Source organism: Perca flavescens, chromosome 23 (genome assembly GCF_004354835.1).
Source record: "Perca flavescens isolate YP-PL-M2 chromosome 23, PFLA_1.0, whole genome shotgun sequence".
Lineage (NCBI taxonomy): Eukaryota > Metazoa > Chordata > Actinopteri > Perciformes > Percidae > Perca > Perca flavescens.
The window spans coordinates 26,404,207-26,681,435 of record NC_041353.1 but is presented as its reverse complement, the minus strand read 5'-3'; the positions used below and the strand labels follow the sequence as shown (position 1 = coordinate 26,681,435).

Below are 277,229 nucleotides of genomic sequence, written 5' to 3'. Positions count from 1 at the left end.
TCTCAGCAGAAAACCGATGGAATGCCTTCTCCAGGTAGGGAATGAGTCCTTACCCCAAGTGAAGGAGTTCAAGTACCTTGGGGTTGTGTTCGCGAGTGAGGGGACAATGGAGCGGGAGATTGGTCGGAGAATCGCGCAGCGGGTGCGGTATTGCATTCAATCTATCGCACCGTTAGATTTAAAAGAGAGCTTAGCCAGAAGGCAAAGCTCTCGATCTACCGGTCAGTTTTCGTTCCTACCCTCACCTATGGCCATGGAGGCTGGGTCATGACCGAAAGAACGAGATCCAGGGTACAAGCGGCTGAAATGGGTTTCCTCAGGAGGGTGGCTGGCGTCTCCCTTAGAGATAGGGTGAGAAGCTCAGTCATCCGTGAGGAGCTCGGAGAGAGCCTGCTGCTCTTTGCGTCGAAAGGAGCCAGTTGAGGTGGTTCGGGCATCTGGTAAGGATGCCCCCTGGGCGCCTCCCTAGGGAGGTGTTCCAGGCACGTCCAGCTGGGAGGAGGCCTCGGGGAAGACCCAGGACTAGGTGGAGGGATTATATCTCCAACCTGGCCTGGGAACGCCTCGGGATCCCCCAGTCGGAGCTGGTTAAAGTTGCTCGGGAAAGGGAAGTTTGGGGTCCCCTGCTGGAGCTGCTCCCCCCGCGACCCGACACCGGATAAGCGGACGAAGATGGATGGATGGATGGATGGCCCAAACCACACCTAGCTACTTCAGACCAACCCATTTTAGATTTGCGTCGGGCGCAAGACTCATTTATCCCGCCGGTATAATAGTAACAGCGGCCGAGATCCGCCCACAAAGCTACTTGCGTTTTATACTTGCATTTCAGATGTTAAAATAGGGCCCATAGCGTGCAAATATTTTATATTAATGGACATTAATTCAAGCCATTGCCAAATGAGTTGCTACAAAGCTAATTAAGCCTATGAGCTTAACAAAACTCTCTCTATATTTCTTAGAATGGCTATGTTTAGAAAACGGTGTCATCCGGTGACGCAGAAGCTGGAGTGAAGATAATGACCTCTTCTGAAGAGTCCATCATGGTTTTTGAATCCTCCGTTTCCTCCTTGGCTACTAGCAACTACGTGGAGGAGGAGGGAGGGGGGGTGGAGGGGGGCACAACGACAGTGTTGTTGTCATTACTTAGAATTCCTCATGGGGGAGACAGAAACTATATTAAGATGGCGCCGGGTGTCATGGCACGCCATCTCTCTGTCCCTGTGTCTTTTCTCTCTCAGTTGTTTATTGTATTTATAGTGGCGTCTTTGCTGGTTGTAAATACCCAATTGCTGTTGGTGTACGAGCGCCAGGCACTTTATGACATATGTAACTTTGTTCGGAGGATTCCTCATGAGTATGGTCAACAACAGAAATCGAGGCTTCCTCCGTTTCTGGCTTCAGTACCGGAGGAACTGTTTCGCCGTAAGCCAGTTTTCCTACCCCGAAAAAGGACCCGCAGGAGACACGGGCGTGCACGCGGTACACGCTCGGGCATACGTGTGAAGATTAAAACGGTAGAGAGGATGATGAACAGGGATCATGCTGTGTATGTCAGATGTAAATTGGATTTTGCGTGCCGACAGCGGTGGATTCTTCCTGTTTACCCGGTGTCTCCTGAGCTCGATCAGCTGTTGCAGCCCTGCTGGTCACAAAGGATGCGTGGAAGGGGAGGTGCTTGTCTGGATAACTTTCGTTACCTGGATTGTAAAACTTCATCGGGTGTTGAGGTAGGGAAAGTCCAAATGGCTCTCCTTAACGCTCGGTCACTGTCCAATAAGACGTTTATCCTCCGAGACTTTTATGACTCCCGTGAATTGGATGTAATGTTTTTTACAGAGACTTGGTTGTATGGCGGTGAATTAGCGCCCCTGGTGGAACTCTGTCCTCCTGACTCCAGTTTCTTCAGTTCTCCTCGACTGACAGGCAGAGGGGGGGGGGACCGTTTTAAATGCAAACAGTTGCTAAACTTCCCTGTCTTCACTAGTTTTGAACTGCAGCTTTTCACCTTGAATAATCCCTCTCTTGTTTTGGTTGCTGTTATCTATCGTCCACCCAAATATCATGATACATTTATTTCTGAATTTGCAGACTTTTTATCCAGCTTTTTTCTGCAATATGAAAGGATTTTGATTGTTGGTGATTTTAACATTCACATTTGTTGTATTGACAAGCCTCTGGTTAAAGACTTTTTAAACATTATTGAGTCTTTTAATCTCACACAATTTGTGACTGGATCAACACATCAGCACGGACATACACTTGATCTAGTGTTAGGTTATGGGTTGTCTGTATCTGTAAATGAAATTTCTGTGTTACCTGTTTTAGATCACTCAATAATTTCATTTGAAATTTTAATTCCAAATTCACTCATCCTTGGGAAAGAAACAAGGACAATAAGGTCATCTCGTTATATCAGCACAGGAGCTTTACATGATCTAGCTATGGGTTTGCCGGATGTGGTCGATCCAGTATTTAATCAGGCTCTTTCAGTTGACCTCCTTACAGCTAATTTTAACAGTGTTCTTCTGGGCCTTCTTGACTCTGTGGCTCCAGTAAAGACTCGGAGGTGTCTTATAAAGAACCATACCCCTTGGTTAAATGATGATTTACAAATGCTTAGAAAGAGCTGCAGAAAAATTGAACATCAGTGGCGTCACTCAAGGCTTGAAGTATTTTATCATGCATGGAAAGACAGTCTGCCCAACTACCAATCTAGGATGTCCGCTGCAAAAGCAGCCTACTATTCTAATTTGATTTTAAATAATAGGCATAATCCTAGACTGTTATTTGACACTGTTTTTTGACTCTCACAGCGTGTTCATGCAGTTAGTGGTACTGACCTATCTGCACATGATTTTTTACTGTATTTTAATGAAAGGGTCGAGGACATTAGAGCCAAAATACCCCAGTCTTACAGTGACAATGCAGAGTGTGTTTTTGATTTGTCTATCTGCACAGGACAAGGCTTTTCTCAATTTGAACCAATTTCCTTGGCTTCTTTGAGTAAGGTTGTAATGGTGGCACGGTGTACAACCTGCTCACTTGATCCTCTGCCTTCTTGGGTTGTCAAAGAGCTATGGCCTACATTAGGACCTTATGTTTTAATGATCTTAAACTCTTCCCTCCTCACTGAAGTCTTTCCAGCTTGCTTCAAAACTGCTGTGGTTAAACCCCTACTAAAGAAGCCTAGTTTGGATGTAGACTCCATGACCAACTATAGACCTGTCTCAAATTTGGCTTTCCTGTCAAAAGTGTTTGAGAAAGTGGTCTCAAATCAGCTCTTAAATTATTTGTCACTAAATAAGCTATTTGAGCCATTTCAATCTGCTTTCCGGGTAAATCATTCCACAGAAACAGCACTTACAAAAGTGGTGAATGACTTGCTACTGTCTATAGATTCGGGGTCAACAAGCGTTTTATTGCTGTTAGATCTTAGATTAGATCTTAGCGCTGCTTTCAACACGGTTGACCACTGTATATTACTGGATAGACTTGAGAAATTCTTTGGTATCTCAGGACAAGTTCTAGAGTGGTTAAGATCCTACCTGTCAGAAAGATTTCAATGTGTTTTATATGACAACATATTTTCGGAGTCCTGTGCCGTTAAGCACGGGGTTCCCCAGGGCTCTGTACTGGGTCCATTGCTTTTTTCACTTTACCTATCCCCATTGGGTCAGATTTTCCGTTCTTTTGGGATTGCTTTTCATTGTTATGCTGATGATATGCAGCTGTATATGCCACTAGGTGTAGGAAGCGAGTCTAACACAGCTAAACTTGAGGCCTGTCTTGCAGCTGTTAAGATCTGGTTATCAACAAATTTCTTGTTGCTTAATTCTGCCAAGACCGAAATGATGGTTATTGGACCAGCAAAACAAGGTCATCTTTTTGATCACTTTACTTTGTCTCTCGATGATTGTGTAATCAATCGTAGACACCAAGTTAAGAATCTTGGTGTGATCTTTGATCAGACACTTTCTTTAGTGGTGGGCAGATTGAGGCTTTGTGAAACAATGAAACAGTTTAAGCAAATGTGCCATATTGTGTCGAGGCTTCGAAACAATCCGACACCCGTCTCAATGATGACACTTAGTGGTCACTTGCAGGTGTTGATCTAAAACAACCTTGACAATGAGCCATTTTTTATTGTATTTTTCTAATATGTGAAGCTTGTAACCTGTAGGCTGTTATTTTGGTCATGACAAAAGAATATTCATAAAAGAAATCAAGCCACAATGTCTCAATTCTTTATAGATTTTTATTCAAAAATATGAATGTCCCAACAGTTTATTATATTTCAATCATAATTATCTATCTATATCTATATATCTCTATCTATATCTATATATCTATCTATCTGTGTATCTATATATGTATCTATTTTCCATCTCAGAAACATCTCAAAGATAAGATCAATACTGTCGTTTAAGGACGCTGAGGTCCTCATTCATGCCTTTGTGTCATCCAGGCTAGATTATTGTAATGTGCTTCTGTCGGGTCTGCCAAAGAAAAGTCTGCAGAGTCTGCAGTTGGTTCAGAATGCTGCAGCTCGTTTTCTGACTGGAGCCTCCAGATATGAACATATTACACCAGTGTTAGTTTCTCTCCATTGGCTCCCTGTTCATGCCAGAGCAGACTTTAAGGTGTTGCTGCTAACTTATAAAATATTAAATGGCAGCGCACCATTGTATCTCAATGACCTAGTGAAACCCTATGTGCCTGCTCGAGCCCTGCGTTCTCAGGGGACGGGTCTTCTGAGTGTCCCAAGGGTTAAAAAGAAGACAATTGGTGAGGTTTTTAAAGCAAAGCTAAAGACCCATCTGTTTACTGTTGTGTATGAGGCCTAATTTCTCTCTATGTTTTTCTGAGAGTCCAAGTGTGTGTTATATTTTAGTCATTGGAACTGTTTTTAAACTGCATTTTCTATGTTCTGTACAGCACTTTGACTTGAAAGCGCTTTATAAATAAATGTATTATTATTATTATTATAGTTTTGATCAGGGCAGCATTGAGTCAAAAATGGTGGCTGTGCTTTAAGTAGGTGTTGCGCAAAAAGAACACAACTTTTCTCCTCTTTGCTTCTGCTCTCCTGCTGGCAGAGGGAGGCAGAGGAGTGGACTGTTGCTCTGCTCTCCCCCTGGTGCATAGTCTGCCAGCTGCAACAAGGGACCATGAAGTGCGCTAACTAGCTAATTCTTGTCTCATTTGTAGTCTGGTAAATGGTAAATTCATCAAGACAGAGTCAAGGCTTTTTCATAATACGTCATTTCGTCAATATGTGACGTCATATTTACACAAGACAGTGTGATGGAAGTTTCCTATGAAGCAGCAGCGTTTAGAAATATCAATGATCAAATGAAAACAAATAACGACTGTTTGAGAATTAAACCAAAGTTTGGTCTTTGAGTATTTATTTACATTTGCAAATGGAGAAAACACAGTTTCAAAGGTACACGCAGCACAACTGAAAATGTCTTTCCCAACTAGAAACCTAAAAATCAAAACATCTTTTAGTGAAGAAACTCCATTAAGCCACCCCTCTTCAAATATCTTTAGCATGCTGCCACTTTTCTAAAAAAATACCATAGACAGTCAGATGATTTTACAACCTTCCATTCTGCTCCTGTGTCTCCTACATTAGACTAAACACCTGCTTATCTCAGGAGACAGAAAGAGATACGGTTCACACAGTGTTATAGCCTTCTTCACTTTATCTGCGAGATATAAACAAATGAGGAGCTGCAATTTCTTTAGCGAAAATAACTTATGCTATTGCTCATAGTCTACAAGGCCAGCTCTCTCACTGGTGCCTTTAAGTCTACAGGAAGGAACAGGATTATGTGGAGGTTTAAAACAATCTTTAAACAAATGGTCAATATCATTAAACAAATGGTTAAAATAAAATTTGCCACCACAGTTCACCCTTTTGATTACAAAATAATCACAAAAATAAATTTTACTTTTAAAGATTCAACCTTATGGATATTCATGTCTATTTCTTACCTGTTAAATGGAAAGGTACCAAAAACAAACTCTTTTAAATAGTAGCAAGCATCCACGTCAAAGAATAAAACAAAATGAATCAATCTCCCACAGTATCAGAGACGGTGTCCAAACATTATTATCATATTCAGAAAGAAGGAATACGTCAGAAGGCTCAATCATTTTTACCATAAGAATGAAGAACTCTTTTTCTTGATTAGGGTAATAACATAGCAAACAAAACAAATCTGAAGACCAAACATAAACTGCTAAAACCCCTGGACATAAATGTCACTGGTTAATGTCACATCAGACTACTGCCTTATAATTTGTGTAAAGAATGTGTTATGTATTTAAACATTAAAATAACCTGGTGTGAAGTGTGAAAATTTACTAATTTCATATCTACCCATACGGCGAAGTCAAATTTTCCATAAAGCTGATAATTAAATTATGCAATGCCATCAAATGCTTCCCTCCTTTGGTTATTTTAATATAAATCAATTGAAACATTCTCAGTGCAATTATCAAAGCTCTCACAGAGTGAAAGTTGAGAAGAATCAGAATAAGACTGACCCCTCCTTGTCTCTAACATCATTAAGTGCTGTCAGAGCACAAATAAAATTCAGTTATTCTATGTGTGTGGTTTCACTGGAAACAGAAATCATAACCTACATCACGTGTACATTTCCTAACTAAACCCAAGTCATTCCTTAGTAGAAAATTAATCAATTAGATAATCTTTCAAGAGTCTTAGTCAAACGTGGTGTCTATGTGTCATCAAAATGTGGAAGGTGAAATTACTTCAATGTAATAAAAGATCCACAAGGAACTTTTCCTAAGTTCTAAAGCACACAACAAAATGGCCTAGGTCTTTATACTTAACTTTGTTCAATATTAACAATATTGCTGTTTAGGAATAATTTACTTTCTTTATCAATAATCTATCAATTGAGTTTGTGTGGTCATGAGGAACCACATAAAGTACAAAACCCCTAATTAGCCCCAATTTAGTAGCATTCGTATACCAACCATCCTAATGCCTGTTATTGGATCATAAGAGTGGACGTAAGTTAATCATTACAGTAATATTAGCTCTGTACTAGTACTTATTGTATTCCAACCATCATTTTCTCATTGATATGGAAAGCAGTGAACGCATCACCCGTCTTTTCCTCCAGTCACCCTAGTGTGTTGGTGTATGTAAATGTTGGGAGGAATGGTTACACCTGATTTATCATACTTTTCTCTCATCAAAAATAAAATGCAAAAACCATAAATGCAATAGAAAATCATAATAATCACGCTACAAATGTGGAAAACCCTCCATGTTCTTCTTGAAGGGTACCTGTTCCAGTCCTTTCTGTCCATCTGCTCCATGTCTGTTCAGAGCACTCTGCTCTGAAAGTGTGTGTGTTTATCTCAGAGGAATGTCAACCGTTCCTCAAAAGAATGTGCAGTGAGTGTGTGTGTGTTCAGAGAGAGGTGGTGTGTTCTCTACAATTGTGAAGTATATTCTGCTGTCACTGTCAGAGAATGTACTGTGGTTGTCAGAGAAGAGATCAGTATCACTGCTGTCTTCTGAAATGATTTTAAACAGCAGGCTACAATACCAATATGTAGCTTCTGGTTTTTCTTCCTTGGAAAAACTTCTCGTTTTTCTCCTCTCTCAATGTGTTGCAAATAGTGAGAAAACCTCCAGTTTTCCCCGATTGATTTCAGAGATAGCCCAGAAACGCCGTCTGTCAGGCTGATCTCTGAATCGATTTCCCTCGTAGGTGACTCAGCAGAAGATCTGCTCGTCACTTGTTGCAGGTTGTAGAAAAACCTGTCCTCCTCTTCTCCTCCGGAACCTTTTGTAGTGCTGCGTGTATCCAGGTGACTCTCCCTGGAACCTTCACTGCCCTGTGTCACTGGAACGATCTCGATGGTCTCTTTCACCGTCTATCTGCCAATCCTTCCTCCTGAAGTTGTTATCACCACAGAATCCCCAGGCTTGACACCTGGATTCTCATGGCCAAAAGAGCAGAAGAAAATTCTCACGCAATAACCTACCCTAACCTATCATTTCCCTTATACTGCCGTGGAAGAAATAGGTGTTTTTGTTTATGGGCCTCTCCCTACGTATGTCTAAATAAAGAAAAAAATCTTTAGAGCAAAATTCTTTGGAGCAAATCGGAACCAATAAAACAAAAACAATTACTATTGCATCCCCTTACACTACTGTGTCAATCAGGGGGTAGATGATCCTTTTGTTTACAGTTGAACTATCAATTTTGTCAATTTTGTTCTCAGCTAAGCAGATTTTTTCTTTAAATGTACAGTTGTTAACTATTCTATCACTTTGGTTATTCAAGGTCCTTTAAACTGGAGCTACAGTGATGTCACAACAAGTGTTTCAAACGTCTTTAGAAAAAAAAATTTCTTTATTAAACCCCTTATTTATCATTGCTATACTATATCCCTTCTATTTGAGACATGACAAAGCTCATGACTCAAAAGCAATATAAATAATCTGTTTAATATTCTACTCCTTAACATTGTTCTAGGTTTTACAGCAAATCCTGTTTATCAGTAACCAAAGTTCAATGAATAATTTCTTTAGGGGACTTTTCAGCTCAGTAAATTTTTCAACGTCAACATCAACTAATTTAGTTAAAACAATTTGTGATATAGCAACTCAAAAACTCATTAGAGTACAACATGAAACGTACTGCTTTTAGGATTAAATCTCATTTAAACCTTCATTTATTCAATATCATCATTAAACTAAGACGAATTACCCAAAATACATTGTTTATGTCATTTTTTATCTCCAGTTTACAAACCAAAGTAACACTAATTACTATCTGCTAGTTCCAAGAATCATTACAAATTAAAGTTTTTAGCCTTCTAAAGCACACCTAATCACGTGTAATGTACTTTGAACATCTATTTATCCAAATCGCTACCTGTTACGGGAAACATATCACATATTTTTCATTAAACCAAAATTTCACTTGTACTACTTTACTACTCATGTTTGGTTTTAGCTTGTGCCTTATCTGTGTGGTGGGTGTGTGTGTCTCCTCCTCTGGCTGTCCTCTGTCAAAGAAAGAAGGATCTCTCCAGGGTACATATAAACACACTGTTATTCTTTCTGTAATTTATGGCATCATTAATTAACAACTCAATGTATTCCTGAAAGGTGTGTCAAGGTGTACAGCTTACCATCACCCAGAACCATAAAACGATATTTACTGTCTTTTCTACTGGAACTCTGAGAAAAGAAAAATGTTAGACGAAACAACAGAGAATCAAAACCGTTAACATTCCCTGCAGAATGTTCTGTTTAGCTGTGGGAGACATTAGGTGCTCGAGCATAGACCCTCTGCATTTACTGCTTGAAGGTCCTGAATGAAACAAAACTTTAACATTTGTAATAAAAATGATTCTTCTTATTTATGTTACTTGAGAGAATAAGTGTACATGTTGGAGAATCTAAACACGGAACTATAAACCCCATCCGTCAATAAAGAATTAAAAACACTGTCGAATTTCTGTCGATTACTTCCTGTTTTAGCGTGTACTGATGTTTCTGGGGCCTGTAGTCCGAACGCAGCTTGATGACTACAGGTTGACAATTTGTCTATCAATCCACGTCACATTTGTGTGTTTTGCCCAGAGATAACGCTGTACCTGAGACAAAAGGTGGTGAAACATCAGTAGATAAAAATGTTGTTTTTACCGTGTGAATATGCATCTATTGTAGTCACAGGTTCACTGAATATGTAAAACACTGTGAATACAAGGCCTACGCTGTCGTATAGGTGTTCTATAGTCTCCTGTCGATGGAGACAAATAAAAACATTATCAGTAATGTCAGTCCAGTCAGTCAATTTTTACAAATAGTCACAAGGTGTCCTACGTCTGTCTCCTCTTCTGTTGGAGACAAAGAAACATGAATGTGAGCTTTTGAGTTAGAATTTCTGAAAAACTTCTGTAGTTTATCAGTCAAGGTGACAGCCACTGGACATGCGTATATGGCCATGGACAAAAGAAAACTCATACTCGTCCTTTGATTTGTTAAAAAAACTTTTCAACGTAGTCTTCATCAGGGTCAAAAGGTGACAAAAGGAATGCATGTAATATTTGGGATTCCTTAAACTTAACTACAGGTGTCCCAATTTGTTACCGTAATCAGGAGATTAACAGACTGACATGGTATGTGTTACATTAAAATTTGTAAACAAATGTGTACTTTTAGGCTGCAACAAAAATATGTCAGCCAAAGAGTGATTTTTATCAAACCGCACAACTTTACAGCCAGTGGCTTCAATCTCAAATAGACATTTTCAAATGTCTGCCTGCCAAATTTACAGGACACTCAGATGGAAGGGAGAAAGAAACAATGAACATTTTCCTTTCTTATATAGTTCAGGATCCTAAGGATCTGAATACACCCAAATCATAAGAATGGTGAACTTTTCTGGGATCACCATTCTACTAATCACTTCTCTAAAGAAAAACTAGTTTACCAGAGAGCTTCTGATTGAAGAACAAAGATCTTTACTAAACCCAAATTGTTGCTCCTGAATCAACTAAAGATTAAATTGTCTTCCCTTATATAATTAACACCATGCTAGGCAATTTGTATACACACCAGACAAACTACTTGAAAACTTGGACATATTTTCCAAAAGTTATTTCTGTTTGTCGTGCTGTTTTTGCGTCTAATTTGATCTGTCTATCGTGTGGGGAGTGTTTGTAGCGTGCAAAAAGCATGTCTTCATTGCAAGCATGTGTATGTACGTGTATGTCTGTATGAACTGTTTTTAGGGATCTGGCAGTCCCAGCATCGGGGAAGACTGCAGAGACAGTTTCATATTCACGAACGCTTCAATAACTTTGGCAGCAAAAGTCTTACAGTGACATCAGGAACGTGTACAGACATTCTAGGTGACCGGCTCAAGTAAAAATCTAATTGTTAACACTAAACTGAACAAGCTGCTATTCTGTTCATTTTACATGAAAACAGCACTGCACCAAAAACCTTTTCATGAGGGATAAAAAGCAGATGCAGCCTTGAGTGATGTATTGGTTGTCAGGTTTCATGCAGTCAGAGGCAGGGCTGATTACAGACGCCGCCTCAGTGAGGTCATTTTAGCCACACTGTGATTAACGTGGTTACGTCAGTTGAACATTAGGAGAAATTCTCAATCTGTCAGGTGTGGAGGTTAAACCAATGTTAAAAGTGCACATCAAATCACTACCTAAACCAAATAAGTGGAACCTTTATACACCAAAAATTGTTGTTTTTTTTCCCATGTACAGGAGAGAGGAACAGAGAATTGTTCTCTCACTGTTTGACCTGCAACTCCAATTGACCAAATAGAATGACCAAATAATCTTCACTGTCAAATCTTTAGCTCTAATAATCAAGTTATGTGAGTGGAACCCCTTTAACTTTACAGTGTGTCAGCACTACCTTCTTCATCAGCTGTTGGACTCAGTCAAACAGAGGGACAAGTGTTGTTCTTTGTCGGAGGTGTTATTTGCTTTTCTTCGGGCATTTACATACCCAATGTCCAAAGTCCTTGCAGTACAAACACTGGTCTCGGTTGTAGGGCTCACCATTTTGCCCACGGTACCCGCCTCGGCCTCTCTCTGGCTCGACTACGTCCTTTGTGGGAGCAGCCTTTTTTTCTTCGGGTCCGCGCTCCATATGTTGCCCACCAGCCTGTTGTAACATGCAGACAAACGCTTCAAACATGGTTTTCTCACGTACTCGTTGGTCTTTCCACCCGATGCAGGTGTGACTGATGCTGTTGGTCCTGTCCGATTGTTGAGTCCGTGTCCTCTTCGTCCCTCCGTTTCTCCAGCTTGTCTTCCTGATTTTTAGAGAAAGCTCAGAAATAGGCTTTGGTTAGAACTGATGAGGTTATTGGTGCATGGTGCATGTGTGTTTTTGCAGTCTTTCCCTGTCTCACTATTTTATCTATATCTTAAAACATTCTTTGTTTTTCCTTTACTCAGTAGCTTTAAATCCCGTGTCTTAATTATTGATTTTCCCATTAATGTTCTTTCTACTTCTTCTAAAATCTTGCTTTAACATTCTCAGTGTCTTTGTACACAAAGATCCGTTTCTCGGAAAGCCAAAGCTTTATGACCAGTTATGACAGACACGCAAAGAATCCGGTCCATATTTATGAGTCATTTCACCCACTATGGGTCCAGTTGCATCACTGGAACGGGAAATTTCGTTTCCCATAATTGATTCTTGGACTTTATAGTATACTATGTCTTGGTCGATGTGATCGTCACCACACCGCGAGGTTATTTGTTCGGGAAACTTACGTGAAAACCCGTGTACAGCCCTGCGGACAAAATCAACTTAATAGTCAAATAACTCGACCTATTTAGTATGTTTTGCCTTGTTGCAGTCTGTCTCTAAATAATCAAGAGGCTCTCTTAGAGTAATGTTACAACCCAGACCATCCCGCAGGCTGTCCTTAAAGGGTCCAGAACTTGTTTAGAGTATCATTACAACCCAGACCGTCCTGCAGGTTGTCCTTAAAGGGTCCAGAACTCGTTTAGAGTTTAGACTATTTGTTTTTTGTTCGGGAAACTTGTATGAAAAACCCGGTGCGACCCTGCAGTCAAAAATCTCTTTAATAGTTAACTATTTTTTGTTTTGTTTTACTCTGCAGTCCGCCTCTTTAATCAAGAAACGTGCCATCAATTTCGTAGATTAATTCTTTAGGCCTTGCCTACTGTTCTGCCAGTTCTCTTACTGGTCTTGTCCGTCAATCAATTGTTTTATCACCATATGAGAATTCAATCATAAATATGTCCGACGTTGTCCGTGTCTGCCAAAAGATGTCATTCATAACCTCAGTTATCTTTGTCCTATCTAATGACCCAGTTACTCACTTCCCAAAAGTCAGAATTAGTTTCATTTATTCTCTTTAGTTAAGAGAATGATTTCGCCAATTATTCATTACTTAATTCGTTTAGCAACGGTTGCTTGTTTATAATGTTTTGAACAAACCTTGAATTCACAATCCAATTGTAATTAATCAATTTTATCTTACCGTGCTGCTTGAAATCTCTTCCTGTGCGTTTTTAACGGAGTGGAAAACAGTCAAGAGCGCTCCGTGGTCCTAACCCTCTTCTCTCTGAAAAACCTTTTTAAGGTTAGAGGTATGAGGCAGGTGATTTTTGATCCCTGGATAGCCAGTCATCAGCGACCCAACGGAGCTCTTTTTCTCTGTTAACTCAACCGCCCTGCTAGACAGCGCCAAATTGTGATGGAAGTTTCCTATGAAGCAGCAGCGTTTAGAAATATCAATGATCAAATGAAAACAAATAACGACTGTTTGAGAATTAAACCAAAGTTTGGTCTTTGAGTATTTATTTACATTTGCAAATGGAGAAAACACAGTTTCAAAGGTACACGCAGCACAACTGAAAATGTCTTTCCCAACTAGAAACCTAAAAATCAAAACATCTTATAGTGAAGAAACTCCGTTAAGCCACCCCTCTTCAAATATCTTTAGCATGCTGCCACTTTTCTAAAAAAATACCATAGACAGTCAGATGATTTTACAACCTTCCATTCTGCTCCTGTGTCTCCTACATTAGACCAAACACCTGCTTATCTCAGGAGACAGAAAGAGATACGGTTCACACAGTGTTATAGCCTTCTTCACTTTATCTGAGAGAAATAAACAAATGAGGAGCTGCAATTTCTTTAGCGAAAATAACTTATGCTATTGCTCACAGTCTACAAGGCCAGCTCTCTCACTGGTGCCTTTAAGTCTACAGGAAGGAACAGGATTATGTGGAGGTTTAAAACAATCTTTAAACAAATGGTCAATATCATTAAACAAATGGCTAAAATAAAATTTGCCACCACAACAGATCCTTTCTAGCCATACTTTCTAGCCTAATCTCGCTGTAATACAGCCCTCAGGTGTGATGATCTCTAGAGGGGGGCTTCGCTCTCAGCCGCATTACTGTGGACAAGAATAGAGCAGCTGCCAACAGGTAATCCACTTAGTGCTCCTCTCCCAGTCATTTAGGAGTCATTTTCTGTCACACACACATATCTCCTCTATTTGTATGACTAACACACACACGCAAGTCTTTCAATTCACAAGTTAAAACACAACCCAACGTCACCCTGCGGTGGCCAATCATGTCAGACTTGTCAGTTTGTTTTGAGGCGGTGGGAGAGTTCCGTACGGTAAACATCACTGCCTCTATCGCTGCCACAAGAAAGTTTTGAAACACTTTGAGGGTAAAAACTAAAACTTGCACTGCCCAGGAGTTTGTGTCAGAAGGTAAGCTTCTCCTCGGAACACGTAGCTCCTATGGCGCCATTTTGATGCTAACAAGCCATCACCTCCCGTTAGCATCCCATTGACTCCCATTCATTTTGGCGCTACTTTGACAGCGAATAACTTTACATCTGAAGCGTTTAAAGACTCTATTTGTCCGTTGTTTATTTCTAAAGAAACACGACAATGTATAAAAGGTTCCATTACCTTGTAGCTCACGTTATGGCTCCGTAGCAGATGCTTTTATAAAAATAGGCTAACAATTGGGTCATAACCACGAGACTTACTGTCACACACACTGTAAATCCGAACGTTCAAAGTACTTAAATAGATTAAGTAGTGTACACTCAAAGTTTTAGAAAAATTTCTACTAACTTAATTTTTTCAAGTTGGTGTAACATGTTCTTCCTTAACTTAAAAACATAACTTAGGTACAACTTAATAGAATTGAGTAATAACATACTAAGAATGATAAAGTCCTGCACTGTTAATTTGAACAAGTTGACTTCACTTAAAAAATGTATGCAAACTCATTGCCTTGAAAAAAGTAAGTTCAATGAACTTAGTAATGGTAAATTAGTGCAGCTTAATTGTTCTGAGTGAATAATACTTAATAAACTTACATTTTTTAAGTGAACACAGTTGTTTATTCTGAGTAAGTAACACTCAATAAGCTTATACTTGTTAAGTGAAGACAACTTGTTTATTTTAAGTAAATTATGCTTAATTAGCTCATGGTTTTGAAGTTAATGCAGCTTGTTTTTTTTAAGTAAATACTTAAGTAGCTCACATTTTTTAAGTGAGCACTACTTAAAGGTATTGTGGAGGATTTTCCCAAATTTTAGAAAAGAACCGCCCTCTGTACTTTTTGAAAAATGCACATGCGCAACACTCTGCCTGCTCCCAAGAGGGAACGCCTTTTAATCGTGTGCACGAGAGTGCACTGTTTACAAGTGGCTGTCGGCATGGCTCATACAAGCCTACTTTCCAAAAGAAGATTTGCACTTTTTCACAAATTGAGATGTTTACCGTGTGTGCGCGTTGCGTGACTTGTGCCAGGGGTAGCATCGCTAATTATAGCTTACATCAACTTTTACTAGCAGTGATTTTAAATGGATTTCTCCAAATAGCCAAACTTTACCTGTGGAGTAGAAACTTCACGACTGAGGCATCAGTGGGAAGCCCAACCTGTGCTTTTAGCGCACGCCAGCGAGGTGAAATATTCTCCCAAAAGCTTCAATGCTTCAATGAATGGCTGAAACCGGAGCTCAAGCTCACCACACATATACACCTGAAAGCTAGGGACGAGCACGTACGACGGCCTTACGTAAACATATAACCAGAATGATTGACAACCAGTAGGACCAATAGTCTTGATGATCCACCCGGAAAAAGAAAATCCTCCACTATACCTTTAATGCTACTGACTTGTTTTCTGGTTCAGTTTACAGACTGAAAATGACTATACAAGTAGCATATACATCTATTTAAAAAAAATCTATCTAAAAGAATGAAATGAGAAGGTTGTTTTAGATGAATCACATAATTTCTTTATTTTTAATTATCTGGCATTTGCATAGAAAACCACCCTGCCATATAACATATTTATAGTATTTATATTGTTTAAAATAGGGATGATTTAAAAAGTAAACTCACAAAAAAAAATTATATAGCACATGTTAAAATACAATCAAATCTCAAAGTGCTTCACCAAATAAGTAAAATCATAATAAATAAATTGCAATCAGCAAATGGTCTGAAATGCATTAGACGTTAGTGGAGGACAAAATGTATATATTGTATTTATTTTTTGCTTTTTTATGGTCATCAGTTTAATGTAGCCTATATATTTTTTTTATTTTATTTAAGCAGCTGCAGGGATAATTTTGTATGGCAAGTTAATCTCTGATTCAACGTGAACAGAAAGTGGCGCTAATTTGCATACTACACTGATTCCTTACCGCTCTTTGGAAAATCACAGAAGAAGAAAAGTTTGAACAACGCAGCAAGGCGGGATGCAACAGACAGTAGGCTTGCAGAAAGTTACTACCTACGGAGCAGCACTGGACTTACTGTAAGACTTACTGTAAAAGTGAAGGAATGTTAACATTCCTTCACTTTTACTTCTTTTATACATGTTTTTATGTGTTTGTCTCAGAGAGCGTAGACCTTCTCCAAGCCCCCGCCCTTCACTGGCTTATCACAGTAGTCTTGTTGGGATGGGCAACTTGTCAGATATAGGTTAGCTGCTATAGAGCTAGCCACTTAGCGTGACCACTAACGTTACACAATCCAGCAGCACAACTTGCGACCTAGCTACCACTCCCAGACTCACTGAAGAATTGTACAACGGATGAACGAGTCAACTGCCCGTGCCCGCCCACTTGTGTTGCGTCGGTTTTAAAACAAACGACCCTGCTGGAGGCAAGCTGCTTTTTATTACAAAGATGAATAAAGTAAAAACCCTTAACAGTAAAGCTTTGGTTTGTAGAAATGGCATTATTGATGATTAACCATGCAGTAAGGTTAAATTGTGGCTGCTTTTCTTTACAGTAATGTTAATTTTGCTTAATGGCTTTAGTAACTTGACACTTTGGGGCTCAAATGAAAAGATCATTAACAGGGAACATTTATAAATGGAAGTATTTATGATTTGACACTCTTTGAATGCTTTTAATTGTTCAGTTTCATATCAGTTTATGCCTTTGCATCTTGCTGTTCCAGTTTCAAGAAGTTAAGGAAGATAACTGGAGATGTGGTAATGATACCAGGTAATTCAATGAATGTGAATTCTTCTATCACCCCCCTCTCTAAATACCAATAACTTAAATTGTTTTTTTTTTCTCAGACAATGTTTTAGTGTGGTAACCCTAAATCATATGCACTCCCACATACACATATCATTGTTTTTTCTACTTGAAGATGATGGAGACCATATTTCCCCTACGCCGACAGACCATAGTGATGTCCTGCCCACCGGTGAACGACCTCATGGACCTCTGGCCTGCTCTCAAAATAGAGTCTGAGGTAATATGGATCAGCTCTCTCTTTTAAAGTGAAAACTGTGATTCTTACTCATTTGGCCAATATTTTTGCTTTATAAATGTGTGCAAGATTCTTCAAATTTAACTGTTTTTTTTTAATAAATGTTGCTGTATTCTCCTCCGGCTGTTATTTCTATGTAGCTGCATGCAGACTTCCAGCGGATTACAAATCAGAACCTGCAAAACACGTGCTATGCTGAGCTTGACCACCATCTTCCTCTAATGATGACCTTATTCAGACAGAAGGCACCAATAACTGGGAAGACAGCAGATGCTCTGGCTGAAATTTAAAAAATCCACGATGAACAGGTAAATAGATTTTTACACATTTCATAGCTTGAACCAGTGGAACATTGAACAGGTTCAATGATTCAAATGAGATTTGTGAATTTTGCAATTAGTCCACTTTGTGTTTGCCATTTGTCTGATTGCGTTAAAGATGTTAACAGGTTATTCGTGGACATATGTTCTGATTGGTCTGTTTAAAATCAGCTTTGTTCTGTAAACTCTTAAGTATATACAATTCTGTTTTTATCTGAATAGGGAATCCATGACATCCACACCAAGCGCACTACTGTTCTCCATGCCCTTCCTGTGTATCTGCGCGAGGACGTCTCTGGATTTTTAAGAACCTGCACGGTGAGTCTCCTTAAGTCACTAACAGATTCTACTGTGTATTATCTAAACCGTTCATCTAAATACTTACTACAAAGGAACTGTATTGGCATTTTATTCAATGTTAAGTAAAACATTTTCTTGTAAATGTCCTTGGTTTCAGTCAACACTTAGATTCTCTGGTAATTTGGCTAATTCATACTGTATTTGCAGAAAATGGATCTTATGTTTTTCAACTCTTACAATGAGACCCAGGTCTCTTTTGTAAAAGATGTATTGGATTTCAATGGTACTTGGTTAAGGAAAGACAAATTATGTCATCTGTTCTGTTCCATGTGTTAGTTTGTGATTAGTATCTCTTTTTTCATTCATTCAGGATGAGTCCGATGAGCCAGAGCTTGATGGGTTTGCAGTGGGCTTCATTACTTTCATCAGTGACTATGACGCAAGTCCAGTTCACTACCACCCTGTGAGAATCACTGTCGTCATTAAAAGTGATGCCGTGGTCAGCCTCCCCAGACTTGGCGATGCCTACCTGGTAATCTGTGGAGTGATCTATGCACTACACCTCAGCTATCCCAAAGAACTGACCAACACTTTTGAATTCACTTAAAAGATTTAACTTTGTCTAGAAAGTGGTAAACTATCCCTGAGGTTGCAGACCCTCAAGAATGAATTAATTATGTAGAAACTCATCTGAAAAAAGGCTGCAGGGTAAAGCATTATAAAAGGCTAGTTCAAAGTTAGCTCCTTTTGTCTAAATAATGCCTCAGAAAGTTACTGCACTACTGCTGGTGTTCAGCCAATAGGCCCAAACTACACAATATTCCTTTGTTCTCATTAATATAATGCAAAAGTAACGCTAATGTTTTGTATGTTTTAATGTTTTTCTTAACCATTTGTGGGCTGCGCAAGATGACCCACATTTCACTGTGCATTTGATACTGGTTATGTAAAACATTTACATTTTAGAGTTTTAAGTGAAAATGTTCTTAAACTCTATAGAATTTTTGAAATTTCATCCAAATTGCTGCCCTGTTGCCTTACTCAGGAATTAGCAAGGAAACCAAAAGCAGTGTTTTTTCTTTTTATAGCTGTAACGAACAATAATTTCATTTTGGTATTATTGTTTTTGATTACTCCGACTATTTCTATCTGATTAGTTGTCTGGTCAATATCAGAAATTTATGATAAATATTTATTTCCTAGGGCCTTAAAGAAACATGCCTACTTATTGGGACTTATTCACCGTATCCCCCAGAGTTAAATAAGTCCATACATACCCTTCTCATCTCCGTGCGTGTCGTAATTCTGTCTGACGCACCCACCGCTAGCTTAGCTTAGCACAGATCCTGGAGGTAACTGGCTCCATCTATGCTCCTAATAAGTGACAAATAACGCCAACATTTTCCCATTTACATGTTGTGATTTGTATAGTCAAAGCGTGTACGAATAACAAGGTCACATAAAACACAGCCGTCTTCTAACCATATGCATACTGGGAACTATATTCTCAGAAGGCAAAGCACTGCTATTTGGGCGGAGTGATTTGCTTGCAGAACTCTAGGTGAACTCTCTACTCCTCACCACAGGGCTTCTCAGGTGCAAATCACTCTGCAGAAGTAGCAGTGCTTCGCCCTTTCTGAGAATATAGTTCTCAGTATGTATACGGTTAGAAAATGTCTGTGTCTTATGTGACCTTGTTATTTGTACACGCTGTGCCTATACAAATCATGTGCTAAGCTAGGCTAGCGGTGGGTGCGTCAGACAGAGTTACGACACGCACGGAGATGAGAAGGGTATGTATGGACTTATCTATCTCCGGGGGATACGGTGAATAAGACAAAGTCCCAATAAGTCAGTGTGTTCCTTTTAAGTGACCAGGAACACATTTGGAAGGATAGAATCAGAAAATTTTGAGTTTTTCTTCCTAAAAGTCTCTCTTAAATTTATTTATTTAATATACAATTTATTTAAGTATATTTTAAAAATATTTTTTTATTTTAATTTATAAATGTTTATTTATTTTTCTATTTCATTTTAACATTTAACTGTTCAAAAGCAGACGTTCATGACTTTTAGATATATTAAGTTAGTTAAAAAAAAGTTTTGAGTCACATGGTGTAGTTGTGTACTTATTTTCTCAATTTCTGTGAAGTTATTCCTGTGGTTTGAAAACTCAAAACTGTAAGTCATAATAACTGAAAATAATTTGAGTTCTGGTAACTTATTTGGGTTTACAGCGTACTATAAATATGTTAAATGGCAGGGTGGTTTTCTATGTGAATGCCAGATAATTAAAAATAAAGAAATTATGTGATTCATCTAAAACAACCTTCTCATTTCATTCTTTTAGATATATTTTTTTAAATAGATGTATATGCTACTTGTATAGTCATTTTCAGTCTGTAAACTGAACCAGAAAACAAGTCAGTAGTATTAAGTAGTGCTCACTTAAAAAATGTGAGCTAATTAATTATTTACTCAGAAAAAGCAAGCTGCATTAACTTAAAAACTATGAGCTAATTAAGTGTAATTTACTTAAAATAAATAAGTTGTCTTCACTTAACAAGTATAAGCTTATTGAGTGTTACTTACTCAGAAAAAGCAAGCTTGATTAACTTAAAAACCATGAGCTAATTAAGTGTCATTTACTTAAAATAAACAAGTTGTCTTCACTTAATAAGTATAAGCTTATTGAGTGTTACTTACTCAGAATAAACAAGCTGTGTTCACTTAGAAAATGTAAGTTTATTAAGTATTGTTTACTCAGAACAATAAAGTTGCACTAATTTACCATTACTAAGTTCATTGAACTTACTTTTTTCAAGGCAATGAGTTTCCATACATTTTTTAAGAAAGTCAACTTGTTAAAATTTACAGTGCAGTAGAAGAATTACCGTATAGTACAGGAGAAGCTCACAGGCAGTTTGGACTTTAACTGTTTAAGTTTAATTACTAATGTTAACTAGCATTTTAGTGATCAATAATTAGCCTGTGCCTATGTTATCTCCTTACACTCTCTCTCCGTCTCTGTAAGATTGGGAATGATTGAGATTTCTCTCGGCACAGCTACCAGAAGACTTCACACTTTCAGACAGGTTGCTCACGTCACATCTACGTCTTCAAGCTCAGTTGGAGGCTGCTCAGTAACACTCAGCACAGGAAAAGTGCTTCCAATATCCTAGACTGGTCTCCGTCCAGAGACACAGGATCTATTGGTCCATTTTATATATGTCAATGGTTTGTTTAATAGTTTGTGTTTCCTGCAACAAGCTCCATCACAAAGCCAAATAGGTTACAATAATAAGAGGCAAGACTTCTGGTTTTTCAGAACTGATACTTTGATATTAATCAGGACAGCTTTTAGTCAAAAATGGCGGCCGCGATGTAGCTGTTGCGCAAAAAGAACATGTTTGTCGTCTGTTACTTTTTGACAAAGCACAGTCCCTCCCTCTCTTTTCTTTCTCTATTCATCTGTGAAATGCAGCTAACTTAAAGTGCAGTCAGAAATGTCGAGACCTATAAACAATCTGACAGAAAACAACAATTGTGAACTATAAAGTCTACCTGTGCTGCATTGGGGGGGGGGGTTAAAGAACTAGAGATTGATGGGTGACAGCAAAGCTCCGAAACTTGTTTCACTCCTGTGAAGCGCACAGTTTTAATACATTGTGTTGAAGCCATACAGAGCTTGCAGGAGACTGTCCTCCCCTGACTAACGTTCTCATAGGTCGTCTGTTCAAGCAGCAATTATGACTCATGCATTTACGATCTCTAGCAGCCGTAGTAATTATAATGGAAGAAAAGCAGAAAGTAATTTGACAAAGTATAAGAGTTTCACGTAAGGGGGTAGGTTGGGGTGGTGAAAGGGTCAAACAAACAAAGGACTTTCACCCAGTAGACGGGTTTGTGTCATGTTAGAAGAAAAAAAGTTAAAAGCAATTTTTTAAAATTAATTTACAAAACAGACGGAACAAGCTATGTTACGTTCAGCAACACGTGTCGTGTGTAGCCGATAGTAAAGTTACGTCAGATTTAAACCCAAACCTTGATGTTTTTAAAACTTAATTTAGTAGTTTTGGTGCCTCAACCTAACGAAACTGTGACAGTTTCACAACGTTAACGACGTGTTTAAAAAGGCCACTGTTGCATTCTCTAAATCATATCTAAATATTAAGACAGAAAACGCTCCCGTGGGTTATATTACAGGGTAGGAATAAAAATTGTTGTATGGTTTGGAGATTTGAGATTTTGAGATTTATTTAAAATAGGGAAATTGCATAATAATGAACATTTTTATAACTATCCAAGATTATAGCCGTTGGCTATTTTACATCTTTAGTCTGTTTGGCAGGTTGATGTTAAAATAACAAGTTCCAACACAATAGATCAATAAGAAAAAGAACAGTAAAAGAGTACAATAAACTAACAGACAAACAATAAGTGTTGCCCATGACAAACCAGGATTTGGGGGACCAAATGAATTTGGTGTGAAGTGCTAAAGTGCTTAAGTGCTAAGGTATTAAGAGTGCTAGTGTTATTGCACATTGCCCTATTGCAGAAGTTCATAACATGCTAATATAAATTGCACAATGCCACATATTGCACATGCTTTTACACACACACACACACACACACACACACACACACACACACAAATACAGGTTCATGCTCCGTCTTCAATTTCAATTTATTGTTATTTATAGTGAATTATCACCATGGACCATGGTCTCAGAACACTTCACAACAAAATTGAAAATTTACAATTTTGCCAATAAAAGGCGAAATATAAAATCAACAACACAAAAGGATGTAATTGGAATACCACAAGTTAAAATTATTAAAACATGAAATAACACAACAAATGATAATGCAAAATAAACAATAAAACAATGGTTCAAAAAATATGGATTTTAAACATGTCCATAATACTTTGAATAAAGAAATGTTTTAAGTCTTGATTTAAAAATATCCACTGAGCCTGCCTCCCTAACCTTGGATGGAAGACCATTCCAGAGGGAGGGTGCGCGAAAGGCAAAGGCCCGGTGGCCAGCTGATCTTTTTTTTATATTTAAAAACAATAAGAAGACCAGCAGCCATAGAACGAAGGGGGCGTGTTGGGATATACGGTAAGTAGCTCACTTAATTAGGCAGGCGCAAGTCCCTTTAAGGCTTTATAAGTCAAAAGAAGAACCTTAAAATCAGCCCTGGCTTGCACAGGTAGCCAATGTAGAGCAGCCAAAACTGGTGAAATGTGGCTAAATTTTTTTGTCTTAGTCAAAACTCGGGCTGCTGCATTTTGTACAAGCTGGAGACTTTTGGTCGTACAGGCAGAGAGGGCTGAGAACAGTGCGTTACAGTAATCAAGTCTTGATGAGACAAATGCATGAATTAGTATTTCCGCATCGTGCATTGGTATTATTCGAGAAATGTTGCCTAGATGGTAAAAGGCAGTCCTAGTGTTGGCCTTTATATGTGGGCGGAAGGTTAAAGTTTTGTCAAAGGGGACACCTAAGTTCTTAACAGTGTCACTCTCTGTGATCACACAGTCATTAAAATTTAAAATTTGTTTCTCCACTGGGATGCTATATTTGGTTGGCCTCACTATGAGCAGCTCTGTTTTGTCTGCATTAAGCAGCAAGAAATTTTTGCCCATCCAATTTTGAATTTCTGCCATGCATGCCTGTAATTTCAGAATCTGTGAATGGTTATTTTGTAATAGAGGGACATATATCTGCGTGTCATCTGCATAACAATGAAACTGAACATCAAAGCTGCTGATGATCGAACCAAGAGGGAGCATGTAGATGGAAAACAGCATAGGGCCCAGTACTGACCCTTGTGGTATACCACAGCCTACCTTGCACAGTTCAGAAGTAGATTCTTTAAAAATGACACGCTGAAATCTATTGGATAAGTAAGAATTAAACCAAGAAAGTACTGTCCCTTTAATCCCAACATGTTTCTCAAGCCGGGCGAGAAGTATAGTGTGGTCTATTGTATCGAAAGCTGCGCTCAGATCGAGGAGTACTAGAAACGATGCATGGCCACCATCACATGAAAGCAGAAGATAATTTGTGACTCTCGTCAAGGCAGTTTCCGTGGAATGACCAGACCGGAAACGAGATTGAAATTTCTCAAATAGGCTGTTGTTAGATAAGTGAGCAGTAAGTTGTTCCACAACAGCCCTCTCCAGAATTTTGGACATGAATGGTAGATTGGATACAGGTCTATAGCTTTGTAAAACATGAGGGTCTAAATTGGGCTTTTTAAGTAATGGTTTAATGACTGCTAATTTGAATACTGGTGGTACCATACCTTGTGTAAGTGACATATTAATAATAGAAAGAACATGGTTACAGAGAATGGGAAATAGTTCCTTAACGTGACTGGATGGTATTGGGTCCAGTTGGCATGTGGTGGGCTTTGAAGCTGAGACTAAATTCATTAATACATCAAAAGTGATGGTATTGAACTGTGAGAAAATGCTAAAGTGGGGAGACTCTACATCCCCTTCCTCTTGAATAGAAGCAGCTAATGGGCAGCCAATTTTTTCTCTGATCTGGTTAACCTTTGAAATAAAAAATGTCATAAAATCATTTGCAGTGAAAGCTGGACTAGGGGAGGTGTCAACAACCTGTGTAAGCATACTAACAGTATTAAAAAGAAACCGAGGATTATTCTTATTGGAATTTATCAGATCTGAAAAATAGGCTGTTCTTGCGGTCGAAAGAGCCCGTTTATAATTTTTAAAACTCATTACCCATGTCAGGCGGTCCTCGTATCGTTTTGTTACTCGCCACTTATGTTCCAATGATCTACATGTTCTTTTGAGCGCACGAGTGGTGTCACTAAACCAAGGGGCTGATTTAGCGCGGGTACGCCTCCGTGTTAGCAGAGGCGCAATCGTGTCAAGCGTCCTAGTAAGAACGCTATTCAAGTTTTCTGTTAAAATGTCTAAACTAGGGACATTCTGGCAAGACTGAAGTAGTTCTTGTAGTTGATCAGCCATAACAGCCTTTGCCTTACTGTCAATGCGGCGGTAAGTGTAGGTATCAGGATTGAAGCTCTTATTTAGGGTGTGAAGAGAGACATTGAAAAAAATACAAAAATGATCCGACACGGGAACCATTTCTACTGACAAGGCTGTTAACAGACAGAGACAGACACTAAGGCAGGCACACACGCACACACACACACACACACACACACACACACACACACACACACACACACACACACACACACACACACACACACACACACACACACACACACACACACACACACACACACACACACACACACACGTGTGTGTAGGTATAATTGTTCATTATTTAGCATACATAGCTGTATTTATGTGTGGACTATTGCACATTATTAGCATACATAGATGTATGTATGCATACAGGGTCACAGGCCTGGTTTGTCCTCAGTCAGATCCCCAGGACTTGCTGTGAATCAAATGAGGAATACCACGTGACTGATGACGTCCTAGGCTTCAAATATCACTAGTGCTTTGGAAAGTGCTACACTTAGTTTGACTGTTTTGAAAGTTTTGCTGCTAAACTATGATACTATGCTAAATACAATAACTTATTTAACTTAAATATGGCGATGTACAGTCAAGACATAATGATGTCAAATCATTTCTACCTGATACCACGTAGCCCAAAGGTAATAAAATGAACAAGTTGGAATTTGATGAATATAATTTTCCAATCACGTTGCGATTCATATGAAATGTTACATGAATATCAACTATGAAGTTAAATTAATTAAATTCCTTAATTCATTCATTTACTGTTGCACAATGCCATCTACATTTAATGCAGCACCTCTGATTAAAAGTAGCCTATTACAGATGTAATAACACGCAGCAGGCTTGTTGCTCATATGAGACAAAAACTATTCCAATCAAAGAGGCTGCTTCAGCCTGTCTGGAAAGGCTCTGTTTGTCACTCTGTTTGCTGTGTTTGAAGCCCCAAAGCTTTGAATCTTTTTTGGCACAAATAGAAAAAAAAACCAAAGCATCACAAAAACACAACAGGATGTCACACAAATGGGCCATTTAAGTGACACCAGAGACGGTTTAGAAGTTGACACTCCCACCAGCACACAACACTGTGGAGAATTGCCGGATCGCTTTCTTTGGTCTGAATGCTTCCTAATTTATTATAGAGGTCAGGTAAAATGCCTGTGGATTCCAGTGCATGTAGGGGTTAGGGGTAATGAGATGAGATGAGGGCTTTAAAGAAAGGAAATATAAAAATGCTAATTAGTATTAGTAAAGCAGAGGTTAAATGTTTGATCTGGGGGAAAAAACAAATCAATTATGGCAAGAAAGGTTGGACAAAGAGTAGACAAGTACAACAAAAAAAAAGAAAGAAAATGACCAGGGTAGGTAGTGGACAGAGGAGAGAGGAAACAGTGTTGACAAGATTAAGGTTAGGGCACTGTGCACTAAACATAACGCTAAATATGGTAATACCAGATAGGCTTGTGTGAGGGATGTCAGGAAGAGGAGACAGTGGAGCGTGTAGTTGTATGGGGGGTATGGGACACAGCGAGAGATGATGAGGAATTGTCCAAGGACCTTTATCTTCCAAGGACCTTTATCTGAGGGAGTTAAGGGTGCAGGAATTACTGAGCATGGGTAAGAGAGCAAAGGTCAGGGTACTGTTAGTTTTTCTAAGGGACACAGGAGTTATGGTTAATAGGATATGATGGAAAACAGGAATAGGGTGCTAGGGCTGCTGACATAGCATGAACGATAAAACTCAGGGTAGTTCAGGGTGTGTGTGTGCGTTTAGTTTTGTGAAGGGATTTAGATTGTGTGTAGAGCCACACTCTGGGGCACAAGGTGGCGGTAATGCACCCATAAACTGGATGCCAACCGCCGTAAAAGACAAAGAATAAGAAGAAGAAGAGACCAGTTTTGTAATTGGACCAGAGGTGTTGATTGACAGCTCTGCTGCGTTTCCTTACAGGACAGAGAAGCGAAGGGACCCGCCCAGGCTTGTAGGTGACGTCACGAAAGGACAAATCGGTTTACCGCGAGGTCATTCAGCCCTCTCCGAGTAGCCCGTTGCAGCTAAGTGGAGGCGCCATCTTAAGACACTGAGAGAGTGAGTGCTGTTATTCATTTAAAATAGTACATTTAAAATAGTACATATGAAATATTAAATCGCCACTTCTTTAAAGAGGGCGTATTTTACGGATATGTGATTTGTGTTAGCCGCTTTGTTTATGCTATGTTAAACGTTACCATTTCTGTTGAGAGAAGACCTTGCACCTTGAAGCGGTCCCCTTAGCTTAGCACGAATTTTTGCGTAGCATTTTAGCATCAGCTATGCTAAAATAGGACAAGACAAATGCTGAGTTACGTGAATGTGTAGGCATGCAGCTTTGGGATTTTTGAGATAGGTGTTTATAACGACGAACCAGTAACTTGCATGGACATTACGTCCGTATTTATGTAACGTTAGGTTAGTGCTAGTTATGCGTTTTCTATAAGCTAGTCAAGCATTCCTGTCCGTGGTCATTCAGATGTTAAACTAAGCTAACCAGCACGTGACATGGCATTCCTCAGTTTAGGTGTCGGCGTCACATCTGCCTTTTAGCTTGAGCTAAAACACCGCTAACTTGTTGCTCATTGCAGCGTAGCTCCGCCAGCAGGCAGGACACCACCATGTACCCGACCGCTTTGACACAGCTGGCCCGGGGCAACCCGTTCAGCGCCCCCCTGTTCAGCCTCCAAAAAGTGGAAGAACCCCAACAAAACCTGAATGGACCGAGGACACGCAGACTGGCAGCAGCCGCCACCGCACAAGGTAACCTCGGCGCAGAGTCCAGACTCCGCAGGCTGGCTAAAGTGCTAGCGTTAGCTGCATTAGCTTAGCCGAGCAGATTCGTCCGGTTGCAGCTAACTTTACTGCGTTGTTTCAGCATAGATCCATGTATTAAGTACAATTCACTGTGCGGGTTGTAAGTTATAGTTTAAACGTTTTGTTTTTTAATATTTATGAATGATAAGGGATGTGTTTGCTCAGGCAGTTAGCTGCTAGGCCTTTGCTGCACACAAGCTGCCTGTGGAGGACAAGGAAGGACAAAGTGGTATCTCTCCTTTGCACTGCAGGAAACTGTATATGAAGGATCGCACTTGCAAATGGTGGATGTTAGATGAATGAAACTGTTTTTAGTGGAGCGTCAGTAATTGTAATGGCAAACTAGTCAAATATATGTGACCCCTAACTGAGCTGCTCAGGGGCTGACATGAACAAATTGTCGTTATTTTAAATATTTGACAGGTTTTTACCTGTAGATTTATCCTAAGCTTAGCTTGATTACAACTGTAGCGATACATTTCAATTGTTTGTAACTTACGAGTTGATTCAATTTATTTTTAAAAGGGGCATATGAAAGGGCTTACATACTTTATTTTCAGACTAAATGCTTGCTGGTAGGCAAGTTTAAACCTGTTGCAGAGATTTTTAAAATAAGTTGTCCCTCTAGTAAAGGGCTTTTGGTTAGTCAGACATCTAGCTGGATTGAAGGCACCCACATGTACTTAACACCAATTTGATTCTTTAAACCCTTCACCAGTTAGACATCCAAATACTTAAAGAAAGTGCCAACCTTTCTGAGCAAGATTTCCTGTTCTTAAAGTTTCACCTGTGTTTCTTTAGAGGGAGACAGTTGTGAGTTCGGCTCTCAGAAGTATTTGGTCCTGTGCGGCTTTGGTGGGATTCTGAGCTGTGGCACCACGCACACAGCGGTCGTTCCCCTCGATCTGGTCAAATGCAGATTGCAGGTCTGTCTCCATGGCTCGATGCCCTGTTTTTTTTAACGTCCCGTCTCATCTACCCATGGCTGTAATTTTTGTTTGGTTTTTTTTGAAAATTCACCAATTTGCATGGGAGAAATATCGTCCCCATTTTTGTCAGTGTATTGATTCTAATGTGTTGGAGTGATCATAACATGGTTGCATGATTCTGCACCTGTGTTCCTATGTGAGTTGAATGATTTCTACCCACCTCGCCGCCCCCGCTCAGTCCACTGTAGAGGACTCTTAAAGGTCAGGAGTGCCAGACCTGAGGAAGAATGTCCTATATGTTCACCATGCTATTTGACACCATCAAGGGTGACTGTCTGAATGTATAGATGACCTATGAGATTTTTTTATTTATTTAGAGATATGAAACAGATTGATGCTGACATTTAAAGTCCTTGATTGTTCATTAACGCACTGACTGATTAACCTTGTACTGTCAGGTAACTTGTGTTTAAAAAGTCAAAAGTACGTTTTAGACACAGGTATTATGGTGATGATAAACAAAATGTGGAAAAAAATAGTTAAATATGCCATTGCTGGTAATCTGTTATCTCAACCTTACGTTATAATAACAAAAAGTAGGACCTTGGTGATTTGCATTTTTTAGCCAATTAACTACAAATCACTTAAACTTGTGCTGTTGCCAGAGCATGTTCAACAGGCTTCTGGTCATTTCCACCTTCTAGGCAGCCACAGGTGTGTTAACCATGTTACAAAAAATCTGTGGCTAGTTTGCAAGTCATGTACATTAACTTGCATTGTTTATGAGGTCAGTTGAAATCAGTGGGCATTTAAGGTAAGAAACAAATCTAGAAACTTGTTAAAAATCATGAGCACTAATTTAATATTTTGTAATGACTGTGACAACTTGCAATCCACCACTATGGTCCATGGAACCTCATGCTGTAATCACTTGAGTACAATGATTTTATCAACCTTTGGTGTGTGAGCCTAAAATGGTGGCATGTTGGTGGCGGAGCCATCTAATGGGAGAGTCCTGGCACTGAATTCAAACTGTCTACAGCTGGGACATGGGGAAACTAGTCTCAAGAAAGATTTTTCCTTCTGTAGTGGCAACTCTTCCATTATGTGGCTCTGGTTTGGTGTTGATTTTTGTCCTGTGCTGCATGTAATCCTGCATGTTGCATGTATGTGTCCCCTCCCTTCTACTACAGAGGATGTCAGCTGCGAGTTTGGCTCCTCAAAGTACTATGCCCTGTGTGGCTTTGGGGGTATCCTGAGCTGCGGCATCACACATACAGCAGTGGTGCCCCTCGACCTTGTCAAGTGCCGCCTGCAGGTTTGTATGGAAGCTAAACCTCAAGTAGCAATGAGTTGCCAGCAGCTCCTCCAACCTCTCAGCCCCGGGCTTCATGTACAATCTTCAGAGTTATAGTAGTTGTGCATGACATTGAAGTGATCTATTAATAATTAACAGGCAACTTTCAAAGGACTGTGCAAGAGAAACCCTATTCACTATTTAGCTGTTGCTGATTTTGTATCTAGCCTCATTGTACAGTGGGGGAAATAAGTATTTGACCCCTTGCTGATTTTGCAGGTTTGCCCACTTACAAAGAATGCAAAAATCTACAATTTTAATCATATGTACATTCTAACAGTGAAAGACAGAATCCCAAAGAAAATTCCAGAAAATCACATCATATGAATTTATTAAAATTGATAACCATCTGATGAGGAAAAACAAGTATTTGACCCCCTGGACAAACAGCAAGTATTCTGGCTCCTACAAGCCAGTTAGTCTTTCTTTAAGACACAGCCCCAATCCGAACCAATTATCTACATCAAATACACCTGCCTCACCTCGTTACCTGTATAAAAGACACCTGTCAACACCCAAACAACCAGCATCCAACATCACCACCATGGGCAAGACCAAAGAGCTTTCTCACGGACATCAGGGACAAGATTGTTGATCTGCACAAGGCTGGGATGGGCTACAAGAGAATCGGAAAGCAACTTGGAGAGAAAAGATCAACTGTCGGTGCAGTTATCAGGAAATGGAAGAAGCACCACACCACCGCCAACCTCCCTCGGTCTGGGCCTCCACACAAGATCTTGCCTCGTGGGGTGTCCCTGATCATGCGAACAGTGAGGAATCATCCCAAAACCACAAGGGGGGAACTGATGAATCAACTGAAGGCAGCTGGGACCACAGTTACAAAAGAAACGGTTGGTAACACACTACGCCGTCATGGATTGAAATCCTGCAGCGCACGCAAGGTCCCCCTGCTCAAGAAGAAACATGTACAGGCCCGCATGAAGTTCGCCATTCACCACCTGGACGACTCAGAAGAGGCCTGGAAGAAGGTGATGTGGTCAGATGAGACCAAAATAGAACTTTTTGGCCTCAACTCAACTCGTCGTGTTTGGAGGGCAAAGAAACACGAGTACAACCCAAAGAACACCATCCCCACCGTCAAGCATGGTGGTGGCAACATCATGCTTTGGGGGTGCTTTTCAGCCAAGGGGACGGGACAACTCCATCGTATTGAGGGGGAGGATGGACGGGGCCATGTATCGTGGAATTCTGGACCGACATCTCCTTCCCTCAGTGAGAGAGCTGAAGATGGGTCGAGGATGGGTGTTTCAGCACGACAATGACCCTAAGCACACCGCCAAAGCAACAAAAGAGTGGCTGAAGAAGAAGCACATCAAGGTTCTGGAGTGGCCTAGCCAGTCTCCAGACCTGAATCCGATTGAAAATCTTTGGAGGGAGCTTAAAATTCGAGTTGCCAGGCGACAACCTTGGAACCTGAATGATTTGGAGGCTGTCTGCAGGGAGGAGTGGGCCAACATCCCTGCCGAAATGTGCACAAACCTTGTCACCAACTATAAAAACCGTTTGACATCTGTGCTGGCCAATAATGGCTTTTCTACAAAATATTAACATGCTGTTTGTCTAGGGGGTCAAATACTTGTTTTTCCTCATCCGATGGTTATCAATTTTAATAAATTCATATAATGTGATTTTCTGGAATTTTCTTTGGGATTCTGTCTTTCACTGTTAGAATGTACATATGATTAAAATTGTAGATTTTTGCATTCTTTGTAAGTGGGCAAACCTGCAAAATCAGCAAGGGGTCAAATACTTATTTCCCCCACTGTATATATGCAAAACTCAAATGGTATGTGTACATTTCAATTTAGGTCAGTCGCCTAGTTCATAATTCATATTTCCCAATTAAATGGCTTAAATTTGAAACTTGAGTTGTCTGACACTTGTGTACCAGTGCTTTTATACTTATGCTACACATAATCACCTGCAGAAAATGTTTAAGTAAAATGATATCTTATACCACACTTTTGTAGGCATGGCTCAGTTTATAGGTCATTCTAATATTTCACCTATTATGATGGAAATTTGATTTACAGTAACCATGACTTAAAAAAAACTCAGTTTAAAAATGTCTAAATTGCAGTCTAGAAAATGCAACTCCCCAAAGCACTTAGCACTTAAACACAATCAAAAACACAAAATTTGCGACTCAGTCATTGGGCCATACCAATGACTAGCCATCCGATAAGCCTATACATATCTGCATAAAACACCAGATCCCAGAGTTGCCAATGATTTGATAACATGCCTCATAGGTGTTAATTCTCCTCTTCAGGTGGACCCAGATAAGTTCAAGAGCATCGGCAACGGCTTTAGAGTGACATTAAGGGAAGATGGTGTCAGAGGCCTGGCAAAGGGCTGGGCTCCCACCTTTATTGGCTACTCCATGCAGGGACTGTGCAAGTTCGGCTTCTATGAAGTGTTCAAGATCTTCTACAGTGACTTGCTGGGAGAGGTGAGTCTAGTTACAACTTTCAATACATTTTATTTACATAAATATATTGGTTGTATAGATATGAATGGTGATGACAGCAAAAAAAGTCACCTAGAAAACATGGTAATTGAGACAGTTTCGCAGTTAACAAATGGTCAAAACACCAAATTGTCAGTCAACAAAGATTGTGTTGCCTGCTTTAAGTGTGTTCATGTTAAATAAAAATTACATTAGATTTGGAGTGTATTAAAACTTTCTTGTGGCAGCAATTGAGGCAGTGATATTTCCTGTTGACTGTACCGGACTCTCACACCGCCTCAAAACACACGGACAAATCTGATCTCCTGTTACAAGGTGTGGTTGCGTCTGTCTCATCTTTTCACCACAGGCCTGCTGTGGTTACAGGTGACGCTATTGAGAAGTGAAAATGGCAACCTTAACTGCACAACACTCCTTCCAATAAAGTTGGATTTAGTGCTGTGGTGCCTTTTTCACAGGTTGCTAATGTAGGCTCCTTTTGAATTTGCTAAGTGTCATGGTGACAAATTCAGGTTCAATGGGTTTGACAATCAAACCAGTTAAACCTAGTAGACTGGACTGGTGAAAGCGGTAATTGACACTGACCTCAATGCTTAACATAATTTGAATTAAAGCCTTTTATAGGGCTGGGTGATGATTATGGTTGGATACCTTTTGCATCTGAACCAATATCGGTACCTGAAATTCGGTTCCCGTTACCCAACGGTACTTTTTGAGGGAATTTCCCTCTGTAATTAAAAAAAATATTTTCAGTTGTAAAAATAATTCCACACCTATTTACTTAAAACATTATTTATATAGACTATTTTATACAGACAGAAATAAAATAAAACTCCTCCCTCTCTCCTCAAACCGTCCTTACAACCTATTAAATTGAATAATTATTCAACTTGTATTTGTATATTCTTTTTTTTAGCCTGTTTGATTTTCATCATGACAGTTTTTTTAATTGCTCTTTAATGTTTCATGTAAAGCACTTTGAATTGCCTTCTTGCTGAAAGGGGCTGTAGAAATAAAGTTGCCTTGCAACATCCTGTCAGTCAGGCCCCAGGGCATAGGGCACTGTTGTGTCTGTTCGTTTCACAGGAAGTCAACAGCACCACGACTGCTTTTGGCTCGCCATTAATATCCTATCACAGTGAATGGTGTCTGCATGAAGTTTTGAAAAACTGTAACCACACTTGAAACTACTTTTATCTGCATTACTGCTCCGTCCGCACCTCTGCATGTGTGTCGGAGCTCCGCTCTGTCACCATGCAGAGAGGACGGATAAGCTTGCGCGGTCAAGTACCGAAATTTGGCACAGTTTGATTTTACGTGAACAAATACTCTGCAATACCTACATGATTCTACCGGTAAAAGTACAGGGTTCTGTACCCAACCCTAATGATATGACTATAAAACAATATAAAAATGTGTTTTTCATTTCTACCCTAGTGTAGAAAAACCAGTGGCCAGGATACTTTATGGAAATATTTACGTCATTTGGAAGATGCTATGTTCCATCACTATAGATTATAGATCTTTATAGTTATAGAATTAACTATTTGTCTTGGGCACATTGCTACTGTCTGTTGCTTCACATTCATCTTAAAACATAAGACATTTGACACGGACAACACAGCAGCTTAAATTAAAAAGTTGTACCTAATAAATGAAGTGGTCAGTAAACTATATATACTGTGTATAAATGTTTAAAAAAACACACAGGTAAGGTGCTAGAAAAGCTTGACAATTCACTTTGAAAAGTGCTTGAATTTGATTTTGGAAATGTTGTAGGAACCTTGTTAATACTGTTTCTAACTTTTTTTTTTTTTTTTTTTATTTATTTTTTCTCTGCTGAGTGACCTAGGGAAACCTGAGCTGTGTATGTCTGTCAACTAATCTTTTTGACCATTTGTGGTTTCACCCAACAGGAGAACACCTACCTCTGGAGGACATCACTGTACCTTGCTGCCTCAGCCAGCGCAGAGTTTTTTGCAGATATTGCTCTGGCTCCCATGGAGGCTGTTAAAGTTCGTATCCAGACCCAGCCGGGCTATGCCAACACCCTCAGACAATGTGTCCCTAAGATGTATGCAGAGGAGGGACTCTGGGCGTAAGCATTCCATTTTGTTACCAGTCACTGTCTGTAAGATAATTTGAATGGCTGCCAGGATTTCAGATATAGGAATAGATGCATTAGTGATTGAGTAGATGATAAATGGAAAATTTATGAAATGGTATTTCTGATGACAACACGCTCCTTAGATCCACCTCTGGAGGGCGCTGTGCTCTGAGCAGAGCTCCTCAGCAGCTTGTTGGCTGTACAGTTGGAGGTGCTTGAGTCATTGGCGTGTGAGAACAGTCTACCTGTCCCCCAGCCCAACTGCAACACTGGCAACCCTGTCCTCTAAAGACAGGGAACTCCCAGTGCTGCAAGCCTGGGGGACGGACACATTTCAAATTAGTTAGTGCACAGAGCTGGAAATCTTTGAAATATTTGTGGTCATTTACAGTCTATGAAGTAATGAACTAATTACATTTTATTTGGTGGCAAAATCCTAGAATTTTTTGTTTTTGTTTTAAAAACTGAAAATTGATCTTGTTCTAGAGCTTTGATGGCAACTTCACTGAGAGATTGGCCCCTTAGATCAAATTGTTGTGGCCCCTGCTTTTCATTTACATAACAAGAAGTTATGACTCAACATTCTAACGGAATGACTTGCTTTCATTAGTGATTTTATGTACTGTTTTCTACTAAGGCTAGTATACTTTCTAGTCAACTAATTTATCCCCCTTCAGTGAGATTTGCACAATTTTACCAGTTCTCACACTGATCGTCAACTTTTTGCTGACTAGTTGAGAAGTTCACGTGTCTAGAGGGCTCGGCTTCACGGTGTTAAAATGGCAAGAAAACCCCTGAATGTAGATACATTGATGTGTAGACAGATATGCTACTTGTGAGCTCACATCTCATTCTTGCTTCCACTCCAGTTTCTATAAGGGTGTGGTGCCCCTGTGGATGAGGCAGATCCCCTACACTATGATGAAGTTTTCCTGCTTCGAGCGCACTGTGGAGTTGCTCTACAAGTATGTTGTTCCCAAGCCCCGCAGTGAGTGCAGCAAACCTGAGCAGCTGGTGGTCACCTTTGTGGCCGGTTATATCGGTGAGTAACTAACATCTTTACGGGACACTACAAATCATGATGCTTAATAAAGCTAGAAAACAAAATAATCCGTTAATAAAGCAGGAACAATGGAGACGTTATGAAATCATGGCGGTTTGGAAAATTTACGGCAATGAGAATATTTCTTACGGATGTAGGTGAATTGGCAGTGATATTGGTTTAATGCAATTCCAGTAATGCATCATTGAACTGGTTTTTAAATGTTAGTTTAGACCAGTGGTTCTCAACCTTTTTTGTGCCAGCGCCCCCCTATCCATTATCCAGGTCCCCAACGCCCCCCCATCAAATATTATGTAGGCTAATTGCCCCGAATATTAATGATTACGCCCTAATATAGGCCTATTATTGTTACTATTATCAAAAATAATCAAATCATTGAATGACAAACAACACATGTATTAGTTTCCCAGGTATCAAAAAAGCAGTGTGAATAGAAATTATATATTTACAGGTTTTTAAAATGCAACCATTTGACGCTTTAAATAAAATGTATTACAAACACTAACAGTAGCCAATCAGAAACAGCTAGCAATTTAACCTTCAAATCTATTTTTCATTCAAATCTAAAATCAAATTGTTCCAACGGAAAACAAGCTGACACTTATCAAGGGGTAAAAGCAGGATTACACACACACACACACACACAGAAAAGTATTTTGGTGATGACAAACGACTTGAAGAACGACACCTACTGCCAAATGGAAATAAGTTTACAACCTTTGAAAGTTAGTGAGAGCCCTTTGTTGTTGCTTAGAAGAGTCTAGGTTTGCCATCGCCTGTCTTGCGAGTAAATAGCAGAAAAAAACATTTGGAGAAAACGCAACCCCACATCGCGCTGTGTTTTGAGGAGGTGTGAGAGTCCCGTACAGTAAACTGTGACATCACTGTGTCTATCGCTTCCATAAAGTTTATCCATAAAGCCCTGAACTGCTCGGGAGTTTGGGGAACAGCTAAATGTTTGCCAAATAACAAAGCACAGTCAATGTCTCTCGCATGTCTCTTTTCTTTCTCTGTGAAATGAAGCTGCCTTCAGGTGCAGTAGGAAACGTTGTGCTCTATAAACCATCTGATGAAAAACTGTTACTGTGAAATATAAAGTCTACTTGTGCAACATTGTGGGGGTTAAAGAATACAACAGGACGTCGCGGCGATTGCTTTTTTTTATTTTTATTTTTTATCTGAACGCAGCTTCACGTAGTAACTACAGAGCTCGTTTAAGATGATGCTCTTACTTCCCGTTTCCATGAAGGCAGCACGGAGCTGCGCCAAACAAAGCTGACAGAAGCACAGAGAAGTTAGGATACCCGTCCAGTCGCAGTGCTGTAAACTGGCAGCTTTCAATGTTTCAACCACTGATTATTTTTTTTTTTTAGTAGTTTAAGTGTAAACATGTATTATTGTGAATCTTTGGTTTAAACTAGCTTTCAAACAAACGCCAACCCCAGGGTACCTCAATGCCCCCCTTTCCAAAATATTGCTCCCAACGCCCCCCATCACCTTGTGAACTTCCCCGTTGAGAAACAGTGAAGTTCTACCAGCTGATCTGCTGTTTACAATTCTCTGATGTGGTTTTTGTTTTCTCTGTGTGCAGCTGGTGTGTTCTGTGCCATCGTGTCCCACCCTGCTGACTCTGTGGTCTCTGTGCTGAACAAGGAGCAGGGCAGCACTGCTGTCCAGGTCCTCAAGAAGCTGGGACCCAAAGGTCTGTAACACCATAGTGTAGCATAGTGTAACATCAACACGCTCCTTAGATCCACCTCTGGAGGGCGCTGTGCTCTGAGCAGAGCTCCTCAGCAGCTTGTTGGCTGTACAGTTGGAGGTGCTTGAGTCATTGGCGTGTGAGAACAGTCTACCTGTCCCCCAGCCCAACTGCAACACTGGCAACCCTGTCCTCTAAAGACAGGGAACTCCCAGTGCTGCAAGCCTGGGGGACGGACATGATCCAAGACCAGCTAACTGATTAATGTATTGCTTTGCTTAGGAAATACTCTAGCATTTTGTTGCTGTAACAGGATCAGACATAATGACCCAATACAACATTTAAAACTGAACAAAAATTTTTTTTTTTTGTAAAATGTCCCCCTCCCTTCAAATGGTTTTTTTCTTGTTACAGTTGAATGTTGAGGCTTCACTGTACAGAAAGTATCTACAGCATTTGACACTTAAAGGATGTTTTCACATTCAGCTGCTGAAATAAGAAGTCTTTGTGCTCATTCAAGTCCCATTTTCAGGGATGGACCTACAAGCATTTGTGACATCCCAAATAGTTTAAATGCCAATTCTGGTGTGATGGGAAAACTTTAGGCCTCCAAGCGCACATACACTGAGAATGTACTTTATAAGCAAGTAGGAAACACCTGTTGTCCACCTACATTTGTAGAGTCTGGATTTTTAATGGAGAAGAAGTACGTTTTATGGAACTTTTTGTGTGAAAAGAATGTACAAATTATTCAAAGTAGAGAAATTTATATACATGTCCGGAGGGAATTATTTTATTCAAATTGTTGACACTGGACATTTGAGTCTACAGTTGGAGGTCTTGTATTGGTTTATATTAGGGCAGGGCAGCATGATATACAGATTTGTCAATTGTCAGATTTTTTTTTGTACAGTTAATACGGAGTTAGCGCTCTCTTTATGCCATATGGGTAGTTTGGCAAAAAAATGAACAGGACTAATTTGTGTCTTCAAGTCTTCAACATTTTACCATGCATCGCATAATGTATTTCAGCTCTTGGTCCACGGGTCCTACCCTGATGTGTTGAATTCCATGCAGAGCCTTTTCAGTTACTCTTTATTGACCTCCTACCATTATCCATGAATGGCAAAGTGCTCCCAGTGTTGTGTAGCCCGTTGTCTGAAGCACTAGTTTACTGTGACGTCAGCAATGTGTCTGAATCTAATGTTGTGTGTGTGTCTCCTGTTCAGGTGTGTGGAAGGGTCTGGTTGCCCGTATCATCATGATTGGTACTCTGACCGCCCTGCAGTGGTTCATCTACGACTCTGTCAAGGTCTACTTCCGCCTGCCCCGCCCCCCTCCCCCAGAGATGCCAGAGTCCCTGAAGAAGAAGCTCGGCCTCACAGAGTAACTCTCCCCCCTCCACTGAGCCCCAGTCTCCAGCTGACACATCTGAACCCCCTCCAAATTTGGAGTGCACAGCAGTTTTCTATATTTATGTCCTCCACTCCTGCTGCTCTAAACAGAGCACAGGGCTGCTACTAATGTATATTTAAAATCCGAAAAAAACAAGCCAGGAGAGAAGATGGAGCTGTCGCTCTTGGCTTACCATGAGTCACAGAAAATATTCCTCTGTAGAAACACCCGTCTGGTTTTATCAAGTCCTGTCATTAGACAATTGTTGAAATTCTAATAAAAGAATTGAATTCCCTGGAAAACATTGGCTGTCTGCTTTTTATTTTTAACAGTCTTGCATTCATTTGCATTTAATCAGTTTAAAAGATTTCAAGCCAGAAATTATTCAGGTAATGAAACTTTGTTCTTTACATGCCATATATTTTTGCGTTTATCTGTGTAGTTTGTTAATGTTTTATAGATCAATTGATGATAAAATGTTTTGAATTTAGCACTGAAATATGTAATACAGTATTTACCTCATTTGGAGGTCAAGATTTTATCTACTTTGTAATTTGATAACTGTACACAGAGACCATGCTGCGGTTTGTTATTCAAGTCCTTTTACCAGCTTCGCAGGGAACAAGTGAATGTAAACCAATGTTTGCTTACAAGAAAACTCCAAACGACAGTGTGGCTCACCAAAGCACATTGGGCTTTTCCCAATTCCTATATTTGTACCTCCTTGATTCTCCGCCTTGCGACGTGGAAATCGTTCTCTGCGCGCCATGTTGACGGACACACCAATTCCTAAAATGCACATCGAGGAGTGAGGATCGAGGATACACTGATGTACCCTCGTGGAAGATTTCACCAGTGGCCCCCAGTTCAACATTTTTACATAGGGTGGCAAAGGTTGGCAGGGGAAGATGGTACATGGGAACCCCCACATGTAAACCCACTGCTGTGGCCTGCTACACCCTGAACTGCTACAGCTGTTATTTCTAGTCATAGTTTGATTATCTTTATTGTTACTATAATGGCCACCGTTCATCATACCAACTGCTATAATTTTTATGAATCATAATTCTCTTTCTGTATATCAGTGTCTGTCCCAACCGGCCGAGGCAGATGGCTGCCCCCCAAGACCCTGGGTCTGTCCGAGGTTTCTGCCCAAAAGGAAGTTTTTCTTTGCCAATGTTGCGCCAATAACTTCCTCTTGGGGGTATTGTTGGGTCTTTGTAAATTAGAGTGTGGTCTAGACTAGTGATGTATAAATGAAGCTTCGCGAACCAGTGTCTTTACTTTCTGAGCTCACTAGATGGTGCTGTCTGTTGAACAAAGGGTTTGGAAACCCATTGAATTGCCATTCATTTAACCTTTTTTTTTAACAGAGCGCCATCTAGTGAGCTCAGAAAGTAAAGACATTGGTTCGCGAAGCTTCATTTGACCATCACTAGTCTAGACCTACTCTACCTGTAAAGTGTCTTGAGAAGAGTGAACTCTTGTTACGATTTGATACTATAAATAAAATTGAATTTAGCTGAAATTGATCATATTTACTGATATAGACCAATAGAACAGAAAGTCAAACCGAATGTTTATTTAATCCGTAATTATGATCAAACAAAAGGTCAAACAAATGCTATGATAGAGAAACTGTAAGACATCATTAGATAATCTATGTAAATCTTTACATAGCTAACCCTATAACATATACAACAGAATAGAAATAGCCAAAAACTGAAAACATGTTTTACTGAGTGACATGACCTGTTATGCTACTACTGCAATTTATATGGAAGGAGAATATAAACAAACCATATGGTCCAGGGGTAGCTGCATGCCTCTTCATCCCTGTCATCTTCATCTGCCTCCTCCTGATCACTCCCTGCCTCTGTCTCTCTCTCTGAATCTGCAGCCTTCTCTTCATCCCTCACAGTCAGTTCTTCCTTTCCCTCTTCTCTTTCACTTATTTCTGCATCTCCTTCTGTGGTCTTCTCCTGCTCTGGCCCGCCTGGTCTCTCCAGTTTACTGCCTTCTCCTTCATTTCCTTCCTGTTCTTCCTCCTGTGCACTACTCTGAATGTTCTCGGCTGGCAATATCCCCGCTTTTAGGCTTCAGCTAATATCTCCAGCTCCTCTGGCCGACTCGGTACCCATGTGTTATTAACCCCTAGGTTCATTTTGTGCCGGATTTGTCCTTTAAGTAAACATATTTTGTAGTTGAGGGTGAAAGCTATAGAACACAGTGCAGACTGTGGTCGTTGAAGTGGGAATGTGAGAAATGGAATTCCTCAGGTATAGCATCACTGCCTCAAAATTATAATTCAGTACAGTACTTGGCTAAACTGGTCTCCATGTTAGAGTGGCTCCTGTGTTCTCAGGTTGTTCTTGTTTTCCACCACTAGAGTGGAGGCTTGCTCCACTCTTTACTGTTTGGTGGCCAAGAGACTTCACCATTCAGATGTTGAGCAGAGATGTCTGAAGGATTTCGTTCCTTTCCTTTAATGGCAATAATGTAAAAAAAGATAGATATATTCTTACAAGTGAAAATCCTGCATTCAGTATCTTACTAACAGTGGTGGAAGAAGTATTCAGATTCTTTACTGCAGTACTCAATGCAGTAAAATCCTCAATTTAATGGTCTAATCATTTCAGCTGTACTTGTTGGCTGTTATATTGTTGGGTAACGTTAGAGTAATTTATAATAAAACATCAGATGTTATAAACTACATGTGTTCTGTGTACAGTAATCTGAATGTGTAAAGTAACTAGTAACTAAAGCTGTAACAGATGAATGTAGTGGAGTAACTAAAGTAACTAGTAACTAAAGCTGTAACAGATGAATGTAGCGGAGTAACTAAAGTAACTAGTAACTAAAGCTGTAACAGATGAATGTAGCGGAGTAACTAAAGTAACTAGTAACTAAAGCTGTAACAGATGAATGTAACTAAAGTAACTAGTAACTAAAGCTGTAACAGATGAATGTAGTGGAGTAACTAAAGTAACTAGTAACTAAAGCTGTAACAGATGAATGTAGTGGAGTAAAAAGTCCAATATTTCTCTGAAATGTAGCGGAGTAGAAGTAGAAAGTGGCATGATGAGAAAAGACTCAAGTAAAGTTCAAGTACCTCAATTGTGTATTTAGTACAGTACTAGAGTAAATGTACTTAGTTACATTCCACCACTGCTTACTAATAATGTATCAGAACAGTAAGAACATTTGAACATGTTTTTAGTTTGTTATAGACTTTTTGAGAAATGAGCATCTGTATCTTGAAAGAAGAGAGAATAAAGTACAACAAGAGTAAGAACAGCTCCTAATTGAAGGTGTGTCTCAGGTTTTTGTAGCTTTGGCTGAATTCCAGTCACTGGTTCTGATTTGCGTGCATCCTCTGTACCTGCCTCTTGGTGATGTATTAAAACACCACATCTGTCATATCATAGCTGGTAGTAGCAGAGCTTTTGGGAAACCTTAGGGGAGCAAAGGTGCATCATAAAAATAACACACCAGATTTCACACTGGGTTCGAAGTGGCTAGTGTGTGTGTGTGTGTGTGTGTGTGTGTGTGTGTGTGTGTGTGTGTGTGTGTGTGTGTGTGTGTGTGTGTGTGTGTGTGTGTGTGTGTGTGTGTGTGTGTGTGTGTGTGTGTGTGTGTGTGTGTGTGTGTGTGTGTGTGTGTGTGTGTGTGTGTGTGTGTGTACAGCTGCTGTCATTAGGATCCATTTGTTTGCTCATAAAATAGGCAGTTTGTACACTGGTAACAGTGTGTGTGCTTGCGCCTAACAGGTGTTGCTGACAGGGTACGGTTGCAAGGGGTCATGGGAAATGGATTCCATTTACGTTTTGCCTGAGATCATAGCGTTATTGCTGTCTCATTGAATAAAACATCTACACTATGAGGGATAAAAAGATTTCCCAGTGCTGTGCACATACCCTATTTTTTGGTCTCAGCACAGCAGTAATTTCCACATTTAGTGATAATGTGTAAATATGTGTCGTCCATTGATTTGTTCCATATTCGCAGTCCACAGGCCTGTCTGTTCCCCTGTTAGCATTGTCCTTGCTAACAGTATCTGTGGTCTATTTTAGGGCTCCATCTCCAGCATGTCTGGCTGCTGATGGAAACAGCTGTGGGCTCCATCAGGGACAGTTAGGCTTCAGCCTTTATTATCAGGGACAATACAAATGTTTCCATCACGCCGTGCCAAGGCAGAGGGAGATATTACACAGCCACGACCCCCATGAACCTCCAGCTTTAATGCATTTTCAACAGGAGTTTTGCTTGCAGCGAAGGCTGAATCATTATTTATTTCTGAAACAACAATGTCTATTTTGCAGGGCATTATGATAATGATTATTTGATTTACCAAGGAAACTACTACTACTTAACTGCAATTCAGATTGTTTTCAGCTACAATCCACGTTTCTCCAAGAGTTTGGACTCTAACAATATGCTTGTTTTTGTGTGTCATTGTATAGCTGCTAAGGAGTCAATGTTTTCACTCTACCACTAGATTCGAAAAAATAATGTAAAGATTATGCCTACTTATAGTAGGCAGTAACGTTGTGAGTTACAACTGGAAAAAAAAAGGTTGATGAGAGCGAAGTTGTGTGTCCTAAAACCAAAACAATGAGTTGAAAGATGGTAAAAGCTCCCCTGGAGCTAAGGGAAACTGCACAGTTGGTAATAATTCTCTGGGTGTTGGCCACTTTCACAATACATATAGAAACGTGATCCATTGCTATAGTATTGGTTAGTGCAGCTTTAAACTTACATTTAGATAACAACATGTTAGGCTGCCATACCGAGAAATCCTGATGCCAGAGTTCTTCAGACTAAAGAAGAGTAAAGATCCTTTTAAACAATTTTACCTTAAGGCATGTTCAGATAACACTTTGTACACATTAGCAGAGTAATCTGTTAGGGGCTGTAGGCCGAAGATTTGCTGTTGGGCCCCACCTCCATCCCTCTGTGCTTTGTGCATATACCCTGTTGCCTCGAAGTCCGCATTAAGTACACAGGCCACAGCAGAATACACATGGCATCTATATTATTACATACACCAACTAGTACCCCTATGCTTAACCTGGCCCTAAGGTTTTCAGCATCTCAGTTTGTAATTATTTGATTAAACAGAGTTTTATTTAGAGCCATGAGAATAGCTAACAATGCAAAAACCTGCCATCCTTGGTATTGTACTTTACAGACCTGAAAACAAGTTGCATTTTGAAATATGAAAACTTTAAAAACATACAAGATTTGAACTTCAAGTTTTTTTGGCCCAATGACAGGGGTGTCCCAGTGGATATTATGCAGCGTTTCACAAAGTGTCCCATGGTATGTGAGTGATTTTCTTCTCAAGGCATTGTTAGGGTACATACCAAGAAAAACTTTCAGCGATTGTGAACATATATTTGGGTATCTAGGGTGCCTACCATGCAGACTTATTAGAATATACCCCCAGCCCCCCAATTCTTATTTTATTGTTGTTGATTTGTTTTGACTTTCGTTCTTGTGACTAATCATTCACTCTGTAAAATGTCAAAGAGTTAATAACAAGGAGATTGTCCCTGGATCTCCCTATAAGGGCTTGGTTTCAAAACGGTCAACTTTTTCAACCTACTTACGTTTGCAGGCCTGACGTTACAGTTTTTCTCAATTGTTTACACACAATTACTGGTACTTGAGACACAATGAGCACAACATGTAACTCATGCACCAACCCCCTGAACCAATTCTGCTGAACTACAAGCACAATTCCTGCTTTACACTCAAATTGCAGTTCTAAAACACACTTTTTTCAAAACACTACACACAATTTCTCTGCTTTTGGCACAATTTTCATGCATGCAATCTGTTGTTTTCACAAGAAACACACTGACATTCAAATATGAACATTGACTCATCACATGGGCTAACACCCATCACACAGTTTTACAATTAGCAATCAGAGCTTTAGCATAAAAGGGCAACAGGTGAGCTCTTCTGTTTTGGAGCAATGGATGCCAACATGGAAACAAGGCAGAGCCAGAGGAGTGAGAGTAAGAGGAGGAGGACGGGGAGGACGAGGAAGGGGAAGGCCAAGGACCGTAATCTCTGAAGAGATCCGAGCCACTTTGGTCGATCATGTGGTCAACCATGGTCTAACAATGAGGGAAGCTGGGCAAAGAGTACAGCCACATTTGAGCAGGTACACTGTAGCATCCATCATCCGGACTTTCCGAAATGAGAATAGGTAAGAAATACTCTCACTAGAAAATTGCAGTACTACATATCAATACAGTACTCAGTGAGTACAGTAGTACAGTATTGCCTGTGGACTGTTCTGTAGGACTGTAAAAATAAAGTATGTTTCAAGTATTTGGGAAATGTATTCCTACTTTGTATTTACAGTATTTTACTATTTGTTTGGCAGAACTGAAAGATTACCAACACAAGGTGGTCGGGAACGTCTTCTGTCTCCTGAACAGGAAACTGAAATAATCAACATGGTCCTAGAAAATAACGCCATAACATTACGGCAAATACAAAGAAAAATACTAGAAAACAATGAGATGTTTCAAAATATTGATAGGGTAAGCTTATCAAGACTGGACCGTGTCTTGCGCAGAAATAATCTGAGGATGAAGCAGGTCTACAGGGGGCCATTTGAACGCAATTCAGAAAGAGTCAAAGAATTGCGACATAACTATGTGCAAGTGAGTCCTATACAATCCCACAATTGATGCATACTCTCAACACTGTATAAATTATACATATTTCAGTATTGTAATCATAATGATTGTGCTCCACAATAGTGACCACTCATGTCTATTTCTGATATTGTTATGTGTGTTTCAGAGAGTCCTCGAGCTAGAGGTGGCTGCAGTGGAGCACCAGTTCATCTTCACTGATGAGGTTGGATTCAATCTCACAAAAAGACGAAAGAGGGGAAGGAACATCATCGGCCAGGGTGCCATTGTTGAAGTCCCTGGCCAGCGCGGAGGGAACATCCCAATGTGTGCAGCGATTACCCACCACGGCGTCATCCATCACCATGCTACCCTTGGCCCCTACAACACTGCCCATCTGATCACGTTCCTGGACACCCTACACCACCCACTCATTCCACCAGACCAGGTAGATGGCCCAGAGCAGCTCAGGTAGATGGCCCAGAGCAGATCAGGTATGTTGTCATTTGGGACAACCTAAGTTTCCACAGGGCTGCTCTGGTTGATAACTGGTTCACTGCCCACCCACGCTTTTTAGTCCTTTATCTCCCCCCATATTCTCCATTCCTCAATCCTATTGAGGAATTTTTTTCTGCCTGGAGATGGAAAGCGTATGACAGAAATCCACAAATGCGTAGGCGATATTTCCCCCGCTGCTTGGCCAGGGAAAACATTGCTTGTGACGTGGATGAGGTGCTGTGGCCAGACCGAAACAGAAGAGAGGATGCAACATAGGTTTTTTTAATTTTTTAAATTTTTTATTACGGTATTATTTTATGTAACTGTATACAGTAAATTCTTCTGTTTTGTATGTAGACCACTGTATGTGAAACTTTGTGTTGGTTTGGAATGGGATGTACACGGTGTACATTGTTTTTGTGGGAAAAATAAAATATATTTGTTACCATGTATTTGTGTTTTCTGAGTATAAGAACAATATTCTCAATTTTTTTTACAACACACTTATGTACTGTCTGTAGTAAGTGTAACACTGAACCAAAAAAAAGCCTAAGTCATGATGAATGGAGAAGTGTTTTCAGTGTTTTACATTGAGCACATCTGTGTTCATCTGGTTCTTATAAATGTCTATTCATATGATGCTTTGTGTGTGTCATTTGAAAACAAAATACCCTTTTGAGAAGAAATAACATTATTTTGAATGTAAAGTTTAATTTTGCAGGAGCATTGAGGAGTTTTGCCCATTGTGTGTGTTCTTTGGAATTGTGTGTAGAGCTCTGAGAACATGAGGCATGCTTTCAGAAAATGTGTGTAAACAATCGAGAAAAACTGTAATAGTATAACTGAAAAAATCCACCTGACGTGCAGTGAACCAGTAATTCAGTCTTGTCAAACTAGCAAAGAGATTTGGACGTTTACATGATACTTGGACTATAGTTTATACTTTTAGTGAGCTCACCATGTTTACTTGACAAGTGTCTTCTTGGAATTTTGACACTTTTTTTTTTTATTAACCAAATAAAACCATGAAAGTGTTTGCAGAGATTTTGATGCCTCAGAGAGAGTGGGAGCTCAGCCTGTTACTGTTGGCATGAAGGAGAGGTAGAGTCAACACTGACTCCACCGCTCCACAGAGAGATTAACCTGGGGCAGAGGAGACGGCATTGGCGCATGTGCAGACATATGCATTCATGCATCCAGCCATTGTCCTTCCTGCCCTGTGCTGAGTTTTGGAGGTCACTCTAAAATACCAGCCGGTGTTTCTGGTCACGTGAACGAGGGGCCTGGCTTGGCTTGCTGTGAGGAATTTGCAGTGGGAGGTATCCACTCCACAGATGGCCTGGGAAGTCTCTGCAAAGCAGGGAGGAAGCTCACAAGAGATGTGAGATGGACTACAGGCTCAGCGGAGTCATGAGAAGGACAATACATTCATGGTACATCTGTCACTGCATACAGCTGGGCTTCTGCTGTCTCACAGCCACGATCTGTGTAACCAGTGCTCTGGATCACAGTTAGAGTTTCACAGGACTTCACTGTGGCCTCATTATGTAACCAGAGCTAATCGTGACCTGACCATTGACCTACAGTCAGAGCAAGGGGAAACTCTCAAAAAACATCAGCAGTAAAAATGGATGAAATGTAAAGCGTCTGTTACACAACTACACTACTGAGTTAGTCAAGGGTGTGAGGTTGTGTCAACTGTACTGTTGCAAAAGCTGTCAAAAGTAGGAGCAACAAAGCATTTCATTACATGTTAATAAAACTAAAACATTTCGCAAGACATTTTGACAGTGCGTCTGCTATTTGCTGCAATATTACCACAACCACGGAGGCTGTATCATTATCAAAGTTCATAGGCTGTGTGTGTGAGTGTGTTTGTGTGTGTGTCAATGAGAGACAATTGGTGAGTAAAGGCTATTGTCACCACAGGTATATATTGTAGTTATTATCATTGGTAGCACCTGTTCACCAAGGAGAGGAGAAAACGGCCTACATTACAGATAGCTCCATGAGAGGAGTCGTAGTAAAGGCTGTGGTAAGCAGTCTAAGTAGCGAGACGCTGGATGTCATTTGTGGCACTTATTATCAACAGCTCAAAAAAACTAAAAGCCTCTGAAACCCGTTCTTATTCAAAACCTGAGTCCAATCGGCAAAGTTTTATCCCCAGAGAGAAAAGTCTCCTCCGTACACGTGGACATGGTTTTTATGTTGGTGGTGTCAAATATATGAGAGCCACAGCTGGTTAGAAAAATGGGGTAACATTTTATAATAAACCATCATTAATAAATGGTACATTGATAGTTAATTAAACTTGAGTTATTTTACTGTTTACAAACAATTATAATGTTTCCCTTATTATGAGTAATGTTATAATTTGTTATTTTATCAAAAGTTTAGTGTAATATAAAATAATTAGTTTATACATTTACATAGATAGTTCATACTTTGTCAATGGTTAATAATTGTTTTGTAAACCATCTATAAACATTATTTGGATGGCTTATGAAGTTGCAACTAATGATAATATAACTAATAATAACATTAATTTGGCCCCATTCGGTTTTTTTTATTATTATTTGTTCACTGATAATAGCACTCTAAATAATGTTTAGAGATGTTTACAAAGTATTTATCAACCATTAACCAGGTATTATAATGATCGGTTGCAACTTTATAATAGTCATCCAAATAATGTTTATTGACAGTTTACAAATGATTACTTAATGTTTACAAATCATTTGGTAATCTTTAACAAATACTTAACTAAACTAAACTATATAACATGTTATGATGTGTGCAAACAAACTGTTAAAATAACAGAAATTATTGCATTACTAATAATTTCTTAACAAGATAAATAATCATTTCATTGTTTGTTAACAGTAAAATAACTACTAACTTATGTACCATTCTTTAGGGATGGATGTTATAAAGTGTTACCAAAAAAGGCACTGTCTGCCTTCTTCCAGAAATGTCTTGTCTCAGTTTCTCTAGAAGTAAACTGGGCAGTTGGTTGGCTCTCCTGTTGCTAAGCCCTGTTAATTCCATAGTAGCATGTCTGTGACCAGCACAAGTTTTTCTACATTCATAAATGATGAATAAAGAGTGAAAATTGATTTTACAGCTCCCCTCCACTCTAGGTTGTGATGTCACCCAGTCTAACTCTGAAAATCCCATCCTATACATAGACAGTAAATGAAATGGAGCAGCAGACCCCGTGTCTCTGGTCTGAGACCAGTGAAGGATATCAGAAGTCTCTTTCCCGGTCCTGTGCTGAGTGTTACTGAGCAGCCTCCAACTGAGCTTGACGACGTAGATGTGACGTGAGCAACGTGTCTGAAAGTGTGAAGTCTTCTGGTAGCTGTGCCGAGAGAAATCTCAATCATTCCCAATCTTACAGAGACGGAGAGTGTAGGTATATGTAAGGAGATAACATACATTAGTAATTAAACTTAAACAGCTAATGTAAGTCCAAACTTCCTGCAAGCTTCTCCTGTACTGTACAGTAATTCCTCTACTATGCGACAGCAAATTGCGTAGTTATGACCCAATCGTTAGCCTATTTTTACAAAAACGCCTGCTTCAGAACCATAACGTGAGGTACAAGGTAATGGAGCCTTTTATACATTGTCGTGTTTCTTTATAATTAAAAAATTGACAAATAGAGTCTCTAAACGCTTCAGATGTAAAGTTATTCACTGTCAAAGTGACGTCAAAATGAATGGGAGTCAATGGGATGCTAAGAGGAGGTGATGGCTTGGTAGCATCAAAATGGCGCCAAAGGAGGTGCGCTGTGTGGAAGGTGGCTTACCCCCTTGGTCCTGTACAAAGTTAGCTCTGTGTAACCAAATGCATATACAGGTTGCCATGGGGATGGCAGTGACTCCTGTCTCAGAGAGTTCATTTCATACAGCAGCCTGTTCTCATGAACAATATGTTCAAAAAGCTATGAAAAGTTAAGCACTTTAATTCGTATGCATTCCATGTCATTTTTTGCTTTATGCACCACATTGACTGCTGCTGTATAAGAGCGCGGCTGGCTGTGTAGGACGAGGTTGGGATGGGTGGGTGTAAAAACACAGGACTTTCAAGCCACAGAGTGGAGTTTGCTTCCCGGGGGAAACAAAAGACTTTCACCCAGGAAATGCGTTTTGTATCCAAGCTATGATCTTTTTCCTAAACTTAACTAGTCGTTTTGGCGGCAAATTTAAAGTGATGGTTCGGAGTAATTTCACCCTAGGGTCCTTTGCACCATGACGTCGAGCCAAACACCCCCCCTGAAGCTTTTTTCAGCTGGGTCTAACATTGGGAGAGTTAGCGTAGAGTAGCGTTATCAGCTGAATAGCTTATTAGCGCAGGGGCTAATGGATCCAAAGTGTCTCTTAACATTACCCCACTAATAATGCCCGAAATGATACCAAACTTCTACACTAGTACAAATAGGTTATATACTCATAAAACGATGGATTGGAAAGTTTGTAAGTACACCAGAAGTTTATGAACACTTGCCTGCTCTTTTCTGCTCTCTGTTGCTGCTGCTGCTACCTGCAGTTAGACGAGTGCTTAGGGGCCGTCTACAAATTACTACACCGAAAAGAGATACAACAAAAATATTTATTAATTTAATGATTAAATAAGGTAATGTCTCCAAACTTTCCTCAGTTATTACTTGTCTCCTGCTAGTTATGCTACAGCGCTTAGTTAAAATAAAAAGTTAAATTAAAAAATATTTTTGTTGCATCTCTTTTCGGTGTTGTAATTTGTAGACAGCCCTAAGCACTCGTCTTACTGCCGGCAGCAGCAACAACAGCAGAGAGCAGAAGCCAGCAGGCAAGTGTTCATAAACTTCTGGTGTACTTACAAACTTTCCAATCCATCGTTTTATGAGTACATAACCTATATGTACTACTGTAGACGTTTGGTATCATTTCGGGCATTATTAGTGGGGTCATTTACCAGATACAAACGTGGGTCCATTAGCCCCTGCGCTAAGCTATTCAGCTGATAACGCTGCTACGCTAACTCTCCCAATGCTAGACCCAGCTGAAAAAAGCTTCTGGGGGGGGGTGTTTGGCTCGAGGTCATGGTGCAAAGGACCCTAGGGTGAAATTACTCCGAACCATCACTTTAACTTTTGTCGCCGCATAATGCTCACTTTTTGTCGCCTAAACTTAACCCTAATGAATGCTCGCTGTATCTGTACCCCGAACCACCAACTGCCACTGACAGGACGGAGCAACATGTGGAGCACCATGTGGAGCACCATGTGAAATAAAACACCACAGACTTCCAGTACAACTCCGAGTCATGTCACCTACAGAAGTTCTCTGATGACTCTGCAGTTGTTGGGTGTATAAGGGATGGACAGGAGGGAGAGTACAGAGCGCTGGTGGACAACTTTGTGGAGTGGGCTGGTCAGAATCACCTGCTGCTGAATGTGGATAAGACCAGGGAGCTGGTGATTGACTTCAGGAGAACGGGAACGGCTCTGCAGCCCCTTTGCATTCTGGGTGGAGATGTGGACATGGTTGAGGAGTACAGATACCTGGGTGTCAACATTGACAACAGGCTGAACTGGAAATTCAACGTCACTGCTGTTTAGACGAAGGGGATGAGCAGCATCGGAGCCAGCGATACAAACAGACTGGACAAACTGATTAGGAAGGCTGGCTCCGTTATTGGCTGCAAACAGGACACATTTGAAGCTGTGGTGGAGAGGAGGATCGCTGAACAAACTATTATCTATCATGGATAACCCTGACCCCCCCTCTCCCCCCCCCACACTGGTACAATAGAGGAGCACCTTCTCTAAGAGGCTCCGACAGCTTCAGTGTCGCATGGACCGCTACAGGAAATCCTTCCTACCACAGGCAATACAACTTTAAGCCCTTCATCACTGACTATTATACATCACAATACTGCACTAAGTGCAACTTGCACAAACAGGTTTATTAATGTTAAGTAGTTGTACATTTTTTATTTCCAACTTGTATACCGTTGTACATTCTTTGCTTTGTATTTTTTTATCTTTATTTTTTAAATATTTGTTCTTGTATTCATGTATTATTATTTCTTGAATATTCTGTATGTGTGTCTGATATTTTGCTGCTGTAAATGTCCCAATTTGGGATCAATAAAGTCTATCTAATCTAATCTAATCTAATCTAATCAATAACCACACATTATTGATTTAGGAAAGGCCTGAAAACCGCATAAAATATAAACTGTGATAATACAAAAACTGTAAAAATATCAAGCTGAATACAAGTTTAATAGCTCAAAGTCTGTAAACTGTTTAAATTATCTTCACTTGAGTTTCTGCGCGCAAAAGACGCCAGACGCCCCAATCTTCTGAACATAGTCCTACTGAGAAATCCAGAGAGAGTTGTGTGGAGCTGATAGTCTTAATTAGCTTTGTAGCAACTCATTTGGCAATGGCTTGAATGTAACAGACATTTATTAATATCAAGAAGTTATGCACTAAAGCTTTAAGATTCTCTCCATTGGGTTTCAATTCAAAACATGTTGAAAACAGCTTAAAGTTACTAAATGTGAATTTTTAATGTTTCTAGAACTGTGTAATGTTCCATGTGATAATCATAAATGACCTGTAACAGCAAACGAGACTAACAGGAAAAAGAAAACTATTTTTATATAGTTTTTATTAAGGCCTCAGCCCCGGTCCGATTTTTCCCGTGAAGTGACAAAAAGATTTACAGCAGGTAGATGGCGCTACAGAGCACACATTCTGATGGGTCACTGATTTCGGTGTAACACCGGAAAAGCCTGTTAGCGTATCCAGCCCGGTAAAATGTAGCAGGAGATTTCTTTATATAGGCCTAATTGTACTGTATTTGAATTTTATTTTAGAAGTTATCTGCTGCTGTAGTTATGGCTGATACTGGGGCAGGATCATCACAGGAAAGAGGGAAATTAAATGAAAAACATCTAAAAGCTAAAAAGGAAAGTGAAAGACAACGGGCGAAACTGAGTCAATCTCGGACGGGCTTTCAACAGATGGAGACAACTACTGGATCGTAACTGATTCAAAAACGTCCCCTAATTGGCCCTCAATGCGCAATGTGGTTATATGTCTGTAGCCTAGATTAAATTACGCCCCCCCCCCTTCCATTTAGCACGGAGGTTTCATTCTTTTTCAGTCCGTGTTTGTGTTGGCCTACTATTTTCTTTTTACTTGTCCCCTATACTTGTGTAACGCGTTCTTGAGTTTCATGAAATGCACTATAATAATCTAAGTTATTATTACGTTGGTTGCTACAATAAACTCTTAATGCTTTGGATCGTGACACAGTGACAGTGATAATGTTGTTACCCAGTTTAGCTCACGAGACATCCAAAGTAGGCCAAGTTACCGTATGCTACATTTGAAATGCAACAATGAATCTGTTACTTCATCGCGACTATGACCTCTCGGTAACGCTAACTCAGTAATCTACAGTGGGCAGTACATCACCGTAAAGAAAAGATCTTTATGACAGCAGGTATGGTAAAAACACTAGCACTTTTGTCCAAAGCGGCCGCTAGAATTAACATAGACTGAAAGTTACATATAGCCACTTTAATATTTTAAAATGTAGAAATGGTGGAAAAAAGTTGAACATTCCGACATTTGAGTGGGTTGTAGCTGAAAGTATGCATACGATTCTACATAGAATTCTGAATCAGCATTAACACAATAACATTTCAAAGTTTAAAATAAACAATTCAATTTTATTTATGGTATCAAATACAGAGTTTTTTCTTTTTAGGAAACTTTACAGATAGAGTAGGTCTAGACCACACTCTATAATTACAGAGACCCAACCATTCCCCCCAAGAGCAAGCATTTGTTGCGAGAGCGGCGAGGAAAACTTCCTTTTAACAGGCAGAAACTTCAGACCGAACCTGACTCTAAGTGGGCGGCCATCTGCCTTGGTCAGTTGGGGGGGAGGAGAAAGACAGAGAAAGAGTGAATTCTGCTGAATCAGCAGGGAGTGACAGACATACAGAGGGGGAGAGAGAGAGAGACAAAGACACAGAGAAACAGACAGATAGGGAGAGAGAGTGACTGTCTGTCTGGGGAAAGTGCTGTGTCAGGGAACATAAGCTAAAAATGTAGACATGTCATATGTGTGAATAAAGTTCTATAAAATACAATTACTAACATATCACAGTTTTGTAAAGGGTGATGAGGTGAAATAACATTGCAGCTGATGAGACAGTTGAAAGGCTCTCTTGTTGCTTTGAGGACCAATTCAAAAACTGTCAATCCTATGTGTGTAGTATCTACGTATTGATGTTTAAATTATTTATGAAAAGTGAACATTGTGGGAATGGGAACAAGTTTTGAGACATTTTTACTTTATATGTGATGTTACCCAATCAATTCAGTTAAAAGAGGCTTTATTAGCATGACCATATTTAATCATATTGCTAAAGCACATACTATAGAACAACAGGAGAAAGTACAGTGCAAAAGCAACATCCATGTCAATATTTAGCAAGAACATAACTGATGGATATCAGCAACCACATGGGTAAGGAAATTCAATTCAATTTTATTTATAGTGTCAAATCATAAAGAAGTTACCTCAATTCATTCAGAATCCGGACTCATCCAGGCTGTTCTCAGGAACCATCCGTACATAGAGCTACCACAAGTAATGCATGTATGTATTACACACTTTATTTCTGTATGCACAACATTGACAGCCGATGTATTAGACCACTCTGGTCTGCGTAGGGGAGGAGGTCAGGGCAGATGGGTGGCACATAAAACACAGGGCATTCAAGCGGTGAAGCAGAGTTTGTTTCGCGGGAGAAGGAGCAGACTTTCACCCAGGAGACGGGTGTTTGTGTCTACTACTTAAGGTTGTTTTGATCCCAACTACGATCTTTTTTCTAATCTTCACTAGTCATTTTGGTGCCTAAACTATCGCTGCTGAAGGACAGTCACCTTTTGTTAAACTTAACTGCAACGGCTTCTGAAACGACTGTCACCTCACGGTGACCACTACCCAGTACCCAGTATCACCTTAGTAGTCACCTTTTCTCGGCTAAATTTAACTGTTAAAGCTTTAGTTTGTAACTTTTTCATATTAATGAACGTCCGTTACATTCAAGCCGTTGCCAAATGAGTTGCTACAAAGCTAATTAAGACTATGAGCTCCACATAACTCTCTCTGGATTTCTCAGTAGGACTATGTTCAGAAGATTGTGGCGTCCGGTGAAACTCAAGTGAAGAGAATTACCTCTTCTGAAGAGTCCATCATGTTTGTTTAATCCTTCTTGTCCTCCTTGGCTACTAGCCACTCAGTGTATCATATCTTAAAGTCACCCAGTGCCTCTCCACCCGATGGATCGTTATTCTACCCTGTATCTTCACCATAAAACTAACACCAGCAGGACAGAGGAAACACAAGTTCAGTGTAGAGGAGGGGGGGCGGTGCAAGGTCACGGAAGGCTTGTATCATGCGGACGCGCCGACAGTTTTGTTGTAATTACTTAGAATTCCTCATGGGGGTGGCAGAAACTACACACTATAGCTTTAAGACAGCTAAACTTAATCTTAATGTGACCGCCATGTGGTCGCAGTAATTTTGTAGGATATTATACAAATTGTTGTGCATACGGTTTTGTGCAGTGTCAGTTAGGAGAGTCATGTCAAGGTACACACTTTGCAAGAGATTGAAAGGAAAGGCTGGACAGCAGAATTACTATTATTGTCAGCACCATTTGAGGTCACAGGTGTTGACTATGCAGATCTGCTCTATGTGTAGATACAGTTATGATCTAACTTGACACCATAAGCTCCAGTTGTGGAAGGTGGAATTGTTCCGTCTGACCCACTTGGCTCCTAGGCCTGCCAAACGTTATCCCTTACTGACAAAACACAAATGGTGCTTTTGTCCACACGCTGATTTATGATTGGTAGGTGCTGCTGTCCGGGAGCTGCATGCGTTCTGATTGGCCAAAGGCTTTAACATTGCCTCTCTGAGTAAGCAGGCTGCCCTTGCAGTGTCAGTAAAGTGTAAACACTGGCGCACATTGTAAATTTCACTTCTTTATTTACAGTAATTACTGCACTGTCTGCAGCTTGTTGTATTCAACAATTTAACACATACAGCAGCTTACCTCTCGTTATGTAATCCTGATTTTGTTTTTGATACCCAGCATTGTGTACATTCTTTACATTATCAGTCAAGCTAAAAAAAGAGTTACAAAGCTGTTACAGCTCATTTCCACTTTTATGTTAAATTACTATTCTAAATAATACAGAATGTATACTGCATTGTGCAAAAACAAATAATATACACTAATACAATGTATTATCCAGCAAATAACCTACTTTAAAGGAAGTGTTCAGCATTTCGAAAAATATGCTTGTTTACTTTTTTCTGAGAGTGAAAATGTACTCACAGACCATATCTGCCAACCCGCACTGTAACCCAAGGGTGCTGCACAGTGCTAGGCCAAGAAATATTTCCCCCTAAAACCACTGTACGGGCTTTTTACATTTCAAATTATTCAATTCAAATCCTTCCTCCTATAATTGAATAGTAGTTTGCATGTTTGTGTGTCCTCTCGAGTATCGCTCATTCGATCTTCTTCATAATTGGCAGGTTTATTGCGGAAGACCCAAGAACATTCAACCTCAAATTTGGACACATTCAATATTAATAAACTGTCTGTTATGACCCACTAGAAGTGTGTGGTGATGTCTGTATGTGCTTCTACACATACAGACAGTCTGCATTCTTGGGTGTCAGCAAGAACCATTGGGCCCCACGTGGGTGTGTAACCCCCCAGCCAATAACAGCGTGCAGGTTGTGCAGCCCCTTCTCATTCCCAATACTGCCACTTTGCCCCTCAGCGTCTCACATACCAACGCACAAGTTTAATTGACACACATACACAGACAGGATGAAGCTCTGCATTCACTCATAATCCGACAGCGTGGCACCTTTCCCGCAGAGGTGATTGTGTGTATATTTGGGCTTTAGAATATAACCACCCTGAAACAATCCAAAAATAATGTTTAATTCCTTTATTTCTCTCTCTTTCTCTCTCTCTGGTTGTTTAGCCAGAGAGAGAGAAGCCAACTTTGAACGTTGTGTTCACAAACAGTTAGTGAGACTCACTACATATTATGCCTTTAATACCTCCACTAAATGTATTTCCCGGTCTTCGAGCAGCCGTGACTTGGGTATGTTTTTTAGATGCAGATGTAATGATTTTGGGGGGCCCAGGCAAATGCCATCTTGCTGTATTTTTCTCTCTTTCTGTAGCTGGGAAGGTTGGCTGTGGTAGAACAAGTACCCTACTAACCTTTTCTGAAACAAAACTGTTAACTATCAATAGTAAAACTATTAATCCCGCAACAGTAAAAGTCGTGCAATTAAATCTTTACTTTATGTGAAAGAGAGGCATTATCATTATCATATAATGCTGGATACTTTAATGAATAATAATGCATCATACTTTAATTGTCATAGTTTGGGAGTAAACTCAGAATCTGCAATGTAACCAGTAACATGTCTCTGCCAGGTAGTAGTACAATATTTTCCTCTGAAGTAGAAGTACACAGTAAATAAGTAGTAACAGGGTCGGCGTTAAAATAAATATCCATTGGGGACACAAGGCTTTTAACAGGAGGGAACTAAATTACTGGTGGCAACGTTCTCATTCTACACTTTTAGGAGCAACTGCATTGCAAAACCCACCAGACTCCATTTAAATACTTTTTTTTTTTTTTTTAATTGTTGTATATTGATTGTTGTTTAACGTTGCTTACTGTATTTTTAAATGTAGCCTATAATTTGTAATTTGTAAAACCTTAAATAAATCTCTTTAAAAAAAAAAAAAAAGTAAAGATAGAGTGAGGCTGCTTTGTAGGGGGGCTTTGTGTTATGTAACTGCCTGTTAGCCCCGCCTTCCTCCACTGGCCAATCCCTCCATCACTCTCCTCCCTCTTTACATGCAACGGTCTCTCACACACACACACACACACACACACACACACACACACACACACACACACACACACACACACACACACACACACACACACACACACACACAGTGACCCTGGACGCAGCTGAGTGGGCTCCTTTAAGAGATTGGCATTCTCTCCCCATTGGAGGAAGAGTGAGACACAACTGCAGCAGCCTATTGGGTGCCAGCCTGTATCACCACCATCACCATCATCACCATCATCACCATCATCACCATCATCATGTGTGACGTGCAGCATCAGCAGAGGCATGCAGGGAACAGCATGTTTATATGGATGTATGGGCCACCATTGGCTGTCATTTCTATTGTTGGAGCATACTGCAATGTGTTCACATTGCAAAATGGAATGAACAATCAGCTTCTAATGTGTGAAAGTAAAACTTGTTGATAACAGAGACGGTTTAGAATGACAGGGTACAGTAAACCATTCAACTTTTTTTTTAGGAAGACAAGGCTGAAGAGGATGATGTTATTCACATGTGACTATATCAAGTATGTATCACAAATTATAAAAGACTCATCTTCAAATAGATAGGTGGATAGATAGATAGATAAATACCTAATTCATCCCCTTGGGGTAATTCAGGTGTTCAGCATAGCTCACACAAAATTACTTAAAAGTCAAATAAAAAAATGTAAAAGGCCAATAAAAAGTATTGCATAGTCCTTGAAGGATTATAGAGTATTATAGAGTCCAGTGGGTATGGGGGGAGAGAGAGAGAGAGAAGCCTGTGAAGAAGAGTGTGAAGCCTCTGTAATCATATAATAATATGTAGGTCACATTATATTAACAGGTGTAACCACATGTTTATAGACTGGACAAAAGGCGTCACTGAGTTGAGATAAGTATTACCCACTAAAATGAGACTCTCCCTGAAGCATTATGATGTTAAATGTACAGGTGAAAGTCCATCTGTGTCCGGGTCCACCCCGATAAGGAGTAACAACCTGTCTAGCTTAGAGTGACTATTTCTTAGTCCAATAAAGGCCCCAGTCTGTTATATTATTATATATTATAATACTGACAATTTGGATTTATAATGCATAGCCTATAGTTTTTATTTATTTTACTTTTGTCTTTTTGTTTGGGAAACTCTGCTGCTGCAGTTATGAGAATGAAATTAAAAACCACCAACCATCAAAAACCATCAATCACATTTTGGCATCCAATCCTACCACATTTATGAAGAGATGATTATATTTTTGGATGCAATTTTTAAAATGACCTCTCTTCCATAAAAAGCGATGCATTTAGGCTCATGGATCTCTTCTGTGTTACAGTAAAATGGAAATGAAATGTGCCACCCACTTCAGAAAGTGAAATGCTACCTGAGTAGAGTCTAACTAACATGCTATCATTCATTGGTGGTTTTCATGCCTCTGCCTGATTGATGAGCGGAAACTCCAAAAAAAGAAGGTATCTCTTAGGCCTAGAGACAGGGAGGGATAACGAATTACAGTTCTGAACTCTAACCATATTTCCCAATCAATCAGACGGTTAAATGTCACGCAGTCTTCCATAAGGAAAGAGTCATGAGTTTTACAGTTAGTGAAAAGGGGTGGGGGATTGAATATTCTTGCTTTTCCAGACCCTCCTTCAAAGCGCGCTGGAGGAGAGTCTGGTTACTCCACATAGCATTCGGAGATGGGAGGTGCTGCTGCAAAATAGCCTCAGGAAGGAACTTGTTTTGGTGGAACGTGTACGTTCAAAAGTAGGTTTAGTCGTGCGACAGAAAACTCCGATTGGACAGATAGTCTAGCTAGCTGTCTGGATTTACCCTGCAGAGATCTGAGGAGCAGTTAACCATAGTCCTCACAAATCCACCAGAGTTTAAAATGCCAACATAAAGGAAGGCCAAGGCAATGGATATCCGGCCTAAATGAGTGAAATCCGGATTTTCCAAACAATACCAGGAGTGGAACGTCAAGGGTATTGACTAGGGATTGAGAGACCTCTGTGTGTGATGTAGTCAGTGGTTATTTCAGGGGGGCCGAGGTGGAGAGATTGACCATTCAGTACTCAGTTTCAATAAAGAAGTAAATCTCATTTTATTTTTTATTTATTTATTGTTTTTATCAGGGACATTACCTATAACATTATCACAACCAAATGTGAGAGATGCAAGGTTTTTTCAGGACGTCTTTTGTAGTCCTTGTCCCTGGTCAGGCTTTTACAAAAACAATCACAGCGTCAAACACAGCACAACAAACAGTCTCTTACATTCTCAAGGAATAAAATCAAATAAAAACAGAATTTATATAACAATGGTGTCGCCAAAACACCATTAGTGCTCACATCTTTGTTGTTTAAGCCATAGTTTGGCTTTTGTGTTAAAGACTTTTAGTTATATTTGGGATTTAAGTTCCGTGGATAAAGAGTTCCATAAATGTACACCCTTTACTGACCAGGAGGATTGACCAAAAGTTGTTCTGCACAATTGGACTCTACAATTCTGGTTAACTCCTCCTCTTGTCATGGTCGACCATTATTTCTCTGTGTAATGAGTTCAGACACCACGCCTGGGGCCAGCCCATTTAAACACTTAAAAATAAGTTTAAAAATGTTTATAAAGTTTAGAAGTTTATAAAATTGTCAAAATTAAGTAGATTGTATTTCTGTATAATGTTGCAGTGATGCCATTTTATTGCTTTTTGATCTAATATTTTTAGAGTTTGTTTATAAAGTAATAGTCTGACTGTTCATTCGGAAGCCTGACCCCAGGCAATAAATACAATAAGATAGGTGTGAAAAAAGATTGGATAGTTTCGTTATATGTCTATTGAACTTTAACTGGGGATCCTAGGTGACACCTAAGTATTTAAAGCGCCCATATTATGCTCATTTTCAGGTTCATAACTGTATTTTAAGGTTGTACCAGAATAGGTTTACATAGTTTAATTTTCAAAAAACACCATATTTTTGTTGAACTGCACAGCTCTCTCTCACTGCTGCAGATCCTCTTTTCACCTGGTTTCTGTTTTAGCTACAGAGTGAGACCTCTTTCCTTCTTCTTCTTCTGTACTATCTTTGATTGCACTCGCACATGCGCAGTAGCTCAGATGTAGAGCATGTCAGCTAGCTAACTCTAGAGACAGTAAAAGAAAGCCTGTTTCTCCAACTTTGGTCAGTTACAAGCATTGACATATATAAAATGGACCAACAGAGCCTGTTGCTCTGGACGGAGACCAGTGAAGGCTATTAGAAGCACTTTTCCGGTGATCACTTGCTTTACTGAGCAGCCTCCAACTGAAAGAGACAACGTAAATGTGACGTGAGCAACATAGCTGTGCCAAGAGAAATCTCAATCATTCCCAATCTTAGGTGAGCGTAGGTATATGTAAGGAGATAACATGGGCACAGGCTAATTATTAATCACTAACATGCTAGTTAACATTAGTAATTAAACCTAAACAGCTAACGTAAGTCCAAACTGTCTGCAAGCTTCTCCTGAACTATACGGTAATTGCTCTGTGTGACAGTAAGTCACTTGGTTATGACACAATCGTTTATTTTTACAAAATCGTCTGCTGCGGAGCCATAACGTGAGGTACAAGGTAATGGAGCCTTTTATACATTGTCGTGTTTCTTTAGAACTAAACAACGGACAAATAGAGTCTTTAAACACTTCAGATGTAAAGTTATACGCTGTCAAAGTGGCGCCAAAATGTATGCTAGTCAGTGGAATGCTAACGGGAGGTGATCTCTTTGTAGCATCAAAATTGGGCCATAGGAGGTTCAAGTTCTGAAGCGAAGCTTCCCCCCTTGTTACAAGGCAGGATTAGCTGGGAGACTTCTAAACGAGGGCGCACATGTAAGTAGTTCTTTTGTAGATTATGGTGAACTTGTGTGTGTTGTAGCAGTGCTTTGCTATTGAGAACGAGGTAGCATGCTAACGCTACGAGCTAATGGTTGTGGTTAGCCAGCTCGTTTCGGATTGTGACGTCACAGTCCGAGCCGATTTTGACCAGCTCACCAGGAGACTGAAGGCAAGACACATTCAGAAACCATATCTCACTCAGAACACCATGGATGGATTTTTTTCAAAGTTTGTATGTGTGTGGAAGCACCAGAGACACAAAAGAACACCCCAAATCACAGAAAAAGTGTTTTTTTCATAATATGGGCACTTTAAGCTTGTTTACGACCTCTATTTCTTTTGTATCAATTGTGATTTGAAATTTCTCATTAATTTTCTTTCTTACTGAAAAGCACATTGACAGTTTGTTTTTTGCGGTTCAGCGTTAGATGATTCCTTTGTAGCCATTCTGAAACCGCAAGCATCTGTCTCCCTAAGATCTCCGAGGCCAGACAGGGAGTCTTTGCAGATACATAAAAGACTGTGTCGTCTGCGTACATCTGAAATTCATTCTCTTTACATATATTTGGTAGATTGTTTATGCACAAGCAAAATAGAATAGGACTCAAAACTGATCCTTACACAGACCAGTTCTGCTATTCAGGAGTGATGTTTTTATATTCCTTAATTGGACACACTGCTGTTGATGTTCCAAATATGAGGTAAGCCAGCTAACAGCCTTGTATTTCAGTTATCTCATGACTTATAGTGTCAAAGCCTTTTTTCAAGTCCACAACTACTGCTCTTACCACGTTTAATCTGATTGAGTGAGCATTTTATCTTCTCAGTGAAGTGACACAGTGCCTTTTTACGGAATCCAAATTGCATAGAATGTAAAAATTGATTACTTTCAAGATAGCTCATTAGTTGGTCAGCAAGTACTTTTGACATTACTGGAAGAATTGATATTGGTCTGTAATTACTAACCTCGGCTATAAACCGGTGTGATAATAGCCGTTTCAAAGCTTTGCGTGAATTTCCCTTCGTCAATAAATACATTTATCAAGTGAAGCAATGGTCCTATGAAAATGGCATTGTGTTTTTTCAGTACTAAAACATAAAACCCAAACACATCCATAGCTTTCTAATCATTTAGTTGAGTTATTATGTTATTAATTTTGGTTTGATCGGCATGTACAATATGAAAGGAAGAGAGTTGACTGCTAGCTGTACATCATTCCCACTTTGTGATTGTTGAAAGTTTGATGTAAGTCCATTTACAGATTGTATTTAGTTTGTTAGCAATTTCCTTAATGTCGGTGGTTACTACTCCTCCAATATTAAGTTGCAATTGCAATTTATGTTTAAATGTAATCATTTTAAGTTTTTTTCTCGTTGTTTTTATCCAGCCAGTTTATAGTGAGATCTCCGAGCACAATATTTTAAGATCTATGGTTAAGTAATTTAAGCAAATTATCAAAATACTGGTTAAAAGTTGTATTATATATATGTGGATTGTATAAAGTGATTGTTAAAATTAATGTTGGGTGATAATACCACCTTTAAAATCAAACAGTCCAAGGCAAAGGGATCCAAATTAGCTTCAGTAGGCTACATTTGAAAGTGTCTCTTATATAAACTAACACTTCCCCTCCTTTTCTTGACACTCTGACTTTCCCAGCTGTAACCAGAAACATCAATCATGCTTTTTGGGGTGTGACTAGTCAACCAGGTTTCAATCAGAAACCCTGGTGGTCATCTGAATTATTCAGATGACCACCAGGGATGCCTTTTGGGGTTTTCCTTGGAGCCCAAAGTAGGATAGTTCAGCTTTGTGAGTCTGAAGCAGTGAAGTTGGACTAAGATCGTTCTGTAAAAAGAAAGTTGTGCTCTGGCTCATTTCTTGAAGGAGAGAAGGGCTTTCTGCTGTAATTGAGCCCAGCTGTGAGTCAGTGCTCAGACAATCAAGTGTCCTTGTTGGATTCAACGAGGGCATCAGCAGTCCACTCACTGTGTTCAGCTGTTCTAACGTACAGAGAGAGACAGGTTTTTGTGTGACAATGGGGGGTGGACCTGGTGCACTTTGAGAGCAAAATTAAAAGGTTAGCTAGTGTACTGTATCTATGAAGAGTCTGTGTTCTCCTAAACAATGTTGTGTTCTTGTATGCACTTTTTTAAAACAATGTTTTAATTGTATTTTCACTGCAATTACAACTGAAGATTTTTGACCCCTACACGTGAACCCATCCAGGTCACATTGGCAACCGACCTAGCCTCCTCCCCCCCCCCCTCCTCCCCCTCCCCCACTAAAACCCGTTAGGCTCCACACGGACCACACCAGCCTTCTCCTCCCATTTATCTACCCGCAGCTGGACTCCGCACGCTCTCCTCCACCGGACCAGATAACGGATCATATTAGTCTGCGGAAACGTGTGTAAAACCGTAAGTATTGTGCTTATTTGTTGACGTATTGTTTTATCTTTTCTTTGGCGGGTTCGGGGCTGTCTAACAGTGCCTGCGTGCTGAACGCCTCAGCAGCAATGGATGCTCAAGAGTTGAAATGTCCGCTGCAAGAAACCGTTTTCAACCGAAAGCGAGGTTAAGCTAAGCCGGTGTCATTAGGGGTCGGCGGCAGAAGAGAACAAAGACCTGGCAGCCTAGCGTCATGAATTATTGTTTTATGAAGTCGACATTTGGATGATTTCAACATCTGATACTAGCAGGTGTTTGAAGTGCAGCTACTATAGCTCATTAGGTCTTTGGTGAAATTAAAGATGGTTGGGCTTTTCTTTTACATTAACATTCCATCACTTGAACGTCTACGTATCTGTATTTACGATCCCGTGTGGCTGTCGTCCCGCTGTGCACCAGATTGAGGAGAGTGCGCCACGCAGACAATAAACCCCATCCCAATGAACTGGCAGTGAACCCGAACTTTCCCTCTCAATTAAGAGTTAGAAGCGCTGTATGCATGTTAACCGCATAGTTAACCCCTTCATGTTGTCCCAACTAAGACGCTACAGTCTCCCATCACTGTCACCAAAATCGAGAGCTACGGCATGGCCGAGGCCGGGCTGTTACATAACCCCAATTCACTAAAACCAAGTCAAAGAGAGGAACTAAACCAGCATGTCACCACACTTAAAATCAAACTCATGCACGAAGCAATGAGGCTGGTGAACCGATTATGTAATTGATTTTGAGGAGGCTGAAGCGAGGCATTGTGTGGTTCAGTAGCTTTATTGTCTCCTGAATACATCCCAGATAGCGGGACAGTCCCATTTCTGGCCATAAAGCCCCTCCCCTTCACGCCTCTTTCAAGTGTCCATTATGTCCTTGATGTGAGCTGTTATCTGAGATTGTTGGCAGCATGTGACGGCAGGCTAAATATTACAGGACTGACTTAACTGATCTCACAGGGCTTTGTTGTTTCTGCACACTGAGCTAAGGTCAGTGGTTCCCAAGCAGAGGGCCTTGGGACCTTCAGGGATCTCTGTTTTTTGTATAATGATTATCTATAATATGTAATAACTAGTATGATTTTCCTCTCAGTTGCACACTACGTCCTCTTCTTTGCGAAGAGCACCTTCTTTTTGTACCACCATTTTAAGTGTTCCAGTAATCTGACCTTGATATGATATCAGCCTGTTATTACCCTTTTACTCAAAGCTAAACGGTGCTGTGTTTGAGTTATGCACAGTAAGATTAACTTTCTGTAATTGATCTCAGTTCAGTTATTTTTGTGTTTTTGCTCAAATAGTTTGTAGTCTCTGGGCTTTCTATAATTTATCATTTAATGTCCCTTTGACCTTTTGTTATACAAGTTCATTTTCTTGTTATTAAAACTTGTTGACAGAAACAGAGTGCACGTGAGCACTACTGTCTACGAGGAAGTTCAACACTGAAGGACAAAAAGAACTTGTGACACAAGTCGGAAATGTTTGTGTGTAGTAACAGACTGGCATAAACCAATGTAATACATTGTATTTATTATGAAATGCTGTAACCCAGATATTATTTACTGCCCTGAGTGTCATGCATAGCTGGCATGGGAAACAGTAAACTGTGAAGATAGCCATCTCAGTAGGAAGGATTGACAGAAAAGTGGGAGAAAGATGGTAAGAAGGGGGGGGTGGAATGCGAGAGAAGGAAAGAGTCATGAGTTGAACAGTTAGTGAGAAGGTGTGGGTGTGGAAGGTATTTAGTCAGTGGATATTTCCGGGGGGCTGAGGTGAATGGGTCGGCCATTCAGTTCCAAATTTATCGTAAATGGAGTAAATCTTGTGAGCGTCAGTGAGTCAATAAGCATGCAGCATGCTTCTACCAAGATCTAATAAGTGTGTGTGTATGGGGGGGATTGGGGGATTCTTCCTACATCCCTCTTGACAAACTTTGCAATTTGAATTTGGACATTCCTAATGCCATCTTGTAGTAACAAGTTACTGTTACAAAAGTCTGATTTGAGCTAAAAAGTAAGGTAAATACAGTTGCCGGTCTGCAGTGTTGTGAAACCTACCAGTTGACACCAATGAGACGAGACGGTGTATCATCTCCAAAACAACGCCTCTTTGTACTTCAGGGCTTGACATTAACTTTTTGAGGCACTTGTCCTTTGGACAAGTACATCTACGTTTCACTTGTCCATGCACAAAAGTCACCTATCCGGGTAAAGATTCATCATTTTATAAAAAATATTTTGTTTTACTAATGCAGAATTCGAACAAACCGTTGAAAGCATCAACGCTATCAGCATTAATAAAATTCAGTTGAAACAGTAGAAACGAATGTGTCCCAACAATAGATTTCCCCTTCAACAACAAAAAGGATCTCCAGACTCCATAATACAAAGTAATATGCTGCACGCCGGTGTGCAGAAGTTAATATCAGTGTATCCTCTATGTTGATTTGACCGTGGCGGCCCCCCATGGCAACATTTCTGCCCCCCACGGTATCAGAAATAGGGCTGCATTGTTTTGTTTTGTTTGTACTTTAGGTGCATTATTTACATGCTGAAGTAGTTACACTGCATTAAGATAATGTAATTAATAGTGGGTTTATTGTTATTTACTACAGAATGCTTAACCTATATGTCGAGATCAAAGTTGGCCTATATCGTAACTCAAAAAATACATTTCAATCACAACTGAAAATATGCTTCATTGTGTGTGTGAATAAATATATTTTTGACAACAGCAGCTGCACACTGTCATACGTTCCTCTCTGGTTCCTCTCCAGTGAAACACAGACAAACTTTTACACCGTTTAGCTGTCAGCATTTTAACCGTGTTTACTCCAGCTGCTAGCTAACAGTATGCTAATGTCACCTGCTGCCGAGTGTAGTGTTAACTAGCTAACAGTATGCTAATGTTACCTGCTGCCGAGTGTAGTGTTAACTAGCTAACAGTATGCTAATGTCACCTGCTGCCGAGTGTAGTGTTAACTAGCTAACAGTATGCTAATGTCACCTGCTGCCGAGTGTAGTGTTAACTAGCTAACAGTATGCTAATGTCAACTGCTGCCGAGTGTAGTGTTAACTAGCTAACAGTATGCTAATGTCACCTGCTGCCGAGTGTAGTGTTAACTAGCTAACAGTATGCTAATGTTACCTGCTGCCGAGTGTAGTGTTAACTAGCTAACAGTATGCTAATGTCACCTGCTGCCGAGTGTAGTGTTAACTAGCTAACAGTATGCTAATGTCACCTGCTGCCGAGTGTAGTGTTAACTAGCTAACAGTATGCTAATGTTACCTGCTGCCGAGTGTAGTGTTAACTAGCTAACAGTATACTAATGTTACCTGCTGCCGAGTATAGTGTTAACTAGCTAACAGTATGCTAATGTCACCTGCTGCCGAGTGTAGTGTTAACTAGCTAACAGTATGCTAATGTCACCTGCTGCCGAGTGTAGTGTTAACTAGCTAACAGTATGCTAATGTTACCTGCTGCCGAGTGTAGTGTTAACTAGCTAACAGTATGCTAATGTTACCTGCTGCCGAGTGTAGTGTTAACTAGCGTCCCTTGCGGTGATGTTTCGGTTGCCTCTAAGGTCCGTTTTCGGAGCATCAGAGAGAAGCGCAGGCATTTAAGTGGCACCGAAATCTGCGTTGCAATTCAGCGAGTACAGTGTGGGGGATTGGTAGCTGGAGAGATGCCAGTTGACCTCCTGGCCTGCCCTTGAGCAACCCCCCCCCTCGCTCAGGGTGCTGGTCCAGCACTGGCAGCCCACTCACTCTGACATCCTCCATTTGTGCATGAATAGATCCTGAGCATGTGTGTGTTCAGGCCTGTGTGTAGTGATTTAAAAAAACAAAGTGTAAATTGTAATTTCCCCACTGGGGATCAATAAACGGTATAAGATTTAAAAATGAATGTTAAGTCATTCAAACATGAAAGACATGGTGGTTGCATCTACCAATCTCAGAATTTGCTTGCTTTCTTTTCATTTTATACCATTGTCAATCAAATACATTAAGCAAAATGATAATCAGCAGTTCACATTTTAATTAAATGGTGCTTAAAAAATGCACATTCAGAAAGTATTATTGTTAATGTGCCTTTATTATTGCCTCAGGCTCTCCCTCCCTCCTCTCTGTCTTTTTTTTGTTTACACTGAAACAACGATCATATCTCAAGTGATTTTACTTCCATGGAAAGGGGAGTATCTAGCTGGCTATCTAACACCCAGTGTGGAAAGATTGAGTGCTAAAGGAGCCAACTCATATAGTACTGGACTCGGTCGAGACCAACTTGACTATTTGGTGAGTCCAATGGCCGAGTCCGAGACCAAATACCAACTAGTCCAAGACGAGTCTAACAGAAAAGCGTCTTGAGTCCAGACTCAAGTACTACAGCCCTGCCGCAGCGTGTGGCGAATGTCGGAGCTGACACGAGTGAACAAATCGGTGAATGCTCGGGAATTTAAGTGATGTCCCGCAGTTGTGTTGAAATAAAATCCCACGTCCTTTTGGTTCGAGACCCAGACAACACTCAGTAAAAATACGGTTGACTTTGTGAAGAGACCGAATACAACACTGCCAAGGTCTATCAACACAGCTCTGCTGACTGGAAGTACACGCAAGTGGGGTAAGAACCATAAACTAAGTGAGGGTAATGGTGTGTGTCCATTGTCAGCTTCATTTCAACGCTTCCCATTAATTGGATATGCGGGGCGTCGAGTCGGCCGCTCCTCATTTGCATAAAGTTCAATCCAGTCAACTTTATGCAAATGTGGAGCCGGCTCTGCTCTACGCCTCTCAAAAGCGGACTTTTTTTTTTTTTTTTTTCCGCTAAAAATGTTTTCAGAAACGAGTTTCGGTGAACTATTTGTTAAATAAGCAGGGCTCAACGCTAACTTTTTAAAGTGATTGCCGGCTTGGCAACCAGTCATTGATAATACAGTTGACATGTTTTAAACTGCCTACATTTGGAGCAATTCATTTCTTATGGAACTATACCACACATTTTAATAATGAAACAATGAGAATTCTCTCATTGTAAAATATATTGCAATGTCATTTCCCATCCCTAGCAACGGATCACAAAACTCACGGCTCGGATCACTGTTTTGAGTCATGGATTGGATCCATTTTCAGATTGGCACAAAAAGGGGGGAAATTTTTATTAATTGTAATTACTTTTAAAAATAATTACTTATTTCACCAGTAAACTGCTGTTAAAAGAAACCGATGAGAAAAGTATATTTTACAATAACTTTCAATGCACCACGAGGTTTACCAGTAAATGCAACGTTTAGTCTCGTCTGTGTAGTTTTTCAGACAACAGCAGTGACCATAGAGCTAGTTTGTCTTTCAGCTCATATCTTTAGCGGCAGACTGTTGTACGTCCTGCTGTTGGAATCCTCTACAGTGAAATACAGACCGTTTGACTGTCAGCATTTAAACCGTGTTTAATTCAGTTACTACTGTAGCTAATGGAAGGCTAACGTTACCTGCTGTGTAACGTGTTATTTTGCAACGATGCTTCTGTTACCTTAACATCTGTTTTGGAGCATCAGAAAGCAAGCACAGACATTTAAGTGGCCTCGTAATGAGGCACCGAAATCTGCGTTAAAATTTCTTCCGGTAGATACCGGGCACCGGTGCCATATTTGCACCGGATTTTAACATGTGCCGTTAACTGAACAGAAAGTGGTCACACAACAGCTGAAATGTTGTTGGGTACGTAGTGGTTAAAATTTACAGAGACAACCAAATAAAATATTGACTTTTTAAACAAGATTTTCCAGTTTTATACATTTTTGATTTGTTTTTATATATCAAAAAAACAAAACCCAAGTATTGAACAGGTGGTTGCCAAAGGGGGCAACCAAAGGCCAATAAACGGTTGCCAATTGACTCAACGCAACAGTTGCTGTCGAGCCCCTGTCCATTCAGCTGCAGCCATCGCGGTTGTAGGAGGGTGTAGCCATTTGTCTTTGCTTGTCAGTGGTCAGTGAAGAGAAATGGGCGGCAAGCCCACCAGCAATGCAATGCAATGCGGGGAAGCGGGGGGATCCCATCCGTGAAAACACGTATATGGACACGTACCTTAAGAAAGGAGGGCTAAGATTATGCTAAGGCTAACTCCTTATTTGCTATTACTATGCAGCATTTTCCTCGCCAGTGTAGGGTCTTTAGTAAACAAAAAGGATGATCTTCGGCTGTGGATCACCGTCATCACTCATAAATGTATTTTGGACTGAACATCATTTTCACGGAAACATGGTAACAACCCCGCTGTGCTGTGTGGCCAACTCTGGCAGACTTGGTCTCTCCTCCTTTTTCAACATGAAATAAAAAATGAAGTCAGCTAATTTGCAGCATAAAAACAGAAAACATGGAAGAAATGTACTGTACACTATCAACGATTAGTAATAATTGTTTCCAGTATAGGAAACTAAAGAAAATGAATGTGCAATATAAAGGAAAAATGTAAAAATGACAGTCTTCCTCCTCCATTAAGGTACACTGCTGTTGTACAGTCTGCAGGCTGCGTGTTGTATTGGAGGCTGTATGTTCTACTTAATGACTTTAGACAGATTGAAGCAGACTGTGTCCTGTTGGAGCTCCTGTGCTGTGGGACAAGCTAACCAAGACATGTCTCTTCTGTGTCTCCCTGCAGCTGTGATCATGTCCTCAGTGCTACAGAAGCTGATCAGCCCTCTGGCCAGCAGCCCTGCTGAGCCCCCCAGGAACAAGGTGACCGTGGTCGGGGTGGGCCAGGTGGGCATGGCCTGCGCCATCAGCATCCTGCTGCGGGTAAGACCCAACACATTCAGAATGTTTTTTTGGGGGGAAAATGGGGGGAAGAGCCATAAAAAAATCTAATACTTTGCCACATGTGTAAATAAAATATATAGTAGATGTCAGTGTTATGTCTTTCACTATATCCAATATCCAACAGTTACATGGCCATTTTAGTATATCTTTACAGATACTAATAATGCTGATATATTGTTCCTTACATTTATTAGACCCAAACTCAGGACCTTCTTGTTGTGAGGTAACAGTGCTAACCACTCATTGACAAATGTAAGACTTTTATTCGGTATGACATTCTGGCGGTATAATAACTTTCATAAAAAATACCACAGTTTCACTACAATTACAGTTCTAAAATGTAATATTTTTAAATGTCTGGGTAAAAAACAACTTATTTTCCTCCAATGAACACACTATTTTAAATAGCATAGCCTGTAGAATAGTTTTATTTTAGTTTTTTAAATTCAAATAAATAATACAATCATATTTTTATGTGGATCCCCCTTTGCTGCCCAAGCTACTGCTTTCCTAAAAATAAAGAGACATGTTAATTTAATTGGAATCTGTGTGACTGTTAACTCAAAATGTGTCATTTTGGTAATCTAGCACTGGATTTAACATGAATTTAAGCAAAAATATTACATGATCCAATTTCTTTTATGTAAAAAGTATCACTACAATGTGTGTGTGTGTGGGTGGGTGGAAGACTTAAACAACAGATGTGATACCAGCTCAATTTATTTTAACAGTACCTTTTTTTTTTTTTTTTTTTTTTTGCTAAAACAGACTTGACATTCACTGTAAATTATTGCACCCAAAAGTAACTTTAATTGGAGTTGTATAACTTGGATCATAAACAACTCTGAATTAGCCCAAACAGAGGCCTGTGTGTGAACCCTCTAAAATGAGTTTGAGTCTGTTGGCAATGAGATCATTGAAAAGATGATTTGGAAAACCCGTTTTTGGAATATCCTTCAAATGGAAAGACCGGGCAAAAACCCTTGCAGATGACTCCACCATCAAACTTGCCCAAGACCGAACCATTGCTCCTGCTTTGCTGTACTAATGGTTGGTTCCTTGAAAACGGGACCGTTTTCACTGGAAGATGTAACGAGCTATGAGCTCTGTTCATTTCCTGCAGCCCTGTTCGAAGGAAAGGAAATCTTCCGTAAAGCCAACAAGCCCCAACTAGCGCAGGTAGTCACTGAGTTCTCAAGCAAGAAATAGAACAAAACTGTCCTTTCCAGATCTTGCAACAAACAAGGACTTGACAATCTTATAAACGAGGAGCTGGAGAAGAAGGGCTGATGTGTTATCAATGCATCAGGTGATGCAGACGTGGACATTGTCAAAGCTGCAGTCAAGGCCTCAGAACATCAGCCCACAACCTTGATAGGGGAGGATACAGACTTACTCATTCTTCTCCTCTACTATGCTGTGACGAACAATAGAGGCCTCTATTTTCGTTCAGACAAGTCCAAAGCTACTAAAGTGTACAAAATCAGTGAGATGAAACAAGTCCTGGGAAGTGATTTGTGTTCCCAGTTGCTGTTTATTCACGCCTTCACAGCTGTAATACAACTTCACGCATTTTTTGTGTTTGCAAACAGACAGCATTCCAGAAACTTGTGAATGGTGAATCAACCATCCAGTCCTGTGCAAATGTGTTTCTGCTCCCACATCAAGCAAGGAATGTCAGAGGACCATGGGACCAAGGCAATGGCAGTGTTGTTGGTGGAAAAGTACCGATTCACTTGCCTCTTTGCGCTACAACCTTTTTTTTCTTTTCTTTTTTTCTTTTCTTTTTTTTTTAGCAAGGAAATCGTTACCGCCAAATCATCTGTTACCCCAGAACGTATGCCTCCAACTGAGTCCTCAACCAAATACCACAGCCAAAGAGTTTACTTCCAGATCATGGTGTGGATTGGAAAGGAAGGTGACATGAACAGTGGATTGGGGATGGAAACTGGTGGACAACTGGTTCCTGCCAGTTAGGACCAGTAAGACTGCTGCCCCAGGAAGCCTCCTGCAGATGATCCCCTAGAGCTAAAAAATAAAACCAAAGGCAAAAGAAACTCTTTATAAAAAAAAATACATGGCTGCGATATTTTGACTGATTTTACAGTACCGCACAGTTTTAATGAATTTATTTTTTATTGGAATTAAAAGTGGTTATAAACCACCATCACCCGGCAAAACGATATGAGAAATATGCAATTAACTTAAGGGAAATTGTAGTATTAAATTGTATGCAATTGTATTCACACTTATTTTTTTGCATAATTGTACTTGTAATCACTTACCTATCATGCAAATATTCTAATTAGAATAGTACATGGCCAAAACATGTATCAGCCAATATTCCTGGTCTAGTAGGAATACAAAGAGTAATGGTTATTTTAAGGACTTGATGGCTGCCATTTTGAAAATGGGGCTTTTGTTGGAGTCAAACCTTTAGTACATCTGATACTACTGTAAACCACTGAGAAATCTTTTGTTAGAAATGTTTTGGGGTCAAGCCATATTTGCAGCAGACTAGTATGACATTACAATTCTAAAATAAAAAGTTGATGTTATAAAATGCATTGTTGCATCAAACTTCAAATTGAAGAATTAAACCCCTACTGACAAAGTATACCTTTGCCAAATTGAATGTAAAATAGCTTCTCCTCCATAATCATCTTCTTGCCCTTGAAAATTGTATATTTCTGGATTTTATTTTTTTTGCGACTATTTTTAAAATGGATTTTTTTGCCCAGAATCAATACTTTTTAATCTTATTTAAAAAAAATTTAACCAAGATACCCCTAAATATTTTCTGTTTATACGGTACCGCTGACAGCGACTACATATCAGTTTCCAGCAAAACGGAGTGAAAGCAGAAAAAGCAGATACAATGCATGTAATTTACTTCTTTACAAATGAAATAAATGTCAAAGACTGACATGTGCTTAGTGTGCCCTAGTGCCCTCCGTCTCCTCATCTCTCTCTTCTTCCTCATGCGGACAGGACCTGTGTGATGAGCTGGCCCTGGTGGATGTGATGGAGGACCGTCTCAAAGGAGAGATGATGGACCTGCAGCATGGCAGCCTCTTCCTCAAGACCTCCAAGATAGTTGCTGACAAAGGTCAGTACCTGCTGCTAGGATTGGGTACTGAAACCTGGTGCTAATATGGCACCGGTGCCAAAACGCCCAGTTTCTAGCAGAGCGAATAGCAACGCGGATTTGGGTGCCTCATTTCGGTGCCACTGATGTCTGCGCTGCTTTCTGATGCTCCGAAACGGACGTTAGAGGCAACCGAAGCATCGCTGCACGTGGCGCTAGTTCACATTACACTTGGCAGCAGGTAATGTTAGCTAGCAGCTGGATTAACCATGGTTAAAATGCTGACGGAATGCTGGTAGCCTCGTGGTGCATTCAAAGTTATTGTAAAATGCCCTTTTCCAGTGTGGTGGTTGTTTTTGTCGTTTAACAGCAATTTACTGGTGAAAGAAGTTATTGTTGTTATTGCATTTTTGATAAATGATTTAATTTTGAACATATGGCCTTAGCAATAAACAAGCCGTTCTTTAATGTTGCAGACTTTTTTTTAAATTTTTTTTATTGGTTCAGGCACCGTTTAGGCACCGGCCGCGTTTTAAAAGTATCACTTTAGCACCAGTATCGGAAAAATTCAAACGATACCCAACCCTTCCTGCTGCTCACATACAGCTGCACTGCAAAGAAAAACGTCCCCAGACATCCCTCATCAGTTTGTTTCACTCTCTCTCCTCTTCCTCCAGACTACGCCGTCACAGCCAACTCTCGCCTGGTCGTGGTGACGGCCGGTGTTCGCCAGCAGGAGGGTGAGAGCCGCCTTAACCTGGTGCAGAGGAACGTCAATGTCTTTAAGGCCATCGTCCCCCAGATCGTCAAGTACAGCCCCAACTGCACAATCATCGTGGTCTCCAACCCTGGTAAATACAATAACACACACATTAAGGATCGATTAAAGATCGGATCGGGAAGTATCGGATCGGAGCCGATATTTTTTTTTTTAACTGATTGGGGCAGTCACCCCGATCACCTTACTCCAGTCATTAACGCCAGACAATTCTTCACCATTCAAAGTAGAAGTTGATTTTAATGTGAGTTTTACAGAAATGCTAGCTGCACTTGGTTAAATTTATTAAGTTGAAGGAGTCTTTTAGTTATTTACTTATTTTTGGAAACAAAAAATGGTGTGCAGCTTTAAAATCTTGGCAAATAAAAGTGTTTATGCCCTGCTACGCCATGAACTAATACTATTTCTAGACATAGTTCCATTATCTTTATTGTGACTGTTATTGCCACTGTTCATCACACCCCCAACCGGCACCGCCAGACACTGCCTACCAAGAGCCTGGTTCTGTCCCAGGTTTCTCCCTAAAAAGGAGTTTCTCCTTGACACTGCTGCACTAAATGCTTGCTCTTGGGGGAATTACTGGAATTGTTGGGTCTTTGTAAATTATAGTGTGTGGTCTAGACATACTCTCTGTAAAGTGTCTTGAGATAACTATTATTTAATACTATAAATAAAATTGAATTGAAAAAAGTATTGAATCAGGACTCGGCAATACTTAAAAAAAATCAGATCAGGGCTCGGGGGGGCAAAAAAGCTGATTGGGACATCCCTACACACATTATCGTCTTTAGATTGGGTCAACACAGTCTTACTCCCAGGGGTCTTTGGCATTAGTTACTGACACAGGCTCCTGTCAGACGCGGGGGCCTTTAACCAATTCCAATGTAATCCCATCTGCAACGATATTTGACGCTCTGGGTACCCCTTTGGCGTCCTTTTTCAACGCGCTTGGGGAAACATGACAATTAGACTGTGTCCAATCTGAGTTTTCTCTCGCATAACTATTTTTCAGCAGCTCCGTCCGGCGCTTAGCGGCACCCAAGACGATTGTGATTGGTTTAAAGAAATGCCAATAAACCAGAGCACGTTTTTCTCCTATCCCAGAATGCTGTGTGGACTAGCCAGACCCCCCTCTGTTCCGCAGCGTGTGGATGGTCTGGGAAAGCAAGACTAGGTTACAAAATATACATTTCAGTGACACGTGGGTCAAGAACAGGACAAGAACCCCGGTCTCCTGGGTGAAAGTCTTGTGTTGTTTGACCCATCCACCCACCAACCTACCTCCTTACGCTGATTTTTGTCTCTAATATTACTCCCTACCGTTGTCGCTCATCATACTATGTAGAAGACTCTACAAGGCTGCTTTTGTGTCTATCTGATAATGAGAGCCACTGACCAAGCGTCAGTATTTGACGTGTTAGGGAGAACGTTTGTTTGTTTGCATGTGTCGTGTATATTGCATATCAATGACTTCTGGTTGTGACACACCCTCCACAGTTGACGTGTTGACCTATGTGACCTGGAAGCTGAGTGGTCTGCCCAAGCACCGCGTCATCGGCAGCGGCACCAACCTGGACTCAGCCCGCTTCCGCTACATGATGGCCGAACGCCTCGGCATCCACGCCAGCTCCTTTAACGGCTGGGTGCTGGGCGAGCATGGAGACACCAGTGGTAGGTATACACGGGGACCACACTGTCATCTATTATCACTTAATCATAGGAATATCTGTCAATTTGGATGTAACATAACACTCAACTCACAATTCGATACGTTACACAATTTTAAATTTACAATTCACTTTTCTTTGGATTTTTTTTAACAGAATGAGCTGCAAACAAATTACTGAAAAATATTCCTTTTATTTATATAAATTGTGGAAACAGATCAAACAGTCCTTATCAAAAGTGCAACTGAAATTGTATTTTATCTTAAATAACAAATTAAATTTGATTTTTGAAACAAATCCCACATCAAAATTGCTAAAAGAGAGAAATCTCTTCAAATAAACTCAAAACACATAGTGACGTCCGACCTCAAGCAAGTATAATCAAAATAAAATAAAATCGTGATTTTTATTTTTTTTAATCTCAACTGGTGTTGGTCTTTACACATTTAATGGTTTTACTGTAACCGATGTACAATGCATCGTTACATCCCTATGTGTCAGATATGTTGTCTGCAGAGCATCACCAGGGTAGTTTCTCTGAAGTTACACTAAAAAAGTGAGTGTCATTTGAAAAACAAACTGTGTGGCCGTTCTAGAAATCTGATCTTACAGGAAGATTGCAAATAAAAGTTCACATATGTTAGTGCTGTCAGACAATTAAAATATTTAATTGCGATATATCGCATTAATGTCAGTTAACTTGCAATTAATCGCACATTTTTATGCTAAATGTCCCTTGATTTATTTTTTATTTCATTATTTTCTTCTCATTTCAATGTTCTTATCAATATGGAAAAGTGGATTGGCTTTTTTTTTTATTTTATTTTTTTTTTTGAAAACCTTGGCATATACGGTAGTGTTCAATTTCACACTAACATCCATGTGCTTCTGTCTGAAGTCATCCATTGTTGCCTGGCCTTGAGGAGGGGGCGGAGAATTCGCATCAGCTGTGTGCTTGGCCATCAGCTGTGTGCTTGGCCATCAGCTGTGTGCTTGGCCATCAGCTGTGTGCTTGGCCATCAGCTGTGTGCTTGGCCATCAAGTGGTATTTCAGACTGGACGTGCTGCGATGACTTTGGTCTTGTCAATGGAACCATTTGGCAACTTTTTAAAGGAAACTTTCTATTTATTGGCATCCATTTCGGCGTCTCGCGCTCGGCATCCACTCAGAATGTAACGTTAGCCTGCTACTCTTTGGCCGGCTCGCGAGCCCAAACAAGTGTGTGCGGCGTGCCTGTTGTTGTGTTTCCGGTCTAGCTAGATCCGGTGTGGTATTGTAGTTTTTCGAACATTATTAGTTGTTGCAACAGCATGTGAAGAAAACTACAAAGTTTGCTAGGCCAAAAAGAACGTTAATCTCGCGATTAAAAAAATGTACGCAATTAAAATGGAACACCATAGCAAGCATGTCATTCATTGTATTCTTATAAACGTGTGTGTGTGTGTGTGTGTGTGTGTGTGTGTGTGTGTGTGTGTGTGTGTGTGTGTGTGTGTGTGTGTGTGTGTGTGTGTGTGTGTGTGTGTGTGTGTGTGTGTGTGTGTGTGTGTGTGTGTGTGTGTGTGTGTGTGTGTGTGTCAGTGCCAGTGTGGAGCGGTGCTAACGTGGCAGGAGTCAACCTGCAGAAGCTGAATCCTGATATTGGCACTGATGGCGATAAAGAACAGTGGAAGGCCACACACAAGGCTGTAGTGGACAGGTATGGTCTGTGTTTGAATGTGAGAGAGAGTATGACTGGCTAATAAAACGGAGTTAGGATTGAGTTTCAAAAGATATCTAATCTAAATATCTCTAAGATCTGTCAGTTACATTGTTTTCACTTCATCACACAAAGATTTTGGTGTCATATCTTTTGAGTAACTAAGCCAAACATCCAGTAGACTGGACTAATCATATCACAAAGATATCTATAAGTAAGTAAGTAAGTAAAATGTATTTGTATAGCACATTTCACAGATAAAAATTACAAAGTGCTTCACAACAAATGGGTGGATACACAACATTTATACATTGCAGTACATAATCGGAAAATAAACAGAAATACACTTAAGACACAATAAAACCGACCTAACCACCCTATGGTCTATTGAAACGCCTCTTTAAAAAGAAGAGTTTTCAACTGCGTTTTAAAATTTGTCACTGAATCCAAGCAGCGTACGGAAGGAGGCAAAGAGTTCCACAGCCTTGGTGCCACAGCTTGCCTCTAGTTTTAAAATGTGTACGGGGGGCAACTAAAAATCTCTGACCTGTTGATCTCAGACTACGTGAGGACGTACGCAGCTGTATCAGGTCAGAGATATATGGGGGCGCCTGACCTTGTAGGGCTCTAAAAGTTAGAACCAAAATCTTGAAGTGTATTCTAAATTTCACTGGTAACCAATGAAGTGAAGCTAAAACCGGAGTGATGTGTGCCCGCTTGCTAGTGTGGGTTAAAAGCCTAGCAGCAGAATTCTATAAGAAGCCAAAGTCCTGATATCTTTCTGTTTAACCCATGTTTATTTTCAAGTGATTATGTCATAAGCATATTTACCATTAGTAAATCTTATGTGTAACAAAACTGTAGTAACACAGGTTGTTGAATAATAATCAATATATTATGCCATCTTAATCGGTGATTGTAAAAAGTAATTTAAGCTGAAACCCCCTGCTGATTGGTCTTTAATGTACATACATGACATAATGAGTGAGTGCACACTGCACAGCCCTTAAGAGAATGCTGCTTTGTATCACAGTGCCTACGAGGTGATCAAGCTGAAAGGCTACACTAACTGGGCCATCGGTCTGAGCGTGGCAGACCTGACTGAGAGCATCGTCAAGAACATGAGCCGTGTCCATCCTGTCTCCACCATGGTCAAGGTCTGACACACACACACACACACACACACACACACACACACCTCCACTACACTTAGTAGCAGTCCTACAGCTGGTACACTCTGGCACCATTCAAACCCCCCCCTCCCCCATATAGGTGTGCTGAAGTGCCTATCTACTATACCTGTGTCAAATGTTGTCTTAAGGAGCTTGCACACTGCTCCAACAAATGCCAACAAACACCAATAGTTGGGTCAGTGTGGGCAGGCCGTCTGTGGTTGTTGGCGTTGGAGTTGTTAAAGTTTGACTGGTCTGGTGGAGTTGTAGAATGTCGGACCAATGTAGCCCATTTTCCAACAATTGACAACATTCTAACAGCTCGAAATGCTGTCTGAATGGGTGGTTTTTCTGGCAATTAGATAAAAAGCTTGAGGAGCAAAACGGGCAAAATTCGCAAAAGCTGGAGTATCTTCTGAGCTAAGTTCTTGACACAAGTTAGGATAGACACCCTGTTTTGCATGTCGCAATATCCAAGGTTTACACCACAGTCTCCTCGTGGCTCGTCTTGATTGCGTTCTCTCCTGTACACGGCTAGCATCTTTACGGGCCAGGTAGACCAGAACTACTTTGGCCACGCTCAACAAGGTCTCCACTTCATCCATGTTTTAGTAAACCAAAACTCAAATAAGAAAAGGTAGGACTAGGTGACAAAAGTCAGTCTTGTTTGTTACTGTCTGGGCAGTGTGGACTGGCAGTTGGTTTTATGAACATTCTAACCAACTGACAACTGCCAACACCTGCCAACTTTAGAATGTTGGAGTTTTTTGGTGTTGGAGCAGTGTGCATGCTCCTTTTTAGTCTTTATTCTGAGCTAACCACATCCTGACCTCAGCTCCGTACTTAACTCAGACATGAGATTGATATCCATCTTCTCATCTCACTCTCAGGAATAAAACTGTCAGTGGTGGAATGTAACTACGTACATTTACTCCAGTACTGTACTTAGTTACTTTACAAATTAACGTATTGGTCTGAATTTTTTTTTTTCAGGAAATATGTCTGAAAAAGTGGGGTCGTCTTATATTTGGGGTCTATAGACTTTTTATTTTTTATTTTTTTATGTTAATACACCCACAGCAGATGTCGCCAACAACACAAAAGGAGTAAAATGCATGTTGCCCTCCTAACTAAAGTGAGTCCCCATCCCTTGCAGCTAGCTAGTGCCAGGGCCTGAAAAGCAAGTAAGTGCTGTGATTACTCTTCTGGAGAGGGAAAGTAGGAAGAAATACACTGGTTGACTGACATGACACCATTGTATTCATATAATATCAATCCAGGCTAAAGTGAATGATATTAATAATGCATGCATGTTGCTTCCTCTAAATTTCAGGTTGTGGTCGACTAGCGGGGCCTGCGTTGGTTGTTTGATAAATTGATTAAAAGTGATCATGATTGGTGGTTTGCTGTGCATGCAGAGCCTGCATGTCACACTCTTGAACAAACTGTGTATCCAAGAGCACTTAAATCAGTGTAAATGACGTTCTATCAGAAACAGACTGCTGGTGTAGAATAGTGTTACGTTTCCAGCGTCGCGGCTCCGAACCGTAACATTAGCTGGGACCAGGGGCGGATCTACAGGGGGGAAAGGGGGGGCAGCTGACCCCCCACTGTAGGGCCTTGCCCCCCCAGCTGCCCCCCTAACTTTGGTGTTCAAAAAACTTTGCTTGTAAAAACAAACTGCCACTATGTGCACAGGCTTCTTAAAACATTGAAACAAACAATTAATTTATATTAATTCATAATAAATAATAATTGTAGATGTAATCTTAGCCCCCTGCCCCTCAAATACTCAGCTACGTCCCTGCATCAAACTTGCAGAGCGGTGTTCGCACATTCTGGCTCACACACACACACACACACACACACACACACACACACACACACACACACACAGCGAGTCTGCTGCGGGGCGGTGGCCCTGCATCCCGGCAAAGACTGGAGCGACCGAGCCGAGCCTCTGAAAGTGAAGTCAGCTCCCCCAGGTGAAGTTAAAACACACATTTCATCTAAAGTTAAATTAGTAATAAATGTAATGTCTGCTAAAGGCGAGTCAGCATCAACAACAGCGCGTCCATTACGTTAGCCAAAAGTCAAATCGCTCCCTCGTGGTTTGTAAGCGCATTCTGCTGTTTGATTGGTTTGATTTCAGTAAAGACAAGAAGAGCATAATACAAAATATTACAAACTGGCATGTTTGAATTCATAACGTTTAGAGGGTCGGCGTTTCGGTGGCGTTACGTTACAACACACTACACAGTGCTTGCTGAGACCGATCATATGTATATGATTAGTTAAGGAGTATTATAAAATCCACTTCCTCTCACATATCACGGCAATAACGCTGCACAAATTAAACCAGGCGACATCCTTTACTGTCAAACTGGGAAAACAACAAATACAACGGGGTTAAGAAGGCTAGTCTAAACATAACTGATGTGTGCATGTAATAAATCTCGTCTGATGTTATGTATTTTAGGCTACTTATATTAGCTACAGGGCCATACAGTGTAATGTAATACAAGAATAACAAGAGCTTTTCACATCTTGACTTTTGCAGGCCAGAGTAGCTGGAGATATTAGCTGAAGACTAAAAGTGGGGATATTGCCAGCCAAGAAAATCCTGAGATGTGCACAGGAGGAAGAGGAGGAGGGAGATGAAGAAGGAGAAGACAGGAAACTGGAGAGACCAGGCAGGTCAGAGCAGGAGAAGACCACAGAAGGAGATGCAGAAATGAGTGAAAGAGAAGAGGGAAAGGAAGAATTGACAGTGAGGGATGAAGAGGAGGCTTCAGGTTCAGAGAGAGGGACAGAGGCAGAGAGTGATCAGGAGGAGGCAGATGAAGATGACAGAGAGGAAGAGGAGGCTGCAGTTACCCCTGGACCATTTTTTTTTCCATTCTGTTGTATATGTTATAGGGTTAGATATGTAACTATATTTACATATACAACAACAGTTCACTCTTCTCAAGACACTTTACAGATAGAGTAGGTCTAGACCACACTCTTTAAGTTACAAAGACCCAACAATTCTCCAAAGAGCAAGCATTTGGTGCAACAGTGGCGAGGAAAAACTTCCTTTTGGGCAGAAACATCAGACAGATCCAGGGCCTTGGTGGCCACTGCTGGTTAGATACAGGTGGATACAGATATACAGATATAAAGAATTATGATTCATAATAATGGTAATTATAGTAACAAAAAAGATAACGGAACTATGACTAGAAATAATAGTTGTAGCAGTTTAGGGCGTTGCGGGGCGTAGTAGGGCATAGCAGTTTACGTATGGGGGTTTCCATGTACCGTCTTCCCCTGCCACCCTACCAAGATCTCTCGCTACCCCTTTGCCCCCCCCATGTAAAATTTTCTAGATCCGCCACTGGCTGGGACAGACTCCTTGTTTCTTTAGACACATTTAGCCGATGGCTGACAGTTGACAGAAAACCCCGTCGATATGATCAGTCGCGTCCCAGAGGTCCAAAAAACTGCCACAGAGCAGACCAAAAAGACGAGAGGAGACGAGACGTAATACATCTCTATAACAGCAGGCGGCGATAATCTGTAATGTTGCCCAGGAAATGAAAACCGGCAGCTGATTGGACTAACGTTACGTCACATGACCGCCTGTGTTAAAGGGGAAGGATCGGCCGGTAACAATCATGTAAAAGGAGAACGGTGGAAGTTTACAGCAAAAAAGTGTTAGCGTCAACATCGCAACGTCTTGCGATGTGCGCACATCACTATGTAGACGATGAAACAAAATATCGTGCAGGCCTAAAGTCAGTTATAAACTATAGAAATGATCCATAATCCATTTTATTTTAATGTTACAAACTGCTTTCAAAATGGCACAGTTTTAGACGAAGCCTCAATGACCGCCCGAAAGCACGATAACGTATGGAGCGAGATAGTGACTGAAGAGAGGGAGCGCCCAGCGGCGTTGGAACAGCGCCGTGAATCACAGAAATAAAACGTGTTTTTTGCCAATTCATCACTAGAAATGCAACTGTAGCAAGCATCTCAATATCCCCAACGTTGTCCACATTCATATTTAGCGGAAACAAATGATATATCCAACTAAAAGAGCCTAAATGTCAGAAGTTAGAACGGAAGTACGAGGCGTTGTCATGGAGATGATACAGTCTAAAAATGCAAACAGCCAGAGAAAATATTGGGATGGGATGCCAATTACCAGAGCAGTCCTTCAGCAGAAGGCCTCGGAAATATTTACCGTTAATTTAAATGTGACACTTTCATCTAGAGATATTGAAAATATTATTTAAAAGATGTTAAAAACAGCTTACCTTGTTTTATTCAATGTGTTTTTATTAGAAATATTTTTCCAATCAAATTATTTTCTTTATAAAAAGATTTGGTCTTCAAAACCATTTTTGTTGTTTTTTTTTTGTTTTTTTTCCAAAAAATTTTTTTGAAAGAGGGGCAGGGGGTCATCTTATATTCGGACCAATACGGCTTAAGATGTTTGCGCACAAAACAATGTAGTTTATAAAATATATTTATTATAAATGAAACTGCCCATCCATATATAGAGCTGAAATGATTAGTCAAATAAACACTTAGGTTCTGTTGATTGACAGAACAGTTTTGATCGTTTCTAGTTTCTAAAATGTGAAGATTTTCCCACATTGGGTACTTTTACTTTAAATACTTTTAACTATATTTTCCTGATGATACTTACATACTTTTACTTAAGTAACATTTTGACATTTACTTGTAGCAAAGTATATTTACAATGTGGTATTAGTACTTTTACTTAAGTAAAGGATCTGAATACTTCTTCCACCACTGGAAGTTGTAAACATTAAGTAATGCGTATTTCCGTAGACAAACTATTTGCCCCCATAAACCTGCTTGGATACCTTGATACTGTGTTTTGTTGATGTGTGTGTGTGTGTGTGTGTGTGTGTGTGTGTGTGTCTCTTGGCCAGGACATGTATGGTATTGGTGAGGAGGTCTTCCTGTCTCTGCCCTGCGTGCTGAACAGCAGCGGTGTGAGCAGCGTGGTCAACATGACCCTGACGGACGGCGAGGTGGGCCAGCTGAAGAAGAGCGCCGACACGCTGTGGGGCATCCAGAAGGACCTGAAGGACATCTGAACACACCCGTGCACATAATCCAACCCCATGATGCAGAGAGGCTTGTCGACAGGCACACACACTCCTTTTATAACGTCCCTCTCTCTTAGACTGCAACACTCTTATTTTGAAGGAGAATACCAGTGATTTTTAGTTTGTGCCAGGGAGAATTTCAGGTTAACACCTACGTCATCCAGCCTGGTTTGTCATTAGGTCACCATCTACTTCCTGCAAATCACCTTTAAGTCTAAACTGGTATGCTCCTTTAAAAAAGAAATACCCAAATTGGTTACCCAACAGTTAGTAGGCTGAAGTTGCTGTGTTAGTGTTAAGAGATGTAAGCCGACCTGTGTACTTTCAAACTGTTTGGACCAGGATCAAACACAACCCTCAAAAATGGTCACCGTCTTCCTCCAGCACTTAGTGTACTGCGTCGTTCCTTTAGTTCCCTACAGGGACTCACTAAGAGAGAGACCCTTAACGTATAGAGAGACCCTAAAAGGATGCGGTTTTCCTCCCTTCATCTAAAAGTGGTACACCCGCACACTTGGGTCAACACTCTGCGACATTGTGAGTGTGAAGGTGGATTTTTCCTCAGTGTTAGCAAAGGCAGATGGAGTAGCAGGAGAGGAATGGAAACATCAGGTGTTACTGTCTGACCTTGTGTTGTGTGTAACTTAATAAATTTGAACCTGATAAAGGGTAGTGTTTGTATGTGTTTGATTTTTCTAAAGTGACTCAAATAGTGTCCCCTTTTGTTAATGATGCTATCTGTGAGGAGCTGAATCATTTGCTCGTTCATTTTCTGTGGAAAATAGGCACCGCTTTACATAGAAGTGCTCAGTTTAGAGAGAACAGAGGAGGGTTGGAAATTTTAGATTTATTCATTTGAATTTCACCTATAAGATCAAATGGATAAAAAAAATGCTTGGAATTTAGGAATCATTGTGGAATTGAATAATAAAGATTAAGTGGTTCCATATTCCTAGACTGCAGTTACCATTTTCAGAGTTCCAACAGGCTGTATTATCCTGGAAATGGTTTTATGTTTGAAACCATATTACTGTCCGATATGTGAGCATATAGGGATTCCTTTACTGAGATGTTTGAAGATAATGGCCATCTCTTTAATTATGAACATTCTTGCAAGCTTAAATAGAGGTCGACAGATATGGGTTTTCTCTGGCCGATGCCGATCTTTAGAAATCAAGGTCAGCCGATGGCCGATAAATGCTGCCGATTTTTTTTGGCCGATATGCGCTTGTTTTTAAACCTCTGTTTGAAAGATAAAATGTAACACTAATATACACAGAATTTCTCAACAAAAACATTTATTGAACACTTCACCAATCTACACTTGTATACTTCAATTAAAAATGTATAATTTAAAAACATACTGTATATTGTATAAATAATATATGAAAAATATATTAAATAAACGAAACGGGTAAGAAGAAAATAAACTTTGTCAAACTTGTAAATGAAAAAATAAAGTTTAGTGCACTTAGCATTTATTAAACTTCTGAGAATACAAATCTGCACATCTTCACAGAAAGTGACATGTTATTAATCTCAACACTATTTCCTCCTAACTCCTGTTGAATCACATCAGACTAGGGTTATCTAAAGTCAATTCTTGTTCGTTAGATAATTGTTCATTTGTTGAAGTGTTGTATCTGTGTTTTGGGGATCCTAATGTTACATGTCCTGTTGCACTCATTAGGATCAAAACTCTGAATTGTAATTTAAAACTCGTCCAGCCAATTTAATAAAATTAAAGGTTTTATTCATGCTCGAGTCCATAGATGCAGTTAATGGATACAGGCACGGAGAACTGAAGGTTCTGTTAGCAACGATTAGCTCCGTTAGCGGTTTGCTCCGTTAGTGGTTAGCTCCAGTTAGCTCCGTTATAGGAGTGGATGAGACTGTCACGCACAGGGGTAACAACCAGGCTTTGATAAATGAGATTCGGGGAGCTTCCACAGCGGTGTGGCCGCGGTGTTTTGTACGGTTTTATTAGTACAGTTAATCCCAAGGCAAGAACACCAGCAATATGCTAGCTACTACTAACGGTAGCGTCGGAGCCTGAAGTGACTGTGCAAGACATACAGCGCAAGAATTCACAAGGGGAGGGGCTGGAGGCAGCTGGTCTGAGTGCGCTGTAAAAAATGTCGCCTATTCATGTTTTTAACACTAGGCTGCCCGCAGATGCGCCTGCCTATTAATCGGCTTGATATACTGGGATATTGGCCATGCCGATTATGTAAAAAAAAAAGACAAGTTAGAGTTCATGAAATGTTAAGGTTATCCCATGTTACTATGACAGGCCTGTTTAAAGATCAGTGGAGAAAAGATGACATCCAAAACATTTAAGGAAAGAATATTTTGGGGATCAACAAATTTGCTAATATTGATGACATGCAAGGTTATGTCTTTTTAAATTGTTTCCTTTTAAACGATCGAAGAGAATCTACATATTTGCCTGAAGCAGTTATGCATTTATTTTGTGATTTTCTGTAAACAAATAGGTTTTGGAAGGATAAACGGAGCATTCTGTTGTTTTTTTATTAATAGTTTATTTAAATGTACCTCTTTGTGTTTCATTGGAAAATATGCTCTTAATTTAACACACAGAGCAGCATTTTCTACATCTTTAATATATTTTCTGTTTAATAGAATTATACTTATACATACATTTCTTAAGAGCACCCAAAAACAAAAAGTTGAGCCTATATATTATGAAGAGTTGTTTTGTGAGCCCTACCGGTTACCTGACTTTTTCACATATTTCACTACTAATTGTAGTAACTACAGTTGTAGGTTTTTTTTTGTGGGGGGGGGGGAGTCCACCCTATTTTCCCATGCATTGTTGGTGTCTAAGTGACTAATGGGAACAAAAATCTTTGAAATTGGTACAGTATCGAGCGAGAACCCTGTAACTGTCAGCCGCAAACCGGGCTGTAATGTAATCCTAAAGAGCAAATCGACAGTTTCCGTCCACCAAAAGTTCTGTTTTTGCTGCTGGCAGACTCAGGTTATTATTCTAAGTGTCTGACAACGTTATGGAAAGGATCCTTACAGAGGTGGACCTTTTAGTTAAAGAGTAAGATCCTTTTTGTTAAACCAGAAATGGCTCCGAAATCAACATTGCCAAACTAACCAGACTCTATTTAATTAAACAATACTTAAAGCATTACAACTACCGATCCTGATTCCTTGCCACTGTCTCACTAAATGCTTGCTCTTGGGGGAATTACTAGAATTGTTGGGGCTTTGTAAATTATAGTGTGGTCTAGACCTACTCTATCTGTAAAGTGTCCTGAGATAACTCTTGTTATGATTTGATACTATAAATAAAATTTAATTGAAATTGATCCTTATAGGTTAGTAGTTGACCCTCTCAAAATTCATTTACACACCTACATACTGTACATTGCATTAATGTAGCCCTGTTCCCAAAAGGAAATCTACGGGCCCTGATGGTATCTCAGCTCTTCTTTTAAAAACCTTTGCTGAAGAGCTCCCTCCAGCTTGGTGCCCTGTATTCCAGCAGTCGGTCGATTTACACACAGTACTAGTGATGCACCGATGTGAAAATTGTGGCCGATACCTATAACCGATATTAATATTGCTGTTATGGCCGATACCGATATTTACCGATGTCGATATCTCTGTATAGAACACATTTTTTATGATAAACAAATAAGGAACTATTTTTTAAAAAGGCATTTTTTTTTTTTTTACTTTTGTGATTTATTTTCAGAAATCACTGATAATAGGCACCTTTACCTGTGTGCAAAATATGACTGTCATCAGATTTTCAGAAGAAAAAATAAATATTTATATAAAAATACATTTTTAAAAGGATACAAGTGTGTCCTGAATTCACACTATGAATAAGCCAACCCTGAGTATTCACAATAAACATCTAACTCACTTGAGACCAAGTCACTGTATTCTGTGAACATTGTTCAACAGTTCAAAACTTTAAAGTACAGTAGTAGGCCTGAAATGGCCAAAGCCAAAAGTATTGAAAGAGGTAAAATGTGAAAATGGAGCCAGAACAAACTGGACTGAACAGACACTGGCTTTTGCAGTCTGAACTGGAAGTACAGTAACTGCCAAGTACTTTAGGGTTAGGCCTAACCCTCAAAATAATAGAAATTGGTGCCTTCTAGGCCGAGATAAGCCAGAAAATGTGTTTTTTTGCTCATATGGATGAAAGACATCAAATCCCAGAATGCACTTGTTTCGCTGCTTAGACTCTACTCCCAAGCCACGCCGACCTACAGACCGACAGTGAGGCAGCATTCAACTCAACCCAAATGTATTTTATTGTCATTTCAACCATATACACGAAACAACATTTCACCGTGGCTGTAATGGTTACACATTCAAAATATATAAAAACGACATACGAAACAGGTGTTTACAGTCAACCAAGCGCTAATGCTAGTATGCATTAGCTGAACTTTACGTGCGTGTGCAATAGCTAAATGTAGCAGATTATAAACACAGTTGTAAATTTGCGTGAAATGTAGAATGGTCGGCATTTACTAGTCACAAACTTCCCCAGCAGTTAGCATTTAGTTGGATACAAGCAGCTAATTAAAGCCCGTGTTAATACAGCCCATCTCCACTCTTACCCGGCAACATGTTTCCACAACAAGAAAAACACTGTAGTCTCTGAACTCGCGATGAGAGTTTCGTTTAAGTTGGATGTACTCCAGTTTGTTGTCTAATGAGCAGACACTTGCAACCAGGATTGATGGAACAGGTGGCTGGCTAGCGTTAGTTTTCCACCTAGCTTGGTTAGCTATACTCCAGCCCCCGTTTGCGTTTCACCGCTGAAAATGTCCCCCCATGATCGCGGCTGCTGCCCACTTCGGCCGCCGCCGCTGCCCACTTCGGCCGCCTCCGCTGCCCTCTTCGGCCGCCGCCGCTGCCCGCTCCGGCCGCCGCCGCTGCCCGCTCCGGCCGCCGCCGCTGCCCACTTCGGCAGCCGCTGCCCACTTCGGCAGCCGCTGCCCACTTCGGCAGCCGCTGCCCACTTCGGCAGCCGCTGCCCACTTCGGCAGCCGCTTCCCACTGCTGCCCACTTCGGCAGCCGCTGCCCACTTCGGCCGCTGCCCTCTGGTCAAACTAACCTGTACGGCGGGCCGCAGCAACCGAACAGCAACCTCTTATTCCCGAACATTCATCTCTCCCCCGCCCACCGAGAGCCGGTGGTCTACTAAAGTTTCCAGTGTCCCACTTCGCCGCAGATTCCGTCTGCAAAAACCAACATCCCTGCCCACACTTTTTCTTCTTCTTCTTCTGATTTCAGCAGTATAGACGCTGTTAAGCGTATTACTGCCCTCCACAGGTCAGATTTAAATCTAAATTCTCATCTAAGCCTACACACGTCAAATACACAGGAATGATTCACATCGGCCCTATTCATCGGCCCTGTTTTGACATCGGAACGATACCGATTTGTAAAAAAATGACCACATCGGCCGATATTATATCGGCGGCCGATATATCGTGCACCACTACACAGTACCTTCCATCTACAAAAAATCCTATTCCAAAGAACTCCTGTTCTACAGAAAATGATTATAGCTTTAAAGGAACACGCCGACTTATTGGGAATTTATCTTATTCACCGTAACCCCCAGAGTAAGACAAGTCTATACATACCCTTCTCATCTCCGTGCGTGCTGCCTGACGGTTCCAGCATTAGTTTAGCCTAGCATAAATCCTGCAGGTAACTGGTTCCAACTAGCCTACAGCTACGAATTGTGACAAAAGTAACAAAATAACGCCAACATGTTCCTATTTACATGTTGTGATTTGTAGAGTCACAGTGTGTACAAAAAACAAGGTCACATGAGACACAGCCATCTTCTAACAGTAAACATACTGGGAACTATATTCTCAGACAGGCTTGCTGCGAGCATATCACTCCACCCAAGTACTATATTCTTCCACCTAAGAATATAGTTCCTGGTTTGTTTACGGTTAGAAGACGGCTGTGTCTCATTTTTGTACACGCTGTGACTCTATAAATCACAACATGTAAATAGGAACATGTTGGTGTTATTTTGTCACTTATTGGGAGCAGTAGGATTACTGGAACCATTCACCTGCAGGATCTGTGCTGGCCTGATGCTGCTGGAGCCGTCAGACAGTGTTACAGCACACACGGAGATGAGAAGGGTATGTATGGACTTGTCTAACTCTGGGGGTTATGGAGAATAAGCTAAATTCCCAATAAGTCGGCGTGTTCCTTTAACGTCAGTTGTCATGAAATGCTTTGAAAAAAACATTTCATTATTGAAAGTAGAGATACATTCTGATTTGGATCCACTATAATTTGCTTATAGGCAGGGTACACTCACCTTGCTCTTAAGCACCTTGAGGTCCCTGAGGCCTATCCTCGTCTTTTTTTAATTAGGGCCCGAGCGCCGACAGCGGCGAAGGCCCTATTGAAACTGAAGGAATTATTCTATTATTATTTTCCCGTCAAATGAATTGGCTTTTTGAGGGGCTTAATATATTCAAAAACTCACAAAATTTGGCGGTCGCATCAAGTCTGGTGAACATTTACGTATTTTAAGGGTTTCGGGAATAGGCGCACAAAAATGGCTCGCTAGCGCCCCCTAGAAAGTTAAGAAAATTGAGCCCCTGCAGTGCGTTTAACGTAGACTCACGAAACTTGGTACACATATGTAACATGTCAAGATGTACAAACAACTTCATTAGAACAATACCCTAAACCCAACAGGAAGTCCACCATTTTGAATTAAATGTTCGAAATTAGTGCGATTTTGGCCATTTCCATATGTCGTACTTTAACGAACTCCTCCTAGAGATTTCATCCGATCAACTTCAAACTCGGTCCGTACCATCTTAAGATGTTAAAGATGAAAAGTTGTTAAAAGAAAAACTTTTCGTCATAGGGCGTGGCCGTGGCAGGGCGGCCATTTTGTGCGTTTCGCCGCTGAAACAGGAAGTGGGTGTAACTCGAGTGTACGTTGTCCGATTACCTCGAAACTTTTCAGGATTCATAAGAGTCCAACCCTGAGGACAAATAAAGGCCGATATTTACTTAAAGTCATAGCGCCCCCTAGTGGCAACAGGAAGTAGGCCTAAAAGTCAACGTCCTATACTTTAACGAACTCCTCCTAGAGATTTCATCCGATGGACTTCAAACTTGGTCTGTACCATCCCAACACCTTAACGATGAAAAGTTATTAAAAGAAAAACTTTTCATCAGACGGTGTGGGCGTGGCGTGGCGGCCATTTTGAGTGTTTAGCGATGAACAAAGAAGTTGTTGTAACTTGAGTGTACGTTGTCGTATCTGCCCGAAATTTCTCACAATTGACAAGGGTCCAGGCCTGATACATAAGGGAAGCCTCACACCGGACACTTCTACTAGACAGAGTATGGAGGAGGGATTTCCCAAGGCTAGAGCCAGATTTCGACTGGAGCAGGGTATGGTATAATGTCAAATTGGCTTCTAGAAATCCAGACCACCAGCAGATCCACTATAATTTTGTCCATAGGACTTATTTGACCCCTCGTAAGCTGTGCCTGATGAAAATGATTGGTGACGCTTCATGCACATTGTGTTCACTGAAGACCATGGGCACGTTTCTTCACATGTTCTGGGAGTGCCCCCCTGTTGCACGGTTCTGGCAAAATGTTGCCTCAGAACTGTCGACATTTGTCTCGGGGACAGTATTAGCGACAATACCAGTTCTGTTACTGAATGACACCTCTTCACTACAGATTTCTAAATGTCAGAAAAGGATAGTCCTGGCCGGGCTCACGGCTGCAAAGAAAATGGTGGCGGTGCGCTGGAAGCCCCCACAGACTTTGACCATTAAGCAATGGCTTCTGACCTTTCTAGACATAGTTTATATGGAACTCTCAACCGCTCGTATCAATGGTGCTAGACAGGTGAATATAGATATGTGGCTTTTAATGGCAGAGACGTTAAAAGGCCGACTGCGATTACAGCTGCCAGCCCGGCGGGGAGTTCCCTTTTCATTGGTGACGATTTGCAGCGTCTGAGTTGCGCGCAAATGCACGGTCGCAAGGAGCGATGTCTGCCGGTGACCCCGATGCGCGCAGAGGTGCGAGGGCCCGTCCATCGCTGCTCGCAGCTTTAATTTATTTTAGTTCTGTTTTTAATATGTTGCAGCCTCGTCTGCTGATCAAGAAAATGAATCAGATGAATGTAAATCCTGTTATCATTAAGTGGTTTTATTGCTTTTAAACAAATAGAACCTAGAATGTCAGGGTTAACAACATGCTCTGGGACTCCAAATCTATAAGTACAGGTGCACCTCAGGGATGTATCAGCGGTCCATTTTACTTTGTACACAAATAATTGCATCCACAGCCACTTAGGAAATTTTGTTTTTAAATTCTCTGATGACACTGCCATCCTCAGTCTGTTGTATCAGCATACAGACCCCTCTATCTATTTTTTTCCGAGGTAGGGGTAGACCAGGTACAGTTGTAACACTTTGCTTTTCCATTACCACACCAAAACTAGGGACTGAAAAGAAGTGATTTTTCATATGACATTTCCTTTACTTGTCTACAAAAATATTAATAATCAATGATATCCATCAGAGTCAAATGTCAGTGGGGGTCCGGGGCCTTGTTAACGAGGCTAACTGCAGAGGGTTTTTATGGCGCAAGGTTTTGATGGACCCCCCCATGCAGATGTTACACTGCCAACTCTTTGATACATTGTGTCTCAACTGTACACCGCTGACTACCTTGAACATTGCTCTAGATTTTACGATGAAGTCATGCAATACGTTATAGAGCACAGATTAAGGTTTACAAAAATGTAAGTTAACTTTAAAAGGATGACAAGCTATTCAATGTGGTAGGGACGTGTTCAAGTGAAAAACTTACCTTAAAAAAACAACTTTTGCCAAGATCTTCGGACTGGAGAGAAAGCCCGTGTACTTCAAATTTCCCATGATCAAAGAGGATGCTAATACGCATGTCCGAAGCAAAAATCACAGCTCAAGCTTGTTGTGCACACAAGTTATTTAAGGTGTTTCAACTGTACCCCTGTACCAACTGTACCTGGTCTACCCCACACTTTTCAGTGGTGTGATGCAAATCACCTCATCATTAAAGTAAAGAAAACGGAGGAGAAGGTGCTGGACCCTCGGTCAGTGGGGGATCATACTCCTTCCTTTTGACAGAGATGGTATTGCCTGTTTCCTGCCCAGGGACTACACATGAAAATGAGCTTATAGCTAACTCTGGTACTGCTAAGGAGCTGTGCATTGTCTCTGTCAAATTAACAAATACATTAAAATAAATAATACTCCTTTATTAATTAACGGCAAAAAAAATCCACCAAGTTAATTCCTACAGGTATCTTGGTATTCACCTTGATAACCAGTTAAGTTGGAAAGTTTGCGTTGATTATTTGTGCTCTCGTTTACAGCAAAGACTTTTTACGCAGACTTGGGCTGTTTGGTGTCAATCAGAAAGTAATCGGTGTGGTTTCTGCTCAGCTAAAATCTAAACTTGCTCGTCTGGTACAGTACAGTCTACCATGAAGGTGATGTGGAGGGCTGAGAACCTCTCCGTTCAGCCAGTCTCAGACAAGCACAGTTTGGTCCGATCCGTCACACATCCTCCACCCTGAGGAGCTCTTACCATCCGGTCGACTGAGAGCGCCCAGCAAGGTGACTTTTGATTTGGATTTTGGTTTAATTTAGTTTCTGTCGACTTTGAATGAAGTGTGTTTCTCGATGAAAATATCACTGTTTATCTAATGTAGTCTGGTGGGTTTGGCAATACGATTTTTCCGTTTAATGTTAAACAAAAAGGACCTAACAAAGGTTGGCGTCTGTAGGCATCCTTTCCATTTCAACGTTTCAAGACCAATTTTTAAGATTGTTTTTACCATCGGTCACTTAGACACAAAAACATGGGAAAATAGGGTCCAGGTTGAAAAAAAGTTACCCTTTAAATAGTTTTGTATTTTGGTTCTAATGATTGTTTTAATTTACTTTATACAAACATATATGATGCTTATTTGCACAATAATGCACCACGAATCTGGCTGCTGAAGGACGTCTGTAGGTCACTTGTGTCATTTCTGAAGGCAGTGCAGTGTCATCTCATGGTTGGATAAAGCCACTGCAGAAAATGACAATTGGGTCACCATAGGGCGCTTTTATTGTGTAATTTAAATTTCCACTGACTGCACTATTTCAATTGCATTTCCCAAATACTGAGATGACTAAGAGCAAACAAATGTTACAAAATGTTATTTCATTATGTTTCCTTATCTTAATATATTTTTGTGATAGTTTCTTTTATTAACCTCTCGCAATTCTTAAAAGAAAGAAAGAAATTCACAGTAAAGGTAGGTACAAAAGTTTTATTCACAGAAACGTTTTTATCTGAAGAAAAAGGACTTTTTAAACACAAATGGACCAATGGGACACAAATCCTCAGAAGAAGACACATCTGTTTCAAGTAGGCACCTCCAGTTCTCACGAGAAGAGAGAAAGGGGTGAAACTTCATTTGTCCTGGCTGTTTTAACGGCTCTTCTGTAAACGTAGCCATTGTAGCGTTTCCCAAAGCGGAGGCCGAACGGGTTGAAGTTGAATTTACTACCGCGGTCGTTGCACAGGAGCTGCCGCTGGTCTTCATTCTCTCTCAGGGAGAAACACGGGTTGGCGTCCTCCGCCAACAAGTCTCCTGCAGCTCTTCTCCTGAGTGCAGAGAGGACTGATCCTGAGGACGACAGCAGCAAACATCAGCTCACAGCTGGACACATCAGCTGAATACATGCACCTGCAGCCTGCTGCTGGGATCAGGAAAATCAGACAAATTTCATTTATTTGTTTATTTGACAGGGACAGTGCTTATTAATCAACAGCAAAGTAACTGTAAATGAGCCAGAGTTAGCTTAACAGGCTAATTTGCATCTCTTGTCCCAAGGCCAGTTTTAAAATAGCAAAAAAAAAAAAAGACTTATTACAGTCAGCACATAAAAGCAATATACAGAGTAATATTCACTCAGGTACAATGCATAACACTACATTAGATAAAGACAGCAAGTAAAAAACAGAAAAGCTCATCTGCACTATCACTATTTCTAACTAAGTCATTTATACTAAATAACAAATTTCACTTCTACTATTCATATATAAGAAATGCACCCACACACACACACACACACACACACACACACATATAGTAGAAGGTAATATAATATTGTATTTATTCAGTTAACTGTTTAACTACATTTTGTGTTAATCTTGGTACCCAACATGAATTCCTAAATGCGGTTTCAGAACCAGAGATTTCTTTAAAAAATAATGTTGACTAAACCCCCCCTCAAACAAAAAGCAAAAGTCCTGCTGTGTTCAAGAAAGTCTAACGAAAGATAATAATATTAGACAAAGTATTATTATTGCGAAGAATGTCTTTTTTTATTAGTTCTCATTCATCTCATGAGGTTGCCCACCTGTTGCATGCGTCCTCTGTGCAGAGTGGAATCCCGGCGGAGCTGCTCCCACACTCCCTCCAACAATCAGCCCGCACACCACAATCAGAGCCACAAGTCTCATGTTGGACAGAAGACACAAATCCTCTCTCTCTCTCTCTCTCTCTCTTCATCCAAACAGTGCAGATTAAGGTTCTTCTGTTTACCTCCCTCACCAGGCACTAACACATTCACTCCTATCAGACCTGTTTTATATTTCCACCAGGTGACCTTGTGCTCTTGCAGCACACAGCCAATCACAGCCGCCTGCGTCTCTGCGCTGTAAATTGCGGAAATGTATCATCATTTCTGGGAAATGATGCCAGTTTGCTACTGGGATCATTCATCCAGTACAAGATAATATGTTATGTTGAAAAATGGCAAAGTCGTGAACATTTTAAAATCAAATAAGAAACAGGGCTGGAATATCAGGAAGCTTAATTGCACAATCCAGGTTCCAGTTTGGCTGCAGTAATGCAAAGATGGTGGACTGAGTAAACTGTGCTTTAACTCTATTCCATTTTAATTCTAGACTTTCATGCGCGTAATACAACATTGTGTTGCAGGGAGGGAGGCCCAACGCACAAAGTAAGCATCACATTGCTGGCTTTACATTGTATGGGTTCAGGTTCAGGTTCAGGTTCAGGTAAGGTTACTTTATTTGTACCCGTAGGTAGTTTTGTTGTTTAAGGAATTCAAGTCAATTCAATTTTATTTATAGTATCTAATCATAACAAGAGTTATCTCAAGACACATTAAAGATAGAGTAGGTCTAGACCACTCTATAATTTACAAAGACCCAACAATTTCCCATGAGCTAGCATTTAGTGCAACAGTGGTGAGGCCAAACTTCCTTTTAGGCAGAAACCTGGGACAGACCCAGGCTCTTGGTGGGTGGGCGTCTCCTGGTGCCGGTTGGGGGTATGATGAACAGTGGCAATTATAATAATTGAATTCAATTCAACACTCTATAATTTACAAAGACCCAACAATTCCAGCAATTCCCCCAAGAGCATTTAGTGGCGAGGAAAAACTCCCTTTTAGGGAATAACCTCGGGTGGTGAGGAAAACTTCCTTTTAGGGAGAAACCTGGGACAGACCCAGGCTCTTGGTAGGCGATGAACAGTGGCAATTATAGTGACAATAAAGATAATGGAACTATGACTAGAAATGGTAGTTGTAGTAGTTAATGGTATAGCAGGGCACTGCAGGGCGTAGCAGGGTAACAATAAAGATAATGGAACTATGACTAGAAAAAATAGTTTTAGCAGGTCAGGGCGTAGCAGGGCATGGCAGGGTGTAGAAGGGTGTAGCAGGGCTCTGAGCAGGACCACCGCTGCAGCTGCAACCATGATTTAGGTGCCACCCTTATCCCAGTGAAACTGTGATGCGAGATAGCACAAGGAGGAGGAGAGAGGAGCTCAGTGTGTCAAAGGAAGTCCCCCGGCAGTCTAAAACTGGTGCAGGGCAAACCTGAGCCAGTTCTATAAGGGTTGAATTAATTTCCTGTAAGGATGAGTGACCAAACCATGACACAAAAGAAAAGGACAGGATTGACTTAATAAAAGCTCGACAAACATGGTCATTATGGTTTGATTAATATGAAAAAACGAGTTTCCTTTATCAATATAAGTGTTGTTGACCCGTTTGGCACACAGCTTCACAGCTTCACAGTTTATATCAACGATGGTGTATGATGACGATGATGATGATGATGATGAAAAAGAAAATGATGATGACTATGACGATGAACCAGGATAATTAGAGATGCTGATGATGACAACAGTGCTGCTGATGTAATGGTGATGATAATGATCTATGTCTACTGTAAACATTTTTAACATGAATTGCAATATCGCAATTTTGTATACATGTGTAAATTATTCCACCCTTGTAAAGTGAATTATTTTCTGGGCAAATGTCAAAATCATCAGAAATCTAAGGTATGTAATTAAAGAATATTCTAACTTACTTTGTGCTATACGTTGCCAGCAAAACATGAATTCTTTCATCAATAAACTATTGTTTTTTATATTCAAGTTGTATTCAATATTCTCAGTTTTCCACAAAATGTCTGTGGTCTTATAATTTTTGCCATGCTCTCATGGGAAAAAAGAATTTTAGACATCGTTGCACTACACGTATGACAAGCCAGAGGGCTCCACAGGACTGCAACAACAAAAGTAGTCTCCCTGGCCCAGTAGTCTGGTCTGATGCAAACCATGCAACTCCAACACTTGCTTGCTCTCTCCCCATATTTCTTGTCTATCTCTACTGTGGAGTGTGAAATATTTATTTTAAAAAAATAAAAAGAATTGTATAAGTTATTTCATTTTATTCTATTCTATTTTTAGGGTGCTTTTTTACAGTTTTTTTTTGATTGCTAAAATGCATTGGTCAAAACTGAAGTCACGTTGTCAAAACTCTTCACACAGTAAATAACTGTGAATCAATTTCCATTGCTTTCACACGAAATGCATTCTATGACAACATTCACCAAAATCCCTCAATGCTTTTACAAAGCAGTTGTAAAAAAAAAAATTCAAAACAGATTGATGCAAATTTTGTGCATTTCTGCAGGACTATATTTAAATATATGGAAAATCTTAGCAGAATATTTACAATAAAATGAAGAACTAATCATTCCAAACAGCTGATTTCAGAAGAGAACTTGAGGCCAAAAACCCACACAGTACTGCACAGTATGAGTCATTATACTACACATTTAGTTGATGTTTTTTTTTTTATTATTATTGCAGCCCTGGAATTTCACGAGATATTTTTTTGTAAGTAAATTACTATATGCAAAGATATATAAAAAATAAAGGACATTAAAGAACGTTTCTGATTCATTCTTGTTTCTTAAACTTTAGTACTGTCAAATGAAAAGGTGTGATTCTTACTCTATAATGAAATACTGATATGTGTTAAAAATCATGCAAACTTCAAAGATGATGTTCATAATTTATGTAATGCTCCCTGTTCTTTTGCATTTCTTAGGTTGGTAATGCAGACTGCATGAAGAGTTTTGAAAAAGTGGTTTCAGTTCACTGTAATATCTGGCCAGGGATAACAGATGAAAATAGAATAGAATAGAATGCCTTTATTGGAAAACGTACAAATTCAGAAATTCAGAGTCTTGTTAGCCTATAACTGCGGAGGTTGACATGGTCTGCAATCAGCTGCAAGTGTGGGGATAGATCATGAGAGCAGTGCAAGGTGAGTTATTTGTCTCAGCTGATTCTTGTTGGACTAATTCCACTCTCACTTTATTTGCAGTAGCGTGCTGGACCTTCAGAGGACTGCTGCACACCACAGAGTCAGCACACTGGACTGTGAGAGATTCTTTGTTTGTTCTTTGTTAGAAAATTGTGAGCAGTGGGACCATGCACCATGGAATGTAACGCTGTAAATTTACGTTTAAAGTGTGTGAGCAGTCCAAACAAAGACTGTTGCTTTGCTATGTGCTGAGGGCAGCGAGACGTGCTACTATAACCCCATAGGCTCATTTACAGTTTCCACTGATGAACAAGCACTGTCCCTGTCAAATAAACTAAACACAGAAAAATGAAAAGCTAAGTAATGTAGCCAACAGTCCAGTACTGATGCTAACTGTAAATTCATGATTGGATACACTGCCATAGTGACATAGTGATAATAGCATTCCATCCTGAGACCTAGTTTCATTCATTTACATTTCACAATCCCATTCAGTTCAGCCCAGCAACAACTTTACCAAACCTTTCACCCAGACGTACGTACGTATGTGTGTGTGTGTGTGTGTGTGTGTCTCTCTCTCTCTTGCTGTCTGGTTCAGCCATAGTAGTTGTGGTGGAAGCTCTTTGCTCCCACCAGTCTCTATTATCTTGTCCTGGAGGACTGTCCCAGCTGAGCTCAGGCCTGTTTAAAGGATTTATTTACAGACTGCCACAGTTCTAAATTCCAGGTGGTGTCTGTCTGACCTGCAGACCTTTTAAGATGCCGCTGTCCCGTTCCCTGTCCATGACGTCCCTGAGCGGGGTGCTGCCGGCCTGGGACGAAGCCGAGCTGCCTGTGGAGGACCTGCTGCTCTTCGAGGTGGCCTGGGAGGTCACCAACAAAGGTCAGATCAGAAGTGTTATGATGCTTTCATTTCTGAAAGAAATCAGATGTTGTATGTATCCATGCAGTAAGCATGAGTTCAATCCTTTCTTTCAAAGTATTAGGGCTGCAACTATTATTTTCACTGTTGATTAATCTATTATGTTCTCGATTATTTATTTATTTATATTATTTATATTAGTTGTTTGGTCAATAAAATGTCAGAAAATGGCATAAAAAGGTTGATTAGTGTTTCCCAAAAAGTCCAAGATGACATCCTCAAATGTCTCGTTTTGTCCACAACTCAAAGATATTCAGTTTACTGTCACAGAGGAGAGAAGAAACTAGAGAACAATATTCACATTTACAGTTTTTCACAATCGCTATGACACTTTTTTCAATACTTTTAACAACTTTCCTAAACTCTTAACACAGTTAACACACATCCGTCTGTGTAGGCTATACAATTAACACATTTCTTCTTGCTTTGACACAAAATGCATACAGTTAACACAAATTTAAAATGCTTGAACTTCTTTTACACACAAGCTCCACCAAAACCAAAACAATGGATCTTCACTGCCAAATTTACAAATGCTTTCACACTGTATGTCAGAACAGATAACATCATGTTCTAAACCTAACTTATAGGCTAAAGTCAAAGTGAACAGTTGATCATATTGTAAATTGAAACACAAATATATCCCCTGCATTTTATATATGCATTTATTGAGAAACAGCTGATTGAAGTCATGCAAATAGATCGATCACAGCTAGTTCCCTTCTAGTAAACACACAGGTGTTGAGGTTCTTTCAATCGCATAATCATATGGTAGTCCAGTAAAAAAGGACCTATTTGAACAATATACTGTAGATGAACACAGAAAATAAGAAAAATGCCTTCACGAGGGAGAGGAAGAGGAGGACCAGGACAATTCTGTCTCTGTCTCCTTTTTTTCACAAACCGTACTTTCTATAAAGCTACTCTGAGATGGGTCAATCATTTTTTGTATTGAATCTCTGCAGCAAAAGAAAGAAAATGGTGGCCGGGTTGGCTCAGTGGGTAGAGCAGGCGCACGTATACTTGGAGGTTTATGCCTTGACGCAGATATCCAGGGTTCAAATCCGACTTGTGACTATTTCCTGCATGTCTTCCCCCTTTCTCTCTCTGCCCTTTCTCAACTAGCTGTCCTGTCGAATAAAGGAAGAAAACCCCAAAAAATAATCTTTAAAAAAATTTGCTAAACCCAACAAAACAAAAATGTAGAGGCTTCAACAGAAACTGCAGTCCAAAACACAATCTATGATCAATACAGTCACTTTTGTCTGTTGTATAAGGGCAGACCTGATACATAAAATAATGTAGTTTCTGTTATTCCATGGGATGTTAGTGTTTTTTATGACATTGTGCTATGATTGACTAAATGTTCCTGTTGGGAGAGAACATGTGTTAGTGTTTTGGAAGAATTATTTGATTTTGAGACATGAATACATTGTTTTGGTAAACACAGTGTATTGTGTTAGTGAATTTTTGTATTTTGAAAATCGGTGTTGGAGTTTAGTTTACAATGTGTGATTTTGAGCATGAAATTAACTGTTTTGCCAATCGTGTGTTGTAGGTGTGTTGGTGCGTTAAGAGTTTAGGAAAGTTGTTAAAAGTATTGAAAAAAGTGTCATAGCGATTGTGAAAAACTGTAACACGCTGGAATCAGAAATTTCTTCCAAAAATTTTACTCAAGCAGATTTATTAATCAAAATAGTTAGCGGTTAATTTAAAAATTGACAACTAATCGATTAATCTTTGTAGCTCTACAAAGTATTGCAAAACTATACAATATTTTAAGATACTTGAAGCACCTGCGGCATACTCATTTCAACTATTTGAATCCATTTTGGATCAAAACCCATCATAATCACATAATAATAAGTGAAAACTTTCATTGACTTTGCCAGGAAAGATTCCTCTAAATGCATAACAACAACTGTTGAATAATAATTCCATACAGAGCATTTCATTAAAAGTAATAAATCAAATATGTCCACTGATGCTTATAACTTAGCACTTCAAAAGTCTGGCAGTATTTGTATTGTGTCAAACTGTGCCTCTTAACCCCTGAGAGAGCAAATATTGAAATCCAGTGAGCATGGAGACAGAGCCTGTTCCCTCTGAAGAGTTAAACATTAAACTGCAGCTACGTTGTGAAAGAGGAACAGCTTTTACTTTGGCCATTTTAGCCTCGGGCTGACATGTATAAAATCAAAGGCACAAACGTGAACAAATTTGACACTGAACAAACTGGACATATCAATTCTTGGACAAGAGGTGTAAAAAAACATATGCTTGTTGGTGTTGGTTTCTAATGGTTGACTTGACTTGACTTTAGCCTTGACTGAGACGGAGACAGAGCCATACTACAAAGGATGCTGAGGTCATGATCTCTGTACTCTGGGGAATGTAGAGCTTTTGTAACTGTGAGTAACATTGAGTAACATAGGCACCAACATGTCTAATACAGTATCCTGTGGTGTATAATGCCTAACAGAGTATAATAATTTTGCAGAGGTGGAAAGAGTACACAAACATTCTACTTATTCTACAGTAAAAGTACTATTACTTTGATGAACTTTTACTTAAGTACAAGAAAGATTACCGTTGCAAAAATCTACTCAAGTAAAAGTAAAAAGTAGCTCATTTGAAGTTTACTCAGAGTAAAATTTTTTTATATTGATACTTATTTAATATATTTATACTTACTATACTTATTTAATTAAATCAGTCTTGTGATTTAATAAAGGCTCAAAGCCAAAAACCTAAAAAAGTGTCAAAAAACATTTTGATTTTAATTTGTTGACTACTACTTGAATACTTTGCCAAAGCAATGGTAGAGAGCTTATTTATTTACTTTTTTTTTTACTCAGTTACAAATGTGATTTCAAATTTATCAAAGTACAATACTTCAAACAAAAAACATATGTAAGTGAAAGCTAAATTACAGATTTTAAAACTACTTTAAAAAGTAAAAGTACACAAAGAAACTACTCAGTTACAGTAATGTGCGTAATTGTAATTCATTACTTTCCACCTCTGGCATTTTGGTCGAAAGACAACTGTCACAGATACCATATCTGATTACTAAAACAAAATTAAAGCTATGGTGCATATTTTTTGTCTCCCCCATGAGGAATTCTAAGTAATGACAACAAAACTGTTGCATGTCCACATGATAAGAGCCTTCTGTGATACCAAGAAGGACACGGAGGATTAAAAAAAACATGATGGACTCTTCAGAAGAGGTCATTATCTTCACTCTACTTCTTTGAGTCCCTGGACGCCCCAATCTTCTGAACATAGTCCTACTGAGAGATCCAGAGAGAGTTGTGTGGAGCTGATAGTCTTAATTAGCTTTGTAGCAACTCATTTGGCAATGGCTTGAATGTAACAGACATTCATTATTATAAAAAAGTTACACACTAAAGCTTTAACAATTAATTTTTCCAACCAAAAACAGTAAAATCAACCAAAGCACATCTTATCCAGAAAGTCCTATAGACTCATAACCTCTAAAGTGTTTCTAAAATGCCCTTCTTTCCTGTAAACTTTGATTTTGAATATACTGTAAGTCTAAGTGAGTTCCTCTGCTTCTATGCAGTACATGGTCATGTTGTCAAACAACAAGGTTATTGGCCATTCTGCTGTTTTCTCTGCCCTCAGCTGTTATGTAATGCCTGTTCTCTGATGCAGTTTAGACGTCATTATGAGCTCACTGATTGTTGATGGACGTCCATAATCAATACTTGTCTTTTTGTTTCCACGTGAGAGACTGGGAAAAACACTTCCACATGTTCTGGCCTGTTGCAAAATAGAAAATTCTGTTTGTGTTCGACAAACTACACTCAATAGCCCAGTATCAACCTCAGGATTACGGGAGACCCATTTGAGCATTTAGGTTTAATAAAGACTATTTTAAAGCTATAGTGCGTAGCTTTTGTCTCCCCCATGAGGAATTCTAGGGAATGACAACAAAACTGTCGGCGTGTCCACATGATACGAGCCTTACCTGATCGCGCACCACCCCCCTCCACACAGTTACTAGCAGCAAAGGAGGATAAAAAAAAACATGATGGATTCTTCAGAAGAGGTCATTATCTTCACTCGAGTTTCTGCGCGCAAAAGACGCCAGACGCCCCAATCTTCTGAACATAGTCCTACTGAGAAATCCAGAGAGAGTTGTGTGGAGCTGATAGTCTTAATTAGCTTTGTAGCAACTCATTTGGCAATGGCTTGAATGTAACAGACGTTCGTTAATATCAGAAAGTTAAACACTAAAGCAGAAATCTTCAACAGGGGGTCCGTGACCCCTAGGGGGTCCTCAGAGTTACTGTAATTGGACCAAATTGGGCGGCGGGAAGTTAAAAAACACAACTTCAGAGCTATCTTTTCCATTCACTGATTGATTGCAGTTGGAGGAATCTACACAGTGATCCAGACCAAAGCCAAGATCACAGTGGATGAATGGGGGGAGAACTACTACATGATGGGGCCCTACTTCGAACACAACTTTAAGACTCAGGTGGAGGCCTGCGAGCCGCCAAACCCCGCCATCAGGAAGGCCATGGACGCTCTCATCCACAACGGCTGCCAGGTGGGAGACAGACAAAAATGTCTTATGTCTAACTTGTTTCAGGAAATGGGGAGTGCTGTCTCAGTTTTAATATCATTTAAACCAATAAAAAAAAGTTTTTAACCTTGTTAACATGTCCATATGGTGTTTTATATATGCTACAAGACATATCATGAGCGAAATATGCAGTCAACGCCATGGCTTAGCATTTCAGCCTTGAAACTGCAAGGTACCAATGACCAAAAATGAATTTAGACAGCCAGGGAAAGGTCAAACATCCCAGACTAAAGAACCTCACCCATCAACCTGCGGGTGGCATCATTAGCATAATGCTACAGCGAAACCAGCACACTACGCTAAACAAAAGGGTATCAAAAGAGAAGCCAGGGGTGCGATCAGCCCTGACAATAAAAGCAATATATAAATGAGGGACAGAGTAGATGTGCTCCTTTTCAGAGTTTTTTCAAACTTTTTATGTGGGAAAACCAGGCTAAACAAATACATTAATCATAGCTGAGTCTGGAGCGGGTTGTCCATTAAAGCCCTTTCAGACACAACGTGATTTGAGCTGCACTTGCTGCTGGGTTCAGTGCACATCTGACTAGGTGTTTGGGGACAGAGGATATTAAATTTGATTCAATTCAATTTATAATAATAATTGACAAAGTTTTTGAAACTTCTAGCATCCTTCATGCCTTAATGAACCTCAAATTGCTCTCCATGAGTTTGTATGTGAAGGGGAGGAATTGTCAGTCACCTTGGACAAAAGCTTCTGTCAAGTATATAATGTAACTCTGAGTTCATTTTTCCAAAACTTCTCACACAGCACAACTGCTGTACACAAGCTCAAATCTTTTTATAAGTAGTACTACTAGCATGCTAGCTATTACAGCTAACACCACCAACACTACTGTACTGCTTTTAACCACTTCAACTACTACTGTACTAGCACCACAAAAAAACGATATGATAAGCATTACTGCTACACCATTACTTCTAATAATAAATCAGATTAACAATGTTTTCTCTCAGTAATTGCAGAGGGAGCATTCTATCATACAGAAGAGGATTGGGGCCACATGTGAAAAATGTATTTGAGTTCTGAGTTTAAAGTCAGAGTTCTGAGAAAAGTCAAAAAAAAAAATGTAAAGTTTAAAAGAAAGCCCTAATTCTGAGAATAAAGTATTTTTTCTCAGAATTCAATACATTTATTGCACATGTGGCCCTAATCCTCTTCCGTACTATCAAGTTGGTGTTCAACGTTGATTTTTTTTTTACTATTGATATTTTCTATTTGCATATACAGTACAGGCCAAAAATTTGGACACACCTTCTCATTCAATGTTTTCTTTATTTTCATGACTATTTACATTGTAGATTCTCACTGAAGGCATCAAAACTATGAATGAACACATATGGAATTATGTACTTAACAAAAAAGTGTGAAATACCTGAAAACATGTCTTATATTTTAGATTCCTCAAAGTAGCCACCCTTTGCTTTTTTGATAACTCTGCAAACCCTTGGTGTTCTCTCAATGAGCTTCATGAGGTAGTCACCTGAAATGGTTTTCACTTCACAGGTGTGCCTTGTCAGGGTTAATTAGTGGAATTTTTTCCCTTATTAATGGGGTTGGGACCATCAGTTGTGTTGTGCAGAAGTCAGGTTGATACACAGGCGACAGCCCTATTGGACAACTGTTAGAATTCATATTATGGCAAAAACCAATCAGCTAAGTAAAGAGAAACGAGTGGCCATCATTACTTACTAACAAATGAAGGTCAATCTGTCTGGAAAATTGCGAAAACTTTGAAAGTGCAGTCGCAAAAACCATCAAGCGCTACAACGAAAACTGGCTCACATGAGGACCGCCCCAGGAAAGGAAGACCAAGAGTCACCTCTACTGCTGAGGATAAGTTCATCCGAGTCACCAGCCTCAGATATCGCAAGTTAACAGCAGCTCAGATTAGAGACCAGATGAATGCCACACAGAGTTCTAGCAGCAGACACATCTCTAGAACAACTGTTAAGAGGAGACTGCGCAAATCAGGCGTTCATGGTGAAATAGCTGCTAGGAAACCACTGCTAAGGAGAGGCAACAAGCAGAAGAGATTTGTTTGGGCCAAGAAACACAAGGAATGGACATTAGACCAGTGGAAACTGTGCTGTGGTCTGATGAGTCCAAATTTGAGATCTTTGGTTCCAACCACCGTGTCTTTGTGCGACGCAGAAAAGGTGAACGGATGGATTCTACATGCCTGGTTCCCACCGTGAAGCATGGAGGAGGAGGTGTGATGGTGTGGGGGTGCTTAGCTGGTGACACTGTTGGGGATTTATTCCAAATTGAAGGCATACTGAACCAGCATGGCTACCACAGCATCCTGCAGCAACATGCCATCCCATCTGGTTTGCGTTTAGTTGGACCATCATTTATTTTTCAACAGGACAATGACCCCAAACACACCTCCAGGCTGTGTAAGGGCTATTTGACCAAGAAGGAGAGTGATGGAGTGCTGCTCCAGATGACCTGGCCTCCACAGTCACCGGACATGAACCCAATCAAGATGGTTTGGGGTGAGCTGGACCGCAGAGTGAAGGCAAAAGGGCCAACAAGTGCTAAGCATCTCTGGGAACTCCTTCAAGACTTTTGGAAAACCATTTCAGGTGACTACCTCTTGAAGCTCATCAAGAGAATGCCAAAGCAGTAATCAGAGCAAAGGGTGGCTACTTTGAAGAAACTAGAATATAAGACATGTTGTCAGTTATTTCACACTTTTTTGTTAAGTACATAATTCCACGTGTTCATTCATAGTTTTGATGCCTTCAGTAAGAATCTACAGATAGTCATGAAAATAAAGGAAACGCATTGAATGAGAAGGTGTGTCCAAACCTTTGGCCTGTACTGTATGTAATACCAGGTTGCTCAACTACAGCTTTGAGAATGACTTTCATTTTACCTTTCCAACAGTGTCACTGTGTACTGTGCATGTTACTGTTTTCCAAACTCTCACTAAGGATGCTGATGCTCTATCCACCATTAACTGGCCACTAGATGGCAGTCATAAACCAAAGACGCTGATGAACCAGGGGAATGGACAAATGATATAGTCCTGTATGGCCAACATGCTATACACCATTTCTGTGTGCTATAGTATAGGCAGCTGATTGGTCTGATAAAATGAATCATCACTACATTTATGAGTCCATGATTTCATTTCATGTTTCAAGCCTGCAAACCTCAAGACAACATAAGCAGCCGACAGTGCCTGACCACATAAAGATAACCTGAAAGTCACATAGTCCTACTGAGAAATCCAGAGAGAGTTGTGTTGAGCTGATAGTCTTCATTAGCTTTGTAGCAACTCATTTGGCAATGGCTTGAATGGAATGGACGTTCATTAATATAAAAAAGTTACACACTAAAGCTTCAACCAAAGAACTAGTACATGTAGGGATTCTATTTCTACTTAAAGGTGCTCTAAGTGATGTTGGGTAACGTTACTTCTTGTTGACGTTCAAAGTATTTTAAAAAAAAATGAAGACTAGCTTGCTCCTCCCTCCTCCTCATCCCGTTCCCTCCCTTCTGTGCTTCAGCGCACTAACCCCCCCCAAAATCCTTCTTGTCCGTTATTGGCTGAACACTGGAACACGGTTTGTGTATGTTTGCATGTTCTAGGTTGGATCACTTTGTTTTTGTTGGCCTGTGTGGACCCTAGGCTGTCTACAGAGACCGCGTTTTTTTACAGTGTGTTCAGAGGACAGGCAGCTCGCGGATAGCGAGGAGATGTTTGCCATATGTGACAAAAAATGTTGTAGCCTAAAAAACGCGTGACATCACTTAGCGTACCTTTAAGTAAAGACACTGAAAACTTTGTCTACCACTTTTACTTGCCAGATAAGTGCGAGCGAGCTGTGTGTGAGCAAGAAATTGGCACTCTCATCACAGTATGATTTCAGTGTACCCAAGCACACTGGAATTAGATTTTGAAAATGTATTTCTAAAATGGTACCTCTCTCACTGGGCTTCCTTTGCTGTTGTTGACGCTGCAGGTTCATTTTGGCCGCTGGCTGATTGAGGGCAGTCCCTTTGTGATCCTGTTTGACATTGGCTCTGCAGCCTGGAACCTGGACCGCTGGAAGGGGGACCTGTGGGAGACCTGCAGGATAGGCCTGCCCTACCACGACCGAGAGGCCAATGACTCGCTCATCCTGGGATCCCTGATCACCTGGTTCTTCAAAGAGGTGGGCTGGTGTTCAGCCTGCTGTTCAGCACACTGCTTATCAGTCAATTCTGTCCTGCTGCCATTTGTGGCTACAAACATGTGAAATTGCCTGGTGCAGCTTTAAGGTAGTTACAATATGAACTTACAGGTAAACACTTGTATTTCCAACTCAGATGTATCTTTTGTTCTCCAGTTGACAGACCAGCTGGGAGACAAGCCCAATGTCATTGGTCATTTCCACGAGTGGCAGGCAGGTCCAGGGGTTATTCTCTCTCGCTCCCGCAAGATTCCCATGGCAACGGTCTTCACTACACACGCCACCCTGCTGGGACGATATCTCTGTGCTGGGAATGCCGACTTTTACAACAACCTGGACAAGGTGAGAGGTTAGGAGGGTTGGCCATGACACATGCTGTCACTGCTGAAATATACACTGTAACAAATATGGACACAAAGCAGATAATTGCTAGCCTGACAAGCCAGACCCATATCCAGATGTTGGGTCTGCCAGGGCTCAATCCGAGGGGCGGGATAAATGGTAGTCTTTCAAATTCCCTGTGCACCAGCCAACCAGAGCAACGCTAGCTGATAGACTAAACTTTTGCCGTATCCGGTCGGCAAAACTCCGAACACATCTTTTTTAAGAATGACTTCAGTGCTTAACTCCAAGTCTTCCAGAGTCGTGGCTAAAGCCGATTCTAAAGACCGGTGTTTGCCAGCAGCAGCAGCCATCTTCTTTGTTTTCAAGTAGCAGGGAATTCACGCAGAACCGTCGTAACTCTGCCGTATGTTAAGCTCGCCCACCGACTCTATACATGATGTGATTGGCCTGACCAGGATTTGGTTTTTCCAGCTCGCAAGTCAACGGAGAGTTGCTAGACTGACTCTGGCTGCAAATTACATTTTCTGCCGCTAGGGGGCGTCTAGATTTCTAGGCTAGGCAATTGCCACATTATTAATGTAGGTGATGATGCAGATCCTGCATTCATTTTCTCATAGGCCCCGTTCTGACCTGGTTGTATCACGTGTCATTGCCAACACATTGAGATCTAATCACTCAGATCAACATTCGGAGGTGGTTTTGGCCCCATGTGACCACATTCTTATAGCAGTGAGAACAGGAATGTGTTCTTGGACACATTAAGGACCGCCTACTCAACTGTGAGCGTAACTACTACTCATTCAAAGTATTTTTTCTTGCCAAAGAAACCACTCAGAGTACATTGTGTGTTTTGGAAGTTATTATCATCCTGTCTGTGATGTGTCTCTGGCTTTGTTCCAGTGCTGCCTGCTCTTATACCCCCGACTGTCTGGAGCTCTTGGCAGCTTTCTGCAGCGCTGTTGATTGAAAAAAGCAGCCGCAAGTATACAATAACCTTATTTTTAGTTTTATAAAAACCCAAATTCACTACAGACATTCCTACTCTTACTCCAATAAAGCAGCGATAGCACTTAAAACCACAATGATTCAGTTAGAAGCTACAAATATTAATATTGTCCTTACATGGTGGTGCAATAACTTACATTCATTTCTGTGGTTCTAAGGAAATACCATGAAACTGCCGTGTGTTCTGCTGTGGCCACTGTACTTGATGGGTACTTTTAGGTGACAGGATATACACACAATTAATATATTTAGTAGCACTTAGGCCATGGGTTTCTCAGGGGAAGTCTGGGATCTGTGTCTCCATCGTGCAACAAAAGTTGGCTGTAAAACAATTATTTTCAAAATCACAGGCTGAAAGAAAAACTCAATGGACACTAAAAGGAGTGAAATTAGCAACAATGATCCAAATATCTTGTATAACAAAATTATTGTTTTGACTAAGTTGGGATAATGAATAAATAACAGACCACTGACCACAATGACTTTGTGTAGCCAGCATCCAGTAGTTTTAATGGTTGCAAAAGGATTTCCTCATTGGTTACAATTGTTGGTCATGGTGGGGGCTGCTTGTTGAAAACAGGTGTCTTCAACATTCCAGGAACTATGATAAAGACACATCAAGCAGCCACCATCATGAACAACAGTTCTGCTGCTTGAGCACAATTATTCTGCAACAACTGTAGCATTTAGAGCTATGGTATTCTACAGGTTTTGAAATGGTCCAGAAAGATAGAAACTACTCTCTATAAAAAAACATGAAATCCCAATATGATCCACTTTCGACCTATAACCAAAGCCAAAAAGGGGTTTCTCATACTGCTTATGTGATTTAACACGAGTGATTATCACATATGGACACTGAGATTTCCCATACACGTCGTCCGCTTGTCCATATGAATAACAAATATAACAAACAGCAATATGCATTTAATTTGGGACACATGCACGCTTGAACTTGAAAGCTTGAACAATTCTGAACTTGTGCACACACACACACACACACACACACACACACACACACACACGCACACATGCACACATTCACGTTGTCCTGCATTAGATTCATTTTCACTTTCAAAGGTTCATGCCAAAAAATCGTAGCCTTTTACAGCCACTTAGTGCATCATTAGTGATGTTGAGCTGTGTGTGGAGGAGTAGGTGTGATGTTTGTAATTGGCTCTGTTCTGCTCACATTCTAAAGGTCAGCATGGAGCTAAAGGCCACTCACTGGCTGAATGGATAATTGACAGACAAGGTGTTTGTAACCCTCAACCTGATAAGAAGGTCCAGAGGAACTTAACATCCATTCTATTGATGGAATCATATCAATATGCATTTTCAGTTTTGTTTACAGTGACACACTATGCAGCCAGAATAGAGGAAACAAAGCAGTCCATGGACCCAGAGAGCTTTATTAAGTAATAGAAATACATTATTGCAAATTAAATCCACATAAATAGGTAAAATAAATGGATTAGTTTAAAGGAAAATGGTTTAAAAAAACTAAATGAATCTTAATCTTTTTTTGTTTCATGTTACATGTTTAGTAGTTGTATCCCCTTTGCTTATGTGGCAGTGGTGGGGATTAGTTTGTAGTAGTTTCGACAACGCCTCCTGCGGGAATTGTAATGGGTCGGCGGTCTTTGTAATTTCGTAGGATATCATATGAATTGGTGTGACTAAGTTTTTGTACGATATCATACAAACCCGTTCATGAGAATGCGTGGTGATTCTACACACCACATGTGAACACTACACACCAGGATCATCCTGCCACCCACTTAGGCCCAACAGTTTCTGTCCAGCGAGAGAAAAGCAAACATTACATTACATGTCATCTAGCTGACGCTTTTATCCAAAGCGACTTCAAATTAAGTGTTTTCAACCTTAATGGTACAAACTGCGGACACAATAAGTAAGTGTAAGTACAATAGCTTTATGTAAGCCAAACAACAAAGCGCCATATGAAAGTGCAACTGTTTTTTTTATTATCCAAGGGGCAGTTGGAAGAGAGGTGTTTTTAACCTGAGGCAGAAGATAGTAGGCAGAAGATAGTAGGCTTTCGGCCATCCTGATGTCAATGGGGAGCTCATTCTGTCAAGACAGCAAACAGTCAGGATTTCGTTGAGTGATTAGTTGTCCCTTGCCGTGAGGGGGCAGCAAGCAGGTTGGCTGAAGCAGAGCAGAGTGGGCGGGCTGGGGTATAGGATTTGACCACGTCCTTGATATAAGCACGGCCTGATCCGTTCCTGGCCCTATATGCAAGTACTAGTGTCTTGAACCGGATGCAGGCAGCGACTGGTAACCAGTGAAGGGAGCGGTGTAGTGTGAGAGATCTTGAGTAGGTTGAAGACAAGTCGAGCTGCTGCGTTCTGAATGAGCTGCAAGGGTCGGATGGCACATGCAGGCAGGCCACCCAGGAGCGAGTTGCAGTAGTCTAGACGTGAGATGACTAGAGCCTGAACCAGAACCAGAGCCGCGTTTTGAGTTAGAAGGGGACGCATCCTTCTGATGTTGTGCAGCATGTTTCTACACGATCGGGTAGTGGCAGAAATGTTGGTAGTAAGGGAGAGTTGGTCGTTGAGTGTCACACCCAGGTTCCTAGCAGTCTGAGGGGGGACTACCACAGAGTTGTCAATTGTTATAGTAAGGTCCTGGGTATGAGAGTCCTTTCCTGGAAGGAAAATGTTGAGTTTCAGGTGGTATGTGGACATCCAAGAGGAAATGCCAGTCAGAAAGGCAGAGCTACGTGCTGCTACCTGTATTTCAGACTGGGGAAAGGAGAGAATTAGATGGGTGTCATCTGCGTAGCTGTGGTAGGAAAAGCCATGTGAAAGAATGACAGACCCGATAGAGTTTGTGTACAGAGAAAAGAGGAGGGGACCCAGGACTGAAACCTGAGGGAACCCCAGTTGTTCTCCAAGTCACCCAGTAGGTGTGGTCTGCCATGTAAGATGTGAGCAAAGAGATCGCAGAGCCTGAGACACCAAGATCCTGAAGTGTCAAAATGAGGATCCGGTGGTTCACTGTGTCAAAGGCAGCAGAAAGGTCCTGAAGGATGACGACAGAGAGAGAGGTGTCTCTAGCGATGTGAAGCTGCTCAGATAGCAATGTCAAACAGTGTAGCCAATAAACTGGTGCCTAATCAATACAGAGACCACTCTCTGTACTGGCCGAGAAGCACACCAGCGTTGCACTCAGCCACCCCAACACCACACCGTACCAGGGCAGATGAATGCCACCAAAATGGTCAACTGTGACTAGAAAAAAACATGATAGATGTGTGTACACACACACACACACACCAAATATAGAAATATAAGCAGGGAAAACATGGCAAACAAACAAAAAAACAACTAATAATACTAATTTTGGAAAATACAGGGAATACAAAATACAGTACCAGTGAAAAGACACATTTTCTCATTCAAGTGAATGTGAAAGTGTGTCCAAATCTTTGACTGGTACTGTTACGTAATCTTTCAAATAACCAATAAACTGAAAAAACACTTACAAACGTAGATAATCAAAACATTTTTTAAATGTAATTAGCAGTGGGATACTACCCTTACTTCCCCCTCTCAGTTTACTTTCAATTCCCAAGGGGCGTAGACCAAAATGCCGCTGAATGCAATTGGGTAGACCTGCAACCAATTAGAGCAACAAAACATGACGTAGCGCTAAACGATGGAAAAATGTAATCCGGGGAAAGGTTAAAAATAAAGGACAACTGGACTTGGTTAAAGGTGCTCTGAAGACATTTCGTCTCTCATTCAAGATACTTCTTTTGTTTAGACTGATCGGTAGGGAAACCCAGCTATTTAACCTATGTGGGCTTTATTCGTGTCTGTAAAAATGTGCTATGAAAAATTTAATCTTCATACTTTCAGTGCTTCAATACGTTTATTAATTCTACACTGAACCTACAAGGTTAGAGAATCTTTAAAATAATTCCCCCTTACACTGTGTGTGTGTGTGTGTGTGTGTGTGTGTGTGTGTGTGTGTGTGTGTGTGTGTGTGTGTGTGTTGTAGTTCAACGTTGACAAAGAGGCGGGTGAGAGGCAGATCTACCATCGTTACTGCCTGGAGAGAGCAGCGGTCCACTGTGCTCATGTCTTCACCACAGTTTCCCAGATCACGGCTGTGGAAGCCAGCCACATGCTGCACAGGAAGCCAGGTGGGGAAGCCTTTCACTGTTGCACATTGATGCTCCAAAGAGTTGAGCTATGTCCCAATCAGGGGCTGCAGCCTTCGGAGGCGCGACGAAGGCTGTCTAATTTCGAAGGCTCCTTCAAATGCGATCCACAAATGCGGCCTCCTTTAACTGAATTCGGAGGACACATCTGTTGTATCCTTCGCAGCCCCAGGATTTCTAGCATTCAGCATTCAATCAGAAGCACAGGCAAACACAAACGCTAACAACCAATATTTTTCTTTTTCTTCTCTTTTTTACAATTTTTGTCTGCTATTTCATTATTAAATTCACTTCTGAGAATGTTTGAGGCGAGAAATTAACTGTTAGCTTAGTTTCCATCCACTTGTCAATCAAATTATCTGAAGTTCGGTAAAAGAATTCAAGCGAATAAAGCTGGTGAAAGTGTGTTTCCAACGGCTTTAAAGTGAATAAAAACCTGTGCGTAATGACGTCACATGCTCTTTTGTGGACAAATTGGTATATTGAATTGATTTGAGACATTGAGGTGTTTCCATTCATTTTGCACTGAATCTCATAACATTCAAGCTGACATTGGTGAACAAAGTTTTGCCAGACACAATGGATCGCACCATCAACCTACAAATGATTCATATTGCGCAATTTATAATAGTGCTTATGTGCCAACTGATAGAGACATATAAGCTATGATGATGCTGTGATGATGCAGATGCACGTAAATGCCCGACGACAAAGTGGCGGCCTGTGGTGTGGGAACGAGAGCGCTCCAAACTGTTGGAAGATCGTGGTTTACAGACACTTAACACAAACCCTTTGGTTGAAGCATTTTCAGATTTGACCTGTTGTGTAATTTGATTGGCCCGTCCCTTGACCCAGATAAACCATGGCCCTCCCAGAGTACAGAGTAGTAGGTGAAATGTTTGGTGTCACCAAGACTGTGATTAGACCCCCTGCTGAAGGCTGCAGGGATTTTGTCAATAGAAATGGCTGGCCATCAGTGGTACTACAGGCTGTAGTAGACGTCGTTGCATCTTAAGGCACATTTGCGTCGGCACTCCCGGTAGCGCACATTGGACGCACGGTCTTCACCACTTCTGACCTGTACAGGTGCATCTGTTCAACCATCAAATGACCCAAAACTTTATTGCAATTCATTATTTATTTGGCAAATAACGTTTCCATCAGCGTTTATCATATAAGCCGTAAATCAATCAAAAGAAAATCCGATGAGACCGAATGTATAAACTTTGAGTCAATATTCATGAAATTCAATCGAATTATACAAGCCATTTTTCATTCGATATCACTTCATTCGCATAAAAACCTGTGGATGGAAACATAGCTTGTGCAGATGTCGAATATGGGCAGTGTTATGAAAATGTACGGTAAATTAAAAATTTGCTCCAAATTTGCTTCGGTGTGTAGAAACTCCATAAACTGCCTGATGCCAGCTAGCTCTGTGGGAGTAGCTAGAAAGCTTGACGGCCAGTCCTGCTCAAAGACCCTGCTGTGAGCTGACTGGTGCTCTGGGTCTCTGGGTCTCAGAGACAGGAGATGTTCACAGGATACAGGAGTTTTTTTGTTTTTTTCCTCTCTCTTTGAGACACTTGACCAAATGGTAAAATACAAAGAACAAGTTCTGGCTCTATTTCAGTGCTGTAGTTAACGTTTTGATCACTTATCAGCTACAGCAGTGGGTCTATTTTATTTTACACACCTCCCTATTATGGCATCAAGGATGTGCATCAAGGATAACCAAAGCAATTATACAGGCTACTATCTACAGGTATAGACTGCTTCTCTGGAATTGTTGTGTAGTCTACATGACAATAAATAACTTGAAACTTGAAGCTGAAACTAAATCTCTCCTATTGCTGTGTTGATGGTACAGATGTGGTGACACCAAATGGGCTGAATGTGAAGAAGTTCTCGGCCATGCATGAGTTTCAAAACCTGCACTCCACCAGCAAGGCCCGCATCCAGGAGTTTGTCAGAGGACACTTCTATGGGTGGGTGGAGTTTATTAATGTAGTTTTGATCCATCTTATGTAGAGGTAGCCCAGTGTTTTTATTATACATGGGGGCTCTCAATTTTGAATTTTCCATTACAGGAGAAGGCCATTCACATTTTGTCTGAAACAATCTACTTTAGAAAATTAAGTATTGACTAGGGATACATTGATTCAATACTGATATTGGATATCGGATTGACCCAATTAGCTGGATTGGATATCGGTGACAATGGGGCCAATTGCTTTCCCACTCCACCCCTGCATAGTTGCATTCATCACTCATCATAGCTTACCGGCTGGTAACATGCAGCTAAAGACACAGGGTGATGTCAGCTTACCTATGACCTGCTGCTGCCCTTTTCCAGACACCATGGCCACAGCCAGAAAAATCCTCCTGCTAATGGATGTAAAATAATATTGCGGCCCAAAATGCACTCCGTGGACCACCATTGTAAAAGAGACATCTGTTAAACTGTTGACAGGACGCCTCGAACTGCAAAAAAAGTTGATTATAACTATTTCTTATATGAATTTTTCATCCATATATACTTTTTATACATTTGAGCCAGTGATTTAAAAAAAAAAACCTGTGACATCACCACAATATAAAGTCTTTGGGCTGTCTGGGAACTTGCGGATCGGGCCAGTGGGAGAAACCCTACTTCGCATGTTCAGTGGGCCGCATATCACAGAAGTAAACCCAGAAACTTACGAACGTGGCCAATGCATCATGCGAGTAATTCTATTTGAACTGAATAGGCGCCATTTTGGGATCAGGTATTCATTATTATTACACATCCATGCCCCAAAGTCACCAGTTTTGCAAAAAAGGAATAATGTAAACAAACAACAGAAACTATTGGGCCCTATTTTAACGATATGAAACGCAAGTATCAAACGTGAAACGTAAGTAGCTTTGTGGGCGGATCAGGGAACGTATGCGCCTGAACATGCCGCCTCTTTTTGCTGAACCGCCCCCTGGAGCGCAAACACATTCCCTAATTTACCGACGTGCGCCTGTGGAGGGAAAAGTCTGCTGTGCGTCGGGTACAAAATAGGAATGATACGCGCGTCGGTGAACAAAGTCAATTGTCCTGAGTGCAAGATAGGGCACATTGCGTTTGGGCTACGGCAGGACTTCATGGTGCGTTCAGGTGCCCTTTGTCAACTCATGGCGCATTCAGGTGCACTTCTAATGATGTTGCCCTACACATCAAAGAATGATCCCAGTCACTTCCACACAGTGAGGTATACAGCTTATTAATTAAACACTGGCATCAGATCAGCTTTCGAAGTCGTATCGGTGTATCCCTATTCTTGAGTGGAGAGTTGTGTCCCTTTTAAACCTGATTTGTAATTCTCAATTTGTCTCCTTCTGGTAGTCATCTGGACTTCAACCTGGAGAAAACCCTTTTCTTCTTTATTGCTGGACGCTATGAATTTTCCAACAAAGGTGCTGATATTTTCCTTGAATCACTGTCCAGACTCAACTACCTACTGCGGGTAAGGTCCTTTAGTCTTTTGCATTCAGTAGCGCTGTATGCATTACATGTGCAAAAGTTGTAAAAAGTACTTTGAAAAGAATTTTGACCGTGTAATGAGAAGGATAAGTATATATTCTTCAGCATTTATTCATGTCCAAAACCTTCATCCTGTTCCCCTTTTTCTTTTTCTCGCTCTATCCACAGGTTCACAGAAATGATATGACAGTGGTAGTTTTCTTCATCATGCCAGCTAAAACCAATAACTTCAATGTGGAGTCACTGAAGGGACAGGCAGTACGCAAGCAGCTCTGGTATGCCCTCACGTGGTTTGCATAACAGTCCAATGTCAACATAAAGAGATGATAACCTTCTTAAAACAAATTTCAAGAAATTCAAAAACAATAAAGAAGAATGATTTGTCCAATCAGGTGCAGTTCTCACGGTTGCACGACGGTGTAGCCTGTTTTCTTTGCTTGTGAATGATCTTTGAAGAAAATGTAATACCTGCTATTTGCAAGCCCACCAACTGTCCAATGCTTCAAAAAAATGTCCTTCAAAATCACGGCTACTGATGTCATCCCAATGCTGGTGAAGTTCATGAGTTTTGGGTAAATGGTAAATAAAAAGGTACAATTTTAAAGGTTTCCTTTTGACTTTCACAGGGATACAGCTCACACTGTGAAGGAGAAGTTTGGTAAAAAACTGTATGATGCTCTGTTAAAGTAAGTAAATGGGCACTGTAACATCAACACTGGTTCTCTGTGATGAATTATGATTACGCATGATCTATGTTTGTGTTTTATTGTTTGCTCTGTCCTCAGAGGGCAGATCCCTGACATGAACTCCATTCTGGATCGAGACGACTTCACTATTATGAAGAGAGCCATCTACGCTACTCAGGTACTGCCGCTTTTCTCTTCTTCTGTTTCTTCTGTAAAGAAATACTGGCATCTTTTTGAGTTGTTTGTTCTTTTCCATAACTCTTTTTTTATTTTTGCGAAAATGAAAAATCAAATACTTGAACAAGACAAAACATCACAGAGTGGGTTATTAGACAGAGCTTACACCTCAGAACATTCAAAGAAAGACTATGAACAACAGTAGGCCTACATATTGTATAGGATAAGACTGGACTGACAAAAGATGCTGTGCAAAGTTGGCCAGACATATAGACATATCCAATGCGGTTACCAGTAGGCCTATGTGGTGAGTGTTAATGTATATCTAGACAATGTAAATTGTAAATAAGGCGAGTAGTTGGCAGAACAAAATATATGAATGTATAAAGGTAGAAAGGAAGGAGAGAGAAAAAAATCGCTATAAAGAAGAAAGAAAAATTCACGTTTGATCAAACATGTCTTAAAAGTATACAGTGGGGGAAATAAGTATTTGACCCCTTGCTGATTTTGTAGGTTTGCCCACTTACAAAGAATGCAAAAATCTACAATTTTAATCATATGTACATTCTAACAGTGAAAGACAGAATCCCAAAGAAAATTCCAGAAAATCACATCATATGAATTTATTAAAATTGATAACCCTCTGATGAGGAAAAACAAGTATTTGACCCCCTGGACAAACAGCAAGTATTCTGGCTCCTACAAGCCAGTTAGTCTTTCTTTAAGACACAGCCCCAATCCGAACCAATTATCTACATCAAATACACCTGCCTCACCTCGTTACCTGTATAAAAGACACCTGTCAACACCCAAACAACCAGCATCCAACATCACCACCATGGGCAAGACCAAAGAGCTTTCTACGGACATCAGGGACAAGATTGTTGATCTGCACAAGGCTGGGATGGGCTACAAGAGAATCGGAAAGCAACTTGGAGAGAAAAGATCAACTGTCGGTGCAGTTATCAGGAAATGGAAGATGCACCACACCACCGCCAACCTCCCTCGGTCTGGGCCTCCACACAAGATCTTGCCTCGTGGGGTGTCCCTGATCATGCGAACGGTGAGGAATCATCCCAAAACCACAGGGGGGGAACTGATGAATCAACTGAAGGCAGCTGGGACCACAGTTACAAAAGAAACGGTTGGTAACACACCACGCCGTCATGGATTGAAATCCTGCAGCGCACGCAAGGTCCCCCTGCTCAAGAAGAAACATGTACAGGCCCGCATGAAGTTCGCCATTCACCACCTGGACGACTCAGAAGAGGCCTGGAAGAAGGTGATGTGGTCAGATGAGACCAAAATAGAACTTTTTGGCCTCAACTCAACTCGTCGTGTTTGGAGGGCAAAGAACACCGAGTACAACCCAAAGAACACCATCCCCACCGTCAAGCATGGTGGTGGCAACATCATGCTTTGGGGGTGCTTTTCAGCCAAGGGGACGGGACAACTCCATCGTATTGAGGGGAGGATGGACGGGGCCATGTATTGTGGAATTCTGGACTGACATCTCCTTCCCTCAGTGAGAGAGCTGAAGATGGGTCAAGGATGGGTGTTTCAGCACAACAACCACCCTAAGCACACCGCCAAAGCAACAAAAGAGGCTGAAGAAGAAGCACATCAAGGTTCTGGAGTGGCCTAGCCAGTCTCCAGACCTGAATCCGATTGAAAATCTTTGGAGGGAGCTTAAAATTTGAGTTGCCAGGCGACAACCTCGGAACCTGAATGATTTGGAGGCTGTCTGCAGGGAGGAGTGGGCCAACATCCCTGCCGAAATGTGCACAAACCTTGTCACCAACTATAAAAACCGTTTGACATCTGTGCTGGTCAATAATGGCTTTTCTACAAAATATTAACATGCTGTTTGTCCAGGGGGTCAAATACTTGTTTTTCCTCATCAGATGGTTATCAATTTTAATAAATTCATATGTGATTTTCTGGAATTGTCTTTGGGATTCTGTCTTTCACTGTTAGAATGTACATATGATTAAAATTGTAGATTTTTGCATTCTTTGTAAGTGGGCAAACCTGCAAAATCAGCAAAGGGTCAAATACTTATTTCCCCCACTGTATGTTGACACAGGGCCACTCTACAAGACAGGGCCCCAACATTAGTTAAACCACAAACCATAGTGTTTTTGTCATGTCAGTTGATATTGTGATTAAGCCTATGGTGCATATTCCCAAACCAATTTGTTACCTAGTCAAATTAGCACACAAACTAGAGTTTTCCCCTAGAGTTCTGGTATTCCATAATCTCTTGTATCAACATCCATAGAAAAATTGCTATTCCTATTTATTTTTTTACTACTATTTTCCCCTAAATGATGTCAGGAAACGCCTGTTATCACTCCTTGTGATGTGACCAGAGGGGAGGGACAAATAATAGATAACCTGCTTACCAAAGGATGGGTGGATTTTCCAAGTAATTTTAATACTACCTGACTATGGAATACTACTCAAAAGACTGTATTTGAGACATATTTGAGAGTTTGAACCCATAGAGAGCTTTACAGTAGCTGTTTGTTTCTCTCTGATTTTGTCTTCAGTTACTCTTTAACCACACAATTGTGATGGTTATCTATTTTTTTTGTAGTAGCAAGTAAACCAGATTTCTATAGTGCCTTTTAAACTCAGTTACAAGATTTCAATTTTCACAGAAAATACAGTACCATGAATACAACAAGATATAACATACATCATCCCGGGAATCCCTCAAAATTAACTTGTTTTTAACTTCAAGTTAACACAGCTAGTAGCCAAGGAGGATACGGAGGATTAAAAAAACATGATGGACTCTTCAGAAGAGGTCGTTATGTTCACTTGAGTTTCTGCGTGGGAAAGTCACCGGACGCCCCAATCTTCTGAACATAGTCCTACTGAGAAATCCAGAGAGAGTTGTGTGGAGCTGATAGTCTTAATTAGCTTTGTAGCAACTCATTTGGCAATGGCTTGAATGTAACGGATGTTCATTAATATCAAAAAGTTACGAACTAAAGCTTTAAGTGTTTGTATTAACTGGAACAGCCTTAGAAGATTTGAAGTACCCCTTAACACCATCCATGTCCCACATGTGTTCATTTATACAGATTTTAAAAAAGTGTCTAACTCCAGTCTCTACCCATAATGATCAAATTAATTTGCAACCTTATCTGAGCCATCTAAGCCAGTTTTTCACCCCATTAAATAATGGTTTTAATACTATTTTATGTTTGTAATTTCCTAATTGTGTCATTTCCTGTCATTAGTAGCTTGGTAACTTTGACAGTTATTATAGTTTAGTTAATAAGCAGTTGTTAATTTTCAGAGGAATTTTCCTCTAACCTACTCCATTGTTACGCAAGTAAATGTTCATTCATTGTTATGTATTATTGAACTTCTCTCTCTGTATATGTTGAATTGTATATGGCTTGTATACACATCTCACATTTTTGCCATTTCAGTAAACCTATTGTGCACTGACCAAGAGACCCCCTGGGTAATGATAGCAATTAAAGAAGTGTACCGCTTGAAATATCTATTTTCCATACTATTAGTACTTCTCAAGATTCCTCCTTCCTGTGAATTAACAGTTCCTTTCAAGGAAATGTCAATATAAAATGAAGCGTCACTGGTTTTGTTTTGTGTCTTAATGTGGTGTGAGACAATAATCCGATATTGTTCGGTTTAGATAATGGCCCAACGATCAATACCTCTTAGAATCACATTCTGAAAGGTTACTAGTCGCGGACCACTGACTCATTCGGTCATTTCTTCTCACCCCACTTTAGGCTTACGTGTTTGTATGTGTGTGATATACTGTATATAGTATCTGAAATGCAGCCATGCAAACATTTACATTCATGGAAATCCAGACACATATGCATAGATTCAGGAGAAACTAGACTGAATACACATTATTTCTTTGTCCATTGGTGTTCACAGGAGCTTCAGTCTTTAATCCAGGTGCAATATAAGACATCTTGATTCATTAATTCATTATTATCCCTGAGGGAAATTGATTTAAATCAAACCAGCACATCATTCAGGACCCTGACCCCCTTAAACTGACATGATGATATAAATCTAATTTGCAATGTCATATATCTTATCTGGTATGGAAATGTGGTGATTGAAAACTCCAAACAATCCAGAGACCAAACTGACCTGACCCGTCTTTTAAACAAAACCTGTATGCAGAGACACAGCCTCCCTCCGGTGACCACTCACAACATGCTGGACGACTCAACAGATCCCATCCTTTCCAACGTGAGACGCATCGGCCTCTTCAACTCCAGGAACGATCGCGTCAAGGTAGACCGCATATCCTGTATGCTTCCTTTATTTGTTCACCATCATTGTTTTCTCTTCTTTAGTAAATTTATGGGAAATGTGACGAGATGCCTGGTGATGATCAAGTACAATGTTTGACAATATTTTGGTCAGAACAAGAAGGCCTTTGTGTGAACATGTAAAGAGAATTTTGTAGAAAAAGTCAGTAGGATTCATTGTCTTGGAACCGTAAATGTCTGTACAAAATAGTGTGCAATGCATCTTGTAGATGTGCAGATATTTTACAGGATAGGTGAAAACTCTGACCGGCGGGTAGCACTATAGGAAAAATCAGGGATTCACCAAAGCCAGTAGGATTCATCCTCTAGGAACCAGGAATGTCTGTTCATAATCTCATGGCAATCCATCCAATAGATGTTGAGATATGTTAGTCTGGACCAGCATTGCTGATAAGTGCAGCAGAGAATAAAATCTTTAGCTGACTATTTATGGGCTATTTTTAAAAAATCTATATTTTTGTTGATTGGTCTGTTGGTAGATTTACTGGCTCTCATTTATCATTCTTGCGTAGAAACGGGCGTATATGTTGGTGTAAGATTATGCTTACACTCCTCTCACCGCCTGATTTATGAAGCTGTGCGTACCTTTGAAATCCAGGTGTACGCAATACCTGCCCTTGATAAATGCCGCGGCTGAAAACGATCGTCATTAGAATAACACCCCAATATATTCTGGGTTTTGAGGCCTCGCCCCTACAATTCACGACATGGTGAGACGTAATCCGGCTGAGAAGCGGCACTTTTCAGAGGTGGAGATTGAAACCCTGATATCTCTGGTTCATTTGCATTAAAGTGTGTACTATTTGGCAGCCTGAAAACTGGTATTAAAGGCTGTAGAAAGAATGCGGAATGGAAAGAGATCACTGATGCGGTCAACAGTGTTGCCGTGGTAAATCGGACTCCAGCTGAAGTTTAGCCTATTTAATTTATACATCGACACATTTTTCTATAGTCCTAATAGTAATATACAGGCTTCTATTGCAATCTCTTAGGCCTACATATGTAGGTGTACTTATATTTAAATAAACACACGGTAGCGGAGTTTATGCAGGGTCTTTTATTTTACTCGTGTTTTTTTTTTCATGAGTCAGAACGAGGCAACAGCTGAGGGAGAGCGCTGTTCTGGACACTGCTCTCTGGGCATCGGGTCATCTGGCTCCATCGCTACATTTATGGCACCGTGTTTTCCTGCGAGATGTTGTACAGAACCCCCCCAGGCTAAAACAATGTTGCATACCGGCGCATAGAGGTCTTCTTTTAGTTTGTCAGTGCGTTTTGTGGTGTTAGGAATTGTTTTTCTGCGCATTTCCGCACTAACTCAAAACGTGCGTACATGTACACCACCTCCTGAGCTGGCGTAGGATTTAAGCGTGCCGTACGCCAACGTCCATATTGATAAATCTCAAAGTCACCGTGGTTTTGGGTGTACGCTGGAAATTTGGTGTACGCACTTTTGATAAATGAGGGCCACTGTAACTAGATATTGATTGTCAACTATTGCAAAAATAAGTGCCAAAGGCATCAAGTATCAAAGTAATAAAATAATTGTTTTGTTTTTAATTTTTCTCTGTAAGATAAGTCAATTTTAACAAGTGAAATGCTAACTTCATATAGCCACTGTAGCCACAGTTTATTTGGTGAGAAGCCAGCTATTCATCACTTCATAAAAAGAAAAGATAAGAAGAAAGCCTATATAATGAGTTCTAGATTTGTTTACCATTCACTAGGTTGTAATGCAGTAGTCAGTATACTATGGCATTTCCTTGGCAATCTGCCAATTTTGAGATACAGGTGAAATGTTTGTCTGAAGAGTGGTAATAATGGAAAGGTCAGGATGTCACAACATAAATACTATCTACAAATGTTGAAGCAAATCCATATGTTATGTACAAACATGACAATTTGGTTGTTAGTTAATTTTTTTAATATCTACTGTACGTCATGCCAAAACATCTGACCCATCAGACACCACTATTTTACAAAACATTCATCTTCCGGTAATACACATAATACAAAATACAAATACAAAATGGTAGTAATGGCAATAAATTTAACTTTTTGAAATGTCGAAATGAAAAGCGTGAAATCCTCTGGGACCCACCCACAGCGAAGTTTAAAATATTTAGTGTTTCACATACTGCAGCTAATGACAAGTCCCAGTGGTTACTAAAAAATACTTTTACTTCCAGAGCCTCATGTTTCTACTCTATATATCTAAAAGTCACCCTGTCTGTCCTCTCAGATTATCTTCCACCCTGAGTTCCTGTCCTCCACCAGTCCTCTGCTGCCGATGGACTATGAGGACTTTGTCCGTGGCTGTAACCTTGGAGTATTCCCCTCCTACTATGAACCATGGGGATACACACCTGGTAACCTCACATCGTAACCTATAATATGCAAGTGCACATGTATCAAAACACACAGATGCTTCATGTTCCTGAAATACAAAGGCACTGCAGTTTTTACACAAATCTCTACACAATCCACATGAGGCAATGTTGAGTAGTGTATACCCATTTCACCCTTTGCAATAAGGCAGCCTTTGTGAGCCTATGAAGCCTGCAAGCCAGTCAAGGCTCAGAATGCATGTTGTGCTGCATTACTAATGCATGGCACATGCTTTGTGCAGCAATCTCAACTTTTGCTGTAATGCAGCTCATGGAAGCTGACATAGACTTCATTATTTTGTATATCCAAAGGACCCTTTTGCAATAAAGCAGCTCATGTAAGCTGACTTAGACTTAAACATTATGTATATGCCAGTTGCTTAGGCAGAAATTGTGTTTTGGGTGGGCCAGTACTAAAGTGAGTGGGACATCTTTTTCCAGAAATGAAGTATCTATCCACACACCCCAAAGCATCCCCTGCTTTATCGTCTGTTTTAATATAAATGGGACCATAATTTAAAAAATGAATATCATGCTGTAATGAAGAAGACTTGTATAAACTAGCAATTGAGGCCATAAACTCATTATTAAAATGTTCACTGGTTTAATAAATCAAGTGAGACATAGACTCATTTTCTCATAGACTTCTATAGAAACAGACTTCTTTTTGGAGCCAGTGGAGTCTCCCCCTGCTGGAAACTAGATAGAATGCAGCTTTAAGGAGCTTCTGCATTGGTTTCACTTTTCAGACCCAGAAGCATTTGAATATTCTTCATAAAAGAAATGTGTTTTGATCAAACTTGGCTGCAGGCCAGTGCCACCAGGCCCATCACTAGCTAGTGGACTGGTATATGTAATGCACCCTGCTGGTATTCTAACAATTAAGCAGCTCTCATGATAAATCAGCACACTATTTAATGCCATTAGGTGGTCAAATCTTGGTGGCCCAGAGAGCTGAGGACCTTTTAAAAGGGCTTCTATATGGTGTATTTTGTCACATGATACCAATACTATGACAATAAACCGTACAACACATACAAATACTGTTCCTTTTCTGAGCTGTGTTGTATTTCCCCAGGTGAATGTACTGTAATGGGCATTCCCAGTGTGACCACCAACCTGTCAGGTTTCGGCTGCTTCATGGAGGAGCATGTGTCAGACCCTGCTGCCTACGGTATGGACACACACACACACACACACACACACACACACACACACACACACACACTGTGTTTCTCTGTTCTCTCCTCTACTTCCCCTCTTGCCTCTCTCAGGCGTTTACATCGTGGACCGGCGGTTCCGTTCGCCTGAAGAGTCCTGTAAGCAGCTGACCCAGTTCATGTTCAGTTTCTGCCAGCAGTCTCTGCGTCAGCGCATCATCCAGCGGAACCGAACTGAGAGGCTGTCTGACCTTCTGGACTGGAAATACCTGGGACGGGTCTGTTTCTGCTGCACCAGCACCAAATCTATGTTTGATAGAGGAGAGAATACAACATCTAGCAGGCAGAATACTTTATTCATGTCTGCACATACAATTCACGTGATATGAATCATAATAATAAAGAAAACTGCATGCATGAATACATTTAGAAGGAGATTTTCATTTAAACCATTACTGTACAGTGTGAGAATAAGCTGTAGTCTAGACAACTTACTGTAAGTTGAGTGGTAGACAAGTTCAAGAGCAAGCATAGTTTAGTTGAATCCTCTACTGGATGTAAATTTGGGACAGAAACAGGAAGTCTTCTTTAGTGTATTCCCTTTTGCCTTTAACCTGTCTCCTTTTTCATGTTGCAGTTAGTAACAAAATCGTAAAATGCCTTTTGAAAAATCTCAAAACAAAGGAGAAAAACTTGTTTATTTGTTGATGTACATCTCTGCTGACTTGTGATTTGCAGTTCTACGTACACGCCCGCCATCTTGCACTTAACAGAGCTTTCCCAGACAAGTTCAAGATCGACCCCATGGCCCCTCTGAAGGTAAGAAACACTGTGCAAGAAAATGGGGGAGTTTGTGAATAAGTGACCATACTAGAGAATGATTACCTCCACCAAGGCCCCAAAGTCATCTAAATTAGTTAGTTTAATAATGGTAATAGTTTGGACATTTTGTATCTGCAAAAAAAAGTACAGTTTGCAAATCAACTGCTGTATCATGGGAAATTAGTGAAAATGCCACATCTACTGTATATTAAGAAAGGATTTTAAAAATTCTTGGATGTGGGGGTTTGTCCCCTATTCCCTTTCATTTAAAATGCCCAGTGCCCCTTTCCTGTAGTCCTTGTGACTGCTTAAAGGTCCAACGTGTTTAGTTGTTCATTATCAAAATCTGTGTTGCCCGTATTCCTATTGGCTTGAAATTTTACATTTGCGTTTGCATGAACTGGGGTAGACGCTCCATATTCATGCGCCATCTTATGCTGCTCCACCTGTCGCGTTTTCGCTGTCACATGATAAACTCACAGGTGCTGCTAATGCTGCTAATGGGTATTGTCATTTCCCGGCCCCGGCAAGTTTGAAGAGGGAAACATGGAAGGCCACATACTGTATATTCAAAATCCAAATTTCAGGAGTCTTCTTCTTCGCCCAGAAAAAGAAAAAGGATATTGAAAAGAGCGTGAAGGCTACCGTAGCTCTAATACGTACTTTGAACTGCGATATATGAGCTCAATGCTAGATGGGATAAATTCCCACACATTGGACCTTTAGGATTGATCAGAGACGGGTCCAGAGGGGTGGCCAGGGGTGACACAGGCAGATAAGGCAGGTAATTTGCTTGTTAGTATCAGAACCTCTGTATGAAGTGACCTGTAAAATTTGTTGTTAAAAATTCAATCGATTGTCCACAAAGAGCCACAAAAAGACTACGAATAGGAGAGAAATCTGTGTCTGATTTGGAGTTACAAATACCAGCTATTTATTTATATTACCAATAATGTACAGACCAGTTTATTATAGCCAAGAACCAGGGCTTTAAATTTGATACACATTATACTAATTTCCAAGCATGTAAGTTCTACTTGCCTGCCAGGCTTATTCATTTTTCGTTCAGTTTTGACTGGAAAAAAGTAAGTAAGTAAGTAAGTAACAACTTGACACAACTTTGGGTTGTTAAACACAATATTTCAATGGTGCTAAGAACTAAAAAGCATCTTTTGGCGGTTCTTTGAGAACCCGTAACAATGTCTTCCTCTAACTGCACATGCATGTGCTGTACTGTGATGCCCACAGTGGATAGTTTTGGATTTGTCAGGCTTTAATTGACAGTCTAACATTTGGATGATTGACAGGACATCATGGAGTGTGCTGATGCCGATCCCTGTAGAGTTACATAAAACAAGACTCCTCTCTACTTTTGCTCTTCCTTCTTTGATTAAATTACTATGACTGATATCTGATACACAAATTTTAATTTTAGTTTGGCATTAACATGAATGGTACGAAAAGTTATAATTATCAAGTTGAAAACAAAGGGGGGAAAGAAGCAACAAAAAAAGAAAGCGGGAAGAAAAGGATAAGAAAGGAAGGAAAGGAAGGAAGATGGGAAATAGGAAGGTAAGAGGGCAGGAAAGGAAGGCAGGAGGGGAAGAACGAGAGAAAAGGGAAAAGGGGAGAAACAAAGAGAAAAAGGAGGGTTGGACAGAGGATGAAATGAAGGAGGGAAAGAAAGGAAAAAATGGAATAAGGAGTGGCGGACGGCAGTAAGGAGGTGAAGAAAAAATTGAAAGGAAGGAGGGAAAGAAGGGAAAATATGGAAGGAAGGAGGAAAGGAAAGAAGGAAAAAGCAAAAGGCAAGAAAGGGCAGGTAAGGAATTGAATGAAATGCAAGAAGGGAAAAAAGACAGAGGGCTAGAAAAAGGGAGAGAAATGATGAAAGAGGGGAAAAGAAGGGATGAATGAAAGTGATGGGAAAATGAGAAGAAAAGACTGAAATAGTCTGAGATCGCTGAAGTTTCAGCTTCAGCACATTAATACACCAAATGAGGACAATAGAGCTCAACAGTGTGGTTCCGGAAGTGAAAATCTCATTTGTTTCTCCATAAGGATTTTGATCATTAGCCATGATGTCTAAACCCTCCAAGATAGACTTACCACGAGCTATGAGATTTTAATACTATGGTTTATGCCCCAGTAGAAGCCACAAGTCCAAGCTTAAAACTCTTTATTTAAGCATTTTCTGAAACGTCATTGTAGCAGTTTAATGGAGAAAATCACTTCCGGAACCAGAGTAATTCAAAAAGTATGCACTGTCACTGTTGAGCTCTATACAATCCATGAAGCAACTGATAATCTATTTGCAGCAAGTTTGAAGTCTCTGCCAAGTGGTTTAGACATAAACCGAAAGCTGCTTAGAAGACAGAAAATCTTACGTTATACTTAATAAAACGTTTAGCAAGTAATTAAGTAAGTAATTTTGTCCCCACAGACAGAAGGTTTCCGTTACCCCCGGCCATACTCGGTGCCCCCCTCTCCCTCTGCCTCCATCCACTCCACTCCCCACCACAGTGATGTGGAGGACGATGATGATGATGATGATGAGCCCTATGATGAAGATGAGGAGGCTGAGAGGGACCGACTGAACATCAAGGCTCCCTTTGTGCTGGGCATTGTGCCAGAGGACAAGAAAAAGCAAACTGAGATTAACCATGAGTAGCTGCAGATTAAACACAGGTTTACAGCATTACTGATGAATCTATAGAGAATAAACAAAAAAATGTTGCTTGAAAGTTTGTGGATTTAAGAAAGATAATAAAAGGCCTGAACATGTTATGAAAATGGATGGTCTTGATAGTGCTGTTTTGGAATATAGCCTGATCCAGGTCCATCACAAAACCCAGACTCCTGTTCTGAATCTCATTTTAATTGTGGTGTTCCCCAAGGCTCCATTCTTGGCCCACTATGGTTTTCAATATACATGCATCCTCTCAGTTAGTTTTTGACTTAAATTGCTATGCAAATACCATATAGTTATATGTTCAATCAATCAATCAAACTTTACCGATAGCCAAAGATGAGAGAAAGCTTTACTTGTTGCTAAAGTGTTTAGTGGTTAGTGCTAACCGCTAACTGCCGCTAACTGTAGCTGCTGTCAGCTAGTTAGATCAGTTGGCTGTGCTCACTAGTTTTTGATCATGAGGAATCATAAGAAATGCATGTGTACGGCTGTGTATAACAGCGGTGTGTAAGTAAATTGCACTCTGAAACTTTAGGGGCAGTACTTCAACAGTGAAATTACAACAATTTTTCAAGTTTCAACCCTGTGTGCTCATGATATATAATGATTATTGTTTAGTCCTACTACAAGCTTTCTAGGCTACTACTACTTGGAGTTTTTTTAAGCTGTTTTAACCATTTCTCAATTACTATTCATTCAAGCTATTTAGTCAGTACTTTTAGCTATTTATTTCTACCATTTATTCATTACTTTTAGCTATACTTACTACTTACTGACTACATGTAGTTTTCACGAACTCTGCAACATGCAATGTTCGGGTGTTACAGTTGAAGTCATGTTAATATGTGGATATATTGTTCCAATCAAATAATTTCTATTTCTATAACATCTGGCTTCGCTCCTGCATGTAATGCATCTTTCCTTTACATACATTTGACCTAAAAAGTGACAAATAGATGAAAAACAGAAACTCACTTTGGTTACATTCTTGATTTACATGGCCATGTCATTAAACCCTGATTCATTTATATACTTGATATGCATTTGTATGTATGTACTTTTATCTGACACTTTGTGATAGTAATGGGAGAAAGATACCCTTCATATTTCGTCAAGGAAGTTTAAAAAACTCAGACAATTTCAGACCAATAGTGCTATGATTTCAAACTCTTTTTATTAAAACACCACATTTAAAACATAGTCAGAGAATTCATATTTACAAAACAGATGTTCTTTTCCCTTACATAACCTTAGAATCAAAAACAAAGATGTGTTATCTATCAGCTTTAGAAATGTATGAAAGACCATCAGAAGTATTCTCTCTTCCACACTGGCAGTTCCTGGAAATACACTTCATCTGGGTTTTCATCGGCTATGAGAAGGAAAGAAATTAACATTAAATTATGGAATTAGAATATCCAATATAATAATAGTAAATGAAATATAAGTGTTGAGTCAATGACAGAGCAAAATACACAGAATCTTTCATTTGAATTCCTTGAAAGTCCTTAAAATGTTGTGGATTAGAGGGATTTTTTTAACTAATTTGTCTCTATTTGACTTGAAATTAGACCTGCATAACCTTTGTTATGTTTTTACCCCAGTTTCCTTAAATTTCAATCAATAAAAGTATAAATGAAATGAATCTTGAAGTATTGGAAAGATCCTTAAATGTGATGTCTGTGTGTGGGAATCCTGTGCTTCTTTCCCCTGTTAAAAGTGTGTCTAAAAGCTTTCTCAATGGCTGACAGAGAGACGGTCAGATGCTTTTCTGTATGAAACCATTCAAACCACAACCATTGTGACCATTAACATGCAGATGAGTTGGTCCAGGTGAAAACAAAAACAAAGTTACCCTTTAATAATTTACATAGATTTTTTATTTCTTTTCAAAAACTGTTTCTATAATTATTCTGATAATCATTGTGATGATAATGTGCTATTTGTTAGATTGATATAAATATACAGACTTAATTGTCTTTCCTCACTACTGAAACCAAAATGCAGCCCTTAAGAGCTGCATATGTCTGGATGTAGCTGCTGTGTGGCAGCTGGTACTGATGCTGCTCTCACCTGCCTCTCTGGCCTGCTGCAGGAAGTTGAGCAGGACGGTGGCCGCCTGGTCCACGCTCAGCTTCTCTGTGTTCTGACTGCGGGTCTCTGACAGGGAATAAAACACCAAACTCTGATTATCTACCTGCCGGCCACCTAGGTGGCCGGTAGCACTTGGGCAAACCTTCTAATTAACTATCCCCATCCAATAAAGAAGGTTGACAAAGTATTTCCAAAACTACACAAACAATTTTGCTTAGTAACGTTAGTTTTACCTAAGTGTAATGTGTCATAGACATCGCCTTCTTTTCGGTCCTCTGAGATGAATCTTCGTCCCTCTGAATGAAAAAAAAAAAATGAAAAAGAAGCATCTCATACTCTGGAATGTAATGTTCAAACACTAAAGGACTTTATCTTTGAATAGCTCGAGCAATATGGAGACCCAGAGTGTTCTTAAATAAATACACATTTACGCGGTGGCTCAGTGGTTATGTGGAGTTTGTGCGCTCCGGTTTCTTCTCACCATAGAGACATGCCTGCTAGGTAACTCCTGCCATGCCCCTTGTATAGGTACATTAACAGCTGGAGTTGGTCCCAGGGTTCCAGACTATGGCTGCCCACTGCTCCTGGTTAGTTAGGATGGGTTAAATGCCGAGCATACATCTCTCATATGTGTAAATGTACTTGGCAACTAAAAGAAATATAATACTAGTAATTAATAATATGAATATAAATAAATATACAGTCATTATGCAGTATACTAGAATGAAATAATCCAATAGGTTTTTCAAAATCAGTTCATTCTTTGCACAATAAAAGAATTGTTTGATTACTTTTATTACTTACTTAACAAAGTCACGTGAACATAACTCTGCCTTGTTTGTCTTGATTGATGGACAAAGACTGGCATTATGGAATAAAACAGACTTTGGTAGAAGAAAAAAATAATTTTCATATAAAATGCCATGATTGTATTACAGTGTGTCTGTTGGTCTTTTTGTTCATATGATTATTTATTTGATATTGTCGTATTTATCTAATATTGAACACTTTGGATCTCCATACAGACATGGGATCATGAGATAAACACATACGAGTGCCCTTGAGGTACAGCATAGCCTGCGGGGTCCAGTTTCTCCGTTGGAAAGAGCCCTTTAATGAAGGAACAAATGTTAAATGTGCATACATGTAATGCCTCTCCTTTGTAATCCTGCCCTTCTGTTAGCTAACAATTGATCGTTTTGAGCTGTCTTTCTTCAAATATTGAGTGAAAACCTCACAGTCTATATATGAATAAAGAGAAATAAAGCAGCTTTACCTTCGGTGCGCTCCACGACTGCGAGATAAATGAGGCCAGCAGTAAAAGGGTGAGTAGGCCTACATAAGTTAATGTGATTCTTCTCAAACCCTGTGGAAGATAAAGGCACATCGGAACAAACTTTTAAAATCATAATTTGTAACACAGCAACATAAAGAAAAACTCCATCTGCACTGTTATCCCGAATTAGTTGACTTTACAAGAAAATTGCGTGGATACCCGTTATTAAACCATTTGAGTTTTTACACAAGGTGAAACTTAACAGGTCTAGTTATATTAACACAGAACCTTAATTTGATGCAGTGGAAAAATAAATTAGTAGTCATTACTCAAAATCATTAGTTAACGTCATTTTTGACTCAAATAAGTATTTTAAATTAAACAAGCAAAGAAATATATAACACAAAACTAAACTGTACCCTAATTCAAATAATTTGTTCATATACAATTTTTTGTTTGTGGTCCCTTCAGATTATTGTATTAAATGTATTTGTTTCAACAAACTAAAATGGAAGAAATTAAACAATACATTTCAATGTTCCAATGCATTTTATTTTTGATAAAACTTTGCAAAGAAGTTAAAATATGAACCATAATTAACGCGCAGGGAGACATTCCGAGTAATTTAACCAAGCAATAAATTCATGGAGGAGCTTTGACTAAACTAAAGGGCAAAATAGTTTCTTATGTTTTTTTCATCAGCATTCAGATGATGCATTATATGCCAAAAGAATCTTGAGCTCCCATTTCGAATTTTTAGAATGCAATTAACATAGTGCTTTATTAAAATCGTATTTCCTTTATTGCAGCCCCCATCGAATTAAACCAAAACTTTTCTTGCATTGTACTTACTTTCATGGTGTTGGAGATCCCGTGAGCCCGGTGTCCAGCAGAGAGGATGAGAAAGTAAAAGGTTCAGGATACTTGCCCTCTCCCTGTATTTATATCCTCTGGGGCGGGGAACCCTCTGTGCTCTGCTCTCCTTCATGATGCCAGCAGCAATAGGTCACGCCAATGCGTTGTTTGAACGGGGGCGGTGAGAAGAGTGAATGAACGGAGCCATCGATCGATTCAGCTCCTTTCAATGAGAGCTGTAGTGTACCGTAAATACTTCTGAATTCAAACAGCTGCCATAAGCACTTTCAGCTTCCCGATGTAGTTTTTCAAAATTACACATGTTGGCTTTCAGGCCGTTATTGACTAATGTGTATTAGCTCTTGCTGTCACCGTCGATATGAGTAGGAGTTATATTTCCCCCTTGGTGGGAATATTGATGTGTTTGCACCTTGCTCACTGGAGCAGAACTCGGAGAGATGAGAGCTGGGTTTTATGAAACAAAATGCCACACTTCCAATTATGAATGTAATTACCCAAAGCCTGCATGAGTGAGAGAGACTGGGAGTACTGGATTTTCCTGTCAATACAATGATGTGAGATAGTCTACAGTGATACTATTAACTGTCAGAGCAGCCCCAGGACTTTAAGAAATACTGAGGTCATGAGTCCAAGACAGATACAGTTCATTAGTTTATTATACTGTCATACAAAAGCTGCATTTCTTTACCAAAAATATAGAAGTGGTTGGGTAGCTTTGTTTCCAGAGAATGCATTATGTATAGATAGATAGATAGATAGATAGATAGATAGATAGATAGATAGATAGATAGATAGATAGATAGATAGATAGATAGATAAAAAAGCATAGCCACAAGTAACACAATGCACTCACAAGAACATGGGTCCATTGAGTATTATTGCTTCAGTTTGTTGAGGGCAGTGATGGCAGAGGGCCCAAAGCTCTTGCTGTAGTGTGCTTTTTTACAGATCAGTGATCCTGATGGGGGTAAAATGAAGCATGAGTTCAGAGGGTGGCTGGGGTCATGTGTATCAGTGAGGGCTGGGAGGTTGGTAGTAGGGAAACCAATGATTTTAGAGGCGTTGTGTGTGATTTTGAGTTTGTTCCTGTTAGTGACAGTGGCCATGGTAACATCTGCGGAACAGTAGAGGAGGATTGGTTCTATGATGCTCCTGTACAAGAGGAGCAGAAGGGGGGACTGGGGTGCCCTGAGTTTCCGAATGGCAAAGAGCGCTGTGTATTTTTCATTTGATTTTTGTTGGTTTTGTTAAAATCTGTGAAATATATTGGGGGATTCTGCAAAAATATCAAACATCAAAACTGAAATCTTTGATTTACATTTGACCACAATTTGGCAATCCAAATTGTGGTCAGGTGCATCCTGTCGCTTTAATGATCCATGAGATGTAGAACTTGAGAACTGGAGTCTGCCTGTGAAGTCCAAAGAACTCTCTATAGACTTCCACAATAAAATTGTGGCAAGGCATAGATCAGAGCAAGGGGATAAAACCGTTCCTAAAGCTGGCCTCAAGAATTGTGAAATGGATAAAGTTTGGAACCACCAGGACTCTTCCTAGATTTGGCTGTTTGGCCAAACTGAATAACGGGGGAATAAGAGCCTTGGTCAGGCAGGTGACCAACAACCCAACGGTCACTCTAAGAGAGCTTTGAAAGTCCTCTGCCCATTCTCACTCCTAGCACGTCAAAAAGCGATGCTTGGTTGTCGCCTTAATAGATAGTCAGAGCTGTTGCTATGCCTGGTAAACATACGCTAGTGGGATTTTTGCTTCAGTATCTAACGCTGAGAGCCACAAGTCAGTATTTTACGAGTTGGGAGACAAAATGGGTTGCCTCTGCAGAGATGGGAGAACCTGATGGAAGATCTCTGCAGCACTCTATCAATCGGGCCTTTATGGTAGAGTGAGGAGACAGAAGCCACTCTTAAGTAAAAGGCATATGACAGCCTGTCGTACTGTACTGGCTAACGACATATAAAGAAGTTTGACAGCATTAGTAAAAACATTCTCCGGCATAATGACACAAAGATTGCACTCTTTGGGCAGAACTCAAAGCACTATATCTGGCAAACAGTGCTCTTCACCGGGCTAATACCATACAGTGGTAGCCTGGTGGTGGCAACATTATGCTGTGAGGGTATGTCTCAGCACCAGGGACAGGGAGACTGGTCAGAATTAAGGGAAGGATGAATGCTGATTCATAAATCAGCGCCCCTCCATTTCCACATGTGGATATTGAAAAATTGGATTTACAATCAGATTAATCAATAAAGAGTCAATGACAAGACAGGAATAAATGACCAGAAGCAAGATGGATGGCAGATAAAAAGCTAACTACCATAGCTATTTACAAAGGTGCCATACAGCAAAACATTGTCATTTCACAGGTAACGCACAAAGAGACCCACAGAAAAAAAACATTGAACAGAATTTGAACATTTAAAGCTCAATGGAGAGTTTAAAGATAATAATTTAGCAAATAGATAAGAGGACTTTTTTGTTTATTTGTACATTGTTTGTATGTGTTTTTTTTTTTTTTTTTATCTTGCTCTCCTGACTGCAGATCACGTTTCCCATTTGGGATAATACAGTGAAACTGAACTGACTCTAGCCCCTAGAGGGATTTTCTAAGTGGTACAATCTGATAAAACTAATGCTCATCTACATATAAAATGGTCTCCAGGTCCACAAATAGGGAGAGCTGCAGCTGTTCTCAGGTTTGAAAACAAATACATTTGATTACACAAAAACATGATTGACTGCTCTAAACCAGAGCTCTTCATTAGGGGCTCCATGACCCCTAGGGGCTGCTCAGACATAGTGCAGGGGGGCCACCAAATTATGTAAAATATAGTTTTTTTTAAAAGTTTATTTTCTTTAAATTCAAATGTGTCGGACAATGAATCCATATCAACATATTAATAGCAAAGATACATTGACCTATTTGTGAAAAAAATGTATTATATTATTATATTATATGAATATAAGCTTACTATAGGTACTGTAGCCACTATAATACAGTTAAGCTTAAGGATTTACTGTGCCTTCCAGATCAGGGGCAGGGCTAGATAGGGGGGCATGTGGTGGCCCCGGCCCCCTATGAAATATGATTGCCCCCCACAATCCATTGGGCTAGAGTACTGTCAATCTGATGGATTTTCATTGGATCTGAGTACTGTCACTGGCTGTCTGCCATTTTTCTCCGTTTAAGGACAACCAAGAGCAGTGCTTCCTTATTAAGGGACCCCTTTTCGATCATTGAGTAAACTGACGACCCTGGAACCAGTGACATATGTTATAGATATTTCATATATTTTTAATGCATAACAACACAGAGCAACTGATAAACTGTACAGTTACCCCAGATAGTGAAGGAATATCTGCAGGTTTGTGTAAAACAAGCAATTTGGATGAATTTTGCTCAGACTATTTCCTGTGAAAATTGCAGGGATGAGTTTTCCTCTTATTTTTAGGAACTTTTTATACAATTCTTTGTTTTTTTGTAATTGTTTTTTAATCATACATACTTAATAGGCTTCTTTATTGACAAACTCATTGTTTTCATCCCAATGATGCTTGGCCATTGTTCTATTAGCACATTGGTTGTTTAAACTTTTCTGATGCAGGACAAGGCCGTTAAACAGAGAGGGAAATGGCAGCTTGTGTTTGGATCTTCACTGTGCCCTTATCCTGTTTATATCTCTTATAACAATCATAACTTTCTTTTAAATAACAATTTCATTTGGTTTTCTTCACAGAAATTAATGAAATGCTGAGATTTAGGCCAACTAAAAAAAAATTCTCACACCCAATCAAACAGGCCTCTAGACCCCCCCGTGAAGCTTTGGCTAGTTGGGACCCCCCCCCGTGGGAACTAGTGCCGTAGGGAGTACTTCATCACAGGCACTTTATTACATTTTATAAGACACTTTCTTTTCCTTGCACTAGAAAGGTTGCTACTTACCATGAAATAAGCTAACTTTGCCAATATGACCAGGTTTCCAGTCAAAGACTAGATTTAAGCAGCACGTTTCAAGTGTCTGCTAGTAGTGTAGTACATTTTAATTAATTAATTTAATTAAGTAAAACCAATGGCTGCTTCTTGGAAAACAGGAGGTCCAAAACCTGATGATGCGGCTTAGGAAAACAGTTAAATGTGCCTGGCAACACCAGCATTTAAAAAAGATAAAAGCTGGAGAGAAATCCACCAACTCTGGTTGGGTGTAAAATGCTATACAAAGAGACATGGTGTGTAGACAGTTATGAGACATTATTACAAATTATAGGTTTCTTCAATAAACTGAATCTTCAGTATTTTTACTCGTTAATGACTGAGCTACCTTGCTTGCTACTGCCAGTTGGCAAACCAGCTAGCTTGGAGAGCATTTTTGACCGACTTGCGCTAATTGGTTCCCGGCTGGCTAGCATGTTAGCCGTTAGCTCACCAGCTACAGTAGCTTGCTAGCTATCAGGGTGCAACATTATCTTTTTTGTCCACCAGCCAAATGGCTAGTGAATGTTCAAATTTGACCAGCCACTCATTAGATTACCATTGTTTTTTTGGCTGGTGAGTGAAGCAAAGCTACCAGCCACATGCATATTTTACCATGGTTTGGCTGGTGGATGGTGCACATTTTGTACCCCGATACCTAGCCTTATGAGTAGTCACTACATCATCAAGCTTCTAGCACCACCTGGATTAACTTCACCATCCACGTGTCATCATGAATTAGGTGTTGCTACTTTCTGGTGTGACCAGACTTTAATAGTAGTAGTAATAACAATAGTAACAAATACCATAGCACCTCACCATACATGAAGTAAAGCACAGATTGTTTAAAAAATAATTTATACAGAAGTAGTCATTGGCCAACCGTAAAACAGAAATGACATGTAACATAGGGAAATTATTACACTCGCCACACTTGGTATTTGAACAGCTGCGGGACAAAAATTAACAAAAGTGTCACAGAAAGCAAAGAGACAAAATGCTGGACTTAAAAGCTTTTGTCCAAATGAATTCAAAGCACATGCACAGAAATGTGGCAACATGGCAAGCTGTCGATCCCCTTCTCATCCTTGTGGAGGGTCAGTGGTTTTGTCTTTTTGTTCCACAGAGTAAGAAAGTCACGGAGTCAAAGGTGCTTTGAGGGGATCTTCCATCCTCCGTCCATTTTCATGCCAGATGCACTCAACGGTGAAGGATCAATAGCATTTGGAATATTTATTGTAGTGACCTTAGAAACTCCACCCTTTAGTAACAGACTGGTGGTGCGACGCTCTCTCTGATGAACCTTTGATTGGTAGCACTGACCAATGAAATTGCGGACAGACAGAAAGCAGTCTTTGCCTGCTGGAGGGGGGAGGAATATGAATGTATAACCTTAGCTGTTTTAAATCAGCCCGATGGGAGATCGCGTTGCTTTAAAAAACCTGCTGTCCTCAAACAGCCTTGTCTGGGTACAAAAAGTCACCTTTATACCATGGTGTTGCTCTCGCCCACTTTGTCCACATACTGAAAGAAGAAAAAAAAAAAAAGATGTGTTAAGTGTAATGTGGTTGCTTTTCAGCTTCTCTTCTAAAGCATGATCTGACACACAGAGTTGTGAGCTTTCAATGAGATGCAAAGTGTTAGAGTGGATTAAAATGATGCCTCGAGGATAATGTTTGCCCGCTATCCTAAAGCATTTTTAAATGGAAAGCATGCATGACTAAAGGGAACGCACCACAGGTGAACAGGACAACACAATTACTCCCTGTCATTTTGATTCATTTCTGGTTCACTTTTGGTTCATTTTTGGTCTATTTTTGAGGATTCAGTCTGAACAGAAATTCACTGAAACACTCACATCCTGTTATGTCCGATTTAAGAAAATGTTATCAGACCCATATACCAGCTTGTATTACTCAGTCTTTAGCGGTTTTTATTATTAAAGAGTAACTGTCAAAATGCTCTACATGCAATCTGTTGCTGATGTTAATAGACAACAGACTGAAGAGGAATCAGTCTGTAATCTGAACGTGTGTTCTGTTAACAGAATTAGCCTTCAAAGCAGTCAAATATCAAAACAAATTAAATGTTAAGATGAAATGTCGTTGAGTCGATTCTGAACCAATCAGCTAATAGATCAGCTGAGAGCCAGGCGTTTCCCAGCATGCCCTGGATACTGATTCATAAATAGTTTTGTTTAAATAAATGATAAATACATAGTTTTAGATAGATAATGAAAATATGAACTTTAACCAACATACACCCGTTTATTATTTTATTATTATCCAGTTGGATTTTATTTTTACAAAAAAAAAGCTTGGTCCACTAACCTGGAGCACATTTTTATTTTGAGACGTATTTAAGTGAGAGAAGGTCCTGTACCCTGGTGCAGAGTTGTAGAAAATAGTCAATGTTTTATTATTAACATAATAATTAATTCATTTTCTATTAGAGAAATATGGTTGTGTATCCTGTCAGTTATAGCTCTTAGGGGAAAAAAAAGAAAATAGGAATCGGCAAAACATTTTGAGATCAGAGTGGGCCAAGAAAAACTGCCATCTTGTTGAAAGTACCATTAAATGAATTACTTGGACTTCAAAGCCTTTGAATCTTGTTTTACCTGAGGTGTGTGCCTTTAAAGCTAAATGAATAAATTAAGATAAGAACAAAAAAAAAATTATGCATATGCTTTCTCTTTCATCATGAGATACTTGTTTTGTGAATATTGTAAAGCGAATTGAATAGGTTAGCATGCAAGGGAAAATCGGCAGTGACTGACCACGACTGCGGATTGTCCTCAGAGCCTTACGAAGGCTTTAATATAAAAAAAACAAAGACAGAGAGACATTCACCTCAAAACAAAGCTTCACACACACACACACAACAGCATGGAGCATGATGTCTATTAGCCACAAAACTCACTATGTGCTAGATAAAATTTCACATTTTTTATATTCGAATAATATTTGAATATTTAATGCTCATATGCAGCCTGTATGTACCACACTACTCAGACTTATGCATTGTCAATGCCACTATAAAGCATGTGGTTGTTGTTAGACGTTCTGTCCACTAGAGGGACTTCCAACATTAGCCTGGCCTTGAAGCAACCTTTTCTTGCAGATGGTCTCATTACTGAGAATACAGCTATTCGAAGGTAATCTATGAAGTCAAACCTAACTCTGACAGCTCTAGGTCAGCTAACATTAACTTTAGCTGTCTCCATGAAGCTCCTATAACTCACGACGCAGTTAGGAAACAAGAAAGAGCTAGCTCATGAATAAGCATTTTGGCTCGGTGGATTTCGATTTTAAAGTCATGTTAAAACTATTTCCCATCCTTCTTATGATTTCCAGCCGCTGCCTGTCACTAATGTTAGCTAACAATGCCTTGTGTTTCTCACTCCCGTAACTTATTGTTCATCAGACGTGACATGAGAAGAGGGAGATTAGCTAACGTTAGTCAACTTATTTATAAAAAAAAAAAGTAATTTCAGCATTCGAATAGTGTTGATTTTTTTTACTATTCGAATTATATTCGACTTTCGGAATTCGTTCCAACAGCCCTAGTGCTAGAACAGTGACAGTCTCCATTGGAGACTTCATACGTCTTAAAGACTGGAGATAAAGCCCAGATGAACCTGACCTCTCTTCATTTCCACTTTTTTGTTATTTAAATACTCAGATTTGGAGTCCTTTGAATGAAGCTCTTACAACATTTATAGGCACTATTCCAGGAAAACTCACAGCATCGTTTTATTAAACTAGCTGTAATGTGCAGGAGCTGAGCGGTCAGTGGATCAGGAGCACTTTGGATAATCTGTTATAGTTGTTGGTGTTTAAACTGGGTGATTAATAAACAAGAAAAAGCCATGCTGTGTGTAAACAAAGCAAAGCTGCAGGACTGCTGCAGTGCTGGGTAATACATACTGCACTGATGAAGGGCAGGTTCAGGATGGAGCCTAGGACTGGTATTCTTCTGATAAAGCCCACGACAACTGGGAAGAAACCCCTGGATAGGATGAGAGTGACAGAGAGAACAAGTTAGTCAGAGTCCTAATACAGAGTTTCTGCAGGTTTCACAAAGTTCAAATTTAAGACTTTATAAAACCATTATGAATAAAAAAAATGTTTTCAAGCCAAGTATCACTAAACTTGCACTTCCCCATAGCTAAAGAATAAAATCGGTTTTATGTCTGTGGTACAATCCGAAAAAAGACTCACACCAATAACACAAAAGCTGATTGGCCTCAATATAAGTTACATGTTGGTCTCATTTGTAGTCGTAACACAGCAAATTATATTTGGACTAGTGAAGGAAAGAACTACAACACCGCTACAAGAACTACAACACCACAGAATGCAAAAAGAATGAGCATTAGTGTTACATGGACGTAGGAAAATTAAGACCCGTTTAAAATTATTTAAGACCTAAAACACAATACTTCAGCTAATTTAAAGGATCATTCCGGCACAAAATGAACCTAGGGGTTAATAACATATGTGTACCGAGTCAAAAAGTTCTCTGGGATCTGTTTTCATGCTAATCAAATGTGTCTCTAGCTTTAAACAAGCTACCGCAAACCGGTGGTTAGCTGCTAACGCTAGCTTTCGGGGCAGAGGGTAAATCGCTATTTTATACCACTAACCAGGCTCAAAATAGCACCACACTTCCACAGTAGCATAATGAGAGTCCCTACATGTAAACCAAAGCATTGAGAACTTAGTAAGTGTGCAGAGAGTTTATTAAAAAGATAGATTATAAAGACAGTAGCGTTCATGTTTTACATGCAGGCGCCATCTTGGAAAACAGGCATGAGCAGTCAAACGACCGAATGTAAACATGAACGCTACATTAAGACCCCGCGTAAACCCTGTAATAAAGATAACTGCTTGGAACAGAGAAAGACAATTCATGTGGACAAATAACATCTTTTCAACATCATAGATTATTTGCTCTTAACATTAAAAAAGGTCGTATTTGATCAAAATGCTTTTTGTGTCGTTTACCTTCCTGGGTGTTCTGTTCTACTACTGATAGTTATTGTAATGAGCCATATGTACGTGTCAAACTGTACGACAAACATGACTTCAAGTCTTAAGCCATGCTAGCAGACTTTTTTGTTCATGACTTTCAGAGAAATTTAACCAAACCCTCTTCAATTAAATCTCTAACTCTGTCTCAATTTAGGGACTGGGTCCTGTGAAGGATGTGAAGGATTATTTTGTTATAAAAAAGGGTATTTGTGGAGGACCTGAAGGCTTGTAAAACCCTCAACCTGTACCCAAATTTGTTAGTGTAGCCTCACATAGACCAAAACTAAGGGTGCATCCCTTCAGATACTCCTCTGCATCTTATAACATTAGAATGATGCCCAGAAAGTTCAGTAGCTTTAAGCTTTAAACTTTAACTTCTACACACAATGAAAACATGGCACATAGGGCAGAACGTGTCACTCCAAAATCCACCGTTGGGTAAAAACAATCCCGTGCAACGTCCATGACACACTTCTTTTTTTTCCGCCTGCCAGTGAGGATCTTGAGTGGGAGGTTCATACCCCCAGTTCCACACCCCACTGTGCAGGTGCAGTGAGCATCGTTAATCTGCTGTGTGCGTTTCTCAGTTTGTGCCTTGGCTTCCTCTTACCTAAACAGGAGGAAAAAGCCGTAGAACTCCAGCACCACTCCGACGATGGGCCAGCCAATCAGCACCACAAACACACCTCCCAGGAAGAAACTGGTGGCCTTCATCTTGTGCTTCTGGAAGAAGAAGCGGAAGGTCCTTTCCAGCCCGATGACAAAGGCAAGTCCAGCAACAAACAGGATCTGTAGTGAAAAAAGGGGGTTGTTCAATATTGGAGAGTGGTCCAATATAGGCCAATTGACACTGCAGGAACACCGCCACCTTTTCTTTTATCTTAACTAAAGAGTCTATTTCAGTTTTAGTCCCTTTTTTTGACTGTATCTTGGGTAGACTGCAGGAAAGCACTGGTTGGTGATAGTATTGATATTAGGACTAGGGGTGAAATTGAATTTAGTTACTGATGTTTAACCAGTTGTGTAGCTAAGCACTCAAATAATCTATAAACATGGGAACTAAGAGAACGGATGGCATTGCAAATGAAGAAAAAATAATAAAAATCAGCCAAATCACTCAAAAAGGTTTGCTAAACTGCTTACAGCAAAGTATGTAGATATAACGAAAATATGCGACAACGTTGTTGAATATCCCAATATTATTTGCGATAAATAAACAGATATTTAAGTGTACTCAGTTCTGCCTTTCGGTATTCTGCTAATATACAGCAAATTTCTTAAAAATTGAAATAAAATAATTTCCAACATAATTTTAGCTAGCTAGACTATCTGTCCAATCTGAGTTTTCTCTCGCACAAATGCAGCGGCTCTGTGCGGAGTTTGGCACTGCCCATGATGATTGTGATTGGTTAAATAATATATTACATAAAAACACTGCTGATATGTTAGACGAAATACTTAAAGTGCTCATATTATGCTCATTTTCAGGTTCATAAATTGTATTTAGAGGTTTATATATATATATATATATATATATATATATATATATATATATAACACATGGTTTAATTTTCAAAAAACACAATTTTTTGTTGTACTGCACATTGCTGCAGCTCCTCTTTTCACCCTGTGTGTTGATCTCTCTGTTTTAGCTACAGAGTGAGACATCTCACTTCTATTCTATCTTTGTTGGGAGTCGCACACGCTCAGTAAGTACTGCTAGCCAGTCAGAAGCAGAGTATGAGGGCGTGCCCTGACAGTACCTAGGTAAGGACTACTAGCCAGTCAGAAGCAGAGTATGAGGGCGTGCCTGACAGTACCTAGGTAAGGACTACTAGCCAGTCAGAAGCAGAGTATGAGGGCGTGCCCTGACAGTACCTAGGTAAGGACTACTAGCCAGTCAGAAGCAGAGTATGAGGGGCGTGCCCTGACAGTACCTAGGTAAGGACTACTAGCCAGTCAGAAGCAGAGTATGAGGGCGTGCCCTGACAGTACCTAGGTAAGGACTACTAGCCAGTCAGAAGCAGAGTATGAGGGCGTGCCCTGACAGTACCTAGGTAAGGACTACTAGCCAGTCAGAAGCAGAGTATGAGGGCGTGCCATGCTAGCAGCTAGGCGAGCATTATAACGTGTGTTACAAAGTGACCACGTTTGTCTCTGAAGTAAAGGCTGGACTACAATAGAGCTGTTTGGAGCAGTTTGTGAACAGTGTTTTCTGTTGGAGATGGTAAGTCCCTTTGGGGTGGACTTTGGAAGCCTATTACATGCACAAAAGATATATAACACAATAAAGGAAAGGGAAAAGCCAAAAAGCATCATATGAGCACTTAAAAACTTATTTTACACCAAGTGATGCAAACAGTGTCAGCACCAGCTAATATGGAGAAAATAAACTTTTACCTGTGTGCTTGTCAACATCACATCATTTCAGTTTAATTAAGCAGGAACACTCACATTTCCAATAGCCAGGAGTGCTTTGTCAAAGAACAGGATCATCCCGAAGAAGAGGAAAAACACGCCGAAGCCTGTTAATCCCATTCCAATCTCTATAGGACACACAAATACCACAGGGTTTAATTATTCCATCCGAGTATGTCACTTATGTGGACAGCTGGACAATATGATAACCAATATATGATTGGCTACCATTTGACCTTAAATTTGTTTGCATGTCACTGACTGTTTTACTCTGAAGCACACACCTAGAAAGGGAAATTTGCATTAAGTGTGGCCAATTAGGAATAATATAAACTTCTTGTCACAGACATGTGCTATAGAGGGAGAACAGTTGAGCATTTATTTATCATTTTCAATGCTGGGTATAGGGATCACACAAATTAAGTATTAAAGTTGGCAGACCTGGTTCAATTTCAAACAGCACAATTATTTTTTAAAGCAAAAAAATAATCAACTACCAATGAATATTCATAAAATGTTCACTCAAAGGGGATTATTCAATTTTAAAACTGTAAAGGTGCGTATGACCACAGGGGACAGGGAAGAATGGGTTTGAATAACATTGTCTGTATGTTGTTTATTTATTTGGATTTGTTCTAAGCTTCCCTTTTCATTTTAATGTATTTATATTTATTTATTTTTTGAATTTCTGAACAAATTTCTATTTTTGAGTAAAATAAATAAATATGCAAGGAATTATAACATACAATTGATATGAATATATGAGAAATAAATTGTATTTAGGAAGATACTTGTTAGGTAAAGTTACATGTTCAAAAAATATGAGAGGAAGTGTGTTAATTAATGAAGGATTTATAGCGAAGGAGTGGGATTATATAAGTGTATAGTTCTTCCCACTCCTTTTCGGACACGTAAAAAAGAAAACAAAATCAAGTGTTTGTTATTATGGATCTATGCTATGCTATCTATATTATTATTTACTGTATGACCTGATTTTCTGGTTTCTTTTAAATACATTTCAATAAATCAATCAATGTGAGTTTTCATTGCTTTCCTGGCCAAACCACAATCAGTCCCCAGCTAGATCTGATGAACCCAGGACAGCTTGTCCTGCATGCTGCCAAGCCATAGACTGCTTCTTAATCAATAGATTCACACTGAACTGCATTGGTTCGCTATGTGAAGTACCACAACAATGTGTTGGGTACCTCTACAAGCAAACCCGTTAATACATATTAAAACAATAATGAAAACAAATTAAAGTCAATATTTCTAATGAAAGCCACAGTGACAATGAAAACAGTAACGTTCATTTCACTTGAGCTTTCACTAGACCTCAGGTACTTACTTTCTATTTGAAGCTTTTTAAATACGGACATACAACATGGACGTTATGTTACTTTCAAGTCAGGGACTTGGCATGGAGCCACACAACTAGTAATGTTAGTGGGAGTTAGATGTTATGTTATTTGGGCTAGAGGTTATGGAACACCATGAGAGAAGAAAAAAAAAAAAATCAAGCTAACTTTCTTGCTAATTGCTAACGCTAGTTAAGGGGCTGCTGCAGCTCCGATGTAGCCGGTTTCATATAGACAGGGCAGCGACATACAGAGATGCTCTAGTACAAAGGCTCTTACTTTGGGAGTCCGTGAGCGAAATCATCTTGACGCCGAATAAACGGGTGAAGATAAAATAGAAAAAGAGAAAATACTAAAGTAGCATTCAAGTACTTCTCTAACAATAATTTGGATGACAGCTGCTCACTGCAGCAACAGAGCAACAGCCACGTCTTCCGGAAACACACCTTCTAGCGATGTCATCTTCCGGAACAGCGCCGTGTTGCATTCAACGTGGCAATTTGATCCAGAGACATATCCGTTAGAAAACACATTCGTTCTTGCGAAGTGGGAGGAGATGTGGAGGCTAGCGTGGGAACGGGCCGGGTTACCATAAGTGTCATGGTTTCTCCCAGACAATGGTATGTGACTCACACTTGGAGCAATTCTAGCCTGTTTATGGATAACGTTACGGAGTTCTCCCGGCTCAGTGTCAATCCCCTCTAGAAACGTTTTAAACCCTCTTCTTTAAGAAAAATACATAAAAACATCTAAATAGACGTTACTAACTACAATTTGCATCGGCATTTCGGTAAGAAACACCCAATATGACTATTTGAATGTTTAACACTATGGTTTTACTGCTGATTCTTTTTTTTCTTCTTTCAATTAATTCTTTATTGTACAGAAGTTCATTTACAAAGGTACAAAAATAGGCTGTACGTAGTACATATAGAACATGGATGTATTAAAAGAACAACATAGAATAGACCTTACAAAACAGGAACTAAAGAAAAGACAATGCCATAAACAAAATGAAGAAATACAAGTACATTTAATAATGCCAGAGTTTGTGTCATATAATTTCATATTGTAATCATTTAATAAATTAAAGGTCTTTATGGCTTTTTTTTGTTTTTAATATTAAATAAAATGGTGCTAAATTGCTTAAATGTATTGATAAAGTGCAGGAAGGTTGGTTTAATTGGCTCCTGGACATTTTTCTTATGGTTTGGCAATTTAAAAAAAAATACTAAAGCGTTGTATGATAGCCTATACATCATGTTATTTTTTCAAATCTTTCATTGGCTTAAATAGAGCATCACATCAAACTTATCTAAGTTTCTTTTTTACATCCATCCAGAACATTCTTGAACATATACAGTGAAAAAATAGATAGGAACTACTCTCTTCTTCTAGTCCACAAAAATAACACATAAAATCAATATTTACTTTGTATCTTTGTAACACAAGTTTAACTGGGTAAATTCTATGTAATATCTTGAAAGACAATTCCTTAATCTTGTTATTGATACAGTATTTATCACAAATTGTCCATTCTTTCTCCCACTGCATATTATTAAATAAGGAATACCAAAAACATCTAGCTGAAGGGACAGTCAACTAATATGTTTGTTATCTTTCAATAACTTATATTAGTTCCACCAATATAAATATATATAATAATCATAATTGAAAGGTACAGTTCTAGAGTTTCGTAGAAGTATAAGTACACCTTATGGTATAGCATTGAAAAGACTTTATAAGATAATAAATAAATATCTTGATGATTGACCAACTGTCAGTATTCAATTTTTAAAGCATGTGATAGAAGATAGTCCTATTTTTTATATCAGATGTTTCTATTGTTCCATATGAAGTGCCTATGGGGAGAAAAGTTATGTTTGTAGGCTAATAACCAAACTGTCTGTTATTGCCTATGGAAAGCTGCCAAATTAATAGGGATTTAATCAACAGAGAAGTCCCATTTTAGTAGGAAATTGATACCACCAACTGGATCAGACAGCTAATTGGGAAAAATATTCCAAATGCTATCCTTGTTTTTTAGGTATTTAATAATTCACTTAATCTTAAAAGAATTATTAAGAGTAACATCTAGAATTTCCAGACCTCCATTTTTTTCTTGTAGCCTATAACACAACAGTCCTTTTTTAAAATAATGAGACTTATTCCTCTAAATTAAATTGTAAAGGGCCTTGTGTCCTTAATACCATTCTGTGGAACATTAAGTGACAAAGCACTAAACAGACCTGGATATTCCTTCCGCTTTAGATAATAGTATACTACAATATAAGGAGTAGTGTGTCTCGTTAGCTAATGATTCAATTTCTTCTTCATTTTTTTAGAGACAATTGAAACGAAGTTCAAATAACTTTTTTAACTATTAAGTGAAAATAAGACAGATTTACTAATATTAATTTTTAAACCCGAGAACACACTAAATTCTTCAATAGGCTACATGCCACTGCTTTTTAATCTAATTTTAATCTTTAAAAAAGAAGAAGCGTAATGTCAACAGCAACCGATGATAGGCCTGGCCTACTTTATTTCTTGTAAACAAGACAAGATAACGTTTTCGAGAGAGATAGGCCTACACAATACCAGAAAAGTTCCCTTAGGCTACATTTTCTCTCTACGTGCATTGTGCAAATATGAAACTCGTATAAAAGAGAACACATTGCCAAAAAACATAGCCTATAACAAAAAGAAAAATGTATCTATAGTTTCAACACTAGGGGGGGATAAAGATCTATGTAAAAAACGTTACAGCTGATTGCGGCTGAGGCTTATTGGTATTGTAGTATTTAGAACTGTCAACCGACCTGTCTCAGCGTGCCAAACTTTTGGACAGCACATGATTTTCAGAAACAAAGTTGAACGAGTTAAAATCGGTGGCCATAACATACATCCCATTAGGGAGAATCCCGTGTTTCTCTGTAACATTTAGGAAATATAAAAGGAACAATTAAACGACTCCTCCCACTTTGCAACTTGTTATAATGAATCATTTTAACATCTATATTTATAATATATACTCTGCTGGAAATATGTATCTTCATCTACACACACACACATAACACACTGGATTGCATATGACAAGAATATTTACTGAAAATGAGAAACATTTCAATTAGAAAGGTCATTTTCCACTGAACATCTAGCCTATGTTGAATGCACCACACACATTTGTTTGCATGCAGTTGTCCCGGCCGGTTTTGCTCAGGCAAGCGCCGATGTTGACGTGCGATAACAGGATATTTTTGGTCTCCCAGGTTAAGTATTCAACGCAGATTGCACAAGCACTATTCATGATATACTTTTTTTTTTTTAAGTGTCAATCCTGCAGCAGGAGGCGGAAGTTGTAAGCAGCCTGGCAGGCGGAACGCAGGGCGGTAATTGTTTGTGCCGGGGCGGGCGGTGTGTGGTCTATGTGTGGTCTGCTATAGCAACCGTGAAGTGGACTCACCAACAGTGAAGAAAGTGGCCTGGACGAAGTTGCGAAGTGGTCAGTCATTTGTATTTTATCATTTTTCAAAGTCTTGTCCCTGACGTATTAACGTTAGCTAACTTTGCTCACAACAGAGAGGGGTATTTTTCATGTAGCGAAGGTGGTTTAGAGCATCTTTAGCTTACTCTAGTTAGCTGGAGATGGCAGTGCTTAAACATGATGCTCCGATTGATATCCTTGTGTAAGGGTAATGATCCATTAACAAGCTAACGGCTAACGTTAACGGTAACTCGCTGCTCCCTGTGGGCTGAAACCATAGACAGTATATAAGGCTGAAACAGGTGCAGCGTTGTCGACTATTAGCTAAATTAGCTTATGTTAAGATAAGTAGCTAGTTGTGGTAAGTTAAATTATGTGGATTGATAAGACTAATGAGACAAAATGTGGCATTTAACGTTGTAACCACAATTCATATTTGGTTATCTTTGTTCTGGTTACATTGCGCCGTTATAGGGGAATTGACAATTGCTAAATATAATATGAATGTTCCACAAGACTATTATTAAAATCATGTATCTAATGTATAAATACTGAATCATTTATATAAAAATCTAATTACTGAATGCAAAACACTAAACTAAAAGTAGAAGTAGGGTATTCATTTACTTAAACAATAACTCAATAGTAAATATGAGCACCTATAATCAAATTGCTGTCAGTTAACTGTAAATTAATGTTATTAAATTAAAGTAGCCCCAGTTTGTGCCTCTCATCTGAACAAACTAGGGACCAGCATAACAAATAAGATATCAATTTGTGAAAAGTCAGTTCAATGTTAAAAGAAATCAGTACTTTAAAATGGAATTTTGCTTCGCATGCCTTTCTGTCTTACAGGAAATGATATCAACATCTCTGACAGTCTGATGGTTGGCTTCTTTCTGAGCAAATCAGTCTGAGAAATATGGATGGTGGTGGCGGAAATAAAGGTAGGTCTGTTCTTTCCATGCCAAGAAACAAACAAAGTTTTATTTGCATGAAAAATGAGCCAACCCTTATTAAAGACCCAACAGTGCTAAGATGTAAACAGTTGCATGGTCCTCTGGGATAACCCTGCAGTTGTTTTTGAATGAGAGAATGGGGATTTCGTGGGGACTGATGACAAATAACACCCTGCCTCAGCTTTAAAGAAACACTGGGGGAGGTGCAAAGAGAAGGATCATTAGCTGTGGAGGTGTGATCCTCATAGGATTACAACCTGTGCAGGTGTGAGACCTGACAGTCTTTCCTTGTCAACACTATGAGGATAACTCCACTGAGAGAACCTTGAGCACATGCTACTCTATAACATCCTGTCTCTCCCTGTTTCCTAATTTAATGCTAGGACTAAGTAGCCTAAAGTTTCTCAAATCCAAGGATTGGATAGGCGGACTTGGTTGAAATGTGAAAGAACAGTGGCAAGAAAAACAACTAATGAATCACTTAATTCTCATTGGCTGCCCACCTACGTTGCAGGTATATTGACAATTTCACCCGTCAATGGCAAAATTCACCTGCATTTGGCGCATGGTTGGGTGTTAATTTCAGGCCCTGGTGACAAGTAGTGTGAAACTCACTCCTATTGAAATTTGGGGAAGCCAATGAGAATTAAGTGATTTATTAGTTTTCTTTTGCATTTCAACCAAGTCTGCCCATCCAATCCTTGGATTGGAGCTCAAAAAAGTTTGGCGACACATTACAGGGGTAAAGAGGCCCGCTGAAACAAGCAACCAGCAAAAGATGAGGATGATTTGAAGAACAGTAAATGAAGATGTTTTAATACCAAGTGGACCGTTGGCGACAACGGCAAGCAGTGACAGTGACTTGACAACACTTGTAACACCTGAACACACCTCCCTGTAAGACCAGCACGCCCATGGGCACACAGATGGGCGCAGGTGCATTTGCTATTTAAAGGGGAACTATGCAGTTTTTTTTAGTTTAATTTACCTTAACTGAACAGCTTCGGAGTCATTGGAATGGTTATATGACTTTTTTTCGAGTTGAATGGTGGTCGTCTTGCTTCCCCCTAGCGCCTGTGAGTGGAAAAACCACCCTTGCAACTTTCAGCCGGCGAGCAGCAGCCTCAGCGTCCGGAAATATGGCGTGATATCAGGTCTCGCGATGTAACGAATTGCTGGCAAGCGAGGAGTCAGACACAAGTAAACATAGGAGCTGACATATATCTATTCCGAAGCTGTAGGGGGAGCTCTATAGAGAAAACTGTGAGCAAAAAGCGAAAACGGCGAAGAAATGGCCAAAACTGCATAGCGCCCCTTTAAACGACTCAGGCGCTGGCCCCTTGTGTCTATACGATTTAGTGTCAGCAAAAATGCCTTTTGATTGAGTTTCCTCTAAGAAAAATGATCCGAGTGAATTTAAGCTTTTATTGTGAAGTGTAGAAATTGTTTTTATTGAGTTTCCTCTTAGCAAAATGCTGAGATGGACCTTTATTGTGAAGGGTAGACACGGAAGAGCCAGCGTTAAGGCAGCGCTTTTTTTCCCCTCACCCTTTTTCTGCGGTCTTTTAGGTTTATTCACAGTTTAATATCCAACGCTGTCCAAACTCCTCCAAATTCCAAACCCCAAGTTCATTGGGTACCCAGGAAACCAAGTGTGGAGTAGACTGGATGAACGGTTCACGAGATATTTCAAAGACAGAACACACACACAAACAAACACACACACATAGATATGTTGACAACCGTTGGATGGAATCTTTCCTGCCTGCCTCAGGGTCCTGGAAGGTCTGCAAATTGCCGCCAATCCACCTCTCAGCAGAGGGAATCAACAGATGGCTCACAGTGTTCCTGGTGTGTTTGTTCCTGTTCAGATGTGCAGGCGGAGCTGGACTCAGTGGAGGCCGAGCTGGAGTTGGTGGAGCTGCAGATCGCGGAGCTCCTGCAAAAGCAGGCGGAGCTGACTTCTCGTAAAGACGCACTGCTGCAGCGGCTGGAGGAGGCCTGTGATGCTGCGCAGCCGTCCTCTTCATCCTCATCTTCCTCAAAATCATCTGGACCCCATCCAGCAATGAGCAAGCAGGAGATGCAGCTCTATGATGGCACAGGTACTCTACACACATATACAGTTAGTCAATAAGTTGATAACTTTTGTTAATCATTTTATGTAGAGATGGCCCGATACAATTTTTTTGCTTACCGATTCCGATACCTGAACTTGCGTATTGGCCGATACCGAGTACCGATCCGATACCAGTGTGTCATATATTTTATTATGTTTTAACAGCTGTATACTACTATCCCTGTATGGATGTGATATGATTTCTATCTTTGTTGTCGGTCTGGCTCAGGTTAAACTCTTTGTGAAACATGAACAAACACAGAACTTTCTTTTATTTTCCAGTTTGACAGTCAGTTATAATGGAAAAAGAACATAAATAAACCAATTTAATGTAGATTTTCTTTAGGGCTTTATTACGTGGTATCGGATCGGTGAATAAACTCCAGTACTTCCCGATACCGATACCAGCGTTTAAGGCAGTATCGGAGCCGATACTGGTATCGGTATCGGAACATCTCTAATTTTATGTATATATTTGTTTCTGTATTCATTTTTTATTTTATAATATTGTTTAATGTATTTGTTTTTTAATGTTTGCACCATTCTCCAAGGCAAATTCCACATATGTGTAACTTATTGTGACTATAAAGCCTTTTCTGATTCTGATCATTTGATGTTTGGTAGATTTTCCATGGTCCAAAGAAGTGGAGCAGCACCTGAAGGACTCGTTCCAACTCTCCACGTTCAGACCACTGCAGCTGAGGGCCATCAACCTGACCATGTCAGGCAAAGATCTGTACCTGGTGATGCCCACAGGAAGAGGGAAAAGCCTCTGCTACCAGCTGCCTGCAGTCTGCTCCAAGGGTACACTGAGACACAAATACACAGTGTTGGATCTAAACTGGGGTGACCTGAGGCCTGTACTACAAAGCAAGATTAATGAGAGGGTTAGCAAAGTCTGTTGAGTCTAAAGCCAGGGTTTGCCTTATCAAGAAGGAGACTCTCTTTTTAATCTGGCTAGATCGCCAGGATACCTTATGTCGCTCTGCTAACCTGGTCCGGACCAGTTTTTGTTCCAGGTTTTGTCTTGATATCGGCTCAAAAGCTCTTTTCACTTATCAAGTGCTTTGGAAATAGCATCACTCAATAGTCAATATTCAGTCTATGAGCGATACAGATTCTCAGCTGAAGGAATACGTTGCATATATGGAAATGAGCTGTAATATTACTTTAGTCATGCCACTGAACCGGCTGTGCAGTTACAGTTGCGCATACTGTATGCATATGTATTTTATTTGTAAAGATTAGAGAATCCATTAGTTTACTGGTATTTATCACAGATAATAGTCAATCAATTAGCATTGTCAAACTTTGTTTGTGGCACAGGTCTCAACAAACCAAATGTGGGACAAAGTGTGTGTGTGTGTGTGTGTGTGTGTGTGTGTGTGTGTGTGTGTGTGTGTGTGTGTGTGTGTGTGTGTGTGTGTGTGTGTGTGTGTGTGTGTGTGTGTGTGTGTGTGTGTGTGTGTGTGTGTGTGTGTGTGTGTGTGTGTGTGTGTCAGGTTTTACCTTGGTTGTCACTCCCCTGGTGTCCCTGATGGAGGACCAGATCATGTACCTGAAGTCCATTGACGTGTCCGCAGTAATGCTGAATGCGTCCAGTAGCAAGGTAGCAACGTATTCACTTGTTTTTCACTTCATCTCACCTCTTAGTCTGTTGATCTCTTCCAACGCTACTCTTTGACAAAACTGCATGAGCCTCAGATTTACATACACCCTTTTAAAGAGCAATTCACTTTTCATTCTTGAAAATATTCCCATATTGGAATTGAAATGTGAAGAAGAAAAAAAATCCTAAATAAATAGTAAAACCACACAAGCAAAACAGTAAACAAAACAGACTCTTGGGTTAACATAAATTGCACTTAAATAAATATAAGATATTTGGTACAGCGGTATAGAGAGTGATTCATTCCCTAACAGGCAATGGTTAGGACCTTTTGTTAATAAAAAGTGCAAAGTAACAACTACAGTAAATAAATTAGCTTTAAGTAAGATATAGGTACAACAACAAGTACAACAAAGTAACATGTTCAACATAAATGTCAGTTAAGGTCTCCTTTTATAGAGTATCGCATTTAAATTTGCACTTGGGAAATGCATCTATTTTTGCCAACTGCGTTGTTAAGGATATTTTTGTTCCCAGGCCGGAAAACCAGATGGGATGCTTTTGTTTTTAGATGAATATTTATATTACAAAATTTGAAAATAATCTAATAATTATAAATTACACAGCTTATCCATAAGACTTGTGGAATAAACACAATACATTAGCCTGAACACTTTGTAATGATAACATTCTCCTGCTTATATTTTTAGCGATTAAAAAAATGCTGAAATGTATTTTAAATTATGTGTTGCCTTTAATCATCTTAAGGACAATTCTGGTTATTAAAAAGATAGATTAGAAAGACAGTAGCTCCCAAGACGGCGGCCGCCTGTATACGAGAACGCAACTGTCTTTTAATCAGTCTTTCTTCAATCTTTTTCTCAATGCTTCAGTTAACATTTAGATACCCTCATTATGCTACCGATGAAGTGTGCTGATATTTTGACCCTTTTTAGTGGTATAACTAGCGATTTGTTTTTACTTTCCCTGTGCCCCGAATACTAGCATTATAAGCTAATTATCACTCCATGCTAGCTTTTTCAAGCTGGTAACACATTTGATTAGCATGAAAACATATCCCAGAGAATGATCAAGTGGGTAAACATCTGTTATTATCCCTTAGGTTCGTTTTGCGCCGGAATTGTCTTTATTTTACGTTCAAATATATGCATTATGAACAAAGAACCGTCATTATTTCCAAGCAATGCTGTGCTGAGTTAGCTAGCTAGCTAACGTTTGCGTGTTCTTGCCTTGGAGCAAACGTAGCTAGCTAGGTGTTTTTGTTAATCTTGTCGACATTTAGTTGTGAATGGGGCCTCCCACACTGCTTGATCCACGCCCGGCATTTCTCCCCTTGTGTTTTAGGTTTCGGGAAGGGAACAAATTCCACCACCCCATCCAAACTTTTAGGATACCGGGTATCGGATTTGCACAATGCATACGCACAACGCTTCGGCGTGTTTCCCTCAAAGTGTGACGGACCTCCTGCGCCTAGTAACGGTTGCTAAGCCACGATTGGCTTAGCACTTCAACAGTTTAACAATAAACTGAGACTTTCTTCGGTTGAAAAATAAAGTTTTAATTTGTAATCCATGGCTCAATTCAAAACATTATTATTATCTCTCCATTGACTCTCGTTCATATTTTTTCAGAATTAAGGTCCCATGGACCGGAAGTAGAAAGGCGTGACTTCGGCTCTCTATATCATACGATAAGTCGATAACATTATTATCACGACAGGCCTATTTAGGTCTGTAGGCTACTTCCTGAACACATGCGTGTGCTTTGTCTTATTTTTACAACTGGCCATTGATCAAAATGTTTCAGTGAATCACATGGTTATCTCTTTGCTAGTATTGCCAAGTAGCATCGCCCACAAAAAGTGTAGCCAAAAGGCCATAGATCACTTAAATCCGCCTCAGTAGAGTCATTTGACAAATGTTTGTTGTATTATATCAACTGTAGTCTATATCCACGACGTTCCACTTCCGGGATAGCTCCAGTGCCACCGGAAATTCCGCCGGATGACTGTTTTCGGCCGGATGTTCCGTCCCCTTCCTCTGTCTCTGTGTTGACGTTCTAACCTCCGGTGGATTTGTGATTTGTATATCTCTGCAGGGTAAATCCAGACAGCTAGCTAGACTATCTGTCCAATCTGAGTTTTCTGTCGCACGACTAAAACTACTTTTAAACGTACACATGTTCCACCAAAACAAGTTCCTTCCTGAGGCTATTTAGCAGAGACACCGTGGCTCCGCCTGGCGCTTAGCGCCGCCCAAGACGATTGTGATTGTTTTTTAAAGAAATGCCAATAAACCAGAGCACGTTTTTCTACCATCCCAGAATGCTGTGTGGACTAGCCAGACCCCCCTCCGCAGTGCTGTGGAGGAAGGTCTGGCAATGCGAGACTATGCCAACTGTAATGAAACAAAGGCACAAATGAAGAGAAACAGAAGAAAGCTTTTTCCTGCTGAGACCAAACATTTCTTTGTCAAAACATTGTTTTCTAAATTTATTTACATTTGTATGAATAATATTAATGTTTTGGTGTGACCACTTTCATAGTGTGAAATAAATGAAAAAGCAAATTGTAAAAAACTAAACAAATACTTTTAGGAGGACGCCAAGACCGTCATGGCTGGCATGATGGATCCCAAGGCCACTTTCAAGCTGCTGTACGTAACTCCAGAGAAGATCGCCAAGAGCAAGCTGTTCATGTCTCGTCTGGAGAAAGCCTACAACTTAAACCTGCTGAGTCGTATCGCTGTGGACGAGGTGCACTGCTGCAGCCAGTGGGGACATGACTTCAGACCAGGTGAGAGGTCTCCTTCACTTGGATGGCGGGGTGTGGATGTAGAGTTCTTCTAAGGCACAGGTGTCAAACTCAAGGCCCTCGCGCCAAATCCAGGCCCCTTGCAAATTTTGATCCGGCCCGCATATCAATTTAGATTCACAATACATTTTGGCCCTCATAGTTGTGCGCCATACCGAAAAACACAGGAAAATGTTTTTCAAACTGCAATTACGCCACACTCAAAGCACAATTTGAGACGCAGAAATTCCCACACAGCCTGTGAAAAAGGTTGTTGTTAGTCTGTTAGACTACTTTTAAAAATGTAATCAGAACAAATTGTTTTGCTTGATTTGCTAAATTCTATGATGGCTAAAGAACTTTTTCGCTGAATTGGGGCTTTATGTGGACCAAATAGGCTATATGAGACATACATTACAGTCAAAAATATTTGACTTTTTGATTAAATAAAAATATGTCCACAATCTATACATGTCTGGCCCTTGATGTGATTGACATTTTCCAGTGTGGCCCTCAGTGAAATTGAGTTTGACACCCCTGTTCTAAGGCAACCTAACTTACCCCCTAGTTCTAAGTTTATCTTCAAAGTTGCTGTGTGTGTTTGTGTGTATGTCCCTGTGTCCCTGTGCAGATTATAAACTGCTGGGCATTCTAAAGAGGCAGTTCCCCAAAGTCCCATTGCTCGGGCTCACAGCCACAGCAACCAGCAGCGTCCTCAAGGACTGTGAGAAGATCCTGTGTGTGCCACAGCCAATCACACTCTCTGCATCCTTCAACCGAACTAATCTCTACTACGAGGTGGTAACCACAGCTGCTACACTCTCTTACACACACCTTTCAGCCATTTGCTTCCTACACAAACACATACACAAGGACTATAGCTGCCTTGTAGGCTTATGCCGATTGGCGATCAGATCGTATATCGACGATTTAAAGGGATGACCAATGAAGTTTTTTACTACGCCGATATTAAGGCGATTTTAACTAAATTACTGTCAGAACTTGGATGTTATGAAATAATGTCTAGAATCTGCGTCATACTGTGCATTTAGAGATGTTTCTGGGAGAGCAGCAAGTCCGTCTGCTAAGCCGCATTAATCAGCAAGAATGATGAGTGAATTTTAAATACTCAATTAAAACACAGTTTGCTTTGTCTTCTTTTTGATAAAAAAAAAAAATACACACTTTCTGGTGTCATGAATGAATGTCTCTTTGTCAAGCACACGCTCTCATGTGCTCTGCACATATCTGCTAACACACCCGTCAGACCCTGTAAAATCATCTGCACTGCCTTGCATCTGCTTATAAAACACAAAAGACCATACTGGTGTGTTTGCATGTCTACAACAATAATTTATAAATACTACCTCACACCTGTCAAACAAAAATGTTAGAGTGACCCTAACAGTCTGCTTGTTTCTCAGGTTCGTATTAAAGATTCTAACTCTGAGGCATCGATAAGTGACATTGCCTCTCTGATCAAGAACAGATACAAAGACCAGTCAGGTACTGCAAGACAGAACAGTCAAATAAAAGCAAATGTAATTCATCACTTACATGCTTATATGCTCAAATCTACAAAGTGATTATGAGATATGACTGATTAGATTTAAAGTATATATTCACATACAAAGCAGTCCTACTCCATATTTCTTGATGTGTGTGCGCCACAGGGATCGTGTATGTGTTCTCTCAGAAGGATGCAGAGTCTGTGTCATCTGAACTCCAGAAGAAGGACATCCTGGCCTATCCCTATCACGCACACATGGACCCCGACGATAAATCCCGCGTTCACCGCAAATGGACCTCCAACAAAATCCAGGTTAGGGGGGGGTTCTTTGGGTAATGATGACTGGGATGATCCCAGTAAATGGTTCAGCAACCTCAGCGCATGAAGGAATCATTACGCAGTCAAAACACAGTAATTGCATATTCGGTCAAAATTGATTATGACCTAAATCTTGACTTTTTGACGTTTTGATTTACCTTGTATCATTTAGCCTATAAAAAGTCCACAAAATAGTGAAAAGTGCCCAAAACAAGTTCTGTTTTAAACAGAGGAAAAAACAGAGAAAAACAGCAAATCCTCACATTTAACTTTATTAAATGAATGAACTGATTAATTTGCAGTCCATCAACCAACCATATAATGGATAATTGTTTCTGTACTACATAGACATGTATAATGTCTGTGTAAACAGCACGCAGTAACTACAAAATGAAGCTTAACAAACCAAGGATGACGAGGACTATTGGTGATCAAATTGTATATCAACGGTTAAAGGGATGATCGATGATTGTTTTTTCCTACGCCGATGTTAAGGGGATTTTAACTAACTTACTGTCAGAACTAAGATGTTGTTAAATAAATAAATAATGTCTAGAACCTGCGCCCTACTGTGCATTTAGAGATATTTCTGGGAGAGCAGCAAGTTTGTTTGCTGAGCCCCGTTAAAGTGATGGTTCGGAGTAATTTCACCCTAGGGTCCTTTGCATCATGACCTCGAGCCAAACACCCCCGCAGAAGCATTTTTCAGCTGGGTCTAACATTGGGAGAGTTAGCGTAGCAGCGTTATCAGCTGAATAGCTTAGCGCAGGGGCTAATGGACCCACGTTTGTATCTGGTAAATGACCCCACTAATAATGCCCGAAATGATACCAAACGTCTACAGTAGTACATATAGGTTATGTACTCATAAAACGATGGATTGGAAAGTTTGTAAGTACACCAGAAGTTTATGAACACTTGCCTGCTGGCTTCTGCTCTCTGCTGTTGTTGCTGCTGCCGGCAGTAAGACGAGTGCTTAGGGCCGTCTACAAATTACAACACCGAAAAGATAATAAAGAGGCGTGGTTTACTTACGAGTATCTGGGTCACATAACAGTGATAACAAAAGATGTATCCCGGGATTCATTTAAACTTTAATTTGTTTGAAAAAGTGATAAATACATTTAAAAAAAAAAGTATTATTTCACTAAAAGAGACAATTATATTGTTAATCGCAATTATTTCTGAGACAATTAATTGTTCAGCAAAATTTTGAATTGTTACAGGCTTACTTGTGACCTAATGAATTCCCATCTAATCTCCGGCCCACCATTAACCTGAGCAGAGGTCTAATCAGCCACAATAACTGAATTCACCTGTGTGGCTGTTCAGAGCCTTAAATCAGCACAAGTGAATTTTAAATCTCAATTAAAAAAAACTGTTTGTTGTGTCGTCTTCTTAATTCAAAAAAAATACACGCTTACTGGTGTCATATTTGAATATCAGAAGTGACAGCAGGTGATTTTGTTGTCCTATAGGTGGTGGTAGCCACAGTGGCGTTTGGCATGGGCATCGACAAGCCTGACGTCCGGTTTGTCATCCACCACACCATCAGTAAGTCCATCGAGAACTACTACCAAGAGAGCGGACGCGCAGGTAGACACCGTTTCACCTCCATCAGGACAGAATATTAGTTTATACGGCTCTAGTAATTTTTTTTGCGGAAATCCCTCCGTGATATCCCTCTGTGTGTGTATCTCCAGGTCGAGATGACCGCCAAGCAGACTGCATCGTCTACTTTGGCTTCCCTGATATCTTCAGGATCAGCACCATGGTGGTGATGGAGAACGTTGGTCAGCAGAAGCTGCTGCAGATGGTCGACTACTGCCAGAATATCGACAGGTAGTGTGCGCGCACAAACATACACACACATTGTCGGTACTTCACAAAGTGTTATTAAGTCAATTTATTGAACACGTTAAAATAATTAAAATACAGCAAAAAAAAAATCAACAAGATCATCAGCGACCAAAAAGCAATTCAAATAATATTGTTCATGTTCCAAAGGGGTAGGAAGAAGTTGAGAACTTTTTTAGTCCTACCCCCTCTTGATTTTCATTATTCATATTAGAAATTCAATTTGCATCCATCAGTGTCCATGTTTAACTCAGTCGGTTTGAACAAATCAACTCTTTTAGACCACACAAGAACCAAATAATCTGTACAGATAAACCAAATAACCATTAAGAAGTCCACAAACAGGAAATAACCACACAAGAAATCACTGGTCCAGCTCGTAGCGATTCAATATTTTGTTTCTGAAGAGTTTTTTATGTTTGGATAAAGTGTTACACGTTTAGCTCATTATCACAGTTGGTTCACAGACTAAGGACACGCGTAACGTATGCGGAGCGGACGTTCCAACGCTTCAGTTTAATCAATGAAACGGGAGCAGCGCGTAGTGGTGCGTCTTCTCCGCAGAGATCCGCTCTACAAGCATAAAAATAGGTCTTCTATTTATATTTATCCAGAAATGGATCATACAGTGTCATTATTTCTTTAAAAAAAAAAACTACAGATATACAACTCAAGGATTGTCAATGAGCATATTAGCGGTTTCATTTTCCCTCACCTGCGCTCTCTGATAACAGCTGACCGTAGGTTGATGTTTTCACAGCACTGTGCCGGCTCCAAAAAACAGAAGAAACAACAAGAATCCAAAAGCAAAAGCTCTCAGTCTCGTCTGTGACTCCCACAATCCTACGCCGTGTGGCGCTGCGTGTGGAGACGGTTGAAAGATGCATTCCGTGGCACATCCGTTTTGCAAACGGTCTGCGTATGTTACACGTTTGATGTAGCCAAAGCCCTTTGTACTCTTTGTTGTAATGCAGTGACATTTGTTTATGTGTGTGCCTACGCACCATGACTTGAATGTCTATTGAGTCTCATGTTTGCTGCATGAAGGTGTCGGCGCTCTCTCATGGCTGTTCATTTTGATGAGGTGTGGGACGATGAAGGATGCAACCAGATGTGTGATGCTTGTCGCCATGCAAAAGGTGTGTGTGTGTGTGTGTGTGTGTGTGTGTGTGTGTGTGTGTGTGTGTGTGTGTGTGTGTGTGTGTGTGTGTGTGTGTGTGTGTGTGTGTGTGTGTGTGTGTGTGTGTGTGTGTGTGTGTGTGTGTGTGTGTGTGTGTGTGTGTGATATGTTTTTATGAAGTGTTTGCATGTGTCCTTTAGGGATGTGAAATGCTGTCTCCTCTAAAATTGGAGTTCGTAATCGTCTGACCTCTATTCCTCCAGACTACACCACCGTGGACATTACCCAGCATGCCAAGCAGGTGGTGCAAATCTTGCAGCTAGCGGTGTCGATGGATGAGAAGCTGACTCCTCTGAAGCTGGTGGAGGCGTGGATGGGGAAAGGCCCAGCCAAGCACAGGAAGACGATCCAGACCACCACCCTGTCTCGGCTGCAGGCTGAAGCGGTGATTGTGCGGCTGCTGCTGCAGGGATACCTCAGGTGACTCGTCATGTTCCGTGGATGGGAGTCATTTTGTTAGGATTTTTACATTCTTGATTGTTTCAAATTTCTGTTTAAAGTTATTAGAGGGATAACATACTTTTGGCTTGACATAGACAAGATATTTTGTTTTTACCACCAACTTGATTATTGAATAGGGATTTCCTGATCCAGATCGCAAGTGTCGGATCGGAGCCGATATGGGCATTTTTTTTAACTGATCGGGGATCCGCATTTACCCCGTTTACCTTACTCTGATCTTGTACATCAGCTTGTAGTGATCGCTGCCTTTAATCACACACCCCCTGCACCACAGACACACCGCCAGACTGCCTGGATGTTATTATGGAACCCACGCAACTTTTAGGCAAGGCCCGCCCTTCAATAGCATTCAGACACTACTATTGGCCAAGTGTCCATGCTTACGCAAGGTAACGAGTTGCATTCAACGTGAGAACGAGACTAACTTGCCTGGATGAGTGCACGCCCTTCCTACTTCTAGAGGGGTTTGTGCTGTGTTAAGACACTGCGTGCGTTTGCGTTCTGAAGCCGGGCATGCTGCCGTCGGTCATCGGGGGGGACGGCCTCCTTGTGTGCTCCGAGTAGTTCCAGCATCTCTTGTTGATTAAGAACGTAGTTGGCTGGAAATGTTTTAATGTCCCTCCATTGCTTACGGACACCCCTACATGATGTTGATAAGAACATCTTTTGGAGCAGTTTAGACTGTCTGACATAGGTATGTAATTCTGTCTGTTAACTTCAGAGAGGATTTCAGCTTCACTCCATACACCACCTACTTCTACATGAAGCTGGGCCGCAAAGCTCCTCTGCTGAAGAACCAGACTCACACACTCAGCATGAAGATGAGAACAGGGACTGCATCGGCGGTGGTGAGTAAATGCTGCCCACAGTGATGTATCACAAAACCGATGTTCCACTGTGTCTGGCATATGGCATCATATGCATGTACAGGCTGCTGTAATTAAGGAGTTAAAAAAACATGCCAAATTAGTTCTTATTCAAACTACAGTTCTCCCTTTTATGTCCTCATGGTTAAAAAACAACAACAACAAAAAAACATTTTCAAAGTGGTATGAGTGACTTTTAAAAAGCCTCTCTTTGGGTTGGGTAATATGAATAAAAAAAGATAAGCATAAGACCTTCTTCAAATAGTGTCATTCTTAGTGTCTGTTTCAGTTTAGAAAATACACAGTTGAATTTTTTGGGTGTAGGATTGGGCTCTGATAGCGGGTTCCAATTTGGATCAGGATATTTATCAAGCATCATCACTTTTAGGAATCACACTGAAAGTGTGTTGTTGTTCTCCTTCTTTCTGAGAAGACAAAGCTCCTAGGAGTGGCTTGTCACTAAAATGAGAACAGCTGGTCCACCTTAAAGGTCAGTCCACCTTAAGTTAGTGAGCCGAAGTTGAAATCACACTGGGAATAGTCGGATTTTAAGAATTGTTTTGAAGTGGTAATTTGAACAGCAACATTTTTGTTTAGTTTTTTCATTTAGTATTTACTATATTAAAATAAAACACAATAAATGTTATAATATTGCCCAATCCTAATCCATTCAATTTAATTTATAGTATCAAATCATAAGTTATCTCAAGGCACTTACAGATAGAGTAGGTTTACACCACACTCTATAACTTACAGAGACCCAACAATTTCCCCCCAGAGCAAGCATTTAGTGGTAAGGAAAAACTTCCTTTTAGGTAGAAAAAAATCTTTTTAATTTAGAATCATACGTGTGAACATCGGGCTTGGTTCAAATAGCTTTTGCAGATAGTTCTTAGTTACATTTTAACCCACTATATCGTGACCGATAATTTGTTTTCCGATTGATTTCAGAAGATGTTAACTGACTTGAAGGAGTCCTGTTTTCCAGTATAGCAGCTGCTACTTTTTACGTTTTTGAGCAAAGCGTTAAAACTTTAGTAGAGTCCGACTGATGCTGCTGTTGGTATTGTAAAGCAAACATGTTTTGGGTGTAAAACAGTCTGATAATGATGTACATACAGTATACAGTGGCACTCATAAGTTTATGAACCCATGTTAAAGTTGACTAAAAAGAGGAATAAAAAAAATCATCTTACGGAAATTTATCTTAATGCCTTAATTAAAAAAATGAGGAAACATCCAACCTTTAAGGACACCAGACATATTGGCCACCTTATACTGTAAAACCAAGTTAAGTGTGACAAGCAAATAATGGGGAAAACAACAGTGTGACTACAGCAGATGTCGGGCTCCTCTCTTTAGTGCTCCACTGAACATTTTTTCTGTATCTCCTGTGTTTGTGTATTAATGTGACTCTTCTTCCAGTTCTCTTTGTTCCCTTTTGTGAAGTCTCTCTAATCAGTTTCCTCTTCTTCCAATGTGTCCTAATGTTATTTTAAAATGTTGTCACGCATCAAATTTGTTTCTGAAAATTGATAGAGGTAAGTCATTGAAGCTAAATGTTGTGATTTGTACACTGTACTGATAATCATTCAGTCTATACCAAAGCCTGTTTGTCCACATACTGTAGCCGCGTTTCCATTCGCATATTTCTATGCGCATTTTAAAGTATCGCATTCGAAATCTGTACGAAAATGGCAAAATTCAATAAAACAATCCTCAATTGCGCAATAAAATAGAGTCCACTCCCTTGAGTTTTTTTTTTTTTCCTTTGTCGAAAAAGAGTCGATGCACTAAATGAGATATGATAATGCCTTTGCAGGAGAAGTTCTCAAATAGCGAATATTTAGCTCACAGGACTGATCAGCTGTTTCCTGTCGCCGTCTTCCCAGATATTCCCATAACTTGTCTTCGTCTCCGGACAGCATCAAACATGGCCAGTACTAGCTGACATAAAAGAACAATTAAAACCAAATTCCTAAAGACCTCCCTCCATTTTTCTCTCGTAGATGGGTTAGATAACCAAGGCGACTTGCTTTGTTTCCAGTTAGCAACCTTTTACTTCTTCCACTCTGTTTACTGGCGGATTACAGCGCCAATTTCTGACCAAACTATGGTGTAGCCGAGTTTATTCACACCAATCCAGTTAATAGAAGTGCTCCTAATTTCGCAATACTTTTTTGAGTTTGCACAAATTTCGCTTGAATTGCTGAATTGAAACGAATGGAAACACAGCTACTGTGATTAGAGGGTTTTTTGTGTTTGATTTTCAAGATTTAACAATCCGTAAAAGAAATCATCTTCACACCACTACCACACAGCTACTGATAATAATCATTAGTACCATAACATGATTAATCATAGATTAAATAGTAGATGTAGATTCCACTGCTGATCTTAATTTTGCCACTGGGATTTGCACAGCTGTTTTAAAAGGTATGATTGCATAGAACGCTGCACAAAGGGGTTACCTATGGCTTTTTACTTACTTACCTTATTTATATATTTATATCATGGTACACAAGTAGTGACCAGCTGACATCCCTAATGAAATTATCGGTCTGTTAAGTACTTTGATTCATAATTTAAAAATCATATTTCAAATAATCAATTTTACATCTTTAAAATTTGATTTTGTGAATAGTCCACATAATATAGTTTTTTCTGTTTCTGGACTTTTAAACGCTTGTCACGGTCTTCAGCAAATTGAAGTTGGCGTGTTTGTCATCACATGATCAAAGTATGAACTGATGATGATAATGATGAAGACCATGAGATGGGGTTGAAAGTTTTGGACATGGATTCTTTTTTTATTTTTCCCTTAGTCATTTATCAAGTTAAAATACCAGCTAATGTCGGTTTTTATATTATTCTAAATGGAATATTTTGGGGTTGTTCAGACCACTTAAGCCCTTACGATAGGCATTTTTGACTTTTGATTCTTGACCATTTTATTTTTGAGCTCAGGTCCTAAATGTACAGTAGATGTGGACAGATTGAGCAAGGAACCTGAAAGATGATCGGAGTACAGAGAGGCCTCTGGGATCCCCAGCCTCTGCCATTGTGATGATGAATGGAGGATTTGGTTGTTTATGTCCATGTGCAGACTTGAGTGTCCCCTCTAGTGTTCCCTGATCCACTCCCTGTAGGTCTTTGAACCCTCTCAGATAAAGACTGTTGTTAATGACCTGCAGGTAAACGCTGCGGGTGGCCAGGGCAAAGCCAAAGCCAAAGAGGGAAAGAGATCAGTTCAAAGTGGTGGAGACGCCCCTGTGTCCAAGAAAGTCAAGACAGACCTTCCCTAACCATGCCCCCCCCCCCCAAAAGTACAGTCCATCATTCTTTATTCTGTTCACTACTGCTTCTGTCAGCATAACACTGTTCAAACCTTTACTTCATGCTTCACTTTTGGATCAGACTTAGCGCTTGGGTTGGTTGATAAAAACACTGATGGTACGTGTCCACAGCGGCGTTTTTTGACGCCATATTTGTTAAAGGCAAAGTATGTGTCAAACCATTCTGAAATAATTATGTCTGTGCTGCAGAGACGTCCCGGCCTACAAATCGTAGGTCTATCCTACACACTAAAGAAAAATCTTTTTTTGTTACAAATCCTCACAAAAATCACACTATGATCATTTCATTTTTTTTTTTTTTTATATTTTTTCAATGAAATGATAATTCCTTCCTGATATCATAAATCATATCGCAATATCAGTCAAAATAATCGCAACTAGATATTTTCCTCATTTCCACCGGTCAGTTTAAAAGAGTTTGAGTTTTCGAGAGGCGGCGAGTCGAGGTAGACGACCCCGTGTTTTAGCCTGGATTCAACTTTATGCAAATGAGGAGCGGGGAACACGATGCTCCGCTTCCTCGAGAGTCATTGCGATGCTACCGGAATGCCTTGCCCGGCTGCTCAGATAGACATTGGATGGGAAGCGTGGAAATGATGCTTGTCAGTGGACACGTACCATTGGAATCTCTCTTTACGTAATTTAAAGTGCTTTTTAATGTTGTAAGATAATAAGCATGATATCATCTTATTGTTCCTAACCAGCAGGCTTGGGCGATAAAAGGACATTATTGGCAGCGCAACCTCTTTTTGCTATTTTGTATGAGTTAATTTAATTAGATCAATCTTCCTGGGGGGCACTAATTGCAAGAAAATGTAAGATCAACTAATCTGCTTCTTATTAGTAAGTGGGGTGGTGTACACTCACGAGCCAGCTAGTATGATTAAACGGTGTGCAGCTGTATGGGGCCGCTTAAAATGGAAATGTGATGCGCTGTGTCGCTCAGCATGCTAGTCACCAATAGTCAAGTAAAGATGCTGCTTTTTACAAAGAAAAAAAGATTCACAGCTTTATGATTACAAATATTCACTGCCAATTACAACTGTATATGCATAGTTACAGTTTAAATGAAGGCTAGATAAAGAAAGCTATGCTGCTGAATCCCAGATTGTTCTGTCGCTATGTATCAGCTGTCACTTTTAGAAAAACTAATTGGTAACACTTTACTTGACCGTATCTACATAAGAGTGACATGACACTGTCATGAACACATGAAACCTAACCCTAACTTGTCTGACAAAAACCGAATGACGCTTACTAAAAGAAGCGTTATGTCATAAACGTTTATGACTTGTTTATAATGTTTATGACATGTTCACGACAGTGTCATGTCGCTCTTATGTAGATTTTTTTTTATTAGTAAAGAAAACAAGAGCCTGGAACAGGACATACAGTGGGTCGGATAGACACTGCATTTTAGTAGTAGTCTACCAGGCACAGCCTTGCAGATATAAACTGTGAATTTTAAATTCTAACAGATCAGTACAAATCCAATATGTAATTTATTTTGACGTGCGAACAGTTTGAACAAAATGACAGTTTTAGGATACATTTAAATTACATTTTGGGGCATAAATGATCCCCTCTGACTCTGACAATTCTGACCGTTGTAAAAATGTTAGTATCGCCCAAGCCTATTACTTCTGATCTCTGGTGCTAATGTAGCATGCTCCCACTAACTGTCACTAACATTTCATCACACTGGCTCTGCTAACATAAACGATTGTTATATATTATATTACTCTAAAAGGACATAAGTAATGAATATTATGGTGATGGACTGAACTGACACTGCTCACTGACACTATGTCTTCACATGGTTCCAGGACACATCAGCCAATGAGGAGGAGGTTGATGTGACCTTTGACCCCATTCCCATGGACAACCGCTGTCCCCCACAGCCCAAACAGAAAGTATTCAAAGAGCAGAGGAACCTGTCCAGGAAACGAGACCTGAAGCCAGTCAGCCAGACAGACAGATGGACAGAGAGGACAAACCAACAGCTGACAGAGGTTGAGGAGAATAAAAGGAGGTCCATCATGCCCCAACATGAAATTGAGGTTGATGTTGAAATAAACATTGTGAATAACAGCGATGGTCACAAAGCGCCATCGCATCCAGTTAAACCTTGTTCCAAACGTAAATCCACCACCCCTCAGAGAGTGAGGAGGAAACCCCGCGGCGACGTGTCCTCAGCAGAGGTCCCCTCTCGGGCCCCGGGGGGCGAGACCGTGCCCAGCTCTCCGTCACACAACTCCATCATCTCTGAGACGGCAGCCGAAGAGCTCTGTGACCTGAGGAACTACTACAGCAAACAGCTGAGGAGAATCAACTACATATCCCATGAATGCCTGGGGCAGCCTGCAGAGCCAGGAGTCCTGGCGTGTATCAGGGAGCCTCTGAGGAGCCTCCGTCTGCCCCGCAGGGTGACCATCGCCCAGACGGCCCGCAGCCTGTGGACACGAGTCAGTGGCAGGCGGAAGCTGGTTCACTAGTGACAGCAGCAGTTAGATTTATAGAGGAAATTTGTTTGTTATTCCAACCTGGACCCCATTTTCCTGTGCGTTGGTGTCTAAGTGGCAGCTGTGAACTGGGCTGCAATGTGACTATATAGGACAAGTGCACCTGCTGACCGGCTCAGATTATTATTCTAAGAGTCTGCCAATATTATGGGATGGATCCCTACAGAGATAGACCTTTTAGTTAAAGAGTAAGATCCTTTTAGTTTAACATGAAACATCTCAGAAATCACCATCACCAAACTCCACCAGACTCCATGTAAATAATCAGGACTTTTAGGGTGTATAGAGCCAGCATATCTCCACCAGACTCCATGAATAATCAGGACTTTTAGTGTGTGTATAGAGCCAGCATATCTCCACATGTAAATGGGTGAATTAAGGGTTTATTTCAACCAAACCAGAGTGGTGATTGTTGGAACAGTGGAAAGATGAACCAAGACGGCCTTTGGTAGTTTTATTTAGTTTCTGTCCACTTTGAATGAAGTGTGTTTTACCATGATGAAATGACTGATTATTTAAATGGAGTCTGGTGGGTTTTGCGATGGCCATTTTGGAGCAGTTTCAAACTAAAAGGTCTATCTCTGTAGGGATCCTTTCCATAATGTTGTCAGACACCAGCTGCCCAATAACTTGCATTGTAGCTTATTTCGCAGCGGCCTCTTGTAATACTGGATTAATTTCAAAGATTGTTTTACCTAGACACAAAAAGGAAAATAGGGTCCAGGTTGAAACAAAATGAAGTTTCCCCGATAGGTTTACTATCAAGAAGCTGTTACAGTGCCTGTTATACTGTAATCACACACAAAGAATCAGCACATAGTGCCTTTAAATGCCCTTCATAAACTTCTGGATATTTTTCATACCTCACCTGCTGTGTTGCCAATGATGTAAATGTCCTGATGAATACAATATTAAGTTCTGGAGCTTGATTTTAAAGCTGTACTTCTCTTTTTTTTTTATCTGTATCTTTGTTAAAGGAAAATCTACTAACTAAATTGACTAAATCCCCAAAAGGGGCAGGATTTGGATTACAGATTGATATCAATTTGGGGCATTTAAAAAATATATTTTGTTTAAAGTGATCTTGTATTTTTGCTTAATTTCCTAAATAAGTTATTGTAATTTAGGCTATTATAATTTTGAAGGGCAATATAAGTAATAAAGCAATAATGGGGCAAGTTAACCGGTGATATTTTACTGCATATTATATACTGCACAAAAATATGATAATGCATCAAATTCACTGTTGCTAATCACTGACATCTACCACACTGTGCTAAATCCCCCCAAAATCCCCCTAGCATTCAGTATGTTAGTGCTTTTATCATTTAAAACATTCAATCTCAACTAAACTCAATTGTATATATTGTGACAACACAAACAATTTCTATTCAACACAAGACGATTGTGATTGGTTTAAAGAATAAACCAGAGCACGTTTTCCTCCCATCCAGGAATGCTGTGTGGAGTAGACAGACCCTCCTCCAGCGTGCTTTGGAGGAGGGTCTGGCAAAGCGAGACAAACCCGATTACAGGCATTAGATCTGAGAAGTGTCTGTTTTGATTTCACATTCATTTAGCTTAGGTGGTCCCCAAAACGGCTTGGGTGCTGCACCTGCGGGTTATAATGGTAGGGAAAACCCTGCATATAATATTTGTATAGCAGTTTTAGTTTTTTACTCTCTGGTTGTGATACTAAGTTAGTTCAGAGGAGCAGCGTATCGTACTTCTTGCAGCTTGTGTGTTGGCGCCATCCTGTGGTGTTCAGATGACGAGGCACTGAAGAAGTACACTCAGAGTTGGAGATAACATTTTTCTCATTTAATTTAGTCCAATTAGTTTAAAACGTTAAACGTCTCAGGAACTCCTTAGTAGGTGTGCTACACCACTTTTTAAGGGACACCCTGCAGCCAATCAGAAGGTCCCATAGCATGAAAATGTCACTTTATGAGGTTTTTTAACATTAATATGCGTTCCCCCAGCCTGCCTATGGCCCCCCAGTGGCTAGAAATGGTGATAGGTGTAAACCGAGCCCTGGGTATCCTGCTCTGCCTTTGAGAAAATGAAAGCTCAGATGGACCAATCAAGAATCTTCTCCTTATGAGGTCATAAGGAGCAAGGTTACCTCCCCTTTCTCTGCTTTGCCCACCCAGAGAATTTGGCCCACCCATGAGAGAGATGGCTTTCAAACGAGCAAAGTGGCAGTTGGTAAGGTCTATATAAAAGAGACTTCAGATACAGTATTAGGGGACCACTAAGGTCTATATAAAAGAGACTTCAGATACAGTATTAGGGGACCACTAAGGTCTATATAAAAGAGACTTCAGATACAGTATTAGGGGACCACTAAGGTCTATATAAAAGAGACTTCAGATACAGTATTAGGGGACCACTAAGGTCTATATAAAAGAGACTTCAGATACAGTTTTAGGGGACCACTAAGGCTATATAAAAGAGACTTCAGATACAGTATTAGGGGACCACTAAGGTCTATATAAAAGAGACTTCAGATACAGTATTAGGGGACCACTAAGGTCTATATAAAAGAGACTTCAGATACAGTATTAGGGGGACCACTAAGGTCTATATAAAAGAGACTTCAGATACAGTATTAGGGGGACCACTAAGGTCTATATAAAAGCATCCAAAGAGCACCATGTCATGGGACCTTTAATAGCCTATATAATATTTTCATGGCAGTTTTATTGACGCAGACATTTTTGTCCTCTAGCGACACTAGAGGGATCGGTTTTAAAGGGAAGCACAAGGGTTATTAAAATAATTGGGATGATTTCACATACATGCAGTGGAGTTACTGAGAAGTCGTATACTTAAACTGAAAGATGGCAAGCTTTGATTGGCCGGGTACCAATGTGTAGCATGTCAAGTCTCTCAGCCAAATCGCAGCAAGAATTTAGGAGTATATAATTTCCTAAAAACAGGGACCATTGTATCAGAAAAAAATATTGTGTATTCTGAAGCCGGCATAACAATGAGACAGCAACCAGACGCTGCCAGTATACTTTATGCTTCTGCTTGTTGGACGGTTTATTAGCTTTGGAAACCACTTGATACTGTGATTTGTCAATGTAAGAAAGGGTTGAACTTCTCTCAGCCTTCTTTTTTTTTTTAATTCTTGACACAATATTTCTGTCACCTTTGACTTGAATATCATATTGCAACACGATGAATGTCTTCCAGGAGAGACTGTCTAAAAATGTTTTACCAATATTGTAAATATAAGCAAATATAAACACAGATTTTGCACAAACAAGTTCTGATGAAGCATAACCTGACCCTGAGACACATAAAGCCTCCGACTAAACCAAGGAGACGCGTTGTGTTGCTCCTAATCATGTCGAACGAGCCACTAACCAAACATCCACCAGGGTAAAAAAATTGACTGCTGACATCAGTTTGGAGACATTCTGCAATATGACAAAATATCTTCTTTTTTCTTCCTTTTTAATAATAAAAAGAGAAACACTTATACATTTAAAAATGTATGGGTGGCCTCTAGCTCACCCAGTAAGACCATTCACCCCATGTTGGCTGAGTCCTGCAGCAGTGCAGGGTTTGAATCCGACCTGCTACCCTTTGCTGCGTGTCATTCCCCATCTCTCTCCCCCTTCCATATCTATCCACTGTCTAATAAAGTGAAAAGCCCCAAAAAATAACCTTAAAAAAAATTCACTGACAAGTTTTTGACTACAAAAAGGGGTGACTAATTGTCAGTTGTTTGTTCATTTCATAATGCCATTCTTGAGATCTTTGTTATGTGTTGACTTTCAGATTTCAATTTGGCAAACTTGTAGGTTTTGTGAGATTTTTGTTATTATATTTCATTCCTCTTGAACTGAGGTTACAGCTGAAGGAAATGTGACTTGTAAATAACGGCATAAAGGTTCTAAACTCTGCTTTCGCCATCATCTTGTGCTTGGACTGTTCACTTTGACCACAGCTGGATGCTCAAGCTTGTTAATACGGAGGCCAACAGGGCCAAACACACTGCAACTTCATGATACACACGCAAATGGACAAGCAAATTAAGAAAACTGCTTCATTAATTTGACAACACATGCACAGCATTTAGCAAACGCGCTGCAAATACACACAACACAACCAAATACACAAACGCGCTGCAAATACACAAACGATGCAAAAAGAAAAGCACACAAACTCCGAAAACAAATGCACAGCTTGATTTTCGACCCCACGGGGTCGCTGCCTTTTTAGTTTACAGACACGTCTCTGCTGATAGGATATCACCTGTGACCTGAGCCAATAAACTACAGACACATCCACCAAACGAGAGAAAACATATCTCAAACATAGACTTAATATTTACAGTCTATGATCTCAAAGCAGTTGCACTACACCGTTCTGAGATTGAACGCGCCCCAGCTGCAAATTGTTCTTTTTGCAGGGTGGTAGGGGAAGACTCATGAATATTCATTAGGGAACTCATCCCTGATTGGCTCGCCCTGACATTCTTATCCTAAACATAACCAATCCCATTCCTCTTGCCTAAACCTAACCAGCCCAACCAGAGCAGGCAACGAATACTAGCAGGGCTTAATTTGAGCCGGAACATGTTCCGGCACCTCCGACGTTGGATCTGGAACCTTTTTTATTGGATCCGGAACCTCCTGTGTCACAATGAAAAATGAATCGCCTAAATTAAAAAAATATAAACTACTGTTTGTGTTCAATGTTGTCATCTGTCTTGTTGTTGTCTGTTAGATGTTTTTTACAGTGTGTTCAGGGGACAGCCAGCTAGACAATAGTAAGGAGATGTTTGCTGTATGTGACAAAAATTGTTGTAGCCTAAAAAACGCGTCACATCACTTAAAGCACCTTTAATAATATACAGTCTATGCTCAAAGCCCATTGGTTCCTTCTTCACGTACGTATGAAAACACCTCATAAATGTCTAGTTTCGTTTTAAAAAGCCAGTTATTCCTTTAAACAGATGATCACTGTCGTGTTTATCAAAGTTTACTCAAACAGGAGGAAATAGTCCATTTGTTGGGGACTACTTTCAGCGGCGGATTAAATATAAATAAACCACAGTGTGTTTGTTCATGGTATTGAAGGAACATAACACCCAGTGCCACGGCGAGGCTCACATTACTTGTTTGTAGGATTCATTGTTGTTTTGTGTTTTTCATGGGCTTTGTTAATAAGAACAATATAGAATAAGACTTGTCATTTAAAGGCTAACAAAAAGTGATGCCAAAACTGAAGGCCCCCCCCCTGCACCTGCCTGTTGCAGTTCAACGCATTCTCATGAACGGGTTAGTATGATATTGTATGAAAATGAATGCACAACCATTCGTAAGATATTCTACGAAATTAAGGCGACCGGTCACATAACAGATCAAATCATTCAACAAGCATTCTCCGACTTTCCCGACACCCTTACAGAGCACCCTAAGGTGATGGTCCTTTCAGCAGCCGTGGCAGATGAGTTTAGCCGACAAAAAGTGAGCGTCATGCGGCGACGACAATTACGTTTAAGCACCAAAACGACTAGTTATGATTAGAAAAAAAATAAAAAAATATTGGTTTGGGTTAAAACCCCTATCCTTAAGTAGTGGTCATCCTGAGCCCCTACAGAAAAGGCCTACCTGAAAGAAGTAGAGGACCTGACCCGCTACCTACTGGTGAATGTCACAGTAAAACCACTTTGCGCAGGGTGGCCTCTAGCTCACCCAGTAAGACCATTCACCCCGTGTTGGCTGAGTCCTGCAGCGCCATGGGTTTGAGTCCGACCCGCTGCCCTTTGCTGCGTGTCATCCCCCATCTCTCTCCCCCTTTCTGGTCTATCCCCTGTCAATGAAAGGAAAAGACCCAAAAACAATTCTTAAAAAAAAACGCTTTGCACCAGCCGTTCCATTGATTTCCTATGGAGAGAGCTGCCCAACCAGTCGCCGTGCTCCCTGGCACCACGCACCACTTGGATCTGCCACTTTTGCACTGTGCTCAAAGTTAAAATTATTTCAACTTTTGACCTTGAGTTGCCTCTGACCTTTCGAGAGCGCAACCAATGAGATAACAGCATGTCGTTACCTAGCAACGGGAAATAGCTTCTTTGCCACCCTTGATGAAGAATACCTGCGCTGCTCTTTGCTCTCTGCACTTTGCTCTCCGCCCTACATAGTGGTGCGCATAGAGCAAATTGCGTATCATATGTAGGCTTAAAGATATGATAGTGGACGTTGGGGAGAAGCAGTCAAGGAACTTTTAACAGCTCCTCGGTGTAGAGGGTGGGCAGCTTCAAGTACCTTGGTGTCCACATCAGCGAGGGTCTGACCTGGGCGCTGCATACTGACGGAGTGGTGAGAAAGGTAAGGCAGAGCCTGTTTCACCTCAGACACCTGAGGAAGTTCTGCGTATCCCCTTAAATCCTGAGGAATTTCTACTCCTGCATCTTAGAGAGCGTCCCGGTGGAGAACATCACTGCCTGGTACAGAAACGGCACCGAACCGGACCGCAAGGCCCCGCAGAGAGTGGTTGGTTCAGCTGAACATACAACAGGCGGTGCGGGGTCACGGAAGGCTTGTATCACGTGGACACGTCGACAGTTTTGTTGTCATTACTTAGAATTCCTCATGGGGGCGACAGAAACTACGCACTATAGCTTTAACATGTTTTGTCTGTATATATTGACACAAATTTAATTCCATAGCCCTGTCACAGCGCTGCAAGAAGGCACAGCATAAGTCTACATTCAAATTATTTTGACTTGTTATGCCAAATGTAGACTATTTATGTGTAACAATATCTTTGTCCTTCATATAGTGTGATACAATATAATTATTTTTAAAATCAATAAAAAGTTCACTATTCCGCACCACTTTAAATCACCAAACAGTAAATCCCTGTTTAATATTACAATAATGTGATTATTTTATTCTTTTAATATTTACTGCAAAACAAGTACAATGACAAATTCCCAAACTCAAATAGGCTATACCAGGGGTTAAGTGATAAATAAATGATGAACGAAAAAAATATATACATATTTTTAATATTTCCGTAGTTCATGCAGTTAAGAAATTTGCAAATATGAGTTTTTAAGGCTTTAGGGTTGTACAGCGCTGAATGGTTTTTAAGTATTGTTGCATTACATTCATTAAAAAAAATTAATTAAATAGAGGTTTTCTGTTACGTGATTTACTTTTGTGAATGTGAAATAATAAAAAAGATGTATGATGCATTTTGTGTAGTCGTGCGTAGGTGTGCGTGCACCGTGACAGGTGCCAGAACCGGATGTGGCCGGGGTGGGTCTTCTCGCCCCCGGCGGAGCGTGTGTGTGCCGGTGGCCGGGTATATAAAGCTATGAGCGGACGCCGGCGTGGCCTCTGCGAGTCAAACATCACGGTTGGACGGGGGTCGCCCAGTTCGCTACTGTCGGATGTCCAGCGGCTCTCCGGAGAGGATTCAACGCCACAAGGTGCGTCAGCTGGTCGGTTGGTTTTCAGCATGGCGTTTGTCTTTAACAAAATGCTTACGTGTGTTGTAATTAAACTTGAAATAATGGAGATAAGGAGCGAAAGTTTGGAAGATTCTAACGTGAGTGTCTTGTCTTGTCAAAGGACCTCCGCAGCAAAGTTTGTAATGGACTGCATGATCAGGACTTGATTTTAGCAGGATTGATCCCGGGCCAGGGCAGCTCTCTGCGCATTAGATGTGCTTAATTGGCTCCTTCCATACTCCAGTCCGCGGCCGAGCCTCACAAGTATGACTCGCGGAAAATGATACAGCACATGCACGCTGGGGGAATTTATTTCAGGGTAGACCAGGCCTCTGTAGAAGCTGCTGCTTACATTTTTTTTCTTTAGTTTTGCACGCAGTTTCTGTCTGTGTTCTGAGCTGTGGCTTCTGTCGCGTTCATGATTGATCCAGAACGACCACGCAGCTCGGGAGCCGCTGGAACTGCTGCGTCACGGCGTTGGCGGCTGCCCAAACTGGGATGAGTCCATCTCCATTTCTCTAGAAACACTCCGCCTGGTATCAGCCAAGGGCGGAGGTTTTTTTTGTGGGGGGGAGGCGGCACATGACAACTGTGGGGGTCGTCCCCAATAAAATGAAATAATAAAGCGTCAAATCCAAGGGCGTTGGGTTAAACGTTGAGATCTTCACTTCCTGTAGATTCTTATCTTCTGTATTGTTCCAAACTTTCTGCATATTCAAAACCTCACATGTGTCTCGCGATGGTCTTTTAGAAATCTTGTACATCTCAACAACAAATCTAGAGAATGAGACCTTGTTAAAGCCACAGGCTCCAAAGTTTAAATCTCTTTAGTTGAAATCTCTAGTTTGTCCTCTAACCCCCCATATGTTCTTGTTTTCCGTGCGTGTTTTGACCCCCCTGAACGGTTAATTTTTACCTCTTTTGGGGTGTGGGTTTTCTTTCATATTTTTTTGTGTTGATGGGGGACAATACTACCTCTTCTAAATATTTAGTGCTATATCCCACCCCAAAACCTACGCCTATGGTACCAGCAGCATCTTTTCTCTGTTGCTGCTGCGTGGCACAGAAACCGCACGGCTCCACATTTGCAATTCTGACAAAATCTTTTTGCTGAAATGTGTCCCTCCCTTTGTAGTGTGGAGCTCAACATGGTGCAGCTGTCTCCTTCCCCTACCCTGGTAGTCACCCCTCCACCTGAGCGCTCAGATGAGGGGGAGGAAAGACTGGAGGACCAGGTGATGGCTGAAAGCCCCAAGGGGGGCTTGCCCGGTGGTCTGAGTGCCCTGCAGCTCAGCCTGGAGTCCTGCACCGCCTACCACGGCTACGAGGCCTACATAGAAGATGGTCTCATCTGCCTCAAACACAAAGTCCGCAACTTGGAGAAAAAGAAGGTAGGATTGTTTTGGGGGCAGAGTAAATGATGGTTGATGGGTTTTTAAATGGATAGGTATGGTCGGGCACTTACGAAAGACTATTAGGGTCACATGTGAAAACATTTAGAGTTCTGAGTTTAACGTTGGATTTCTGCCTTTTTTAACTCAAAACTCATACATTTTTCACATGTGGCCCTAATCCTCTTCCGTAGGCACTAGTGAGGGAGACAGACGGTTATTAATGTGGTCTCAATCACATTGAAAATGAAATTAGTTTTGATTTGTATTGTCCATATTCTCATGATTTTAAGATTGCAATTATTTAACAAAGTTGAAGGCATGATATAGATCTGTTAGTTTGGCTGTATGACCATTTTTATTTGCAGACTTTAGAACAAGCATGGGCTGAAAGGAAGACCGCTTAGTCTCAATGAGTGTGTGGAACCAGAAGCTATGAATGAAATTACTTTTGTATTAGTGTCATGTAATTCCATGTGGGATGGTTTATTTTTATATTTTTTTTGTGACTTACCTTGTGTGCCCACAGCTGAAACTCGAAGACTACAAGAAGAGGCTGAATTGGGGCAGGAAACTTAACAAGGATCAGATGGTAAGACCTGGCGATGTCCGGTGCTCTACAGTGTGGTTCTGGAAGTAAAACTCGTGTAAGGGTTGAGATTATAAGCCATATAGCCCTACCATCCAAGGTAGACTGACCAATGAGCTACGAGATTGTAAAATGATGGTTTATGCCACTGTAGAAGCCACAAGTCTGTATGATATCAACATTACACTACCCATGATTCGGAGTGTGACAGCGACATCTGATAGGTGGAGCTCGCTGTTACCATGGAAATGTTTACAGAACCTGTGAGTGGCTATAGCTAGCTGCTACGACTGAAGTCCATGATGTACACGGTCTTGTACCTTTGCCTTTTTTTCAGTTTTGAAAAATTTTCTTCTGCGCTGAATCATTGATGAGCACAATTCATCTCCTAGCTGGTAGGCTTTGTTCCAGGCTTAAAACTCTTCATCTAACTATCCATGGCGATGAAGAGGGAAATGCACTTCAGAGCCTTTCAACAGGAAGGCTGTCACTGCTAAGCTCTATAACAAATAAATATGATCTTGTATCTCATGTCTTTGTTTTTTCAGGCGGCTTTGGAAAAGTACGAGGAGGTGCTGCATAACCTGGCATTTACACGGGAGCTGCACAAAACTCTGGATAGCTTGACTCAGACGGTATGGCAATCTGACTCTTTACGTTGGTCTCTTTTTGTGGGAGAACAGTTTACAGTTACAGGGTTTGTAATGGAATGTCACGTATAGTGGGGAGCCTCTGTTGTTCTCAGTTCAAAAGTTATTTAACACGGCACTAAAGTAGGGCTGCACGATAGGACCTAAAAACACAATTAATTGCACATTTAACTTCTAACGATAGACCCTGCATTTTAAAAAAAAAAAAAAAAAAAAAAGTCTTTTGCATGATAAAAAATGTAAGTGGGCTATACAATCCATTTCTTAACTGCTAATTAACTTAGTCCTAACTTTTTTAACTTTTTTTTTTCTGTGATTTGGGGTGTTATTTGGTGTCTCTGGTGCTTCCGCACACATACACACTTTGAAAAAAAAACCCATCCATGGTGTTCTGAGTCCGACAATGCAGAGCATTAAGCGGTACAAGCCTACAGCTGTCCACCGACACAGAGTGCGGAAAGTGTGTCGGCACTTAATATTTTCCCTTTGCTTTCTTGTCACTTGCAAAGAATTCAAAATCCAGTCCAAGAAATATGCATTCAAAAATGTAGCGGACGCTAATGAGGCCTCAGCAGACTCCAGTGTTTTGTCACCGGAACAAACCTACATGTGAGTATAGGATGTACAGCCACTGTAAATCGACACGTTTTCTGGGTGGAGTTGGCTTCCCCAAAACCCCAGCACAAGAGTTTCACCCTGGAAAAGTGTTCGGAGGACTGTTTTAATTCAAACCACAATCTTTTTTTTTTCCTAAACTGAACTAGTTGTTTTGGTGCCTAAACTTAATTGTCGTCACCGCATGGCACTCAGTTTTTGTCAGCTAAACTCAACGGCCACGGCCCCTAAAACGACATCTGGCAGTGCCCTGTATCCTGCTCCCAGTAACCCTTTCTCTGCTAGACTCTACTACGAAGTGCCGCTGATATGACCAATCTCAAGGAGATCTGTAGCCGGCTACCAGTAACCTTTAGTTTCAGGTCAACTTAACTACCATGTGCAGCCAATGGCTTTCTGTAGCCAGCGTCCCGTGACCAGCCGGAGGACACCTAATTTTGTAGGTTATCATACCGTTTGTGAGAAGGGGTTGTCACGTTGATCCCACTGCATTTAAAATGACCAAAGACGCTAATGTTACTAGCCATATTTTTAGCTGCCGACTGTCCGCTAAAATGACCATGTTGTTGGGGAATTTTTGTAGCCAATAAATGTCAATTCAGAGTTGATGCCCAACATGAAGCCTGGCTGTTTTTTTTTCTGAGACTAGCCTACTTCTGCTGGTTAACATTATGCTTACTTACTTCAAAGAGGAATAATACTTTGCTGTTTTCTATCTCTGTTAGCAGCTAGCTAACTCATTGGCTTAAAAAAATACACACATTTTCACAAACTACCTAAAATTGATATACGTGCTCTTTTTCAATTAAAAATAATTATAAATAAGAAACAACCATTGTCACAGCCCAACATTTTGTACTTTTTCCACACCACTGGTTTTAGTAGTCTTTTAAACGTGAGATTTGTGCTCCAACATCCAGCAGTGGGCTTTCCAAACATTGCATAAACAGATCTAGTACTCAAAGGTCTCTATTGTGACTAGGGCTGCAACTAACTTATTTTAATACTCTATTATTTTCTCAATTAGGGGTTTGGTCTATAAAATATCAGGAAATGGTTGCAAATGTGGATCAGTGTTTTCAAAAAGCCCAAGAAGACGTCCTCCAATGTCTTTTGTCCACAACTCCGATATTCAGTTAACTGTCACAGAGGAGAGAAGAAACTAGAACATATTCACATTTAACAAGCTGGACTCTGAGAATCCTAAGCGTGTGGTGGATAAGCACATTGGAAGCTGGGTCCAGACTAGTTTAATGATGGCCAGACAGATTATTTTAAGAGGATGGAGGAATGAGAGGGTGCGGTCAGTCCAGGAGTGGGCTTGTGAGATGTCTACGTTGGTGGAGTTTATAGTTTGTCTGCTTAGTTGTATGGTCTTGAATATTGTAGTGTCATCTTGAGTTTTGTTTGGGTGGGTGGGGATGACAGTGGGGGGGCACATGTTGCAAATTATTTTTAACACAACATACAATTGTGTTAAATGAATTGGATACTTTTGGTCACAATAAATGTTAAATGATTAATCTGTTTTGAGCCTTTTTTTTAAACCACTAATCTCTTCATCTTTGCTAAATGTGACTAGTTGAATGTCATGTTTTGAAACTGCTGCCTGACTCCTCCCGCCACTGTAGCTGCTGAGAGCCCAGAGGAAGGTGAGGAAGCAGCAGCAGCTGGTGAAGGAGGAGGCGGAGAGGAGGCGTCTGAGCACCGTGCTGCAGGTCCAGCACCTCCTCCACAGCATGCAGCAGGAGCACATCAGGCAGGACCTGCTGGCTGGACACAACCAGGCGCCCCTCATCTCAGCCAAACGGCTGCACAGCCTGGGTCAGCTCGCCGCCCTGCTGGGAGTCAACAGGGATAACAGGCTGAGGTCAGTCACTGCCAAGGGGGTAAGCTTCGCTTCAGAACGCGAACCTCCGATGGCGCCATTTTGTTGCTACAAAGCGATCACCTCCTGTTAGCATTCCGCTGACCGCCATTTTTTTTTTACGTCCCTTGACAGTGAATAACTTTACATCTGAAGCGTTTAAAAGACTCTATTTGTCCATTGTTTATTTCTAAAGAAACACGACAATGTATAAAAGGCTCCATTACCTTGTACCTCACGTTATGGCTCCGTAGCAGACGCTTTTGTAAAAATAAGCTAACGATTGGGTCATAACCAAGTGACTTACTGTCGCACAGTAGAGGAATTACCGTATAGTACAGGAGAAGCTCACAGGCAGTTTCGACTTACATGAGCTGTTTAGGTTTAATTACTAATGTTAACTAGCATGTTAGTTAGCAATAATTAGCCTGTGCTTATGTTATCTCCTTACATATACCTACACTCTCAGTCTCTGTAAGATTGGGAATGATTGAGATTTCTCTTGGCACAGCTACCAGAAGACTTCACACTTTCAGACACGTTGCTCACGTCACATTTACGTTGTCTCTGTCAGTTGGAGGCTGCGCAGTAAAGCTAGAGATCACCGGAAAAGTACTTCTAATAGCCTTCACTGGTCTCCGTCCAGAGCAACGGGGTCTATTGGTCCTTTGTATATATGTCAATGGTCACTGCATAGTCTAGATCCACGACCTTCCACTTCCTGGATTGCTCGGTTGCCGCCGGAAATTCTGCCGTATGTCCTTTTTGGCCTTATTTTCGTTACCTTCCTCTGTCTCTGTGTTGGTGTTCTAATCTCTGGTGGATTTGTGAGGACTATGGTTAACTGCTCCTCAGATCTCTGCAGGGTAAATCCAGACAGCTAGCTAGACTATCTGTCCAATCAGAGTTTTCTGTTGCATGACTAAAACTACTTTTAAACGTACACATGTTCCACCAAAACAAGTTGCTTCCTGAGACGATTTGGCTCCATCTGGAGCTTAGCACCGCCCAAGAAGATTTGGGATTGGTTTAAAGAAATGCCAATAAACCAGAGCATGTTTTTCTCCCATCCTGGGATGCTGTGTTCACTAGCCAGACCCTCCTTTGCAGCGCTGTGGAGGAAGGAAATTCAATACTGGTTCCTGATGAACTAGCTCTGGTTGGACACAAACTATCAACAGAGGGAGCTAGTGATTTTTCAATCCATTTCATGAATTACACAATTTGCTTTAATTTGACTATCTTGTTCAAATTATGCTAATTAAGGTTTTGTTTGAATGGACTAAACTCTAATTTATTTATTTTTTAAATCAATTGGCCACTTGATACATTTTGGGTGGTTAAGGTAGCTTAGTGTAAATGTGATTTACAGTGGGGCAAAAAAGTATTTAGTCAGTTACCAATTGTGCAAGTTCTCCCACCTAAAAAGATGAGAGGCCTGTAATTTTCATCATAGGTACACTTCAACTATGAGAGACAAAATGAGGAAAAAAATCCAGAAAATCACATTGTAGGATTCTTAATGAATTGGAAAATTCCTGTCAGATGAAACAAATAGAACTTTTTGGTAAAAACTCAACTCGTCGTGTTTGGAGGAGAAAGAATGCTGAGTTGCATCCAAAGAACACCATACCTACTGTGAAGCATGGGGGTGGAAACATCATGCTTTGGGGCTGTTTATCTGCAGAGGGACCAGGACGACTGATCCGTGTAAAGGGAAGAATGAATGGGGCCATGTATCTTGAGATTTTGAGTGAAAACCTCCTTCCATCAGCAAGGGCATTGAAGATGAAACGTGGCTGGGTCTTTCAGCATGACAATGATCCCAAACACACCGCCCGGGCAGCAAAGGAGTGGCTTCGTAAGAAGCATTTAAAGGTCCTGGAGTGGCCTAGCCAGTCTCCAGATCTCAATCCCATAGAAAATCTTTGGAGGGAGTTGAAAGTCTGTGTTGCCCAGCGACAGCCCCCAAACATCACTGCTCTAGAGGAGATCTGCATGGAGGAATGGGCCAAAATACCAGTAACAGTGTGTGAAGACTTACAGAAAACGTTTGACCTCACATATGACATTAATTATAACAAGTATTGAGATGAACTTTTGTTATTGACCAAATACTTTTTTTCCACCATAATTTGCAAATAAATTCATTAAAAATCCTACAATGTGATTTTTCTGGATTCTTTTTTTTTTTTTTTTTTTTTTTTTTTTTCGCTCATTTTGTCTCAGTTTAAGTGTGTGGTGAAAATTACAGGCCTCATCTTTTTAAGTGGGAGAACTTGCACAATTGGTGGCTGACTAAATACTTTTTTTGCCCCACTGTAAATTTTCTATGATCTGGTCCTGTGGGTGTGTGACAAACAACTGTATTTACGTTTTTAGTTAATTCAAAAAGTGCTTATTACAGCATATTTGTGTATCACAAAACAAACCTGATTGGCAACAGGAGGCAGAGAAAACTCCAAAACAATATTGTATGCAAATTGTAGTTGGGGCTATAAAAAAAAAAAACTCTCTCGAACACAAGTTCAATGGTATAAAGCCTCCACAGCAGCGCTCCTTGTTACACATGGGCTCTTGGCTTCTTGATGACCCTCCTATCTTTACTGTTGTAGTTTAGAGGAGCAGATGGAGCAAGCGGCTCTGGCCTACTGGGACCTGCTAGAGGGGAAAGACAAGCCTGTGGCTGGATCCACATGTGAGTATAAAAGCATAGACTTCTGAGCTTAGTTACTGGGCCCCATACTTTGTCATTATGCTAATCCAGTTTAATGATTGGTGTTAATCCTCATGCGGAGAACCTCAAAGGTACAGTAGATGGCAAATTTAGTTATCCCTCTTGGATGTAATTATACTGGGATTACCATGTGCTCTTATGTTGGGGGTAGTAGTAAAAGGGGACATGGAGTTTTTTTTTTTTTTTTTTTTTTGTGGGCTGCCTAGATCAGAAAACATCAGATTTGGCATATACATGACACCACTTAGCAGTTACTTTGAAGATATGAGAGAAGTATCCTTAATGAAAACGATGGCCCAAGCTACAGAAATTCAAACCAACTTTTAATAAAGCATACATTTCCTTGTTTGGGTCATCTGAAGTGGATTTTCTTAATTGGCTTATCTTTTCAGTTAAGCTGTTCAAAGAAGAAGTCACCAGGCTGTTGAACTGCAAGTACTTCAGTTGTCTTCCACCTCCACCCACCAAGTCTCCAGAAGTGCTGCTGAAGTCAAACGGCCACAGCAGTAAGATGATCATGCTTACGTTTACTGTGACAAAACACCTGTGGCTGGAGGGCAGTGAATTTATTCAAACTGATAGTTTAGTGAAACCGAAGATTAGGGCTGGATTTAAAAACCTTGCCAGTTTGACTTTTAATTGACTACTCAAACAACTCTATACTTTTTTTTTTTTTTTTTTTTTTTTTTTGGCTGAGTCCAAATATGATAAACTGCGGATTTGTTTCTTTTTGCTCCTGTCAGCCACATCAAAGTCAAAACCAAATGAAGTTCCTAAGGAGGTAAGACTAATATCCAGTTTGTTTTTCAAAGCTATATTTCAGTGCTGTTTGTTTGTAAGCATGCTCCAGGATCCACTGATGCTCTGTTGGTGATATGGCAGTTTTTCAACAGACTGTACCTGACCGATACGGAGACTCATCCCACTCCGAACTGGAAGGGGGACTTCCAGACCACGAGGGAGCCTCCTGACTCCTGGGATATGGAGTTCTCAGATGGACCCACATCACCCCAAGCTGCAGTCCACAAACCATGGAGAGGAGCTGCCACTTTTATCCCCAAAGTCCCAGTCACTACCAAGAAGCAATGTCCTGACTGCAAACAGGTGAGGTACAATCTAGTCTTGCTTTGCCAGACCTTCCTCCACAGTGCTGTGGAGGAGGGTCTGAGAGTCTAGTCCGCACAGTATTCCAGGAAAGGAGAAAAACGTGTTCTGGTTTATTGGCATTTCTTTAAACCAGTCCCAATCGTCTAGGGTGGCGCTAAGCTCCGCACGGAAGCCACGGTGCCTCTGCAAAATGGTCTCAGGAAGGAACTTGTTTTGGTGGAACATGTGTACGTTTAAAAGTAGTTTTAGTCATGCAACAGAAAACTCTGATTGGACAGATAGTCTAGCTAGCTGTCTGGATTTACCCTGCAGAGATCTGAGGAGCAGTTAACCATAGTCCTCACAAATCCACCAGAGGTTAGAATGCCAACACAAAGAGGAAGTTAACTAACATCGGTGTAAAGACATGCATTCGTCAATTTTCTGCGGCACACAAGCAACCCCGGCAGTGGAACGTCGAGGATATACTGTAGACTAGATACCATCAAACAATCGGTGCACTGGACTTGGCATTGCAATTGTGTTAGACAAAAAATAACGTAGTTTTCACATTCATGATTTTGGCTTCCACAATGATTTAAACTTAAAGCCCTATCTGTAGTATACTTCTAGTGGTGGTAGGCAGGTAGGAGCAAAAAAAACGTTTTATCTGCTTTTAAATGTGTATCATAAACCTTCAGGATGACATTTACTAGCCAAATGTAAACAGACAAATGTCTGTACGGAATCAAATTAACCTCGGATTGAAATAAATGCCTGATTTTAAAACTAAGTATTCACTCATTATTGTAATATCCTGCAGTGTCCTTTAATTTTCACGAGAGTGACAAAGCATTTGTTATAGCAACTTTGGGGACTGTAGATGGGCAAAATAATCTACGTGGTGGTTTCGATATTTTGTTTTCTGAAAGTGTGCAATAGATAGATAGATAGATAGATAGATAGATAGATAGATAGACGTCTAAAGGCAAGTGTCTCTTCTCTGTCGTAACTCCCGGATGAATCATGCAAAGTGGTGTGCTTGTAGAAGCACACCTGTTAAATTACTGCGTAATCAAGCCAGACTAATAAATTGGTCAGGCAGTTATGTTAACAAAATGACAAATCTCATGTATATGTCGGCCAATAAGTAACAAGAAATTGCTTTTTGTTTGAGGTCATTTAGTGACTCAATTAGATTGTCAACCGGAAGCACTGACTGAAGTTTATTGTGCAGCTTTAAAGTGTCCTGTATTGTGTCAGTATTTGGTATATACCCAAATGTAAGACTGTAAAAAAAATTGTTAAGAAATCTGTATTTGTATGAGTTGGTCATTTCTAAAACTTTCAAAGATCAATAGCTGTGTGAAATGGAACTTATTTTAGAATCAGTCGTCTGCTCACAAGCTCAACAAAGACGTGTGTCTGACATTAAAGAACTCATATTGGCTTTTTCCCTTTCCTTGTGTTATAGATCTTTTTGTGCATGTTATAAGTTTACAAAGTGAAAAAGCCCAAAGTCCATCCCAAAGGGACTCTTCCAGAGGAAACATTTTTATTGTAGTCCAGCCTTTACTTCATAGACAAACATGGGTCACTTTATAACCCACGTTTATAATGCTCACCTAGCTGCTAGCATGGCATGCCCTCATACTCTGCTTCTGACTGGCTAGCAGTGCTGACCTAGCTACTGAGCATGTGCGACTCCCAACAAAGATGGAATAGAAGTAAGATGTCTCACTCTGTAGCTAAAACAGAGCTCAACACACAGGGTGAAAAGAGGAGCTGCAGCAATGTGCAAATTAAACCATGTAAACCTATTCTGATATAACATCTAAATACAATTATGAATCTTAAAATGAGCATAATATGAGCACTTTAAGGATTAGGTTCAGCAACTGATGCAGAAGTTGCCCTGAATGGAAAGACTACAGGTCATACTGTACAGTAATTAGCCACAATTAACTCATGAGGGGAAATAAATGAGTCGGTCTGTGTCTGCAAACTGTGGAGCTGGTCTGATTTTGTAATGCCATTGTACAGGAAGTGTATTTTTTCAACAATGGTGTCCACTTAATGATTAATGGCGTGATTTTTTTTTTTTTTTTCCCCAGAGAAAAGAGAGGAGAGCCAAAGGAGAGCAACATGCCAAGTTGGTGAGTACGAAACAGTTAATTTAAAATGTGCAGACCTCTCTACTGGAAACCATTTGCGACTATCCTCTTCCTAACAGGCAGTTGACATGGATATGCCTGTGGAGGTGTTCAACTTTCCATATGCCTTGCCCAAAGACCCTGTCCTGAGGAAGCAGCACCTAGAGGACCTCATGACAAAGATCCATGGCTCCTTCAGTTTTATGCAGGTGCTGTTTGCAAACCCACGGAAATCTTATTAACCACCCAGTACAAAATGAATCTATGGTCGGAGTATTTGATTTTTGGAGATATGTTTTTAAAATGATCCTGTCCTCTTCAGGACTCTCTTCTGGATGGTGAGATCTCCCCCACCAATGGCCTGCCTAGACTGAAGAGACGACCGTCTGGCTCTCCATCTCCTCTGGGTAACTTGGAACAAGTCAACAAGTTTTCTAATTTGCCAGACAATCGCAACTCTGGTCCACTCACTAACCTTTTCTGAAGCCGTAAACCCATAGCACATGGTCTTCATCAGTTGATGGAGATTGCTCACGGAACTGAATCTCCAATTAAAATCCAAATGGAATGCTCTTAAAAACAATATTTGGCAATTGACCATGCGTGATATTCAAGGTGAAATGTAAACCATATAACATAACTGGAAGATGGTTCTAATCCACTGCTTCTTATTCTAAACCTTAAAGTAAGGCTATAGATGTGTGCAGGAATTATTGTATGTCTTTAGTACAGTGTTTCAGACAAAGCAAAAACACTTAAACTCTAGTATTAATATGTGATTCACATAAAGTTGAAAGTTTCTGCTGCCAATGCCTAAAAAGGTCTAGCTTTAGATGCTCTAAAACCAGAGTGGATGCGTGGAAAGCTTTGAACGGCAAAATGATTGTACTGACTTATAAAAATATCTATTGCTCTTTGTTTGTCCCTTTTTTACTTTAAAACTCTTAGTATTGTGTAGTAATGATGCCCCAGTTTTCCCAGTGTCTTATTGGTCAGACGTTAGGCTGTTGACAGGTTTTGATTTGAGTGTCTGAAGTTAATGTGTGCTGCAAGTTAGCCATGCCACATAGGTTACCTAGGTGATCCAGCCCAGTTAAGTGACTCAGAAAGTCTGGCATGACCACTAATCTCTCTTTGTGGTAGAGGCAGATTGGTGGGCGGTGGAGCTGTGAGGACTCCTGAGTTGGGATTGCTTTGTCAAACTATTTCTGAGGTTCAAAATTCTTTAATGCTAAGGCTCTGTAATGGTCAAGTTAAAGGTACCCTGTGGAGTTTTTGACCACCATACCACTATAAAGCATTTTTATTTACATGTGGCATTTACATGCATCCATGTGATAAAATATGCATTCTAACCAAAGATTTCAATCTATTGATATTTGGTTGTAGAAATGCACTAAAACGAAGACTGCTGATTCACATAGTTTAGCAATCTATCTTCACCATCTATTGAATGGATTGCCATACCTCCTGACTTGATTAATTGACAGTTGGAGGTCTTTCTGTGGTTGCTTGTAAAAACAAAGTGACTGGAGATGTGGTATGAGCGGACGAGAGAGCGATGGAAGCAGGAGACTTGACTTGTATCAAGTGAATGTATAGTAGTTAGTCAGCAGTTTGAGCCCAAATAAATTCTGCATCTCCACAAGACCAGGGGCGGTGTGCCATGTGTTTTCCCTGGCTGCTGAGTGGAGTGACGGGGGTTAGCTCCGGAGACTCCATCCCTGCCTCACCCAGTGTGGTCAAACCACGGTCGGGAAGCGGAAGCAGGAAACGCTAACGCTAATCTTCTGTCAGCTGTAGTATTAAATTACTGTAGACTTGTTCAGACCTCTCCAAAATAATTAATGTAAACGGGTAGGGTACTGGGTATGGACTGCAAATGCACTTGAGCAGGAAACTGTATATGGAAATTTGTCTTGTGTAATGTATGTCCTCAAACTAACCAGGTCGCACAGACTTGAGAAGCCCAGTCGAAGACCTGTCCGAACCAATGCATGTAAGCGGTCTTTTCTTATCTTGCTATTTTTCTGCAATAATTGAAATCACTTGGACTTGTCATCACTTCATCCTCGTCTCCTACTCAGTCCACCCCACTGCCTGCCAGGCTTATAGAGCGCAAAGCCAGCCTGACAAATGGGGATCAGTGCCTGGAGACCTGTGACCAGACTTTTTCCTCAATGGACCTACCTCATGTGAGAAACTGCACATTGGCTAAAAGATGCAATACATTATTTATTTTTTTGCCTGCATTACTAAGCAGTTGAAGCGGTCTTGTCTCTGCAGGAGCCACTGCAGTTGGCTGAAATAAAGAAGTTTTCTTCACCGCCGCTGTACCGCAGGGAGTCCATCATCTCTGTTGCTCAGGAGGAGAAGAGCAGTCCTCAGGTAAATGAGCATTCTTGTCCGTTTCGTCAGACCAAGTACTTAGGCTGATGTGAATTGACTGTTGAAACTGTTAATTGAGTTTTATTTTTAACAGACATTCAGAAATGTAGACATGGCCTGAAAAACAATATAACATCTCTCTCCCACATGAAAAATACTAATTTCTCAGAATTCCCCATCATTTTGTTCAAAGTCCAAGAATGGTCCCCAAACCTGTTTGAAAGTATCTTGTCTATCCTTAACCATGTATGTTATTCTTGCCATTGTTAGGCAAAAAAACATTTCTCTAAGCCACCAGCAATACTAGGCCTAGTCACACTTTTCCAAGCGAGAGAAATCGACTGTTTTGCTTGCAATAAACCCATGTCTAGAAGTATTTTATTTATTTAAGTTGGGATCAGTTGGGTACAACCCCAGGATAAATACTTTGGGATGGAGAGGCAAATTTACAGACACAGATCATTTGAGCTACCTCTTTCCAGAAGTCTTTGTCTATGCTTTTAATGAAATGTTCCTCCTCTTGGTGTCCAGACACCAGTAACTGAGTCAGGGAAGCAGTCGCCCTGTAATGGGGTGGCATCTGGCACCTCCACCCCCCCTCAGGGACAAAGTTTCTCTACACCCCCCACCAGGCGAACTCTGACGTCTGCACAGTTTGAGAACATCCAGTCAGTAAGTCTTACCAAAAGTGTGCATCATTTTTCTTTTGGGTTTTATGCCATTAAGGCTCTGTCTTTATGTATCTGGATACCTTATGACATCTGGTATTACAAAGCTTCTTGACCCTTAGTCTCGTATTGCCTGACGTATCTCCACAGCGCTGCAGAGGAAGGTCTGGCAACAGGAGCATACACTCCTGGATGGGAGAAAAACGGTCGGGGGTTGTTTGTATTTATTTAAACCAATCACAATCCTCTTGGGCGGCGCTAAGCTCCGTATGCAGAGTCTGTGGCTCCATCTCGGGATGGAACTTGTAACAGTAATCGGGTCAAATAACGCAGTGCCACAGAGGACTTGCAGAGGTTTTTTATGCCCCAAGGGGGGTGTGTGCGTGTGTGCGTGTGTGCGTGCGTGCGTGCGTGCGTGCGTGTGTGCGTGTGTGCGTGTGCGTGTGCGTGTGTGCGTGTGCGTGTGTGTGGTTAATTTATTTTTTGGGGGGGATGGTTTTAGAACATTTAAAAAAAATCGTTAGATATGGAGTAATATGTATTGGGCAAAGAATTAGAATTCATAGCCATATATGGTTGTTGTTGTTATGGCTTGATTTTTATAAATGTCCTTAATCCACCAGAACAAATCAAATGTGAGCACAGAAGCATAAACAAATTACATGTGGTCACTCAAGAGGCATTCTGATGTGAACTACAGTCTTAATGCGTGTGGAATTTTTACATATAAATGAACGTGTGTTACATTCAAGCCCTTGCCAACGTGTTCTCACAGTGCTGATTGAGCTTAGCTCTTATACAAGAACGATGCCAATGCAGCTTGTTTTACTCAAAATGAGACGTTAACTTCAAACAACTTTGTCACGCAGTAGACGAAGTGCCGTCAACCAACCTTGCTAACTCATTTACAGTTCTTTACGTCTTTTGGTGTTTTAAGCCCCCAACGTCTCCTTCCAGGCAGCGCTGCCTGGAAGGCACTAGGATTAGGCAAGGGTTAGGGTTAAGTACCTTGAAGTCAACGGTCGCAGCGCTGCCTGGAAGGAGACGTTGGTGCTTAAAAACACCATTGAGCATTCTTCACAGCATAGCTGCTTGTTCTGGCTCTTGGATTGGTTACACAGTATGTCAATCTACCTTTATTACCCAATGCCTTGACAGGCAGGGTTGAAAGACCAGAACTACACAGCTTTGAATCGGACTGCTTTAGTTTTTGTGTAATAAGTCTTACCGCCAGAGGGGAGGGGAGACACAAGTTCCACACCCCAGCTTCAACTAGAGCTAGATGCAGTCTGAACAAAAGCTTAGTCAGTCTGCAAGCTTCTTTAATAGGCTTTCTTTTATTTTTTTTTATCACTGTTGGTCTTCAAGGCGAATGCCTCTTTACCTCAAAATGGGGAATTGAACTACAAACCAGATTCTGCAGTTTTCAATGAACCCAGGTACAGCAATGCCAGTACCCAAACGCCACCGGAGATGGCTCCCTCAGAAGACGAACTACAGCTGGGTAGGTTGATCTAATGTTTGTTCCTAAACTCAACTGGCATTGGCTGAATGGTCAACAGCCAGTTGTCTGAGACCCATTTCTTGCTGCATTGTCTCTCTAGTGTACCAGGCAGATTATACGGTGGGTAATGGAGGACCGATCTTCCTGTCCCCTGGCCAATCAAGTGGTAGCGTGGGTCGTCCCGGCCAGTCGTACTACACCAGAGGATCTGTGAGAGGTATGGCACGTGGCGCCAAGGGACTGGCACAAACCTTTCGCTCTTCTGGTTGGCATCGAGGTATCTATCTATCAACTTTCCTTTTCCTCTTTTGGGGTTTTCAACACTTCTGCATTTCCCTCCTCCTTCTGCATTTCCTCCTATTTTTTTGCTAAATATCTGTTCAGGATCAGGTGTTGTAGGGTGGCATCTTTGCTAAAGTTTGGCTAAAATGGATCTGATGGAGTTAGTTCTGAAGCTTGCCATTGATATCTATTCCTTAGGAGGATCCTACCTCCCACAGACTAATCTAAGGGACTCTGGACCTGTCCTCTATGCTGCTAGAGTAAGTGAATAATTCACTGTGTACTGTATTTGCTTTGGGGCTGAGGAAGTAACTGACTAATGCCTCTCATACACTAGAAGACTTTGAAAAGACTAAAATCTGACTAGCAATCTTGCAGGGTCCCAAATTGCAACACTACAACTAGATTTGTTTTGAAAAATGTAACTAAGGTGGCTAGCTAATGCTAGCATTAGCTGCTTAATGGAAAGTTTGCTGATTTTCTGGCAGCTTCCATGTATGAATGTGGAACTGTGAATGTGATCAGGGCATTGATCACATTCACAAAAACTGAATACCCATACTGTCCATTGTACACATCCATGAGTTTACAGTTCCAGCTTCAACTGTTTTTTAATTTTTACAATTAAATTACAAGAAAACATTCTGTCAATTCAATATTTTATTTATAGTATGAATTTATAACGAGTTATCTCAAGACGCTTTACAGATAGTAGGTCTAGACCGCACTCTATAATTTACAAAGACCCAACGATTCCAGTAATCTCATGATAATGATATATCGTTATCGAGATATGAAATGACCTATGTCTGGATAGAAGATTTGGGCCATATTGCCCAGCCCTATATGCAGTGACGGACTATAAGCAACTTAGTAAAGTGGTTTAGAAAATGTGGCTAAATTGACTGAACAACCTGTCTGATCATTTGACTGCTCATTGCCTTTTTCTCTATTTTGGTCAAAAGGTTATCACAACAGATGCAACTGAGGCCTATTGTCATAGTTTTGGCCATTATTGATAATTAAGGAGAATTATTATAAACTAATGCTGGGACGATATGCTTTTGTCCAGATTCAATTCCTTCACGATACATGGGTGCCGATTCAATTTGTATTGTGATTTTTCATTTATTGCGATTTTTACTGCTTTTAACAAAGACAAAAGTTGAATAATAAACTTCTAGAGACAATATATCATGAGACCTTTCCAAAACCAAATGTCAGTCAGTCTGACATTTATTTCATTTGTAAACAAGAACATAACATGGATTTTCTGCTTTCGGTCAAAAAATGGATAGGATTTAGTCTCAGACGGCGGTACTGTATTAACACAAAATATTTAGGTCAGTCATTGGTGTAAAGAAGAGAGAGAGAGAGAGAGGGGAGGGGGGGGGAGAATCCCAATTCTAGGGAAAATATTTATTTATTTTTTCCCCACCCCTATTATAAAACTGACCCCAGCAATATCTTCCAAACTGAAAGTACCATGTTACTAGTATGTAATGTAGATTAGTATGCTACAGGCAACTGCCTACGGTGTTAAATTAACTGTTAAAGGTTAATTTTGGAGTTTTCAACCTGGACCCTATTTCCCCTGCATGTGTCTAAGGGACTAATGTGAACAAAAATCTTTGAAATTGTCCTACTTGTCTCTACGACGTATAACATTAGACAGCCATTCACCAGCATTATTAGATCTTGGTAGAAGCGTGCTGCGCGCTTATTGGCTCGCTGACGCTGATGAGATTTGCTCCTTAGGTATTTAAATTTGGTATTGAATGACAAGGCACTTATTAGAAACTAAGGAGGCAATTCAGTCGGTGCCTAAAGTCCAATTTGGTACTCTAGTGGGTTTAGCGATGGCTATCTTGGGAGTGTTGCATGTTAAACATAAAGGAGCTTACTCTTTGATAACATTAAAAACTTAGAATAACAATCTGAGCAGGTCAGTGGGAAAACTACCACTTTTTAGTAAGTTAGTAGTAAATTGAAGGTGCGCATTTACCCATTTACGTTACATTGTAGCTGGTTTCACCGCTGCAGACTGCAGCAGTCTTTTTTTAATACTGGACCAATGTCAAAGATTGTTGTTCCCATCAGTCACTTAGACACAAACGTAGGAAAATGGGGTCCAGTTTGAAAAAACAAAACCAGTTACCCTTAAAGGAACACGCCGACTTATTGGGAATTTAACTTATTCACCATAACCCCCAGAGTAAGAAAAGTCAATACATATCCTTCTCATCTCTGTGCGTGCTGTAATGCTGTCTGACGGCTCCAGCAGCATCCGCCCATCACAGAACATACAGGTGAATGGTTCCAGCAATCCTACTGCTCCGAATAAGTGACAAAATAACGCCAACATGTTCCTATTTACACGTTGTGATTTGTAGAGTCGCAGTGTGTTCAAAAAAACAACGTAACATGAGACACAGCCATCTTCTGAGCCATCTCATCTTCATCAACTTTTGTCACAAATCGGAGCAGTAGGCTAGTTGGAACCAGTTACCTGCAGGATCTGTGCTAGGCTAAGCTAATGCTGGAACCGTCAGACAGCATTAGAGCACGCACCGAGATGAGAAGGGTATGTATAGACTTGTCTAACTCTGGGGGTTATGGTGAATAAGAAAGTCCAAATAAGTTGGCGTGTTCCTTTTTTAAAGTCTGTTTTTATAGTTCCTCTGTGGTATTTTCTTAGGATTCTGGATATCAACACAGCTATAGACGTGGAGGAGGAAGGCGTCACTCGAGTGGTAAGAACACAAGTACTAGCTCTAAACTGTGATCCGTCGCACAAGGAAGGGCTTCTGTTAGGGTGACCAAACGTCCTCTTTTGCCCGGACATGTCCACTTTTTACCTACTGTCCGGGGGGGGGTTTTATAAATTCATGAAAATGTCCGGTTTTCACTGTTTTTCATGGGACCATTAAGTGTGTACTTAAATTGACTGGCGCTTTGCACACAATACTACGGTACTTTGTTGTGTGACGTAATTCCCGAGAGGCTGCCTTGTGGGCAGCTCTGCGACACGCACATACACAGGGACCAGGGCAGACAGACAGGGACCAGGGCAGACAGACAGGGACCAGGGCAGACAGACAGGGACCAGGGCAGACAGACAGGGACCAGGGCAGACAGCTGAGCAGCATTACACACAAAATGCCGAAGCGTTTCCTGCTAAAGATTTCCCACGTGTTCAGAAAACACAGGGGAGACACTTTGTTTCTCTCACTATGACTCTAGAGTCTTACTCGCTCAAAGTCATTCTCACTTCTCCCTCGCTCTATGACTAAAACAAGACAAGTGCAGCTATAGTGCAGCGTCACAGTTGAAGGGCAAAACAAATATCCCACGTACCGTCCTGGTCGGGACCGGACGGTATTATTTATCTTATTACATTGAAAAGGTATTAAATATTTTGTTGAAGCTGGATTTTCTAACACCGAAGAGGTCATATTGAGAACATTATTTCATATTGTTTATTTTTAAAAGAGAGCTATTATTTTTGCACCATAGAGACACAAAGCATGTTCATTAACCTCTGAGAAGCCTGTCTGGATTTGTCTCGAGGCCGGGCCGAGTGTCCTCTTTTTTTTGGAAATCAAAATATGGTCACCCTAGCTTCTGTAGCATACACATACTAATTTCAGCCCAAAAGGATATTACTATTATCACTCTTTTCAGCACTGCTTATCGGTCTGGTAGTTTATTACTGCTTATGGTTGTTGTTTTTTTGTGACTGCATTTGTGAAGGTGCAAATATGGTTCATTGGGATGAAGTCAAATGTACAAGTCAATTTTATTTGCTTCATCTCATGTCTCTCCAAACACAATCCGCTTTAATGGCCAGGTTAGTGTGAACACGTGCAGGGAATTTGACTCCGGCTTTTTGTTGCTCTCACAGTACATACACAGAAATAGACACACTGCTAAAAATAAAGGACAGCCAAGCTGAACAAGAGAAACCAACATTTGACGATGTACAGATACGTTTTTATAAAGTGAATATGTATAAACCATTGTTTTGGGCAGAGCTAAGATCTAGAAGCAGCCACAAAATCTGCAAAATTGTCTTGGGAAGGAATTTGCTCCCTGCAAAAGACTCCACATACAATGTTAAAGGAAGTTAACTGTTCACACAATACAATAATGTGAGATATTTAAATTGGCTGGATACAGGGTTAAACGTCATTTAATGCCGTATGTACTTTGTCCACAGCAATCCCACCAATCGGTTGATCCAGACTACACAGGGATTGGTCCTGACACTAGGGACTGGTCATAGTGACAGCCTGTGGGAAGAAAATGTTCTTGTCTGGTTGTTTTGTCGATCAGTGTTCTGTAGCGCCTATTAAAGGAGAAACTCTAAAATGGCTTGTGTCCATGGTGTGGTGGGTCTGTCTCTGGAGGTGTATACTTCCTGGATGGAGGGCAGGCTGGCACCAATGATTTTCTCTGCAGTCCTCACTATCTGTTGCAGTCTGTTCCATGTGCAGAGAACAGACTGGATGATTGCACTATAGATACTGGATCAGCAGCTCCTGAACTTCCTGAGCTGGAATAAGAAGTGCTGGCATCTAGGGACATCCACTTCAGGTCCTGAGAGATCATGGATCCCAGAAACCTGAAGAATTCCACTGCAGACAGTGTTCAAAATGGTGATAGGGGGTTCACCCTAAAGTCCACTGTCATGGAAACGTCCATGAGACTCGATGGGTACTGTAGTATTTCCAAAATTCAGTCGAGTAATAAAGTACAATAATTTGTATTTATAGAGCAGAAACTGGGGTGAATGACGTAACCTACAGGGAGTTTGGCATCCTTGTCATTTGTTTTACATTTTATTTTATTTTTTTTACATTTCTTTCCTTCAAGAGATATAAACACTTTTTGTTGTCGTACAGCACAGATGCTAGAAGCAATGTTTGTTTTATATATTAGTGGTTAAGTAATTATTGGATCCTTCAAGGCCTTCTCCTTTAATTAGGTCTATTTGTAAAATGTGCATCAAAATGGATACTTAATTTAACTGCAGACCAAATCCGCTATGGGTTCAAATAAAGGAACCTGAATGCATTTAGTATCAAACTGTTGGAAGTTCCCCAAATTGAATTCAGTGGCTTGGTGCGCTATCCTCAGGTGCCACCTTTTCAAACTAAAGTAGCAGCCGTTTGTCAGAACCAAAGTGAATGTCATAGATGTAGTTCCACACAAAAAGCCACAAAGAGCCAGAAAAATACAGTTCTCAGTTTGCAAACGATTGGAAGATAGATTTGTAACATTGCACTCTGGCTTTTGCTGGACATCCCTTTTCTAAAGCGGTTTTTAAACCTATAGTTTACTCTGGTCTTACAGCAGATGTGTTGCAGTTTTTTTCCTTTTGGTTCAGTTTCTTCACTCAGAAATTCAAGCAAACCAAAATGAATCCCTAAAAGCCTTGGGAGAACATTCACTCCACTCATTGGTTTGTCTGGGAGCGAGAAAGCAACTGCAGGAAGAAGGTCCTATCTGTCCAAATATCAAGAAGGCCAAATACTTCGCTGCTAATCCAGACCAGACGCCAAATTCATTCTCTGGCTAGCTGCTTTCATAATTTGGTGTTAAAACCTCAGTTTGGCTGAAATGTGTGGTGAATGCCTTGTAGTTCAGATCAAAGTTGAGTCCTGTTCCCACCGCCAACAAACTCCTCCAGAATTTAAGTGACTGGACAGAGACCTCTTCCTCTAAAGGCTCTTCAGTGAAGTTGTTTGGGTTTGCAGCCAAGTCACATCTGCTCAAACTAAGCATACCAAGAGGAAAGCAAACATTCTGGTTCAACCAGACTAAATGCAATTTTGAAAACCCCCTGTACTGCACAGAGTCCACATTGTTGATTCCTAATCTTCTTTTTGTCTTGACCCCCGCAGCGACCTGGAGTGACTCTTCCCAGGTGAGCACCCCAGACAGGGAGGGAACGTTTACACTTGTGGGTCACGACTCGGGTCATGGGGATTCCCTGTCGGTTTCCACCGTGGATGTCCCTCTCACTCCCCATGGCCACCATCACGCCCTGCTTCCCATGCAACTCTACCCGCTCTCCCAGCCGATGCGAGTGGCCTTCAACGCCTCTCGCACTGCCAACTTTGCCCCAGGCAACCTCGACCAGCCCATAGTGTTCGACCAGCTGCACAGCAACCTAGGGGAGATGTACGACACCCACATCGGCCGCTTCACTTGCCCTGTCAACGGAACCTATGTCTTTATCTTCCACATTCTGAAGCTTGCCATCAACGTGCCCCTCTACATTAACCTCATGCGCAACGAAGAGGTGATGGTGTCGGCGTACGCCAACGATGGCGCCCCAGATCACGAGACAGCCAGCAACCACGCCATCCTGCCTCTCTTCCAAGGAGATCAGGTGTGGCTCCGGTTGCATCGTGGTGCCATCTATGGCAGCACCTGGAAGTACAGCACCTTCTCTGGCTTCCTGCTGTACCAGGATTGAACTTTTGGTCAAACAAATGGCTCTCTTCTTCCAGTGTGTGGACGGTTTACTTTATACTAAATGGTGATTTAAACTAACATTTCAGTATTGTGGTCAGGCTGCATGGCAATGGCCTTTTCACCATAAAGCTCATTCATAAATAAGCTGTCAGTTGCCAAATTATATGATCGGTCCTCTCAGCCATTATCTATATTTGAAATGGGGACTGTGACTACTTGACATAAACCAAATGTAAGATTCCATATGAATGTATACATGATGGTGGTGCTCCCTGTGAATAAGTACAACTGATAACATGTCATCTTGCTGTAAATCAACCCATAGTATATCACCTGTTCAGCCCACAGGTCACTTATTTCAGTAAGAACTCCAATGCAATGTTGTGAATTTGTGCCTTGTTTTCTGAATGGCTTTGGGTGACTGACCGATGTTAAATGGCTAATGAACTGAATTATTGGCTGGTTTATCTGATGAATAATAGTTGACCCTACTGTCGCTTGTTGCTGGGCTCCTATGCATTCAGTCTCACCTTACTGTATGTGAATGTGAAGCTGAGAAAGGAAAGATTGTGTTCTTGGTGGTGGGTATGGTGTTAAACACTTGAGGCCAAATTGTTGCACTAACAGACTACTGTGGAGAGATGGAAGTGGTTCCTTGATGTGCCTAAATAAAAGACGCTGTGAAGTTTGGGTGCTTAATCTTTTTTTAATTGGGATGGAAGATGGGTGTCTTGGTTAAATTGGACATGCATCGGTTACTTTTAACTGTCCATTTACTTGGTTGACGTATTCCAAGCACTGAGGCTGTAGGCCTTTTTAGTGTTCATGCTTTGAAAGGGCTGCAAAGCTAAAAATCTTAAATTTCCGTACTGCAGTAGAAACCAATTTTGTCAAAGCATTGCTCAACATGATAATCTCGGGGCCTCATTTATCAACCTTGCGTACAAACGTGTGCACATGTAATTTGTAAGAACATTATCTTGCAAAGTGTGGAATTCACCAATGTGTACTTACACTTCGGACTGTGTAATTATAAGCACAGCTCTGGCCCTGCTTACGAACAATCTAGGTAGAATAGAGATACTACAAATGAGTGTCACAGTATGCATTAAGCAATCAACATATTCCGGTTTCCTTTTAATTAGAAAACATTCATTAGTCATTTGTCTCAGTTTAAACTGACAAGTTGCCCAATTGGTGTCAAACCCTTTAAAAGAGCTGTGACAAATGTTTGAAATATAAGTACAATGTAATCTTGTGTTACTGGAAGACTTTGAAAACGATGTGCTCTGCTGTGACGTGTTTTGCTTTAATGTCAAACTTTTTTTTTTTTTCTCTTCTCAGAGAGCTCTTGCCTCAGACCCAACAGAATTAACTGCATTGTTCTTCTCCCATGCAGCATTTTTTATTTTTCTTTTGTAATTCCTCCTGCACGGAGTGAACCAAACAATATTTGTTGATTGGGTTCAACCTCATCTACCAGTACCTGCGTTTGTGTTCATCTTCTTTGCTCTCTTTGCCATTATTGTGATGAGGGGAAAAGAATGTGGTTACTATACTGTGTATGGTTAATTGGAGGCGTTTCTGAATGCAAATTACCTAATCGTGAACATGCATGGTCGTTAAGAACAGGTGGGATTTATCATGATTGATTACTTACTGATGGGCGTATGATTGGCTTGCGCGCGTTTGATAAATGCAGATTTTCTTTTGTGTACTAAAGCACATAATACATTTCATTGGTAAGACGGAGTTTAGAACCTTTTCTACGCACTGTTGATAAATGAGGGCCCTGGGTCTTAGAAACACACAAGACAAACAGGACAGAGGCAGTCATGTTAAGCCTTTTAGATGAAAGTGGCCTTCTGTAATAAAAAGGCATTGCGAAATTAAAACCTTTTGGGAAAGAAATATTGATATTAAAATTGACAGCTTTAAATGGCTAACTGCTGGAATTAAATAAAAATAACCTGCAGTAGATTTATAATCTGGTTTTTTTAAAGAATATATTGGATTATTTCCAGCCCGGTCTCATGGCAGTTCGTGATATGGTTACGTTATTGAATCTATTAAGTTGTGGACAGGACACGTAAATGTCGTTTTTTTCGTGTGGCGATTACAAATTTTAAAGCAATGTATTTCAATGGGAAGCATATTTCGTGGTCACAGAACGATGACGGTAGCCAGTAGTATCGATAAGGTGAAAGTCTGCGCAGGGAGGTTGGTTATTCTCTTCCTAACCACAACCGTCCCGTTATTGTGGCGTTTCATTTCCCTGTTGTGTGCCCGGGGATCGCGTCCCGCGAATGGCGGCCCGTCCTGTTGTGGCCGGCGTATGGCGCCTCATTTCCCCCTTGTCTTAACTACAAATCTGTAAAGTTTCCGTACTGCGTCTTGCCCAGTTGTGACGCTATCGTGGTGATATAATCTGTCTTCTTTTTTTCCCCAGTTTATATTCCAGGTACAAATTAAATCTATCCAACAGTCTAAATCTCATGTTTAGCTGTTCACCAAATCAAAAACTTAAAGAATAAAAAATAAATTGGGAAGCAAAATCACTTAAATACTTAGGTTTTTAGTTATATTTATACCTATCAAATCTCTATTGAAGCAACTGAACATACTGCTGTCAACATAAAGAAAGACGTTTAAAGATGGTCCACTTACCCAGTGGATTAATATGACGTGTGAGTGAGGTGAAAATGAACGTTATACCATGTTTGTTATATAACTAGTATAACTACAAATAGGGTTGATTATAAGTATTTCTGTTATGTTGTGTTTTTGAGAGCTATGGACTGACTCAGCATGTGACACAGCCCACGCACAATAAGGGGCATACTCTGGACTTGATTATCTCCAAGGGTCTGAACATTTCCAAGGTTGTGGTGACTGATGTTGCTTTCTCTGATCATTCCTGTGTTTTCTTTAACGGCACTATCTCTCTGCCCAAAAGTGTTCAAACAAAGTTAATCAGAAAACGGTATATCACTGAAAACACCAGTGAATCATTCATTCAGCTTTTCTCCTCTACACCCACCCTCACTGGGGCCTCAGTCACTGAGCTTGTAGATAATTTCAACTGTAAAATTACGAATGTTATTGATGCTATTGCTCCCACTAAGGTCAAATCTGTCTCTGGTAAGGAAATATCTCCATGGAGAAATTTTATAGTTGTGAGAACAGAAAAAAGAGAGTGTCGAAAAGCTGAACGCAGTTGGCGAAAATCTAATCTCCAGGTCCATTATAACACTTATAAAGAGAGACTTCGCATTTATAATCTGGAACTAAGGAATGCAAGGCGGTCCTTTTTCTCTGACGAATTATTATTTCCAGAAACAATAATAATTCACGTGCTTTGTTTGCTACTGTTGATAGATTAACCAACCCTCCAGTACCAGTAGCATCTGAACTGTTGTCTACCAAGGCTTGCAATGACTTTGCCTCCTTCTTCACAGACAAAATTCAGAAAATTAGACAAACAGTCAGTGCTTCCATATCAAGTACAGGATATGTGTTGTCACAGTGTGCACGCAAAACAAATTCCAACATGACACAATTTCATACGATCAACCTTAAAAACCTGGAAGACATTATACAACATCTGAAAACGTTCTCCTGTTGCCTTGATATTCTACCAACAGGTGTTTTCAAAAATGTTTCGAATTGTTTGGCTTCTGATCTTCTACAGATTGTAAACACGTCTCTGCTCTCAGGTATCTTCCCACAGGCCCTGAAAACGGCAGTCATCAAGCCACTCCTAAAAAAGAACAATCTAGACACGACACTAATGAGCAACTATATGCCGATATCAAACCTTCCATTTTTAAGTAAAATCATAGTAAAAGTGGTTTTTCAACAACTCAACCTTTTCTTATTGCTAAACAACAGTTTTGATGCCTTCCAGTCAGGTTTTCGACCACACCACAGCACTGAGACAGCTCTTGTTAAGGTCTTTAATGACATCCACTTAAACACAGATAGTGGCAAAATTTCAGTCTTAGTATTACTTGATCTCAGTGCTGCATTTGATACGGTAGACCATGACATATTGCTTGACCGATTGGAAAACTGGGTTGGTCTTTCTGGCTCAGTAATAAAGTGGTTTGAATCATATTTAAAGAATAGGGACTACTTTGTGTCTATAGGTAATTATACATCTGAGCATACAAATATGACGTGCGGAGTTCCCCAAGGCTCAGTTCTGGGGCCTCTTCTGTTCAACATCTACATGCTTCCATTGGCTCAGATTATGGAAAACAACAAAATAAGTTACCATAGTTATGCGGATGACACACAAATTTACATAACCTTATCGCCAGGGAACTATAGCCCAATACAACAATTAAATATGTGCATTGAACAGATTAATGATAGGATGTGCCAGAACTTTCTTAAATTAAATGAAGAAAAAACGGAGGTGGTTGTTTTTGGAGCAAAAGAGGAACGATTGAAAGTCAGCGCTCAGCTTCAAACGACAATGTTAAAAACAACAGACAAAGCAAGAAATCTTGGTGTAGTCATGGACTCAGACCTAAATTTTAAAAGCCACATTAACATAATTAAAAAATCAGCCTATTATCACCTTAAAAATATATCAAGGGTTAAAGGGCTTATGTCTTAGCAGGATCTGGAAAAACTTGTCCATGCTTTTATCTTCAGTAGACTTGACTACTGTAACGGTGTCTTTACAGGTCTCCCTAAAAAATCAATCAGACAGCTGCAGCTGATTCAGAACGCTGCTGCTCGAGTCCTCACTAAAACCAGGAAAGTGGATCACATCACTCCAGTACTGAAGTCTCTACACTGGCTTCCAGTGCCTCAAAGAATTGATTTCAAAAATACTTTTACTGGTTTATAAATCACTAAACGGTTTAGGGCCAAAATACATTTCTGATCTGCTACTACATTATGACCCACCCAGACCTCTCAGGTGGTCTGGGACAGGTCTACTTGTTGTCCCCAGAGTCAGAACTAAACAGGGGGAAGCAGCATTCAGTTTTTATGCTCCACATATCTGGAACAAACTCCCAGAAACCTGTAGGTCCGCTGCAACTCTCAGTTCTTTTAAATCTAAGCTAAAGACCTATCTTTTTGATGTTGCTTTGCTTTAAATAATCTATTTTATTAACTTTAATTTCTTATACTGCACTGTAACTTTTATTCTTATACTGCACTATCAATTTTATTCTTGTCTTTTAATGTTTTTAATTTGTTTATTATTGCTTTTTTAATTGTTTTCTAACTGCTCTTTAATGTTTTATGTAAAGCACTTTGAATTGCCCTGTTGCTGAAATGTGCTATATAAATAAAGCTGCCTTGCCTTGCCTTGCCTACAAAACCATTTTAATCCATGGAGTTTTCATATTTGTAAAACCTTCCTTGAGCTGATTTAAATACCAAAACAGTGCTCCGCTGAGTGTACAGTATTCCACTCAGTGTTGCCAACTTGGACACTTTCTTGACATATAACTTTCAGACCCTCTTAGCAAGTTTTATTTGTAAAAAGCAACTAGCAAAAACTATTTAGCAACTTCAGGCCATCAAAAGCGAGCTCAACAGTTTTTTAACGGCTCTGAAAGTTTGAGCCAAACAGCTACGAGATGAATCGTGACCAGAAAACATTTGATTTTACGCAAAATGCCAATTTTAAAACGGCACAAAAAAGGCAAAGTTACAAGACTTTGTATATAAACTATCTCTACCTGTTTGTGTCCACAGCGCTGCATTCCTGGATGGGAGAAAAACATGCTATGGTTTATTGGCATTTCTTTAAACCAATCACAATCGTCTTGGGGGGTGCTAAGCACCGGACGGAGTAATGGTGCCTCTGCAAAATAGCCTCGGGAAGGAACTTCTTTTGGTGGAACATGTGTACGTTCAAAAGTAGTTTTAGTTGTGCAACAGAAAGCTCCGATTGGACAGATAGTCTAGCTAGCTGTCTGGATTTACCCTGCAGAGATCTGAGGAGCAGTTAACCATAGTCCTCACAAATCCACCAGAGTTTAGAAATTAGAACACAAAGGAAGCCCAAGGCAACATATATCCATCGTTAATTAGTGAAATCCAGCGGAATTTCCGTTGGCAACGGAACAATCCCGGAAGTGGAACGTCAAGGATATAGACTAATTTTATAAAAACTTATAGCTTCTACAAGTGTAGAAACCTTTGTTTCACATCCTCTGAGCTCGTGGTCAGTCTACCTTGGTATGGTATTGGTATGGTTTAGACATTATGGCTGATAATCTAAATCCTAATACAGAAAATAATGGGATTTTCCATTTTTTATTGTTTAGCTCTACAGCACGGGGTCTCTCTCTCCTCTCGCACTGGGGGCATCAGGCAATCACCTGACCCAGTCACCAAGCTTTAATGCAAATGATGATGTGACCAATATGAAAATGAGTGTATGATGTCATCTGATGGCTTTTAAAGGCTTTTGGAGCTAGTGCTAGCTATAGAGCTAGTATTTTAATTGGAAAAGAGTTGGCAAAGCTGAAGTGTGTTTCTGACCCTGAGTAGCTGTAACCTGGGTGTGTTTTTCAGGGGCGGAGTTGGTGATTTAGGGGCCCCAAGCAAACAGTCCTCGGCTTTACTTTTCACCATTTCTCTTACTGGGAATGTTGGTATTGGCAGTGGTAGATGAAGTACTCAAAACGTTTCTTTCTAAAGTAAAACTATTAACTGTTAAAAGTAAAACTAGTAAAAGCACAGTACAGGTCCTGCATTCACATGTTTACTTTAAATGAAAAGAGAGGCATTATAGCAGCACAATTACATATATTTAATGTCTAGTCAAGGTGGAGCTTTCAACTCTAATAAAAAGCTGAATATTTTAATGAATAATAATAATGCATCATACATTTTAATTCTGATATTTTGTGAGTCAAATCTGAAACTGCAACATAACCAGCAACATTTCTCAGGTAAATGTAGTAGTATAATGTTTCCCTTTGAAGTAATAGTAGGCCTACACAGTAAGTCAGTAATATACAGTTGGGTTGCTTTGGGGGCCTTCTGTAAGTTATTTCGGGGTACAATGGTTCTGGAGAAAGCTAATGGCACCAACACTTCTTGCTCTAAACAGACATGTTTGAAAGAAATTTTGAAAAGGTACCCTGAAATAAAGTACCCTGAAATAAAAAAAATGTGTAGGCTACTTATGAAATTAAAGTCCCTGAAATAAATAAATATTATAGGCTATATAATCCAATTTATGTATGTACATTTACATTTATTTATTGCCTATTTTATTTATTTCAGGATGTATTTTTTTATTTTATCAGTTTATTTGTCAGAACAGAATAATATTTTGCTTGTTTAGCCTATGATTTATCATCAAAATGTAATGTATGTTTGTGCTTGCAAAATATATTTCTCTGTGCTCAAAATATACAATTGCTCGATCAGGAATGGGGCACAAGTATAACGCCATTGTGCCATAGATCATCAGTCTAATAGTGAACAAGAAAGGCAAGGATGCAGGAAGATAAAAAAAAGAAGTCTTTTCTTACTGAAAACATGAATAAAGCTGTCAACTGGAGCAACCAGTGGATTTTTTTTGTATTCATAAAATCCTCATAGAAACAGGATTAGCTGATATGAGCTAATCTCTGGAACACACTCCAAAACTGAAGGTGGCGGCAATCATGCACGTTATACACTGGTTTCCATTCCCCGTTAACCCCCCACTCCCACCAAAAAAAGAAACACTTATTCCTGGCTAGTTTCTGGCAACAACAGCGCCAGCACTCAGGGTGGCAGCAAAAGTCCCAACCACAGGTCCCAACGTACCACCATGACAGAGAAGAGGAGGAAGCCCGTAAATGTAAATAGTCTGTTTACGTCCACTGGTTGCCGGTAAAACGGGGCAGGGCCATCGTTCTCTGTCAAGCTAGCCAGAGTTCTACAGAAAGAAAAGCGATTCTGCCTTCAGAATAAACGCACCACGGCTGTTAAGAAGACATTTTGAGTCTTCCGCTGATGAGCCATTTATTTTGAATGTGCAGTGACCGGGACTTGTATATATAACTCGGAGGTTTGACCCTGTTTGGGCCACGGTGAATGCTTGACGCTAGCTTAAATATAAGGCAGAAAGGTAAGCTACATGTATGTGATACTAAAAACACAGAAGGAACCGTGGAATTGAACACATATGGATCCTAACCGCATAATCCAGGCTCTGAAGGGGACTATCGACCCTAATTTGAGGATAGCGGCGGAGAATGAACTCAATCAGGTGCGTGAGCTAAAGTGGTCGGTTGGTTTTTGTTTAGTTTTTTCGGAGGGACATTGCATTAGAGAGCGGACCGTGTTGGCAGGGACATGATGCCAGCGTTTGGAGGATGGAAGGCCGAGTTTTGGTGATTGAGCTCGGCTGTAGCCTGGTGATTCTTTAACCCTGCTTTAAGGGGCTTTATATCAGGCCTGGGATAACTGTTCCCCAGCACAGATTGTAGTTCTCCACACACACAGACTGTTGTTGTTCACACACACACACACACACACACACACACACACACACACACACACACACACACACACACACACACACACACACAGGCAGCTGCGTCGACGAACAATAGGAGTCAGGTCTGACAGCCATCACGACCCATCAGGAGCTATGGTGGCTATCCAAACTTTCTCACGTCAACACTGGAGTTCACACAAACACTTTAATAGAGCTCGGCTGCTGAATTATGTATCCAGACTATCTATCTATTTATCTATTTGGGCTGATATGCTTTTGTTTCGATTCTTTCATGATACATGGGTGCCGATTTGATTTGTATTGCGATTTTCATTTCTTCAACAAAAACAAAAGTTGAATAATACACTTCTAGAGAGAGACAATATATCATGAGACATTTCTAAAAACTAATTGTTTTCTAAAAAGAATGCATATCAGAAGTAAGTCAGTCTGATATTTATTTCATTTGTAAAGAAGTAATATGGATTTTCTGCATTTTCTGCATTTGCTCTGTTTTGCTGGAAACAGATATGATGTAGTCACCATCAGCTGTAACCTACATGTACATTTGAACACATTACTCAGGTACTCCTATCACTTCATTGGCTCCCGGTACAATACAGAATAACTTTCAAAATCCTGCTTATAGTCTGTAAAGCACTGAATGGCTTATCTCCTCAGTACATCTCTGACTTGCTCACTGATCACAACCCCATCAGGCAGAGGCCTTCTCCTCTGTACAAAGAATTAGATCTAAGTCAGGTGAGGGGGCCTTCAGTTACTGTGGTCTCTGGAACAAGCTGCCTGATGACCTGAGGTCCATCACAACTGTGTCCACATTCAAAACCTTATTTTCTCAGGCGTGTGTGTGTGTGTGTGTGTGTGTGTGTGTGTGTGTGTGTGTGTGTGTGTGTGTGTGTGTGTGTGTGTGTGTGTGTGTGTGTGTGTGTGTGTGTGTGTGTGTGTGTGTGTGTGTGTGTGTGTGTGTGTATTTCTATTTCTCATGCTTTGTTCTAATTGTAAAGCGCTTTGGGTTTCCGTGTAATAAAATTGACATTGACATCTGTTCTTAATACTGTTGGTAGAGTGAAGGGTGTTACAACGTGGAGACTGCAGTGTACACAGAGACTAGAGTGTCACGCACACCCCACACCTTTTTGTTTCCTTAGCCTAAATCGCACAATTATTGCGCTTATGTAATCGCACGGAGTGATATCGCGATTGATTACCTAATTGATTTGTTTTTCTGGCATGGCAGCAATATGGTTCTGTAAATTTGACATCTGTAAACAATCCAAACTTAATCTCCCTTTCAAATGAGAGGTTAGAGATTAGGTTCACATCGGGCCTGTTTGCTACGGCCCCATTGCGTGGCCTGTGGTATTGCTTCTTGCAGCTTTCTCCAGCACCATTGTACCCGAAAACATTATACTACTACAATTTTCAATTTCAGTTTGCTTTATTGCCATGACAAAATCAATAATCTGAGTTGCCAAAGCATAAGAACAAACATACATATAAACAACAAGGAGTAAATACATCTGATATAATAATACAAGTTAACAGGATAATTATATCATTGCAGATAATTAACAAATTCTGTGAATGTTTCTCAAAGGGTATGTTGAAACAATATTTACAAAAAAAGAGAAAAAAACACACAAAAGAAGAAGAATAATGATAATCTATACAATTCTTTACTTATTTTGCCTTGTATTGTGGCAGGAGAAGACATATTTATCTGCTAGCCATGCCATGCTTTTATCTTCCCCTAATAAAAAAGGAAGCTTTTTGTCCTCAGTGTAGGTAGTGAAGCCTGGTATGCATTTTTCAAATTATTGAAAAATATTTGGTTCTTAAGTCTTCATGTTTGGGACAAGTACATAAGAAATGCAATTCTGTTTGGAGGTCCTGGTGGCAGTGTGTACAGACACGTTCCTCTCTTGGTCTCCACAATTTTAAATGGCGACCTCTTTCTTCTTCTACTACATTTACCTGACAGAGAAATGTTACTGGTTACATTGCCAATTCAGATTTTACTCATAAAATATCACAATTAAAAATATGATGCAATTACTATTCATTAAACTATCCAGCATTATATTAGAGTTGAAAGCTCCACCTTGAACAGACGTTAGTAAGTACATTGTGCTGATATAATGCCTCTCTTTCACTTTAAGTAAACATTTTAATGACTTTTACTGTGCGGTAATAGTTTTAGCCCACTATTAATAGTTTTACTTCTAATAGTTTTACTTTGGAAAAAATGTTATAAGATCCTCTTACCAGTGCTGGTACCAACTTCGACAACTAGGGATGCCAATTTTGATTCTTTTTTTGTTTGTTTTCTGACTGATCGACCAACTCTCGACACAAGTCCTCAGCGGTCCCCGCAGTGTTGCCAACTCTTTTCCAATTAAAGTAGCTAGCACTAGCTCCAAAAGTCGTTAGATGACGTCACACGCTCATTTGCATATTTGTGAGTGACGTCATCGCGTATCAATTGCATTAAGCTTAGTGGCTGTGTCGGCTGAGTAGAGGGACAGAGACCCCGTGCTGTCGGCAGAAGAGCCGTGGACTGTGCTGCTCTGAGCAGCATGCTGTGTGTCTGCCTGGCATAGCACTTTCTAAAGCCAAGTGGCGCGTGTTATCTGTACGTTTTTATGAGCTATCCACGTGTATGTAAAGGCAGAAGAACAGGACGTTGCATTTGGAGCTATCCGCGTGTATGTTTACGCCAGAACGGGACGTTGCATTGGGTTTAGGAAAAGAAGAATGGGACGGTTGGGTTTAGGAAAAGAAGAAAGCAGCGGTTAGGTTTAGGAAACGTGACACGTGGGACACGATCCCCAGTCTCCTGGGTGAAAGTCCTGTGTTTGACCCTTCCACCCCCCCACGCAGATTTTCGCCCTTTCATACTACTCGCTACAGCGTAAATTCACACGCAATCGCAAGGTAATGTAAGTTAATGGCGGCCAAACGGCATTGATAAACACGCTAAAAAGCGATTATGCATTTTTATAACATGCCAAAATGATATATACGCCACTTCATGAGATCAGTTTGCACTGAAAAAACCAAAAAGTCCATAGCGTTAAATTACGTTATACTCAAGTATCACTCTGACCTCGTGTCAGCTAATGCTAAAAAACGTAAAGGTTAAATTAATGGACAGAAATAACCGCAACAGTGATCCATCATATAACGGAGAGGGAATGTATTTATGTTTGCTTCAGAATTAATCAAAAGGGACACAAATCTGGCAGATTTAGCTAATGCTAATTAGCTGAAATGAGATCTAACTCTGAGAGACACTACTTACGTAGACCCAACTAATTGAGGATCAAAATTTGTTGCCAACAATTTTTTATAATCGAGTAGGCCTAGTTGTTGTTGTTCATAAAAATACCACAGATTCAGTTATTGTCTGAAAGTGCTCTCACTGGGAAAGACCTCACCTTAGTGGAGAAAGATGTACAATATATTGCAAAAAATGATATAATTGTGATTATTCTGGTGTCTAGACAGCAGGTTCTCTGATATGACATTTACATGAATGAATTTATTATAATAATAAAAAAAGCCGTGTGACTGATGTTTTACATGTTGTAACTCTTTAGGTCCTCAACACAGCTTACTATGTTGTGCACACAAGGTAATCTATTGAAATTTGTATTTTTGTCGCATCATGCACACACAAATGGAAAATGGAATAGGTTTAATGACTTTTAATCCGAACCAAATTAGTTAAAAAAAAAACTGTCCCTCTGTCCTCTGCTGGTTGTTTGACGCGGAGTCTGCTGTGTGTTTCAGTCGTACAAGATCATCAACTTCGCTCCGACGCTGCTTCAGATCATCGTGTCGGAGCAGGTGGAGTTCCCCGTTCGTCAGGCAGGTAGGACTCTCAAACGTTGCTTTGCATCTCACTGCGGGCAGTTTTTTTTTTGTTGATATAATGTACGGGTGTAAAGATGCATCCTTCTGGTTCGATGTATCGATCCAATCCTCAGAGATCCAATATCGTCGATACATTTGCTGTCGCCTCATTTAAGCATGCGTCTGGTGTTATTCTGTATTGTTGTTAATGTCAACAAATCCCAATAAAACGCCAAAACCACCAATATCTTGGTCCAACTTTCTATCATTTCTGACTTCCCTACTCTGTCTGACGCTCTCAGCTCCAAACCCATGGGTTCCTACTAAAGATGGGACTCTTTAAATGAATGAAACAAATATAGTGGCTTGTAAAAAAAAAAAAAAAAAAAAAAAAGGCTCAGTGATTTCCTAAACACTATTATTGGAGATTACTTTCAGCAGCGGATTGCTCTAGTGCTTTTTTCAATAATGTTCCCCCTTTGAACAGTTTTTTTTAAGCCATGTACCCCCTAACCAGCACAAAGAATTTTTGGTAGAAAAAAAAAAAAAGTCTATATAAAGATATAAATACAGCGATAGATTTACTAAACAACAGCCTTGTACCTGGAAAACATTTAAATGCTGATGAAAAAAGACGAAAAAACTTGGAGAAAGAAGGAAGTAAGGCAAGAATAGGTTGAAAATAGAAAAGAGAGACACAAACTTAAAAAAAAGCAATAAAAACTTAGAGAAAAAAAGACCGTAAGGAAGGCAACACTAAGGTGACAAAAGTGACAAAAAATTCCAAAAAGCAACAAACTTGAAAACTTTGAAAAAAGTAGAAAAAGGTAAGGAAGAAAGGCAAGAATAGGTCAAAACAAGCGACAAAACCTTCAAAAAAAGGTGACAAACTTCAAAAACTTTGAAAAAAAGCGACAAATTTGGTGAAAAAAAAAGACTAGTAACTAGAGCCTTGTAACTGAAAAACATTTAGCAAAAAATATCACGTACCCCCTGCAGTCCTCCAAAGTACCCCTAGGGGGACACATAGCCGTGTGTGTGTGTGTGTGTGTGTGTGTGTGTGTGTGTGTGTGTGTGTGTGTGTGTGTGTGTGTGTGTGTGTGTGTGTGTGTGTGTGTGTGTGTGTGTGTGTAATGGAGCATGTTGACGAAATATAAAATATCACCAGAATTATCTTCTGAATCCAGTTTCTGTGATTGAAGATCAACTGGCTAGATAAAGTTCAACATGCTGTCTGTATGGGACTCCCTGTGTGTAGCGGCCATCTACTTGAAGAACATGGTGAGTCAGTACTGGCAGGACAGGGAGCCGTCTCTGGGGGAGGTGGTCTTTCCCTTCAACATCCACGAGAATGACCGGCAGCAGATCAGAGACCACATAGTGGAAGGCATCATCCGCTGTCCAGAGTCCATACGGTACACACACACACACACACACACACACACACACACACACACACACACACACACACACACACACACACACACACACACACACACACAAATCTGTCTCCGTCTCTTAATTTCTACAACTCTTTTTTTTTTTTTTTTTTTTTTTTACTGTCCCTGTTTTTTACACCTACATGTTTTAAAATGTTAAGGACACTTGACAGTTTTTCAGCTTTCCTATGTATTTTATGGAGGCCACAATTGGACATGCAGTAGGTTCGGATCATATCACGTTTTTCGGTTCAGTGTGGTACATATTTGGTACAGAGGGGGGGGGCATTGCCATTAGCAACGTGCTCTTCATTTATTTGCCTTAAAGGAACACGCCGACTTATTGTGAATTTAGCTTATTCACTGTAACCCCCAGAGTTAGACAAGTCCATACATACCCTTCTCATCTCCGTGCGTGCTGTAATGCTGTCTGACGGCTCCAGCAGCATCAGGCCAGCACAGATCCTGCAGGTGAATGGTTCCAGTAATCCTACTGCTCCCAATAAGTGACAAAATAACACCAACATGTTCCTATTTACATGTTGTGATTTATAGAGTCACAGCGTGTACAAAAATGAGACACAGCCGTCTTCTAACTGTAAACAAACCAGGAACTATATTCTCAGACGGAAGAATATAGTACTTGGGCGGAGTGATATGCTCACAGCAAGCCTGTCTGAGAATATAGTTCCCGGTTTGTTTACTGTTAGAAGACGGCTGTGTCTCATGTTACATTGTTTTTTGTACACGCTGTGACTCTACAAATCACAACATGGAAATAGGAACACGTTGGCGTTATTTTGTTACTTTTGTCACAATTGGGAGCAGTAGGCTAGTTGGAACCAGTTACCTGCAGGATCTGTGCTGGGCTAAGCTAATGCTGGAGCCGTCAGACAGCATTACAGCACGCACGGAGATGAGAAGGGTATGTATGGACTTGTCTTACTCTGGGGGTTACGGTGAATAAGCTAAATTCCCAATAAGTCGGCGTGTTCCTTTAACAAAATTCAGGCTATGAACATAAGGAACATAAACACGTATTCATTGTCAAATCTGTATCAAAAGAATAGGTTTTCTAATTAGTGCACTCAAAAAATGCTACTTTTTTATTTTTATATAAAAAATGGCCAAATCATGGGCGCCCAGATAGCTCAGTTGGCTCCCCCCTCTCTCTCCTCTTTCACGTCTTCAGCTGTCCTGTCAATTAAAGTCCTAAAAAAAAAATTATCTAAAAAAATGGCCACATCATAGACCAAGGCCATGAAGCATAAGCTCAACCAGCACGGACTTATTTAAACAACAGTAGCCCATAACATGTCAGTTCTTAAAATATTAGATTTCCCACTTAAATTAAAGTGCAGTATTTGAAATACAATGAAAGGAATATGGCTAGATTGTTTTGTTCAGAAGGGAAATGGCCACTGTTATTAAAAAAAGAAGAAGAATTAAACACATTTAGTGCAACATAACCCAAACACACAGTGTACACTTTGAAACACCAATGCTCTGTTCATTCTATTTCCATGTTCCTCTGCAAGCAAAAGTTAAAAAAACAGTTAGGGGTTCACTGTGTTTGCAGATATTCTAGTGAGTGGCTCAAGTAATGTTACTTTAATCAAATACAGAAACCCTGTGTCCTCCACGACTGCATATCTGTCGCTATAACCTGCCCAATGCTTTAGTTCTGGATGGGATTGTCCTGTCTGAGTCTGCATGGATAGGCTCTTTAAACGCTGCGGTAAGAAGGAGTTACTCTGTCCTACCTCACTCTCTCCTCCTTGTCTGTCAGCAGACACACTGGCATGATGTGTCCGTAAAAGCACAACATAAGAGTCTGTCATGTTTTTTTAATCCTCCGTGTCCTCCTTGGCTACTAGCAACTGGGTGGAGGGAGGGGTGACGGGGGTGCGCGGTCACGTAATCACACTTGTAGCATGTGGACACGCCGACAGTTTTGTTGTCATTCCCTAGATTTCCTCATGGGGGTGACAGAAACTATCACTATAGCTTTAAAATGAACCAGACCATACATACAGTGCATGCCCCGTACCGTGACTAGCGGACCATACTGTTCAGATTTTATTCTTGAACCGTTCCATCGCTAGTATGCAGACACTGAATGAATAACCTTGCTTACCGACTGATACAATAAATGACTCTATATGTTTTTGTACTGTCCGTAGCGCCCAGCTGACCATGTGTCTGCGAGCCATCATCAAGCATGACTTCCCCGGCCGCTGGACCGCCATAGTGGACAAGATTGGCATGTACCTGCAGTCTCAGAACAGCGGCAGCTGGTATGGCAGCCTGCTGGCTCTCTACCAGCTGGTCAAAACATACGAGTGAGTGACTCAGTATTTAAATCCCTGCATGTTTCCACAAAAAGTGTTCAGACTGGTTGCTAGGCTTCCACTGTTATTTTCCACACACAATCAATTTAAGGAAGCTAACCCTGAGTCAAATTAGGGATAGACCAATTATCAGCCCTGGCCGATTATGGGCCTGTTTTTTGCCGATTATCTGTATCAGCGTTTTATTTGCCTGATAAGCGATAAAGTTAAGTTAGTTTAGTTAGTTTTAAAAACATTCCAAAATCTTAATTTTGACTTAAATATTTTCATTTTCTCTGTAAATGCATATCAGTTCCAAATATTGGATATATTAGTTTTATTTACTACTAATAATCAGCATCGGTATCGGCTTTGAAAAACCACTATCGGTTAGTACAAATCAAGCCTCAATCTCCACGTCCAAACATCCTTGTAATTAGGAGGACCGGTCACATTTACCTGCATAAATACCATTGCAGAATTGCACAAAAACAACTCCTGAGTGTTTTGCATGTGAGCCAGTGTAAACTATTACTACGTCTGAGATACTGTGGTATTTTTTTATTTCTGCCTGATTGTCAAACTTGGTATGTAGTTGAGAAGGGGTGTGTTTTTGTGATATTCCATTTCTAGCCCGGCATTATGGGTTTGTGTTGTGCTTCAGGTACAGGAAGGCAGATGAGAGGGAGCCGTTGCTGGCAGCCATGCAGATCTTCATGCCCAAGGTTCAGCAGCTCATCAGCCAGCTGCTGGCCGACGCCACCATCTTCTCTGTCCTCATCCAGAAACAGATCCTCAAGATCTTCCACGCTCTCGTACAGGTGCGTCTGACCGCAGGATTCAGAAATCAGCTCGTTGCCTTCATCTGGGACATTAGAAATAGCCTGCAGATAACTCATATTAATAAATATGAAACCTATAAGAAAATGTACTACGGAAGTGATGATGATGATGATGATGATGATGATGATGCTTATCGTTGTCCTGCAGTACTCGCTGCCTCTCCAGCTGATCAACAACACAGTGATGACTCAGTGGATGGAAATCCTCAGAGCCATAATGGACCGAGACGTCCCAGTTGTAAGAGACACACACACACACACACACACACACACACACATTGATTTGCATGATTTTCTTGGACCTGCCAATGAATTACACTGACTTCCACAAATATGAAATGTGCCACAATTAGTTCATACCTCATACAACAATTGAACCCTTAAACAAACCAGTAAAAAAGGAATATACAGTACGTACAGTATGTACGGGTTCTGTATGGAGGTGCTCTGATGAGGCTATATGCCTATGTACTATGTATGTAGCTAACTGAATAACCTAAAATATTCAGTGCCAAGTTACGGCAGTCCACCACCACCATCACCCCTACATCTCCCCCGGACCATAGACAAGTTAAGTTTCTCCAACAACATAGCAACTCATCAAATTATAATGAGAAGTCTTTTTTTTTTTTTGACGAGATACGTCAGCTTTGTAAAATAAGGAGAAGGTTTTATGATATAACGTGGTGGAAGAACTATACAGATCCTTTATTGAAGTAAAAGTATTAATACCATACTGTAATAATGCTCAGTTATAAACTAGTCAAACTAAGGTTAAAACAATGACAACATAACATTATGAGATAATTTAGAAAGAAAAATCAATTTACAAATTAAACAGATTAGACCAGGGGTGGCGAACCTGTGGCTCTTGAGCCGTATGCGGCTCTTTGCCTGCTCCTTTGAGGCTCTTACTGTGTGGCTGGGGGCTGTGTTATTGGTGGATATTTTATTTATTTTTTTACTTTTTGAAACATTTCAGATAAGTTATAAAATAACAAAAAAAGCATTTGAATGATGCATTTGCCAATTATTTTAAAATAAAAAATAATGCAGCAGAGTTTTTTTATGGACAGATTTCCTCAGGTTGCAGACTGCAACCTGAGGAAAAAGAGCAGCCACAGATCACCTTCCTCATTAACCCTTTTACTGCTGATTGTTTGAAAGCCCCTCTATTGACAAATGAGTGAAAGAGTGGCCACAACCGAGTACAACCAGACCTAAAAAGGATTGTGGATAACAAAGACTGTCAGGTTTCCCACTGAGTCAATCTAAGTAAGAAAAAAAACCTATGAAAACTGCTATGTATTATGACTTTCATTAGATCTGGAAGTCACTGTTGCTGTTGTAATATGGACGTGCATGTGTTGTGTGGCTTTTTGCTATGGTGCGTGTTTTATTGTGGCTCTTTATGCTGAACTGGTTGGCCACCCCTGGATTAGACTAAAAGATAAAAATATTGCGACACTATGCGGCATCTGACACAATTTCAGGGTAGTTATTAGGGCTGCACGATATGAGGAAAATATGCAATAATAATATAACTTGTGATAAATAAAATATGCAATAATAATATAACTTGTGATAATAAACAACATATAGTTTCACATTCAACATAGTACAAGAAAACAAAATACAATAGGCTACAAAGGTACAGATTAAGTAGGCAGTTCAAGCCGGCACAAAGTGAGGTGTAAGTAAGTCGATGGATATGCAAAAGTGGTATGGTGATAACATAATATACATGAAATAGACAATCCACAACATTGCTGAGATGTAGTAAAGAGTCAGAATACAGTTAGTGCAAAATTAAACTGTGGGCAGGATAGTGAAGTGGATCCAGTGATCCGTTATAACGCAGTATATATAAATAGATAGTCTATATGAATGCTGAGAAGTAGTGAAGTCAATATACAGTTAGTGCAAGATGTAGTCAAGTTAGTGATGTGGATCAGTAATAACACCTTTTGTCAAAATGCTGAATATAATAAAGAGGCAATATACAGTTAGTGCAAATATTTGTCTAGGTAGTGAGGTAGAAACATGAATAACAGTGTTGACTAGGTAGTGATGTTGAACAATGGTAGCACAATATATATGAATAGACAGAAATATTTAAATGCTGAACTGTAGTAAAGAGTCAATATATAGTTAGTGCAGGTTGTGGTCTGAATAGCGAACTAGGTGTAGAAATGAGTAGTAGATGTGCGAAAAAGATTGTGTGACAACAAGGTGTTGCAGCAGTGGTGGGGAGAAATGCAGTTTTGCATGCAAGTGCGAGGTGCAAAAGCGTGTAAATGGATATATGCAAAGTAAAAAATAATACATGAACGATGATCACATGCCGTGATCGCACAGGAGCTTGGTCAGACGTGCTTTAAAGGTAGTTAGTGGTAGTTAATTTGAGCTTCAGGGTTTTTTGTAGCTCATTCCAGTCATTTGCAGCTGAGAACTGGAAGGAGTGGCGGCCAAAGGAGGTGTGTGCTTTTGGGGTGACCAAGGAGATGTAACTACTTGAGCGGAGGTGGGTAGGGCTATTTTGACCAGTGAGCTTAGGTACGGCGAGACTTGAGTTGGTACCAGTGAGTTAAGGCCCAGATACACAGAGCCAACGGCCAAATGTTGGCAGAAAAGGCAGTTGGGTTGATCAGTCTCCCTAAATTGTTCAAAAAAGTGCTTTGGAACACACCAAAGCGACTAGACGTAATACAACTCCATAACAGCAGGCGGTGCTAATCTTTATCGTTGCCCAAAAATGAAAACTGGCAGCTGATTGGACGAACGCGAACCACGTGGGTCTTGTTTCTCTGGAAATTCAAAGACCTACTGTCATGGCGTCTTGTTCAGAATACAATCTCATATTGTACTAAAATAGTTCACCGAAACGTGTTTCTGAAAACATTTTAAGTGAGAAATAGGCCATGCAGTTGCTGAATCTGTCTTCATTTCAGATCAACAAAGGTCAGCTTAAAAGATTCTAGTCACACTCATTCCGCTCCCCGTTTCCGGGTTAGCACGCTACCAATCAGATGGGTCATTTGAGTCCGACTGCCGGCAGTGCCCACCCCGCCAATTATACATGTCAAATCGGCCAAAATGAAGGACGACGGCCCCTCGGACGGATGACGGCACGGAACACACCGAACAGACAAAAACGTATGGCACTGTGATAGAGAACATCCAGTGTTTTCAGGAGAGAGTTTGAGGCAGTTCTGTAAATAACATCACTGAAATGCAGCGTGAGTGAAGGAGGCCCTGTTGCGGAATAGAAAACCGATCCTGGACTTAAAGTGATGGTTCGGAGTAATTTGGCCATAGGGTCCTTTGCACCATGACCTCGAGCCAAACACCCCCCAGAAGCTTTTTTCACCTGGGTCGAACATTGGGAGAGTTAGCGTAGAGTAGTGTTATCAGCTGAATAGCTTATTAGCGCAGGGGCTAATGTATCCAGCGATGTATCTCGTAAATGACCCCACTAATAATGCCCGAAATGATACCAAACTTCTACACTAGTACAAATAGGTTATGCACTCATAAAACGATGGATTGGAAAGTTTGTAAGTACACCAGAAGTTTATGTAAATAACACTTGCCTATTGGCTTCTGCTGTAGTTGTTGTTGTTGTTGTTGCTGCTGCCGGCAGCATTAATGTTGTAATTTCTTTCCGTTTTATGAAATTGGCATTGAAAAATATTGTTTAGGAACAGGTATCGAAGTCACAGTATTGTTATTGGTACCGGTATTAAAACTTTTTGAACAATATCCAGCCCTACCAAAAAGAGAGTGTGTGTGTTTCAGGAGACGTTGGAGGTTGATGAGGACGACCGTCCTGAGCTGGCATGGTGGAAGTGTAAGAAGTGGGCGTTACGCATCATCACCCGACTGTTTGAACGGTGAGTCCAGAGCTGTTGCCACACACAAAGCAGATATTTGTAGTTAGCAGAGGGACAGTACCCACCATTCACATGCTTCTGGTCTGAATTACAGCTATGGAAGCCCTGGCAATGTGACAAAGGAGTACTACGAGTTTGCAGACTTTTTCCTGAAGACATATGCAATGGGCATACAGCAGGTAAGCATGGGTCACTGAGACTTGAAGATGTTGGTTTAGATCAGGGAACATGCAACCTTTTCTGTAATGTGTCAACTTACAAAGATGAAGATGAACGGTGTGCCAGTGGCTTTTTTTTTATGCACATGCAATTTAATTTCAATGTATACACCGATCACATTATTATTAGAAGTTTGACCTTGTTTCTAACAATAGAGTTGTAGCTTAGCAATTTGTAATCATGGGCCTGCACTGAGGATATATTTAACATAGTAGTGACATATGTCAGTCTTGTAGTATACTATTTGCTTTCTCATGTGCCACTGAAAATGGCTTTGCATGCCCAAGCTGGCCTGTGTGCCATAGGTTGCTGATCCCTGGTTTAGATTATCCTGTTTACTTGTAGCTAAGGCTCTGACAATTAGTGTTGGGAAAGTTCTCTTTCTACATGGACTAGTTCAAAGTTCAGTTCACAAATTTTAAAATGAACTAGTTCAGTTCATATTTCATACTTCAAAATTTTGAACTAAGGTCACCGTTCCAAAAATGAACTAGTTCATAGTTTGTTTTTTCCATATGTTGCTGCAAGCTATTATTTTTCAAAAGTATTGCCACAGCCCATATAGAACCACAGACAGCAACAGTTTTAACACTGAAAGTATGCATCAGATTTCATCTTCATATCCAATCAGTTCAAAGTGCCGTTTCAGGTTTGCTGTGGATGGGACTGAAACAATGTGACAAAGTTTGCACAGAAATGTAAGATTTTTCCCATCCTCACCGACCTTGTAATAAAACTCGTTTAAATGATCATACGACGCCTCCTTGCCATGGATGTATTAAGAGAAAGGAAAGAGGAGGATGTATTAGCTCCTTGCTGCTTCGTCGCCGCCATGCTGCTTTTTGTTTTGATGACTCATGCGGCGGTGTGACCCTCGTGGCTGGTGTTGCCAGATTGGGTGTTTTTTCCGCTACATATGAAGGCCTGGAAGGCTCTATAGAAATCTGGCACCCTATTGAACGAAGTTAAACTGAGAGAGCGTGCCGTTCACAGACACCAGAATGAACAAGTTCACCGTAACGTTCATCAGGCAGTAATACGGTACTCTCTGTTCACGTTCGCCCAAAATATGAACGAGTTCATGAACGTTCAATGAACGCATTCAGGCACAACACTGCTGACGGTTTTGGTTTGACTGTTGTCTCTGTGTGTGATGTGTTGTCTGTCCAGGTCCTGCTGAAGGTGTTGGACCAGCACCGACAGAAGCAGTATGTAACTCCTCGCGTCCTGCAGCAGTGTCTCAACTACCTCAACCAGGGCCTGTCCCACTCACTGACCTGGAAACAGATGAAGCCACATATGCAGGTAGGACAGTCATGGAGGAGTTTGATGCAGAGGGAGTGTGTAGATGGCTTTAACATTAGCTGGATACATATAATAAATTAACCTTTTGCATCTAAGTATCCGCATTCATTTTAGATTTTCCATGGTTTTTTCCATGGTTTTTTTAGTTGCTGCCACATAAAGAGATATACAGTATAGCTCTGCAGTCTGTTCTGGCTAGATCTTTGATTCTTAGTCCAAAACCTGATCAGACCAGACCTAATAATTAAGTCTGTCAAGTCACTATCTATCGACGAATGAGGCCCTTGCATTAGCAGTATTATGAACTGGGTGTCTGGGGCGACATTCTCGGGAAAAATCACAGGCAGCGCACAGTTTTTGTCACACAGCGCTGGTTGGTTTGCCAGAGAGAGTAGGCGGAGCTAACAGACAGACTCACTCATCAACTGCCAACTAGTCTATATCCAGGACGTTCCACTTCTGCTGGCGCAAAGGTAAAAGTCGCCGATTTTTAACCATTCTGAAGCGAGTTATTCAGCATTTATTGGCGGGTAAACGCCGACCATGTACACAGAAAATTGACAATTTTTTCCATTAAGTAACCAGCTAACACTAGCAGCAGTAGCTAGCTACAGTAGCTTGGTTGTCATAACATTGAACAAGACATTTTTAGACGATCAAATGTTGAAACGCACAGTGAGATGGTCAAAGTTTAAGATGAAAACTGTTGTAATGTACACATTGTTAGCATGGTTAGCATTGCTAAGCCTCTGTCCTGATTGGCAGGTCGGTGTGTAGCCACGTCCCTAAAGCATCCCCTGCTTTATCGTTTTTAATTTAATTTCAATGTAATAAAATAAATTGGACCATAATTTACAAAATGACCATCATGCTGTATTAAAGAGACTTGAAATTAGCGATTGAGACCATAAACTCTTCATGAAAATGTTTACAGAGATAATAAATCAAGTTCGAAGTAGGCTCATTTTCTCATAGGCTTCTATAGAAACAGACTTCTTTTTGGAGCCAGTGGAGTCGCCCCCTGCTGGAAATTAGATAGAATGCAGCTTAAAGTTTCAGGTCCAGGAGCTTAGTCCAATATTACAGTCAGTCATACAGTCTATGGGTTAGAGCCTGGAGAGGTCACATGTCTATCATAGGCACATATGTATAGGAGTCAAACCCAAGCAAAGTGCTAACCACTGAGCCACCATGCCATCCCAATAAAACAAAAGGTATAATTAAGTGTTAATTAAAAGTTGTTCTTTTATGTACTAAAGAACCAGACCTGATCAGACAAGTCATTTCATAATTTCAACACTCTGCCCACAGTTCCTGAAAGGTGGGCTTCAGAGGGATGCAAAGTTTTCTCTATCACTAGTGTTACATTTCTTTCCTCCTTATTGATTGTTGTTTTGAGCCACCGTATTTCTCCTCCTGAGCTTATGAGAACCATCCTCTCTTACAGACCATATGCCAGGAGGTCATCTTCCCTCTCATGTGTTACAAAGATGAGGATGAGAAGCTCTGGCAGGAAGACCCTTATGAGTACATCCGCATGAAGTTCAGTGAGTACTCAAACACTAAGCTCGGTCAGCCAGATCTCGGATATACTGCTTTTGATGGTTGTCAGTTGGCTAACAGATAACACACCATATCTGCCAGCAAATGTCTTGGTAGAAGAAAGGTCTTGGTAGCATTTTGTAAATGCTGTTGTTTTAATTACTATGCAGTTGTTAGACAATCATGTACAATAAATGATTAGAGCACTGGAAAACACAGGAAATGAGTGGGCTATTGTTAATGAACCACACTTTGTAGTTGTGATCTTTTAAGCTGCATTATTGCATCGTACCAGAGACTGTTTAGAACTGAGACTCCCCGACTCCGAGTCATTTCCTGTATCTGTGTCACATGGGCTCCGCTACCGCCACGCCTCTTTAGGAGACTAGCGGCAGGTCCTGAGTGGGTCGATTCCAACGGGAGAACTGAACGTGAACACAAATTATGAGCCATTCTTTCGCCTCATAGTCTCCAAAGTAAATATTGGACCCATTCTTCACAAGCCACATATCTCCAGAGCATCTGAAACTAAAATGGCTGTTTGTTTTTTGACACATCAGGAGAAAGTTAACTTTGTTTCTGTCTCAGGACCAAACTCTCCAGATCTGGTAGCACAGGGAAGCTAACGTTGGTGAACGCCATAACAAAACCAATCTCTGTGATGCTAAAAATGTCTTTAAGCTGTGTAAATACCTAATGTTAGCAAAGGAAAATCTTAATAAATTATACAAATATAACTTTTCATCAATCCACACAACTTTCACTACACTTTCAAATGAGGCCACACCCATTTAGGAGACAGGAAGTGTGTACCCTTTCATACCAGTAATGGAGAATCTTTGATTGTAATAAGTGGTGGAGAAAGGGTTTCCGCCATGTTGTTTGATCCCAATCTTTGTCTGAGTGAGTGTGTGTTTGTCTCTGTTCCAGACCTCTATGATGACCACGCCCTACCAGCCACCGCTGCCCAGAGCGTCCTGTGTAAAGCTGCCCGCAAGAGGAAGGAGGTAAGGAGGAGCATTTTAGAACCAGTCCAGAGGAACTGAGTACATTTCCTCAACCATGGCACTTCTTAACAGTTTCTAGGCACCTGCTCTTTGCATGAGTAAATCAATATTATGAGACTTTATACTTTTACTCCACTACAGTTTGTCTGATGGCTGTTGTTGCTGGTGGGTGTGTGATTTTTACATGTAAATCACAGCAAAGATATTACCTTGTGCCTCAGGGCTGTTCTTTACTTTTAATGCCACTCACGGCAGTAAGCATGACCAGTACACATACAGTAAATGAGTCTGTTGCCTTCCTTGAAATAAATCTATGCAGTTACCTGTTATTTCTGACATATCGATAAACCAAATTGCATATTATTCTTGAGTAAATAAAGCCCCAATTAACAAAACTAGTTAAAAAAATAATATTAATATTCAAAAGACTCCGGTACAGCCTAACTCTGGAGATAAAACTGAGATTAGTGCTTTTTGTTCTGCTTGTTCAACGTTTGGTAAATTGCTCTTAAAGGGTAACTACCGCCTTTTTCATCCTGGACCCTATGTTCCTATGGTTTTGTGTCTAAGTGACTGATGGGAACAACACTCTTTGACATTGGTCCAGTATTAAGAGAGATTGCTGCAGTCGGCAGAGGTGAAACAAGCTACAATTTGAGTTAATAGGGCAGCTGTCCAGCTTGTATTTACCTTCACAAAAGTGCTCGTTTTACCACTGACAGGCTTAGCGTTCGCTAAACCCACCAGACTCCATGTAAATAAACAGTAATTTTAGCATCGTAAAATACACTTCTGTCAAAGTCGACAGAAACAAAATAAAACTATAAAAAGCCATTTTGGGTCGTCTTTCCACACATAGTGTTCCGATTTTACATGTGAAAATATGTTTGCTCTCTACACACTAAAAGTATTGCTTGATTAAATGGAGTCTGGTGGTTTGAGCGCTAACGACTTCAGAGCTGTTTCTGGTTAAACAGAAAGGTCTCAAAGAGGTTTTTAAGGTCTATCTCTGAAGGAATCCTTTCCATAATGTTATCAGACACTTAGAATATTAATCTGAGTCTGTCAGTGGCAAAAGGAGCACTTTTGTGAAGGTAAATACAAGCTGGACAATTACCCTATTAACTTACATTGTAGCTTGTTTCGCCACTGCTGACTGCAGCGATCTCGCTTAATACTGGACCCATTTCAAAGATTCTTGTTCCCATCAGTCACTTATCATTTTGGTGCTGGTGATTTTCCTTTGGGGCTGGCTAAAACCTCTTTTGGGGGACGCCAAAAACTCCTCTATGCAGAAAAAACCCCTGTATGTTATATAAGCAGTGAATCAAATGACAACCGTGACAATGAGTTTTAATTTCCGCATCAACCTTTTCTACGTATAACCTTGTGTTTTTCTTCTTGGCAGGTTCTTCCTCAGATGATGGAATTCTGCCACCAGATACTTATGGACCCCTCCGCTGACCCCCGCAGGAAGGACGGGGCACTGCACTGCATCGGAGCTCTGGCTGAGCTCTTACTGAAGGTACACACATCCACAGATACACCTCTGTGTGTGACTTCATTTATTTTTGGGTCAAACTGATCGGATAGAGCCTTTTTAAGGTTTAAAATGATTTGAATCCTCTTTCTGCCTCTCTGGGCTGGGATGTGTGTATTTAATTCTTTTTAATTTTTATATCCATTGGTATTTTATTTACTGTTATGGGTCCTATTTGTGAAGCACTTTAAGACTTTGTCTGTAAAGTGCTATATCAAAAACTCGTATTATGGGCGCCTGGGAAGCTCACCTGGTAGAGCATGCACCCATATACAGAGGCTTAGTCCTCACCGCAGTGGCCACGGGTTCGGTTCCGACCTGCGGCCCAAACCTGCATCTCTCTCTCTCTCTCTCTCTCTCTCTCTCTCTCTCTCTCTCTCTCTCTCTCTCTCTCTCTCTCTCTCTCTATCTATCCTTTCATGTCCAAGCTTATTCCTGTCGAATAAAGACCTAAAATATATATATAAAAACATAAAAAAACCCACTTATGTCTCTTCCTATAGAAGCGGATGTACAGGGAGCAGATGGAGCTGATGCTGCAAAACTATGTCTTCCCTCTGCTCAATTCTGCTATGGGTTACCTGCGAGCCAGGGTGAGTGAACCCCCCCCCCCCCTCCTTCACAGGGCTAATCTTTTTGTCTCAGAGTTTCCTGTGCTTCGGGAAAATGCTTTAAACCCAGATAGATAGAACCCTGAGTGATTATGGTTTCTCAGATAACCATTTCATCACTGACAGGCATACTATGCAGGAGGTAGGAACATTTTTTTTAAATGTTTACGTCATTTTGACGATCCTTCACGTTGTGTGCATTTTGCACTTAACTTAATAAAATGAGAAAATACTCCGTACTTTTTATTTGTCAAGTAATTAACACAGGAGTATAGAAAAATAGGCAAACCATGTGGTTAGTTCAGATAGACTATTTATTTATTTATTTATTTATTGGATTAGCAGAAAACATGCTGTATCGTGATATATATATATATATATATATATATATATATATATATATATATATATATATATATATATATATATATATATATATATATATATATATATATATATTGTTATCGAGATATGAAATGACCAGTGGTGGAAGAAGTATTCAGATCCTTTACTTAAGTAAAAGTAGTATAACACAAAAAAAAGTATCATCAGGGAAATGTTCTTAAAGTATTAAAAGTAAAAGTACTCAACGCAGAAAAATCCTCACATTTTAGAAACTGGAAACGATCCAAACTGGGTAGTTTAATTATAATAAAACATTGCATTATATACATGTTTTGTGTGCAAAAATCTTAATTTTTAAAGCTAGTAACTAAAGCTGTCAGATGAATGTAGTGGAGTAAAAAGTACAAATTTTCCCTCTGAAATGTAGTGAAGAAGTAGAAAGTGGCATGAAAGTAAAGACTCAAGTACAAGAACCTTAAATTTGTACTTACAGTAAGTACAGTACTTGACTAAATGTACTTAGTTACATTCCACCACTGCAAACGTGGTGGGGCATCACTGACCGCAGCAGTGGACACTTGTATTAGGGGCGGTGAAATTAATAATTGCATCGATGCATCGCGATGCTGACCTGGATGATTCTGCATCGACGCGGTAACAGACCATAATTGATTATTGCCTTCTGATGTTGCTTGTTAATTTTCCGGTTGCTGCTTTTTTAGTTTCTGCCTTTTGTCTGTTGTCTGCTGTGTTCAGACTCCGCTACATTCAGGAAGGGTCTTTTTATAAGAGCACATACAATAAAAATGGGAGTTCATTCATATCTGACTGCTTGAATTAGTTGATGAAAACCATGTGTAGCAAATATAATAATATTGAGGACGTGAGGCAACGACATGCGTCGTGATATCAAATCGATGTAAATCGTTGACAGGATAATGGTAATTGAACAGAGTCGTGAGCAGGGGCGATTCTATGATCAGACCTTTAGGGGGGGGCTCAGCCCCTAATGAGAATGTGACACGGATACAGTGTCTTGCAAAAGTGTTCATTTGGGCCAATTTGACATGTTGAATTAGAAGGCAGGCAGTCGGACTCAATGGCCAATCTGATTGGTGGAGTGCTAACCCAGAAATGACGAGCGGGATGAGCCTCTCAACGCATCTCAAAATCTGACAAAAAATTTTTAAACTGACCTTTGTCAGATTGAAGACAGATTCAGCAACTGCATGGCCTATTTCTCACTTAAAATGTTTTCAGAAACACGAAACGTGTATCTTCATAAAATACGAGATCGTATTCTGAACGAGCTGCCATTATGGTCGGTTGTAAAATTCGGGAGCAGCCAGACACACGTGACGCGTTTGTCCAATCAGCCGCCGGTTTTCACTTTTTTGGGCGACAATACAGATTAGCGCCGCCTGCTGTTATGGAGACGTATTACGTCTCGCACACGCGCAAAACGTACGCTCAAGTCAGCGTCTCTTCGGTGTGTTCCGAGGCACTTTTTTGACCAACTCGGGGAGACTGATCAGTCCGACTGCCTTTTCTGCCGAAGGTCGGCCGTCGGGTTGGTGTGTCAGAGCCTTAAGCCAAAGGCGGGAGTCTGGCACCATCCCCTCTGATTGGCCAACACTAAGTTTCTGTTAACCCTTTCCTTGACGGGGTTACAGGTGCATAGCATCGGAGACAGACACACAGGATATTAAACCTGTTTCAAGATCTTGAAGCTGTAATTGTTTGTCCTCTGTCACTAACGGACAAGTTCGCAAACTCTCACTTGAAGTACCAAAATGATAAAAAAAAAAGGGTCAGAACACTGTGGATGGGCTGAGCTCAAACGTGCCTTGCTGTTGTATTGACCTGTGCTTCTGTATTGTGGCAGTCGTGCTGGGTGCTGCACTGCTTCAGCCCCCTGCGTTTCCACGACGAGCTGGTGCTGAGGAACGCCGTGGAATTGGTCAAACAGGATCTGATCGACGACAAAGAGATGCCTGTCAAGGTGGAAGCTGCCATCGCTCTGCAGACGCTGGTCAGCAACCAGGAACAAGGTAGGGCTGCTCGATTCTGAAAAAAAAAAAAATCATAATCGCAATTTATTTTTGTCAATATTGAAATCACCATTTTTTAACTCTATAACTCATTGTCTTTTGGAAAGATGTCGCATTTATTGAACTTTAAAAAAACTGTCAAACAGTGAAGACTGATCTGTTAAAGGTCCCGTGACATGGTGCTCTTTGGATGCTTTTATATAGACCTTAGTGGTCCCCTAATACTGTATCTGAAGTCTCTTTTATATAGACCTTAGTGGTCCCCTAATACTGTATCTGAAGTCTCTTTTATATAGGCCTTAGTGGTCCCCTAATACTGTATCTGAAGTCTCTTTTATATAGACCTTAGTGGTCCCCTAATACTGTATCTGAAGTCTCTTTTATATAGGCCTTAGTGGTCCCCTAATACTGTATCTGAAGTCTCTTTTATATAGACCTTAGTGGTCCCCTAATACTGTATCTGAAGTCTCTTTTATATAGACCTTAGTGGTCCCCTAATACTGTATCTGAAGTCTTTTATATAGACCTTAGTGGTTAATACTGTATCTGAAGTATCTTTTATATAGGCCTTAGTGGTCCCCTAATACTGTATCTGAAGTCTCTTTTATATAGACCTTAGTGGTCCCCTAATACTGTATCTGAAGTCTCTTTTATATAGACCTTAGTGGTCCCCTAATACTGTATCTGAAGTCTCTTTTATATAGACCTTAGTGGTCCCCTAATACTGTATCTGAAGTCTCTTTTATATAGACCTTAGTGGTCCCCTAATACTGTATCTGAAGTCTCTTTTATATAGACCTTAGTGGTCCCCTAATACTGTATCTGAAGTCTCTTTTATATAGACCTTAGTGGTCCCCTAATACTGTATCTGAAGTCTCTTTCCCGAAATTCAGCAATGGTGCAGAATTACAGCCACTAGAGCCAGTCCCACAATGAGCTTTCCTTAGGATGTGCCATTTCTGTGTCTGTAGCTATTGAGGAGGAGAGAGGGGGGGCAAGGTGGAGGGTGGGGGTGTGGCTTTGATCAACTGCATCTAAAGTAAATTCATCTATGTACTGTATTTTAATTATGAATCAATCATTCAAATGTCTAAATCATGTATAGAAATCAAAAACTTTGATGCATCGATAATCGTTTTATCATTGCATCGTAGCCCTCTGAATGGGAATCGAATGGGGAGGTGCCTCGAGAGTCCCACCCCTACTCACAGGGCTAGTCATTTTTGGGAAACACACTTGTTTTCTTGCTTTCCAAAAGTAAGATGAGACAAATGATTTCAATCTAATGTCTGTGTGGTAAGTACAGAACCAAACAAGCCAGTACACGCCATATATCGATGTTATGACTTTTATACTGTATATAAGGGATAATGTAATGCTGGTCATTGTTGCCAATTAGAACTCTGAAAAAGAGACACACACACACACACACACACACACACACAAACAAACAAACAAACAAACAAACAAACAAACAAACAAACAAACAAACAAACAAACAAACAAACAAACAAACAAACAAACAAACAAACAAACAAACAAACAAACAAACAAACAAACAAACAAACAAACAAACAAACAAACAACAGAAAAAGAGAGAGACAACTAAAAACCCAGAGCTGTGTTGTGACAGGTTAACCTTACCGGTGAGTGAGCTAACATGGTGCTAACTAATGCTCTGTTTGCACTGTAGCCATTAGCGCTGTTTCTTCCACCCTCTCTCTCCCTTTGGGATCTGTGGATCAGCAGTATGAGCTCTGTATGAGCACACATTTTTAATTTGAAAACGATTTCTGATATTTAAAAAAAGTCCGCCAGAGATAATGATCAGTTCTCTGTCCATGGCAACAGTCTGTTATACAGTAATAACAGACTGTAGAATGCTGTGATTGACCAATCCTAGCCGTGTAATAATATGATTTTAAAATGACTGTGATGGAAGATTTTACACACATGCTTGCTTTGTGTGTGTGTGTGTGTGTGTGTGTGTGTGTGTGTGTGTGTGTGTGTGTGTGTGTGTGTGTGTGTGTGTGTGTGTGTGTGTGTGTGTGTGTGTGTGTGTGTGTGTGTGTGTGTGTGTGTGTGTGTGTGTGTGTGTGTGTGTGTGTGTGTGTGTGTGTGTGTGTGTGTGTGTGTGTGTAGCCAAGCTGTACATCAGGCCGTACATCCGGCCCGTCATGCAGGAGCTGCTGCACGTGGTGAAAGAGACGGAGAACGACGACCTGACAAACGTCATTCAGAAGATGATCTGCGAGTACAACCAGGAGGTGGCCGCCATCGCTGTGGACATGACGCAGAACCTGGTGGGAACACAACACATACACACATTTCTGACCATTTTCATGTCTGGCAAAGCCTTGAAGATGCATTGTTTGCATTTTCTGATCGTATTACCTTGTTGTGGCCGAGTGACAGGAACAGGATGTCTCTCCCTGTTCAGTTACCATATCAGCGTTCTTGTGGATCCCACGCAACTTCTAGGCAAGTCCCGCCCTTTGAAGCAGCCCGATTGGTTGGGGTTAGACATTGACCTTGAGTAGTTAAGGGTAGGATAGCCGACTGGTTAGGGGATAGGACCTGATTAAAATTCAATTACCTTGCCTAAGCATGGACACCTGGCCAATAGTAGCATGTGAATGCTATTGACTTCTAGGGTCTTGCCTAGAAGTTGCGTGGGTTCCATAATAAAGTGTGTGTGTGTCTGTGTGTCTGTGTGTGTGTGTTTGTGTGTGTCAGGCAGAGATTTTCACCAGGGTCCTTCAGAGTGAGGAGTACGAGGAGAGCGAGGACAAGACCGTCATGGCCCTGGGCATCCTCAGCACCATCGACACCATCCTCACTGTAATGGAGGACCACAAGGAGGTCACACAGACACACACACACGGCCATCACAGAAAATACTTAACATGCTGTCACTGTATTGTGTGTGATGTTTGACGTTCTATATTTTTTCATTCTGCCTCTCAGATCACTCAGCAGCTGGAGGGGATCTGTTTGCAGGTGATTGGTCTGGTCTTGCAGAAGCCCATCATAGGTATGGCAGGTGTGTGTGAGCGGGCAGTCCGGTGTTTTTACATGAACACACTCACTTACACCCATACACACGCACACTCCAAATCAGGTTCCTGTTGCTTGTACATTTTGCCCCTCTCAGATTTTATTGGGGTATTCACACTGGCTGCGTAGCTAATATTCTTGTAAGTTTGATCGCACTATCATATCGGGATCATTTGTGTTTAATCGCGCTAGTCACGCTACTTGCATTACCTGCCGGTGTAGAGCTGTAGGCACCAACAACATTTCTTTCTGTCATCAATATGGCCAAAACCGTTTCTCATTGTCAGGCCCCTAACTAGTGTGGGATGCAAACAAAGCAACATCAGCCAATCTGCAGCGAGTAATCTGTTGAAAGAGAACCAATCTGACAACAGAGCTCTCACTCTCACATTATTTTGGCACACAGAAATAATATGCAATGTACAGTCCAAAATACGGCTAGGTCCATAACACTGCCAGTATACAGAAAGTGCATGCTCTAATTTGTGTATGTAAGAAAAAAATGAGAGTTAATGAGGCATGTAAAGTATGGGTGTAATCGGAGCGGTTTGCCTTGCAGAGGATTGCATCCTTCCCACTTTGTCAATGAATGGATTAACTGATAATCTCCTGCTGGCAGAACGGAAAGCTGTGTTCAGGCAGAGGCAGATACAGCAGTAGGAGAGGGTCATAATGAACAAATGAAATGATTAAATTACACTTCAGGAAATGTATACCACACTCACATACACGTGCACAGTCCAGCACAGCGGGGCTCATACTTATTTTATTGCACGAATCCCCGAGGAGGGGGGACTGAACTAGAGCCGCACGATATTTTGTTTCATCGTCTACATCACAGGATGTGCGATGTTAACGCTACACTTTTTTGCTGCTTGATAGAAAAGTAAACTTTCACCAGTTCTCCTTTTACATGAATGTTACCTGCCGACCCTTCCCCTTTAAGACAGGAGGCCATATGGGCAACGTGTGTATGTGATGTAACGCTAGTCCGACGGGGTCTGTAATGGGACGTGAGGCCCTCCCAGCTTTTGTTGGGCCCTATGCAAGATACTGTTTGGGGGGGCCCCTATTACGATGGGGGGGGATTCTAACCTTTAAGATGATCCGTGGAGATGCATTAATCTGTAAAAACCTCTCTCAAATTCAAATTAAACATCTCAGGTTGACCAAGCAATTCAAACCTACAGAAAATGATAATAAAAAAGTTAACAATAAATGCAGCAGATGCAGCATTTTCCTCAAACATGTTTATTTTTAAATGTTTAGAACAAAGAAGGCTACTTGCTAACGGTTACAAATAAAGACTAAGACCTAAAGACCTAAATATATTGAGGCTGAACGGGCTATACTTGCAGCTTGGGGGCCCCCTAGTGGCTGCGAGGGCGGAGGGGCGAATTTATTTTCAATGAGAGGCGAGCGGGCAGCTAGGGAGGCGCGGGTTTGACACGACAAGCGGGCGCAATCCCGTGAAACTCTACACATGCTGCAAGAGTTGAACTGTGTTGAACTTTTCCCTACGCGAGTGACGCATCGCAATGTAATTTTTTTTCAATATGATGCAGCCCTAGACTGAACACAGCCTTCATAACCACACTAAGATCTTCCTCAGGTTTTACAACTCCTCTACAACTGCTACCAGTGTGTATCTACTCTTTGAGCTGTTTGTTGCTCCTGTGCTGAGTGTAGCATAGGGACAGATCTGGCAATGAAATCTTCAACCCGTAGAGGACAGTAAACACTGTTCTTATCCTGGTTTCTCTCTTCAGTGTCAGAATATAACAATACAACTTAAGATGAACATAAAGTACAACTGCCTTTTGATCTGTCCAAATATGGTAATTATTTGTATTTCCATCTGATTATATCTCTACCTGGTTTATTGAAACTTTGGTCTTATTACTTTTAGTTGTGTCATGCTAACATTGTAGTCACCACAATAATAGCTGAGATCTGGGAGCACGTTTACTTTGCTACATCAAAGGGCCAATTTCCACTGGTGTTAACATGATCTGTATATGGATGCATCATCTCAATAATGACATTTACACCTGGTAATAGCAGAGATGGGGACTCGAGTCTGAGACTCGGACTCGAGTCGCACTTAAGACGCACAAACAGCTGACTTCAGGCTTGACTAAGACTCGACCCAAAAGACTTCAGACTTGACTAAGACTTGAGCTTCGAGACTCGTCAACGGTTTTCATGTAATTATTGCTTTTAAATCTAAATTTATTCATGTATTTCTATTTTCTTTTATTGGCGCATATACTGTACGTTGGGGAAAGGTATGACGAGCTGCATGTCCCCTGCCTTTTGCCATAATATGCAACGTAACGCGTGTGCTATGCCTTAGGTGCACGCACTCAAATATCAAAAAATGCATTGGCGATGGCAACACCAAGTCCTCCCGGAGTTGTGCCTTTTCTCATTAGTTTTGTTTTCAATAACTTGGTAAACAGTGGCAGTAAGCCAACAGCTGCATGCAGCTGTGATGCGTAATTGATCCCGTACTGTACTGTACAGATTGTAGCTACGGGACATGCTTTGAATTCATAAGATTAAACAATACAGTGTTAAGGACAGATCAGATGAGACTTGACTTGGACTTCCAAAAAATGACTTGGGAACATCTCTGGGTAGTAGTCGGCGTTCTCGTTATCTTAAATCTGCCTGTACTGTGGGGCCTCCTTTATAAAACTGTGCACTTTGTAATTGAGCGTTGCATTTTTCAATCTCTGTCATAGATCTTGAAATATCTTGGCATATGTCCGCTGCTGCCATTTGTTACTTTCAGCTTGGAGCAGTATAGCCAATATACCAAACCTTCTTTCCAGGCTTTTGAGTTGAGTTGCATATTAAACTGGGCCTACAATAATGTGTAGGGCGGCCTAAATCCTTTATACATACTGTACCTTTTATGGTGCATACAATATTAAGCTTTTAAAATAATAATTGTTGACATATTCATAGATTCATACATCATCTTTTAATGTTAAAATGTGGCACAATGAATTGGTCTCTTTGGATGGCTACCATAGCTATACGCCAGTAAGCCTATAATCATTGTACATAAAATGTATCTTCACTAATATGTTGCATTCATGTAAATGTATATTTTTAGACGACAATAATTTGGCGGACCCCCTGCAGCAACTCAGAGGACCCAGGGTTCAAAGCGGGGGGGGTCAAGCAGTCCATTCACACACCTTGTTCCAAACGTGAAAAATTAAATAAAACAACATAAAAAAATATATATATTCTCCTTTCCCGTCTTCTGCAGAGTTCTACGAGGAGATCTTGTCGCTGGCGTTCGGCCTCACCTGTCAGACCATCTCCCCCCAGATGTGGCAGCTTCTGGGCGTCTTGTACGAGGTCTTCCAGCACGACTGCTTCGACTACTTCACAGGTCTGTTTACATGAATGCATAAACACGTATGGACTCTTTCAGTAGTCCAGGAGAGGCTCACTGTTGGTTTCTGGAAATTTAAAGTGATGGCACTAACGGTACATAAAGTCTTTTTCTAACTTTAAAATGTGTTTATTCCAGCGACCAATGTGTTTCATATTCTCAAACATCTGGTTTATGACGCCGAAAGCATCAGTAACATAGAATCATTCAATTCAGTTAGTGAAATATTCTTCCTCAAATTTTAGTGCAAGATCATTTCTAGACATCAGGACATCCTAATTTCCACACATTTTTTGTGAGGCATTATTGGAATATATTTATTGCTGGACTACTTTCATTTAAAGGTGCTTACAGTTAAAAACAGACTTGGTGGAATGGTGCACACTGATATTGAGAAATTGCTCAAACAGCAAATTATAAAAGAGATAAGCCAATTTTATTTTATTTTGATATTTTATTGAATCAGTTATTTGATGTTATATGGACTGAATGTGGGAGGAAACCGGAGTACCCGGGGTAAACCCAAACATACCGCCAAGGTAGACAAGACACAAACTGAGAAAGGCTCAGACTCGATCACCGAACCCTCGCCTTCTAGCTGTGAGCTCACGCTGTTGACCACTGAGGAGGCCCTGAGAGCTCGGGTCCTGCCCCCCATCCAGGTGGCCTCCTGCTCCACTGGTCTCTGTGCCTTATAGGACAGGGGCCGGTGGAGGAGACGGTAACCTGGATGCGAGGCAAGACTGGAGCCCTTTACTGCTAATGTTGTTTTTTTATATTTCCTGAATATGGGAGAAACACTCGGAGCACCCGGAGAAAACCCTACCGTAGCAGAGACGCTACGTTTCACTTAAATACAACCAAACCTGGTTCTACATCTGCAGATGTTGGAGATGGCTTTGCCCACAGACGAGAAGAACCTGGAGACGGTGCTAACCCTTTTTGGTGGTGTCATCAGGTGAATTTTGACTAAGGAGGCAATGCAGTTGATCAGTGCTGGTTCCTCTAGATACATGGAGAGCAGCACCTGGTCTGCACAGCCCCACTTCTTATACAGGTCCTGGAGAATGGTCTTGTCAAGGTTTTGAAAGGTTTTCCAGCTGGTACCAAAATCTACACCCTCGACTTTGGCCCACGTTCTGTCAAACAGACGGCTAATGGTGGCCTCTGGGTTTCCAACGGTCACTTTTGCTTTCCTTAATATTCGCGAAACCAGCTTCTCTGTGAATACCTTGACATACGTTTCCCTAATTTTATCCTGTGCCCTTGTATCCGGTGAAGGTTCGCCCTCCTCACATACCGAGCGAGACGCTGCAGCAGTTGCCACGGGCTCCTTGACGACGTGGACCTCTGGTAACTGTGGGGTTGCCAGGGACTGAGTTTTTAAAATGGTGTTCAACACCTTTTCACCGTGGCCGTCAATCTGGGTGTTCAGCCACCAGCCCATCAGTCCCAGGAAATTCCACACTTTGCTCTTTATGTCAGTGTACATGTCAGCATGTGAAAGAGGAACAATCGCGTTACTGCATGACCTCCTTCTCACTGGTTCTGAGATCATCGCGGGTGGCATCCCATGGATGAGGTCCTTGTAGAGTATGTCCGTAAGTGTCTGTGTGAATAACAGCCTCTTACTGAGGGACACGTTCTTGAACTTGGGAATCACATTAACCACATCTCCAACTTGTGGTTTTTACTGTCCATTGTCTGAAGCAGGCGTCAAAGCTCTCTATGGCTTCCTGCATTGAGTGCTGGCTTTCAATATTGGAGTTCTTGTTGAGTAGGGTCCTCAGATCCTCCAATATACGATGAAACCATGTTTTGGCCAAGCGCATTGCAAAAAAGGTATTGATCTTGCTCTCTATTGCTTTCATGAACTCTTTGAGCTTCTTTTGACATGGTGTCCCACCCAAACTCTTAATTTGGGTCATTGACCGAGAAATGTCTTCTGCAACATTTTTGATATCTCGAGTGCATTCACTTTGCAGCAGCTCATATTTAGAGTCTGGCACTTGATCCAAAAGAGGATTAATGGTGATAGTCACCTCCTCCATGATTATTTCTTCCACAGCTGTTAATGTTGACATCTCAGTAACACTGTCCTCTGATGAGATGTCCCCTGGGATTCCTGCTTCCACACTTGTGACTGGTGAGTGAGTGCAGTCATCAGTTTCTTCTGTCTCATGTTTTCTCTGATCTTCAGTGTCTTCCGGCTCCTTATGTCCCGTCAGTTCTTCCTGGGAGGGGGTCTGACCTGTTGTCTGCCTACGTCTGGTTTGACTTGTTGTCCGCCACGTGTTTGAGTAAGGCACACATTTTTCACCTTTGCTGGGAAGGCTTTCAATATTTTGAAGACATGACAAAGCATAGCATTAAGTCTGCGAGGGCGAGTGACGCGCTGAATAACTACAGGCTCTCTAGTGGCCATAGTAGTGGAGAGAGCCGAGTTGACATTTTGTGCAACCTCTTTAACAACTAAGCCTGTCAAGCGCTGTGAGCTGACACACTCCACTTGGTCCTCAGCGTTCAGAGCTCCTGCAAAACTCTGATAAAGGACTCCGCCCAGACTGGACAGAACACGCTCCTCAGAAACAAAACACTCCTCAGAAGCTAAAACATTTTCGCTTCTAAGAGTCTTCAACCAGACTTTTGACAAGGCTGTTATGATGTCCAAAAGCAGGTCAGCCATCAGGATTTTAGTGCCATAATCGGGGGTGCAGGATTTCAACGATTCCCACTGTTCTGCTGTTATCCTTTTGAAAAAGGATTTGATTAGTGGGCGAACGGTATCTTCTGAACCCTCCGGTATATCTTCTGGCTGTGATACGGTATCTTCTAAAATCTTCGACATTTCTTCTGTCTGTGATACGGTATCTTCTGAACCCTCCGGTATATCTTCTGGCTGTGATATGGTATATTCTAAAACCTTTGACATTTCTTCTGTCTGTGATCCAGTATCGTCTGTGATCCAGTATCGTCTGAATATTTCTTCTGTCTGTGATACGGTATATTTTAAAACCTTCGACATTTCTTCTGTCTGTGATACGGTATATTTTAAAACCTTCAACATTTCTCCTGTCTGTGATACGGTATCTTCTAAAACCTTCGACATTTCTTCTGTGTGTGATACGCTATCTTCTAAAACCTTTGACATTTCTTCTGTCTGTGATACGGTATCTTCTGAACCCTCCGGTATATCTTCTGTCTGTGATATGGCATATTCTAAAATCTCCTCCATTTCTTCGTCTGTGATACAGTATCGTCCGAATATTTCTTCTGCCTGTAATATGGCATCTTCTGAAACCTCCTGCATTTCTTCGGTCTGTGATATTTTTGTTGTAGACATGATATTTGTAAAATCCAACTGTGTTGTTCTTCGTTCCTTTACTTTTAATGTCCCAGCACTGTGTAAAAATAGTATGCTATATTTTGCAGTGTTATTGAAAGAGGTATTGAAAAGCCTGCAGATTTTTTATATTCGAAAATTCAATTGTATCGAAGTATGAGTGAGAACGTGATGAGAACCTTTTTCCAGCTCAAACAAATAGAAATGGAATGAATTTCCTTTCTATAGTCCTATAGATAAAGAAATGTGTATGACATCACAAAGGATCAAAGCCATTTAGTATCTGATCTTTTAGAATCTGATGTCAGAGATCAAAGTTCCACCCACAGATATAGAACAACAACTATGGCTCCACCCACCCAACAACAACTGCAGCTAAGCAACTGTTGCCAGGCAACACCAGCACACTGTGGCAGGTTTCTAAACTGGCAACATTCCGATTTTGGCTTCTTGTGTCTAAGTTTCAAAATCGCAACATATTTGCAACCTACAAGCATTCATAACTCCTCACAATAAAGGCATTATAATGTGATCACAAGTTACTCCAAGTGGTCACCGGGTCCCCCAAGCGAAGCAATTAAATTCCTGAGGCACAGGTAGACATAACACATTACAAGCAGGCAACCAAGTCACCATATGTGGTGGTCATTGCCTGCTCCAAGCAAAGTATGCTCAGATTATTATTCTATCTGACAACATTATATAAAGGATCCCCTAAGAGAGAGACCTTTTTTAAAGAGTAAGATCTTTTTTGTTTAACATGAAACGTCCCCATAATCGCTTTCGCCAAACCCACCAGACTCCATGTAAATAATCAGTAGTTTTATCATAGTAAAACATTCTTCATTCAAAGTCGATGGAAACAAAATAAAACTACCAAAAGCCGTCTTGGTTCATCTTTCCACTGTTCCAACAATCACCACTCTGGTTTAGTTGAAATAAACCCTTAATTCACCCATTTACATGTGGAGATATGCTGGCTCTATACACGCTAAAAGTCCTGATTATTTACATGGAGTCTGGTGGAAATATGCTGGCTCTATACACACTAAAAGTATTGTTTATTTACATGGAGTCTGGTGGGGTTGGTGATAGCGATTTCGGGGCCGTTTAATGTTACACAAAAAAGATTTTACTCTCTAACAAAAAGGTCTATCTCTGTAGGGATCCTATACTGCAGGGGTCGGCAACCTTTTTGATATGAAGTGCCCTTTTCAAAATTTCTTGTTTATTAGTGTGCCATGTTAACATTAATTTTTTTTATGACATCACATCAAAATGTAATATCCAGGGAATCTGTAATAATCAGGACCTTGTAATTATTATTATTATTGTATATTATTACTATGGAAACATGGTTTTAGTATGCAGTCCTGATTGGTGGAAAATGGGCTGACAGAAATATCACTGTCAAAGAGCCTGAAGCGAAAAGAATGAAGTACATAACAATTGCGTCATTCACGTGCATATTAAGTAGCCACATGTATTTGTTTTGGTCTAATAATGCATCCATATATACCGCTCCAGCGGAGAGGATGGTTTCTTCAGACAGCTTAAGTTTATAAGAATTTGTCCAAATTTCAAGATTCCCTGCAAACTAAGAAAAATAGACGACAAACCGACAGCTTTTCTTTTAGCTTGTTTTGTAAAAATTCGCTATTTGCAGAGTAGAGCTGTGTTTGCGTAAAACAGCGCGGTGGACAAGAGTGGACTGAGCAGACAGAGCAGATTGAAATATCGCTTTCTACATGTTGATGCCGGTCTACACAGCTGAGTGCACTGATAAGTATTGACTTTTAACTCCCGAAGGTTTAATTGTAGCCTCCTTACAGTAACGAGACTAGCGTTAGTTCATCTGCCCCAGCGGCCGTCGGTAATCCTCTTTGTATTGTTCCCAGTCAGAGATATGAGTCAATCAAACTACCGTAAATAACAGGTCGCGCACAGGCGCCGATTTATGTTTTCCTCCGTGGGTGCTCACACGCCCACACCCTTTAAAAAAAAAAAAAAGTAGTCAAAAATGTTTGCATTTCAGAACCTTAGGAAATGGACAGCGGCCGACACGAACACACACGCCGTAAAGTAAGCTAGCTTTCAACTCAGGACAGCCCACTTCTCACAGATAGGATTGGAGATGAGAAGTTTAATCAGCTTCGTGGGAAATTATAAATCAATGCCACCGACATGACCAATCACACTATGACAGACGCGCCACTTAGCACCACCTGCAATGTTTAATATTAAATTAATATAAAAATGAACTGAAAGTCTGGCACACGTGGGTGCTCAGTATTTTTCGTGGGTGCTCAAGCTCCGTAGCACCCACGGTATCGGCACCTATGAGGTCGGCAACTGTGAACGTTGGAATTTGGCATGCGGATGAGAGAGTGCGTCAGCATTTCAACCATGATTTCAACACATCAATAACTCTCTTGCACATATATTGCCAGCGTGCCATTGGTTAAGGTCCCGCGTGCCCATGGTGGCACGTGTGCCTAAGGTTGCCGACCCCTGCTATACTGGATCAATTTCAAAAGATCTTTGTTCACATTAGTCACTTAGACACAAAAACATATGAAAATAGTGTCCAGGTTGAAAAATACTGAAGTTACCCTTTAATACACCAACCCACACAAATGGCGGTAATGTTAATGAAGGTCTGTTTGTGTTACAGATATGATGCCTCTTTTGCACAACTATGTTACCGTGGATACAGACATGCTCCTGTCCAACCCTAAACACTTAGAGGTCATCTACAGCATGTGCAAAAAGGTCAGGCTATAAATGTCTTCACCTGCTGTTCTCAGATCCATCAAATGTGAACAAGGATCCGGTTTTTGACTGGTCCACTATTATGACCTTTGACCTGTTGTAGGTGCTGACCATCGATGCAGGTGAGGATGCAGAGTGTCACGCTGCCAAACTGTTGGAGGTCATCATCCTGCAGTGCAGAGGCAGAGGCATCGACCAGGTCAGAAACAGCCCCACACACCACAGACCTTCTTTTTCATGGAATCAGTTGTACTCTGGTGGGGGGGCAAAGTGTAATACATCTTTTTTAGGGGGAAACAAATATTTTTAGGGGGGACCCAAACAATATAGCTGAACTTGTATAGGATATGTGTACACTTTGTGTATAATTTCCAGCTTAGGAAGTCCTGACGAGTACTTCAACTCTGTGGCTCTACACATTGTTTTGTTCCAGGACTGTCTCCTTTTTAGAGGTCAGTGGAAACTTGGTATAAGGGCCTAACAGTGAAAACACACCGGGTGCGTAAGTGCAGTTATTTTAATTTCGGCGCCCATATTATCCAATCTGTCCGTTCACACTCGTGCTGCGATTTGTTTCTGCGTCACCTCTGTTTCTTACGCGAGATGCGAGCGTATGTGTCAAGCCAGCCAGGTAATCACATACAGGAAGACCACAGTGTAGCCAGATACTTAATAAAACACATTTCAAAATAAAACACCTAGGTTCCTAGTATGTATGAGGTAGTTCATTGTAACACAAGATGGTTTCCTTATTTAGTATCATTTGAAATTAGAATAATTTTACAGCACAACCAGATCTCAAAGTACAACTTATTTTATTTGAACCTCGTCATTCTTTGGGTGTGCTGCTGCTTTCTAATTCTTATCTTAGGTGAATACAATGGCATTCAAATATAGGTGGCAAAAAAAAGCCACACTGAAACACAGATCTAGGTCCTTTTTAATATATAATATTCTTCCTTTAGTCTCAAAATGTTCATGTGCTCTAAACTTGGTATGGAAACGAGCGATTGTAAAAATATGACAAAGCCTTTTTACTCGGCTAAATTTACCGTTATTAAAAACAAAATTCTGAAATCTCGAACCCTTGTTTGTGACATGTCACAGCCCAGGCTCACTGAACCACACAAGAGTTAGTCATTTAAACAATATTTAATTGGAAACTAAGACAAAAACCAGCAAAATACATGAATCTGTAGTCTGTAACTCAGTGGTGGTTGCAATGCTGAATGTATGTGTGGTGTCATGAAGGTAAAAGGAAAACCAAACCAAACGTTGAACTGTAGGAGTACCCACAGCCAAATTTCTGTTTTTTTTCCTACATGCAGTGCATCCCTCTTTTTGTGGAAGCAGTTTTGGAGCGTTTGATGCGGGGGGTGAAGTCCAGTGAGCTGAGGACCATGTGCCTGCAGGTGGCCATCGCTGCTCTTTACTACAACCCAGCCCTGCTCATTCACACTCTGGAAAACATGCACTTCCAGCTCAACCCTCAGCCCATCACCGCCCACTTCATCAACCAGTGGATGAATGACACCGAGTTCTTCCTGGGGTAAGGGGGAGGCCTCTGTTGTTTTGAACTCGTTAGGGTATATTATTGGGCTAAATTTACATTGCTACATTTGGATTTTCAAGCAGAGTTTTGAGCCAAAAGTGATTTCCGTGCACCCAAGTGTTTTTAGCTCCGGTAGAAGACCTGATCTCCGTTTAAACTTTAAACACGCCCTAACCTCATATCTCATCATCATTCTGGTATACTGGGCATAAACAGGAGGCAGCATGTATACTCCACCCGTTGCTGGTAGTTGCCATGTAGCTTTAGTCTCAGAGAACGAGACGTTGTGACCGATAAAACCCAAACAGGGGGCGAAATGTTGGCATCAGTGTTGGTGTTGCCAAAGGTCTCCGTTTGCGGCTGTTGAGACTGCAATGCAACCACGCAGATTCCAGACCAAAACGGGTCAGAAGTGTTTCCAAATGTCTCCAGTTTAGAGGCCAGCAAAAGATATTTTGTTTTTAAACCAAAACGTAGCAATGTAAATGTAGCCTTAAAAGAGAATGACCAGTATTGGAAAAGAAGTGTGTTCGTGTTTGATGCTTGAATGACGAAAATCGAAGCGACAAACTGGAAGCTGCATTCAGTTTGCAGTTGGATACTGGTTTTACAAATGAAATCTACCACAGACTCAGTGCATCCATTGGTGTCATTGGTGACGTCTACAGTGGCGTCCTGGAACGTGCTCCAGTCTGCGTCCGACACTTCTGGCCTCCCTGTCGTCCATTCATTCCTGATAATGGACGCCTCGTTGTAGGGCTGGGCAATTTGGAGAAAAAAAGTCAAATATCAGGATATTCTTGACCAAATACCTCAATGTCGATACTGCAACGATATTGTAGGGTTGACAATTGATGCTTTCATAAAATATTTTCACAATGAGATTTTAAATTAATAATCATCAGTAATGTGGATATAATGACTAAGTGGGTAAGGGCAAATAATAAAACAGAACAGTCTGGTAAGTTCAGAAAATGACATCACTTGACTGTAATGCAGCCTTCAAAACCAGGAAAAAACAACATTTATATTATGATATCCAAAATCTATAGACGATATCTAGTCTCATATCAAGATATCGATATAATCGATAGATTAATGATTAATAATCGATTTAGATTGCCTAGCCTTAGTCTCGCATCTGGTTTATTGGCATTTATGTAAACCAATCACAATCATCTGGGGGCGGCACTAAGTGCCGGACGCAATAACCGTGCCTCTGCTAAATAGCCTCGTGAAGGAACTTGTTTTGGTGGAACATGTGTACGTTCAAAAGTAGTTTTAGTCGTGCAACAGAAAACTCTGATTGGACAGATAGTCTAGCTAGCTGTCTGGATTTACCCTGCAGAGATCTGAGGAGCAGTTAACCATAGTCCTCACAAATCCACCTGTTTTTAAGTTTAGAACGCCTACACAAAGAAAGAGGAAGGTAACGGACATCCAGCCCAAAATGAGGGACATCCGGCAGATCTTTCGGCAGCACCAGAACGATCCCCTAAATGAATCGTCGTCTATATAGACCAGCCCAGTCCTAGCTCATTGGGTATTAATTAGCTGTGTTTATTTTGAAATAGGCTTCTTTTGCCAGATTTGTGTCTTTTTGTGGTTCAAATCCATCTGTGTTAGGAAGGTTTATTTTTGGTCTTTTAATGCCTGTAAATATCTTGACAAGCACTCAATGTTTTGTGGATTCTTTAAAAAGACTTAAACCTTAAAGCGCTCATTTTATGCTCATTTTCAGGGTCATAATTGTATTTAGAGGTTGTACCAGAATACATGGTTTTATTTTTAAAAAACACAATTTTTATTGTACTGCACATTGCTGCAGCTCCTCTTTTCACCCTGTGTGTTGAGCTCTCTGTTTTAGCTACAGAGTGAGGCCTCACACTTCTGTTCCATCTTTGTTGGGAGTCGCACACGCTCCGAGTATGAGGGCGTGTTTCACTACCCGATGTGAGTCGAGCATGCTCAGATTTAAACGGTCTACGGCATAACGTGTCCTACTGAAATTTGTGAAATCCATAAAATAATAAACTTTGCTCATTACAAACAATAACAGAAGATGGAAATTATTTCAAAACCGTTTCAGCTATCTATGATTGTTTGATTGCTAAATTTCAAACTCAAAACGCCATTCAAGTGACAGCCTTTGTTGTGTTTGATTGCTAACTTGTAGCCAGCAGTGAACGAACTTCATTATTTAGGTCCATTTTTATTTTATTGACATTACAGAAGTCTCTCGTTAGCAGGTTCTTGTAGACGACTACATCTGCACTCGACTCACATCGGGTAGTGACACCGTGCCCTGACAGTACCTAGGTAAGGACTACTAGCCAGTCAGAAGCAGAGTATGAGGGCGTGCCCTGACAGTACCTAGGTAAGGACTACTAGCCAGTCAGAAGCAGAGTATGAGGGCGTGCCCTGACAGTACCTAGGTAAGGACTACTAGCCAGTCAGAAGCAGAGTATGAGGGCGTGCCCTGACAGTACTTAGGTAAGGACTACTAGCCAGTCAGAAGCAGAGTATGAGGGCGTGCCCTGACAGTACCTAGGTAAGGACTACTAGCCAGTCAGAAGCAGAGTATGAGGGCGTGCCCTGACAGTACCTAGGTAAGGACTACTAGCCAGTCAGGAGCAGAGTATGAGGGCATGCCCTGACAGTACCTAGGTAAGGACTACTAGCCAGTCAGGAGCAGAGTATGAGGGCGTGCCATGCTAGCAGCTAGGTGAGCATTATAACGTGTGTTACAAAGTGACCACGTTGGTCTCTGAAGTAAAGGCTGGACTACAATAGAGCTGTTTGGAGCAGTTGGTGAACAGTCTTTTCTGTGGGAGATGGTAGTCCCTTTGGGGTGGACTTTGGGCTTTTTCACTTTGTAAACCTATAACATGTACAAAAAAAGACACAAAGGAAAGGGAAAAGCCACAAAGCATAATATGAGCACTTTAAGACTCCACAGCTTCAGTTGCCCTCATTCATTCATTAATTCATTCATTCATTCCTGTAGGCTCCATGACCGTAAGATGTGCATCATTGGCCTGAGCGTGCTGATGGAGCTGCCCAGTCGGCCGGCAGTGCTGGAGGGAGTCGCCGCCCAGATTGTCCCCTCCATCCTGCTCCTGTTCCTGGGCCTCAAACACCTCTACGCCTCCCGCCTTGTCAACAAACCGGACCTGCTGGCCCATGCAGGGGCACAGGAAGAAGACCAGAACGGTGAGAAAAGATCAGGCACGCGCAGAACAAGGACAATGTTAGGAAAGTTTAAAAAAAAAAAAAAAAAAAAGAATGGAAGAAAAGTTGGGAAGATGGAGTGCAGGACAAAGGCAAAGGGACTAATTTAGAATGAATACGGACAGAAAGAAATTCGAGAGAAGAAAAGAAATAGGCTTAGCGATGATAATGAAATGAGATTCTCCATTTTTGACAACATCAGATCTGCCACTACTTGAATCTTCATTCAGCTCTGAGCTGAGCTCAAATGAACTGCACCACATTTACTGTCTCATAAACCTTGTCTACTGCTTGTGGGGCAGACTGATGAATTAACTTAACGTTTCTCCTGTGGCCTGGTATCTAAAATGCATTGCTTTCACTGCATTTAATGGTTCAGAATGGTATATTCTTTAAAGGAAATCTTAAATTTTTTTCCAGCCAATGTTGAACGTGTTCAGGTTTCAAATCTGCTCTCATTCATAAGGCAAGGATATGAAAAGACAATGTTGCAGAGCAAATATCAACTAACCAAGCTTTAGTGTTGTAAGTATGTGTTTTAAATTCACCTTAAGAGTACAAATAAAGTAAAACCGTATACAGTACATACTGTATGAAAAGTTATTGTAGATCTCAATATAGCAATATTTGTTTCTCTTGTATACTGTATGTTTTTATGCACTAAGCCAGGGGTGGCCAACCAGCTCAGCATAAAGAGCACCATAGCAAAGAGCCACACAAAACATGCACGTCCTCACTACAACAGCAGCAGTGACTTCCAGATGTAATGACAGTCCTAATACATAGCAGTTTTCATAGTTTTTTTTCTTACCTAGATTGACTAAGTGGGAAACCTCTTAGCAGCTCCGTAAGAACAGAGCAATGTTTTTAATTTACTTGTTTCAGTAGAAAACACTGATTCGCAGACATAAGTTGATGCATACATTGACATTAGCTTGAGTTCAGCCTGTTTTTAAAATTGTGATATCTGTCTCTGGGCACTGTTTTCTCTGTGGTTCCCTCTCTCAATACAGTCATCCATAGAAAGTTCAATAATCTACAACTGGGACACTGCATCATTTGTCACTAAAAGGGCTTTTAAACCATCTGATTCAGCAGTGAAAGGGTTAATGAGTAAGGTGATCTGTGGTCGCTTATTTTCCTCAGTTTGCAGGATCTGTCCTCAAAACTGCAGCATTATTTTTTTTATTTCAAAAATGATTGGCAGATGTATTCAAATGCGTTTTGCCTTATCTGAAATATGTTTCACAAAGTAAACACAGCCCCCAGCCACACAGTAAAAGCCTCACAGGTTCACCACCCCTGCACTAGGCCATCAATTATAAGATAGAAGTTCTATACTATCCAATATTTCATTTATTTCTAAGCAGATTTTCTATTCTGTATTCTGATTAAATCAACCTGACTGATGGTCCAGTATTAAGAGAGATCTCTGCAATAGAGGTGAAACAAGCTGCAATGTAAGTTAATAGGACAATTGTCCAGCTTGTATTTACCTTCACAAAAGTGCTTTTTTTGCCGCTGAGTGTCTGACAACATTATGGAAAGGATTTCGAAGGATGTCGCCCTTTCTGTTAAAGAGTAAACCTAAAAACATCCCAGAAATTGTGTTTGACTCCATAAACAGTAATTTTAGCATCGTAAAATACCTTTCATTCAAAGTCGACAGAAACAAAATAAAACTATGAAAAGCCGTTTTTGGTCGTCTTTCCACTTTTCCAACCATCACAACTCTAGTTTTGGTTAAAATAAACACAGTTTACAGATCTACATGTGAAATTATGTTTGCTCTATACACACTAAAAGTATTGTTTTTTTTTTAAATGGAGTCTGGTGGGTTTAGAGCTTACGACCTCAGAGCTTTTTCTGGTTAAACAGAAAGGTCTCAAAGAGGTTTTAAAGGTCTATCTCTGAAGGGATCCTTTCATAATGTTGTCAGACACTTAGAATATTAATCTGAGCCTGTCAGTGGCAAAATGAGCACTTTTGTGAAGGTAAATACAAGCTGGACAATTACCCTATTACATTGTAGCTTGTTTCGCGGCTTCCGACTGCAGTGATCTTGCGTGTGTGTGCGACTGAAGGCGTGTCAGACGTTATTGGGTGAACATACAGATGCTTGTTTTTATGTTTGTGTGTTTTTTAATGTTACCTGTTAACTGTTGGAGCAGACGATGCAAGACCATTTTCTGTGTGAATACACAAGGCTTTGATCCTAACTGCTGTATTTATCTGTGTATGGGCAGAGGAGATTCCCAGCGATGAGGATGAGGTGAACGAGAACCATAACGACATGCAGCAGCAGTCCAGCATGGCGACGGGCCAGGCCAGCGAGGATGATGATGAAGACGAAGATGACTACTGGGATGACGACTGCTTTGAGGGAACCCCCCTGGAGGAATATAGCACGCCTTTGGACTACGACAACGGAGAGGACGAGTATCGCTTCTTCACCGCCGCCCTGCTCCGTAAGTCATCGTTCCAAGAAGAAGCCGGAACTAGCATTTATGCTTGATAAATCATTTCAACAATCGATCGATTATCAGAATTGTTAATTTTTTTTGTTATCAGTTAATCCTCTAATTAACTGATAACTAACCGGTACCTCTCCGGGAACCATCACCTTATTGTGGTGGAGAGGTTTGTGTGTCCCTATGAACCTGAGGGCTGTGTTGTCTGGAGCTGTGTGCTCCTGGTAGGGTCTCTCAAGGCAAAGTGGTCTCAGGTGAGGGGCCAGACAAAGAATGGTTCAAAAACCCTATGAGCCAACGTAGAAGAGGTGAAGTTACCCTGCCCGGAGGAAGCCCGGGGCCCCCGTCTGGAGCCAGGCCCAGATGGCGGGCTCGTCAGCGAGCGCCTGGTGGCCGGGTTTGCCACGGAGCCTGGTCGGGCACAGCCCGAAGAAGCAACGTGGCAACTCCCTCTCTATCCCATGGGCCCACCACCTGTGGGAGGAACCGCTGGGGTCGGGTGCGCTGCTACACGGGTGGCAGTGAAGGTCAGGGGCCTCGACGGACCAGACCCGGGCAGCAGACGCTGGCTCTGGGGACGTGGAACGTCACCTCTCTGTGAGGGAAGGAGCCGGAACTGGTGCGGGAGGTGGAGCGCTACCGTTTGATCTGGTGGGGCTTACCTCTACGCACAGTCTCGGTTCTGGAACCATACTCCTGGATAGGGGTTGGACTCTTTTCTTCTCCGGAGTTGCCCAGGGTGTGAGGCGCCGGGCGGGTGTGGGGATACTCACAAGCCCCGGCTGGCGCCGCTGCGTTGGAGTTTACCCGGTGGACGAGAGGGTCGCCTCCCCACGCCTGCGGGTTGTGGGGGAAAACTCTGACTGTTGTTTGTGCATATGCACCAAACAGGAGTTCGGAGTATTCGGCCTTCTTGGAGACCTTGACTGGAGTCCTGCATGGGGCTCCAGTGGGGGACTCCATTGTTCTGCTGGGGAGATGCATGGAGAGGCGTGATTGGGTGGAATGGCCTCCCTGATCTAAACCAGAGTGGTTGTTTGTTGTTGGACTTCTGTGCTAGTCATGGATTGTCTATAACAAACACCATGTTCGAACATAGGGATGTTCATAAGTGTACGTGGTACCAGAGCACCCTAGGCCAAAGGTCAATGATCGATTTTATAATCGTTTCATCTGATCTGAGGCCGTATGTTTTGGACAATCGGGTGAAGAGAGGGGCGGAGCTGTCAGCTGATCACCATCTGGTGGTGAGTTGGGTCAGGGGGTGGGGGAAGACTCTGGACAGACCTGGTAAGCCCAAACGGGTAGTGCGGGTAAATTGGGAACGTCTGGAGGAGGCCCCTGTCCGACAGACTTTCAACTCACACCTCCGGCGGAGCTTTTCCCGCATCCCTGTGGAGGCTGGGGGCATTGAACCAGAGTGGACAATGTTCAAAGTTTCCCTTGCTGAAGCTGCGGCGAGGAGCTGTGGTCTTAGGGTCTTAGGTGCCTCAAGGGGCGGTAACCCACGAACACCGTGGTGGACACCGGTGGTCAGGGAAGCCGTCCGACTGAAGAAGGAGTCTTTCTGGGATATGTTATCCCAGAGGACTCCGGAGGCGGTTGCAGGGTACCGAAGGGCTGCAGCCTCTGCCGTTAAAAAGGCAAAGCAGCGGGTGTGGGAGAAGTTTGGAGAAGACATGGAGAAGGACTTTCGGTCGGCACCAAGGTGCTTCTGGAAAACTGTTCGCCACCTCAGGAGGGGGAAGCGGGGAACCATCCAAGCTGTGTACAGTAAGGATGGGACACTGTTGACCTCAACTGAGGAGGTAATAGGGCGGTGGAAGGAGCACTTTGAGGAACTCCTGAATCCGACTAATACGCCCTCTATGTTAGAGGCAGAGCTGGAGGATGATGGGGGATCGTTGTCAATTTCCCAGGTGGAAGTCACTGATGTAGTCAAACAACTCCATTGATGAGATCCGTCCAGACATGCTCAAGGCTCTGGGTGTGAAGGGGCTGTCCTGGTTGACACGCCTCTTCAACATTGCGTGGAAGTCTGGGACGGTGCCAAAGGAGTGGCAGACTGGGGTGGTGGTTCCCCTTTTTAAAAAGGGGGACCAGAGGGTGTGTGCCAATTACAGGGGTATCACACTTCTCAGCCTCCCTGGTAAAGTCTACTCCAAGGTGCTGGAATGGAGGGTTCGGCCGATGGTCGAACCTCAGGTTGAAGAGGAACAATGCGGATTCCGTCCTGGTCGTGGAACAACGGACCAGCTCTTCACTCTCTCAAGGATCCTGGAGGGAGCCTGGGAGTATGCCCAACCGGTCTACATGTGTTTTGTGGATCTGGAAAAGGCGTATGACCGGGTCTCCCGGGAGATACTGTGGGAGGTGCTGCGGGAGTATGGGGTGAGGGGGTCTTTTCTCAGTGCCATCCAATCTCTGTACAACCAAAGCGAGAGCTGTGTCCGGGTTCTCGGCATTAAGTCGGACTCGTTTCAGGTGAGGGTTGGCCTCCGCCAGGGCTGCGCTTTGTCACCAATCCTGTTTGTAACATTTATGGACAGGATATCGAGGCGTAGTCGGGGTGGGGAGGGGTTGCGGTTTGGTGTACTGGGGATCTCATCGCTGCTCTTTGCAGATGATGTGGTCCTGATGGCATCATCGGCCAGCGACCTTCAGCACTCACTGGATCGGTTCGCAGCCGAGAGTGAAGCAGTTGGGATGAGGATCAGCACCTCTAAATCTGAGGCCATGGTTCTCAGCAGGAAACCGATGGAGTGCCTACTCCAGGTAGGGAATGAGTCCTTACCCCAAGTGAAGGAGTTCAAGTACCTTGGGGTTTGTTTGCGAGTGACGGGACAATGGAGCGGGAGATTGGTTGGAGAATCGGTGCAGCGGGTGCGGTATTACATTCAATCTATCGCACCGTTGTGACGAAAAGAGAGCTGAGCCAGAAGGCAAAGCTCTCGATCTACCGGTCAGTTTTCGTTCCTACCCTCACCTATGGTCATGAAGGCTGGGTCATGACCGAAAGAACGAGATCCAGGGTACAAGCGGCCGAAATGGGTTTCCTCAGGAGGGTGGCTGGCGTCTCCCTTAGAGATAGGGTGAGAAGCTCAGTCATCCGTGAGGAGCTCGGAGTAGAGCCGCTGCTCCTTCGCGTGGAAAGGAGCCAGTTGAGGTGGTTCGGACATCTAGTAAGGATGCCCCCTGGGTGCCTCCCTAGGGAGGTGTTCCAGGCACGTCCAGCTGGGAGGAGGCCTCGGGGAAGACCCAGGACTAGGTGGAGGGATTATATCTCCAACTTGGCCTGGGAATGCCTCGGGATCCCCCAGTCGGAGCTGATTAATGTTGCTTGGGAAAGGGAAGTTTGGGGTCCCCTGCTGGAGCTGCTCCCCCCGCGACCCGATATCGGATAAGTGGATGGATGGATAATCCACTAATCTGCATGTAAACACTCACATTATAACCTGTGTGTGTGTGTGTGTGTGTGTGTGTGTTAGGGGTCCAGAACACTGATGCAGCCTGGTACCAGTGTTTGACAGCTCCGCTCAGCGACGAACAGAAGAAACAGCTGCAGGAGATCTACAGCATCTCACAGCAGAGGAGGAGTACAGCTGCCAAGGGCCAGTGGTGAGAGGCAACACACACACACACACACTGTAGAATACAGATAGGGAGGGAGAGAGAGAGAGAAGTCAGGTCAGTTTTATTCAAAGTCAGGTCAGTTTTATTCAAGCCCAATATCACACATTTTTCTTAAAAAATATAAAATTACAGTATAGACAATCAGGATGATACAACTATAGATATATTGTTAGCATAACTTAAAACATGCATCCAGGAGGATGTGAAGCAACTTCCAATTTTTCCCAAAACAGATAAAACCTGAGCCACACAAGACTGAGAACAACCCAGCAGCCGGATAATGACAGAATAAGCAATGAATTGAAAGTTATGGCAAAAATGATGATTTTTAAGCTTAGACTGTAAAAATAATGGAAGATGCACCCGTGATGTCACCTATTGGTTTGTGGACTGCCGTTCTGAAGCCTCGAGTTGGGCGATACGGGCATCGCCGTCTTGGTTTCTTGCAAATATTAGTAACGATTTTTGATGAGCGGGTGGAGCTGGGGAGGATGACACGGCCAAGCCAGTGTTGTTTATGGTTGCAATGGTGCTAAGCTAAAGGCTAAAGAGGGAGTGATGCAGTTTTTCAACCTTTCTGAAGCGAGTCATCCAGCGGAGTTTTACCGGCCGATGAACACAGACCTCTGGGTACTGGAGACATTCACCTGCATACAGCAGAACAGACAATCAGCAGACTTTCTCTCAAGTAACCCGCTAACACTAGCGGTAGCTTGCTAGCTTGGTTAGCATAACGCTGAACAAGACATTTTAAGTTCCAGTTAAATTTGATGAAATAACACCGTGAGAGGCTCAAAGTCTAAGATGAAAACACATAAAAAGCAGTTCTGGTCTATTTTAATGTCCACACTGTTAGCATGGTTAGCATTGCTTTAGTCAAATAGGAGGAAAACAAAAAAAAACTTCAGTTATCCCGAGAAATATTTATCATATGTCCCATAATGAGCACCAACACAAGACCTGTGGTTCAAAACTCTTCAGGATTAAAGCGCATAAAATCATCTCCTCAAACGTTACCTGACCAGAATACTTCAGTTCACACAAATAAAGAGGGTTTGGATCAGGAAAACATATTAGAAAAAAACTATTCAAAATATCACTTAAAGAAAATTACAAACATATAATATTGAAGGAATAGTTTTTCAAGATCATTGGAAAACAAAAAGGACTTGCAGGAAATATGTGCGCCTGCTCTACCACTGATCCAACCCAGCCACATCACAATATCATTTTAATATGTACTGTAGTTATATTGGCAGTCCATTAGAATTTACAGCTAAAAATGACACATTATATACAGGAGCTTACTTTTGTGACACCAACTGGTATTCTCACTCAGTGGGTATGATTAATACCCATTAAATGACAGAATTACGAAAATTCTAAAAACGATTGCTTGAGGCTTTTATTCTGAAGTCAATCTTGGGAGGTCTTGTAAGATCTTGCAAAACTTTGGTGAGATCAGACTTTTTCCCTGTTTTAAACTTTCCAAAGCTCCTTCTCTTCTGGGGTTGTGTAGTACACATCTAGAATGACTTGAGATGCTTTTAAACCCATCCTGTATTGTTTAGTCCTGAGTGAAACTGAATCTTTGGTTTTCAGAGCGCCGAGGAGATGAGACAGACCGCAGAATCCGAGGAGGAGGAGGGGGGGGGCGAAGAAGAAAGGAGCTGGTCTGACCTGACCTGAAGTGGATTTCAGTCTAATGTGGAAGAAATCAGTCCAGATCAGACCATATCAGATTTATTGGATCCAACCCAAACCAGGTCCCGGGGTGCCATCAGAACTGGATGGAGGAGCAGGGGCTGAGTCGCCATTATGTCAGTTTGGACCTGGTACACTGTAAAGAGCCCCTACTGGAATATTCCTATCTCGTGTGTGTGTGTGTGTGTGTGTGTGTGTGTGTGTGTGTGTGTGTGTGTGTGTGTGTGTGTGTGTGTGTGTGTGTGTGTGTGTGTGTGTGTGTGTGCGCTAGTCTGTGTGTGTGTGTGTGTGTGTGTGGACTCCAGATAAAGCTCTGCATTCTAAATATAAATGTCCTTGACCAGCAAACGTAGTTTAAGTTCTTGTACAGTGCAGTCCTTTGGTGTGTGTGTGAGTGAGTGTGAGATATTGAGGAACTGTAAGAAATAAAACCACAGACTGTGCGTTTGTACGTACTGTAAGCGTTTGTCATGTCTCTCTGTAGTTTGAACACTTTTTATCATCTTCTCAAGCGAGGGCTGACGGGGGGCAGGAAGAGCCCGGTTTCGGTCTGGGTGCCTTGTAGACCGACTACGGATGGACGAGAAGGTCAAAGACTTGTGGCCTCCAGCTATGACCTCACACATGAAATGTGAAATGGGAGAGGGATCTCGGGAGAAGCAGTTATTTGCCTTTCTGTTTGTCCCTGGGTTTTGTTTTTGTAAGGGTTTTTGGAACTAATTTAAAAAAAAAAAAAAAAATCATAAAAGTTCATGTAACATTTTTCTGAGTTGTTATCCATCCTCCTTTACTCCTTCCTTCCTACCTTTAACTGAACGTCTTTTCTCTGTGTTGATGCTTACTGGCAAATGTTACCAGATGTACCTGCCCAACATTAGCATTTCATTGTGAGAATGTTAGCATGAGAATGTTAGCATTTAGCTCCAAGGAGCGCTGTGCCGAAGTACAGTCTCACAGAGCGACTAGTGTGGCTCTAGACTCTCCAGTCTTGTTTTTCTTTTTATAATGTCAATTTTTACCATTACATTTGGAATTAAACAACACTGTGCCCTTTACACTCACACAGATAAAAAAAAATAAAAAACACCATGTATGCTAAAATAACATTGCATAGCCCATGACTGTCCGCACACATTTTTGGCTAAATACCCAAATCCTGCCACAAATCCAGTTTTTTAAAAACGATTAGATTCAGGTTAAGGCATTACCCTGATTTCTCAAACGCCATGTAAACACTGACCGGAGTATTCCTGGATGTATACACCTCAACCGGAGTGTGGTCGGGTGAAGCGTCTGTGCATGCTCCAACTGCCCCTCCCCACTCCGCTGAAGTGGTTTTTGAACCGAAAACAATCCCTCAGCGCTGTGAATTCTAGTCGTTGCCCGAAACAGCGGGCTAACCGCAGCAAAGAGCCTACGGTCTATCTGTTTTACATGACTTAGCGGAAGTCGGCTAAACAGATTGTCCATCCCCGGGGCTGTCAACGCTGTGTGTCTGCAAAAAAAAAGTGGAGGGACAGAGCAGCCCCCCCCACTGCAGCTGCTGGTTAATGTTGGCTAATGAAGTTAGCTTTCTTTCTTTCTCTTGAGTCATAAATGATGATTGAGAGGGATTACTTTTGTATTAGTCTATAAATTGTTTTTTGGGGGGGGCATTTTAGGCCTTTATTTGACAGGAACGAAGAAGACATGAAAGGAGAGAGAGAGAGACAGAGGGGGAATAACATGCAGCAAAGAGCTGAGATCGGAGTCTAACCCAACACCGCTGCGTCCAGGACTAAACCTCTATGTGTGCGCCCGCTCTACCAACTGAGCTATCTGGGCGCACATAGTTTTATTTTTTTTAACCTTTAACAATACATCTCCTAGCCAGGAGTAGGGGTTTGTCTCATAGTCAGATTTACTCAGGGACAATGTTTTGGAAAGCAAGTAAAGAGAAGAGGTGAAGAGGCCTCCAGTAGATCTTTGGTAACTTTCAGTACCTAATTCCTGTACTATATTACTCTCAAACAGAAAATCCCAAATACATTCTCCCCCAAGTAGTTCTTATCACACTGTTGTATTTTCAAGTGTACGTTTTTCTCATACGTTTGGTTTTAATTAGTTGTTTGATGCTATAAAAAGCATGTCACATCATGATTGACAGGCGATTTAGTCCAGCGGGTGTAGGGGCGGGTCTTCGTTACCTTGGCTCCAACTCCCATCATTACTACGCAAACTCTGGCTCCAAATGACGCCACCTGCGCAAGATGGCGGCACCCGTATCCGGGATTTTCTTTTCTTTATTTTTGTAAAGTGGGAGTAAGTAAAGATGTGACGTCCATCTTTATATATAGTCTATGGTCAGTCTGTCCATCCCATTCTTCATCAGATCTCTGCAGTCGGCAGTCAGAGAAACAAGCTCCAATGTTGGGCAATTGTCCAGCTTGTATTTATCTTCACAATAGTGCTCGTTTTACCACTGACAGACTCCGATTAATATTCTAAGTGTCTGATAACATTGAAGTCGCTACTACTAAACCAACCAGACTCTCAGACATATTTTCACATCCGTAAACTGTGTTTATGTCAACCATAACTAGAGTTGTGATGGTTGGAAAAGTGGAAAGACGACTAAAAATGGCTTTTCATAGTTTTATTTTTGTTTATGTCGACTTTGAATGAAGTGTATTTTACGATGCTAAAATGACTGGCTTTAGCAGATGTTTAAAAAAAGGATCTTACTCAGAAAGGTCGACCTCCTTAGAAATCCTTTCCAAAATGTTGTCAGACACTTAGAATATTAATCTGAGCCTGTCAGTGGTAAAACGAGCACTTTTGTGAAGGTAAATACAAGCTGGACAGCTGTCCTATTAACTTAAATTGTAGCTTGTTTCACCTCTGCCGACTGCAGAGATCTCTCTTAATACTGGACCAATGTCAAAGATTGTTGTTCCCATCAGTCACTTAGACACAAACACATAGGGAAATAGGGGTTGAAAAAAAACGTTAGTTACCCTTTAACTCAAAAATTCATATGTTGATTAATAACAGAGAACACAACAAACTGTTCAGTCGTTTAGAGAGTACAACTGCACAAATAAGTGTTCTATTAATGTGTAGAATCCATCTCTGCCTCCCCATCTCTCTCACTCACTCTCTTAAAAATAATTTGTCCTGCATGCGAATGACAGTGCGGCTGGTGGAAGAGGTTTTCTGGCTGACGTATCTAGGCCAACCGAGGATACTGCTGCAGCGGTAACAAGCATTCCCATGCCAGGAGAAGACAACTGGAGGGAGAAACACAGGAGCTGTTATCAAGAAGAGAGTTGCAGAGGGGAAAGTAAAGCGCAGTGAAAAATTACCACTGTAGGGGTTGGGGCAGACCTTCCTCCACAGCGCTGCGAAGGAAAACAGGCTCTTGTTTATCGGCATTTCTTTAAACCAATCACAATCGTCTTGGGTGGCGCTAAGCTCCGGACCGAGCCACGGTGCCTCTGCTAAATAGTCTCAGGAAGGAACTTGTTTTGGTGGAACATGTGTACGTTCAAAAGTAGTTTTATTTGTTCAACAGAAAACTCCGATTGGACAGATAGTCTAGCTAGCTGTCTGGATTTACCCTGCAGAGATCTGAGGAGCAGTTAACCATAGTCCTCACAAATCCACCAGAGGTTAGAACGCCAGCACAAAGGTAACGGATATCATCGAATAGAGTGACATTTGGCAGAATTTCCGGCGGCAACGGAGCATAACGTCATATAAACTAGGGTTGGGCTGATTTGCAGCTCCACTGCCAGCAGCTCTACACTCATTGGTCTGGGTGATATGTGGAGTCCTTGAAAGTTGTATCCATCCTTGAGTCCCATTTACAGTAACTGTGACAGAGGAATATCAATGGAGCAATTCAATTTTATTTGTAGTATCAAATCATAACATAGGTTATCTCGAGACACTTTACAGATAGAGTAGGTCTAGACCACACTCTATAATTTACAAAGCCCCAACAATTCCAACAATTACAGTAATTCCCTCAAGAGCAAGCAGTGCGACAGTGGCGAGGAAAAACTCCCTCTTGGGAAGAAACCTCGGACAGACCCAGGCTCTTGGTAGGCGGTGTCTGACGGGCCGGTTGGGGGTGTGATGAACAGTGGCAATAATAGTCACATTATTAATGGAACAGTGACTTCAATGGTAGTTGTAGTAGTTCATGTCATACAACAGCTGGAACCAGGATCTTGGTGCCAACGTTCTCCAAGGAAATACGCTGGGGGAAATAACATAAGGACTCCGGGGAGTAAACTCCCCAGAAGCTAGGATTAGTAACAAGCATTTCTGGGACGGGATACACACAAATAGTAATAGTAATAGAAAGGGAGAGGAGAGAGCAGCTCAGTGTGTCAAAGGAAGGAAGTCTAGAACTATAACAGTGTAACTATAACAGCGTAACTAAGAGAGACAGGTCATAAGGAGAGGTAGCTTTTTCGGGCTTAGAACTCTCCCCCTGCTGGATCGGGCTTGGCTGGCCTGCCTCCCTCTACTTTATGTATTATTAATCTAACAATTATGAAGAGAAGCAGGTGGGCCAGTTAGGTGGACACTGCAACTCCTCACTCCCTAACTATAAGCTTTATCAAATAGAAGAGTTTTAAGTTCATTCTTGAAAGCGATTACAGTTTCTGCCCCCCGAACCCAGATCGGGAGCTGGTTCCATAGGAGAGGAGCCTGGTAGCTGAAGGCTCTGGCTCCCATTCTACTTTTAGAGACTCTAGGTACCACCAGTAACTCTGCATTCTGGGAGCGCAGTGCTCTAGTGGGACAATAGGGTATTAGGAGCTCTTCTAGATATGATGGTGCTAGACCATTTAGAGCTTTGTAGGTCAAGAGAAGGATTTTAAACTCAATCCTGGATTCAACAGGAAGTCAGTGCAGAGAAGATAATACAGGAGAAATATGATCTCTTTTCTTAGTTCTTGTGAGAACATGCGCTGCAGCATTCTGGATCAGCTGGAGAGTCTTAAGGGACTTATTTGAGCAACCTGGCAGTAGGGAATTACAATAGTCCAGCCTGGACGTAACAAATGCATGGACTAGTTTTTCAGCGTCGTTTTGAGACAGGATATTCCTAATTTTGGCAATGTTACGAAGATGAAAAAAGGCTGTTCTTGAGGTTTGTTTTAGATTGGCATTAAAGGATATATCCTGATCAAAAATAACTCCTAAATTTCTGACAGTAGTGCTGGAGGCCAGGACAATACCATCCAGAGCAGCTATGTCTTTAGATAATGAGGTTCTGAGGTGTTTAGGTCCCAGTACAATAACTTCAGTTTTGTTAGGGTTTAACATCAGAAAATTATAGGTCATCCAGGATTTGATATCTTTGACTGGTTTCGTCTGGTCTGATTGACAAGTATAATTGGGTGTCATCCGCATAACAGTGAAAGTTAATTGAGTGTTTCCTAATAATATTGCCTAGAGGAATTAGAGCTTTGAAGGTCAGAGGGCAGAGCAGTGGGCATCTATTACACCCCATGAGGATGCCTCTAAATTTACAAAGATTAGTGGTACTGTACCTTACCATTAGCAGTGAAAGACCCTCTTGAGGCAGTGCTGCACTGTAATATTGGAATTCAGTGAAATCAGTGAATTAGGATGGTATTGTTTGAAAAAATTTGGATTCCAAAGTGTATATTTGAACTATAAATATATATAAGTGAAGACGATTACAAATCTCACCAGACATTAGAAGCTTTCAGGTGTTGTTTTTTTATATATGTATATTTTATTGGAAACCAGAGATGCACAAATATAAATACATGGTACAGATAAACATTAGGTTCCAGTGATTTTGTTATTTAGTTTTTTGTATTGCGGCTTTTCCAGTGTAACAAAATATGTCTACGGGCAATGAGTTAAGGAAAGGAATAACATCTGAGTGTTTATTGGAGAGACTGACCAGTGCAGAAGGTAACAGATTTCAGTAGATAGTACACCGAGTACTGCTCTGGAGTTGGACACGTTTAGGACAATAGTACCTATTCATTTCAAGTCAAATAACCTTTTTAACCCTTGTGTTGTCTTACCGTTGACTATGCAACTTGTCAAATTTAAAAATGGAATTTCTTTTTCAACGTTTTTTGCACTTTTTTCCCCACTACCAGCAGTATATACAACACTAACACCAACTTATTACCACTAGTTTTACACTTATTTTTTGAAATGCATGGTATAAAAAAATATCTAAATCTGGAGTTTTGACAAATAGTTAAGATCAGAGGCTGTCGAGTGGATAATCACTGGCTTATGTCAAAGTTTAGTCAGGATACTGTTTTGAAACAATTTCATTGTTTTTTTCAAATGCTATATAAAATTGAATAAAACACCCCAATCCGCGATCACGGAAGGCTTGTATCATGTGGATGCAACAACAGTGTTGTTGTCATTACTTAGAATTCCTCATGGGGGTAACAGAAAGTACACACTATAGCTTTAGCTGCGTTTTATGTAACAAAACATTGTATTTCTCAAACCAAGTTTACTAGCAGAAATCTGCCAAAACAATATTCAGCTGTTTTTATCATATTGAATGTGTGAGAGAGTGTGCTACAGAGCATACTTTTTATGATATCATGATGATCAGGTCTTGAAAATATTGTGTGGAAGCATTTTGTAAAACCCTGTTAGGCTAGAGATTATTGTTTTTATGCTTATGGAGAAGGAAGTAGCGAAACGGCTGAAGGAGACACATCTGTAATTATACCAATATATTCTGTCCATGAAAGCTGTTTTATTCAAAAGAACTGCATGAAGATAGAAGCTCTAGGCTAGAGCAGTGTTTCCCAAACTGTCAGTGATAATGGCGTGTTGTGCGGCATCTCAGCAGAGAACTGTCTGAAAATGTTATTACGTTTGCCGAATTTACAACAATAATAATTGGACGGATAATTATGAGTTTGTTGTAGACAAGAGACAGAGATGGTTGCGCTTAGAGCAGACAGCTGTCTGTGAGCGTGTAAGGAGATATGAATAACCTTTTTTTCTGTACATCATATCCAGAATATGGTCATAAACCAACAGGGTTAGCCTCATAAGCGGAATATTTAGTTTAGTTTAATTTCTGTGTCATGCCAAACATTTGGCCCATCCCACATGGGATACAAGATACCACAAACTTATTTAGCAAACGTCTTCCGGTCGCATATACAAATCATTCGGAGAAATACATGAATTCAACTATAAATATACATATTGTATATAAACACACATATAAAAAAACACAGCACACAAAACACCCAAATAAGAAAATACAAACAACCAGTCCTCATCTACAGATCATCAAGAGCTTTTTTCCTCTTCTCCCAGGCTTTCTCAAGACAACTGGCTAATTTAGATGTTTCACATGTGAACAGCCGTCTCAATCTTTGAGCAGCATCCATATTTACCAAATCAATATCTGCTTTTATCTTACTAAACAAACAGTCACGCTGTTCACAATAAAAAGGACAGTAGATAACAAAATGGAACTCATTTTCTACATCATTCAAACAACACATGGGACAGATCTGTTTTTCCTCTTCTACATTAACATATCATCCTGTTTCAACAGTCAATGGTAAAACTCAACTGAGCACATAGAGATCTTTAGCTTTTAGACAAATTATATACGTATAATTAATTACGTATAACGTAATTCTCACAAAATATGCCCAAAAATGCTAAAATATGTAATTTTGGCTTAGCCCATATATCGTCGGCCCACTGCTCTGTCATTAGCAAACACAGATTCTTTAAACAAACCAATATTCAGTTTTTCATTATTAAGAAACAACTCACCAAACTCATTACATATACATATACATAATTAGCATCTTTAGACCAAGAACCGAGAATGTGTTTATCCCAGAGAAATGTTTTCCTCATCAACCTATTTGCGTCCATATACAATTCCATAACTGGGCCATACATATCTTCCAACGAGCCTCACATGATTCCCATCCCATGTCTCCCACTATAGCCAATGTTGGTGCATATTTGTGCACACCCAGAAAATATCTTATGGCACTATTTTGCACTAATTCATAATTAGATATATTTTTAAGTCCTCTAACCCCCACAATATAATCAAGTATAGGGCACACACAAGCCTGGAACAGTTTAGAATAGGTTTGGAAAGTCAAATCTTTCAGATTCTTGCTTTTACCAATGATTCCTCCCAAAGCTCTGCGTGCTGAATCAGCAAGAACTTTAACACCTTTTCTAAAATTCATATGTTCATCAATATAAAAACCTACATAATTTATATGAGTCTGCAAAGTTCAGCTTGTGTGATCCAATTTTAAACTCATAGATACCGCGAGTAGTTAAGAGTTTTCTATAGTGAAATATTTCTGTTTTCTTTCTATTAATAAACAGTCTCCATTTATTACATCACTCATCAATAGAGAGCATCCGCTGCATATCATCTTAAGAGGGTGTAAAACTGTCAGAACAGTATGTATTACAGTATGTTTTACAGTATATGATGATAGGATATCAGTTTAGTGTCTTTTGAGTAGTTAGCTGATTAATTACTGACACGTGACATGAGGGGGGCGTGTATGTGTGGGTGTGTGTTTTATATAATTTTATTATATTTTATATATAGTCTATATTATTAAAAAATGTTAACTTCTGCAACAGTTTATCTTTATGGGTTGGTCGGTCATTTTTACTTTCGTGATTTCCTTTTTCATACATATGATGTATAAGCATTGTTGCAGGGAGCCTGAGAACAAAGAACTCCATTGCCAACAACTAATTCACTGAAGTTGTTGTGCATATGACCAATCATGAACGGGTTCGTATGATATCGTATCAATATTTATGGACACCAATTCATATGATATCCTACAAAATTAGGCGCCGGCTGGTTGAGTTTAGCCCACAAAAAGTGAACCGAAAGGAAGAAAAGAAATCGCACCCGGAACCACTACAGTGAGGACTGATCAGCATCTAGGCTGCCTACCAGACTCCAAGTCTTTCTGGAGGAGAACCACTACAGTGAGGACTGATCAGCATCTAGGCTGCCTACCAGGTACCAGGTCTTTCTGTAGGAGAACCACTACAGTGAGGAATGATCAGCATCTAGGCTGCCTACCAGACTCCAAGTCTTTCTGTAGGAGAACCACTACAGTGAGGACTGATCAGCATCTAGGCTGCCTACCAGGTACCAGGTCTTTCTGTAGGAGATTGAGAACGAGATGGAGGTGGATCAGGTTCAGAGACTGTTTCAGTAGAAATGCTAGCTGAAACATTGAATTCTGCTGCCCAAAATGACAAAAATCCATGGCCACATTTAGTGTTAATTTTGTCCCCTTTTTTTAATTTAGTCTTAGTCATAGCCTTGTGCCAAAATTTTTTGTTAGTCAAGTTTTAGTCGACTAAAAGTCTCGTCATTTTAGTCTAGTTTTAGTCAAAAGAGAACTCAAGGTATTCTTAGTCAAGTTTTAGTCGACTAAAAGTCTCGCCATTTTAGTCAAGTTTTAGTCAAAACATTTTAGTCTTTTTTTTTTATAAATTATTTATGATAACCATTTCAGTCAAATAGTTATAAAAATAAATAAATGCTATAAAGTTATATAAATATTGAGCCTCTTCCTTATTTCACCAGTAAACGACAAAAACAACCACTGCATGGGGAAAGGATATTTTACACTAAAATAAATGCAGCACGAAACTGGCGAGGCGTATTTCAAGTGAACGCAACATGTGTTGTTTTTCAGACAACGCAGCTGCAGACTGTCGTACATCTCGTGTTGGAAATAGAGACAAACCTTTACACCGTTTAGCCGTCAGCATTGTAACCGTGTTTACTCCAGCTGCTAACTAACGGTAGGCTAACGTTACCTGCTGCCAAGTGTAGTGTTAACTAGCTAACGGTATGCTAACGTTACCTGCTGCCAAGTGTAGTGTTAACTAGCACCCCGTGCAGCGATGTTTCGGTTGACTCTAACGTTCGTTTAGGAGCATCAGAGAGAAGCGCAGGCATTTAAGTGGCACCAAAATCTGCGTTGCTATTCGGTCCGGTAGATAGCGGTCGTTAGGGCACCTGTTGGTGTCGTAGCACCTGGTCTCGGTAACAGCTGAATATTCTATCTCATGATGAAAAAGTAGAGACGATTGTAGACGAAAATTAAGAGAGATTTTATCTCAGTTTTTATTTTATGCAAAACATTTTAGTCTCGTCTTTTTTCGTCAACAATAATGCATGTTAATTTAGTCTTAGTCAGCGTTTTTGGACATTGGCGCAGTCTCGTCATCGTCTCGTCTTAGTCATGGAAAAAAAGGTCGTTGACGAACGTATTTAGTCTTGTCTCGTCTGACGAAATTAACACTAGCCACATTTGAAAGACTGTTTTTCATTTAAATTCAAGAGGGCCAATAGTATCATCATGCAATGCCAGATGTGCCTGCCAGAGGTGACTGAACTGGCAGCATTCAATAAGCATGTTTTGGTAAGTATTTGTGCATTGGTACTTCAAACAAAGTTTTCATAGTTTTTTTAATGTAACTAATGGTGTTTTTCCATGATATGGTACCTGCTTGACTCACCTCGACTCTACTCGCCTTTTTTGTTTTTCCATTATGAAAAATTCCCTGGTACCTGCCAACAGGTACTTTTTTTAGTATCACCTCCGTCGCGAGCTGTGGCGATACCAAAAGGTGACGTGAAAACCTGCAGACTACTGATTGGTCAGAGAGAATCGTCACTAATCACTGCGTCATCATTGCTAGCGACCATGGATGTATTAAGAGAACTGGATACAGTATTCGGCGGGAAGCCCCGTACGTTCCAATGAGAGTGCTCAAAAGCGCATTAAGACAACATGGAGCTCGGCTTTTCCGCATTCTTGGCCAATGACGTCACGGTGAACACGCGCGCTAGCATCAATTTGTTTGTGTTGTCTTAGCAACCGGTAGCAACATGCTCATTCATGAGCTTCTCTCTCGCGTCTCTTACAAGTGGTGAACTCATGAACTCGCCGTTTTCATTGTCTAAAATATTCACTAACGTTAAATATTGTGTTTTCGTTGTTCCTGATCGTTTACATGCTTAGCTAAATAAACGATAGATGTATTAAGCTAGACAACCAAGGAGATTTAATCATTATGTCGTGCTACTAGCTAGCTAGCTACTAGCTAGCGCTAGCAGTTAGCCTGCAGTTTCGGGAACAGAGCTCATCCATGGCTTCATCTTTCATCCACGTTACAAGCTTTACAGCATACAGCCCTCGGATGTATCATAAGAGAGAACCAAGGCAATGTAATTACTATGTCTGTAGTAACGTTATGTAGTCATGATCTTAATACAGTCCTGCTAGCTAACCCTGATGTTAGCAACTAGCTAGCTAGCCGATAGCCCCGCCAGTTTGGGAAACGCTAATGACGTTACATCCACGTAACAGGCTTTACAACATACATACACATAACTTCATAAGATAATACCATGGACATATTTATAGAACACATGGTGAAATACAACCATTAGCTATATCCATTATTACAGCTAGCTACATGAGCTCGGGAGAAGAGTCTCAGGAGTCATGTGAGCAGGCGTGCGCAGTCCCGTGGGTCTGCTCGCGTCCATTATGCGCGTTCATCATTTCAAATTTAATAATTCTGGATTCGATTCTAGTGAATGTAAAAAATATTAAAAACGTAACGTTTTAAACAAGGACCCTTTCATTGTTCAAGCTGGTAAGTTGATATACCCCGAAACAAATGATCTGCTGAAATATAGACGTTTCTTTCGCCATGTAATGTCTATGTGAAAAGTCTTTCTGGGCCATGGGGTGCAGAACCACGTTATCCGCTAAGCCCATGTTGGCATATAGACATAGCGCTCCTCCTGGGGGCTTGCTAGCGACAGACGGGGGGGTGGCCATTTTTAAATAGTTTAGCCAGTGGTGTTTTTTTTGCTGCTTCCAGCTTCTTTTGAAACAAAATAATAAACGGATAAAAAGATCCTAATATAGTATGTCGGAAAAGTCATAGTATAGTATGTAGAAAAAAGTGTAAAGAAGCAATAATATAGTATGTCAAAAAAGTCATAATATAATATATCGAAAAAAGTGATAAAAAGTCACAATATAGTACGTCAATAAAAGTCACAGTATATGTCGAAAAAAGTCATAGTTTAGTATGTCACAAAAGTCATAGTATACTATGTCTAACTAGTATACTAAAAAAGTGGTAAAAACGCTGTAATATAGTATGTCAAAAAAGTGATAAAAATATTAAATGTCAAAAAGAGTCATAGTATAGCATGTCACAAAAGTCATAGTATACTATGTTGAAAAAAAGTATAAAAAAATCAATAATATTGTATGTCATAAAAGTGATTAAAAAAAAATCATGTTATGTAATAAAAAGTCAGACAAGGTGGCAGAGTGGTTAAGGTGATGGACTGCTAATCCATTTGTGTGTGTGTGTGTGTGTGTGTGTGTGTGTGTGTGTGTGTGTGGGGGGGTTGTTTATTGTTAAGTGTACTGTAAGTCTGTACTACCAACTAGTCATCTTGAGTTCAGCTTGCTTCACATTTTCTGCCTCTGTCTAATCTTTCGTGATGAAGGATGAAATCCCCTGTGTGCCCTTTATGTGCTTCTTCTGCGCGATGGTGCCGCTGTGTTTTAATGTGCGGGTGATGTCATTTTCCCGCCATGCGCTACATTAAAATCAATGCGACACACCTTACAAAAAGCGTGGAGGTTGTCGATATGACCAGGTAAGATGCATGTAAAGAATTCTCACTCAAAAAATTACACAATGTAGGTTTAAAGTACATTTTAAATTACTACTTATTACTTTTACTTGAGTAATTTCAGATTGGCAATTTCACTTGTACTTGAGTAATATTTCATCAAAGTATTTGTACTTTTATTTGAGTACAATATTTTAGTACTTTTTCCACCTCTGGTGTTTTATGACCCATCCAACCTGACCTTCTCCCTACGCGGTCCACAGAGTGGGATGGATACCAATTACAGTGCATTACTTTTCCTAGCTTTATGTACGAATGGTTCGTGAGAAAAAAAAAACAGTTTAAAGAACTTGAAGGAGCTGTACTCGAAATACTGGAAAAAAGGGCTGGAATTGCCTCCACACGGCTCTCACAAACCATTCCTCAACTTTTGACAACATTTTTGTCATGGCACTCGGCATCTTCTGTGCACTCACATGCACTAAAATGTACGCCAAGCCTGACCAGCTATGAAAACAAAGAACAGAGAAGCCTATATCTGTACATAGCAAATATTTGTTTGCCGCTATATTAATGTTCAGAATGTCGAGTACAATAACTTTTACAAATGAGGCATTTGTTAACAATATTGTCATCTTTCAGAAAACAAACAGTTTCAGAGAGTGCTCTTCCAGTTTCTGGCAGTGTTCAGCTGCTATAACAAACAGCACACGGGATATTCAAAGCACAAACTCTCTCGACAAATGTAGGAATCAGCTCCGGCGGGACACTCATATTTCAAACAGCTTATGGTAAATAATTCCTCCTGGCAGTTTCCCTTGTAGATCAGCAGGAAGCTGTGAGAAGAGAGGTGGAGATGGAGGGAGCAGATGTTTTATTATCCTCTGATGATTTGTACAGAGCGTTGAATAGCTGATGTGGTGATTACAGAGGCTGTGAGTACAGACTTGCGGGGCTACCTGGCTACAGGTGTATCTCCCCGCCAGCTGAAGGGAAATGCAAGGCTGACCAACCCTGGGAGGAAGCAGTGCCAAACAGAAGCAGAGCAGGGTTTCTCTAATGATGATGCTGATGAGGAAAGCTGGGAGAAGTGCAACAGGCCAGATGGGGGAAGTGTAAGGAGATGAAATGAGGGGAGAAGAGTGTTGAAGGCTTTTGGTCTGCACTTTCATCTCTTCCTCCACCAGCTCTATCATCTGAGCATTCTGTCTGACTCCTTCCTTGTACACCTACTACTAGCCTACCTAACCCTACCTACCCTGATAGGGTAGGCCTAGCCCTAGCCTAGCCTAACCCTACCTTACCTAAGACCAGCTCCCTAACTACATAGCTCCATTACTTGTAACATCCATTTTAAGATAACACTTTGATTAAGCCCCTGTCCAGCTTTGGACCTGTCCACATGAGAAAAATGACAGCCTCTGTCATTTGTTTAAACACTTAAAATAACTTGTGTTGACCTTTTCCAGAAATGTGTTTTCATTGAACACAAAGCCATTTTACCAGCATAACGATTGTATTGAAAGTCATTGGAAAAAAACTACTGAGCACAATTTGAGGCAAATACGCTTCTGTGCAAGTTGCAAATATTGTAACTTTACCCAAGACTGTGACTGGTTACACACCACTTGTAAAAACACCTTTTAAAACCTAAACTTCAACACGGAGAGTGGGCTTGCAGAGTCCTGACGCCGACCGACAATGCTGGAAAGCGGACTCGGAGCAGAGGTCGCTCCCTACAGTCCCTAAAAGCCCAGCTCCGGAGCGCAAATTGAAACAGTGGCTGGGTGAGTCAGTTTAACACAGCACAACTACTCTTAAGTAGGATAGTATACACTCATCCAGGCCAGTTTAGGTCTCACTCTCACGTTAAATGCACAAACGCAGGGAGTGGAGACAATATAATTAATGTTACAAGCTAGGTTAACCTTTGTTTGGTTCTTCTACGAGCCCAGGTTAGCTTAGCCCTGTAACATTAGTTTCACTGTAAGTCATGGGCCTATGCTGAACAACATTGTACTGAGGAGCTGGATGAAATGTTTAATGTACTCTTCCTATGTTTAATGTACTCTTAATTTCCAGCATTGCTCTGTTAGAGAAAAAGAAGGTGCACATGTTACTATGGTACGCCACTATCATCAACTGTTGGATGTTATTAGATGTTATTTTTAAGGTGTAAACCTCAATAGACTCTCTGTGTGCTCCCTCACTGTGGCAGCTGACGTGTCTTCGTCATCCTCCTGAAAAACCTGTGGAGTATTAAGAGTACTTACAACTTGCATGGAGGTCTTTCCAAGGCTCCACCGGACGGATTACACCATCAGTAGCTGGTAGAAGATGCAGAAGATTACCCAGAAGAGTGCCCCACCTAATTTGAATTTTGTTTTTACAATATTGTGCAGCCAACATCACAATTTTTCAAATATATAACTCTGAGTCAACTTGAAGTAGAGTGTGATGTCTGAAGGTCAACTAGGAATCTGAAGTAGCAGCAGTAAATTACATAGAATTGTGTGCTACATGAAAATAAGTGTGCCAAGTCGTGTCTAAGATGGATGGGCAAAAGAATGAATGTACATACAGTATATCAATCATTTCAATATGTAACCTCTTATGTAGGCCCATGTGTCCTGGAGGTGGTTGGGTCAGATGAGCTTCATTCAAAGATGCTTTCAGCTATTCTTATTTTTTAGTCAGGTGACTGTCACAGAGACTGGAGGGCAAAACACACTGGGAATTCCATAGAGCAAATTTTCATGTAGTGTTTAGATCACCTCTCAAAAGAGAAAAAAAAAACAAAGACATATATACAAACTGCAAGTCCAAGGCACATTTGACCCATGAACTGCACAAACTGGCGTAATTCAATTGTTAAGTTTGTGTATTTCAACTAGCCAACGCGCTAGCTAGCTTGCTACTTTGACAGTGAATAACTTTACATCTGAAGCGTTTAAAGACTATATTTGTCCATTATTTATTTCTAAAGAAACACGACAATGTATAAAAGGCTCCATTACCTTCTACCTCACGTTATGGCTCCGTAGCAGACGTTTTTGTAAAAATAGGCTAACGATTGTGTCATAACCACGAGACTTACTGTCACACTGTAGAGGAATTACCGTATAGTACAGGAGAAGCTTGCAGGCAGTTTGGACTTACGTTAGCTGTTTAGGTTTAACTAGCATGTTAGTGATCAATAATTAGCCTGTGCTTATGTTATCTCCTTACATATACCTACGCTCTCCGTCTCTGTAAGATTGGGAATGATTGAGATTTCTCTTGGCACAGCTACTTTCAGACACGTTGCTCACGTCACATTTATGTTGTCTCTCTCAGTTGGAGGCTGCGCAGTAAAGCTAGAGATCACCGGAAAAGTACTTCTAATAGCCTTACCTGGTCTCCGTCCAGAGCAACAGGCTCTGTTGGTCCATTTTATATATGTCAATGATGACTTCCTGCCACTTTGAAGCTCAAGTCGGCAGCAGTGTGTACGTACAGTAATGCCACGCATTAAAAAGTATTTAAATGAAATGAGCTGGTTTGGCCATGGAGATGGGAGATACCATACTTTTAGCTTGACCGCAGTCTTTAGTTGCATTGGTGGTCAATTCAGTGTCAGTGTTAAGTTAGTGTAAAAGAGGCAAAGAAGTTCTACAATATAGGGCTAGTCATAGTCACACAGTCAGAGATGGAGGTAATTGGGAGCCGTGTTTACATGCACCATGACAGACTGGCCTCACTTTCATCTGTCGGTCCGCTGTAGGAAAGAAGGTCAGTTTGTTTTCAGTGTGAGCACCTGTTGCAGTGTGCTGTAGTGCCAAACGATCTCTGTTTCAGAGCAGGAGGCCGACTGCTCGATGACCAGCTGGCCACCACGCAACAGGAATTGTAATGAGTTGGTCAGGCCGCAAGGGGACACACCAGATGTTCAGCATGTTGTTGACTGAATCTCTGCTGTCTGCCCTCAGGCTGTCTCTCTCTCTCTCTCTCTCTCTCTCTCTCTCTCTCTCTCTCTCTCTCTCTCACACACACACACACACACACACACACACACACACACACTTTTTCTCTACGTCTGTCTCTTAAACCTCCTTTTGCTTTGTGATCTTAAAATAATTGCAATTCCCAGGAAAACAAGACTGCATTAGGAGTCGTGGAAAGAGACATTTTTTTCTAAACAATGAAGTACATATGTCTGTATTTTGACATTTGCAATGTTTTAAATAAATGATTTGATATTTTGCAATAATTGTGTCCGTCTGGACTTAATAGTACTTATGTATGAAATAAGTTAAACAAACATTTTATAAAATCTGAAATTTAATAATAAATTAATAAATTACAGTATTGTACAGTTAACCTAGGTTTTTACAGTGATGTTACTGTAATACAGTTAATATAAATATAAATTACAGTAACAGTTACTGTAAAAGGAATATACGGTTCTGTAAGTAAGTACTGTATGTAAGTAATGCAGTAAGTTACAGTAAAAACCTTTGGACTTGTCTAACAGTGATAGTAATACTAATAGATAAAAGTCATAAATGTAAATGGTATAAATGGTTGAAACATCAAGTTTCTGCCACTACAAGTGGTAGTACAGTATCACTTGTAGTGGCAGAAACGAACCTAAACACTGACCATTTAATTGTAAGACACAATTTTAAAATAATTTCAAATGGCATGACAGTTCTTCTATAATTCCTGGTGGCAAAATATGTTTGGCTTCTTGTTTGAGCTTCATTGTTCACAGTGATGTATGTGGGCCTGCAGAAGGCTGATTTCCCATTCAGCTGCTGAGGGGGGAGATTTTCTCTGTGCTCACCTTTAAATCTAGTTTGGAGCTAATCAAGATCCAGTATGCAACTTACAGGTGTGAGGAAACTTGAAATCTCCTCTGCACAGAATGGACTTTTCCCCAAAGCAGAAGACATCTTCTCTCCAGCAGTTAAACTTTTAAAATATTTATAATATATATGAATATATATAACTCTGGTATGCGCCTAGATGGTCAGGGGTTCATCCTATAGCAAGATAATGACCCAAAACATAAGTCCAAGCTATGCCAGAACTACCATGGCAAAAAAGAACAAGATGGTAAGCTTAAAAACATGGAGTGGCCAGCACAGTCACCAGACTTAAAGGTCCCATGGCATGAAAATGTCACTTTATGAGGTTTTTTAACATTAATATGCGTTCCCCCAGCCTGCCTATGGTCCCCCAGTGGCTAGAAATGGTGATAGGTATAAACCGAGCCCTTCTCTGCCTTTGAGAAAATGAAAGCTCAGATGGACCAATCAGGAATCTTCTCCTTATGAGGTCATAAGGAGCAAGGTTACCTCCCCTTTCTCTGCTTTGCCCACCGAGAGAATTTGGCCCACCCATGAGAGAGAGAGAGAGACATCATGGCTTTCAAACGAGCAAAGTGGCAGTTGGTCAAGGCCACACCCCCCCCTCCCCCTTCCCCCCCCCTCCTCCTCCTCAATAGCTTCAGACACAGAAATGGCACATCCTAAGGAAAGCTCATTGTGGGACTGGCTCTAATGGCTGTAATTCTGCACCAAGGCTGAATTTTGGGAAAGAGACTTCCGATACAGTATTAGGGGACCACTAAGGTCTATATAAAAGAGACTTCAGATACAGTATTAGGGGACCACTAAGGTCTATATAAAAGAGACTTCAGATACAGTATTAGAGGACCACTAAGGTCTATATAAAAGAGACTTCAGATACAGTATTAGGGGACCACTAAGGTCTATATAAAAGAGACTTCAGATACAGTATTAGGGGACCACTAAGGTCTATATAAAAGAGACTTCAGATACAGTATTAGGGGACCACTAAGGTCTATATAAAAGAGACTTCAGATACAGTATTAGGGGACCACTAAGGTCTATATAAAAGAGACATTAGATTAGGGGACCACTAAGGTCTATATAAAAGAGACTTCAGATACAGTATTAGGGGACCACTAAGGTCTATATAAAAGAGACTTCAGATACAGTATTAGAGGACCACTAAGGTCTATATAAAAGAGACTTCAGATACAGTATTAGGGGACCACTAAGGCCTATATAAAAGAGACTTCAGATACAGTATTAGGGGACCACTAAGGTCTATATAAAAGATACTTCAGATACAGTATTAGGGGACCACTAAGGTCTATATAAAAAGAGACTTCAGATACAGTATTAGGGGACCACTAAGGTCTATATAAAAGAGACTTCAGATACAGTATTAGGGGACCACTAAGGCCTATATAAAAGAGACTTCAGATACAGTATTAGGGGACCACTAAGGTCTATATAAAAGAGACTTCAGATACAGTATTAGGGGACCACTAAGGTCTATATAAAAGAGACTTCAGATACAGTATTAGGGGACCACTAAGGTCTATATAAAAGAGACTTCAGATACAGTATTAGGGGACCACTAAGGTCTATATAAAAGAGACATTAGATTAGGGGACCACTAAGGTCTATATAAAAGAGACTTCAGATACAGTATTAGGGGACCACTAAGGTCTATATAAAAGAGACTTCAGATACAGTATTAGAGGACCACTAAGGTCTATATAAAAGAGACTTCAGATACAGTATTAGGGGACCACTAAGGCCTATATAAAAGAGACTTCAGATACAGTATTAGGGGACCACTAAGGTCTATATAAAAGATACTTCAGATACAGTATTAGGGGACCACTAAGGTCTATATAAAAGAGACTTCAGATACAGTATTAGGGGACCACTAAGGTCTATATAAAAGAGACTTCAGATACAGTATTAGGGGACCACTAAGGGGCCTATATAAAAGAGACTTCAGATACAGTATTAGGGGACCACTAAGGTCTATATAAAAGAGACTTCAGATACAGTATTAGGGGACCACTAAGGTCTATATAAAAGAGACTTCAGATACAGTATTAGGGGACCACTAAGGTCTATATAAAAGAGACTTCAGATACAGTATTAGGGGACCACTAAGGTCTATATAAAAGAGACTTCAGATACAGTATTAGGGGACCACTAAGGTCTATATAAAAGAGACTTCAGATACAGTATTAGGGGACCACTAAGGTCTATATAAAAGAGACTTCAGATACAGTATTAGGGGACCACTAAGGTCTATATAAAAGCATCCAAAGAGCACCATGTCATGGGACCTTTAAACCCCATTGAGCTGGTTTGGGATAAACTGGACAGAAAAATGAAAGCAAAGAAACCTCCAAGTGCCACATATTTATGGGAACTTCTGCAACAGAGTTGGGAAGAACTTTCTGAAGAATATTTGATTTCCATTGTAGAAAGAATGCCACGAGTGTGTTCAGCTGTTCTATCTGCCAAAGGGGCTACTTTGATGAGTCAAAAATGTAGAATACATTTTGGTTTATAAATTGATTCCATGATTTAAATTGTTCATTTTTTCTATTCTTTCATTTCAGAGGACAGTAAGACATTGAACTGCATGAATTTCAATAAAAACCTGGAAAAATTGGGGTGTTCTAAAACTTTTGACCGGTAGTGTACATACAAACTATTTTATATTACTATTTTTTAATTAGGCAGAAGTATGGAAGCCCTGAGAGGGAAGGTGGTTCTCTTTTTTTTTTTCTCTTTTGAGAAATATATATATATATATATATATATATATATATATATATATAAATATAAAGTTTTTCTCCTATGTACAAGAGATTATCTTATATTATGAAAAACCTAATTCCGCCTTTCCTCTCATGAGATGTTTTGAGAGTAACAAAGCCATGCAGAATAAAGTAGTGAGTAGTTAGTGCATGATACAAAGGTAGGGTTGGGCCCCCGGTATCTACTGGACCGAATGGCAATGCAGATTTCGGCGCGTCATTTCTGGGCCACTTATATGCCTGCACATCCCATGGTGCTCTGAAACAGACATTACAGGCAAGAGGAGCATCACTGCATGTGATGCAAGTTAACACTACACGTGGCAGCATGTAACGTATTGCGACTCACCGTACTCCTTCGGTAACTCATTTCACATCGACAGTACATGCAAATAACTTTAGTCTTGTCGAGACAACCACCTGGAAGGGCTTTGAAACTGAACTTGCCATTCAAAAGACCCTTTTCTTTATCCTTTTAGTCTCTCTCTTTTTTGGGGGGTCTTGAGCTGCTTTTTAATGATCATTGATTTAGTTAAAAATCCTGTTACTCAGAGCGGGTAGTCTCTCTTTATATGAAGTGTGTGGCTCTTAAAAGAGCCTTGTATCTGTGATTCAGGATCAGATTTAACCTCTGAAGCCGTACAGGGTGCGGCCCTGCCTCTTCAGAGCGTACACCACATCCATGGCGCTCACCGCCTTCCTCTTGGCATGCTGGGTGTTAGGTGACGGCATTGCGGATCACATTCTCCAGGAACACCTTCAGCACACCACGGGTCTCCTCGTAGATCAGACCGGAGATGCGCATCACTCCACCGCGGCGAGCCACACGGCGGGTTTAGTGATCCTCTGGATGTTATCACGGAACACTTCACGTTTTTCTGCTAGCCATCCACAACGTTACTGCTGCGACGCTTTCTGACTTCCCAAACTACGGAACCGTCCGAGGCCCGAATCACAGAATGCACCTGCGTCAATTGCACGTCAAAGAAATGAGTGTTGAATTTGCATTAACTCGTTATTAACACGTTTATTTCCCGACCTAATAATTATATCTTGATGAGTTCAGTCCTCCAGAGACCGTGGATCATGTCCTGGTGTGTGACGTTAACTTTCCCCGTTGTTCTTTTCCTAAACCCAACCTCAGTTTGCTGACCATCACAAAATAACCAAGATAAACGTGTCTGTGTACATGTACGTGGGATTTCCCCCTCTCTGGTCTACATATCCCTGCATCTGCTGAATTATTTGTATCCCCCGGTGGGGAGAAAATGTAAAGTAGGCCTAAGTAAGTAAAGCAATGTTACGTGAACAGTCAATGACAACGACTAGTTAAGTTTGGGGAAAAGATTATGGTTTGGATTAAAACACTCCCAAGGAACGAACAAGCATTTCATGGATACAAATATTTTGTTTTTGCTGCGGAGTGAACTCTTCGACTTGAAAGCGCTGTTTTATATTGACATTATTTTCCATTGGATATTGAAGGTCATAAATAAGTGTTTTGGCATGGCTGGCCAAGTGGCTCTATATCCATGGTATTGAAAGGGGATTTCATTCTTGCATGTTTTGTTTTGTTGTACATAATCAACCCCACCCCCCCACTTTTTTTTCCACAAATCGCACCCTGGATATGACCATAATATTACATATTTATATACTATAGGATTAGGCCTAACCCATTCAGCCTCTTCTTCCCTGCAACAGTTATTATATATATATAAATTAGTTTCTGTATTTATTGTTTATTTCATATTAATGTTTAATATCTTTGTTTGTTCATGTATGCACCAAGGCAAAT

The 277,229-nt window shown here is 40.6% G+C and overlaps 8 protein-coding genes, 2 long non-coding RNA genes, 2 other non-coding genes and 1 pseudogene across 26 annotated transcripts; 9 read left to right on the top strand and 4 right to left on the bottom strand.

Moving 5' to 3' along the window:
- Window positions 1-16,301: 16,301 nt before the first annotated feature.
- LOC114550388 (uncharacterized) lies at window positions 16,302-19,218 on the top strand. The gene is made up of 6 exons (XR_003691693.1): window positions 16,302-16,377; window positions 17,028-17,074; window positions 17,226-17,330; window positions 17,489-17,656; window positions 17,891-17,986; window positions 18,339-19,218. It is a non-coding gene; the product is annotated as an uncharacterized LOC114550388 (long non-coding RNA).
- A 7,759-nt stretch (window positions 19,219-26,977) lies between these two features.
- Window positions 26,978-39,197, top strand: slc25a3a (solute carrier family 25 member 3a). 3 transcript variants are annotated; one of them, XM_028570719.1, is made up of 8 exons: window positions 26,978-27,093; window positions 27,632-27,798; window positions 28,654-28,778; window positions 32,432-32,611; window positions 34,546-34,727; window positions 35,606-35,778; window positions 37,391-37,501; window positions 38,728-39,197. In XM_028570719.1, the coding sequence occupies exons 2-8, from the start codon at window positions 27,657-27,659 to the stop codon at window positions 38,886-38,888; spliced, it is 1,074 nt and encodes a 357-aa protein (XP_028426520.1). In that variant the 5' UTR covers window positions 26,978-27,093; window positions 27,632-27,656; the 3' UTR covers window positions 38,889-39,197. The 3 variants fall into 3 exon arrangements, with proteins under 3 accessions (XP_028426520.1, XP_028426519.1, XP_028426518.1); XM_028570718.1 differs by lacking the exon at window positions 28,654-28,778 and adding an exon at window positions 29,975-30,099 and having other exon boundaries at window positions 27,627-27,798; XM_028570717.1 differs by having other exon boundaries at window positions 26,979-27,093; window positions 27,627-27,798.
- LOC114550580 (small nucleolar RNA SNORA53) lies at window positions 34,866-35,068 on the top strand. Its single transcript, XR_003691718.1, has one exon. It is a non-coding gene; the product is annotated as a small nucleolar RNA SNORA53 (small nucleolar RNA).
- On the top strand, window positions 37,537-37,739 carry LOC114550581 (small nucleolar RNA SNORA53). Its single transcript, XR_003691719.1, has one exon. It is a non-coding gene; the product is annotated as a small nucleolar RNA SNORA53 (small nucleolar RNA).
- Window positions 39,198-63,676: 24,479 nt separating the features above from the next.
- On the top strand, window positions 63,677-85,336 carry ldhba (lactate dehydrogenase Ba). The gene is made up of 9 exons (XM_028570231.1): window positions 63,677-63,961; window positions 64,111-64,301; window positions 70,976-71,112; window positions 74,125-74,242; window positions 74,899-75,072; window positions 76,497-76,670; window positions 78,246-78,363; window positions 79,397-79,520; window positions 84,485-85,336. The coding sequence occupies exons 3-9, from the start codon at window positions 70,984-70,986 to the stop codon at window positions 84,650-84,652; spliced, it is 1,005 nt and encodes a 334-aa protein (XP_028426032.1). The 5' UTR covers window positions 63,677-63,961; window positions 64,111-64,301; window positions 70,976-70,983; the 3' UTR covers window positions 84,653-85,336.
- A 14,017-nt stretch (window positions 85,337-99,353) lies between these two features.
- gys2 (glycogen synthase 2) lies at window positions 99,354-130,536 on the top strand. Of its 3 annotated transcripts, none has more exons than XM_028570144.1 (17): window positions 99,354-99,376; window positions 100,126-100,259; window positions 104,699-104,880; window positions 108,910-109,101; window positions 109,276-109,461; window positions 114,502-114,646; window positions 116,535-116,652; window positions 118,038-118,158; window positions 118,344-118,450; window positions 118,802-118,861; window positions 118,961-119,039; window positions 123,221-123,334; window positions 125,615-125,741; window positions 126,838-126,933; window positions 127,034-127,197; window positions 127,658-127,738; window positions 130,185-130,536. In XM_028570144.1, the coding sequence occupies exons 2-17, from the start codon at window positions 100,136-100,138 to the stop codon at window positions 130,410-130,412; spliced, it is 2,124 nt and encodes a 707-aa protein (XP_028425945.1). In that variant the 5' UTR covers window positions 99,354-99,376; window positions 100,126-100,135; the 3' UTR covers window positions 130,413-130,536. The 3 variants fall into 3 exon arrangements, with proteins under 3 accessions (XP_028425945.1, XP_028425944.1, XP_028425946.1); XM_028570143.1 differs by lacking the exon at window positions 99,354-99,376 and adding an exon at window positions 99,404-99,492; XM_028570145.1 differs by lacking the exon at window positions 99,354-99,376 and adding an exon at window positions 99,862-99,911.
- Window positions 130,537-131,740: 1,204 nt separating this feature from the next.
- spx (spexin hormone) lies at window positions 131,741-134,791 on the bottom strand. The gene is made up of 6 exons (XM_028571377.1): window positions 134,732-134,791; window positions 133,804-133,893; window positions 133,580-133,637; window positions 132,761-132,823; window positions 132,507-132,593; window positions 131,741-131,805 (listed from the first exon to the last, which is right to left on the bottom strand). The coding sequence occupies exons 1-6, from the start codon at window positions 134,789-134,791 to the stop codon at window positions 131,741-131,743; spliced, it is 423 nt and encodes a 140-aa protein (XP_028427178.1).
- Window positions 134,792-139,401: 4,610 nt separating this feature from the next.
- Window positions 139,402-148,091, bottom strand: golt1ba (golgi transport 1Ba). 2 transcript variants are annotated; one of them, XM_028570147.1, is made up of 5 exons: window positions 147,926-148,091; window positions 146,158-146,249; window positions 144,314-144,492; window positions 142,597-142,678; window positions 139,402-140,191 (listed from the first exon to the last, which is right to left on the bottom strand). In XM_028570147.1, exons 1-5 carry the CDS (start codon window positions 147,939-147,941, stop codon window positions 140,153-140,155), a joined length of 408 nt encoding a protein of 135 aa, XP_028425948.1. In that variant the 5' UTR covers window positions 147,942-148,091; the 3' UTR covers window positions 139,402-140,152. The 2 variants fall into 2 exon arrangements, with proteins under 2 accessions (XP_028425948.1, XP_028425947.1); XM_028570146.1 differs by having other exon boundaries at window positions 147,759-148,075.
- Window positions 147,918-170,721, top strand: recql (RecQ helicase-like). Of its 4 annotated transcripts, none has more exons than XM_028570139.1 (16): window positions 147,918-148,099; window positions 150,812-150,984; window positions 151,822-151,913; window positions 153,797-154,030; window positions 154,669-154,848; window positions 155,547-155,653; window positions 158,270-158,468; window positions 159,097-159,263; window positions 159,890-159,971; window positions 160,139-160,287; window positions 161,772-161,889; window positions 161,997-162,135; window positions 163,198-163,289; window positions 163,534-163,750; window positions 164,514-164,640; window positions 169,841-170,721. In XM_028570139.1, the coding sequence occupies exons 3-16, from the start codon at window positions 151,889-151,891 to the stop codon at window positions 170,507-170,509; spliced, it is 2,505 nt and encodes an 834-aa protein (XP_028425940.1). In that variant the 5' UTR covers window positions 147,918-148,099; window positions 150,812-150,984; window positions 151,822-151,888; the 3' UTR covers window positions 170,510-170,721. The 4 variants fall into 4 exon arrangements, with proteins under 4 accessions (XP_028425940.1, XP_028425943.1, XP_028425942.1 ...); XM_028570142.1 differs by lacking the exon at window positions 169,841-170,721 and adding an exon at window positions 167,853-167,974 and having other exon boundaries at window positions 147,919-148,099; XM_028570141.1 differs by lacking the exon at window positions 147,918-148,099 and adding an exon at window positions 148,106-148,269.
- Window positions 170,722-177,806: 7,085 nt separating this feature from the next.
- caprin2 (caprin family member 2) lies at window positions 177,807-201,119 on the top strand. Of its 5 annotated transcripts, none has more exons than XM_028570359.1 (21): window positions 177,807-177,995; window positions 179,152-179,407; window positions 179,937-179,999; window positions 180,545-180,631; window positions 182,893-183,131; window positions 185,744-185,826; window positions 186,258-186,371; window positions 186,609-186,646; window positions 186,748-186,969; window positions 189,066-189,107; window positions 189,185-189,313; window positions 189,427-189,511; window positions 191,054-191,103; window positions 191,192-191,299; window positions 191,391-191,492; window positions 192,024-192,164; window positions 193,517-193,664; window positions 193,765-193,941; window positions 194,145-194,206; window positions 196,645-196,699; window positions 198,166-198,621. In XM_028570359.1, exons 2-21 carry the CDS (start codon window positions 179,165-179,167, stop codon window positions 198,183-198,185), a joined length of 2,208 nt encoding a protein of 735 aa, XP_028426160.1. In that variant the 5' UTR covers window positions 177,807-177,995; window positions 179,152-179,164; the 3' UTR covers window positions 198,186-198,621. The 5 variants fall into 5 exon arrangements, with proteins under 5 accessions (XP_028426160.1, XP_028426158.1, XP_028426157.1 ...); XM_028570357.1 differs by lacking the exon at window positions 198,166-198,621 and adding an exon at window positions 199,853-201,119 and having other exon boundaries at window positions 177,808-177,995; window positions 193,529-193,664; XM_028570356.1 differs by lacking the exon at window positions 198,166-198,621 and adding an exon at window positions 199,853-201,119 and having other exon boundaries at window positions 177,808-177,995; window positions 193,520-193,664.
- A 7,144-nt stretch (window positions 201,120-208,263) lies between these two features.
- ipo8 (importin 8) lies at window positions 208,264-255,307 on the top strand. 3 transcript variants are annotated; one of them, XM_028570377.1, is made up of 25 exons: window positions 208,264-208,668; window positions 212,713-212,794; window positions 214,034-214,190; window positions 216,398-216,556; window positions 217,209-217,365; window positions 217,535-217,624; window positions 221,185-221,279; window positions 221,374-221,458; window positions 222,669-222,803; window positions 224,251-224,350; window positions 225,276-225,352; window positions 226,761-226,877; window positions 227,396-227,485; window positions 229,734-229,899; window positions 232,042-232,202; window positions 232,636-232,761; window positions 232,867-232,933; window positions 236,240-236,365; window positions 242,386-242,483; window positions 242,587-242,682; window positions 243,812-244,032; window positions 247,043-247,248; window positions 249,513-249,734; window positions 253,226-253,355; window positions 254,973-255,307. In XM_028570377.1, coding segments are annotated over exons 1-25 (3,048 nt in total). In that variant the 5' UTR covers window positions 208,264-208,584; the 3' UTR covers window positions 254,974-255,307. The 3 variants fall into 3 exon arrangements, with proteins under 3 accessions (XP_028426178.1, XP_028426177.1, XP_028426179.1); XM_028570376.1 differs by having other exon boundaries at window positions 232,867-232,942; XM_028570378.1 differs by lacking the exons at window positions 208,264-208,668; window positions 212,713-212,794; window positions 214,034-214,190 and adding an exon at window positions 215,878-215,952 and having other exon boundaries at window positions 232,867-232,942.
- LOC114549986 (uncharacterized) lies at window positions 253,220-256,527 on the bottom strand. Its single transcript, XR_003691639.1, has 3 exons — window positions 256,315-256,527; window positions 253,746-254,017; window positions 253,220-253,382 (listed from the first exon to the last, which is right to left on the bottom strand). It is a non-coding gene; the product is annotated as an uncharacterized LOC114549986 (long non-coding RNA).
- A 19,528-nt stretch (window positions 256,528-276,055) lies between these two features.
- On the bottom strand, window positions 276,056-276,519 carry LOC114550564 (histone H4-like; annotated as a pseudogene).
- Window positions 276,520-277,229: the final 710 nt, after the last annotated feature.

Bases quoted from the DNA above. Each gene is read 5' to 3' on its own strand.
- spx (XM_028571377.1), bottom strand. From the start codon at position 134,791: ATGAAGGAGAGCAGAGCACAGAGGGTTCCCCGCCCCAGAGGATATAAA. The intron at 133,894-134,731 runs GCAAGTATCCTG...TATCTTCCACAG, and splicing joins GATATAAATACAGGGAGAGG to GGTTTGAGAAGAATCACATT. The intron at 133,638-133,803 runs GTAAAGCTGCTT...CCTTCATTAAAG, and splicing joins AGTCGTGGAGCGCACCGAAG to GGCTCTTTCCAACGGAGAAA.
- gys2 (XM_028570144.1), top strand. From the start codon at position 100,136: ATGCCGCTGTCCCGTTCCCTGTCCATGACGTCCCTGAGCGGGGTGCTG. The intron at 109,102-109,275 runs GTGGGCTGGTGT...TTTGTTCTCCAG, and splicing joins TCACCTGGTTCTTCAAAGAG to TTGACAGACCAGCTGGGAGA. The intron at 119,040-123,220 runs GTACTGCCGCTT...ACCTGTATGCAG, and splicing joins GAGCCATCTACGCTACTCAG to AGACACAGCCTCCCTCCGGT.
- recql (XM_028570139.1), top strand. From the start codon at position 151,889: ATGGATGGTGGTGGCGGAAATAAAG. The intron at 154,031-154,668 runs GTACTCTACACA...GATGTTTGGTAG, and splicing joins GCAGCTCTATGATGGCACAG to ATTTTCCATGGTCCAAAGAA. The intron at 161,890-161,996 runs GTAGACACCGTT...GTGTATCTCCAG, and splicing joins CCAAGAGAGCGGACGCGCAG to GTCGAGATGACCGCCAAGCA.
- caprin2 (XM_028570355.1), top strand. From the start codon at position 179,165: ATGGTGCAGCTGTCTCCTTCCCCTACCCTGGTAGTCACCCCTCCACCT. The intron at 186,970-189,065 runs GTGAGGTACAAT...TTTTTTCCCCAG, and splicing joins AATGTCCTGACTGCAAACAG to AGAAAAGAGAGGAGAGCCAA. The intron at 189,512-191,053 runs GTAACTTGGAAC...CAAACTAACCAG, and splicing joins TGGCTCTCCATCTCCTCTGG to GTCGCACAGACTTGAGAAGC.
- ipo8 (XM_028570376.1), top strand. From the start codon at position 208,585: ATGGATCCTAACCGCATAATCCAGGCTCTGAAGGGGACTATCGACCCT. The intron at 216,557-217,208 runs GTGAGTGACTCA...GTTGTGCTTCAG, and splicing joins CAGCTGGTCAAAACATACGA to GTACAGGAAGGCAGATGAGA. The intron at 221,280-221,373 runs GTGAGTCCAGAG...TCTGAATTACAG, and splicing joins ATCACCCGACTGTTTGAACG to CTATGGAAGCCCTGGCAATG.
- golt1ba (XM_028570146.1), bottom strand. From the start codon at position 147,783: ATGATTTCGCTCACGGACTCCCAAA. The intron at 146,250-147,758 runs GTAAGAGCCTTT...TGTGTCCTATAG, and splicing joins TTCGCTCACGGACTCCCAAA to AGATTGGAATGGGATTAACA. The intron at 140,192-142,596 runs GTATGTATTACC...TTCTTCTTTCAG, and splicing joins ACCTGCCCTTCATCAGTGCA to TATGTGGACAAAGTGGGCGA.
- ldhba (XM_028570231.1), top strand. From the start codon at position 70,984: ATGTCCTCAGTGCTACAGAAGCTGATCAGCCCTCTGGCCAGCAGCCCT. The intron at 76,671-78,245 runs GTAGGTATACAC...TGTGTGTGTCAG, and splicing joins CGAGCATGGAGACACCAGTG to TGCCAGTGTGGAGCGGTGCT. The intron at 79,521-84,484 runs GTCTGACACACA...TCTCTTGGCCAG, and splicing joins CTGTCTCCACCATGGTCAAG to GACATGTATGGTATTGGTGA.
- slc25a3a (XM_028570719.1), top strand. From the start codon at position 27,657: ATGTACCCGACCGCTTTGACACAGCTGGCCCGGGGCAACCCGTTCAGC. The intron at 34,728-35,605 runs GTAAGCATTCCA...CTTCCACTCCAG, and splicing joins GCAGAGGAGGGACTCTGGGC to TTTCTATAAGGGTGTGGTGC. The intron at 37,502-38,727 runs GTCTGTAACACC...TCTCCTGTTCAG, and splicing joins CAAGAAGCTGGGACCCAAAG to GTGTGTGGAAGGGTCTGGTT.